This window comes from Brachypodium distachyon, chromosome 2 (genome assembly GCF_000005505.3).
Source record: "Brachypodium distachyon strain Bd21 chromosome 2, Brachypodium_distachyon_v3.0, whole genome shotgun sequence".
NCBI classification, from domain to species: domain Eukaryota; kingdom Viridiplantae; phylum Streptophyta; class Magnoliopsida; order Poales; family Poaceae; genus Brachypodium; species Brachypodium distachyon.
In genome coordinates, this window is record NC_016132.3 from 45166582 (window position 1) to 45442807 (window position 276226).

The 276226-nt window shown below is 45.8% G+C and overlaps 32 protein-coding genes, 5 long non-coding RNA genes and 1 other non-coding gene across 58 annotated transcripts; 24 read left to right on the top strand and 14 right to left on the bottom strand.

Moving 5' to 3' along the window:
• Positions 1-3788: 3788 nt before the first annotated feature.
• On the bottom strand, positions 3789-10622 carry LOC100836138 (mitogen-activated protein kinase 16). Of its 2 annotated transcripts, XM_014899603.2 has the most exons (11): positions 10168-10622; positions 9844-10071; positions 9535-9750; positions 9380-9439; positions 8998-9147; positions 7602-7757; positions 7382-7519; positions 7240-7313; positions 6578-6679; positions 5410-5611; positions 3789-4211 (listed from the first exon to the last, which is right to left on the bottom strand). In XM_014899603.2, exons 1-11 carry the CDS (start codon positions 10177-10179, stop codon positions 4158-4160), a joined length of 1392 nt encoding a protein of 463 aa, XP_014755089.1. In that variant the 5' UTR covers positions 10180-10622; the 3' UTR covers positions 3789-4157. The 2 variants fall into 2 exon arrangements, with proteins under 2 accessions (XP_014755089.1, XP_010232078.2); XM_010233776.3 differs by having other exon boundaries at positions 9535-10071.
• A 4852-nt stretch (positions 10623-15474) lies between these two features.
• On the top strand, positions 15475-16725 carry LOC104582826 (oleosin 14.9 kDa). Its single transcript, XM_010233777.3, has one exon. The coding sequence runs from the start codon at positions 15793-15795 to the stop codon at positions 16336-16338; it is 546 nt and encodes a 181-aa protein (XP_010232079.1). The 5' UTR covers positions 15475-15792; the 3' UTR covers positions 16339-16725.
• A 583-nt stretch (positions 16726-17308) lies between these two features.
• Positions 17309-17713, bottom strand: LOC104583308. The gene has a single exon (XM_010235171.1). It carries the CDS (start codon positions 17711-17713, stop codon positions 17309-17311), a length of 405 nt encoding a protein of 134 aa, XP_010233473.1.
• A 1618-nt stretch (positions 17714-19331) lies between these two features.
• Positions 19332-20243, top strand: LOC104582827. The gene is made up of 2 exons (XM_010233778.3): positions 19332-19507; positions 19869-20243. The coding sequence occupies exons 1-2, from the start codon at positions 19397-19399 to the stop codon at positions 20142-20144; spliced, it is 387 nt and encodes a 128-aa protein (XP_010232080.1). The 5' UTR covers positions 19332-19396; the 3' UTR covers positions 20145-20243.
• An 8110-nt stretch (positions 20244-28353) lies between these two features.
• LOC100836756 lies at positions 28354-31475 on the top strand. The gene is made up of 4 exons (XM_024458666.1): positions 28354-28808; positions 29685-30495; positions 30563-31131; positions 31213-31475. Exons 2-4 carry the CDS (start codon positions 29692-29694, stop codon positions 31220-31222), a joined length of 1383 nt encoding a protein of 460 aa, XP_024314434.1. The 5' UTR covers positions 28354-28808; positions 29685-29691; the 3' UTR covers positions 31223-31475.
• A 1890-nt stretch (positions 31476-33365) lies between these two features.
• On the bottom strand, positions 33366-34038 carry LOC100828995. Its single transcript, XM_003569400.3, has one exon. It carries the CDS (start codon positions 33916-33918, stop codon positions 33694-33696), a length of 225 nt encoding a protein of 74 aa, XP_003569448.1. The 5' UTR covers positions 33919-34038; the 3' UTR covers positions 33366-33693.
• A 1348-nt stretch (positions 34039-35386) lies between these two features.
• On the bottom strand, positions 35387-36060 carry LOC100828693. The gene has a single exon (XM_003569399.4). The coding sequence runs from the start codon at positions 35832-35834 to the stop codon at positions 35610-35612; it is 225 nt and encodes a 74-aa protein (XP_003569447.1). The 5' UTR covers positions 35835-36060; the 3' UTR covers positions 35387-35609.
• A 2643-nt stretch (positions 36061-38703) lies between these two features.
• LOC100837067 (neural Wiskott-Aldrich syndrome protein) lies at positions 38704-39791 on the top strand. The gene has a single exon (XM_010233781.3). It carries the CDS (start codon positions 39063-39065, stop codon positions 39432-39434), a length of 372 nt encoding a protein of 123 aa, XP_010232083.1. The 5' UTR covers positions 38704-39062; the 3' UTR covers positions 39435-39791.
• Positions 39792-43467: 3676 nt separating this feature from the next.
• LOC100827163 (elongation factor 2) lies at positions 43468-48218 on the top strand. Of its 3 annotated transcripts, none has more exons than XM_010233783.3 (3): positions 43468-43601; positions 44764-44877; positions 45544-48218. In XM_010233783.3, exons 2-3 carry the CDS (start codon positions 44787-44789, stop codon positions 47982-47984), a joined length of 2532 nt encoding a protein of 843 aa, XP_010232085.1. In that variant the 5' UTR covers positions 43468-43601; positions 44764-44786; the 3' UTR covers positions 47985-48218. The 3 variants fall into 3 exon arrangements, with proteins under 3 accessions (XP_010232085.1, XP_014755031.1, XP_003569442.1); XM_014899545.2 differs by having other exon boundaries at positions 43487-43601; positions 44768-44877; XM_003569394.4 differs by having other exon boundaries at positions 43532-43601; positions 44749-44877.
• An 849-nt stretch (positions 48219-49067) lies between these two features.
• On the top strand, positions 49068-50127 carry LOC100828392. The gene has a single exon (XM_003569398.4). The coding sequence runs from the start codon at positions 49126-49128 to the stop codon at positions 49876-49878; it is 753 nt and encodes a 250-aa protein (XP_003569446.2). The 5' UTR covers positions 49068-49125; the 3' UTR covers positions 49879-50127.
• A 571-nt stretch (positions 50128-50698) lies between these two features.
• On the bottom strand, positions 50699-51681 carry LOC112270578. The gene is made up of 2 exons (XR_002962841.1): positions 51499-51681; positions 50699-51386 (listed from the first exon to the last, which is right to left on the bottom strand). It is a non-coding gene; the product is annotated as an uncharacterized LOC112270578 (long non-coding RNA).
• A 3021-nt stretch (positions 51682-54702) lies between these two features.
• Positions 54703-56905, bottom strand: LOC100827780 (zinc finger CCCH domain-containing protein 9). Of its 2 annotated transcripts, none has more exons than XM_010233784.3 (3): positions 56751-56905; positions 55781-56515; positions 54703-55684 (listed from the first exon to the last, which is right to left on the bottom strand). In XM_010233784.3, exons 1-3 carry the CDS (start codon positions 56835-56837, stop codon positions 55337-55339), a joined length of 1170 nt encoding a protein of 389 aa, XP_010232086.2. In that variant the 5' UTR covers positions 56838-56905; the 3' UTR covers positions 54703-55336. The 2 variants fall into 2 exon arrangements, with proteins under 2 accessions (XP_010232086.2, XP_003569444.2); XM_003569396.4 differs by having other exon boundaries at positions 54703-55687.
• Positions 56906-63468: 6563 nt separating this feature from the next.
• LOC100827477 (probable sodium/metabolite cotransporter BASS2, chloroplastic) lies at positions 63469-69870 on the top strand. Its single transcript, XM_003569395.4, has 13 exons — positions 63469-63771; positions 63861-63975; positions 64856-64979; positions 65099-65140; positions 65234-65347; positions 65466-65528; positions 66385-66512; positions 67694-67775; positions 67865-67916; positions 68005-68102; positions 68677-68838; positions 69292-69381; positions 69485-69870. The coding sequence occupies exons 1-13, from the start codon at positions 63666-63668 to the stop codon at positions 69560-69562; spliced, it is 1254 nt and encodes a 417-aa protein (XP_003569443.1). The 5' UTR covers positions 63469-63665; the 3' UTR covers positions 69563-69870.
• An 8348-nt stretch (positions 69871-78218) lies between these two features.
• Positions 78219-81400, top strand: LOC100837373 (probable indole-3-pyruvate monooxygenase YUCCA4). 2 transcript variants are annotated; one of them, XM_024458461.1, is made up of 4 exons: positions 78219-79079; positions 79508-79756; positions 80048-80194; positions 81036-81400. In XM_024458461.1, the coding sequence occupies exons 1-4, from the start codon at positions 78450-78452 to the stop codon at positions 81249-81251; spliced, it is 1242 nt and encodes a 413-aa protein (XP_024314229.1). In that variant the 5' UTR covers positions 78219-78449; the 3' UTR covers positions 81252-81400. The 2 variants fall into 2 exon arrangements, with proteins under 2 accessions (XP_024314229.1, XP_003566937.1); XM_003566889.4 differs by having other exon boundaries at positions 80069-80194; positions 81036-81282.
• A 494-nt stretch (positions 81401-81894) lies between these two features.
• LOC100837674 (pentatricopeptide repeat-containing protein At3g22690) lies at positions 81895-86407 on the top strand. Of its 8 annotated transcripts, none has more exons than XR_002964139.1 (4): positions 81895-84142; positions 84978-85155; positions 85791-85905; positions 85996-86407. XR_002964139.1 is itself a non-coding variant. In XM_003566890.4 (2 exons), exon 1 carries the CDS (start codon positions 82109-82111, stop codon positions 84119-84121), a length of 2013 nt encoding a protein of 670 aa, XP_003566938.1. In that variant the 5' UTR covers positions 81895-82108; the 3' UTR covers positions 84122-84142; positions 85791-86407. The 8 variants fall into 8 exon arrangements, 1 of the variants encoding a protein (XP_003566938.1); XR_002964140.1 differs by having other exon boundaries at positions 85791-85881; XR_002964138.1 differs by having other exon boundaries at positions 84965-85155; positions 85791-86407.
• Positions 86408-86798: 391 nt separating this feature from the next.
• Positions 86799-86872, bottom strand: TRNAI-AAU. Its single transcript has one exon. It is a non-coding gene; the product is annotated as a tRNA-Ile (tRNA).
• Positions 86873-88884: 2012 nt separating this feature from the next.
• LOC100837983 (DELLA protein SLR1) lies at positions 88885-90779 on the bottom strand. The gene has a single exon (XM_003566891.4). It carries the CDS (start codon positions 90496-90498, stop codon positions 88984-88986), a length of 1515 nt encoding a protein of 504 aa, XP_003566939.1. The 5' UTR covers positions 90499-90779; the 3' UTR covers positions 88885-88983.
• Positions 90780-101421: 10642 nt separating this feature from the next.
• Positions 101422-103552, top strand: LOC100829497. The gene is made up of 2 exons (XM_003569401.4): positions 101422-102230; positions 102379-103552. Exons 1-2 carry the CDS (start codon positions 101671-101673, stop codon positions 103070-103072), a joined length of 1254 nt encoding a protein of 417 aa, XP_003569449.1. The 5' UTR covers positions 101422-101670; the 3' UTR covers positions 103073-103552.
• A 1115-nt stretch (positions 103553-104667) lies between these two features.
• Positions 104668-108549, bottom strand: LOC100830112 (plastidic ATP/ADP-transporter). Its single transcript, XM_003569403.4, has 5 exons — positions 107713-108549; positions 106491-106760; positions 106268-106411; positions 105822-106169; positions 104668-105225 (listed from the first exon to the last, which is right to left on the bottom strand). Exons 1-5 carry the CDS (start codon positions 108481-108483, stop codon positions 104860-104862), a joined length of 1899 nt encoding a protein of 632 aa, XP_003569451.1. The 5' UTR covers positions 108484-108549; the 3' UTR covers positions 104668-104859.
• Positions 108550-115973: 7424 nt separating this feature from the next.
• Positions 115974-122917, bottom strand: LOC112271109. Of its 2 annotated transcripts, XR_002963983.1 has the most exons (4): positions 121177-122915; positions 116629-120997; positions 116412-116530; positions 115974-116212 (listed from the first exon to the last, which is right to left on the bottom strand). It is a non-coding gene; the product is annotated as an uncharacterized LOC112271109 (long non-coding RNA). The 2 variants fall into 2 exon arrangements; XR_002963982.1 differs by having other exon boundaries at positions 116412-120997; positions 121177-122917.
• Positions 122918-125114: 2197 nt separating this feature from the next.
• LOC104582828 lies at positions 125115-126237 on the bottom strand. The gene is made up of 2 exons (XR_730856.3): positions 125603-126237; positions 125115-125498 (listed from the first exon to the last, which is right to left on the bottom strand). It is a non-coding gene; the product is annotated as an uncharacterized LOC104582828 (long non-coding RNA).
• A 9245-nt stretch (positions 126238-135482) lies between these two features.
• Positions 135483-139299, top strand: LOC100838892 (4-coumarate--CoA ligase-like 7). 2 transcript variants are annotated; one of them, XR_001405733.2, is made up of 7 exons: positions 135484-136569; positions 136712-136901; positions 138161-138306; positions 138383-138450; positions 138530-138632; positions 138724-138912; positions 138991-139299. XR_001405733.2 is itself a non-coding variant. In XM_014897997.2 (6 exons), exons 1-6 carry the CDS (start codon positions 135574-135576, stop codon positions 138847-138849), a joined length of 1629 nt encoding a protein of 542 aa, XP_014753483.1. In that variant the 5' UTR covers positions 135483-135573; the 3' UTR covers positions 138850-138913. The 2 variants fall into 2 exon arrangements, 1 of the variants encoding a protein (XP_014753483.1); XM_014897997.2 differs by lacking the exon at positions 138991-139299 and having other exon boundaries at positions 135483-136569; positions 138724-138913.
• Positions 139300-150624: 11325 nt separating this feature from the next.
• Positions 150625-154919, top strand: LOC100830426. The gene is made up of 7 exons (XM_003569404.4): positions 150625-151164; positions 151529-151836; positions 151944-152660; positions 153454-153582; positions 153712-153915; positions 154242-154442; positions 154552-154919. The coding sequence occupies exons 1-7, from the start codon at positions 150897-150899 to the stop codon at positions 154675-154677; spliced, it is 1953 nt and encodes a 650-aa protein (XP_003569452.1). The 5' UTR covers positions 150625-150896; the 3' UTR covers positions 154678-154919.
• A 1252-nt stretch (positions 154920-156171) lies between these two features.
• LOC100830735 (potassium channel AKT1) lies at positions 156172-163253 on the bottom strand. Of its 2 annotated transcripts, XM_003569405.3 has the most exons (11): positions 162711-163243; positions 160156-160521; positions 159904-159961; positions 159502-159819; positions 159161-159406; positions 158969-159067; positions 158772-158804; positions 158510-158695; positions 157884-158081; positions 157718-157793; positions 156172-157458 (listed from the first exon to the last, which is right to left on the bottom strand). In XM_003569405.3, the coding sequence occupies exons 1-11, from the start codon at positions 162932-162934 to the stop codon at positions 156566-156568; spliced, it is 2697 nt and encodes an 898-aa protein (XP_003569453.1). In that variant the 5' UTR covers positions 162935-163243; the 3' UTR covers positions 156172-156565. The 2 variants fall into 2 exon arrangements, with proteins under 2 accessions (XP_003569453.1, XP_010232087.1); XM_010233785.2 differs by lacking the exon at positions 157718-157793 and having other exon boundaries at positions 157141-157458; positions 162711-163253.
• Positions 163254-179960: 16707 nt separating this feature from the next.
• On the top strand, positions 179961-183082 carry LOC100831039 (transcription initiation factor TFIID subunit 7). The gene is made up of 5 exons (XM_003569406.4): positions 179961-180232; positions 181447-181580; positions 181652-181771; positions 181871-181931; positions 182476-183082. Exons 1-5 carry the CDS (start codon positions 180106-180108, stop codon positions 182613-182615), a joined length of 582 nt encoding a protein of 193 aa, XP_003569454.1. The 5' UTR covers positions 179961-180105; the 3' UTR covers positions 182616-183082.
• Positions 183083-185618: 2536 nt separating this feature from the next.
• Positions 185619-190607, bottom strand: LOC100839198 (transcription factor GTE4). 2 transcript variants are annotated; one of them, XM_003566894.4, is made up of 2 exons: positions 189618-190607; positions 185619-186022 (listed from the first exon to the last, which is right to left on the bottom strand). In XM_003566894.4, exons 1-2 carry the CDS (start codon positions 190237-190239, stop codon positions 186003-186005), a joined length of 642 nt encoding a protein of 213 aa, XP_003566942.2. In that variant the 5' UTR covers positions 190240-190607; the 3' UTR covers positions 185619-186002. The 2 variants fall into 2 exon arrangements, with proteins under 2 accessions (XP_003566942.2, XP_024315618.1); XM_024459850.1 differs by lacking the exon at positions 185619-186022 and adding an exon at positions 186330-186439.
• Positions 190608-191756: 1149 nt separating this feature from the next.
• Positions 191757-195382, top strand: LOC100831548 (malate dehydrogenase 1, mitochondrial). Its single transcript, XM_003569408.4, has 7 exons — positions 191757-192106; positions 192186-192359; positions 193084-193252; positions 193345-193406; positions 193885-194009; positions 194096-194213; positions 194914-195382. Exons 1-7 carry the CDS (start codon positions 191873-191875, stop codon positions 195052-195054), a joined length of 1023 nt encoding a protein of 340 aa, XP_003569456.1. The 5' UTR covers positions 191757-191872; the 3' UTR covers positions 195055-195382.
• Positions 195383-197278: 1896 nt separating this feature from the next.
• On the top strand, positions 197279-204863 carry LOC100831850 (GDSL esterase/lipase At1g28600). 2 transcript variants are annotated; one of them, XR_002963167.1, is made up of 7 exons: positions 197279-199564; positions 199661-199879; positions 201951-202099; positions 202196-202472; positions 203283-203545; positions 204348-204765; positions 204842-204863. XR_002963167.1 is itself a non-coding variant. In XM_003569409.4 (6 exons), exons 1-6 carry the CDS (start codon positions 199276-199278, stop codon positions 203723-203725), a joined length of 1275 nt encoding a protein of 424 aa, XP_003569457.3. In that variant the 5' UTR covers positions 197279-199275; the 3' UTR covers positions 203726-203978. The 2 variants fall into 2 exon arrangements, 1 of the variants encoding a protein (XP_003569457.3); XM_003569409.4 differs by lacking the exons at positions 204348-204765; positions 204842-204863 and adding an exon at positions 203648-203978.
• On the top strand, positions 204781-207842 carry LOC100832148 (GDSL esterase/lipase At1g28600). Its single transcript, XM_003569410.4, has 5 exons — positions 204781-205132; positions 205240-205458; positions 206220-206368; positions 206481-206757; positions 207235-207842. The coding sequence occupies exons 1-5, from the start codon at positions 204877-204879 to the stop codon at positions 207519-207521; spliced, it is 1188 nt and encodes a 395-aa protein (XP_003569458.1). The 5' UTR covers positions 204781-204876; the 3' UTR covers positions 207522-207842.
• An 8923-nt stretch (positions 207843-216765) lies between these two features.
• On the top strand, positions 216766-218249 carry LOC100839504 (GDSL esterase/lipase At1g28600). Its single transcript, XM_003566895.1, has 4 exons — positions 216766-217003; positions 217126-217341; positions 217466-217900; positions 218041-218249. Exons 1-4 carry the CDS (start codon positions 216766-216768, stop codon positions 218247-218249), a joined length of 1098 nt encoding a protein of 365 aa, XP_003566943.1.
• A 2673-nt stretch (positions 218250-220922) lies between these two features.
• On the top strand, positions 220923-222039 carry LOC112270554. The gene is made up of 2 exons (XR_002962797.1): positions 220923-221189; positions 221625-222039. It is a non-coding gene; the product is annotated as an uncharacterized LOC112270554 (long non-coding RNA).
• A 279-nt stretch (positions 222040-222318) lies between these two features.
• LOC106865995 lies at positions 222319-223164 on the bottom strand. The gene is made up of 2 exons (XR_001405966.2): positions 222876-223164; positions 222319-222780 (listed from the first exon to the last, which is right to left on the bottom strand). It is a non-coding gene; the product is annotated as an uncharacterized LOC106865995 (long non-coding RNA).
• Positions 223165-224655: 1491 nt separating this feature from the next.
• On the top strand, positions 224656-226394 carry LOC100839808 (GDSL esterase/lipase At1g28600). The gene is made up of 5 exons (XM_003566896.4): positions 224656-224914; positions 225098-225313; positions 225425-225576; positions 225718-225994; positions 226089-226394. The coding sequence occupies exons 1-5, from the start codon at positions 224656-224658 to the stop codon at positions 226295-226297; spliced, it is 1113 nt and encodes a 370-aa protein (XP_003566944.3). The 3' UTR covers positions 226298-226394.
• Positions 226395-228328: 1934 nt separating this feature from the next.
• On the top strand, positions 228329-230904 carry LOC106865933 (putative pentatricopeptide repeat-containing protein At5g52630). The gene has a single exon (XM_014897952.2). It carries the CDS (start codon positions 228370-228372, stop codon positions 230155-230157), a length of 1788 nt encoding a protein of 595 aa, XP_014753438.1. The 5' UTR covers positions 228329-228369; the 3' UTR covers positions 230158-230904.
• Positions 230209-234603, top strand: LOC100833267 (phospholipase A1-II 1). Of its 2 annotated transcripts, XM_024460088.1 has the most exons (4): positions 230209-231228; positions 232316-232346; positions 232431-233072; positions 233782-234603. In XM_024460088.1, exons 3-4 carry the CDS (start codon positions 232464-232466, stop codon positions 234361-234363), a joined length of 1191 nt encoding a protein of 396 aa, XP_024315856.1. In that variant the 5' UTR covers positions 230209-231228; positions 232316-232346; positions 232431-232463; the 3' UTR covers positions 234364-234603. The 2 variants fall into 2 exon arrangements, with proteins under 2 accessions (XP_024315856.1, XP_014753440.1); XM_014897954.2 differs by lacking the exon at positions 232316-232346.
• A 766-nt stretch (positions 234604-235369) lies between these two features.
• LOC100840109 (phospholipase A1-II 2) lies at positions 235370-245364 on the top strand (the record flags this gene model as incomplete). The annotated part of the gene is made up of 2 exons (XM_003566897.4): positions 235370-236035; positions 244483-245364. Coding segments are annotated over 2 exons (1299 nt in total), but the record flags the coding sequence as incomplete, so codon positions are not given.
• Positions 245365-248318: 2954 nt separating this feature from the next.
• On the top strand, positions 248319-254864 carry LOC100833576 (GDSL esterase/lipase At1g28600). 3 transcript variants are annotated; one of them, XM_010233787.3, is made up of 4 exons: positions 248319-248663; positions 250423-250632; positions 250732-251166; positions 254368-254864. In XM_010233787.3, the coding sequence occupies exons 1-4, from the start codon at positions 248405-248407 to the stop codon at positions 254574-254576; spliced, it is 1113 nt and encodes a 370-aa protein (XP_010232089.1). In that variant the 5' UTR covers positions 248319-248404; the 3' UTR covers positions 254577-254864. The 3 variants fall into 3 exon arrangements, with proteins under 3 accessions (XP_010232089.1, XP_003569463.1, XP_024316059.1); XM_003569415.4 differs by having other exon boundaries at positions 250735-251166; XM_024460291.1 differs by lacking the exon at positions 248319-248663 and adding an exon at positions 249923-250339.
• A 239-nt stretch (positions 254865-255103) lies between these two features.
• On the top strand, positions 255104-257722 carry LOC100840413 (probable long-chain-alcohol O-fatty-acyltransferase 5). The gene is made up of 5 exons (XM_003566898.2): positions 255104-256320; positions 256472-256617; positions 256866-256931; positions 257360-257453; positions 257534-257722. The coding sequence occupies exon 1, from the start codon at positions 255187-255189 to the stop codon at positions 256261-256263; it is 1077 nt and encodes a 358-aa protein (XP_003566946.1). The 5' UTR covers positions 255104-255186; the 3' UTR covers positions 256264-256320; positions 256472-256617; positions 256866-256931; positions 257360-257453; positions 257534-257722.
• Positions 257723-276226: the final 18504 nt, after the last annotated feature.

Below are 276226 nucleotides of genomic sequence, written 5' to 3' on the forward strand. Positions count from 1 at the left end.
GCCAGCCTGACCCGGGGTCTGTTCTGCTGCATGCTGTTGCTGGCGAACCTTTCCCTTCCATGCTGCTTGTTGCTTTCGCCTGCCCTGCCCTGCCCTGCCCTGCCTGCGTGAAGTGCTATTTCACTGCTTGGCTTGCACAATAGTAATGCAAGCCTGGTCAGTGAGTACTCTGCCGCGTGCAGCGAGTCCACACACGCCCTGCACCGGCACCACACATCCACATGCATGCATGCGCTCCTCGCTCGATTGAATGCCTCCCCTCCCCTGCGATACATCTTCTGATGTAACCCGTCATGTACGTCATGTACGTCGATCCACTGATGCTCAACAAGACTGGTCCTTGCTATTTTCCTCAGGACTCTTGACGAAGAAGCGTAGTTTTTCTGAAAAAAGGAAGCAAGGAATTGAACCTTCTCGAGTTTGAACGTCTACGTACTATGCTCCATAGGAACAGATATTGGCTCCCATGGGAGACTTATCATTCGCTTTTAGGATGCCTAAAGAAATTGTCAAATCCAGTACAGTGCAGTGAAATTGTGGAATTTTGGTCCGAACAACTTTGTTATCTTTACACTTAATAAAGATTTGAGTTGGTGGTCGTCAATTCATCTATCAAGACTAATCGTCATCTATTCAATGTGATGTAGATATGTATCAAGATCTTTTTTTGCTAGGACTCATCCGTCTGAGAAGAATTTCTCGATTGACGATGTAGACCGTCCGATTGGCTTAATTTGTGTAGTTGTGTTTGTCTTTTTGGTAGTATGTTTTTTATGTAGACGGAGGTCATGATCATCGACCGAGAAATATCATTTCTAAGTCTACTCTGCCGTAGTCAGACCCATTTACTAATTACTATCACGTTGAAGAAGCTCAAAAGCAAAACCGGAGCGGCCGTGTGCCAAACGGCGCAATGTACCATCAGTTTTCCTAACTTATTTTTACTGGGCTCTATAATGAGTTACGCTTATGTGTGAATCAATGAAACCCCGAGCAATGCTTCTTCTTCTTCTTCTTAAAAAAAGTGATGTCATTTTCTTTACCATATTCCTGTTCAGGCCCAAAATTTTCTGCCATTGTTTTCAGTCAAAAGGAAAAGAAAGAGAGAGAGGTCACACTCATCAGGCCAAGGTCACGGCCAACATCTTGCTGGGCATGCATGGCATGCAAAGGTTCATGCAGCTCGGTGGACCCTGCTGCTTCATGTGTTTTTCAACACAGTACTGAATTTGAGGTGATGCACGCCTTGAAACTTGATAGGCGCGACCCGATGACTAGTTCAGAAATCATTGCTACGAAAAAAACGTACGCGGAAGTAGTATACGTGTTCATCATTGTAACAGGTCAGGCTCAACATGAGTGCATGACGACGAAAAATTCCGGGGCGTGGGTCCCCGCAAATCGTTGCTGTACGTGCGCGCGGCCAGCCGGAAATCTACGCACTAATTACTCTTTTTTCTTTTGGGCCTATTCGATTTGGAGAAAAATAAAACATACTTCTTCGTCACATACATATCAAATGATTTTTTATTGCATGTATTGTTTATAGATACATTCATATTTGAACAGATTTGAGTCACTTATGCCCCGTTTGGAACATAGAAATGCAAAACGGAGGAATTTAAGAAAACATAGGAATAGGAAAGGAAGACAAATGTAAAACCGAGGATTCACCAAAGATAGGAAAGCACCACGAGATGTGTTTGGATGGCTGTAGGAAATTCTCATGAACAATTGATGATCCATCAGTAGTTTATTCGGTAACAACCAGATCCTTGAGCATTTTATATTATTCAACCTCAAGAACCAACACACAATACTGTTTTTTATTGGATGGATAGTACAACTGCCGAGCCTCAGAGAGCTCTCGCCTCGGTCTTCTGCCCAAAACATGAGGTCTGATTGGATTTTTTTTTCCTATGGAATCGGTGCAGTTAGGGAAGAATTCCTATGAAACACTGTAGAGCTTTCCTACAATCCAAACACCAGGAAAGGAAAAATTCCCGTGTGAACAGTATTCCTAGCTATAAAATTCCTGCAGAATTCCATCGATCCAAACAGGGCCGTAACATGGGACGGAGGAAGTAAGAAAAAACGAAATATGGGATTGTGGTAGGGTAGCATTTGTCATTTTAAGGAATTGTCCAACCTTATTCCTATGGAAAAAAAAGGTTGGACTTAATGTTCATTTTTCTCTAAAGACAAAGGAATTCAATGAGATTTCTAAGAAATCGCTTTGCTTGTTTCCTACGAAAAAGTATATCTACGGTGACCTTTTCTATGGAATCCTCCATCCTTTGGATTTTCCATGAAAATTTTATGAAATGAATGAGGCCTTACTGTATCAAACATTGTTCTCATAGATTTTCAATTTCACATAATTCAAAGTATACAATTTAATATTATGTTCTCTTTATTCTCATGTTTTGATAATCACACACATCAACACCTGGCTGGTGGCTCTTATGGTTTTACAAAACCTTCAAAGTTAATTCTTGTGCGGGTTTGGTCTATAGTTTTGCCATCGAATGCATGAGAAACTTCAAGCATGCAATGATGACTTCAAAGAATCTTGACAAACCTTTTGGGGTTTATAGGGATATTTTACTAGTTTTGTTCAGCTGTTTGATACACATTATATTCTCTTTTAATGAACCAATAAAACCAAATCGTGTTTCCTAAACCATTGCCACTGAAAGGCTCCAATCTTGCCCTAACCCGAAGTCCCGAACCAGCGGCGCCACGGTGGCACGGTGGGATGCCGGAGCCTAGGACACGGAAGACGGATTGAGTGGCTTGACCCTGTGGACATGCCGTGTGAGTGTTGTGTGACCAATATTTTCCAAAAATCTATTAGTGACGAGTACTCTCCTAGGAATCGTCACCGATGGTTATTCTCAACTATTTGGGAACCAGTGTACTGTAACAAGTCTATCAGTGGCGATTCCAAGAAGGGTACTCGCCACTGATAGCCCCTGGAGCAAATAGATAAAGACGCCACGTTACCCACTTGCTACCTATTCTGTCCGGAATATCAGGTTGGTGATTCAACTCCCCTGGACACAAATAAGTCTATTTTTTTATGTTTTTTTAATAATAGTAGCGGCGAGCGCAAGCATCCCCACTAAAGGCCATGGCCGCCACAAATAGTTGGAGGTAAAAAAATTCATGTCTGGCAAACCAACTTGAAGTGGCAATCGAGTTTTTCGCGGAAAATGATCGCTACTGATGTTGAGCATTAGTGGGATGCGCCTAATACTCGCCACTAACTACAGCAGGTTTCTGTGCTAGCGAATGACCATGTGAAACCCACCTGATGGGTTTACAGGGGACCAGACCTGGACGATCCTTTGCGCGTGCGTGCGTATATGTTCCGGAGGCGAGCCAAAAGCCCCTTTAGTTAAGCTCTTTTTGGAATCTCCTACGTACGCCTTCGAGCTACTGGCCCTGCTGGTCAAAAAGCGTACAGGGGCAAGAGTCGCAATGCAATCCATGCAAACCTTCATGCATGCATGTGTCGAGGATTCACCATGCATCTGCAGGTACACGTCTACGCGGCCGGTCGATGATTCCTGACGATACATCGAGTATGTTGTGTTCTTCTCAGCACTATGCTAATGATGGCGATGTCTTTGCGTACATGCGATACAAGTATGCGTGCGTGCGTGCGTGCGTGCGTGAGTACGGGCTTTTGCGGTTTATATATGCGTTGCACGTGAACAACGTTGCCTGCTTTCTGTGCAGTTTTCCCAATTTAGTGCGTGCTCGCATTGTTTTGAGAGCGAGAATCAGTCCAGTCAAGCAAAGCTTTACATAAGTAACAAGTGGTCATGTATATGCAGTACATTCTACACTATTTTCACTACCTGGCTACATGTATTTTGAGTATCCCTGTTAATCGCCAAGTCCTATGCTCTGCTAACTAATTCATGGAGGAAACTAGGGGCTGAAGTCGGTATTACATCTTAGCTCCTAGAAGAACGAGAGGGTGGGGATTTCAATTTACAAACATAACATCGCTCTCTGTAAACAATCATACTACGTATAGTTAATATTGACCACGTACTTCCGGACCGAGCTTCTGAAAGTTTTTACGCCCTATGTGGACATCCTGCTCCACAGATTGTCTTCCCGGTATCATTAAACAACTCGGGTCTTCACTTCGGCGTTGCATCAGACGCTTCATGCATATACTCAGACATAGATTCCTCCTCCAAAAATAAAGAGCACACGAGGTCATTAGAGTTGAGATATTAACTCACGGTTCAAGTGTGCAACTTCAATGTATCCACTGACTGAATCAATGGCACCTAGGATTTGAATGAGCGTATCAGACATTTTCTGAAACCTACGACGCAATTGGATCCTTTGCGGCTGTACATTGCTCTGAACTACAATTTATTCCAAGAAACAGACACGCAACCAAAACAACACATCCACACAAAAGTTCAGTCTCTTCATAATGAACCGAGCTTTAAAGCTTTAACAGTTACTCCCTCCGTTCCATAATTTTTGTCGAAATATTACATGTATCTAGACACTTTTTAGAAATAGGTACATCCATTTTTTAGCAAATTTGAGACAAGAATTATGGAACAGAGGGAGTACAACACAAGTTTTATCATAATCAATGTGTGATGCTTTGACAGATAGTGGGGTGATAGACTTGCTATTATGGATCTTTGGAAAGCAAACATTCCAATAAACAGAATTTTCTTTTACTTGGCATAGTTGGAAGGTACTCATTCAGGTCACGATAGAACTTATCAAAAAGGGATAGCCGTGGGAGTCAGGTTGTCGGCTGTGTGATTCAGCTGAAACTACTGACCATCTGATTTTTGCTTGCCCTGTTTCGCATTTTGTTTGCTGTCATATTATAGACTGCTTATGTTGGGCGATAGCTTCTAGGAATCTGGATGAATTCGTTGAAATTTTCTTGGATGAGAAGAAACTTACAATCCTGGACACTGCTGTCGGCTCTAGCATGGTCGCTATGGACGAAGTAGAATGATTTTGTTTTCAATAACAGGGTCTGCCCTTATCCCACACAGGTTTTGTACATGACCATCTCCTTGATCGCTACTCCCTCCGATCCATATTACTTGTCAAAATATTACATGTATCTAGACGCTTTTAGACATAGATACATCCATATTTAGACTAATTTGAGACAATTAATATGGATCAGAGGGAGTAGCTGGGAAGCTTTGCTTCTGGCAAAAAGACACGCAGCAAGCCTGGAGATGGTGGTAATTAGCTCCAAAGCTTGTTGAACTGTAACCTTTCACTCTAAGCTTACATCAACACAATGTCATATCGAGTTTTGTATCACACTTGCATACAAGCATTTTCAGTTTATTATTTTGCTGACAATTTGGTTTAAAATATATTTGATGTAACAGCACTTACATCTTTTTCTCGCTTCTCTTTGATGACGACACACTGGGAAGCGCTGATGCTTTCACTCTTCAAAAAGTTTCGAGCATTCAACAGTGGCTTGCTCAGACCATCTGTCACAGATGTGTGACCTGGTTCCTCACCTACATGCAATTTTATGCAGTAATCTGCATTTGGTCTTCCAAGCTCATCACCGATGCCAATAATTCTTTCCCTGAGATAAGACGCAAGATATATTATTAATTCAAGAGAAATAACAACCACACAAGCAATGAGTTATAAAAGAGGATAGATGTTAACGCTCTTCCTGCTGTTTATATTACTTAGTCTTCGTAAAATGGTTATAGAAACTCAAATGTGTTTCTTGTGATTTGTCTGATAGAGACACATACTCAATTCTGCTTCATGCAGCAGAATCTAAATAAATGAATTATCCTCTTTCATTCTGGTGAAAGGGAAAAGAACAACACCTCCAGCTTCGTAAACTACTCCCTCCGTTCCTAAATGTAAGAAGTCCTAGCTTTGTCTCAAGTCAAATCTTAAACTTTGACCAAGTTTATATAAAAATCTACCAACATCTATGACTCCAAATTAGTTTTATTAAATCCATCATGATATACATTTTCATAGGGTAAAATCCTAGGTACTACCGGGTGTAGTACTCCCACCTTGAATATACTACTATAGGTAGTATATATTCTGCTTTATCATTTTTAATAAATTCGACACCATTCCTAAGATACTTCAAAGCAAACTACATGAAAAATTTGCAAGTTGGTATGTAGTTTTTCCTATATTTTAGAAATACCTTCAGGTTTGTACATATGATAGAGTATGTTCAAAAACTGCATATTCTACCTAAAAGATAGAATATATACTATGTTCTACATACTATCTATATACTACATTCTACAAACTCCCAATTGCGCTACATACTCCCTAATTTGTGTGAAACGTACATGAGAGTAACTATACCTGGTAGTACAAAAAACTTGCCCTTTTCATAGTATACTTATTTGACATTCTACATGTCGATACATTTTTCTATAAACTTGGGTCAAACTTTAAGAAGTTTGACTTAGGACAAACCTATGACTCCTAAATAGCTATGACTATTTAGGAACGGAAGTAATACTAAACTATAATAATTCTTTTCAGTAGAAAAATTCATAAGTATTGCCTTGGTAAGGAAGCATGCTGCCGCAGCTGTGGGCTAGTCTTTTCACCCTTAGTAACTCCTTCCTCGAGATGAACAAATTGCCTCTTGAAACGATCCACCCCACTGTCAATAGCATATCAATTAGTATAGTAGCAATATCTCCTTGACCAAAAGAAATGTGGTTAAGTAAATGCCTTTGCTTAGTCCTTATGTACTTGCCATATTCAAATGAGGTTTACAGTAGCACAAATTCTTATTTAGGAAGATGAAAAGCTAATCAAACGGATCATGTTTAACAGAAAATAAACTTCAGTAACAAACTGCAACTAGGTTAAAGAGCTTCAACATGGCATTGTTTAGTGATAATATTCAATGATTATTAAAATCATATTTGAAGCCACACATTGCTTGCCAAATTTTACCAATCAGAACCAGTGTGTGTGCAGTTATGGTTTCCTTGCTCGATCTCCTCTACACGAAAGTTATACCGCACACAAATTCATAAACATGAAAACAGAGATTTTCAAATAAAAAAAAACTGAAATGTATGCCTTTGACTGACTAAATACTTGTCAAGAGCTTACTAATGGAACAAAACTTTACATATACCACATGTATCTGTTTCTTCTCGTAACAGGAAATGGTGGACCAAGGTGCATGCCAAGGTGGATTTCCAAACTCACCTTGGGTAAACAAAGTTTGCCTGATCCCCACCATGATGATACTCATGCAACATCTGAGGATGGTACTCTAAAATCTAAAGAGATACTTCATACATTAGTAAAATTATTAATATAATCTCTGCAGTAACATTGATAACAGTACCTCTCTGTAAATTAATTCACGGACATCATCTCTGGCCAGCTTTCTTCTCTCAAACTCGAACTCAAGTTTCGAAATGGGTTGTGTTGTGGGTTCACGGTCAGAATTTGCCAATCCAGTAAAGTATGGATCTGCCAAGGCCTTGAATTACATTGCTATCATATCAGTATCGAGAACAACAAAAGAAATTTTGAGCTATTGGTTTATGCTGATTATTTCCTACCTCTGCAGCAGTTGGCCGATCCTTGGGATCAAAAGCAAGTAGACGCTCAAGCAAATCAAGAGCCATGGGGTCAACACCAGGAAACTTCTGAGAAAAAGGCACTGGATGCTTTTTTCTCATGTTTCCCAAATATCGTCGAGCTTTTTCATTTCGAATCTACAGAAAGTACAAACATGCAACAGATATAGAATTTAAGCATAATTTCTAAGAGTGACCTATCACTTACAAAAGATCATCATAAGAAAATATTAAACACTATCTGTATTGTTATATGCTAGTAATACAAATATCGATGTTCACAAAAAAATGGGGTAGATGATCATGAAAATCATTGCACAATAATCAAAAGGCCGAAAGCATTATCCAACAGTTTCAGAATGTAAATGCAATAAACCTGAGGTTAAAGCTAGGCCTGCCAAACAGATTTGAGTTTTCTTTTCTTCTTTTGCGGCTTATCTGGTAAGCATAAGGCACTTTGGTAAAAACGAGGCCAAAAAATAGAAACTTAGCTGGCCCATTGTGAGGTAAGCAGCATACCTGTATACATGATGCAAACTTTCAGACTGATTAACAAGCAGCAAAATAGCACCAAATTACCCAAGGATCTCAGACATCCACGTGACGGGTCAGGTTTTTTCCGGCGTTTTCCCTTAAACACCTGCCGCTTTTATATTATTGCTATTCTTAATTGAATACGAAAAGTCATGCTAGTTTTTTCGAAAGAAAAGAAGACGTTTAGATCATTGATTGATAGATTTGACTTTTGAAACCTCTTATGCTGCCAGTTATTTTTTTTGTATAAATAATATGCAAAACATAATCCTGAGCTATGTTAGCCTAACCTTAGTTTGTTTTTGTAGCAAATCATTTGAAAACATCACAATGGACCAGATCCTGCCATCCTTTGTTTATCGCCTATTGAGTGCCCGTCCAGCCTACCCATGTTCGAGGCTTGCCTCCACAGTGAATCTCATGGTTGCTTATTTTACTACAAAAAAAAGTGTCCTCATCGGGACTCCTCCCCATGTAGGTCTAACTTTATTTAGAAATTAAGGATTACAAACAACAAAACTCAAGCGAAAATGTGAAAATTGGGAGTGAGGGACCGTCTGAGCCAAGACACCAGAGGCATGTTCAGCAGTGAGTTATTTAATCAAAACACCATTCACAAGTTTTCTATTACAAACATGAATTAAAATAATCATTACTTATAGGATGTCATGCAAGGAACTGGTCTTGCAAAGTTGCAAGTCTGTGTATAAACTGAGGTCACATTACAAAAGGAACTTCATCTTCATAAAGGAAATGATAAACACCATAAAGTTTGAAAGGAAATCGCATAGCAGACAAGTCTCCAACTGAATTGCTTAGTTTAGAAGAAGGTTAGTGAACTCACCCTTGAAAGGGATTCTGCCGAAGGAGTGCCAAGTAAATCAGTCATGAGATCTAATTGATGTACCACATTCTTGCCAGGAAAGAGCGGCCTCCCTGAAAGCATTTCGGCAAATATACATCCAATGCTCCAGATATCAATTGCAGGAGTGTACTACAAAGCAAAATACCAAGTTCAGTACAGAAGCCCAACTTATCCAACGTGGCATGGTAAACATGTGTGCCAACGATTCAGGACCGTGGCATTATATCAACCATGTGTACAAGAAAAGGTCTAATTTACAAACAGACTCGATTGCGTTAATCAGGATACTGATGCTGCAAGATGACTGACTAGTCTCTAATTTTGGTAGTGGTCAAGTTTATAAAGATGATGCTTCTTTTACCTTTGAAAAGAAGGAGCCACATAATTCTGGAGCACGATACCATCTTGTTGCCACATAATCCTGGAAAAAAGATGGACAACAAAGATAAAATTTGGCCGGGTATTTACATCATATGAATTAAGCTTTACTGTAGTTAGTGAGTGATGGTCTGTTACCGTCCAGAATATCGCAGATGGGGTGTCGTTGAAGGAAACTCGGGCAAGGCCGAAATCGCAAATCTTGAGCTTGCAATCAGCATTGGCGAGAATGTTCCTGGGCTTGAGGTCCCGGTGGAAGACATTGGCAGCGTGTATGTACTTCATCCCACGGAGCAGCTGGTAGAAGAAGAACTGGTGGTGCTCCGGAGTGAGGTCGTCGTTGGCCTTGATGACCTGGTGGAGGTCGGATTCCATGAGTTCGAAGATGATGTAGATGTCGCGGAACTCGCGGCGCGACGGAGGGAGAATGATGTGCTTGATCTCTACGATGTCCGGGTGGCGCAGAAGGCGAAGCAGCTTGATCTCGCGGAGAATGCGGGTGGCGTCAGAGACATGCTCAAAGACGTCGTTGATCTTTTTTATGGCGACGCGCTCGCCGGTGTGGGTGTCGACGGCGGCCGCCACGACGCCGTAGCTGCCCTTGCCGACCACTTCGCCGACCTCGTACCGGTTCGCCTCGCCGTACTCCGTGAAGAACTCCGCTTCATCTGAGCCCTGGATGCGTAGAAGCGGAGCCGGTCAAACCCGCAACGGGATACGCATCAACCGAAAGCACAAATTGGGCAACTAGGGTGGGTTCAATCGCCTCGCCTTCCTGGCCATCGCGCCCGCGGTGCGAGTCGCCCCGTTCTCCGGAGTGATGCACCACTACCCCGCGGGTCGTCGCCCTCCCCACCGGGATCCCGCTCCTCCGCCGCGTCTGCGCCCTCGTGCGCGCGGTGGGCCGTATCGCTGCTGGTAGTGGCTGGGGTGGGGGGTTGCGGACACGGTGAGGGAGGAGGGGGATGCGCGGTGGCAGCGGGAGCGGGGGCCATATGCAGTATGCGTACGGCGGGGAAAGATGCGCGCGTGGGCGGTGGACGCCCGATCATGGCGGGAGCGCGGGGCGCGGTCAGGGAGATGGGGGCATGGCGCCCGTGCGGAAACGGCATGCCACGAGACGGGGCGAGTGAAGATGTTGGACACGGAGGATGCGGGAATACGGCGCCGGCCGCCGGCAAGGAACGGACAGGAGAGAGAATTTTTTTTCTAAGAAAAAATAGGAAATTAATCCTATACGACCCCCTGCCCAGCGACCCAGTTCCCTATATTTATTTTTTCATCTATGGACCCACCTGTAAGCCACTTTTACCCCTTCTTCCTCGTGTCCTCGTGTAGCGACTAGTATTTTCTTGCTTTTCTTTTCTTAAAGAGAATACAAAGTACTTCCACATACGGAAAGAACTAACTAGTTCGGATTTATCTAAATTCATATTTATTTATATATTAAAGCTCGTCTAATAGACGGATTCACCTCTCAGAGCTTGAGTGCATTTTATGATGGGCTTCTATAAGTGGAATGAAGGGATTCATGTGAAATTAGACTCAATCCGGGCAAAATTCTTTTGGCAAGGAATTGGCGACAAAAGGAAGTACCATATGGTGAAATGGGGGGGGGGGGGGGGGGCGGTATGGTCTTTGTCGATAGGAGAATCAGTAATATTGTTTTGCTGGTGAAGTGGAATGCCAAATTGGAAAGTGGTGATAATAGTTTATGTTGCTCTCTTCTACGTTCGAAATACTGCATGAGGGGGGGGGTTCTTTCAGTCTGAGATGGCGGGCGCTTCTCAGTTTTGGAAGGGTCTTCATGCTGTTAAGAATTGGTTTGAGGTACCTGGTGGGGAATGGGTCCTCGGTGCGTTTTTGGAAAGATGTGTGGTTGGGACAGGTACCTCCGGGCGTCTCCTTCCAGCACCTTTTTCTCTGTTCTGAACTACAGGAAAGCTCGGTAGCGGAGGTGCTACGAGATGGGAGGATTAACCTTACTTGACGGCGCTCATTTAGTATTGTTGAGTGCTTGGAATGGGACGTCTGGACTCTTATTTTGGACTCTGTTACTCTTTCACGGGAAAAGGGACGTGGGGCGTTGGGCTCTCACGTCGAGTAAGGTTTTCACTACTAAATCTCTCTATAAGGCCTTGACACATAGTGGGGTGGTGGACCTCGGGCTTATGGATCTTTGGAAGGCTAAAATTCCTCTCGACCAGAAATTTTTTGTGTGGCTTTGTGTGAAAGGGAGAATTCAAGTCACGTATGAGCTCCTTAAAAATGGTTGGCTTGGTGAGCCGGGCTGCAAGCTGTGTGGCGCGGTGGAATCCGTAGATCATCTTCTCTTTGCTTTCCCGATTGCTTTTTTTGTCTGATGTTTCTTGCGGGACTGTTTTGGATGGCCAGCAGTTCCTGGCGGTATAATTGAGTTCTTTGATTTATGTTTGAAGGAGGGAGGGAAAAATCTAACCAATTCTGGTGGGCGCTGGTGGCAGCAATTGCTTGGTCACTTTGGCTGCCCCGTTGCAGGTGGTGTACCGGGCGTTGGCGTTACTTACACAGTGGAGGACTCTCCTCCCTGAGAAGAGGCGGGAGACGATGGATCATATAGTAGCTCAGGCAGATTGTGGACGGAAATCTTTACTCTTCTAAAAAGACCATTTGGTGGTGGCGGTACGTCGCTGCATCTTCCTAGCCTCCTACATGTGGGGCCGGCCTTCTCACCTTCCGCGCTGTTCCACCATCTCCAGCGCTGCTGCTGCTATCGATCCCCAATAGGCACATCGATGCGCCTCCTTCACCCCCTCTCACATGAGGACGAGCACGACGACTAGCCCTAGGACCCACGGCACGCCGCCGGCCGCCGCCTCGCTGTAGCACATCGCCCGCGCGGGGTTTGCCCCCAGATCAGTCCGCCTCTGACCTCATCAACACCTCACAGCCCTTCTCTTTCCCCTCGCAGTCCCTTGATTTCCTGTAGTATGCGGTTCTCCATGTTCGTCCTGATCCCCTTTTGGTGCTCGCAAAGATGACGCTCTTTTCCACCTCGCGACGACTGCTCATGAATTTCCTCCATCTTCCACTTTCCATCCCTTCCTTTGCTCCCGATGCTTTCAACACATCTGTGTATGAATGAGAGGATGCGACTGCTACTTGAGAGTGAAGTGATAAGAGGCTCCTGGAGAGATATATGTGTCAAATACCTTGCAAAATTGAGACATTCTACTCCATCTGTCCAACAAAGCATGTCTCAACTTTGACTAAATTTGAATGTATCTATACACCAAGTCATGTCTAGATACATCCAAATTTTGACAAACTTGAGACATCTTTTGTTGGACGAAGAAAGTATAAGATATGTAGTACTTTATTGCGATCATTTGTTCTTTTCAGTGGCCCTATATATGTACTGCAATTTAGGGATAGTTCTAATTTTGCTATCAAATGTAGATTAATCTTGTGAGACCTGGAGATATTTAAAAGCTAAAGGTAGTTGCAATACTTGGATTCAATATATATTTTCTGAAGAATTATGTTGGAACAACACTACTTTGGTTTGATACATCAACTGCAGAGGTGGATGTCAACTCTTTTCTAGCAATAGCCCGAGTTTAGCTTCCATCTATAAATGTAAGTTGTCACTCAGTCGTACACACTTTACCTCTTTCTATCATTTGCAAGTTGATTGCTGTAGAGTGTAGAACAGAGTAATTCAATCACTGTGTATTTTTCAGAAATATATGCCTCGAGTCAGTATGTGTATTGTGTAATGGGTTGCATACTTTTCCATTGGCTGCAATGAAGGTCCATGAGAATATGAGATCTCATATTGAGAGATCAGATGCCATGATGTGTCAGTGCATGATCCGTCCCCTAGATTTAAGTTTGAGTTATTTTGTGACCTTGTCACCCTAGATATTGTGCTAGGTAGCGGTGCCGTAAAGATAGCGAGAATTGTTTCCATAAGGCCCAAGTTCATCCTTGGCCACTGTGTTTGCAATTGCATGATGACCCTATCTACCATTTACCTTCTTCAGATTCACGTTTTGTTTCTTCAAATGATTACCACTTAGGTCTGAACATTGTTCTGCAAAAGAGAAACCTAAACATGGCGTGCATAACTTCTTGTGCTTTTAGGAAGCGTCCAGAGTTGCAGATAGCACTGATCAGTGTGTATACATCTTTCCTCAAGAGCATAATACATATTGGGAGGCATTGTGGCTCAACTTAAATGCTAACTGCTCCCTCTCCATTTGACTGTTGTGTACTCCCTATCCTATTTGCATAATCATCAATCAACTTTATATGGAAACCTAGGCAGACAAGCAGCTTCCTTGTAAATCCTGTCGATTTGCTGGTTATGTAGTCTTTGCATGCTAGAATAGATATATTTTCTTGCAATTTATATGAAATTAACTCTCCTTTTCGGAAATAAGGAATTTAGCTCGGGAACAATGCTGTGATCCATCTTTGTATGCTAGAATAGTACATAGTAGAATTTACAAAAATGTGGGTTCTGTTTGGATAACTAGGTGTGTAATATTGGGTTAACCATAAGGCAATATCTTTCTTTTTCTAGCTCTAGCTCATGTGGTTGAATTGAATCATAATGGTTCAGAATTACGGACATATCCACAAGGAGTTCAAGGAGAAGAACCCCAAGATGTACTAACACATGTATAGCTACCATGTATATCAGGTTAGTGTGTCATTTTGATTGATTGATTTTGTGAAATTGTGTTGACGTTAACTATTCATAGAGATGTAGGATTGTCAGTGCTTATGGTAGATTGCATATTTATGAATTATGACTATCCTCACTTGAGAAAATACTTTTTTTCATTTACCATCTCTTTTTGTAGAAAACATAGTACGGATGATGTGGTTTGGGCCATCATGGGGGTGGTCGAACTAATTTCTCCCAGTCCCTGGAAATTTGTTTAGATTGGGTTCTGATGTGTGGAGGAGCATATGCTGATATGCATGTAAATTGAACTGATCCAGTTTGTTGGTTACATAATCTCGAAGCTGAATGGTTGATTTTCTAGCATAAGTCTGAAATGAATTGTAGTAACTCTGACTACACATTGGCCTTCCCAATGAATCCGAATTTACCTATATATTTCCTATGCATTTTTTTCTCATTATCGATGTACATGCTGGACGGCTTCAGTAGCCATAGAAACACCTGTGTTTGTTTGAGGTGCATCGATCAATGTTGCATCGTGCTTTAAACTAATTACTGCGTCTCAATCTTTTGTAGGTAGCTGTGCTGGCTACCGTTAGGCTGATGGCGGCATGTTTTTATCTTCAAGCTAACGTATGATTTCTTGATTTCCCCATCCAATCGGTAGTTGTATTGGTGATTCCCCCCAAGAAACACCCTTTACTGCTTGTGAATCCCACTTTGAAAATCTGAAGGCTTGTCTATATACCATGTGTTTGTTTAGTTCCCTGTTTTTATTGCAGATGGAGTGTAATAGCTGAGAAGTCTGTAGAAAACAATAATTAAGTTGCGCTCATGAAGTGTTTTGAGGGTTGAGAAGAAGATGCACAATGTAATGGAAGACATCTTGAAGAGGATAGAACATGAAACCATGTCTCCTGGAGGGTTGAGAAGAAGATGCATAATGTGATGGAAGAAAAGACCAAGATGATAAAAATGAAATAAAATATTTTATTAACAATTCTGTTGATCAAACCTTAATTCCGTAACAACGCACGGGCAACTTACTACTCCCTCTGCCCCATAATATGAGGCACGTACGCATCCCTAGACTGTTAGTTTAGTTAACTAAATATAAATGAAATAATTAAATAATTATATCATTTGAAAAAAAAGTTAAGAAACATGGATATTTATTAATTAATCAAATTGAAAATTTAAGGACGCGTGCGTGGCTCATGTTATGGGAAGGAGGGAGTAGTAAACTTAACAGTGCTATCGTGACCTTGATACCTTGATCTTAGTTTGCAGGCGGATTCACCTCTTAAAGCTTGAGTGTGTTTGATGATCTAAAACGACGGTATACTGAAGGAACAAATAAACAACACATGTATATCATGCGGTAAATTGTCAGACTTTATATTTTGACCTTCCATGCGATGTATCGGAGCATATTGGCACATGCACGTAAACTGTAGTAGTATCAAAGAAGATGGTGTTTGGCATGGTCTTGTTTTGTGTAGCGGCGTACGAAAATAAGCATTTCAGAAGTGACTTGTGCTTTGGCTTGTTCCCAAGTTGCACTGTGCTCAACGGCGCCACGCGTAGCCGCGCATGCGTCCGCTGCACTGCCGTGCTGCCACAAGTCGTTCCTGACACTGACACGCACACTTCAAGTCCTCCCCTCCATCTCCCAACCAGCAACAGCACCAGCATCCAGATACTCCTGCATCCTTTGTGCCATGGCAGATTGGCCGGGAGGCTTGTTGCCACTGCCAACCACGCCCCGTCCTCCTGCCCAGCGGCCCCCGCGGAGCGGCCAAGCGTCGACGGAATACTCCTCCTCCTCGCTCCACCGGCGCGCCCAGTTCTCCTCCCACGCGCCCACCAACTCCAACCCCAACGCCCAGCTCCTCGCCATCCTCGCCCTCGCGGTCACCCTGGCCGCGCTCCTGGCCCTCGCGGGCGTCACGCTCACCGCCGCCTTCGCGGCGCTCGTCGTCCTCAGCCCGCTCTTGCTCCTCACCTGCCCTCTCTGGGCGCCGCTGGCGCTCGTGGCCATCGTCACGGGGGCCGCCTCGCTCGTCGCCTGTAGCCTCGCCGTGGCCGCGCTCGGCGCGGGCACGTGGGCGTATCGGTACTTCGCCGGGCGGCATCTGGTGGGCGCGCGCCGGGTGGACTACTACACGCGTGGCCGGTTCGCGTACGCGGGGGGAAGCCACGTGGCGACGGGCTACTATGGGCCAGGGTATAGCCGGAGGATCAAGGACGTCGCGCCCGGGGCGTAGGCCGTTGGAGGCGCATGCGTATCGGCTCTCTCGTCCCACTGATAACGGAGACACCGTGGTGAATCGTTGATCCTGTCAACCGGGTTTGCCGTGGCTGATGGTGGGTTTCGGATAACAAGGCCGGCAGCCGGCAGCCGGCAGACAAAGGTTATCGTGCTGGGGACAACGGCAGGCAGCATGGAGCGGTACAAAAACAGTGGGATTAGGTAGCCGTTGCATCTGTGTATACCGTGTAGTCCGCGTTTATCTGTCAATAACGGTGCCCCAACGTGCCCTCAGTCAGGATGTAGTTGTGAACCTGAAATTGAAATTTGTGATTGAAAGTTAAGTACGGAGTACGTGTTTTTATAAAATTTCAACGAAACATGAAACATTTGTTTTCGTGAATCTTTGATGAAACCATCTGGAAGCTTTAATGAAACATGTTCTTTTTTGTGTGTGGAAACATCACGAAACCAGCACACTTGTGCGAGCCGGATCACAGTACAACATCAAGGAATTTGCGCAGCGAGATGGGAACTTTGCTGTCTGCTTATATCACATCTTAGAATGGTCGCGACAACACTATTTCTACTGCCAGGTACGGTATCGTCTATTAATCTAGTATGGAGTGCATGCGTCCAATATAGCTTAGTGTGTTAACAGTTGAACGACTCGTAATCTGCGAAATCTTTTTCACGAGAAGGATTCATCTACCAAATCTTACACGACAAAGAGGATGGAGAACTACTGCTTACACTAGATTGGATTAAAATAATGTTCAGTTCTCGGTTCCGACGAACTCCAAAGAGAAAACAGAACGATACGATCTTGATGCGGCAGAAACGGCCGGGAACGACTAGTAGAAGGAAAAATCTGCGGCCGAAGCGAAATCGGAGGTACGGAAGGCTAAATTTAAAACAAAGAACAGAAATCTTTCATCGTTCCTTCTTGCATTGCACCTGTAGTGACTGGTGTACGTCCGCGCGCCTCATGCTCGATCCATGTATCCAAATTCCAGAGAACGGACGGGGCTCAGCAGCGGCGACCGCGGCGGCGTCCGGGAGTGCCACAACCGCTGCCCTTCGCTGTCGTAGTGTATGGCCCCGTTGAACTCCAGCGGCTGGCACCTTTGGCCGAGCAGTATCGTGCGCCGCCACACGCACGGCTCGTCGACATCAGCCTTGCGGCTGTCGTTGCCATGCTCGACGGACCCAGATGGCCCCTTGGGCTTCCTCGACGTCTTCGGCTTCACGAAAGGGCTGAAGGTGTCGCCGCTGCCGCCGCCGCCGCATGAGAAGAGCGAAGGCCGGCGAATGTTGGAAGAGGACGTGATCCTCTTGTTCCGGTGGCGGATCTTCAGCCGCTGGGCGAGGGAGGAGATGAGGAAGGCCATGGCATCGAACATGGTGTGCTTGCAGAGTACCGAATAGGATTTAGGAAGGCTATTAATATGGGAGCTAGCTAGCGCCAGGTAGAGATCAGTCGACTGTTTGACGCCTCACGGGAAGAAATTCAGGAACGGTACATTTTGAAATGGATGACCAAACAGTCAATTGCGGATAGGGGTTGAGGTTTAATCTCTAACTAGTCTCGAGAGTTGTTACATGTTGAAAGGGAACGGCATTTTCCATTTTGTTTGCTATCAGTTTTGTTGATTTATTTGTTTCCTGATTTTCAAATTTCATCTTCCCCAAGTTATTTCCATTATTCTTAAAGTTTCTGATTTTTTAAAATATTTTTTGGGTTTTCTAAAGTTTGACCAATTTATATAAAAAAAGTACTAGCATCTACAACTTTAAATTAGGTTTATTAACATCATGATATACTCATTTCGTTCCATATTAAGTGACATTCTATTACATGTATCTAGACGTATTTTATTATATAGATACGTCCATATTTAGACAAATTTGAGTTGCTATATATGAGACGGAGGGAGTATATTTTATTGTTTGTTTATTTATTTTCTGAAAAGGCCACCGATCTATTAATAATCATCAATAATAGTAAAAGAAATCCTAAAGGTAACAAAAATTAGGTCATTGGACCACCTAGCGACGAAAAACAAGCAATAGAATGAGCCAAAGGCGATCCATTGTCCTTGCTGCTCCATTACTGGAGCCGTGTACAGCTTGCCAAAGGGAAGCTTGCTGTAGTAAACGGTGAGAAAAGTCGTCATACCAGGTTCCAGAGGACCCGCGCACCAGAGCAGCAACCATCGTCAAAGATGAGCATCGTCGATCGGAAGAGTTGGATCTGAAACCACACCAACGAACATGAAAGCCAACCGAATTCCGAGGAATTCGTCCAAAACCTAGAACACAAACCAGATCGCAAGAGATTGATCGGACACACAGCTCCACGCGTCCTCCACCGATGCTAGAGGCACCACCGAAGTGAGAACAGAGCGAGTAGGACCTTATTCTGACTGCAAGATGTCGCTGCCACCTTGCCATCTTGAAAACACACCACCAGCGAGCGGCCAAGATCCACTGCACCTTCAAGGCCAGGAAGGTCATCGGAGGCAGGGCGGCCACACGGAAACCCTTGCCGACTTGAGGTTCTTGAAAATCGCCTCCGGTTCTGGTTTGTTGGACGTGCGAGTTTCTTATAATATATTTATTTGATACTATAATATTATTTTTGAAAGATGATATCGTAATATTATCAGTATTGTGTGCAAACTTAGTCAAATTTTAAGAAGTATATGGTTTAAGAAAAAGTAAAAACATAAATCATCTTAGAGAAAAATAATAGCCATGGTTTTGTGTCACTTTTCGAGAAATTCTCGTGTTAAACGAGTTCTATTTCACTGGCCCCACAGGACTTGGTGGTGGCAATCGCTCGTAATTTCCCCTTCTTTCCTCAATCTACAGTGACCTTCATGCCCGAACGAGCGACCCTTTTCCTCACTTAATGGGATTAATCAATTTTCATTTTCCAAGTGCTTTTGTCCGCTAGTGGATCTGTTCAGAAGAGTCGCGAAAGGAGCCACGGAAGAAGCACTTTTCCCTACGGCACTACCCACTAGTTGTACTGTACCAGCACCAGCTTCTCCGTTCTTGTCAGCAAAACAATGTCCATGATGTCTCTGCAGCTCCTCGCTCCGATCCTTGGCCTTCCATCTAGAAATGGTTGCACCGGCAGAAGACTACGGGTTACCGTGGTTAGCTGCAAACATAATCAGGTTTGCCTCCGGGATGTTAAACTCGAAGCCGTTGTTCCCTTTTCATGTTTTTTAGATCTGTTTCAGTCTCTTTCTATGCGTGTATGATGAATTTTCCGCTGCTTTACGGTAGTAGAGTAGTTTAGAAGCATCCGTACATTAGCAGCTTCAGATTGTGGTGCGCGCGCGTGTGGAATCAACTCTCCACTCTGTTTAGGCAATCACAGGGGCGCTGAGATTTCCTTCCGTGTATTGGTTGTCTGAACTTTTTAAATAGTACGGAGTACTTCCGGACGTGAGTTCAGTTAATTACGTACGGAGTATTAAACTATGAAGACATGAACTTTCCCTGTTTCTTATAGCAGTTTACCACTCCTTGCAGTCAACCGATGTCCAAGGAGCAAGTCTAACGAGCAGGATATCCCGTAGAGATGCCCTATCATACGTTTCATCTGCCTTCTTGGCAACGTTCCTGGTGACTGATCGTGCTGAAGCTAGAACCTCGAGGCAAGAGAACAAAAGGAAAGTAATGGAAAAGCTGGAGAAGATCCGGGAGAAGGCACTGGGCCCAAAGGAGAAGAACGAGGGCACCGGCGAGGAGAAAGGGCCCGTGGCGAACTTGCTGATCCCTCCTACTTTGGTCGATGCTTACATCTGAAAGGCATCGTAGTCCTCTTGTAATAACACTTGTCTGAATGTACTGGTAACAGTTGACAGCAAGAAGCCTGGAAATACAATCAATTATTTTGTGTGCTCATTTGTCCCTGACATCTATTCATTCAAGATAGATGTGTTCTTATATCTATATGATTTCCTGTTTTAAAATTTGTAATAAACATGCATATATACATAACCTCACCTAAAAAAAAGAGAGGGAAAAGGACATGGTATGTGCTCACGCATTACTAAAGTTAGCTTGAAGTTGTAGATTTGAGATGTATTTCTTAGAGTGATCTCCCATCCGTGTGGGCCCAACAGCCCACCGGGCCCAGATCTGGCATCCTGACCGGGGGCGCCCAACCCAATATGGTTGTCGGGCCCCTGTCGCGCTGCGCTATATAAAGAGGTGGGGGGCTGGGGCACGCACTACGAAGTTCGTTGCGTTTGCCACCGACCCCATCGACATCCCTACCGATCTAGGGTTGCGGAGAGGCGACGGGACGCTCCATCCACGCCGTCGCCCCACTGTCTCTCCCTCGCCGCCGTTCGCCATAGCCATGGCCGCATCGTCGGGATCTTCTAGCCAAGGCGAAGGTACTGCTCTCCCTCTCTCTCTCTCTCTCTCTCTCTTTTCGCCCCATAACTGAACCATGTTGAATCACAGTATAAAGTTCATCTTTCTCGGATTGTTCTACACCTAGTTACATCTAGGATCTTAACATTGGTATCAGAGCACATTGTTAATAGTACTAGATCCGTCGGAAGAAAAGAAAAAAGAGAAAGAAAAAGCAAAAAGAAAAAGAAAAAAAACCCTAGCCGGAGACTTACCCGAGGATGGCCGCCGGTCACCTCCATGGGTCGCTGGGAAAGGGCGGCCGCCACTGATCCCTTGACGGCGACGAGCGCACGTGCACGCGCACGCCGGCAAGAGGCCAGTGAGGCCGTCGTGGAAGCCGGGCCGCCGCCGCCGTCAAGGTCAAAGAAAGGGAAAGAGAAAAGAGGGTGGCGGGGAGAGAACACGGCCGGGGGCGCGGCTCGCCGCCGCTCGCCGGCGGGCGACTCTGGGCGCACCTCGCCGCCGCCGCCGCTAGGAACAGAAAGGAGGAGTCCAAGGGCTAGGGTGGGCTCTCTTAACTGGGCGAATCGTGCGGCCAGCCGTCCGATCGCCGTGATGGAGCCTGGCGGGTAGGCTGCACCGGGTGGGCTGTGGGTCGCTTGAGGCAGGCCGTGCCGCGGGCCGTGCGCACAGAAAGGGTCAGCTCGGCCTTGGGCCGCGTCTGCGTGGGCGGCCGTGGGCCGCGAGCACGAAAGTGGCCTTGGGCCGTGCGCGTGCGCGAAAGAACGTGTGTTTTGGGCCGCTGCTGGCTGCGCGCGAGAACGAGAGCGTGCAGGCCAGTGGCCCGTGTGCGCACGAAGACCGTGGGCTGCGCCGTTTTATTTATTTTTCTTTATAACAGAGGCATTATTTTTGCTGTATATATTCAGTTTTGCACAATTTTGGTCTAAATTTTTGTCCTATTCAAACTGAACCAATGAGATGTTTGTTTTAGAAAATAGAAAAATGCAAAATATTGCTTCTAAAAAGTATAAAGTTATAATTTTTTGTTCATAGTTTCCGCTACAAAACGTTTAAAAGTATTGTTTAAATCAAAAGAACGTGATTAAAAGTGTTTATTATGTTAATTGTGACCGTGTTATTTTTCCTTGACCAACGTCATTAATAGCATGATCATGATTAATGGTTAAAGTGTGCATTTAATTCTATTTTCTGCTCAACGGTGATATAGATTAAATTGCACAAACAGTTGTATGAATTAATTTTGACCAACGTTGGATTAATGCATGTAATTGTTTTTATTTTCTCACGTCATTGTGGTTTCAGGAGGTTACTACTTGATGGGATGCCTGAAGGACGTACCAACCCTCAAAGGTGACAACTATACTGAGTGGAAAAAGAAAGTGGACCTGGCCTTTGTATGTGCCGAGGTGGATTGGGTGGTTGACACTCCACAGCCACCAAAGCCTACAGAGCCAGTCAGGGATGCAAAAGATGATGATGATGCTTTGGAGAAAAATAAAAGGAAGTATGCTCCATTAGAGATGTCATACACCCTCGAGAATAAAAACTGGCTCACCGCCAATAAAAAGTGCATGGCTTCCATTTCTTCCGTAGGGGAGTATCTTGAAAAAATAAAGAGCCACTTTACTGGTTCTTCAAAGACATATGCTACCCAGCTGCTGAAGCAGCTGGCCACAAAAAGTACACAGGAGGAGGACATGACATAAGAGAGCATATTCTTAGGATGATCAACATGGCTTCTAAGTTGAAGCCCATGGATGCTGATCTAGAGATTAAGCCTGCAATGCTTGTTCATCTCGTTATGGATTCATTGCCAAAAGAGTTTGACACTTGTGTTGTCAACTACAATATCCAACCAAAGAAGTGGGATATTGAAAAAACTATAGCCATGTGTGTGCAAGAGGAGTATAGAATTAAATCCTCATATGGTGGTTCCCTGAACTATGTGAGGAACAATAAGAAAAAGAACTTCGCTCAAGGCAATCAAAGTTCTCCTTCAAAGCCACATGGTAAAGCTCCCATGCAACATCAGCAACGGCAAAAGACTATTCCAGTGGACAAAGACACATACCTCCACTACAAGAAGACCGGGCATTACAAGAAAAATTGTCCGAAATGGCTAAAGTCAATCCTGGCAAAGAATGGTATAAACTCCATTTCCTTTGTAAATGAATCCCTGTGTACACAGTTTTCGAAATCTACTTGGTGGATTGACTCTGGTGCAACTGCTCATGTTGCAAATTCTTTACAGGGATTCCGTTCGACGCGTACTACGCAAAGAAACGAAAGATGCATTGAAGTTGCAAATGGAGTCCAAGCGGATGTAAAGGCTGTCGGCGACATCTCCTTGGAGCTTTCCGATGGATTTACGATCCAGCTTAGAGATGTGTTTTATGTTGCTTCATTACACAGAAACTTGATTAGTGTATCACATTTGGACAAAGTTGATTATGAATGTCATTTTGGACATGGCAAGTGTGCCATATGGTTTAATAATGATTGTGTGAGTGTTGCCTTCCTTCACAATGAGCTTTATTTATTATCCATACGTGAAAAAGTACATTCTGTGTGTAAAGTGAATGAACATGTTGCCGCGTTGGAGAAAGTACAAAAGAAAAGAAAAAGGACTAATGAATCATCAAAATTATGGCACTGTCGTTTAGGCCATATTTCGAGGGGGAGAATAGAAAGACTTGTTAAAACAGAAATTCTTCCTCCATTAGAGTTCTCAGAAATAGAGCAGTGCGTAAATTTCATTAAAGGAAAGTATGTAAAACAAATAAAAAAGGGTGCAACACGCAGCACCAGCACACTCGAAATTATTCACACTGACATCTGTGAACCATTTCCTGTGAAAAGTGTGGATGGTTATGATTCGTTCATAACATTCATAGACGATTACTCCCGTTATGGTTACATTTATCCAATAAAAGAAAGGTCAGAAGCATTGGATAAATTTAAAATATTCAAGGCTGAAGTTGAAAATCAGCATGATAAAAAGATAAAGATAATAAGATCCGGCCGTGTGGGGAGTACTACGGTCGGCACACCCCATATGGCCATGTCCCTGGACCTTTTGCAAGGTTCCTACAGGAGACTGAAATAGTTGCCCGGTATTCAATGCCGGGCGAGCCTTAGCAAAATGGAGTAGCTGAAACGCGTAACCGTACCCTTATGGATATGGTGCGTAGTATGATGAGTTATTCCACATTACCATTGGGATTGTGGATGGAGGCATTAAAACCGCCATTCACATTCTCAATAGAGTGCCAAGCAAGTCGGTGCCCAAAACACCGTACGAGCTGTGGACAGGAAGAGTGCCCTCTCTACAACACCTGCGGGTGTGGGGGAGCCCAGATGAGGCCAAAGTGTTTAACCCAAATATTGCAAAGTTGGATACCAAAACAGTAATTTGCCATTTCATTGGCTACCCTGAAAGATCAAGAGGTTTTCGTTTCTACTGTCCAGACAGATACACAAAGTTTGTGGAAACGAGACACGCCATCTTCTTAGAGGACGAAATGATGAGGGAGGGCACGGTAGCTCGGAAAGTTGATCTTGAGGAGAAGAGTGTGCATGCACCTAATCCGATAACTCAGGAGCCATTCTTTTCACTACCTGTTGTTGCCGCACCGACAATCCCTGAGATTGTGGTGCCGACACCTGTTGTGAATCCACACATGGCAACAATGAGTGAAGGTCCGGAACCTTTCTTTCAGGAGCCGACTCAACCCATTGTTGCACATGAAAGGGAGCTGCAGCAGCCCGAACATGCGCCACATGTAGAGACACAGAACGTGCCAGAAAATGAGGCCCCTAGAAGGTCTCAAAGAGTCAAAAAGTCAGCAATTCCAAAAGATTATAAAGTTTATAATACAGAAAGAGTTCATATGGAGAATGATCCCACTTCATATGAAGAATCCATGAGTGGTTCTCACTCATCGAAGTGGCTGGAGTACATGGAAGATGAGATGAGATCGATGAGTTCTAACGAAGTTTGGGACTTAGAGGAAATTCCTAAAGTAGCCAAAACAGTAGGCGGTAAATGGGTCTACAAAACCAAATATGACTCTAGAGGGAATATAGAAAAATACAAAGTACTACTCGTGGCAAAAGGATTTACACAAAGAGAAGGAATAGATTACAATGAGACATTTTCACCAGTCTCATGCGAAGATTCCTTCAGGATAATAATGGCACTAGTGGCGCATTTTGATTTAGAGCTACATCAGATGGATGTAAAGACGACATTTCTAAATGGGGATTTAGAAGGGTTTTATCATGGAAGGCAAGGAAAACATGGATGCCGCCTAAAGAAATCCATTTATGGATTAAAGCAAGTCTCTAGACAGTGGTATCTAAAGTTTAATGAGACCATTAAGAAAATTGGGTTTAAAGAGAATGTTGAGGACAACTGTGTTTATGCAAAGTTTAAAAGTGGGAAATATATTTTCCTAATTCTGTATGTGGATGATATCCTGCTTGCTAGCAGCGATGTCAGTCTACTACTAGAAACTAAGAAGTTTTTGTCCTCAAACTTTGATATGAAAGATCTTGGTGAAGCTTCATATGTCTTGGGCATAGAAATTCATCGAGATAGGAAAAATGGGGTGCTAGAACTATCGCAAAAGGCATATTTAGAAAAGATTTTAAAGAAATACAATATGCATGCGAGCAATGCCACACCTGCTCCTATAGTCAAAGGCGACAGTTTTGGAAAATTTCAATGTCCCAAAAGTCAATATGAGATCGATCAAATGAAAGCGGTTCCGTATGCTTCGGCCGTTGGAAGCCTACAGTATGCACAAGTGTGCACTCGCCCTGACTTAGCTTTTATCACCGGGGTACTCGGTAGATATCAAGAAAATCCAACCATAGAGCACTGGAAAATGGTAAAGAAAGCATTGCGTTATGCGCAAGGCACAAAAGGCTTCATGCTAACATATAGAAGATCTGATTCCCTAGAGATAAGAGGGTATTCAGATGCAGATTTTGTGAGAGATAAAGATGAAAGAAAATCCACGTCAGGATATGTATTCACTCTCGCAGGCGGGGCTATTTCGTGGAGAAGCTCCAAACAGTCAATAGTTGCATCATCCACGATGTATGCAGAATTTATAGCATGTTATGAGGCCACGGGGCAGGCGATATGGTTAAAAAAATTTATACCCGACTTGAAAGTAGTGGATTGTATTGACAAACCACTAAAGATGTTCTGCGATAATCAGCTCGTAGTGTTTTATACTCACAACAACAAGTCGAGTAATACCACCAAACTAATAGAGAGAAAGTATTATGTTGTGAAAGATAAAATCCAGGATCACACTATAAGTCTCGAGCATATAAAGACAAAGGATATGCTTGCGGATCCGCTTACGAAAGGCGTACCACCCAGTGTGTTCAAGGAACACTTAGCCGGCTTGGGTTTAAGGAAAAGCCTATGATTCCTGGATAAAAAATGGCCCGAAAAGAACAGAATTTGTTTCAACATTGAAAGGTATGTCGTAGTTGTCTGATTCTATCGGCAATTGAGCTGAGACGATGAAACATGCTCTACGTACTAATCGGTGGTGAAACGACTAAAGCAAAATGTATATAGTTAAAAGAAAGTTGAGATCAAGGGGGAGAATGTTAGAGTGATCTCCCATCCGTGTGGGCCCAACGGGCCCAAATCTGGCGTCCTGAAATGGGGCGCCCAACCCAATATGGTTGGCGGGACCCCGTCGCGCTGCGCTATATAAAGAGGTGGGAGGCCGGGGCATGCACTACGAGGTTCGTTGCGTTTGCCACCCACCCCACCGACATCCCCTACTGATCTAGGGTTGCGCAGACGACGGGAAGCTCCGTCCACGCCGTCGCCCCACCGTCTCTCCCTCGCCACCGTTCGCTATAGCCATGGCCGCATTGTCGGGATCTTCTAGCCAAGGCGAAGGTACTGCTCTCCCTCTCTCTCTCTCTCTCTTTGCCCCATACCCGAACCATGTTGAAACACAGTATAAAGTTCATCTTCCTCGGATTGTTCTACACCTAGTTACATCTAGGATCTTAACAGTACTCGTTTGAATAGTTAAGATTTCGTCGCTCGCCAACAAAACAGTTCCAAAGCTCAAACGAATTTCTAATCTTTGAATTTCTCAACTATTCGTCCACAAGTGCCACCGCCGACTAACCAGGGGTTTCCAGTGGTGCTTGTGCAAAATGGAGGGCCAACTAGTTAAGCTCATCTTTTTAGACTGTACTACTCACTTCGTTCCATAATTAATTCTTGTCTCAACGGAGGTAGTACTAGTTAAGCACAGCAGGTACATAGAAACACATATAACTGGACGGCCAGAGAGAAAATACGCACTTGGGTCCGAGCGAAATTCCAAAGCCTAGGCCAAAAAGTGGATCATTTTTTTGTCTAAACCGTATTTCCAAGTTCTCAAATGCCACCGGCGCCACCCCTCTCCTCGGTCGCCCGACCCCCCCCCCCCCTCTCTCTCCTACCTACGGCCAGGCATTACATACATCAACGATAAATAAAAAAATCATGCAGATATGAGGAAGCCTTGCAAGTTTTAGAAAAGAGACCACGCCTTTTTATTGAACACACGAAATTCACAGAGAGAAACTTCCCAAACCACATGACACAAATCTGACTAGCCAGTTAGAAAACGGCGACGCGACGCCAAAGACCTTTCAGGAGGACGCCGGCCGGTCGATCAGATGTGGGTCGATATATTGACCCGCAGGTAGATGATACTGGCCGGGTAGCCCATAATCTGGCGGCCCTTGCGGCGGCGAAACATGGACAACCAGTGGCGAAGTTAGAAAAAAATCATTGGGTTCACTCAACAATAAAAATTGGTTCCAATTAGTTATAAACAGTAAATAAATGATGATTATAAAGGGATTAGCCTAATTTCATTGGGTTCATTTGAACCCAATGGCTACATGCCAGCTCCGCCACTGGGGACAACCGAAAAAATTAAATACCTGTCCTTTTGAGTGTGTAATACAAGGGTTTGGCACACCCAAAAACTCAATCCAAAATTACAGTTTTGTCTGCACAAATTTATGCATTTTTCGAGGATTTTTACTAATTTAAATCTAGAAAATTCATTAGAATAAGCTGAATTTTCGAATTTAAGATTCATTAATGCTAATTCACACGCATAAATAAAAAGGTTCAAATAATAAAGTTAGCCATACAATATGTCCAATTTGGCACAACCGAGTATAAGTTGTATCAGAGATTCACTAAAATGAACCAAAGTTGAAGAATCCATATCATATTTTGACATCAAATTTTTTGTACATGACTATTATGGTATAGTACATTCCATGCCAAGCTTCAACCTTTTCTAAAGAGTTTTCGATTTTCTTATAATTAGTACAGATAATGGACAAAATTCATAAATTCGTGCATCATAACTTAAAATATTAATTTATCTAGGTTAAAAGACGTCCAAAGACATGATATAAAAAGTCATTTAATATGGGACGGAGAGATTATGAATTTGATTGCTACTGATATCTTTCCAGACCAGCAAACCGTAGACAAGTTTTCACTGGCGGGCCATCTTTAGCCGCCCGCTACTGATACCATACCTCATACACAAACCGCGGCCAACACTTGGTGAAAATTTCATCTCGCTCGCGCGTCTCATTCAGACCAGCTGTGGGCGGCTACTAACCCTAGCGCGGCGAAGCCCTGCCGGATTCGAGCCCCGAGCCCGCCTCTGCCGCCTCCGCCCCCGAGCGCGTCCGCCGCCGCCTCAGCTCTCCCTCGCCCGCCCCCGCTCCCTCGCCCCCGCACCAAAACCCGCACGCCGCCGCCGCCTCTTCTCCCGCGAGCAACCGCCACGCCGCCGGAGCCGCCGCCACCCAACATCCCCGCGCCGGCGCGGAGCTCGTCCGCTGCGGCCCAAAGCCGAAGGACGCCGGAGGAGCCTCGCCGAGAATTCGTCGCTGCCCGGAGCTCGACCTGCCCTACCTCGCCGCCGACGCCACCTCGACCTGCTGAACCCCGTCCACCTCTTCGTATACTTCCCCGAGCATCCCTTCACGGATTCCGGTCGTGTCCAGTGAGATTTTGTGGTATAACTCAACCTTTTCTTTTGAACCGAATGTTCTTCGGTTAGCTCTCTTTAGATTTCGATTTCTTGCAAACCATTATTCCGGTTGAGCTCTAGATTAGTCCTTTGCGTAGATTACACCTAGATGTAGCTCTTTGCTGTAGAAATTATCCGTAGATCAATTGTCTTAATTCGTGAATCTTACTTGCAAAACTGTATCTTTTACGGTTTTGTTATAGAGTAGCCACGTTGTTCTGTCCATAGATTTTGCCTGACAACTCCAAATTAGGTGAAACCAGTGGCATTTAAAAGCTTAGGATGTCTAATTTGTTTCATCCCATTAGCTCTCTGTCGACGGAACACTTTAGCACCAGTAGATATTCAGTAGAACCTAGCATCTTTTAGGCTTAATTAACCCCCCCCCCCTTCCTGGTTCATATGCTTGTGTCGTTACATTTGGTTCATTTTTATTATGCCCATATTACTTCATTTTGGTTATGTATATGAATTTTATTGATCTTGCTGCTGTATAGGTGTTAGGTTAGTAGATTTTTTTTTACATAAATTAGTCTTGATCTTGCTGCTGCTGGCTGCTGTCATGGTACATATTTTATACATATGCTGCATCTGTCATATGGTTATGAATATTAGCTTGGGGAATTTACATATATGTTGCTGCTGTCATGGTATTTTATATATGCTGCTTATGTGAATTGTGGGCCCGACCATCGTGCCGGGTCATTGCACAAGGGGCCGGCCATCGTGCCGAGGAGGTATATATGCGGGTGGGATTTCTATCTAGGTTTTGAACTCCTGGTAGACCAACTTTGCTAGTTTCGTAGCATAGGTCATGCCCAAATTTTCTGCCGCTATATATTTGATTGTTTTGATGGCATAGGTGCGAAATGGGCAAGGAACCTTCCTCTAAAGAGTCTTCGTCTGGAGAGCAAATTGCCAGCTTTGGTGCAGAAGAGGAAGTCAACGAGCAACTAGTCAAAGAGGGTACTTCGCAACCAACTGTTTCTACGGCTTCCAAGCCAAAGAAGAAGACGCCGAGGGGGAGTCACAACTTGAAGGAGTTCTGCTACGTCGTCACTAGGCATTCTGATAGAGGCCGCCCTGTGTCGCCGGAAAAGGCACAAAAGACCTTCCCAAACACCTGTGGAGCCATTGCTCGTAAACATTGCAAAATCACCGACGAGTGGAATGACATTAATGATGTCACTAGAGATCTTTGCTTCCAGGACGTGCACAAGAGGTTCCAAGTCAGTGATGAGTGGCGGGAGAGATTTCGAGCGGCAGCCAACATAGCACTGCGGAGAGGTCTCAGTAATTGGAAAACTACTGCTAGAAAGTGGCTGGACAAACCCTACGAATTGGTCAAGAAGAAATGGCCGTCGATAACTGATGAGGCCCAATGGGAACAATTCAAGAAGGAATCGGCTGACCCTGCCTTCATTGCGAAGAGTGAATTTATGAAGGCATTGCGTGATAAGAAAAAGTTCAACCACAGGCTTGGGAGTGCGGGGAAAGAGGGGAAGAGCAAGATCTGGCGGAAGCAGGACCGTCAGCTGGAGGCGGAAGGGAGGGTGCCTCCTGTGCATAACATGCTGCAGGACCAACGCGCTAGAGAATATGCACGTCAACACATGAAACCGGACGAGTGGGCGGGCAAGGAGCCAATGCAAGAGAATGTCAGAAACTTTGCGGTAAGGGTTCACGTGCTTTTGTTTTCGGTGTTATGACACTCACATTGGTTCTGTCTTATTATCACAGGAAAAAGCACACAAATGGGAGGAGAATAAGGCAAAGTCAGACTGCTCCGTTGACTCCGTTCAAAGCAAGAGGTGGGAGTCAGCTGTGACAGCCGGCTTGGAAAAGGCTGAGCACACGGGCCGTGTATTTGGGGAAGGCGAAGGGGCGGCCTGGGACGATTATTTCCTGCCGGCTCCGAAGCAAAGCAGGGGCCAGAAAAGGAAGGCCACGGATGATGAAATAATAGAACAAGCTAAGGCGGAGGCGCGAGTGGAGGCACGAGCGGAGGCAACTTTGGTGGGAAGAGATGTTGCAGTGATGGCTGTACATCATTTGCTATCGGCCGTCGCCAAAGAGCACCCTGCCATTCAAGGCTTACTTGCGGAAGGAATGGACGGTCTGAGGAACCTCCTTCCTCCTCTTCCCCCGCCTATGGCTCCGCCGAAGAGCAGCGCCTTCTCCGGCACACGTTTGGAGGAAGAGGACTACCACACCCCAGGTTATAGCCCAGCTCGAAGCGTGGACATCCCAGCTAGCCAACCGGATCCAAGCAAGGGCATCCGGGATAACGATCCGGGTCCGAGCGACCGGTAAGCATACTTTTCATACTCCTTTCATTCCTTACCTTAATCAAATGCTCTTACGCACATGGCTTCTGTTGTTATGCGCAGGCCCCGGTGAAGTGCCGTCTTCATGTATAGCATCAGTGTCGGTCGCGACATGCCCGCTACTGATACGCCCGCTGATGCACCCCACATCAGTGGCAATCAGGTTGCGGCGGGCGGTCCTCCCGCCACTGATGGCCTTTTACATGCCCGTTACTAATGTCATGTTCTGTAGTAGTGCTACCCACTAGTTGTACAACTGTACCAGCACCAGCTTCTCCGTTCCCCTGGCAAAACCAATCGCCATGATGTCTCTGCAGCTCCCCGCTCAGATCCTTGGCCTTCCTGCTAGCAATGGTTGCACCAGCAGAAGACTAACATAATCAGGTTTGCCCAGATCTGTTTCAGTCTTTTCTATGCCTGGATGTATTGGCCGCTGCTTCGGTAATTTAGAACTATCAGTAGGTCAGCAGCTGCAGATTGTGGATGTATTGGATGTATCAGTAGGTCAGCAGCTACAGATTGTGTGTGTGTGTAATCAGCCCTCCCCTCTGTTTAGAAAATCACAGGGACCGCTGAGATTTCCTTCGTGTATTGGTCGGCCTTTTGTAGCGTTCTAGGTTGCACATTCCCTCTTCGTTTGAACTTTTTATATCATGTATGGCGTTGTTACTTTCACCGTTTCACGCGTGAGTTCAGGTAATTTGATAAGGAGACATGAACTGTTCCCTGTTACTTAGCAGTTTACCACTCCTTCATGCAGTCAGCTGATGTCCAAGGAGCAAGTCTAACGAGCAGGATATACCGCAGAGATGCCCTATCATACGTTTCATCTGCCTTCCTGTCAACGTTCGTGGTGACTGATCGTGCTGACGCTAGAACCTCGAGTGCAGAGAACAAAAGGAAGGTAATGGAAAAGCTGGAGAAGATCCGGGAGAAGGCAGTAGGTCCGAAGGTGATGAACGGGGGCACCGGCAAGGAGAAGGGGCCTGTGGCAAACTTGCTGATCCCTCCTGCTTTGGTAGATGCTTACATCTGAAAGCATCGTAGTCCTCTTGTGATAACACTTATCTGAATGTACTAGTAACAGCTGGCAGCAAGAAGCCTGGAAATTCAATCCATGACTTTATGTGCTCATTTTGTCCCTGACTTCTGGGAGGAACATTGGATTGGTGATCAGCCACTTTGTTCTAAGTTCCCGAGACTGTATGGACTAGTTAAATCGAAATTTGTTTCTGTTGCTGATGTGTTTAATTCAGATTGGGATTGTGTTACTTTTAGAAGATCTTTTAGGGAAGAGACATTTGAAATGTGGACACAGTTGAGAATGCTTTGTTTGCCTGTACAGCTAACTGATGAACATGACAGTTGTGTTTGGAAATTAACCAAATCAGGTCAGTTCTCAGTTAAGTCTCTTTACGATTATGGAAGCTTAAGGATAGACAGATTGGGATCCCATATACACAATTATGGAAGGTTAAGATCCCGCTGAAGATAAAGGTGTTTTTTTAGAAAGATAAAGGTGTTTCTATGGTTAATATGCAAAGATATCATACTTCCTCTGTTTTTTAAAGAATGGCATATTTGATCATAAATTACTATGTTAAGGTGTGGTTTATATGACATGAAATTAGTATCGTTAGATTCGTTATCAAAAATACTTCAAATTACTTGTGTTATGAAAAGCCTTGTGTTATGAAAAGGCTTTGACCATAAATTAAGGTTTGTATGTGTGGACTGCAAAAGGGTACTGATCGATACAAGCTAAGAGATGGTGCATCTAGGCTGTCATTGGTCACATCTCAAGTGTCCAAAGCTCATGTTGTCTGGAGGGCGACGACAAGGCGAAATGCAGACTGATGGTCAAAGAACTTTTGTGTCATCAACATGATCTGTATTTCAATGTCGTCGACCCCTTTTTATGTTCCCCTGTTGCTGGCAATGTTTGTAGACACCAGCTTATGTTGTGTCATTCCTTGCTTTTACTTTCATGCCGAACCTCTAGAATCTTAAAACACTGTGATTTCATTAGTGAAATCGGGAGCAGAGCTCCTCTGTTCGAAAAAAGAAAAATTCCCTGACACCTATTCGTTCTAGATAGATATAGTCTGGTATCGATATGATTTCCCGTTTTTGTTGTAAACATGCATACACATAACCTCGCCTAGAAACCCTTAACTGGAGGGCCAGAGAGAAAATACAGACTTGCTCAGAAAACATGGGCCAGAATTTCCACCGCAAGCAACGCGTTCCATTCGCTCACATGGAAATTCCGAAGCCTGGGCCAAAAGGAGGGCCATTCTTTCATCCAAACAGAATTCCCAAGTTCTCAAATGCCACAGCACTTGCTGACGACGAAACCAGATGCATTGCATACATCGACGATAAACAAAAATCGTACAGATACGACGAATACAAGTTTTACAACATAGACCACAATGTTTTGTTGAACACACACAATTCACAGAGAGAAATGTTGCAAACCACAGGACACAAATCTGACTAGCCAGTTAGAACTTAGAACGGCGACGCGACGCCGGAGACAATTCAGATGGGGATTGCTCTATTGACCCGCGGGTAGACGACACTGGCCGGGTGGCCCATGATCCGGCGGCCCTTGCGGCGGCGGAACAGGTACACGGCCGCCCCGAGCGGCCACTCCACGACCCCGGCCACCACGAACGCCACGAACCCCAGCGTCGGCCCGACCACCTTGCACCGGCACGGGTTGCTCCTCGTCCCGCACTGCACGCAGATCGGCACGAACGCCATTGCTGCTGCTAAGCCAAAAAACCTCTGCTCGTCGTCGGGCGCTCTACACAAGCCTCTGTTTCGATTTCGGATGGATGGATGGATGATCAAGAAATTGCAGTTCACGCCGTGAGATGGGAGATGGTCGAGATCTCAAGCATATAGCTGCACTTTAAATAACGGCTTTGCGCGGGGCACACGTGGCATAGTTGACAGCACGTGGTGGAGCGGGAGCAACTGTTGGAAAAGGCAGATGGTGACTCTGCTCAGCAGCTCACTTCCACGTTGCATAGAAGAAGCCCAGCACAATCCGGATCCAACACGTGTATTCCTTTAGCAGGTCAGAGTAATCGAGTCCTTCCAAGAAACGGAAAAACAAAATATACACAATGCAGTTTCACGGATTTGTGCTCTCTGGTTTTCGCTCGGTAGTGTTATTCTGACGGCACGAACCTTCTCTCTATGTCTGCCCTGCTTTTCTTTTTTCTGAAGTATATATAGTAACGGAAAGGGGCAGGCTTGTATGAAAAAGAAATACATAATGTAATTAATTGAGATAAAAAAAGAAACATGGTTCCATTAGGTTATTTAGGTAATGTGGCGTGTTAGTTTCTATGTCCGTCTGATTTAACTAGCACCGTGTTTCCTCGAGACACTAGCTCCGTGTCCCGCTAGCGCGGGAAACATCTTCATACATCTTGATATTTTGATTCACATATAAATGTATTGATATATTATTTTATAACACTAATTGAATGATACGTGTGTCATTTGCATTTGCATGTTCTATCAGTCCAGTCCAAAAATAAAAAATAAAACTTGCACCGCCGGTAATGAGCACGATTGCTTGTTAGAAACGAAAACTAATAAACCTCACTACATATATTACTCAAATAAAATTTAGCAGTAGACATATCAGTAAAAAAATGTACATTTACGAAAATAGATTTAACTAATCACACAACACCTAGAAGTACGAAAATATATCTTGTTTTGATAACTCATACAAACCTTGTTGTAAGGTAGAACACGCTGAAGAAAAACAAGTATATTTCGTCCCTCAATTCCTTAAAAAGTATAGAAATGTTCTTTATTTTTATTTTATATTTTTGGTCCTAAATGGTCAAAATCGTCCCTCAGCTTCTCGAAAAGTGTACTTCATTATATTTTTGGTTTTCAAATTATCAAAACCAGACACAGATGGTCCCACACCCAGTAAATGGTTTTGTCCCACGACTTGCCACGTCGACATCAGATTTCTTATAGTCCAAGGTCCATTTGTTTTCAACTCAAAAGACTTGAATAGACCCATTCCAATGGAGCATGATGACCTGCCGCTGATGTGTATGGGGACGTCGTACGAATGCAACATGATAAATCGGGACCCAGATGAGAGACCATTGTTATTCGATTTCGACAGTTTGGGAATTAAAAATAAAAGTGAATAACGAAAAATAGTTGAGTGACGATTTGCATATTTCTTAACGAATAAAGAGCGAAAAATATAATTTTTAAGCAACCAACGCACTAAAGTTCCGACAGAGCAAGAACATCTGAGAGTAACGGAACCAGTTATATATTGTTGACATACAAACACAGCGAAGCTTCGTAAGCTTTCAACACAAACCACACAAGGCTTTTTTTATTGAATCGTCAAATATGAACACGACACACCCAGACCATGATTCAGCAGGACGCCGCCCCGATGAGGATTAGATGGGGATCGCCCTGGTGACGCGCGGGTAGACGACCCTGGCCGGGTGGCCCATGATGCGGCGTCCCTTGCGGTGGCGGAACAGGTACACGGCCGCGCCGAGCGGCCACTCCACGACGCCGGTCACGAGGAACGCCACGAACCCCAGCGTCGGCCCGACCACCTTGCACCGGCACGGGTTGCTCCTCGTCCCGCACTGCACGCACGCCGGCACGAACGGCATGGCTGCTCTGCCTGCTCTGCTTGTCTTACTCTGTTTCGTCGAATTTTTGGTGGATGGATGCGCAGGGGATTCACAGCTCAGATAGTCAGATGTTGATCTCCAACTGTTTGGATGATCGAGGCATCGTGCTATGAGGCATATATATACTCCTTCAGAAGATTTGAGCAGGGGGATGCGTGGCGCGACGTGCTAGTAACTGGTTTTGCTAGGTCTTGCAAATGAAGATGAAGATTCCTCGCGAAAAAGATGAAGATGAAGATTGATGACGCGTTCCCAGTGGCTGGCTGCCACCTAGCGTGGGGTAGCGCTGCACAAATCCTGAGCTCACACGTATGCCTGTTAGTTCCTTGGAGTTCTCTGGAACCTCCTCACGTAATGGATTCCTCTCTTTGTGGAGAGTAAAATACTTGTGTTCATATCAGCTGCCACGTCACATCGGGTGCTACGCATGCTGTTTTTTATTTATTTTCTTATCTCCATTTTTCCATCCAGAGACAACTAGACGTTATAGATGGGGCCATGTCAGTAACTTCTATTTCTACTACCAGCTGAGCAGCCTCAGCTGATGAAAGCTGATCTAAACTGCAGCATTAGTCAAAGTCTGGCGCTCGACATGTACGGTCCAAACCGCATCACGACAATGATACCTAGTCAAAAATACATTTCAACTCTTAAACATAGTTTATAAATCCATTTATGAATTCAAAATAAAAACAAAATACTGAAAAGGGCACCTCGTCAAACTTCATTTCTATCCTTAGGGTACGTTCTTTTTAGCTTCTAGAACCGACTTCTTTTAGAAGCCGTTCTCGTCAAACTTCACTCTTCTTAGTGTGCGTCACGGAGATGAAGGATTGAAATTAGATCTTGAGTTAACCTAATGCACCACTTTCACATGGCGTGCATGTGAGCCCTTGTGGGCTCAAAATGTGGGCCTTGACGCATTACTTCTAGCCCAACCTGATTCCTAAATTATTTCTGCACAATGAAAAGAACAAAAAAATATAGATGCGAGAGCCTCCAAAAAAAATATAGGCGCGAGAAGAAAAACAACAAAACAAACGCCCATAACAATGAACACCAAAAACACCACACACTACGCTAGGAAGTAGGAAACCTTCGTAACAACCTCAACACCCTCCTGGTTTTAATTTTTATCCCTCCATCCCATATTAAGTGATTTTCTATTACATTTATCTAGACGCTTTTTTGTATAGATACATTCATATTTGGACAAATTTGTGTCACTTAATATGGACGAAGCGAGTATTATTAAATCTCTAGGATTGTCCAAAAAAGCAAACTATCTTTGTTGATTCAATGAAAAGAGTACGATAAATTGAAAAACTGAAATGAACTAACAACAAGAGACTCACATTACCAGCACAAGACGCATAAAAGGCGTGAGGCAGCCAATATATAGGCAAGCAAGGAAAGCATTGGAATGAGCTGAAGACATCAATCCCAACGATGTCAGCTTGGAGACGAGGATAATAATAATATCTCATGGGTAAATTTTCTGTCACTTTTAAATATTTTGAACTTTTTTTTAGAACACAAAACAAATGCAGACAATATTTGTTCGAATTTAATACTCATGCTAAAGAATATGCCGAATTTTGACTGCTCCAGTTGGGTACGTATTTTTGGTATCCCAGAGCAACACATGAATTCCAGTATTAGTGAACAACTAGGTAACATTGAAACTGAGATGCACTAAACAAGCGATCGAAGGTTCTCCGATCTTTTCTTTTCTTTTCAGTTTTTGAATCGCTAATAGTGCGGTTTTTTTGCCGTTGACTGAAGGTTCCCTTGTTTATTTTCGAACGAGAATCAGTGAGCTGTCTTCTGCATGTGAGTATGTGACATGTCTGATCCTATCATTAATTTTTGCCAAGTTACAAAAGGTGGGTTAAAAACACTATGTATACGGTCAAAAAAATCACTATTTAGGACGAGCCAAGATGATACGAAATGTACTTAGGAGAATCGCTAAATATATGGTTCTACTCTTACCTTCGGCCTAGTAGTCGTGCAGGATCCCCGTACGTCCTGCTAGTGCCACTGTCGACTGAGGAGCCGCCGATGGAAGAGAAAGGCCTAGCACGGTAGCACCCACCAAGACGCCTGAGAAGCCGATGAAAGGAGGAAGGATGTACCCATGTGCACGTATAACACTTTTTTAGTAATCAAAATTAATAGTAGTTCCTCCATCCCAAAATAAATGACGTGGATTTGTATAGATTATTATACAAAATCTATGTCACTTATTTTAGAACGGAGGAGTAAAAAGTTTTCATGATGTAAAAGTCAAACCATGACTAGAGAAGCAAGCCTACTATATTGCACAAGAAAAACGAGCCGAAGACATGGCATCTTCTCGCTTTGTTAAACTTTGTACGCACACACAAGTACAAACCTTTCACCAGATCGGAAGCTTCTTCTCACTTTGTTAGAACTTTATACACATGAGAAGCGAAACTTTTAAGCCAAGCTCCCCGCAGCACTACTCCAATGATGAATCTGACTCCACGTTCTCCACTCGATCCCACGACGCCATTGATTGTTGTTGCTTGACGCATCCGTCGTGCGCTCGCAGACCCCCACCCCCAGTCCAGTCCAACTTGGGCTCGCAGACGCACATGCGCATGCAACGACCGACCGCGTCGGTGGCTCCAGCGAACCCAGCGGCGCATCTGCCTCCCGTGCCCTGCCCTGCCGCCACCCATCTTGCGCGGCTCATGTGGCCGACCTGCCCCGGCGCGGACCCACGAATTTAGGGGCCGCCACATGCCCGTCGCTTTCGGCCCACACTGGAACGGAGGTTAACGATCAGGTACAGTCCTGAGCTTCTGCCTTCTGATCTGATCTACCAGCCTCGGTCAGCCACTTTCTCCCAACTCCCGAGCCAGCTTCTTTTCCCCTGCTTGCGGCACAGCAGTACAATCACGCATATCCCTTCTTCTACAGCTATGCATAATACTCTACTTGCTTCCCAATTCTAACGAATCCCAACTAATATTCCTCCCAATAAAGCAACAAGATAGATATACAAGTTTGTGGATTGCGATGGCATCATAAGAAGGTTGCCCGAGAGGAGGGGGGCCAGCACACGGCCACACCGTACGGACATTCTTACCGAGCTTGCTAGCTAGACAACTTTCTTTCTCTCCTAGCTAGGCAGGCTCGTAGCGCAGTGTGTGCTACACTATAATCCGGCGGCCGGCCATGGGAAGGGCAATGTCGCCGGTCCTCGTGCTGGCGGTCCTGGCCGTCATGGCGGCCACGGCAGCGGCGGCCGACGGAGACGTCAAGTGCGCTGACTGTCCGATAGTGTACCCGTCGCCGCCTCCACCGGCGCTGCCCCCGCCGCCGCCGTACTACTACTACAGCCCTCCGCCTCCGGCGTCCTACCCCGGCGTGTCCAACTGCCCGCCGCCGCCAGGCGGGTACATCGAGATCGGGGGCTCGCCGCCGGGCCAAGGGCGTATGTACCCGCAGGACCCCGGATTCATGCCGTCGAGCGCCTTGTCAACGCACGGGAGCCGCGCCCTCCCCTTCACGGTATGTGCGTTGGCGATCCTACGGCTCCTTCTGTGATCTGCAGCAACCGCATAGTGATCCTCTCCGATATATTACATCACCGAGGCCACGCCGGCGTTCCATGGATTTCATGTGTATGCATTGCATTCACCGTGTCTTGTAATAATCCTTATTACTGGTCGTATGTTCTGTAGTTGTTGAAATGCATCATTCTTTTTTTCTCTTCAGTTTTTGCTTCTGGTTACAGGACTTTCAGTTGTAAGAAATTAATAGCAAAGCAGAGCGCGGAACTGGCAGATAAAGGGATTGCGTTGGTCGTCAGTGATCTTTTACTTTTCATAGATCGAATTTGTATGTTCTTTGGGCAGATTGGCTCGCTGCGAAATGGCGGAATTCCAAATCTCCAATTTTACACATCGTTTGGGTACCTTGCGACTCTTTACCACTACGCTACCGGTTACAGTTCTGCTTTAAAAATTTCTGCACCTCAGTTTTTAGGAGAGTGTTGAAGCATAACGTCAGCACTAATTAGAGCTTGCTGTCTCTCGAATTGGAGGCTTTTCATGCCAGTTTGTTCAAAGGTGCAGTTATTTAATTAACTTCAGGTGAGTTATGGCTTAGAATTGGATGGGTCTATGGGAAGCCCAGTTCTTCTTCCATGGATTCTGAGCATCCAAAATGGTCATAATTAGTTACATTAAACTGTGATCGAGTTAAGCCATCTAGGCTGTGAAGCAATGATCGACATTCAGTTGCCAAACACATCAATGATGCGACCCTTCTCCAAGAACCCCAACTAGCGACAATCGACAAACGGTGCTTTTGCTTTCCTTTGCGAGGCAAACTTCGTTAACAAGTCCAACTATCATCTGTGTGTTGAGTTTTACGGATATCCAACAGTCCAGTCCCACATCCAATTTGTTGCTGGTACAGCTGCTATCTTGGTCTAGAATATACTCTCTCAGTTTCAAAATGTCAAAATGTAGGATGTATAACTTTTATTGACTGTCAAACTTTTTAAACTTGGACCAATTATATAACAAAATATATCAACAACTATACTGTAGAATCAATATACTAAAAATATATATTTCATAACGTATCTAATGATACACATTTGTCACCATAGATACCGATATTTTTTGATACAATGTTGATCAAAAATTGGAAATTCTCACGATCAATAAAAGTTATACACACTATATTTTTAAGGGAGGGAATATTTCTTTTATCAAATAAGAAATTAGCTCGACGCAATTAGAATGGAGATGGGCAGAATCACTCATGATTTGGTTGTTAGTGTTGGAGTACATTGCGACTAGAGTTCGAAAGAAAATCAAGGACTGACATATTCAGAAAGATAAAAGAGTATATGCATGTATACAACACATACATATGTTTGCATGTCATGGAAGAAAATAAAAGCCGGATCAACTGCAATATGCCATTTGTGCGGGCAAGCACGTACAATAAGAAGGGAGCAACATGTAATTTTGGCGATAAATCTTAAGAACGAAATATGCATTTTCATACTATTAGGACTAACTTCGCACTCATGATATACTTTTAGGACCTCTGATGCATTTTACTCATATATTTGTATTGGCCGAATAAAAATATTACTCCCTCGTTTCTAAATATAAGTCTTATTTTTGTCCTAAATCAAACTTTTTCAAGTTTGACCAAGTTTATAGAAAAACTTACTAAGATCTAAAATCTTAAATGATTATAGTATAAAATTAGATATAAGTGGTATATTTAATGAAATTAATTTGGAGTTATAGTTGTTAGTAAAGAAATTAAAAAATTATAAACCTGGTCAAACCGGACGAAATTTGACTTAGGACGAACTTATGACTTCTTATACTTAATTAGGAATGGATGGAGCATCAATTTATCCATCACAAAAAAAATCCATAGGACTAATTTACAATTTTATACAAGCCCATCCATATTTATTTTTTTGGAACGGAGCCCATCCATATAAATTAATACTACCCTATGTTCTGTTTGTTTATAAGATGTTCCGACTCTCTGCCACAACTTCTCACAATTCAGAACCGATGTAATCCCTCCTTTTTGGTTTATGGGGGGCCACGCATCCCTAGGCTGAAGATTTAACTAATGTAAGATGAGTTTTATATCACAAAAAGTATACCATTTGAAACTTTGGATGTTCTATTTTCTAATGGTATATTTTTTAGATATAAAACTAATGTTATATCAGTTAAATCTTCAACGTAGGTATGCGTTGGGGCTCAGGGTGTACATTCGGTTTTCGGTTCGGTTAATACGGATTTTCGGTTAATATGGTTTGTATACTTCGGTTAATACTGTTACGTATAAGAATACGGTTCGGTTTCGGTTATAACCATTTAATTTCGGTTCGGTTTTGGTTATAACCAAATTAACAAAAGTTGACGCGAATTTTTGGACAACACATAAATTTTGTAGGCATGTTTGAACACAAAAGCACTCTGATCAAGGTACGTGTTCTGATTCTACTACTGTACTCCCGAGAGTGCTCAAAATCGAACTCTGGACCTCAGAACACTCGGTTGGTACAAACCACTGGGCTACTGCGTGCCTTTTGTTCATACTGCACCTACTACACCGTATATTGTTTTGGTTTAACCGAAAACCGTTCGGTTTACCAAGAAAACCGAAATCCAAACGGTTCCGCATTTTGGAAACCGAAACCGAAATCAGGAAAACCGAAATTTCGGTCGGTTTCGGTTATTTTTTTTCCGGTTTTGGGTTTGGTTTTGCATAGGGTGAATTGGGGCCCCTAAACAGGAATGGAAGTGGTAGTTAGAGGTGCAACATGGTGACCCTCAGGGTATCCTTTGACCCTCCTTAGTTCAAACAAATGACCTAGTTTTTCAAAAAATTGTGTCATTTTAAAACTTTAGTTCACGGGAAAGAATTGTTATCTACCGACCGATCGGAAGGGCCGCGTCGACCACCTTTCTCATCTGACACGTGGCAGGAAGAAAGCAACCGCCCCACGCTCTCTTTTTCCCGTCGGCTTTTTTTTTTGCAGGTAACGCTTCTTACTTTCCTCTTCTACCTTATCCCTTCTCTCTCTCTCTCTCTCTCTCTTACTTTCCTCTTCTCCCCTATTCCATGGGATGTTTCTCCATCACTGCTATCGGGCATAGGAGCTGCGAGGCCAGGCAACCGGCGGCAGGTGCGGTAGGCAGAGGCTTGCGACCTGCGGCCCGTGCTGCTGCGAACGGTGGGCTAGGGTGCCGCGAACGGTCGGCGGTGGCGGTGCTACAGCAGGTGTGCGACCAGTGGCCTGAGGTGCTGCAACCGGCAATCCCGCTACTGCGAGCGTCAGTTGGTGCTGCTGCGAACGGAAGGCGGCGGCACATCGGTGGTCGGTGCTCAGGGAACAGGAGGTGGCGGCGGTCCTACCGACGCAGTGTTGCGAACGGCAGCTCGTGCTGCTACGACCGGTCATCAGAGGTGCTGCGGCCGGCAGCCTGCGCGGCTGCGACCTCCGGCGAGCGGTGCGGCGAACGGGAGGCGGCGCCGCACCCAATGCTGGTGCTCTGGCGAACAGGAGGCGGTACTGACCACGGTCGGTGCGACGGCGAACAGGTGATGCGGCGACCGGCACGACCAAAATGATGGTGCTGTCACCGGCGAATCCGGCGGTTCTGGAGACGGCGGATATTTCTGTCCCGACGTCCGACTGACGCCTAACACAACTCTTAAAGTCAAATGGTACACTGAGGTTTGCACTTCTACTGGTAGCATCCAGCATACTGCAGGCCGCACAACCTTTGAGTGCGGGCTGCGGCACATCCGGGAGCAAGGGCCAAGCTTCCATTCTAGAATCGAGAGAGAGAGAGGAGTAACGGCCACGTAAAACGTCCGGGCCTGGTCTCATTGGTGATGGGGCCCAGAGGTCGGGCCGGAACAAGTCCACCGCCTCACAGAACATTCCCCATTCTCCTCTCAAGAAAGAACATTTCCCAATCTGCCCCTGCTTTGGATCTGATCGGACGGCGCAGAGCTTGTTGCGTCTCTTGCCCCGCAACTGCACGGACAGCCGCGATTGACCCGCCCTTGCCGCGGCATCACGACACGCCGCTCATAAATCCCCCACAAGCCCCACAGGGAATCGCCTCGTCTAGGTTTCTCCTGGGGTTCCTCTCGCGTCGGCGGCGGCGCCTCCTCATCCCATTCCTCCTGATCGGGAGGCAAAACCGCAAGGTGAGACACCATCTCTGTGTTCGATCCCCGTAGTTCACCCGTGTGCTGCGCCTTATCTCTTCGCTCATTCGTATTTCTAGTCAAAACGGAGGCATTTTGACACATCTCGTTGCGTGAGGTGTTGGATTTGGTTAGATCGCCCGTTTTTTTGTTAGATCGAAAGGTTGTATTGCTTCCATGATTCTAATGAGAGTACTCGTTCAAGTAGAGAGTTCTGTGCACTGATTCGAGGTGATTTTGGTATAACTCTTTTTTGGTTCACGTTTCCTAGATAATTTTCTCCCTGGTGCATTTTACCGTCTGTGTAGACGCACATCTCGTTCAGATTATATATGTATTAGGTGATAATTCTGATTTGATTTTTTTTGTATGGAAGCTGAATCATCTTTGGTCAGTAGGGCGTAAAATAGTTTTTGGATTTGAATTGGACTTTCTAATATAGTTCTATATGTGATTGCTCAGTATATTGTTTCTGCATGCACATATGGGTGGTCTGCTCTCTAGGAGCATGTGTTTCCTTTTGAAGATTTATGTTCTGTTAGTAATCAAGTTTTAACTTTAGTATATACATGTGTGAGTGCTCAATGCTAGTCTTTGGGAGGGTCTTTGGGACTATACGACTGTGTTTATTCTGTGCTTTGATTGTATGGATATCTTTTGTTTAGTTCTGTCGTCTGATTTGTATGCAACAGTCATGTATTTTTTTTCACAGGGCTTAATTGTTTTTTGTCTTACCTCCTAATCTGATTTATTATCTCTTGTATATAACAATAGATAGTGTTACTGGCTACAGTTGTGCTTGTTCTGTAAAATAAATATTATGGAATTTGCATTGTTGTTCACAATGCAATATGAATAGAAGTATCACCTAGCTCGTATTATATTCTCAGTCCTTGTTTTCAACCTGTGCTTCGACTTTTTTTTATCAACTCTGCATTATTTTTCTAAGCTTTTTTAATCTTGGTGTGCTTGCTTACATCTGTTTAATTATGGACAGTGGTAAAACATTTATAGTATGAGATAGTTGAATAATTTCAGGAGCTCTTTAGTAGTTGATCTGTCTTTGTATGTCTCTATTTATTTATTCACTTTAGTTACTCCCACAAGGGTTTTAATGAATTATATCTTGTTTGCTCCTTTTAAACTGGAATTATATTCATAGACAGATACTCAAAAGCAGTCGAGATGGTGAAGTTCACAGCAGATGACTTCCGTGGGATTATGGACAAGAAGAATAACATCCGTAACATGTCTGTTATTGCTCATGTGGACCATGGTATGTGCCAGGAAATTTATCTCTTGTATTGCGTAAATTTTCATACATATTCTCTGGTTGAATTCTTTGTAGCTTGTTCATGTTTGTGTATTATTTTCTAAGAACAGCTGTTTAGATTCGTTTAATATTTTATTGCACAACATGGCTTGTTTACAATTCTGTTGTCAGATTTTATTTCATCTCAAAAAATCAGTCCATCTGACCTTTTGAATAGAGAGTCCCTGCCTTCAACATTGTTGGCATGGTAACCTAAAATGCTACTGTATTAGTAAATTTTCTGTTCCTTTCATTTAGAGGATCTGATCCTCATATGAAGTCTACTTACATGTTTTTTGAAGTAGATGGGTGTCATTATTTTAATATGTATGCTTTTGTAATTTGCATCACTGTAGCATGTGAATTTATGTAACCTAATCCAAGTAGAATATCTATGCTCTCCAAGCCTGTTTTGCGAAGTCCGTTTGTTTTTGTTTTGATCTTGTTAATCCCTGAAAGTTCCCAAGACTTTTGGCCTGACCTTTTTTCTATGTCGACATTCTGATTGTGGCCTCTAATTTGTAGAATTCTGATGCTGTGTTTCTTCTTGAATATTAAGAGTGTGCGCTGTAATTACATTAATTTTTCTCTGCTCTTTCCTGACTGGGTGGTCTTATTTACTCATCGCAGGCAAGTCTACGCTTACAGATTCCCTTGTGGCTGCTGCTGGCATTATTGCACAGGAGGTTGCTGGTGACGTTCGCATGACTGATACTCGTGCAGATGAAGCAGAGCGTGGTATTACAATCAAATCGACTGGCATCTCTCTTTACTATGAGATGACTGCTGAATCACTCCGGGCATACAAGGGTGAGAGAGATGGGAATGAATACCTGATCAACCTTATTGATTCACCTGGGCATGTTGATTTCTCATCTGAAGTCACAGCTGCTCTTCGTATAACTGATGGTGCTTTGGTGGTGGTTGACTGTATTGAGGGTGTTTGTGTGCAAACTGAAACTGTGCTGCGCCAAGCACTTGGTGAGAGGATTAGGCCTGTCCTTACTGTGAACAAGATGGACCGGTGCTTCCTTGAGCTTCAAGTTGAAGGTGAGGAAGCCTACCAGACCTTCTCCCGTGTCATCGAGAATGCCAATGTCATTATGGCAACATATGAAGATGCGCTCCTTGGTGATGTCCAAGTCTACCCTGAGAAGGGAACTGTTGCTTTCTCTGCTGGTTTACATGGCTGGGCATTTACTCTCACGAACTTTGCTAAGATGTATGCCTCTAAGTTTGGAGTTGATGAATCTAAGATGATGGAGAGGCTCTGGGGTGAGAACTTCTTTGACCCAACCACAAAAAAATGGACCAGCAAGAACACTGGCTCTCCTACTTGTAAGAGAGGCTTTGTTCAATTCTGCTATGATCCGATCAAGCAAATCATCAACACCTGCATGAATGACCAGAAGGATAAATTGTGGCCAATGTTGCAGAAGCTTGGTGTGACCATGAAGACTGATGAAAAGGAGTTAATGGGCAAGGCTCTCATGAAGCGCGTTATGCAAACTTGGCTGCCAGCTAGTACTGCTCTGCTTGAGATGATGATATTCCACCTCCCCTCCCCTTCCAAAGCACAGAAATATCGTGTGGAGAACTTGTATGAGGGCCCCCTTGATGATATCTACGCAACTGCGATTAGAAACTGTGACCCAGATGGTCCTCTTATGCTATATGTTTCCAAGATGATTCCAGCATCTGACAGGGGCAGATTCTTTGCGTTTGGTCGGGTCTTCTCTGGGAAGGTTGCAACTGGCATGAAGGTCCGGATCATGGGCCCCAACTATGTCCCTGGCCAGAAGAAGGATCTGTATGTGAAGAGTGTCCAGCGTACTGTTATATGGATGGGAAAGAAGCAAGAATCTGTTGAGGATGTTCCTTGTGGTAATACTGTTGCTATGGTTGGTTTGGATCAGTTCATCACAAAGAATGCTACCCTGACAAATGAGAAGGAGGTTGATGCATGCCCCATTAGAGCAATGAAATTCTCTGTATCCCCTGTTGTACGTGTCGCGGTTCAGTGCAAGGTTGCCTCAGATCTTCCCAAACTTGTTGAAGGTTTGAAGCGTCTCGCAAAGTCTGATCCTATGGTTCTCTGTACCATGGAAGAGTCTGGTGAGCATATTATTGCTGGAGCTGGAGAACTGCACCTTGAAATTTGCTTGAAGGATCTGCAGGAGGACTTCATGGGTGGTGCTGAAATTATTGTTTCTCCTCCTGTTGTCTCTTTCCGTGAGACCGTTCTTGAGAAGTCCTGCCGTACTGTTATGAGCAAGTCTCCCAACAAGCACAACCGTCTATATATGGAAGCTCGCCCCCTGGAGGAGGGACTGGCTGAGGCCATCGATGATGGCCGCATTGGCCCTCGTGATGATCCTAAGGTGCGCTCCAAGATCCTGTCCGAGGAGTTTGGTTGGGACAAGGACCTTGCCAAGAAGATTTGGTGTTTTGGACCTGAGACCACTGGCCCAAATATGGTTGTTGACATGTGCAAGGGAGTTCAATATCTCAATGAAATCAAGGATTCCGTTGTGGCTGGATTCCAGTGGGCATCGAAAGAAGGTGCATTGGCAGAGGAAAACATGCGAGGCATTTGCTTTGAGGTCTGTGATGTCGTTCTCCACACTGATGCTATTCATAGGGGTGGTGGTCAGGTCATCCCAACAGCCAGGAGAGTCATATATGCTTCTCAGCTCACAGCCAAGCCAAGGCTGCTAGAGCCTGTATATCTTGTGGAGATCCAGGCCCCTGAGAATGCACTTGGTGGTATCTATGGTGTTCTTAACCAGAAGAGAGGGCACGTGTTTGAGGAGATGCAGAGGCCTGGTACCCCACTGTACAATATCAAGGCTTACCTCCCTGTTATCGAGTCCTTCGGTTTCTCCAGCACACTTAGGGCTGCAACCTCTGGCCAGGCCTTCCCGCAGTGTGTGTTTGATCACTGGGACACTATGTCTTCTGATCCTTTGGATGCAGGATCCCAAGCGGCGCAGCTGGTCGTGGATATCCGCAAGAGGAAGGGACTGAAGGAACAGATGACTCCTCTCTCCGACTTCGAGGACAAGCTCTAAATTTTTGCTCTCATATGATCTGCTATCACCCCATTTTTGGTCTACTTAGTTTGTTAGGAGAAATTACCTTTTGTTCGGATTCAGCTCTTTAGGTTGTCAGATGAACCAGTTTTGTGCGTCCTGTATGGTAGCGTGCTACCGAATATTTTCCTATCCGTCTTCTTATGTTTGGTTCATTGGTACATTTTCCTGAGTGCTGCTTTCCGTCTCGTCTAATTTCCGGTTGAACTTTGAGAACTGGCCCCGTAGTTTCATGTTAAGTTAGTCAATTGTTCATCTAACCATGATGGGGTGTGTTGAACACTTGATCATCACGCCAAGTCACCAATTTAAGTTTTTTATATATTATATACTCTCATGTCGTTAGAATTGTTCTGTTTGTCATTTATCTCGTTAGTGGCGGTTTTGGTATTACCACCTGACTTGGGAGTACCAGAGAATATGACTCTTCCTCTCTCTTTTTTTTCTTTTTTCTGAAGGTGACTTTTCCTCCTTTTTTGACAGCGAGAATATGACTCTTCCTAGTTATCGATGGAATCACATATGGGAGTATCTCTCTGGTACCTATACCCGCGGGGCCAGGATCCGGCACACATCACCGACATAAATAGATCCCCACAAAGCTCTTACGGTAAGGATGGCCCCATGGATATTTTCGCAACAAACATACTTAAGACTGCTGCTGAATAAAGCACACAAACAATAGCATAACAATTGATAATGACCGATTAAGTACGTGTTTGTACACGCCGCAGTACGTCTTTGTACACGCCGCCTACATGTTACGTGACCGAATCGATCTGACTGAATCCCCAACTGCCCAAGGCTGCCTTGCCTAGTCAAGCAAACGCGATCGTCACTAACAGCATTATCCTAAACTCATCATGTTAATTGATTTGAACAAGTAAATTTGCTCAACAGTTTTGGACCTCGTCTCCGAGTTTCTGACCCCTCAGCAGATTAAATTCGCCAATCACAAACAATACAAATCAAGGACTCGTTCGCTCCCGCCGTAATGTCAAGTTTCAATAATGATGGGTTGGTCAGACACACCTCTCTTCTCTGTAACTTGACACGAGAGAACACCTCAGCTAACACCTGCTCTACACGACTACATCTCCGGACTCACCCAGCACCTTCCATGAAATGTTTATTGCAAGTGGCGATCTTAAATTTGTGTACTGTTGCATACACACGTGACCTCAGCAGCAGCTCTCCCGAGCCCGTCCATAAAAGGAGGAAGGGAGCTCAAGCGGGAACCAGGATTCATCAGCGACGAAAAGCTTTATCTCTTTCGTGTTTACCAAAACCCACACCAACCCAGCCAACCCAACCCGAGGCGACCAGGCGTACGAGTACGAGCACGATGGAAGCCGAGGCCTTCCCGATACGGTTCACGAAGGGCATACGGTCCTACTGGCACCGGAGCAAGTACCACCGCGTGGGCGGCGGCGGCGCGGCGGGCCGCGGCGGCACGCGCCACAACCTGGTGCGGCTCGGGGACGGCGGCAGCGGCAGGCCGTGGGGCGTGCGGCTCGGCGGCATGCTCCGGCCTGTGCGCGTCAAGGCCCCGGCCGCGGCCGTGGCGGCAGCGAAGGCCCCGGCGCGCGTGCTCGGGCGGATCCGGGACGCGTACGTGGACGCCATGCTCGGCGCGGCGAAGAAGCAGCAGCAGTCGGCAGCAGGGTGCGGCGGGACGCGCGCGCTGCCGAGCGGGCCGGCGCCCGAGGCGCTGTGGCAGAAGCGGGTGCCCGTGCGCCGGTCGCGCAGCCAGGCGCAGGTGCGGCAGAGGCCAGATGAGCTGGGGCAGAGGCTCGTCCTGGAGATGTACAAGTCCGTGCGCGCGTCCAGGGACCTCGCGGACATGCTCCAGGCGTCCGCAACGGTGCGGTAGCGTGCATCGGCAAGCTGACCGAGAATCGAGATAGAGACGACCACTCTACCAGGAAGGAAGATCAGTTGATCTCTGTTCATAATCATGGGGCTGGCTCTGTTGTAAATTTCTTTTTCTTCTCTTTTTGCGACGACTCTGTTGTAAATTTCTTTTTCTTCTCTTTTTGCGACGACTCTGTTGTAAATATCTACTGCGTAGTAGTATAACTGAAGCAATCATATGACCTTGTCCAGGACTGTTTGAGATTACTGATTACATGCGCCGCTTAGAAGTTTCGATGTCGTGATTGTGCTGATAGCTTGGTCAGCTGATCACAATCACAGGGTTCAGTAGAAAGATGTGCAACGGAAGATCAAAACTGTTACTCCCTCTGATCACTTAAATTTGTCTAAATATTGATGTATCTATCGTTAAAAACCGTCAAGATGCATGTAATATTTCGACAACAATTTAAGATCGGAATGATACTTCCTTACTTCTCGGACCCTTGATATTTCAGACACCATCTGCAATTTTCTCGTAGGGAGTACTCCTGTCGTATCGTCTCCGCACTCCTGCAGTCCTGCGTCTCCTTCGCTCGCATGCAAGATGCAACAAGCGCTACCCTCCTCTCCCGACACGGCCGCCGCGAACCCAGCTAGCTCGCCGACACCACCCCCTGACTGACGAGTGACGATTTCCAATCTCTACAGCGACCACCGGGTCATGTCTCCGGTCCGACCTGGCGACCTCCTAACACTTATTTTCGAGTTATGTTTCATGTCGGAGTTAGGTTTCTAAGATACTTCCTCCGTTTCATAAATATTGACACGGATTTAAATTAGACTCAGTTCGAAGCCATGCCAATCTTTATAGCATCTCCACCAGTATATTCATATTTTGCTAGAATACCGAAAAACTGTCCATATGAATATTTTAAAAACAAGTCTCCAGCAGCATACCCATGAATTTCGGGTACCCAAATTTTCTTGGGTATCTGCCCATAACACCCAACCAGTGGCGGGAAGGCCAACTGCCTCGTTCCGGCCATTTCCGAGCAGACCCCGACCGGCGCCGGCTCCGATTCCGGCAGCCGGACCGCGCCGCCGCCGACCACCGCTGTCCTCCCACCGCAGCCGACCCTCCGCCACCTCCCTAGGTGCCCCCGCCGGCGTTCCCCTGCCCCGTTCGGCTCGCCCCGGCCGCATCGGGTGCCGCCGCTGGCGACCACCGGGGCCTCCCCCACCTGCTGCCCCACGCCTCCCCAACCCGACCCGAGCGCCTCCCAGACCCAAGCGCCGCCGTGGCCAGGCGGGGAGAGGAAGAAGAGCAGGGGCCGCGCGTCCGCCGCCTGCCGCCCCGATTCCGCCCGCGACCGGCGGCTCGGGCGGTGCCGATGCCGGCAGGCGCCTCGCGGCCCTCGTCCGAGCCTGCGGTGGCCTCCGCCGGCCCTCGTCCGGGCCTGCCGCTGCCCCTCCGCCGCCCAAGATGGCTGCCGCCGCCACCTTCGCCCTCGGCCACGCACCGCGCTGCTCAGGAAAGGAGGAGGAGACGGGAAAGATGGGGAGAAAAGAAGATAAGAGGGAGAAATAAAGTATCAAATGAGCATATTCTCTTCTGGGTATTTGGATTTTTGAATACCTATATTTTCTTTCTCTCATATCCATAATGAATTTGGGTATGGTTTGGGTACCCATATTATCTCTGTCCATTATGGATTTCTGTATCCAAGATACAGAGAGATAGTACGGAGGCCGTCGAACCGTGCTGTAGCAATCATGCATCTCGATTCTCAAACATTTTCAACTCCTACCAACTACCACAAGGGGAAAAAATGGTAAACATACGTGTCAAAGTTATCTTTTTACAGGAATAAAATTCTTTTTTAAGGAAAGTGAAAGGCTTGAAAATGGCTTTCGTCGTGCCACTCTATTTATTTAATTATTTGCTCTTGCTCCATGAACTTTTTGAGCAAATATCATCTTCTGATACTATAGTACAACTTGTTTTATGAGCATTTGGAACTGGGCCACTACGGATGGGCCTGGCATGCTTCTGGGAAGCCTGCTATAGCCTATAAGTGTGTTTCATTTACAACAGCAATTATATCGATGTACAGGATTCTTAACATTGATGGATCTTTTATTGCTGACTAGCTAAATACCCATGGATGAAAAAATTAGACTACTCGCTAAATTAGATTAAAATCACTATTACATGTTAGCAGCACTGTCCATCTTATTTCAATTTTGGTGATAAAAATTATCCACATGTCAATCTTTTGCAAGAGGTTTAGGTTTTTCTTTTTCTTTTTCCATTCGACCAAAATATGATCGGTTCCGCAATTATTGATAACGGAACAAATAGGTTTAACTGTTTGCATTAAAAAGAGAGGTTTTTTGACAATAGAAAAAGATGATGAGGGTTATTTCTTCACAACAAAAGCTGGTGACGGACCACCGCCGCCAATTCGCTTTTTTATAAGAGTAAAGATCTTGAGGAGGGTGCTGATCTTGAGGACGGTGCGACTGGTGCAGTCATACGTGATGCTAGTGGCCATTTCGTAGCAGCTGCAAACAATGTGTTTTCGGTTGTCTATGATGCAACAGTGGCGGAGGCTATGACGCTCCAAAGATGTATTCATCTGGCAGGCAGTATCGGATGCTCGAGTTTGGTCATACAATCGGATTGCATTGATGTGGTAAAGGAAATGACAAGCGATCAGCTGCCTTCTTCACCTCCTGCTGCAGTTTATTGATTGCCTGAAAGCTCTGAAGGAGTATGAAAAATTTATCATCAAACATTGTCCTAAAGAGGCAAATCAAGTTGCTCATGAGCTAGCGAGAATGGCGAGAATTGACCCACCGAGTTTGTGGTTGAACAATCCTCCTAGTTTTATTCTGCCCTTCCTTATTGACGATGTAACTTTGGTTTAAATGCTAATAAAGCTAACCACGATGGCCTTCCCTACAAAAAAAAAAGAGAACTGTGTCACTAAGATTGTTATACATAAAGATTTCGTTATGACGGATTTTAATAACTTCTTTGATTCTAGCTGATACATATATGTTATACATGCATGTTATGAAATAAATGCACATTAGGTGGAAATGATATAAGTATTTATGAGATGAAGTTGTGTCTAAAATTTCTAACATAGTTGTATTTGGAAACTCTTGTATTGTTAACTTCTATTTATATTACATTCAACGATACATTTGATTTTGTTTTCACATAATATTCGGGAAAAATTCATGACTGGTGATGGTCATATTGTACTCGCTTTATACTCGATTCATATTTGTGACCGATATTATCTGCATTCATACAAGACACTATCTTTTTGTTAGGTGATATGTGACACTATCTTTGTTTGACTCAGAGAGAAAAAATGGTTTAGGATATCCATCCGATTTCATTCCTAGCCTAGCGCCCCTAACCACTTTAGGTCCGGTATTCAAGTCGTAACCTGTGACAAAATATATTTTTTTCGCGAAGTGGTACAACGTGTTCATTTTCTGTAGTTTATCTGAGGAAAAAGTTATCATCCGGTTCAAGGTGAAGTCAGCTTTCATCGACATCACCCCAGGAAGTTCAGCAGGTCAATCTGAGTCGCATTGCAGAGCAAACTTTTGTGCTCAGACATGGAGTGACCAACCTTTGGCAGTCAATAATTTAACGGATTTGCTAGGTATAAATTTTTCTCAGTCGACACGGAAACGTACCGATAATAAATAGACTAATAACTGACAATTTGAAGATATGGTTTGGTGGTGTGGTGGCTTGTGGTTGTTATGCCCCAGCGTAGGTCCCGGGTTCAACTCTCTTGCCCTCGTATTCTTTTTTTTTTCTAATTATAACTTGTGTTCTTTTTGTTTTTAGTTTTTAGTTTTCTTGACTTTTTTTCAAGTTTATATATGTGCACTCACATAAAAGAAGTACATTAATTTTATTTTCTCGCGTTTCGATTTTCTTTTGGACGAGTTGCATATTCCGAAATTTCAGTGCAATTTAAAAAATTTCACCTGCACATTTTAAAGTTTCACCGGCAATTTTAGAATCGAGCATAATTTTCACTTGCAGTTTTTAGAATCACGCATAAAATTTCACCTGCAACTTTTAGAATCGCGCTTAAATTTTCACCTGCAATTTTTAAATCGTACATAAAGTTTTACTTGCAATTTTGAAATTTTGATTGTTATTATTTTTGTTGCCTTTTACTTTCTCCGTGGCGTTGGCTGCGCTGTGCAAGTGTGATTTCGTCAGGATCGGTAATTTTTCAAATTTCATGTTTTAGTACTATTCTAAAATTTGTAGCAATATACATGAGAACCATATAAATGGGGACTGGATTCATGTTAATATAAGAACGAATGCTTTTTATTGTGATCTCAAATTCCGAAACACACGTGCTCGCATATACCGATCGGGACGTCACACCCACGCACATGCATGTGATTGTGTTGTGTGGCAACCCTGCCGTCAGAAGTTAGAATAAATAAAGCACAACGTTCTGAACAGTCGACTGAGAAATTAAGATTCTGACTGATGCATACGCACTCCCGTAATTTAATATGCATCCGTCAAACTAGTAACACTAAGTTATAGATTAATTCTTTAAGACGTGCCTTTGACGTATATGCTTTTTAGTAGTGAGCTTAAGTAGCTTATACTTGAAGCAGCAAAATGACAGTGGTAGGTAAGATATCCATGTTCTGTACCTTCAACTCTGTACCTACGGAACTACCAGAACCGCTCGTGACAGGTTAGGCAGGTTCTTTACCCCAAAACATATCAGCTTTGGGATTCAGAAGGACACAAACCAAAGAGTCATACATAGAGACAAAGCAGACTAAACACTTGTTCATTCATCAATAATTAAGGTTTACAGAGAACAGAGTTTTGGGTGACAAAAGGAGAAACATGCCAACGTATATACTGCAAAAATCACCGACATTACAAAGGAAAATTGCAAGAGCAGCAAGGTAGTCTGAACTCCGAAGAAAGCATAGAGCTGCTATACAAGATCTACTGCTCATCAACAAACAAAATGGCCGCCGTCCCGAAGTTCAGCTGAACTTCGAAGCACTTCCCAGATCCCCAATCTACACAGTCACTGACCTTATTGTATCATGTCGATCTTCACATGTTCCCTCGAAACGGGAAACAAAATTTCACCTAGACCAGCCAAAAGACCGTAAACGTACATACATATGAACAATTTGAAGTGCTGAAAAAGCCCCTGCCTGGGAGCCCGGTGCTGACGAGACGGCTATTTTTCCTCTGTATAATATTCACATGTCGCGTGCACTAACTCTACTGTTCTGTTATCTTTATGTTTTTATATTACTTATATGTGCTTATATAGGGGGTATTGTATTATTTACGCCGTTCGTACTTTTGTACAACTTCTCGTGTTTGACTCGAGACAGAGTACGACACAACGGTTGTCTCGGCAGGCGGTGTAAAAGGCTCTTTCTCAAGGACGGCGGAGGAGGCGCTCGGCGGGCGTGAGCGAGTGGCGGAAGTGGCAGCGGTGGCCGTAGGGGCAGACCTGGCCGTTGAGCACCATGCGGCAGACCTCGGTCTTGTAGCGCGGGTGGCGGATGACGGGGCGGAGCTCGGCGACGCCGTGCGCGAACTGGCACTGGTCGCCGTAGGGGCACGCCCCCGTCTCCTCCCACTTGTTGCACAGCTCCGTCTTGAACATGCCCTGGTTGTACACGTCCAGCTCCGCCGCCGCCTCCTGCTCCTCCTTGTCCTGCAGCTGCTGCTTCTGCTCCTCGCCCCCTTTCTTGCCGCCGCCGTCCGCGCCCACGTACGCGCGCTGCTGTGGCAATGTCGAAACGCCAATCAAATAAGAGGAGCTGTACGTGGTGGAATTGAATCGGCGAGGCGGGAACGGCAGGGATGGATGACTCACCGGGCTCGGGTTGGTCGGGGTCGACGTTCGGGGCTTGCGGTTGTAGGCGGCTGGTGCCGCCGGGGCAGGCTGCTGCTGGTTCATCTTGAGGTAGCCGTTGGAACGGACGGAGATGCTCTTGGGGAGCATGCTGGCGAGCTTCGTGGTCTCGGGGCTGCGCTCGGCCACAGCAACCTTGTGATCGCCGCGGAACCGGCGGAGATCGTCAGCGATGGCGATTGCGGCAGTCTGCTTCCCGCCGAGCAGCGCGAGGCGGTGCACGAGGTCGGTGTTGGCGGCGCGGAGCTCGGCGTTCTCGCGGCGGAGCGCGGCGGCCTCGTCGACGGCCTCGGCGAGGTGGGAGAGGCAGAGCTCGTAGCGGCCGGCCACCTCCTGGCACTGCAGCGCGAGCCGCGCGAGCTGGAGCCGGTGGCCCGTGGCGTCGGCGGCCGAGTAGTCGCCGTCGTCGTCGACGAGGGAGGCGGAGGAGGACGGCGAGAGCGAGACGGAGGTGGCGAGCGGCGACGGGGATGAGAAGCCCAGGCTGGGGCTGAAGGGGGACGTGCAGCGGTACAGGGCCAGTGCGTCGTCGCCGCCGCTGGCCGGGAGGTAGGAGGAGAGCCGCTGGTCCCCGAAGGCGTACGCCTTCAGCTCGAACGCCGACCGGAGGCGGTCGGCGTTGGCTGCCGGAGAGACCAGAGCTTCCTGCATGGCTGATTGATTGGATGATTTCCTCCCGCAGACGACTGTGTGTTTCTGCGAAGAAACATATCGGAATGTCAGGAATGCGAGAAGAAAAGCTGTGTGAATTCATTTCGCGCTTGTACCAGCTCATCAACTCCAACAGCTGAACTTAAACGGCGAAAGCAAAACAAAGGAAAGAAACAGGAAATCGCTGAGCTTGTAACAATCGGTAACAATAAATATTTGCAGATTACTATCTCGCACGATCTAATCTGGGAGAGAAAACGAACTAAGAAAATAAGATTACCTGTTGCCGCTCGATTAGGTGCAGAGAGAGAGTTTCCGATAGATGAGGGGACGACGATGAAGGACGTGGGTACACCGGTGCAGGCATTGCGTGGTGTCGTTTATATAGCGGGGAGCATGCCAGGAGCGAGGGAGACCGTGGAGCCCGCGCGTCGGCGAGAGCGAGATGGCAGGTGTAGTGTAGGACGCCTCTGTACCGGACCACGGCCGGGTCGGCCCTGCTCCCAGTACAGTCGGTGGTTGTCACACCTTTGGTTCGGATCTAAGCCCCTTTTGCTTATTCTAAGATTGGGATTACAACCATCACAATCACGCGCCTATGTATTGTTATTGAGTTTAGAGAAAGGAAAGTATGGGTAACATTATTTTCGTACTACTCACTCGGTTCCACAAAACAATTCCAATAGATTTTTCTCGTTTTTCTCTTGGCTTTCGCATCCGGTCAGTAACAATTCACATATATTTAATACTAATCTAATATGGATGGTCACGCACGAGAGCTGACTTGATCAAAAGTGCACAAATCTATGTGATTTGTTTTGTGCAATGCAAGGAGTAGAAGGAAATGCAATGGATAATTTTAACATGAAAGACGGCACAAAATCATCTATCGTACTCGTCTAATTTGAGAAACTAGTGGAATTCATGATGTATAGTAGTGGAGCCAGGACTTAATCTAGCTCGGAGCCATTGTGGCCAGGACATTTGCAAATGTGAAACTTTTCGTGAAAAATCAGACTCTTAGCGAAGAGTCAGCTAAGCACATCTACAAAGGTGGACTAATGGTGATTATCCGTGTCATTTATCCAAAAGTGGATCTCATTACTTTCATATTAAAGATGTGCTAGCAATTTATGTTGAGGCGACTTAACAATATTGTATGTCGTCGTAAACAAATAATCTATTATATGTATTGTACTCCCTTCATTTCACAAAGGTTAGCGTATTTTGTTTCGTTAAGACAAGGCTTTGACCAATGATAGCTCTGTTAATATGTGTTTTTACGTACATGAAATTTATATCCATAGATTCGTCTTTAAAAGTTATTTCTAATAATCATGATTTTGTATCATATATTTTACATATTAATAGTATAATTCTTGATCAAAGTCTTGTCTTGCCGAAACAAAATACGCCAATCTTTATGAAATGGAGAGAGTATTATTTTACCATGACTCTAGATAACATGCATGGAGAGTGAGTGATAAACTAAACATAAAATAAAACCGCTTAAATGGCCAAAGATAAAATCTCTTCGCGCCCGACCGGGGTTTATCTCGTCCCGAAGTGCCGGGTGCAAAAGTTAATTCCTTCCACTATACTTCATCGATTCCTTTTTTATTTTTTTAGCTTACTTCATCGATTCCTTGATGCGGACAAGTCAACCCATTTTCATGTCAGGTGAGGTCAAGTCGGCAGGGCACTCCTGGTTCAGAAATTTACTACTACAATCTTATGAACTCCCAAGTTTCTGTGTAACGTGAGTACTCGTAGAAGAATGCAGGGGCATTCTGATGCTGCCCTTTCTGCCGGCAGTATATCGTAGGATCCTACGAAACCATGCACATGACATGCATGTAACCATCGGACCCAGATTAACGGTCGGTATTTTGTCGTTATCGCGTCGCATCGTAGTAGTATATCCCAAGTATAAAAGGCACCGGCAGCAAATAATTTCAGCATAAAATTTGATATTATTTTTATTTGAGGCTACAATACTTTACGAATTACACTTTTTCTTATTGAAGCGTTACGTCAGAATAGAGAGGTAAATAATCCCTACTTTCACAAATAAGTGTATTTTTATGTTTGTTCTAAGTCAAACTTTTCTAAATTTGACCAATTTTATTGACATATGTAACAACATTTATGACATTAAATCGGTATCATTAGATCCATTTTGAATGTACCGATTTGATGTCATATGTGTTCCTACTCTTTTCAAAAAAGTTGGTCAAACATTAAAAAGTTTGACTTAAGACAAATCTAGAAGACACTTATTTGTGGACGAAGGGAGTAGTTGACAACAGCTGCTCGATTTTCGTAACTGTATAAACATACTGCGTAGATTTTCAAAACCGGGAAGAAATTTATCTAGACATATCAGTAACTGTCGTAACGGTACCTACCCAAATCATAACCGATAGGTGTTCATTATTGTCATGTGTAATACCACGAGCTCTTTTACGGTACCCTGAATTTAATATGAACCGTTCATTTGTCTTCATTCAGTGACCGGTATTATCTGGTACTCCATGGTTAGGCTCACGGAGTACCGATCAAAAACTACCAGAGTACCATGAATTGCAGGGCAAAATCGTAATTGCGTGACGGTGCTGGTGCTCAATGTGCGTTAAAAAAATGGGATCTTGCTTTGCCAGACGCAGACGTTGCCACGCCGGCGGGCGATTAGAGCGCCGTGCCAAGAGCCGGACTAAGAGACGGAGCGAAGTGGACGAAGTCGCCGCCTGCCGCGCCGGACAGCGGACGAGGACGAACAGATGGAGCAGCTCAGCGCCGCCCCGCGATGATCACGCATGCACGCATATGGCTTTTGATGAATGGATTTATCTCTCTCCTAAAGACTTGTTGATTAATCACTTGAGGCTCGAAGTGATTCATGCATCTTATCAAGATAAATTGATCGGGTCCCTCCAACTCTAAAATTAATGATTCCTGCGTGTTCTTTTCTAAATAGCTGCTGACTAATCTAATTAATCACTTGATGATTCGTTCATTCATCAACTATGCTCCGCCGCCGCTCGACTGGAGTTCCTCCGAACAGGATCGGGAGGGACCGCCGCCGTCACTTGACTGGGCTGGCCCAGATCGACAGTCTTTTTTCCCCTGGATCTTGTATCCTTTTGAAAATGTCTAATTTGCCGTTTAATATGGACAGTGAGATTTGCTTGGTACTCCATATAAGTTTTTGAAGTACCGGGGTACCGTAAAAATCTTCAATACCACGTAGAAACAACCAGTCGGCCCATGTTAAGTCCAGACCACCGGTTATGAATTTGTGGGAGAGAAGACAGGGCAGCGTGGCTACGGATTTGGACTGCAAAAAGGGGGGAAATGCAGGGAGAAAGAAAAGAAGAGACGGTAAACTGGTTCTCCTGCACGAGGGTTATGTATCTCACGTATGCAAAATAGAGGAGCCTGGCGTATTTTGGATCATATCCACTCGCCAAAGCCAAGTTTAGAGTCAACAAGCATTTTTTAAATTGTTGCACTAATCTTCTCGGTCTTGTACCACGGGTTTCTTCTACTGAAAACAATATTATCAGTATCACGACGTAGACAACCCTTACTCCCATAGCATTATAACCGTGTCCCTGTCGCGACAACAATCTACGAGCGTCGTTATAACAAAGCCATGCATGTTACGGAGTACCTTTGTACTCCAGCACCAGAACAGCTGCTCGGCTACTACCGTCACCAGTGCACTTTTTCAAGAAAAAAAAAAGTCGATCATCGGTGCGAGAACACTGACAACTCAACTCAATTATATAATGCTTGCAGTCCTATCATTTTCCCTATTGTTAAGAAAGCCTCATTTGTATGAGGTATCAAATTTGTCGTTGCTTAATAGCTAATTAATCACGGTGGCCCGGCCCTACACGTAGGGTACATACATATACATTGATCCGTGGTGATCGAGTCAGTGAGGTGAGGTGCGCGGGGCGGGGCTCTTGTACTGGTACGAAAGCATCGTGGCTGTGCAAAATCCGACTAGATTGCTTTGCTTTCACGGGTCCGTCACTCTCCCCGCTAACGAACCAACCCGGCCGGGCAGCCGTGCGTGTGTGCATGCTCTGTCTGCCTCCCGATGACGTACGCCGCCATAGGAAAATCAGAGCAACAAACAGACACACACGTCCAGGGGTCACACCACACCGCACCACACCACACCACACAGATGCAATCATATGTTGCTTCCTGCTTACAGCTTTAACAAACTCGGAACTCGCAAGGAAACAAGCGTATCTCTTGTGTGCCGCGGCACGTCCGAATCATTCGCCGGAGATGGAGACCGGCCGGAGAGATAAAAGAAAGAGAAGGAAAACGGGAAAAGTTGTGCGCGCGCTAGCTGCATGGCGTGTGTGTGGTTTTTTTTAGTATTTTAGAAGCTGGGAGAGAGAGATGGAGAGAGCTTTGTTCCCCCATGGCGTGACGGCTAAACGAACCGGATGGACTTTTTAGGTGAGGGCTTTTGGTTTGGCGATGACGATCAGGTCGGCTAGGTGGCTCTGAGTCTGGATCTGTAGTGCTCGCCTGTTGCGATCAGGGTTTGTTAAGCACTGTTTGGTGATGGCAGTGGAGACCGTGCGGATGAAGGCATGCACTACGAGACCCTGATGTGCCGCTCGCACCAGAAATAGATTGATGTTAATATTTTATCTTTGTGTTGCATTCGGTGTGGATCGTGCCTACCCAGCTGCTAGAGCAATAGGGATAGTGGTGCATGCAGATGCATGCTCTAGAGAGCAATAAAGGATGTGGTCGGATGCCATGGGTTCATTTTCTTATGAACATCAGGTGACCTATCACATATGAAACTCCCGCAAGAAAAAAAAATCTTTTGCGTAACTTTTGCATACTGAAGTAGAGTGGGTGACTGTCTAATGTTCGCAACAAATTCTTATTTGCCGTAAGTTTCTAACTGTGATCCATAGCTTGAAGTTTCAAAAGCATCCAAACTTTGGGATGCAAATTAGGAGTAAAAGAGAACATAGTGTGAAACCTAGAAGATTTTGACTATATGTTGGATTTGTCTTCGACCAGATTTTTAATAGTTGTAGTACTAATTTTGACCTATCATGTGGAATGACATTGCAATTTCTCAAGAGAAAAGTATGTGACCAATGGAAAAAAAAGGTGATCCCACATGCGTCGCCTCTCGCCCCTCCTCACTGGATCCTCTCCCTTGCCGCTGTTGGGGATCAACTGCCGAGAAAATCCCATGTGCTGACGGCGGCGGCAGGGTCCTTCTCTCCCGTCATGGCAGTGGATCTCCGTCTACCAACGATTCGGGGTTTCCCAGCGGCTATGCTGGTGCACACCAACGACGGTGAGCGGCCTCCGGCACTCGCTTGACGGTGACGCCGAGGTTCACTATACCATGTACATGCTTTAAGGGCATTTTGGTAAAGGTTTTTTAAAAAAATTTGCCTTAATTACTCATCATGGAAGGCAATTTCATATAAAGCCTTGGAAGAACAAAGGTAAGGAGGCAATTTTAATAAAAAGCCTCAAAAACTTTTACTCCCTCCGTCCGAAAATAAGTGACGGTCACTTATTTTGGTACAGAGGGAGTAATATCCAAAGCATAATGAAGAAAAAGCCTAAAAAAAACAAAGCATCAAAGACATTTTAAAACAAAGCCACACAACAATCATTTCGAGGCTATTTGTAAAATTGCCACAACAAGTTTAGAGGCTATTTCAATAAAAATGCCTTCAAATGTCTGTACAATATGCAAAAATTCCCTCGGTTGTTTTTTAAACTTAACCTTCGACCCATTTGACACACACCGCGTCTTTCCTCCCAATCTCCCCAATAAAAACTAAGCGCAACGTGGAGCCCAAGCGCCGCCGCCACCATCGTGCCAACGAGCCGCCTTTTTGCCACCCCCGTAAGACCTGGATCTGGGGCTGCGCCTTCCCCGGTGATGGCGGTATGTGGGACGCCCTCCCCCTCTAGATTTGGTTAGATCGACTCGTTAGGTGCTACGTGTGGCGTTTCTTGCCGCGGCGAGTCATGCCTGTTGCCGACAGGTGCTACACACAACGTCTTATGTGTAGGCGCCAAGTTATGCTTGTTTGCCAGCAAGTGCTATGCACGGAATCTCCCAAGGAGGCATCAAGTCATGCATGTTGATGTTATACGAAAGTGGTGCGACAATGGCCATAAGCGAGGGAGTATGAGATGTTTCAGCTTCTTGTATCTTCTCTTGCGTTATCCAGCCAGCGAGGAGTCCTTAGTCAAGTGTTGATGGTAGAAATGGTTTTAGTGATGAGTATATGCACTTCGGCACACGAGTCTCCGTCGTGCCCTTATTGAAGGTGGTGTCTTAAATCTCGGCTTCAGGGATGAAAAATTCTCAAAGCGACGTACGGTTGAACTTGTCATCAACAATGCAGGTGCGGGGATCTCTTTTTGTAGTCTTATCCTGGAAGTGATTCCTTTTTTGTTTGTTTGGACATTTTACTATATATAGGGTCAGTGTTAGTTTGGTGGAGTTATTGTCCCGAGGCAAACGTTTTTGATTTTTTTTTATCGACTCTGCTGAGCTTCCATGCTTGGTTCCGTATAATTTTTACAAATACATAGACCTGTATATCAATCGATGCGAATGTCGAGGTTATCCTTCTCGCATTTCTAAAGAAACACAACTACAAACCGTAGCATAACACGTACGGATCAAAGCCATTCTCATGGATCGAGCCCTCTCGTAGATACGAGCCACTGAATTTTGGGCCCGCCGCTGACAAAACACGCCTGTTTCCTGGAACGAACCAGGCCGAATTGAACTGAATTTTGAGCCCGCCGCTGACAAAACACGCCCGTTTCCTGGAATGAACCGGGCCGAATTGAACGCAGTTGCCTCGAGGCCCGCGACGGCCACGGCTGGGGGGAAATTCCTTTGGCAAGGCAGGGCACGGATGTCAGTGGCACGTCGGCAACGCAGGGGAGCGGGAAGGGAAGGGACTAGCGACATGACCTGATCCGCAGGCGCGCCGCCCCGATGTGTGGCTCTCCCGGCGCCCCTCGATTTCCTCGTCCCCACCGCTGTCCTCGTCGACGACAGCGCCAGCGGCGCCACTTCTCCTCCCCACACTCGCACAAGCCTTAAACCCTCACTCCTCTTCTTCCGCGACTTCCGGAACTCGACACCACCCTATCTCTTTCAAACATGGCACCTTCCGCTACCTGCCCTCCTCACTCCATGGCGTCCGTCTCCCGGGCCCTCCGCCCGCGCCCGCGTCTCGCCACCGCCTGCACGGCTGCTCCTCGTCTCGGTACGCGACCCTTGGAGCCTGCTTGAATGGGGTTTTCCTCTCCATACCCAGTCCATTTGTTTGACCTGGTTATGTTCGCTTGGATGCAGGGTGCGGGTCGAGGGTTGCATGCTCTGTGCCAGCATATGGGGGTGCAACGGAGAAGACCGAACACGGACTCGCCATTGCGTCCACACTAGCCGCCACTGTTGGTCCGGTTGTGAGGTAAGGATAATTGGGACTGGAAAATTGCTGGGTCTGAGGGCATGGATTGCCTGATTTGCCCGATTGAAGGTTTTTTTTGGTCCAAGTAATTTTTTCAGTCAAGACCAGTCACTTAATAAGTTGAGGTACGGGAGTACTATATACCTACCTTCAGCTTATTGTGAAGGTAGAATTATAAACACTTTATAACCAGTGTAGACACTGTTGGATGCAGTCTCTATGTGCAAATTTGAGGTAGGGAATCGTATGGGTTCTCAAGATCACTCTGTCTTTTCCCGCAATTAAACCTTCTTGCTTCGGAGATTCTTGTTTCTGAGGTTTTTTTAGGGAAATTGTTTCTAAGGTTTATGACACTGAAAGAAAAACTCACCGGGTGACTTCAGTGAAATGTGTAGTGTAATAGGTGCAATGCAATACTCAGAAACTGCCAACGTTTTCTCTTAACATTATTGTTCTGTTAGTTATGTACTCATATTAGTAATCCTAGTGGTCATTGGTCAACATGAGGAGCATCTATCATTTTAGCAAGTTCACATGTATTGTATTTTTGCACAATTTCATGGCAGGTATTTTAACATGAGGCACATCTATGAATTTTTTGAGATTCTCATGTGCCCATACAAGCAGAAAAACAATCCACATTCCTTGTTTTATCTTGTGACATCTTGTGCTCTCATTTGAGTAGACACTACTCTTTATAATTTTCTTTTTAGTTTTGCTGATCAATTTTGATGGCTATAATATCTTTCCAGTTTGTCTTATCCGTTGGACTCATTTTTCCCTTACGGTTTTGATACATTTTGTCTTATACTCCTTGACCAGATAATTGAAAGATTGAATGACTTTCCTAAAACAACAAGATATTTTATTATTTCTTTAGGAGCCGTCAAATTTTGTGCAAGGCTGAAGCTAACATATCTAGTAATCTGCCGGAGAGTGTGGCTAATGGAGTGAGCCAGTATGAGAAAATAGTGGAGCTACTCACCACACTTTTCCCTGTCTGGGTAAGTTGCTATGAGAGCATCTGAAGGTTTTCAGTTTCTTGTCTTCTACTGTGTTGTTTCTTTCATCGCTGTGAAACAAATCTTTGTAAATCTAGTAACACAGAGATCACCTTTGGCAGGTCATATTAGGTACCGTTATTGGCATCTACAAGCCGTCCATGGTAAAATTTCTCTCACCTGGCAATTATCATTACTATCTGTACTTGCAGCTAACGCCTTACGCAATTGTATGTATGGTTTCCTTTGACCCACAGGTCACATGGTTGGAGACTGATCTTTTTACTGTGGGGCTCGGATTCCTAATGTTGTCAATGGGACTAACATTGACATTTGAAGATTTCAGGAGATGTATGAAGAATCCATGGACAGTATGTTTCTGCCACTGAACAGCATGTTCTAGAAATACTGATATCTTTCTGTTCTTAGCACCTCCTGAATTGATATAGATCTCTTTGTAGGTTCACTAATTTAATAGCTACTTTGCAGGTGGGTGTGGGATTTATTGCGCAGTACTTCATCAAACCTTTGCTAGGATATGCCATTGCATTGGTAATGCACAATGCTGCTAGTTTTCATTATACATAATGTACCGATTGTTGATTATTAATTTTTATGATGAATATTGTTATTCTGTTCTGTTGTTAATTTGCTACTTTGACCATAATTGCATTATTGCAAAACCAAGTAATTTAGTTCAAATAATGTAATCTAAGGTAATTATATATCAGCACTGGCCAATTTGAAATTCGACCACTGAGCACATATTGATCTTCTGAAGTAAATATTCGATCTTTTGTGGCATGCCAAAATCCACAATTTTTGAGACAACAAAATGCAGCAGCCTCCGAGCTCTCTCAGCCCCTCTCACTCCCGCACCTTTTATGTCCGTCGGATCGAGCTACTAGGCAATTTCTGGCCCTGGATTGCGCCTGGGTCTCGTGCTAGATGGGCGGAACAAACCACCTATCAATTGAACAATAAACTATTAGGCCTTCGTTTAGTGTTATTTTGAACATTTTTTCCTGTGCTGAACAGGCTTATTGAGAACGTTTTATGTTCAGTTTAGGAAAGGTTAAATTAAAAAGATGATTGCTGGCTCAAATTAATTAAGTGTGTGTGATAGGCTATGCTTAAAAGGATTTAAAAGTTGAAGAATGATCCCCGGTTTCATTTTTCTGATGGTTTACTCTTATTATCTGTCTTGTTAGCCCTTCAATTAATGTATATTTGAGTTGAGAGACATATGATTGATGTTGGTAAATTGTTTCTTTTGGTTAATGGCCGAAAAACCATTTAAACCTAGAATTGCTTGTACTGGATAAAAAATTCACCAAAATTTGCACACGAGCCTTTCTCATTTTAGTGTTTATATTTATCTGCACCTAATTGGTGTCCTGTTTTACAGACCTTGAAGTTATCCGCTCCTCTTGCTACTGGTCTTATTTTGGTTTCATGTTGCCCCGGTGGTCAAGCATCAAACGTTGCAACTTACATATCTAAAGGAAATGTTGCACTTTCAGTTCTTATGACCACGTAAGCTTGGGTTATTCCTTCAAAAATACATTTCCTTGTGCTTGTTTTAATCTACTCATTGTCCAGAATCCATATATGGATATACCTGCATCTCTTTTAAGTTACTTTATCCGTTACGAAAGTGAAGTGTTTCAGATTGACTTATGTTACTTAACTGAATTCGGCTAGCATGCTAGTTTTTTCAGCATTATTTGTCACAGAACATTTTCCATACAAAAGACTGAAATCGACTTTGGTTTTGGACATTCCTACCTATTTCTTATTGCAATTTTAGCTTTCTAATTTATCTGATGCAAGCAACAAGCACTTTTTGTATGGTCGGTGCCACAAAAATTGCTCCTGCGATGATTGCACACCCAAAATAAGCTTTCTGCTTTTCGAACTGTAAATAGGACTTGCTATCGAGGATTCCAGGACGTAAGTTTAAGTGCAGAACACTTGGAATGAATATAATGTGCCGTGTCCAGCTTGACATTCTTCTAGTCATGAAATATTTGTAGAGTTATTACCTTTTCTAGTGGGTTATCATAGCAGCAGTGCATGTTGCACGAGTACTCTCTACTGAAACTGAGTAGCAAACATTAGTAATATGTTTGGTGCCATTCTACTTGATTTAGGCTCAGCTTGCGGTTGCTGAACTGTGCTCCACTGAAATTATAAACAACCCCAATCCTTATACCAATTAACATCCTGGGAGATTTCACAAAACCATTATCGGTTTGCGTTCGACTTTTCTGGAGTATATTGGCAGATGAATTAGTCGCTGTTGTTCTTGTTTCTTTAGTCCCCTCAGTAGTCCCTATACCGGTCATGTTTCTTGGATTATTTACAAGCGGTATTCAAGCTCTTATTTTTGCAACATTAGCTGCAGCCTATATATGTGAATCTATGGAGGGTCATCATTTAATTGACTAGTTTTTGGAAATAGTATATATTTTTTTCAGCTTAGCTCGATTCATGCATGGTTCCAGATAATCCGCTTGGTTGCAAAATAGAAATGCATATATTCAAACATGTGGAAAAGTACACGATAAAATAGGCAAAAGCGAGTGGAGCAAAAAGGATTATGAAAATCTACGACAACACCAAACACAATCTTTAGATGCCCTGTGACGTCTTTCAGTTACTGCTCCCAATACTAGTTTAACGACTATCCTAGTGACTTCTTTTTTATGTTTCAGTTGTTCGACTATTGGTGCTATAGTGATGACACCACTCCTTACTAAACTCCTTGCTGGTCAACTAGTTCCTGTTGATGCTGCAGTATGCACACTCTGATCCATATTTTGAATCAATTGCTTACCCATTTTATTGATCACGTTTGTTTTAGTTAAAGATTATTTTGTGTGCAGGGCTTGGCCATCAGTACTTTTCAGGTTGTTCTAGTACCGACTATTGTTGGAGGTACTTAAAATCAAGATCCGTCCTTCAATATTGTGGCATTTTATAAATGTTTTCTTTGACTTGTAATTCTATTTCTTTTATTTTGCAGTTTTGGCACATGAGTATTTTCCGAAGTTTACTGAGCGCATTATCTCCATAACACCGCTAATAGGGGTCCTCCTCACCACTTTGCTTTGTGCTAGCCCTGTAAGTCTGTAAACAACTGATCTGAGTAATGCTTCAAGCCTTCCGTTCTCCATTATTAATAGGCACATGCTATTTTGATGTCCCTTATTTTTTTGAGTAAAATGTTATGTTTTGCTTTGTGATATTTTTGATACTATAATTTATAAATGGAATGCTAATGAGAGGGGCGAATGGATGAACAGTAAATTGAAAAAAAGACATTAAATTGTCAAAAACTCGTAAAGAAATTAGCATGTGCGTGTTTGGCATGTGTGTATACTTTCATGAAAAAAGTATGTGTGTCTTGTGCAAAAAAAAAAACTTGGTGTCTTACAGAAGCAAATTTGTTAGCACTAAATTTGCTCACTATACAAAAGACACAAAACTGATCTTTTTTTAAATGAAAATTTACAAGCATGCAGATCAGATGACTTGGGCATTGACAAGCTAAATTCTTGAAAAAAAAATTCTTTTCTTTTTGACATTGGTTTAGTAGTTTGTTTTTCACTTGGGAGCACGTACTCCCAGGTACAACTTTGCGTTACTGGAATGCCGTTCTTTCACTGTTTTTAATTGCTATTTTGTTTTTTACAAGATTGGGCAAGTCGCAGATGTGTTGAAAACTCAAGGTGCTCAACTTATCCTCCCTGTTGCTCTGCTGCATGCTGTTGCATTTGCTCTTGGGTATTGGCTCTCGAAATTGTCTTCTTTCGGAGAATCAACTTCTAGGACCATCTCAATTGAATGTGGGATGCAGGTACAAAGATATTGAATTATCAGATTTAGTCTGTTTTTATCTAGCCATAACAGCTTTATGGTCTTTAGTAACTTTATGGCTCATATATATGCACTTGTTTCGGTGCACAAAGTTCACTCTTTCATGCACTTGTTGTTTCGGTGCAGTTTCTCGTGTAGTTGCTGAAATATTGTTGTCTAGCCATGCAAATATGCTACAGCTGTCTAAATGTGGTGGATATGCTAAGATCAATCTGTCTATGTTTACATTATTGATACCCTGCTAAATAGAACTTGATAGTTATAATAGTGGATTCTGTTTGCAGAGCATCGAAACATGCATTAGGTGTACGTTTTTAACCATTTTAGTACTACATATAGTTTTACAGCCATTTTGAACATACTTTTCCGTCATACAGCACTGTAAATTACAATTCCCTTTGTGCTTAATAGTGCCATTCTTCATGTTTTCCAGAGTTCTGCACTCGGATTTTTACTTGCCCAAAAGCACTTCACGAACCCACTTGTCGCTGTTCCTTCTGCTGTCAGCGTCGTGTGCATGGCGGTGGGTTTTCTTGTTCTCTTCTCCTCGCTATCCTGCAGTAACTATTCTTATATTGTGTGGCGGTGCATATCAATATCTAAGTGTTCCTTTCTTTACGTGACAGCTTGGAGGGAGTGCTCTTGCAGTTTTCTGGAGAAACAGAGGGCTGCCAGCAGATGACAAAGACGATTTCAAGGAATGAAGCAAGCCGCTCCTGTTTCAGTTGTTACCTTGTTTTAGTTCGAGGACAGTTACATCAGGAAAAGACAGGAACCTTATTCTAGATAAATTGATTGTCGGTAGGACTCGTGTTAATCTTTAGGCGTGGCTTTATACTCAAGTGTATTGTATTTTAAATCTTCGAAATAAGCTGCTTATTAGTAAAGCAGTGATTTATTTCATGGGCCTTTGTGAAGGAACCCATCCACATCATGTGGGCAATCAGTACATTTGATTCTAGGGTGGTTTTTGGTGAATATTAGTTTTTTTGAGCTATTTGATTTTCAAGAAGTTTTCCAGGTATAAAAATATTCTGTGGGTTAAAAAAAATATTGAAACTTTCAGTTGTCCTAATGCTTCCGTACATGCGTCAATCTTGGGTTTTAACGGGCCAGATGCCCAGATAGAAACAGAAGTCCTAACAGGGAAGTAGCTGGCAGACCTCCCTGTTTCTTTTGGGGGCGATATATCTCCTTGTTTCTTGTTTCTCAGCAGTCCCACGTAAAAAAAAAGGAAACCATAGTCCAGTTCTCTTGACATGTTGCACCGTTCGGTTCAAATCCATTTGACTCCGGCGAACTCTCAGCGGTCTGAAGATCATGTAAAACCAGAGGGCAAGAAATACTAGCCCAGCCCTGACACTGCAGCATCCGCATATTTGATTCTTAAACTTATACTCCCTCCGTCTCATATTAAGTGACTTTCTATTACATGTATTTAAACGTTTTTAGTCATAGATACATTTAAATTTAAACACATTTGAATCATTGGATATGGGACGGAGCAAAAGTACGTATCTTTTCGTCTGCCGTCCGCACCTGCTTACTGCGCGAGCACACGCATGCATTGAATAGAAGTGCTACGGCTGCAGGCAGCAGTCGATCGTCATATGCATCAGCGCTGAGCGCCTACATCTACACACGAGTTCATTGGCGACTGTACATACAGCGTACGCGAGGTCATCACTGGCTACTCGGTAAAAATATACTCATCGCAGCACGTACGTACGTACGGTGCTGACTGACAGGATCACGTACGAAATGGAAGCACGTACGCTAGTTATAGCGACGTCAGCCTCAGGCGAGCCCATCTCCCAGTCGGACGTTTACGAACCTCCTTCCGGGGAACGGGCGAGCGTTCGATGGGTCGCATGCACGCAACCTAATGATGCGCGGCCGGGCATGGGGCGAGTAGCAGTATGGCCGTGGCATCTCATCTCCCCCGGCCTTCCGCTCTGATTTTGATGGATGGATGGATGGATGGATCGAGCTGCTCTGCTCTGCATGCTAGCTCATCATGGTGGCATCATAAGTTTGACATGCCCTCGCGCGCCCGATGGACCCGTACCCACGGCCCGTGCTGCATGCGAGCTGCGGCGACGTCCAGTCGACACGTACTCCGTCCGCACGCTACGGTGACATGATTGATCCACCTCTTTAGCAGAATGGCGACGAGGTCCATCGCCATGCCTATCTATCGTCTGCTATATATCTCGGACTCTCGGTACATTTCTCTCCGGATCTACGCATGCATTCCCGAGTATGTATCGTAGAGACTGCATGTAGATATTGACAGTATTCGAATGCAGCTTGGAATTTAACCATTGACGATCTTAAGTAGTAGCAGTACTGCTGTCGTAATGTCGTTTGAACCTTTGCTACCTACCTGCCACAGGGCACCGGCTGCCTGCCTGCCTGGTGCCTGCATGTCCGTCAGCTTCACAAGGGCCGGCCCTGAATATATATAGATGTAACTAGCACATGGTTGCCATTGGGCATCGCTGCCAGGCCAGCTGATCGATGCAGGGAGACGACGGGACCCGATCCGAATTCCTTGCAGAGGCTTAACGGTCCCCAGCTGCCAGTACACTACCAATGGATCATTAACCACACGCCATCAATACGGTCACATTGTCACTCTCAAGTGTGTGTGAGAGAGAGAAAACATAAAAATACTTGCCACTGTGGGCATCAGAATTAAAAGAGATTTGAGCGAGAGCCTGCAGCCCTGCGCCTTGTTCCTTCCGTTTTGCCAGGTTGTGCGCAGGGGGAGCAGTGCATGCAGCGCAGCTCGGTGGACGATTGCAATTGAATGGAGTGCGCCACGCTTCCGGCCAGGGTGTGGTGGTGGCCGGAGACGCCTCTCCCCTCCCATCAAATTTCCTCGGCGGGAATACAGTAGCTCGATCGTCCCTTGATCAGTCTCGGGTGGCCGGAGGAAATTAATAAGAGACTGAAGACGAGGCGAGAATATACCGTGGCGTGGACGATCCGCCTGCGGGTGCAAAGCATCTATCGGCTCGCGCAGGGGCAGGAGGGCGCGTGCGTGCGACCGCCTGTCACGTGACCTCACCACGCACCGCACGTACTTACCCTGCATGCTGCTGCGCTAGGGTCGACGTCACCTGCCCGGCCCGGCCGTCCGGCTGGCCGGTGGATGACGGCTATCCTGTGGCTGTGACACGCCACGCCTTTCTCCTCTGCGGCCAGCTAGCTCTAGATATATCATCGCCGACTGCACGTCCGTCCCGTCGAGACGAATGCTGAATGATTGAGACGATCATGATATTTTTTTTTCCTTCTTCCTTTTTTTTTTGCCTTTCACTATTCCTACTTTTAGTTTTATGATGCAAATTATCCAATCTTACCCAACGTGACAAGACTTGCTACTTTTACCATGTGAAGTTTGTTTTAGGATAACTAGGGGGCATAACCCTGCTTGCACCGTTTTAATTAAACAAGAGAATCAGGATACAAGGAATACAACGGTAACATTTGCCCTAGGAAACACGAGAGAGAAAACCTAGGCTCTCGAAACAGGCCAAAGGCAAAAGCTATGCACAACAAGGAGCACCGATGATGTAGTCGAACAATGTCGATCTACTGAACCCCCATGAGACTATGTCGTCGATGTAGTCTAAGGGTAGCATGCAGTCGAGGCCGCACCACAACACCTATGTGGACGGCATAGTCGAAGGGCCATGTGCCACACACCGAATTGCCGCCGTGATGAAATCGAAGGGTGACTCACAGCCGAAATCACGCCTCCACCTTTCTTGTACCATCATCGAGAACCGACCATAGTATATTGGTTTGACATTGTATATGATAATATTCTTTGCATGCGTGAAAGTTTGAGAAACAACAAAGACAACTTACATTTTGGAATGGAAGGAGTATAAGAAATCGTATTTTGTCCTAAGTCAAACTTCTTTAAGTTTGACCAAGTTTATGAAAATAAATACCGACATCTAAAAATCCAAATTAGTTTTGTTAAATATGTCATTATATGTATTTTCGTAGTATACTCATTTGTTGTTCTAGATCTTATTACTAGACTTTTCTATAATCTTGATTAAATTTAAAAAAGTTTGACTTAAGACAATCATTAGAACTTCTTATATTTAGAAACAAGGGGTATTTCTTTTTATTGTTTTTCACAGACATAACAGGTTGACCCGTGCATTAGGCTGATGTAGTGCATGCCATCACCAAACCGCTTTTACCTTTCAGCCCGCTCGAACGTAATGGAAAAAACAACAACCACCCACCGACTCTATTTGTAAAATCAACTTATTCCTAACAAAAAAAATCAGACGATTTTGATAGCAAAACAAAAAAAAAAGGGTTGAATGACTATGTGCGTGCATGCCAAGCTGGAGTAATTTTCTCCATGAATAACTCCATGCAGATGCAGGTTTGCACGTCACAGATAGACTGGCTCACCCGATCGAAGGGCATATATAGTACCACGGCCACGATCGAGATACGAATCGTGCTCGCATGCAGCCCTGATCACACCCCCACATGAAGATCTATCACAGAATCTAATCAAATTCAATTCGTATGTGCGTGTTGCTTATGCTTTACTGTGGCATGGCACATACTCCACGTACGCTAGGGTCCAAAGGTTCATAGAGTGATCCATCTCTAGAACCACTGCGTGGCCCAGCCTAAAAGCCTAGACAATCTATCGAGCCTCTCGAAAGGTACGTAACGCTCGCGCATGCTGCTGCTGATCGACTCGTTTTATGGCGAGATCAGCCCATTGGATAACGCTGAGGTGGTGCCGTTGGACTTGATTTCCTTCCCATTTGCGGTAAATTTGCCGTGCGAAGACTCCCATTTTCCTCTCGTGATCACCTTCATCTCCATGGGATGACCATGACACCTCCCTAGTCTGGACCGTATTTAATTTACTGCTGCGCTAGCTTTGCTAGCCCCAGCCTAGGCCGTTTACTCGACGGGCACTGCGTGGCTTCGCCTAGAGCTTCCCTCAGCTCCCTTTATTATTGCGGCTGCCTCGATGGAGAAAGTTTAGGTTCTTCGTTCAGAATTGTGTACTCGCAGTCGAATTCCACTCACAGTTGATTTTAATGTTCGAACGGTTCCTTTGTTGACTTTCTTAGGAGTACTTTGAACTAGCTTGCTGATCAAATCCATCAATTAATTGTATTCTCTCGAACCATTAGCCTCTGATCGGTTTCTGAAAGTGCAAAAATCACTCTTACAGTTTCAAATCTGGAAAAATTGCAAGTGTGCAGTTGCACAGATTAATTGCAAAAACCACTAGTCACATAACAAAAAAAATGTAGCTATACACTTTCACCTCAACCCAAGTGTGTGCTTTTGTTTTCAGATTTCGTCAAAATTTCTAGTCTAGAAAAAGGGTTAAATGAGAAGAAAAAAAAAGGGTTTTGCTATATCTAAGTTGCCTGATTTTTAGTTAGATATAAGTTAATTCCTCAGCCGTTGGATATGATTTGTGCTTTAAGATTTGAAACGTATGATGAAAAAAAAGGGTAAATGCGATATAGATACTAATCTAACGGCTCTGATTGTTCAACTTAGATTTAAGCCTTTTGTTTAAAAATTAGGCAACTTATATATAGCCACGCCCAAAAAGAAAAGAAGAAGAAAAATCATTCCAGCCAATAGTTTAGAGTAGGAAAACGACTGTTTCCCATTTACAGCTCCTTAATTTCCTCCTGGAGTGCGCGCCTTTCCTCCGAAGAACTGGCAAGTGTGCAATCTCCACTGCACGCACAATGATATGAAGTACTCGATTCGTCAATTTGCACCAGGAGCGCGCATATTCCACTCGATTCGTCAAGCATACAACTCGGAAAAAAAATTAAGATGGAATATTAAGCCCTGGACCAGCCTACGTATGTATACGTAGGGTTCCTTCAGAAAAAAAAAGAGGCAGGTGCTGGTGCTGTTGCGCATGAGGCCTGATCGGAGCCGGTGGTCCGCTCCACTTGCGCGATTAGGACGCCGGGGGTGCCCACGGCTCAGTGGGCAGAATCATCAATGATTGAAGGTACGAATCAAGACGGTGCTGCCCGGGGACATGGAGCTTGTTTCGGAGACATGACGCACGGGACTTTACCGTTTACCGGTTACCGCGGGCTTTGCTTAAGAGCTTTTAGACCTGTCATGGCAATCGAGCTGTGCTCAGCAATTCCGCATGCAGGATCACGGCTAGCTTGTCTCCTGTTTCTGCCATGCATGCATAATTCCACATGCTTACTCCGTCCAACAAAAGATGTCTCAACTTTAACTAAATTTGAATGCATCTATACACTAAGTTATGTCTAAATACATCCGAATTTTGACAAACTTTATACATCTTATGTTGGATGGAAAGAGTGACATATTTCTTTTTGTCTCGCTATATATTTTCAGAAACATATATATGTTTTGTGGGCCGGGGCTAGATAATTTAACTGGATTTTGGTGTGTAAGATTCGAACAAACCGATGCACGTTCCGTAAATAAGGACACATTAGTCTTATCCTAAGTTAACCATGTTAGCTGATAAAAAAAGTTAATATCTACAAATCGAATAAACACATTGTATATGACCTAAGCCTTGCTCAGGTGGTTAGGTCTCTTATGATGAAACCGGCATAGTTAGATTCGAGTTATAGAATTGACAACTTTCACATTTACCTGAATTTAATCGGCGCTAGCAACAGTGGAGAAGCTAGGTGGGTCATGCTCCACCCTAAAATTTTAGTCTCATGTATATATGGTTTAATATAGATAAAGTAAGCTGAAAAACAATCTCTTATACATGAAAAGGCAAGAAAATTCCAGTTGACCCCCCTAAACTTTTGTTCTAACTCCACCACTGGCTAGCGAGGTGCATGCATTTGTGCTGTGTTTTTCCTAGAAAAATAATATGAAAACATAAACGTAGTACTAGTAGTAGTTTGCAAATACTCTACTGCTCCTAGCCTCCTAGCAACATGCATTTGAATGGTGTATTCATTGATTCAATCAATTCTTGATTTTATGGTCTGCACCTGCAAGCTGCAAGAGGCACGCTATTACTCGGCCATGGCAGGCTGGCAGCGAATCCTCGTCCTAGTCAGAGTAGCAAGATTGTCACCAGTGGCTGGCTTCACCAATAAATATTTTCCAGCGAGCCTGACTTGTGACGACTGTAGCTTGTAGGCGACCCTCGGGTAGTACAAGACCATCATTTTGAACTCGATCACTCCGAGTTGACTTGTACGCGTCCATATCAACGTATTCGCCGTTTATTTGCTCCATTAATTGATTGCTCTCCCTCGTCATTAATCCACACCATTGATCATTGATGGGTAGCCTAGAATCAGAACCACACAGCGACTGATGTATGTGTAGGCTCCGTGTTGAAACCACTGGAACACCATGAGCTGCCGCTTTCCGTTCGCCCAACTGGCTCTGCCTGTCCAAGTTACTCTCATCCCACTAGCTGGTATAGCTAGCGCTACTCTGCACGTCTCCTGTGCACATCGCATTGACCCCTCTCGCTTTCCAAAACACTGCGTCCACAAAAGTACTTCCTCAGTCCCATATTAAGTGATTCAAATTTGTCTACACATGAATATATGTATGTCTAAAAAACGTCTAAATACATGTAATAAAAAATCACTTAATATAGAACAGAGTGAGTATTTTTTTCCCCACGAATTTGCAATCAGACTATATCACTCCTTGATCATGCATATTGCAAAAACTGATCAAGGTTGATTGTATGATATCAGATTTCATCACCAAGGCTATGTTTTCCTTTTTTTCAAAAAGTGTACACTATGTATATAACTATATGCAAATATGTTGTAATCATATATCACCATATTATATGAGATCAGTTCATCACCAAGACTATGTTTTCATTTTTTTTTGCACGGTATCAAAACTATTAGTGTACACTATGTATACAAATATGAATAACATATAATCATCTTCGCTACGATTTAAGAGATGTGGTGACTACTGTATGCCTACATGGACATGGGTGTGCACAAGTTTTACTATGAATTTCACAAGAAATATTACGAGAAAATTAATGGCCTCTCACATTGTTAATAAACACGTTCATCATTTTATAGAAAAAAAACTGTAGCTAAGACATGATCTTGAACACTGCATTTTCCACCATCATAATATGGAAGTTACCATGTTCAACCGCTGTCTTGTTTGTGGGTCGTGATTGTGTGTCGATGTCCTTGGAAGTGGTGTCTTGGTGAGATGCCAGTGTGATTCGTAGGAAAGTTGGTGAGATGCTAACTTCATTAACACCAAGCAGTAGGATGAGTGGGTGTGATGCTGCTCATGCGATGATGTGACTTGAAGTTGCGACCTAGTTTACATTATGTGGTGAGATTGTTAGAATTAATCTAAATTATGTTCGAGTTTGAGTTGGAACCGTGGCGTTTTCCATGTTTAGCTAGTTGGGTTTTGAGTTCTAGTATGAGGTTAGTTTTTGTGAATCTCCTTAAGTCCTAGTCAGTGTAGGTTTTCATGTCCACGAGCTTGATCTTGTAGGTTCGTGTAAGAAGATGGAGTATGTAAGAACTGTGTTTGAGAAATGCAATAAAAATAAAAAGGGTGTATGTTTCTTAGTCGGCGATCATAACCATCCAATTAAGATTTTCTCATCATTTTTACGTATATGAATCTTGCATGAATCTCCGTGGTTAGATCTGATGATTGTTAGCGTCAACTTAGAAATAGTTATTTTTCAGTCGCCTTATAAATAGCAAAACCGAAATAACAAAAGGCACTGCAGGTACCTTTGGCCATGACTGTGATTTCACATGAGTGTATGTGATGTGATCGATATTTGGGCTAAAGCCAACAGCCTAATGGAGTACATATAGCAGCTAGGTTATATAGAACTAGCATCTTCTATTAACTCTCCAGTATGTTTTTGAACCGCTCTAGCTACCACGAGCGGCGGACGTTCATATATAGTCACTGGTTAAGCAACACACAGAGTAGAGCCGGACTAGAAAGTAGGGTGCTCACAAGCTCCCATCAAAGGTCACTCTTGCCCATGATCTCTGGATTGTTTCGTTGGGTTTCGATCAGATCGGAGTGGTCTTGCGTGACTAAAAGGGAAGAATAGTGTTATTCCAACCAAAACTATTCCAGATTTGCAACCAAAGACAAGGACCCTGTAACTCCCACCCTTTAGCTATACAACTGGGTACAAAGAGTAGAGTGGACCACGCCACGCCCCCTACCGAGGTCCAGGATATCGCAGGACAGGCGTCGTTCCGTTTTTTCCTTTTTGTACGAAAAGTTGTTGAATCCGGGCATCATAAAACAGAGGGAAATACTGGAGTTTGTAGGCGTAGTCGGCAGCAAGAACTTGATCCGCACCGCCAGACTCCACCCGGCCGCTGAAGGCCAAGCGTACGGGGCCTCCCCAAAACCCCTATAAAACCCAGTGTACAGTAAAACCCACCACAGACGACTTCACAGTAAAAAAAACACACGCGCAGCCAAGACCACATAAGCTCAACAGAGTCCAGAGTCCAGACGTCGTACTCCAGATCACCCGATCGAATCGAAGAAGCAGCTATAGGCTACATGGACAAGGAGCAAGCAGAAGGCCGCCGCGCGACGTGGGTGCCCGGCGCCGTCATCGTCGGCGCAGGCCCGTCGGGGCTCGCCGCGGCCGCGTGCCTCAAGGCGCGTGGCGTGCCGGCCACGGTGCTCGAGAGGTCCGACTCGCTGGCCTTCACGTGGCGCCACCGCATGTACGACCGCCTCGCGCTCCACCTTCCCAAGCGCTTCTGCGAGCTCCCCCTGCTCCCCTTCTCCGACAAGTACCCGACTTACCCGTCGAAGAAGCAGTTCCTCTTCTACATGGAGGAGTACGCCGCCAAGGCCGGCATCACACCGCGCTTCGGCGCCAGCGTCGAGGAGGCCGCCTTCGACGCCTCCGTGGGCGCCTGGATCGTGCGCTTGGCGGGAGGCGAGGTGCTGATGGCCAAGTGGCTCGTCGTCGCCACGGGGGAGAACGCCGAGCCGCACATCCCGGAGTTCCCTGGCATGAGCCAGTTCGGAGGCCGCGTCATGCATACGTGTGACTACAAGTCCGGGGAGGAGTTTGCCGGGAAGAAGGTTTTGGTGGTGGGGTGCGGGAATTCTGGCATGGAGGTGAGCTTGGATTTGTGCCGGTATGGCGCTAAGCCCTCCATGGTGGTGCGCAACACGGTAAATACAATGAGCTATCTATCCTCTTTGCTATGCATAGCTAATTAGTTTCTCTCCTCCTTGCTCTGTTCTGTTCCTTTGCTTTTGCCCACATATATGTTTCCGCGCGAGATTGTTCTTTCGTGCCCTTCTTGCTTCTCGGGCATTTCCCCATCGGTGCCTATTTCACACCTTGCTTGTTGCTATCTGTTTCGACATGTTCCAATCTGCATGGTTATATTGGGCATGTTTAAGAACAAATAGAACTTATACTAACATGTGTACGACGTTGGATGTCTTGTCCTATAGTATAGTATGTTATCGGTCCTCCGTTTTGTTTTTCTTCCATTAATTTTTACTACGAGTATTAATAGCTCGCTTCATTTGCGTCACCGTGCGAGCGATCACACAAAATCTAAGTACATGGGGTCGGTATTTGTTTTGTGCAGGTGCATGTGCTACCTAGGGAGATGCTGCGCCTCTCCACGTTCGGCATCGCCATGGCTCTGCTGAAATGGTTCCCAGTCCAGCTCGTCGACCGGCTGCTCCTGGCGGCGGCTCACCTCGTCCTCGGCGACACGGGCCAGCTCGGGCTTAGACGGCCCAAGACGGGGCCCATTGAGCTGAAGAACCTCACGGGCAAGACCCCTGTGCTGGACGTTGGGACGCTAGACCACATCAAATCAGGCAAAATTAAGGTTAGTGGCAGCCGGCTAGGCTTCTTCCACAAAAGGGTTGTAGAGATTAAGACTAGTCAAAGTGTCGAAAACGTGAGCCCTGCGTTCTGCTATACTATCTAGTAGTGGGCCTCTCCTGAATCTGGCATATCAGCCAGAGGCCTTTAAGGCCCGAACACGCTTTTCCTTCCTGGAAAATGGCCAGTTTCTCCCTTTCCGCCGCTACGCTACACTTTATAGACGACTGCACATGCAATGCTTTTATTTCCCTCTGTCGAATTTCTTACCATGTTCTGTATGAAAACTGAAAAGATCGTCTCGATCGATCACCAGGTGGTGGGAGCAGTGAAGGAGGTAACGAGGCGAGGGGCCAGGCTCGCGGACGGCAAGGAGGAGCAGCAGTTCGACGCAATAATACTCGCCACGGGCTACAGGAGCAACGTGCCGTCCTGGCTCAAGGTAAAAACACATAAAAAGGACTCCCTTGTTCGTTTTTGGTCCGTATAACGCATTGCCCCCGTCACCTTAATTGCCTGCGCTCTTTGCCCTTCTAGTGTATGCGGGACGGGCAGAGGCAGCTCGTGCCCTTGCCTGCGCTGAGCCATGCCTTCCTTTTTTCTCTCGCGCCAAGTGATCGAGTCAGTGACTCACCGTGGTCCGTGGGCACGGGCATGGGCGCGCCGAGTAGGCCGCCGCTGCCCCCACAAGCGCGCGTGCCGCGTATAAGCGTGCGGGACTCGAGAATTTGGATATACGTATACACTTGGGTCAGGCGCCGGCCGATACTTGTGGATTATGGAATCCAGAGTCTATTTCCGACGGGAGCATGGGACGGCAAAAGGCTATCCTACTATATACCAAAAGTATTCGAGAATTTCCACGACTTGTTATGCAAACGTGTCTCTGCATCGGTCAACTTATATGAAGAATAGTTAGTCCCGCCGGAGTCAAGCCACAAAAATTAGTCAACTTGATTGAGTCTAATTAATTAAGGCACAGAAGATGATAACTACTGTATGTACTCGTCCCTCATTAAAAGCTCATTTAAAGCAAGACCTGCATAAATTGACATCATGTTGAAATATGTATTGACTGACCCCCTACCCTAGGTCGTACAGTTAAGCAGCTTGGCCGGCTCTTAACTGATCTCGTTTTATGTTCTCCTTTTGCCTGAAATCTGCAGTGAACGTTAATGAAAATGGAGGGTCAATCTTCATCTTTACAAGTTAGAACAAGTGTATACATATGCCCTGCTATTGTGGCTGTACCCTATATATGCCTAATTGTTCCTGCGTTACAGGACGGAGGTGATGTCTTCACAAGAGAAGGTACCCCCAAGGCCCGCTTCCCAAACTGCTGGAAAGGACGGAACGGCCTCTACACCGTGGGATTCTCGCAGCGGGGGCTCCTCGGCGCCTCGTCGGACGCACTCAGCGTCGCCATAGATATACATTGCCAGTGGAGAGAAAGAGAAAGGCCCACTAAAAATGTGTTTCAAGTTAATAACTCTGTTTGATTCTCTAATGGAAATGTACAGGGTTTAATTAGGAATTTTGCGTGCATACAGCACCATATGCTCCATGCTCGATGTCGGAAAGGAAACTTTCCAAATGTTCGGACGATGTTTAATACTAGCACGGTAGTATGTGTAACATTTCTTTTCTATATGTAGCGCGCGCGTCGAAACTTACCTTGCCGCCTCAGGCCAGTGGTCATTTCGTTTTGATAGGTTTTTGTCTTCATTCAAAAAGAACCTACTACTCCGTGGGATCCTCGCAGGAGTATTTATTTACATTGCGGTAGGAAGGATAGTATAGATTCAACAAACGCATGTTTTATACTTTCGCTACTTTGGTTACACCGTTACAGTCTTGGAATTTTTGGTTCGTTCCTGTGCAGAAATTTTAGAGTTTTCAGAATTTTTTTTGAGAATCGAGAGTTTTGGGAGTTAAGAATACACGCACCTTCCCCTTTACATCATGGAATTTCGGTGTATCTATGACGGCCTGCCATCAACCTGAGCAACGTAGCCCAAGAGAACAGTTCCGTCCTGGCCCATTAAGCTTTCTGATTCAGGCTGTAGGACCCTTCCACAGTTCCACTCACATGGGCTGGCCAATTAAGGTCTTGAACGAGTTTTTGTTTTCGTCTCTGTTTTTCCTTGGCACTCCGCAGGCTGCACTCGGCGTCTCGGCCGCCGCCTCTGATCCTCTCTCGGTCTCTCCTTCCCGCCATCCCATCGTAGCACACAAACCGTCCCTCCAGGGTCCAAGCTCGACTTCACCTCCGAAATCCCAGCGCGCTAGCTGCCTGCGTACACAAACTGCTCTTCTGTCTTCTCCCCAACCCACCCATCAGTCCATCACCCATGCCATGCGTTATCTCTACTTCCGCCCCAACACAACAAGTCGGGCGCGCGCCTGCCGCGACAGCCTTCTCGCCCACCTCGACGCCTGCGCCTCGCGGGCCAACTTAGCGGAGCTTCATGGGCGGCTCGTCCGCGCGCACCTCGGCTCCGATCCATGCGTGGCCGGCCGGCTCGTCACCCTCCTTGCATCCCCTGTGTCGAGGCATGACATGCCTTACGCGCGCAAAGTGTTCGACAGAATGGCCCAACCAACCGCCATCGTCTGGAACTGCATGATTCGAGGGTATAACAGTTGTCACGCCCCTATGGATGCGCTGGAGTTGTTCAGGGCAATGCGTCGGAGCGGAGTGTCCCCTGATAATTACACGATGGCCGCTGTTGCACAATCGAGTGCTGCATTTGCTAGCTGGAAGGGGAGGGCAACTGGGGACGCAGTCCACGCCTTGGTTCAAAGGATTGGGTTTGCATCCGATCTGTTCGTCATGTCAGGCCTTATTAATTTCTATGGTGCTTCCAAAAGTGTTGAAGATGCAAGGAAGGTTTTTGAGGAAATGCACGAGCGGGATGTGGTGTCTTGGACGTTGATGATCTCAGCTTTTGCACAGTGTGGTCAGTGGGATAATGTGTTGAGGTCACTTGACGAGATGCAATCAGAAGGCACTAAGCCTAACAAGATCACGATTATAAGTCTCCTTTCTGCGTGTGGCCAAGTGCGGGCTGTGGACAAAGGCCTGTGGGTGTATGCACGGGTTGATGAATATGGCATTGAGGCTGATGTTGATATCAGGAATGCACTCATAGGCATGTATGTGAAATGTGGATGCATGTCTGATGCATGGAAAACATTTAAAGGCATGCCTATAAGAAATACTAAATCTTGGAACACTTTGATTGATGGGTTTGTGCAAAATGGGAAGCATAAAGAAGCACTAACAATGTTTGAAGAGATGTTATCAGATGGTGTAATACCTGATGTGATTACTCTCGTTAGTGTCTTATCGACATATGCTCAACTTGGTGATCTTCAACAAGGGAGATATTTGCACAATTATATCAAAGATCATGAGATCCACTGCGACATTATCCTTCAAAATTCTTTAATCAACATGTATGCCAAATGTGGTGATATGGCTGCAGCTGAAATCATTTTTGAAAATATGGCACGGAGGGATATCGTGTCCTGGACAGCTATGGTTTGTGGTTATGTGAAAGGACTTCAATTTAGAACAGCATTTAACTTATTTGACGATATGAAGGTTCGAGATGTTATGGCAAGTGAAATGGCACTGGTTAGTCTACTTTCTGCTTGTTCACAGCTTGGAGCACTTGATAAAGGAAGAGAGATACACTCTTATATAAAAGAAAAGAGCGTCAGAACAGATATGTGGCTTGAAAGTGCCCTGGTCGATATGTATGCAAAATGTGGATGCATCGATGCAGCAGCTGAAATATTCAGTAGAATGCGGCACAAGCAAACCCTCGCATGGAACGCTATGATTGGAGGTCTTGCAAGCCAGGGACAGGGAAAAGAAGCAGTTGCGCTCTTTGAACAATTGCTGAAGTTAAGAGATCCAAAACCTGATGCCATTACTCTGAAGGTAGTTCTTTGTGCCTGCACACATGTAGGAATGGTTGATGAGGGGCTCCATTACTTCAATTTGATGTTGACCCTTGGCATTGTCCCTGATAATGAGCATTATGGTTGCATAGTGGATCTCCTGGGTAGAGCCGGGCTGCTAGACGAAGCTTATAATTTTATCCAGAAGATGCCGATACAGCCCAATCCTGTAATTTGGGGATCACTTCTTGCAGCGTGTAGAGTTCATCACAGGATGGAACTAGGAAAAATAATTGGACAGCACATCATCGATTTAGCTCCTAATGATGTGGGAGCACATGTGCTAATCTCAAACTTACACGCCGAAGAAGGTCAGTGGGATGATGTAGAGCAAGTAAGAGGGATGATGGGAAGCAGGCGTGTAGAGAAGTCACCTGGTCACAGCTCCATACAAGTTTAGACATGCTTCATACTTCATCATGTAAGTTACAAGTGAATATCTGATTTGACTAGTAATACACAGTTGGCAGGAGCATTGCCACTATATCAGTGCAATTTTTGTCTTACTCCAGAGACATCAGACACGATATACTCCGCTGCTCAGTATAAATGTAACCTAATAATAGGCGTAGATCAGCATACATGGCAAAAAAAGAACATCTGTCACAATCTTATGTTCGATGTATCTGCAAAGTCCGATAGACTTGGTGGAACTAATCATGCCAATAGTTGCCACTACACCTCATATTATCCGTGTTCACTTTTATTTTCTCCTATTGTCCAAAATTGTGAAACAAATCATGCACGTAAATCATGCTATATCATGCACACATGCAAAATTTTGTACAAAAATTTGCACGAAATCCGGTTTGATAAACTTCTGCATATCTGGTAGCTTGATCTAGAAAAAAGTTATGTGCATAATGGAAGTTATGACTTGCAAATTGTATGTAAAAAATTTCAAGTACAAGATCAAGAGAAATATGCTACCTGGAGAGTATGTGCATAATAGAAGTTGTGACTTGCAAATCATATTGTAAATTTTCATCTAGTACAGGACCTAGAGAAATAGTAATTCTGACATATTTCAAGACATGGGAAATATAACCACTTACAATGTTGTATACCGTTGACTCGTTGAGGGCTTGCCAATTGCTCAATTACTCCATAAGAATCAGGGCTATTCTACGTTCATTGGCTGTGATATTCTATTATAATTGTGTATTTATAAGAATTTATAAGGCTATTTGATCTCTGTTTTTCTGCATGCAGTCGTCCATAGATTACTGATGAATTATGTTAGTATGTTTCTTTAGATGAAAAGGGCATCTCCTGTGTTCCATTTATTGAAAAACGACAAACCAAACAATCATCGTTCAGCAGTTCAACACATGAAAGGCCCTAACAGCCAAGCAAAAAGGGAAAAACTAAACCAGCTGCACCAAGCCACTCAGAGGAACATCCATGACTCACGCCAGAGGAAACAGAAAAACAGTGAGAAAACATCTCTGGCCCTACACTCGACTAAAACTCAGATATCTAACCAACAACAGATGCATCCACCTCTCTCAAAAAAAAATAACAGATGCATCCGACAACTGACAGCATTTGTAGGGCTTGACAGTTCCACAGCGCTAGCAGCAGCATAGATCTAATCATGCTATATTCTTAGACAGTACTTTTGGTTTGTTAAAATTTCATTTAGTATTGATGAGTCTTCCTATATTCTTAGTACTTTTTGGTTTGTTAATAGTTATCATTGCAGTTAGTCCAAATGTTCTAACTCGAAAGGAGGTTCGCCGTATAGAAGTAAAGTTCGCATACTTGTCGTTTGTGTCCTTTGAAGTTCTTCAAATTATATCAGAAATGTTAAGTCAGCACCTATTTTGGAGTCGAAATTCTCATCATTTCTCTTGTAGGTAATACAGTTTTTTACCTTTCAGAAGCTAGGATGTATCAAAACCTCTGGACATCCCAGAAAATAGTTAATACTTGCATTATTTCAGTGAATTAACTCTTCGGGTACATAGCCTTCATTTAGATAACGAAATGGTATGAGAAAACACATCATTCCGACAGACTTCCTGGCATGGCTGGCTGTAATGCCCTTCTTGTATGTGACTGCTCAGGTGCCTTAGTGGTTCCAAGGGATCCAAGCATCCAGCCCCAGAAGATGGCCTCAAAGAAAGCAGCTGAAGTTACTGGACTGTGCGGCTACAGGTTGCAGCTGAAGGCACCATGAGAGTATACTTTATCTCTTCCGTAGGAATCCAAATGTTGCAGTCATGTTATTCCGTTTTCTGTGGCTCACCCCATCCTTGTACTGTTGCACAGGCCTGCAGTTCAATTTTCTCTGTGCAGTGGAAAAAGGCTCAAGAAATCAACCAGCAGATTGAAACAAGGTATCATCGCTAGCCTAACTGACCAAGAATCACTCATATATGCCGCACAAGGACATCGCAAGTGAAGCAAGCCATCACCGGGCTGAAGCTGTGAAGCAACAACGTCGTTGCTGAAGCATGGCGTCGTCGAAGATGACCTGCCTGTTTTTGTCGTTTCGTTCGTGGCTTTTGACTTATTTTAAGCTGTTGTCGCCAGCATTTTGCTTTGTTTACCGCATAAGATTGTGTCCCCAGCACTACTTGCTCCCCCTCGTGGTTTGTAATTCTGAATACTGGTCTTGTTGAAAGCTGTTTTGAATGATTTTTGTCTTTGATGAAATAGTATGACATGGAACAGTAATTAAGTTTGTGGGTGCGGCACTGCTTGATCAGTAGAGTGGTCATATCAGAGAGGCAAGGCCAGTGTCTGTGCGACTGTGCCGTCTATTTCGGCAAAAGATGACAACTTTTGTAGTTGAGCAAAAGGCTGTGCATGCTGACTGTTAATGAACCCTCCTGTCTCAGCTTAACTTGGCGCTGTGGCGTACAGTACACATGCCCAAGTTATCACGACAGGTTGACCCATGTTTCTTTTTCATGTACTGATAAGCTAGCAGCAAAAACGTTACCAAGGCTTTCTAGCAAATTGCCTTTTGCGGTATGGTATTGGTAAGGGACTATGGGAGACAGATAAAATTTCTGCTGTAATGGCTTAGCAGATATTCATTAAGCCAAATTGATTAAAAAGAAAAAAAATGGCCCATGCAGGTCTCGAACCTGCGACCTTCGCGTTATTAGCACGACGCTCTAACCAGCTGAGCTAATAGGCCTTGTTGATTACGTCTAAGCACAACAATTATCATTTTTTTCTACTGTGTACAGAACCAATGTTCAAAATAAAATAGGAGATCATGGTATATAAAGGAATGCGAATTTAGGACGCAAACGGCTGGGATTCTCGAAACCTTGAGGCTGCGGTCACCGGCATGTGCATCTATTCAGCACGGGACCCCCAATAAATGCATGTGACAAAAAAAAAGTGTTCCTCGAAAAAAAATGTACATTTCCACTGTTTGCTTCCGATTTTTCTTCTTGGATCGCACATCAAAGTTCCAACCAACGCTATCATAACATCCTGTGTCAAACGGGGATTCATCAGTCCGCTCCAAGTCGATATTCATCAGAGACCAAATGTAATGATGTGAAATTTGGGTTTGGTGGATTCACGACGACGGGGGAAACGCTTCCTACAGGACGTGGCACGTACGTACGTTTGCGGTGTGGCAAGGCATACGGCTGCTACTACACACCACCGCACCGCACATATAGACGCCACGGCTGGAGTGGTTCGTACGTGTCTCGGTCCGCGCGGCGCACGTGAGAGCGAAAACGGACGCCACCTTTCGTCAAAAAAAAAAAAAAGGACGCACGCCACCTCGGCCGCGCCGTGCAACGCCAGGCGGCAGCCACACGTCCTTCATGCGCCGGGGCAGCGCAGCTAGCTAGAGGCGGCACGTGAACACGGTGGTCCGCGTCCGCTGCTAGCTTCTGCGTTGCGCAGCCGTGCCAGCACACTTTCCTTCCGCCCCGCGCGCGCCGCTCGCCACAGTCCTTGCGCTGCAGCCGTAGTATAGCCATACCAGCTACTCGTACTACTCACTACTCAGCCTACTCTACGAATCTACGATGCACGGTGCGCGATGCCGGCCCGAGCCCTGAGCGATCTTTTCTTGCATCATGCAGCGTGTGCTGGCCTCGGTAGTCACGAACGGACGATGGCCTTGTGTAGGGAAACGAGTTCCTCGTGGTGCATGACTACGTAATGTACGTTGTCGGTATGTCAACGGTATACACAGACTTGTTCGTGACGGAGTCGAAACATGTGACTAGCAACTAATGTGATCCCACGTACCATTTCGACCGTCGGATGAAAGCTTACGCGAACGGTACAGAATAAGACGTCACAGACTGTTACAGAAACTCATATCCTTCCGTGCCGTGCACCCACACCACCTAGAAGAATCTGCCGTCGTTGGCTGCGCCCACACCGATTTTCAGTAATCGACTGACCGGCTGTCAAGTGGTACAGTTTGTACAGCCAACCAAACGTGGGACGCCGATACGATTCCTTTTTCCCCGTGCACGGTATACATCCCCACACCACATTTTTCAGTTAGGTGCACGGACGTCCAAGTTACAAGGACTACAGTACACCTGAAAGCTTTTGCCGGACTGTACGGTGCTGCTGATAAAAAAAACTGACTGTATTGTTGTGTTATGGTTTGTCACGCTGATCACATTTCCAAAGGCGAAATTGTACAGCCACCACCAGATGTGGCGATGTGCTAAACCACGACAGCCGTTGTTTCTTGCTCTCAGATTCAGGCTTTCAGAAACTTGTGTGCGTGCCTTTCGTGGTCCCCCTTGATTTTTAGACCTGATTCGGCATGGCCAGGCTGGTAAACTTAATGGTTAACGTTTCATAAAATGAACATGATTTATAAGAATGGCAAGACAGGACAGACAGTGAAGTTGTCAGATACTAGTACTTTCTTAGTTCTGAGGTCGGGTAGATTCGTTGAGTCGATCTTGATCACGGTGTGGATTTGAATGGCACCAGGAAATGGTACTTGTTTAAGCTCTAAGAGAAGGGGATCCGAGATACGAGATACTCTGACCTAATCAGTAATCACAATATTTTGTATCACCACTGTGTATGTGATCGTGCGTGTATTTCTTTATTAGATCATCTCTTCCCGGCACTAAAAGTCTAAAAGAAAAGGATGCCAAGTGTTGCGGTTAAAGAAAACTCAGTTCAGCAGGGTCAAAGAGAAGATTAAGATTAAAAAAAAGAGAAGATTAAGATGCTAATTAAGCTCGAAAGTTTCATGTCATTGTGATTTTCGGAATGCAATTTTTACGATGGAACCACCCCCGCGATTTACAAAAACATGTTGGCAGCACCAACGACCCCGCAGCTGCTGTTGTTACTGTCGCTGCCACTACTACCGCCGCCAATGTTGCTGTTATTACTGTCGATGTTCTCTTCGCCGCCGCCTCCGTCGCCGGCCGCTCGCCACGCGGACGCCGAGAACAGCGTGCGCCCGTGCCACCCGAGCGTGAGGCACCCCTCGGCCTCCTCCACGGAGTGGCCCTCGCCGGAGAACAGGCCCACCAGCATCCTCGCCTGCCGGAGCGCGCCCGGCCCGAGCGGCACGGCTCTCAGCCCGGCCCGGCCTAGCCTGTCCCGCCACCGCGAGAGGGGCTCGTGCCTCTCCGTCCGGGCGGCGCCCTCGTGGCACACGATGTCGCAGATCTCCCTCTGGAGGTAAGCCTCGGCCATGGCGGCGTTGCTGCTCGCGCCGGCGCTCGTGGCGTCGAGCGAGTCGAAGACCGCGGAGTAGTAGAAGAGCGCCTCGGTGAACCTGTCGAGGAACCCCGGCTTGTTGTGGTCGGCCTCTTGCTCAACGACCGTGAAGATCTTGGGCCGCAAGGACGCGACGCAGTCGAGAACGGCGTCGATGGGCGCCTGGGCCTGAAGATCGGCTGGGCTGGCGAGGAGGCGGTGGAGCTGGAGCACGGAGTTGACCGCGACGGCTTCCCCGGGCGCGATCTGGAGCATCCACGGGTGGACCTCGTCGAGGGTGTTGGCGGCGACGCCGCGGAAGGAGAAGCGGACGCGGACGGAGCGCGCGAGTTCGGCGAGGCGGAGGCCGACATCGCGGAGCTCGTCGCGGCCGCCGGGTGGGGAAGGCGGGCCAATGCCGGTGATCCGGAGGAACGGCGGCCCGCCGGGGCGGAGAGCGAGGGCCTGGATCAAGGCGGGCCACTGGAGGCCCTGCATGAGGCTGAAATCGACGACGTGCACGCTGTCGCAGCCGTGGAAGGCCTCGAGGATGGCCTGGTTGGCCGTGAAGTGCGCGAACTTGAGGTAGGGGCACGCCTCGTAGAAGTGGTGGTAGAGGAAGGCGTGCTCCGGGTCGGCGGCTGCCGGAGGAGTCGGAGTGGCGCCGGCAGGAGGGGACAGGAAGAGCCGCCTGGATAGGGCGTCGGTGAAGTGCACGGCGACGCGGCCGATGCCGGAGGAGGTCGAGACGGCCGCGAGAGAGGCGTTCGCGTCGGCAAGGAGGGCGGCCGCGGCCTCGTGGTCGCCCGCCTCCACGGCACCCGCGCAGCTCATGAGGAGGTGGACGAGCCGGATGCCGGCCACCTCCTCCTCCGCGCGCCGCATGGCCAGCTCGGCGGCGGCAGAATCCCGCGACTGGAAGGGTGCAGCGAGCTCGGGCAGACAGGGGACGCTGTGCATGTCCGATGCCGCGTAGTAGGCCGTGCCGTCGTCTGGCACTGCCGCGGCCGGGGGAGGCGGGAGAAAGGACGGCAATAAACTGCCGTCGACGCCGGAGGATAACGGCGCGGGGTCCATGGACCACTGGAAGGGGAACGAGCCCATGGCCATACGTCGGCCGGAGGGAGGAAAGCGGTGGGCGGATGGAAGTGGACGCTGCCTGTGACCGAGTGACGACCTTGGCGCTCGGCGGGCGGTGTGTCACGCGTGTAGATGTAGAGCGTGGGGGCTCAGGGAGTGACGTTGGAAAGGTCGGGGTAGCGCACGCACACGTGGAGAGCCGTGTAGGAGCACGGGGCGGAAAGGGACACGTAGACAGGGCACGGGAACGAAGGGAGCGGGGAACGCGTCCGGGCGCCCCACCCAAGGAACCACCGTGGGGCTCCCCCTGTCCCTCCTTGCCTTCTGTCAATTCCTGTTTCCCGATTTTGTCTCGAAACACCTCGGAGTTTGGAACCCTGTAAGTAAACTTTACTGAAAAGATGCGGGGCAGTAAGAACATTTGGCGCCTATTTTGGTCGTCAGGATTTTGAGAAGGCCTTAACAAATCTGGAAATTTCGAAATTTAATTTGGATTTTAGAAAACCAACTTGTTTGCCTAGCATGGAATTGGCTACACAAATTCAATCTCAAATTCTGAAATCATGTCTGTATCTAATCCTAATTCCTCTCTAAAATGCATTAGTTTTCTAGGTTTGCGTCTTAATTCTACAAATCAATTTCATGCGTTTTGATCGATAAACATAACATGCCTTTGTTGCAGTCCACGAAGCCTCTTGAAGTTTATTTGGATCCTACAAGAACATAACCTTAACCAGACCCTCAATATACCAAACCCTTTGAGTTGATTAAGAAAAATGGTTGGAGAATCAATTTCGTAGAACGAAAGGTTGATTTTTTATATTCCCTCCGATCGATAAAAAGTGTCGCCCATGTTGTACAAAATTTGTACTAACTTAGTACAAAATGGACGACACCTTTTATGAATCGAAGGGAGTAGCAATTATATGGCTGACACCCTTTGGCATAGAAACCCATATATGATGTAACCTATAGAACTTAGCATGCAAATTGCACCAAAGGTTCACGTACATGCGTGAATAAGACCTCATTTAGTTTTGGTTCATGATCTTGTATGCCTACTATCTCGGCGCTCCAAAAAGCATGCATGACTTATTTAAGATTTTTGTGGATTTGTTTCTTAGTACCAAGTACTGGTGCCATGGGGTTTTATATATAGATTTAGCGCGCACACAAACTGTTTGGTGCACCATGCACAAAGGAACCGGCCCACAAGGCCACAACAGTTCGCCCACTGGCCACCGCTATGTGCTGTTATTATTTTTTCTTTTTCTTTTAAAAAAAGTTAAGTTCCATGTGCTGTAAACCAGCAGTCCAGCACTACTATCCCTTACTCGGAAATAAGTTATTAGTTGCGTTGAATGCACCCAGATTTGCACTCTGCATGGCTTCATCGAGCTAGGCTAAGGGTAGAAGAAAAATGCAAATTAGGAAATGCCTGACCCTTGGCGAACACTTGCATAACTGTGTTTTTGCATAAATTAGCCCCGATTGTACAGTACTGGCAAAAGAGAGAGGACAAGGACAGTGCAGAGCCAGCCTTGCTGCTTAATAAATTAGCGACCTGGTTTTGATCCTTGACCGAACATTTATATGCGCGCTTGCGTGCGCACACACACCACAGGGTGCGCTTGACAGGCATTGCTGCAGCGATTGCTGATCCGTTCCAAACATTGGCAATCTCAGGTTCAGGCAAGCGCAAGATTCATTCGCCGTCCTACTCATGGATTCTTCACGTAAATTCCCTTCGTGGGCCCACTTACCAGAATCCGTCTGCGCTGGTTACAGAGCATGGGTCGTTAGGCTGCGCGCGGTAGAAGCCGTACGTGGTCCTACGGCTACAAGGCCGGTAAAGCAGAAATCGGCCGGCCTGCGAGCCTGCGACCCATATGCATCATTGATCGGGTGGTCCTGATGCGTCGTAGCACTAGTGTGCCTTGCAAGGCTGTAACTACAAAAAATTTGCATGTCAAGAGACGCATCCCCCCGTACTTGCCCTGGACCGTAGATATCTTTGCCTCCTGCCAGGCTATGTGCACTTGAGCAGCACCGAAAGCGCCACCACACCTAATTAAGCTCCTGTGGAATGGTCTTCTCGTACTCATTTCGTGCTCCGAGGCTCCGGGCACATGATATGGACCAGGCAGCGGATCCGACGGCCAATTCCATTTCCTCAGCAAAATGTGCTATCTTCAGCTGGTTCTCTCCTGCTCACGTATTCATTTTTTTTATATGAGCCATCTACGATCGCCGATCTTAGTCGTCATTTGTACTGTTCCAATTCACGAACCCTAGCAAGCAGGAGAGCTCAGGTACGACATGAGACTTGATTTCTTTAAACCGGTTGAATTGGCAGATAAGTTGCTCGTTTTTTCAATCATTGCTCTGTCACCCCGCACGTAACAACGAATTGCATTTCTTTTCCTTTCTGGTGTAAATTGTGTTAGATGCAACGATGCTTTCAACTATACGTATATCCGTAGATTCTATCTATCTTGGTACTTGGATTCCAATTCTGCCAGGAACACTCAGCATGAGTTTGGTCTTTCTGGATACACCGATCATCAACTTTCGCAGAAGTAAAATTAAGGCCATGAAAAGAGGAGCATCAGTCCTTGATCACAACATCAAACGCATATGTCGTAATCTATCAGCTGATTGCATCCATCTGTACTTGTCAAGAGGTCGGAGGTTTCTCTCCTTTCCGAGCTTTTTTCTTCAAAGAGCCAAAGAGGCATCCATCTAATTCACACGAAATGGTTACAGAACAATGGGAATAACACGTGCAATTAGACGGTCCATCATCGATCAGGCTTAAGAAACTAATCAAAGAATTAACGAAAGAACATCACGCAGCTCAGTCACCATCATTCATGAAATTAAGAGAAGGGCTACAAGCTACTCGCTAGTGTGAATTGATGTAACGGGGGCGTGGGACAGCTTATTCGTACTACGTAATCTCTCTTTCTTTCTCTGCCTGTCTGATGAGATGTGTGTACTTGGCGTGGTAGTTCCTGACACTGTTTATTCGTTCAGCTTTCAGGTAGAGATGTCGATGCAGATTCTCTGGGCTAGGGAGACTATAGTATTATTGGCGATCGATGGCTTGTTTGACGACGTCCCCGAAGACCCGTGCAAAATAATCGGTCCTGCCCGAGGAGCACACATATAATAAGCTCAAGGGCAAATCCGTATATTTATGTGGCACGATGCGTTTTGTATCGTAGCTAGCTATACCTTGCAACGCGGTGTGTCGTCGGGAACCTGTCGGCTGCTTCAGTAATCATATCGAGTTTTAGTTTCACTTCCTCGCTATATAACTTGACTCTGCTGGGGAGGATTGGATCGACCTGATTTAACCACATGGGTGTGCTGGTGCTAACTAACCATCGATCTCAAGGAAGAAGAAAAACTGCAGCGACATCGTCGATCAAGTTCAGTAAAATTTGTTCTGCTGGTGGCATCTATTGATGGATCGATCGATACATCGTGTGCAGTCACATTCTGGTAGCAAAGCAGCATTGCATGGAGTGATGGACGTACGTGCTTCTGGTAGTGAACCTGTAGCTGTCACATGCCAGGCGGTACTGCCCACTATGCTGGCATGATGCTCCAGACTGGGAGAACAGTCTGGTACGCTTCAGTCATTGCCGGGGCAAATGCATGCAGGCAGATACAGTGCAAACGCTGCCCAGATGATTTCCCCGGCTTTACCGACACTATAATAAACATTTGAGATTTGACGAGGAGTTACAACATCTCCGTTCCACTGTCCACGAAACAAGCTATTCCGAGATATGGATATTAAAAATATGAATAGGGCAAAAATACCAGGGATTCAAAACCTGGGTAGATAGCTTTAGATGATCTCTTTTTTTTTCTTTTCATTGTGTACATATTCATATCTAATATCTAATTAAAGTAACAGAAATTTATGGTGTAGATTATTTCAAAGTTATCGTATGGCTGAAAATAAATCTAGATTTATCTTAATAGAATATGGAAATCCACGTGCGGCCGGAAAACAAATTTTACCAATTGGAATCCGGTTCCAATTGCTTCAACAGAAGCTACGTCAGCTTGAAAAAACAAAAGCTACGTCGGCCGGCAGAAGTGCAGAAGTAGTTTTTTTTTTTTTTTACGTGTAGGTGTAGCACAAGAAGTTTTATTTGTCATCCATTGGAATTCGGTTTCAATACGTGCACTTCTTTTGGCTCCTACAGACAAAGTCCCTCTTATTTATGATAGCTTTCGTGCGTCGAGCTACAATGTAGGTACGGTGTATATACTATCTCTAGACAAAGCTAAATGCGTATGTGTGTTCTATTTGCCTCGCTATGCAAAATATCATGTTTAGATCATCAAAAAATTTTATCACGTGCTTGACAGCACGTTAAAATTCTCTCGCCGCTGCCGCCGTCGTAATGCGCACCATAGCCCGCTACGAACCTGCCGCCGTGGCTGACATGACCTCAGCCACCCGTCTTCCCCAAATGCCGCCGTGGCCACGATCGAGCCGTACTCCCTTGCTCTATCGGAGCCGCCACCTGCCCTTGACGTTGTCTAGGTAAGTGTTTTTTAATGAGCTCTTATGTGGTATCGGGCTGTCAATTTTCGTTGATCATAGGGTCCAGAATGATCTATACTACCCATCAAACGCGAACAGTATACCATGTTCCAAGGATAAAACCGAATAAAAAATCCATGCCCGTACCATGGTTCGTGGCTTCTTGGCTTGGCCCAGCTGGCCCAATAGAGAAGAGAAGAGCATGGTTGGGAGATCGGGACATAACCAAATGAAATATAGGTTTTCCAGCCACCGTCGTCGAGCTTCCGGGCTTCTTACTCGCCGACCTTGTGATCTTCCTGAGCCCGCTCACGGCGACCTAATTAAAAATAGCATAAATTCTATGGTGTAGATTGTTTCAAAGTTATCGTACGGCTGATACTAAATCAACCCATCGCTTGAACACAATTTTACATAAAACCCCTTACTCAACCCCCGATTGGCAACGATTTACTGCCAAAGAAAAACGAATCGCCAGTAAAAAAGAAACAACTTATTTGTCTAAATTATTTAGTCCATTGATTGTGCGGAGTCCCTTGGTCGTCGTATAGATGATTTCAATTAGAACTGCTCAAATTAAAACAAACGTACCGATCTAAAACGATGCCGATACGGACGCTATGACACTAACCGGCTAGAACCGAAAGGATCAGTATATGGATTTGCATTCGGCGACATCACTATGACATCATGGTGATGCCAGCAAGTCAAGAAATTGGCAATTGCATATGTAGGATCTCAACGAATTGCAAATTAAGAACAGGATCCCAATTTAGTTGTCTGTTTCATCGGAACTCCATAGACATAAAATTCAAATCTCCATTTGACCGATATCATCCGTTAAAAGGACAAAATGGCACAACATTCGTCTACATAGGCAAAATTATACTCCTATCTGATATTGATTTCAGATTTTAATGAATAGGATTATTTTTGTTTTGAAAATAGGAAACTCGCTGGATACAAGGAAAAAAAATATTATCAATAGCCAAGCATAACGCCGTATACGGATCGACCGTATCAGGTGCCAACACGCGGCTTTCAGGTTGTAGCCGTGAAACCAAGTGCAAAGCAAACAAAACCATATTTCGAATCTATGAATCAATTAAAAATGTCATAAACCAACAACTAAGAAAAACGAAGAGGAGAATTGGAATTATGGAAATTTAACATATGTTTGAGACCTTAAGAATAGAGCGAAAAAGACAAGTTGGAACCAACTACTCTAACTGTCGGTGTCGTTCTGTCATGCGACAATTATACCTCATATGAGATGTTTAGTAAAATGACTTGATATTGAATGGGGAAAAATCTTCAAAATAAAATAGAAAAAGAAATAACATGGCGTAAATGCTATGTGTATCGGATGAAAAACATGACTAGCTAACACATTCGGCTTCCATATGTCCACATATGCACCGTCGCCGAATCCATGTGCATGCGGCAACATCTGCCGGTCGGCAGTAGCATGCTGGCAACGAAAAATCAAGCTCAAAGCCAATTTACCATAGGCACACCCAAACCCATGATTGCGAATCAGACACCTGGAGTAAAAAATCTATCACTATCGGCTGCCGAAAGCAATAAAAAATTTACCTGGGACAATATGACGAAATAAGGAGGATTTTCGTGTCAAATGAAAAAAATCCTGACAAAGTCATAAAGACCATTGGATGATGGGCCTAATAGATACAAATTGGGTAGATAAAAATCAGTGCATACTGCATCATCCATTAAAAAAAATAAACATCTATAATCAATATCTAAAATGAAACTTTTGAAATATCTAAAATAAAATTTGACATGCAAATTGAAACACAACTAAAAACACATATTTTCCAATATAAGCTCAACACATTTATATTGCACATGATGTTAATAAAAAAAAACTCTCTCCGTAAAACATGTCATGAGTATCTAATCTACGGTATATTGTGTTATGAATTTAAGCTCATATAAGCATTCGGAACATTCGATCTTATCATTCTGAAGATATATATCAACAAAAACATCTAAAGAACTATATATTTTGGTATGTGAAAAAATACAAAGAAACAAATTTTTCAATAAAAATCAACGAACGGTTACAAATACAATAGGTCTAAATTGAATACAAATGAATCTCTTAGAGAACGAAAACATAAAACATTACATTAACAAATTTAGCCGCGCTTGCGCGGGTCACTCCGCTGGTTTTTAATATAATGGCAATAGGCCTGATGCCTAAAGCTTTCCTTAAAAAAAAAATTGATATTACGGTACATCACACCTTTTACCTCGATGTTCATCGAATCCAGACACGCATGCCCGAGCGCATCTTACTAACGCTGATTTTTACTCCGTAGTATAATGTGTGCAGGATAAGAGAGTAAGACACATCAGAATTCAGAAGCGCAGCCGCAGTATCAGAGGTGTCCAGATTTCAATCGTACGTTTCACAGGCGAGGGAGCATGTGCAGGAAACCCGTGGTTGCTACTCCCTATTTTTCTTCTTCTTCTAGAAAGTGACGCGTGGTCAGTCAAGAATCACAGGCCGCGAGCTCACAGATCCCGCCTTCAGACCCCCCTTCAGATTTTATTTTTTGAGGGGAGATCCCCCTGTCAGTTTTTTTTATTTTTTTTATTTTTAGGAAAGATCCCCCTTCTGCCCTTCAGATGGGTACTGGGCTACTGGCATGTTACATACTCCGTCGGATAGCTGAGCCCAGCCAGACGGTGTTTTAAACGAAGGAAAATGCACTTTCGGCTGCCCGGTCCAGTTTTGCTCAACAGGCCTAGTGGGCCCAACACAGCCCATGAAACTTCACTTGGGTCCTCGTAAGTTTCAACTGAGAAAAATCACAAAAATGGAAACGCAGGGATAAACTATTTATAATTCCGTTTCGAAAAAATAAAAGTGAAGTACAACCTCTGTCCGAAAATAAGTTTCGTAATTTTTTTTCTTTCAAAGTGAGCGAATCTGCACACTGAAACGTGTCTAAATACGTAAATCTATACAATTGACGTACGTCATTTTGGAACATTACATAATATGACCGTTTACATACTCCCTCCGTTTAATATGGGACTGAGGGAGTCCATCTTTTTGAGAGATTTGTCATCCTTAATGTGCTCCACCCACTCAGATAAGTTGACTTAGCAAGCCATGCTCTGGTCTTATCATTAGAAAACTACAACGGCCCCTTAGACCACATCCAAGTCCTACAAATTTGAAAAAAGAAGAAGAAAAAAATCCACTTTGTGGTGCATGTGTCCTACTTTTCTTTCTTTCTTTTTTTACAATTTTTTTATCACATTTAAGTGTTTTTTCTTTCACTTTGTACGTTATTTTTCAGTCTGTATGAAATTTGACAAATGAGATCTGTTGGTCGGTCTGAGACTTTGAGCTATGCAGCTACCACACCGCACATCACGTCGGATAGTATAGATGTGGGGTGTTTGTAGCTACGTGGACGTCTTGTTTGTAGCTATGGAAAAAACTTCTCCCTCCCGGTCCATAATATATAAGTGGCGCTAATTTGGTAAAAAATTGTACCGATCTTATACTAAATCATCGATACTTATTATTTATCGGAGGAAGACGCATGTGTGTGGTGGGGTTTAATTTTTTTAACCGAGGTACTTTGTGAATTCACTCTGAAAAAACAGTCCTACTAGCAAAACAACAATGGTGCCAATTCATCCTACGTGGATAGCCAAAAAGACGGGCCGACCAAGACAAAAAGTAGTCGATCCCTACCTCAGCTTTGGCGGACGGAATTAGGTCCCCTTTTGGCACCATGTTAACCGGCGGCGAGGATTAATCCGTGCTTTAAACTATAGTACGTCGTAGCCAATGAGACGACAAGATTCCACGTAGCACAACCATGCCGCGCGCTTTCGCCCTCACGGTTTGCTCAGCCACTAACGTAACTTTCCAATTCTTGCCATCGTTGAGTGTCGGATGACGCATGTGACCAGAGCTTGCTTTGTGTTAAAATGACTACTCCAGCTTTTTATAAATCGACTTTGCAAATTGGGCAGTCAGTAGTAACAACATGCATGCATTGTTCCTCGCTATTGCGTGGTATACGATCGGCACCATAAATAGTTCGACTTTGTTCACACAAGAATATAAATTATGATCAACAAAATGCATGTTTGTCTTCTGTTTGAAACCAGTGCGAGTGTGCGAGTGTGCGACTGCGCGAGGTCATTTGTTTGACATCACGATGCTACTCCAAATTTATTTGGCGTTTTCACCTCACCACACTAGTGGTCGCAGCGCAACTGCTTCCCATTAAATAATCGCAAACCGTAAAACTACTATTGGTTGCGCTGCGCATGCTTGCTTTGTCATCAGAGAATTTTCCGTTTCAAAACATCCGTGTCGCCATCTTCAGCTCAGACTGCATATATGATAACAAACTGCGTGACAGGAACTCCCCTTTGTTCCATGCAGTTTATTGCCTTTTGCTGATGTTAATCCTTTCGGTAAACAAACCATTTCGCCCTGGAGAGTGAAGATCAAGTAGCAGCGCCTTCGCGAGGCCGTTTAGCGCCTGCACTGCACGGGTTAATCTGGCTCTTCACTCTGAAGGCCTGGTGAGTTTCTGACTCCTCGAGTGGTTTGGGAACAACAGTTCCTCTTCCGATTTCACAAAAGCATATCTTCGGTCTCCGGACCCATAGAAGATAGAACCATGGAAGAACCACCTTTCGCCATCTTCACCTAACCTTTGACCATAATCTTTGGTTGGCTTATGTTGATTTAACCGCCCCCATATTATTCTAGCCATCGATCAAAACCGTACAATCAGGGCGGCGAGAACCATGAAGCTATGTTTCATTTATTTATTTGGCCTAACCATATATGCCATATGCATCCCTCTCTGAACTTGCTGGTTTATATGTTTGTTTCAGGAGGCAGTTAAGTGTTGCCATCATGATCAAAAGGGATGTTTGCATGATTAGGATCAGAAATGATCAGAAATGGTGTATTGAGACTTCTGAATGACTTGCATCACCGAGAAGCCGAGGTCGATGAAACTAAAATTAATGCTTCATGAATTATTGGACTGCACGGTTCTGAATAATTGAGTACTGAAACAATCGCATCGGAGAATTTTTTTAATTAAGATGAGTTTTCAAACAATCTGTCTCTGGATAAGAGTCTCCAAAAAAATAAACTAAATGCATATACTACGGACAAACAACTGATAGCCGCTAGCATCCTTTCTTGCACAACAGGGAGTCTTCAATCTCCACTCCACAATGTGCATAATCCATGATTGAAAATACAAAAATAAAATAAAAAGGAATATAGCTTAGAAATCTTAGGCTTCTCTTTCGGCGTATACTATTGGAAGGCTCGTCTCGTTCTGACGTAGTATGAGATTACGGATGGCTACTCGCAAAAAAAAAAAGAGAGATTACGGATGGCTATGTGCAAATTAACTAATGAAGGGTCACAGGACGCTGGCTAAACAATGCAAGTGTGTCATATATTTTCTGTGATGTAATAAAGAACCAAAGACAGAGGAAAGTTTAAGGTGTCTCTTCTACAGCTGCAAGTGGACACTCTGCTTTAGATAGATCATCCTGGGTACTGTTTTCCCCGTTTCGTTTGTAGCATTGGATATCACTGCAAAGGCAAATGGATAGAAGGTCAGTCTGACTTGGCCACATCAGATACTAGTATAATATTTTCTTTCCCAGAAAAATGACGTGTGCAGTATTGTGAAAATAAGTAACGACGGGACTTCCTAGAACAGCTACATGCCTATATGGAGTATGTTGGTGCCAAGTGTACAACCACGAATACCAAATTGACAATAATGTTGATGACGTCTCTGTAGTACTTGATTGGTGTCATATGGAGTGTCTATAGGCTGGAACCTAATAAATTCTGTTCATTTTTCCTCTCTTATCCTGAGAGCATCCAGTAGCATCATAATCGTTACTTGGAAAACAAGACTATGCCTTGGAAGAAAAGTCGCGCACTGACAGATTCTGCGTCGAACTACTCCGTATATCATTTTGTTGAAATTACTGTCTTGGGAAAATATTGCAGTTAGCTAATTATAGACGGTAGGCAATTAAAAATACCCTAGTTAGTAGCAGTGACAAAAAATGTCTCACCCTATCGTAAACTTGTACTCTCTCCGTCCGGAAATAAATGACTTGAATTTGTACGTGAGTACTAGTATTATTTCACATTTTGCAAAAAGAAAAACTTTATGCTAAACATCCTCTGGACGACATCTCTCTTAACTTGTGTTGGTCCATATGAACAAAAAGAAAGTTGTACCATATGCAGTGGGCATCATTTTAAGAATTAAAATTAACTCATGAGGCATAAATCACACGCAAACCATTTTAGTGGCATCATGGACCGCCCACTGAGCATAAAACACATAATTTTCCTCCTTCATCTACAACAAAGTGAATCCTACAAAACATATCTTTTCATCTCAGCCAAAACAAAAGAAAACAAAAGGAAAAAAGAAACTCAAACCCCGATGAACTGCGGATCTAGCGTAGCAGGTCAACAACAAAAACCCGTCTCCCAAGCTGTATAAAAGCAACCCGCAAACTTGCCCCCTCAAAATTAACAACCCCATCCCCAAGAAATTAAACCTCACCAAACCCCTCCCATGTCCGACCACCACATCGCCGGCGACCACCACTCGTCTCCGGCGACCACCGCCCTCGGCACCCTGCTGCTCCTGCCGTCAGAGCTCCTCCACGAGATCCTCATCCGTCTCGCGCTCCCGGAGCTGCTCCGCGTCCGCTCCGTCGCCCGGCCCCTGTCCCACCTCATCTCCTCCCCGGACTTCCGCCGCTTCTACCACCTCGCCTCCGTCTCGTCCGGCCCCGCCCCGGCGGCCGCGTGGCTCCTCGTCTTCAAGAAGCTCCCGCCCCGCGGCGCCGCGCTGCGGGGCTTCCACGGGCCCTCCGGCCGCTGGTTCCGCATCCCCGTGTCCGACATCATCTCCCCCGCCGTGCCCCCAGGGGAGGACCTCTACTTCCTCGCCGCCTCCGGGAGCTCCTTCCTCTTCGCCGCCAACGGCCGCCGCGAGCTCGTCGTGGTTGACCTGTCGGCCCAATCCGCCCGACGCCTCCCGCCGTCCCCGCTCGGCCCACGCGGCACCTCCTCCTGGCGTCGCTTCGGCATCAAGCTCGTGGCCGATCCCCCCGGACCGAACCGGTTTAGGTACACGTCCTTTTCTCCCTCGGAGGATTCTGGAAGTCTTCCAAGTAGCACCACTAACCCTGAATTTACCACGGTGCTTTTCGTATTTCACACAGTTAATTCCTGTAGTCTGACGGTAGAATGTTGATCTTTTTCCCTTCTTACCAAGGTTTCTGTTCGCGGAGCTGGTGAACAACACGCCCTTCCTCTTCGAGTACACGTCTGACACCGACACGTGGCAATCATCGGAGGCGGTGCTGGCAGATGGGCCCACCGCGCCGGCGGGTCCCGACGCCACGTACCTGTGCGCCGCCCACGCCGGGCCGGACTGCGTGATGGTGTACTCCGGCCCAGGCTTGGGTCACCGTGGGGCGGTCTTCTTCCGGCCGCGGTTCCCGCAGAACCCGAACGGCGCGGCGGGCAACGGCGCCGAGCGGCTCCACGTGTACGGCGACGGGAGCGCCGTGGTGGTCCGGTCGACGGTGGTGGACGAGCCGAGCAGGACGCGGGTGAAGGCGGTGGCCGGCGTGGACCTGTACGGGTTCGGCCCGGAGGCGGCGGCGGGGGGCGACTGGCAGCTGATCTCCACCGTGCCGGGCGAGCTGGTCGAAGGGTTCAGGAAGCCGTACGCCGTGATGACGGGGCTGCTGGCGGAGCGGGAGGGCGTGATCCGGCTGGTGCTCATCTCCAACTGCAGGGGCGCGTGGGACGTGGTGTGGCTGTCCTACGACCGCGGGCGCGGCGAGTGGCGCTGGGTGCCCGTGCCGGACTGGGGCGGCACCAAGGGGCTCAACATGGCCGGCATCGCCGTCTCCTCCACCTTCTCCCGCCTCTGGCCACCGGCGCCGACCATCTGCCACTGATCCAACCGGCGCTTTACAGGGGAAATCCGGAGTGGGCGATTGATTGTCGTTCGTGGCAACGGAGGCCCCTGCACAATCGTCCAAACGGCGCCTCTGTTTCTGTGGGCCGTCGCATAGTGTGTGACATGATCCTCCGCGATAGCTTCGCCGATGCGGACAGGTGATGGCGTCAGTGTGTTTGATAAGGAGTCCTGTGTGTGTACGTTTCTCTCACGGTAGTAACTAAGTGGTATAATACGTAGTGCTACTGCCCATTGTTCAAACTCGTGGCTAAGTAAAACTTGTGCACCTCTTCGTGTCCTCGTTGCTCGACGAATGCACGTCTGGTATTTCTGTAGGAGCATACGTGAAGTTTTGTGTGGGGCGAATTATACTGGGAGAAACAGCTACGGCATGTACGGAAGAAGAAGAATGCTTGCATTACCCCCTCAACGTCATTCTCGTGTCAGAAGGGGGAGTTTCTGGACTGTTCGACGGTTACTATGTTCACGCAGCCACTTAATTACTTGTTGTCAAATCTTGTTTGTCTGATGCAATATTGATGAGGAGGACTAGGCAGAGAAAATTGGTCACAGCTTTCTGTACCTGTACTCGCCAAAGGACTGAAGCGTAAGGACAACAGTTGAAACATACAAGCGCTGAAGGGGATGTGTTTGTGGCTCTTGCATCAGAATTTTAGGTGGTCCGTCCACGTCCTCTTTAGCTTTTGCATAAAGCAGAACGACCCACGCATTTTAAGCTTTACGCGCAGGGATTTTTCCGCTAATGGATAGATCAAACACTCGTGGGAACAGCAAAAGACCAACATGATAACAACGCAAATGTATGATACACCCGCCGAGACGTATTTTAGAAAGAAAAAAAACGCAAATACTGTAGTAATAGAAGGAGGAAGCAGCCATCCATTGCCCGAAAATAATTGGACTGAAAATCTTGCTCCATCGCTAAAACAAATATACTACTCCCTCAATTCCGAATTAATTTGTATAGATTTTTATACAAATCCACGTCAGTTATTTTGGAACGAAAAGAGAAAGACAAATAGCGGCTTCATGGTTTGAGAGGTAGCTTGTCGAGGCGACAAGTCAGCCAATCAAATTCATCTGGCAAATTTCGCAAGCACCTACATGCAAATTGGTACTCCTGTATCTATATGGGATTTGCTATTGTGTGATTGTATCATAGCAGTATAGCACCACTTGGGCCCTATGAGCTGACCTAGGACTTGGAACCAAATGATGGCCTCACATGTTTCTTCTACCTTGCCCCCTCGGCTCTCGGCCAGCCGTTGCTTTGCTTCAGAATGCTCCTCATGTCAAAGTCGAATCGGTGAGAAAGTGTCAAAGTGATATCGGATTGTAAGTACCATGCGATTCGTCCAGTGGCAAACACAAATTCGGACGCCGGATCACTTGTTGTGTGGTGGCAATAAGCCAACAAAATAATAGTCCTGAACCATAGTTTTTTTTAACAAATACTGAACCATTGTTGGCATCATTGCATACCCGGTGGATGTGCGTTGCTTTACGGTCAATTTTATTCAGTTGAGACATGGTAAATTTCAAAGCATGTGTATGTAGAAATATCGTGAGAAGGCTCCAGAAATCTATGGATTGAATTGCAACAATGGTTGAATTTCCACAACGTTCTCAAAATTTGCTTACGTTACAAACTAAACCGCAGCTTCATACTGCTCACTGTTACAAACTCGAAGAAACCATGGATCGTTCCTTCTCCATTATTTCTGCTCAATGTAACCATTCTCTTCCCTATGGCTTTTTCAAAGCCTATTGAATTGGAGATGAATTCGACGGTGAGCTCTCAGTTCCGGTGGTCTCACTCGCAACAGTTCCATTTGTGTGTTCCACCAATATATCGGTAGCTGCCTCAGGTTCCTTAAGCAGTGGAGGTTCTACTGTCTCCTTCGCAGACTTCTCCTTTCTGAGATCCTCCTTGGCCAAGCTTGAGAATTGCTTGTCCAATGAACTTGCTGCCCGTAGCCATGCGAGAACGATGATCAACAGTATACCGCCAAGGTAAGGAGTCGAATTTGCCAAAGAGCCGAATATCAGGATCAAGAACTGTTGGATCAGCGCACCACCCGACTTGCCTAATGGGTTGCAGACGACATCAATGGCTGCCTTTCCCTTCAACTGAAAACAGGTGGAACAAAAGTTTAGACACTGAAACATGACCCTAGCGCAAGGCAGGAAACATAAGAGAGACAATAATCACTAGGTATAGAATAACATGTATACTGAATTTCATGTAAGGCTGATCATGGCAAGAAATTGCACTTGTTGAAGCAATTACAAGTTCAAGTGAATAAAGCCACGTTTGGCAGCAGTTAAGAGATATATAGTGCTGTTATACAACTACAGGACCATGAGAAGTTACGTATATTAACCTGCTGAGTAAAGGTAACATCTGACCATATTCATCCTCAGAAAACTTGAACAGATTGTCAAGTTGCAATACTAATTTCAGCATGCTAGTAATCTACAATTATGCATAAATTATTTCCAATGTATTATATATAGATTTTAGTGCATGAAGAATTTGTCACAGAATATTTCCTGATAGGACACGGTTTCCAATAGTAATGCCAATATACGTCCACAAAGCAACCGATTAACTCACACAAGTACCACTCGGCAGAAAACAGCATCAGCAAATAAGTACAATTTTTGGAAAAGCATTCAACAATGAATCACATTGATTAAAATGTAATCTGGGAGGATAGACAAACCTTCATATCTCCATCCAAAGGAATGTAGGCCATTTCCTTGCAAGGATCAAATAAACTGTATTTTGCACTCTTGCTAAATATGTTCTGCAGTGCACCCACATAAACAGCTGCAAGAAGAGGGGTCATACCCATCGTGGCAAGCATGGGAGTCAATGGTTGCCCAAACAAAATCAGAGAGAAGAAACCGACACCAGTCAACAACAAAACTGTGGGTGTGATCATGGCAGCCACGCCCCAGCCAAACTTTTGGAATATAATCCGGCCTAACAGCATCATCGTGAAAGTTGCAATTCCAGTTGCGGTAGAGAAATCGCCCATGAAAGATGAGTATTCATTTGGACTAGGGAACTGCCAAGATGAATAAGAAAAGCATTAGTGGAATGAGAACGCTAAAGGAATAGGCCAGTCTGAAAAGAGAAAAAAAAACAGAAGCTGAACAGAATTACCTGTGCCTTGAGCTTTGATTTCCATGTCACCTCAACAAGATTGATACTGATGCCATATGCAACCACTAAGGTAGCAAGGTCCCTCACATATTTTGAAGAGACCAGAACTTTCATACTCTCTTTCATGCTAAGCTTAGGTTTGTTCTGTTGAAACAACCATTACCAGATTATGTAAAGTAGTAAAAAAAAGAGGGGAGGGAGCACATTCAACTATTCTACTAACCTTTTTCTTCCTGTGATCAGATTTTGGAAGAGAAGGATCATTCAAAACAAGCTTGTTCACTCCCCAATAGATGGAAGTTATGACAAGCCCGAGAAGTACCACTATGCCCATCATTCCTTTCAAAGATACCTCCCAACCATCAATTCCTGGACCCATTGTCTTCCGCAAATTTGAGAAATACTTCACAGTGCGCCCAGAAAAGATTAGGGCAATATTAGCCCCAAGACCGAATAGAGGGTAGAATTCTTTTGCTTCATCAACTGTGGTGATCTGAAAAAGATTGAGCCACTCAGTTGGAGCATGAAAGGTTACCAGATGATGAAAAAGCTCACAAATATGAAATAAACATTGAAACTCAAATTTCCAAATGAAGGGCACTAAAATGGCATGATCAAATAAAACCCTTTTAAGGTATGAGTCTTTAGTTGTCTGCTCTCCAATGGACAGCAAAACATCGAGGCCAACCTTTCGGCGCACAACTGCATATATTCGCGTATATATATAATACAAATTTGTTGCGTTGAAGAAGAATGTCGATCCGCAAAATTTGCCTTCTCCTTCTCTTGTACTTCTCTATACTGTTCACTTCTTTTTATCAATTGTCAGTAATTCTTCCCTGATTTTTTCTCTCAAGATAAATTGCAGTCACTAAAATATGTGTGTATGTATGAAATATCAACATATGGGCTCCTCACTAGGAAGAAATGTATCCACAGTGCAAAACATATTAGTTTTCTCAAGATTACATCGGCTGTCAGTATTTATATCAAAAGGAGTTACATGTGTGCACATTATCCAGCTTCCAGCCAAGTATTACACAGAATAGATATTCACAACTACTAGTTCATGACTGAAAACAACTCAAACATAATTCACGTTAGAAAGCTAGCAAGCATGCAGCTGATCACATTCATAGCAGAAAGCAACGAGCACCTACATCCCATCCAACAGTTTTCGCTATACAATGCAATGCAAAATACTACTACAAGGCAGAGCCTACAAATACTACTAGAAAGAGCACATCAGGTCATCACCAATTATCTAACCATTTTCTGAAGGAGAGAAGAGTTTTCCATTTCTATGTTTTGTTTTCTGATAACCAACAAACCGGTCAAAATATTGACTACGGACGATCAAAACTAAAATTTGACTGGAAATTAACGACATGATTGACATTTTGCATATTCCAAGGTTGAGCGAAATATCCAAAGCCATGACTCACCTGGTTAGCAAAGCCCCAGAAGAGGACTGAGACGACGACGCTGCCCCACAGCTCGGCCATTACATAAAACAAGCAGAAACTCCAAATCCTCAGAATAGCGACCGGGCCAAGGAAACTCGGGCCAAGCGCCGCAAGAAGCTTGTCGGCGAGACCGGTGGGATGAATGACATCCCTGAGCGGGTAGAGCACGAAGCCGAAGAGACCGAAGAAGGCAATGAAGGGGAATATGACGGTGTAGAAGAGCGCCTCCCGGGAGAGCACGTCGGAGAGCTTGGAGTAAACGAGCATGAAGCCGATGGCCATGGGCAGGTTGACCCACGTCTTGAGGAAGGGGATAATCTCGGCGCTGCTCCCCTTGGCGGTCACCACGAGCACGTCCTTGGTGTCCCGAAGGATGGTGTAGTTGAAGAGGATGCAGAAGAACATCAGGCCCAGCGGAATGATCTTCTTCAGCGTCGGCAGGCCCACGCCGAGGAACTTCTTGGCCTCCGGCTGTGCCGGCGGCTGCGGCACCGCCGCCGGCGCCGCCGCGGCGCTGCAGGAGACGCCACCGCGAGAACTAGTCCTCCGCTTCAAGAGCCCATATCCCAGGATGGCGTCCTGGGAGGAGGGGACTCTGGACGCGAGGAGTGGGGATTGGAGAGCGGGGAGCCTGGAGCTGCAGGCGGGGGAGAGGGACGCCCGAGGGGCCCGCAACCGGGGGAGGGGGAGGCGGAGCCCCGTGCGGGGAGAGAGGCCGGGCTTGGCGCTGAGGAGAGCGAGCGACTCCATGGGTGGCGGCGCTCGGCTCGGCTCCGCCGCTGGTCGGCCGCTCCAAGACGCGGATTGGGGGGGGGGGGGGGGGGGCAAAAGAAGGCGGGGAGGGGAGGGAAGTGGGTGTCGAGTTTGGGTGGGAGTATTAAAAGATTGCGCATCCATATGAGCGATGGATCGGCCGTGGGTTCCTGTGCCAGAGACGATCGTGGCCGTCGGTTCGGGCTTTGGAGTCGGGGTTGGTAGGTGGGAGGGGGGCAGGAGACGGCGTCCAGCCGCCGTCTCACGCACACGCAGTCAGCAGGAGGGACCTCTAGTCACCAGCGTGTGTTTGCTTCAGACTTTCAGGGCAAAACACGAGTACTTTCACGTTTTTTTGGTGTGGAATATTGAGGGACATTGAAAGGTCTCTAGTAAAACCTTAGAAGGCCGGCCTTCTCTTCTCTGTGGTTGGTGGCGGCGAGGGTTTTAGGGGAGCACCTGATCTTCGATGATACTAAGAAAAATCGAAAAGTATGTTTGCCACGGGTGAAGGCAGGATGAATTGCCGCCGGGGTCAACATCTTATATTTGCCATACCTGAATATGGGACTGAAACTGTATGGTCAGTTGTCACAAATACGACACTGTACCTCCGCTCTCGAGGAAAGACACAACCGCGGTTACAGATTCTCAGGATTTGTTTAGCACTGGTATATTTTCTAGTCACTAATGAGTGAGAGATATGGTTTTGGCGTAGGTAACTCCTCTGTCGATGCTTGTTATTTATACAACACACGTAGGGTTTGCAAGGTGGTTAGTATCTCAACTATACATGCTAACAGCCTATTGCTGGATAAGATACACTAACAACTATTGTCAGGATAAACTACAGTTCTTGTTAGCAACAACCTCGGTTGTTTTACATTCCCCCTCAATCTCGACCAGAGGTTCCGAGCTTGAGATTGCGTTCCATCTTGTCGAGCATGAGCTTGGTGGCTGGCTTAGTGAAAGCGTCTGCGAGCTGATCTCCTGATGAAACAAAACGAACTTCCAGTGCGCCGCACGCCACCTTCTCTCGGAGAAGTGAAAATCCATCTCAATGTGTTTGGTTCGGGCATGAAAGACTGGATTAGCAGTCAAGTAAGTTGCTCCAAGATTGTCGCACCAAATGATCGGGGGTCATGGTTGAGGAATCAGCAACTCCTTGAGCAATGTTTGAACCCAAGTCACTTCGGCAGCTCCATTTGCGAGTGCCTTGTATTCTGCCTCTGTACTGGATCGCGAGACAGTAGGCTATTTCCGAGCACTCCAGGAGATTAAGTTGGGACCAAAGAACACAGCATGACCACCGGTGGAGTGTCGATCATCCCCGCAGCCCGCCCAATCTGCGTCGGTGAACACACTGAGAAGAGTAGAACCGAAGCGGCGAACATTGATCCCAGTTGCTGCAGTGCCCTTGACGTAGCGCAATATTCTCTTGACGGCATCCCAATGTGAGTCGGTCGGGGCAGCCAAGTATTGACAGACCTTGTTCACCGCAAATGAGATGTCAGGCCATGTCATGGTCAGATACTGAAGTCCTCCAACCATACTCCAATAGCGGAAAACATCATCGCCCTCGAGTGCAGTGCCAACATCCCATGCACGCGGATCTTGTACTGACATAGGAGTGGAGACGGGACGGCGGTTTTCCATGTGCGCACGGTGAAGCAAGTCCATGGCATACTTCTGTTGACATAGATGCATTCCCCCTGAAGTGGACGTCGCTTCAATCCCGAGGAAATACCAAAGACGGCCAAGATCCTTGATCGGGAACGCAACCTGAAGTTGCTGAAGGAGACGATCCGCGGCACGAGGGCACGAGCTGGCAATGACAATATCATCGACATAGACCAGCATGTAGATCGTCAGAGCTCCACGAGACAGGATGAACAATGAGGTATCGACCAGAGAAGGGCTGAAGCCAAGTTGTTGAAGTTTGTCACTGAGCCGGGCATGCCAGGCACGCGGCGACTGCTTCAGGCCGTAGAGGGACTTGTGAAGGCGACAAACGTGATCAGGTGTGCGGGGATCTTCGAAGCCAGGTGGTTGCTGCATGTACCTCCTCGGTGAGCACACCGTGGAGGAAGGCGTTGCTGACATCAATTTGCCGGAGATGCCAGCGCCTGGAGATGGCCACGGACAGGACGAGGCGCACCGTGGCGGGATTGACCACCGGGCTGAAGGTGTCGAGGTAGTCGATGCCGAGGCGTTGCGTAAACCCGCGAGCAACGAGCCGGGCTTTGTACTTGTCGACGGAGCCGTCAGGTTTCTCCTTGACTTAGAAGATCCACTTGCAGCTAACAACGTGCCGGCCGGGAGGACGAGGCACAAGACTCCACGTGCCATTGTCCTGGAGGGCAGAGAACTCTGCCTCCATCACGGCACGCCATGCAGGTTCGGTGAGAGCAAGGCGATGGGAAGACGGCACGGCGAGGAACGCACGATGATTGGGATTGTAACGTATGGTCCCATCCTTCAGCACCAGCGTCTTGGTGATGTTGTTGCGGAGGCGAGTCACCACCGTAGACCGGGCCGGAGCCGGGCCGGCACCGCTAGCGGGGACGGAGGGCCGTGGTCTGCCGCGGCAGGATTTTCTGCCGCGGCAGGATGTTCCACGGCAGCAGCATGTTCTGCCGCGGCAGGAGACCCGCCAGGCGACGCGGCAGAAGGTGATGGCGCGGTAGGAGTCGCAGGGGGCGATGCATCGCCGGCGGGAGCAGCTGCCGCGGCAGGATGCTCTGCGGCGGCAGGATTTTCTGTCGTGGCACCCGTGTCAGCGGCATCTGGCGAGCGAGGGGCGTCCAAGCCAGATGCAGGTGTTGCCAGGGAGCTCCTGCAGCAGGATTAGCGTTGACATGATAAAATCGCCGGCTCGGAGGAAGGAAAAACATAACGCTCCGAAGGAGACGAACTAGGATTGGAGGATGCAAACGGGAAAACGCGCTTATCGAAGACAACATGCCGGGAAATATAGATGCGACCGGTAGACTGATCTAGACATTTCTATCCTTTATGCATGCCACTATAGCCCAAGAAAACGCACTGCTTAGACCGAAACTCTAATTTGTGGTTGTTGTAAGGACCAAGATATGGCCAACAAGCACAGCCAAACGTACGAAGAAAAGAGTAGTCATGTGTGGTGTGAAGCAAACGTGAGGTGTGACTATCGTTGCTGAGAACCTTGGTTGGCATGCGGTTGATCAGGTAGCAGGCGGTGAGGAAGGCTTCATCCCAAAACCGCAAGGGCATGGAAGAGTGAGCGAGAAGAGCAAGTCCCGTTTCGACGATGTGTCGATGTTTACGCTCAGCGACGTCGTTCTGCGTGGACGTGTGTGGATAGGAGACGCGGTGAGCGATGCCAAGCTTGTCGAAGTGTTGATGGAGGCGATGGTACTCGCCACCCCAATCTGACTGGAAAGCACGAATTTTGGAGTTAAGTGTACGTTCTGCATGCGCTTGGAAATTATGGAAAGCAGCCCCAACATCAGATTTTCGTTTAAGCAAATAGAGCCAAGTGAAACGATTGAAATCATCAACAAAAGTAACATAATATTTGAAACCTCCAACCGAAGTACGAGCAGGCCCCCACACGTCGGAGTGCACAAGCTCAAGGGGGGATGTCGACACCCTGGTAGAATCTGGAAACAGAAGTTTATGACTCTTAGCCTGCTGGCAGGCATCACACACAAACGAAATCTAAAGAACATGAAATTTTATTGGAGCGAAGAATGGAGTCGGCAACTCCGGATGACGGGTGACCAAGCCGTTGATGCCACTGGCGAGAGGTGATGCTGGAGAGACCCTAGCGACGAGATGACGATGAGTAACGGGAAAACGGAATTGGGTAGAGCCCGCCCTTGCTTCTACGGAGAAGTAGAACCATCCTCGTGACCTTGTCCTTTACACAGAAAAAAGTATCATGGAATTCAGCAAAAACAGAATTGTCGGAGACAAGTTTGTGAATGGAGAGAAGGTTCTTGTGTATATGAGGAACATGTACAAAAGACATTACGAAGACGTAAAGAAGGTGAGCCGGGCAAAGCACAATGACCAATATGCGAAATTTTCAAACCTGCGCCATTTGCAACCTGGACTTGATCCTTGCCGTTGTAGTGCTCATGCATGGTCAGCCTGTCGAGATCACCATTGAGGTGGTTTTGTCGCGCCAATGTCAGCGTACCAATTGGTGTCGACGTGGTAGCCGGTCGGTGAAGACGAGTTGCCGGCACGGGTGCTCTCCAGGGAGTAGGCGTGGTTGAAGCGGTTGTGGCAACGCAACGCATCATGCCCGTACTTCTGGCAGATCTGGCACGTGGACTTGGGACGCCCATTGCCATGGTTCTGCTGCTGATCGCCGCGGTCCCCGCGATCACCACGGTTGGAGGAGCGCGAGCTGTTGTAGTTGTTATTGCCGCCACCTTGCCGAGACACGCTGTTGCCGGAGGACTGGAAGTCCATTGTCGAACTGTTTTGCTCAAGACGAGTTTCATGGCTCAACAAGTAGGAGTAAAAATCATTGAGAGAAACAGGTTTGACGCGCGTGGTTATGGAGGTGACGAGGGACTCGTACTCGGACCCAAGGCCGGCGAGCATATACCCTATGATCTCTTCATCGTCGAGCACCTTACCGATGGATGCCATGGCGTCGGCGTGTGCCTTCATCTTGTGGAAGAAGTCGGCTGCTGGCATGCCCTTCTTCTTGAAATTCGACAACTGGTATCGAATCTGAGCGACGCGTGCCCTGTTCTGTGAGGAGAACATGGCGAGGAGGGCCTTCCAGACCTCGGCGGACGTCTTGAGCGAGACGACCTGGGCGAGTATTCCCTCTGTCATCGAGGAGAGGAGGATGCTAAGGACAGTCTTGTCCTGCTGGAACCAGCGGAGATACACTGGGTTGACGATGCGCCGTGCGTCGTCATCGGTTCCCTCGGTGATCATGTCGGCAGGGGCTACGATGGAGCCATCGAGATAGCCAAGGAGGCCCTGGCCGGTCGGAGTAAGTTGCCCATTCAGGGCTGGTTCAACCTCTGCACGCCACAGGAGGAAGTTGTCGCGGTTCAGCCTCACGCTGATGAGGCGGCCGAGCGATGCCACAGACATGGTGGCGCCGGCAGGAGACGAAATCGGTCCGACGAGCTCGGATCTGAGAGATGCGGAAGACGTCATGGTAGATCATGGCTCTGATACCAAGTTAGAGGTATGGTTTTGGCATAGGGAACTTCCCTGCCGATGCTTGGTATTTATACAACACACATAGGGTTTACAAGGTGGTTAGTATCTCAACTATACATGCTAATAGCCTATTGCCGGATAAGCTACAGTAACAACTATTGTCAGGATAAGTTACAGTTCTTGTTAGCAACAACCTCGGTTGTTTTACATAATGTATTGATATCTGAGGGAATTGACTGTCCACCCAATACTCAGCAAACCCCATTCCATCCATAACACTAGTATTTTTTTTACCACTAGCATGACAAGTGTTTTAAATTGATAAAAAATGAGGTTTTTGTGGAGAAAACTAGGAATAATCACTTCTAATCTTTCTCTACCAAACAGCCATTTGATGTTTTTAGCGTTTTTCAATTTGAAGTGAATAATATCTTAAAAAACACTACAGAAATTTGTACAATAGAATAAGGTGTTAGGCTCGTCTCTCTTTCCCTCGAGCGTGCTGGGTAGGATGTTTGAGTTGTCCCCCCTTTCTCTGTTTATTTATGTTTTTTTAAAAAGAGTTGAAACCCTCGCCCTCTGCATAAAAATGATGCACACAATCATATTTCATTAATTCATTACAAGCCTGACAAAATGAATGCATTGATCGAAACAACCTAAAGCCACCCATCTATGCCTATAAGCCTAACGAAAGAGGTGGCCATTATCGGGGCCGCATGCCCTGACCGCATACCATCGCCTAACATCAAAATCCAAAGGGTACGAAAGCAAAATGGTCAAGCAAATCCTCAACGTGTGCCGTATGCTCACGCTCTAGAATCAGCTACACCGTCGTCTTCCACCAACCCATCTTCAGGACAGTGATCGAAGCATCGACCTTACCAAGTTTGCGTCGACGACGCAAGCATGTGCCCGACCATCACACGCACAACAGCCAACCATCGGCCAAGACCACACACCCGCAGATCTAACGTTCCCCCAACGACGCCCCCAAGGGGGAGCGACGCCGCTAGCGCCGCCGTCGTCTACTCCCTCGCTACCGCTAGCTAGCCGGCCGCCGACACGATGCGCTGCTCCATGCCGTCGCGGAAGTGCTGCCAATGGCACCCTGGCCGCAGCAAAACGAACCCTGGCCGCCTCGCCGACCGAACCAAGCGACAGGGGCCCCACCGTCGCCGACGCCGCACGGGCTTTGCCCGGCGGCGGCAAGGGAGGCGTGGGGAAGGGTGGCGGCTGATGTGGGAGTGACCCACCGGTCCTCATCTTTGGCATACCCGTTGCGGCCCAGCTTGAAGCCCACTCATGAGCCTACTACGACTCCAGGAGTGCAGATGACTAATCCTGTGACTCAAGATAAGAAAGCTTAAACATATTATATCTTCATGATGTAACCGACTTGGACTCCACCCGAGGCCTGACCTCCTGCATATATAAAGGACCGGGAGGAGGAGCCAAGAAGAACATTTCTCTCTCTCTCTCTCTCTAGACACATCCAATCTCTCATAGAGGCTCAATTTCATACACCTCACGCCAGATACAATCTGAGCACCATAACCTCCATGGCAACCTTGTAATCTCTCCATCAATACCAGATCAGACAAGCAGGACGTACGGTATTACCTTCTGAGAGGCCGAAACTGGATAAAATTGTGTCCCCTTTGTCATTGTTAGCCGACGGAATCGCCAACACACACGTAGCTTTCCTAGATAAAAGTCCATCGATGTGGTGATTGTCGAAGTCACAACTTCGTCAGCGACGGGTTAGGGTTAGGCCGTGGGGGAGGGTTCCGTGCGGGTCTTGTGTGTCTCAGCTTATTTATGTATGAGTACTTTTTATTTTGCCGGTTAAGTTATTTCATTCAACGTATCCCTTATTTTTTGCGCAGATTCAGAGTGTCCCTTCATATTATGCGATTTACTATGAACTTTTTCTTTTCTTGTTGTAATAGGGTGAGCTAGCTCCCTCGTTCCAGCATGCATGTCTGCTATTACCTCCGTTCCGGTATATGGGGCCCCAACGCATCCCTAGGTTAAAGATCTAACTAATGTAACATGATTTATATCATATTATACCATTAGACAATAGAACATTGAAGTTTCTAATGGTATACCTTTTGTAATATAAAACTCATGTTACATTAGTTAAATCCTTAACCCAGTGATGCGTGGGGGGGGGGGGCATAAACCGGAACGGAGGGAGTACGTACTAGGTTGGCTAGATCTAACTAATTTTTTTTTTCAAAAAGGGGATCTTCGCGGCCTCTGCATCGATGCACACAACCAATTTATTACAAAGTTAAATCATCTCAGTACACCAATAATAATAGATCACACAAAGTGGACACAAAAATAAACCAAACACAACAAAGATCTTGAGAAAAATGTCTATGCATCCTGCAGTCTAGCAACAGGCTGCCAGCCAGCCTGGTTTGGAGATATCCCGAGCGACCATCTCCACCCTGGTGCACCCAGAAGTCGAATACTCCTGCTTGTCCATATAGAGGAGGAAGGACCGTAGGCGGATCAGTGAAGTGCCCCTGAAGATAACCTGCAAAATGTGAACAATTATGGATCTGTTAAAAATAATATCATTCCCGCTCTTCCAAATAGCCCAACAAACTGCAGACACTCCCACCCATATGTGAGCTTTGGTCTTTTTGTCTAACCCATTTAACCAGTTTCCAAACATATTAGAAATATTGGGTGGGGGGGGGGGGATTAAAAGCAAAGTAAATAATTCTCCATACCAGTTGCCATAAGGACAAGAGATAAAAAGATGTTGAATAGACTCCTTCTCGTCACAAAAACAACATTGCATACATCCTGTCCAGTTCCTTTTGACAAGATTATCCTTCATTAAAAGAACCTTGCAATAAAAAACCCACATAAAAATCTTAACTTTGAGGGGGAATTTTAGTTTCCAAAGATAATTACGCGAGAAAACAGTCGGGCTATCCATAATACCTCTATACATGGATTTAACCGAGAAGTCCTCAGAAGTAGTTAGCTTCCACGAGAATTTATTTGACTGGGTGGAGAGATTAATCATCAATAATCGCTGGACCAAGTGCAACCACGATGTTCACTTATTGCCCGTTAGTAGCCGCCTAAACTCAATATTTAGGGGTACCGTCGATAAACCATCGGTGACAAGAACATCTTTCCATTGCACGATGTTAAATAATGATGGGTATTGAGACGCAAGAGGGTTATCCCCGTCCAAGTATCTTCACAGAACCGAGTGCCATGACCATCCCGTAGAATGAAAGCACCTTTGTTAAAAAAAACTGATCTTTAACTCGCATTAGGCCCTTTCAAAAAGGGGAATCAGCTGGCCGTAACTTAACTTGGGAGAGGGTGTTAGAATGGAGGTACTTATTACGAAGGAGCTGCTGCCACAGACCATCACCATTAAGCAGTTTAAACAACCATTTGCTAAGTAAACACTTATTCTTGATGTCAAACAGCTCAATGCCTAGTCCACCCTGATCTTTAGGGCGTCAGATAATATTCCATTTGGCAAGCCGATATTTCCTCTTCTGGTTATCAGATTGCCAAAGGAAACATGATCCGTGGAGATCTAATCTTTGCCAAACCCCAATGGGTATCTCAAACAAAGGATAACATAAACATAGGCGTGCTCATAAGTACAGAATTTATCAGGACAAGTCGATCTCCGTATGAGAGTAACTTGCCCTTCCAACACCCAAGCTTCTTCTCAAAGCTACCTTCTACTGCTTTCCACTCCTTATTGAGTAACTTCCAATAATGAATTGGAATCCCCAAATAACAAAACGGGAGAGTTCCACATTCGCAGCCAAAAATCTGTCTATAGTCTGACTCTGCCGCTTGACCTTACTGAAACAGAAATTTTCACTCTTGTGAAAATTTATTTGAAGTCCCGAAAGTTGTTCAAATATACACAAGATCAGCTTCATATTAACTGCCTTTTCTAAATCGTGTTCCATAAAAATAATAGTATCATCAACATATTGGAGGATGGACACTCCCCCCTCAATCAGATGAGGGATGAGGCCTCCCACCTGACCATCATCTTTTGCCCTATCGATAAGAATAACAAGCATGTCCGTCATGATATTAAAAAGAATGGGGAGATTGGATTGCCTTGGCGCAACCCTTTCCGAGTCTGGAAGTATGTAGTGGCCAATGTCATCATTAACCCTTATTCCCACACTGCACCCCCTAGCTTGCACAAGATGGGCGATCCAATTACACCACTTAGGGTCAAAACCTTTCATTCACGACGCTTGCTGAAGGAAGGGCTACTTGACCTTATCATAGGCTTTTTTCAAAGTGGATCTTGAAAAGAACACACCATCCATTTTCTTTCGATGAAGTTCACGGATAGTCTCATGAAGAACAACTGACGGCCCTCAAGAATATGATGCCCATGCATAAAGGTTGTTTGCGTACACGAGTCACACCTTGGGCAATCCCAGTAATGCGATTGATACCCACTTTCGTGAAAATCTTAAAACTGACATTAAGCAAACAAATTGGTCTGTACTCCTGAATCTGAACCGCATTCTCTTTCTTGGGGATGAGAGTAATAACCCCAAAGTTCAATTTAAACAGAGGTAACTCCCCATGTTGAAGCTGGACAAACAGGGCCATCAAGTCAACCTTTAAAACATCCCAAAAAAACGGATAAAACTCAGCAGGAAAGCCATCAGGTACGTCCAGGAACCTTATTATGCTCCATTTGAAAAATCGCATCATGTACCTCCTTCTCTGTGAAATCGGCTACAAGGATGTTATTTTCAGCCAGAGCGAGAAAGAATTCGGGACCGGTGTCCCAAAAAGTTTCTAATAATACTCCTTTCTTTCTATTTGCCATTAGCAATAAGATGAAAAAAATTAGTATCGTTTCCACCCGCCTGGACATACTTGACTTTTGCCCGTTGCCCCACTTGGATTCCTCATCCCGACGCAGCTTGGACACAAAATCATTAATTAGCCGTGTGTAGCGCATCACTCTTGGCCACAGAGAGCAGAGATGATTCAGTTTTGATGTCAAGGGTGTCAATAAAATGGAGTAGACGATCACGCTCTTTCTTATAAGGCCCACTTTGATTCTTCGCCCAACCACGAACGAAGCAACGAAGATGTCTAATCTTATTCTGCCAACGCTCGATGGGTGAAGAACCGCCACGACACACAGCCCATTCGGCTGCAATAATCTCATAGAATCCCTCCTGACGCAACCAAGATAATCCCATTCGGCTGCAAGATCATTAGCTGATGAAGGCTATAGACCGTTTTTCATAGCATTATCCCATCCCATGCATGCGGTGCAGTTGTTGCATGGGAAGGAGTACTCCAAATTGGCATACGCGTGTATAAAACATTCAAGCGGAAAAAGGGCCAAGCCCTCACCATCTCTAGCATGAATGATACCAAGGTTACTACAATTTCGATTGAAGGCCGGCATCGGCATGGACATTCAGGCTATCACGAGGGAGGTTTCCACCTAAGGCAAGGACTTCTTAATACTACCTTGGTGATTCATGAGAATTTCCCTTCATGACTTTTTACGGCCATTTTTGCAATATCATTTCAAAAGCGGAGATGTCACCTCAAGGCTAATTTCACCAGACATGTTTGCTGGCTTAAATTATATATCTCATTTTTTTTCGAAAAGAAGGATAAACCCCCGAGCTCATCGGCTGATGCACACAACCAATTATTAACTTGATTAAATTATACTCCCTCCGTCCAACAAAAGATGTCTCAAGTTTGTCAAAATTTGGATGTATCTAGACATGACTTAATGTATAGATGCATTCAAAATTAGTCAAAGTTGAGACATCCTTTGTTGGACGGAGGAATATATCTCATGAAGGAATCATTCTGAATATAGGACAAGTGGATATGAACTGAAGCTGAGCGATGTCAAAACATACAGTAAAACATGAACAGAGCGCGTGTTATATCCTCCAGGGTCTACTGGTAATTGATCACTTAAAGTAACTTATATGAAATCCCCAAAAGGTAAGAAATTAAACAAAAACTATTTTATTTCTTAAACACAATTAAAGATTTCTAGGAAGCGTGCTATAGCTACCTAGATAGCTTACATAATAACAAAAAAAATTGTACAGTTGCAGTAAGTATTGATTATATATGTTTGCCCAACAACAAATGGAACAGCTATAGTAACTTAGATTATTCATAAAACAAAATTCGATTTAATTAATCATCAGTTTTCATTACATTTAAAAAGTATGAATCCGGGACTTCAGATAGCCACCACGATCGAGTGTATATTATATAATAAAATGATGAAGCAATATCAAAAAAGTAACAAGCAAAATAAGGAAATAATGATAAGTATCCACACAACAAAAATGTTGCATGAAATTAAAATAATGATGATGATATTGTACTTTAACATGGTTTACTAATATGTAAACTTGTAGTCTGACAGGAAATAAAGAAGACGTATATTTAGTTCACTCTATAAAATGTCAATTCAATTCAACTATGTTAAAACTATTAATAAAACTGAATAATTGCATACATATTTGTAAACGTAACTAAAATTGCACCTCCAAAGAAAGGCGGAAGACACTAAATTTGATAAATCATAATTGTAATTCCATTCATTCAGGCTGAAATACATGTGAAAATTTGTACAGAGTCACATTGTATTGTTCCCTAATTAAGCCATTTACATCTCTTAGTTGCGCCATTCGCACCCAGGGGCAGTGCCACACTATGGGTGTGCCCGTTGTGCCGGGCACTCAATTTTTTAAATAAATATAGAATTATTTAGGTTATTAGAGTGAATGTTGAAATATGAAAGGAGAATTATTGAATATATATTCAGTAATTACTGAAATAATGTGATAGGTAAGTGAAGGACTACCTAATTTATCCCTGTAACTAGTGTGCATTCCTGGTGGAAAATCTTGGCTCCACCCCTTGATATACCCATTAATTTTAAAATTTCCTATTGTACTGGAAAAAAAATTGCTCCAAAATTGAATACCAAAAACGATCATTCTCCCGGCTCTGCACCATGCATGGACACAACCAAATTTTATTTAAACGACGTCCTAGATATTTGATGTTGAAATCGGATTGCAAAATGGTCCAGATGCTACTCGGTGGTAGCATTCTACTTTAACAACCAATACAGCGACCTAAACAACACTCGAATGGATAATGGATTGAAATCTGAAATACTTACTATGATTTCTTTGTGGTGCTCGTTATTTTCCAAAAAAATTAGGAGCTATCCATAAAAGCACCAAGTGTTAGATCGATATGCAGAAGTACCGAGAGTTCAGTGGCATGCCCATCAGCACATCTGCAAACCAAACAACATAACTGAGAATTAAAAATAGGTTAACTATAAAGTATTGCCATCCTACGTACGTACAATCTTAGGAATATATATACACCAAGCTGACCATTTTGGAGTATCTGTTACTAATAAAAACTGCTTAGATATTGTGCAATAGCCGGCATATTGTTTTAAGAACATACCAGTACTTTCTTAAATGGCACTGGCGCACGGATGTCTTGACTCTTCCCCTGTCGAAATAAAATGGCGACAAATTGCCGAAGGAGCATGCAATTAATGGTCAAGCTAGGAGCATGGACAGAGATCATTTTTTATTGCAACAAATGAAATTCACAAGGCTACTTATGTATTAATGTGAGTATGTAACTAGGCTTAGCTAAGCATTAAGCGGCTCGGACTCTAGTTCTTTCCGGTTACAAAAGGCACACATATGTAGCCAACACGTACAAAGTATGCATGTATATATGCGGTTGCTCCTCTATAATAGCAAGTCATAACGGATTTACTAATGCGTGAAACTGTTACTGTTTATAAGTCAACTAGGTTACACATTACGAAATTAATTAACCAAGATTTGCACGACAAAATGTCTGCACTTTTAAGTGTGTATAAATATGTAAACATGTAGTGCTCATTGACATGCTGAAAGTATGAATGCGGGCAGTGTGTCATATGCCCACATGTGCGATTAGTAGCATGAAAATCATATAAATATGAGTAAACAACTAAGTTCAAAAGTATACCAATCATGAGTAGAATCTCACTGATATATATAGCAAGCTGGATAACAAACAATGAAATTCGGCAAAGTGATCGTATCTTCCAGAAAGAAAGAACAACAGTGCTTAGATATGTAGCCTAGCTACTCTTTGAGAAAAGATTTGTGAATGAAAGGAATTTTGCTTTAAGAAAAGATAATGCTTGCTGATCTACATGGAATTTGAGCCCGTTGACTCTTGCCAGATGCAAATTAAACAAAACGAACACCAAATTTAACTGGAAACATGCATGGGAGCATGCAATATGATCGGCAGAGAATCACATATATACATATATAAACACAGTAATAATTAAGGTGAAGAACTGAACAAGATAATATCAGTTTTATTGCAATAAGCCGATGGAAAGCACAAGGCTACATCAGTATTTATACTAGTACGTGTGTAACTAGCTAGCTAGGCATAGCTAAGCATACTCAGCCAGCAAATTATTAGGGTCAATATTTAAGCGGCACGGAGCCATGGACTCTAGCTAGCTTCCCGGCCGGTTACAAAAAGCACACACCTCTCACTGGCTCATATACTAGGGGAATACATGGATATACGTACGTACCTACGTAGTACTTGAGATAGAATTGGCATACAACAGCGAGCAATTCGGAGTATATGTACTAGAGATCTTCGCTGGCAGATCACAGATCCATTTCACTCCGAGCACTTACGTCCGCAAGGGCACTCCTTAGGCGGCGGGCGCGCAGTCATAGTCGTCATCGTCGTCGTCGCCGTCCGTCTCGGCCTTCCTATGCCGCGAGCCGCCGCAACACGCGTCACACGGCGCCGCGGCGTAAACGGCATAGGAGGCAATGCCGCCGTTTTGGGCGAGGTGGCCCATGACCTTCGACGACGCGGGTGCCATAAGAAGCTTGAGGGTATGCAAGCGAATCACAAGCCGGCTTGAGCACTCAGGACTGCACAGGCACACAGCGAGTAGTCGAAGAGCAGCTTGCTGGTACTGATGTACTGATGTACTGATGTGGCTGATGGCCGGGGCAGTTGGTGGTGGTGCTAATGCTTAAGCTGTGTGTTGGTGTGTGATACTTGCAGAGTATAGCCGCGTGCGGTGTGGGTTTTATAGGACGGCAGGCAGAGAGCGAATTGTGCCGGCACGCATCGGGGAATGCTCGAGAGCGTGGATCGGCCATGCCGGTGCGTGCATGGCTCCGGGCGGCACGAGCTCGAGGCGGTCTAGTCAGCTGCCGGGCCTTGGCTCACCGGCACCCATGCCGCTGACAAGTGAGCGCCGGGACCCCGCGCGGGCTACATGCCAGTGGCTGCCGTGGCAGCTTCACCGGGTGCCCTGGACCATGGGACGTGGAGGCTGGATTCGAGAGAATGGTATGGGTGCCACCGGCAGCCAGAGCGAGCGGAGGAAAAAGGGCTCCGTCGACGCAGATCTGGACTCTGCTGGCTGTGGAGTACTAGTCAGTATACTCAGTAGTGCAGCGAGTCTTTATGGAAGGGCATCTCGCGGGCGATATTTAGCGCTTTATGGCAATTCGGTGCGGATATATATTCTGTCGCCTCCTGCGTCTGCTTCCAGCCATGTTAATCTCGGCCGCGCAATCGCCAGTTCGCCGCACGAGTGGTGTAGTATAAACTAAGACGATTATATAGATCATGTTTGATCCGTGGCTACCCAATTAATGTAGCACGGAGTATGCCGCACGTATATATGCAGGGTTAGGGTCTCTGATTTGGAGATATGCTTCTATCAAACACTGTTTCTTTTGCACCCTTTGACACAGGCACGTGAAAAAGTTGCCCAATTTTTCTTTATTTGCTCGGATTGGAATACTTCAGTTGTACTCCATTCCATCATTTGAGTTATTTTTGTAGATATAATCTATTCTATATTAAAATTACATGACGGAACAATCAGAAAAAAAGATAGTTCTCTAAAAAATCCTTAAAAGAAAAAGCAAAACATCTTACCGTTAGTTTGCTGGCCCTGTTTAGCTGACTATGCAGCGACCGTGCGGCGCCTGGTTCCTTCCTAACGATTAGCTCGCGCGTGCAGCCTAGCTGGGCTGCCTGCCCTGTTCCCGCGGTGGTCATGCTCCACTCCTGTTGTCCAAGTAGCCTTTTTTTTTTGACAGCGTTGTCCAAGTAGCCTTGTTGTCCCGTTTCAGCCCACGGTGGTCCGTCCCCACCAGCTCACGTGGCCCAGCTTTGTGAAAAACCAGACGCATTTTCTATCACGCAGCCAGTTTTTTAACGGGAAGTCAACAAACAAAAATGCACAAGTATTTCAACAACGATTCAACGACATACTGTGGTGATTTGCCGTAATGTTGGACATAATTACACAACGATTTTTCATTAGACCGGTTATTTGTGCCTACTTGTGATTTTCTACGGTGTTGGACATAACTAAACAATGACTTTTTAAAAAACACACAGTTATTTGTGCATAATTGGATCAGGTGATATAGTAGCAATACTTTCATGCCGTTAACATTAGAGGCAGAACATCATTTCCCGTACACATGCGAGAAAATAAACTACACATGATCATGGTTATCAGTCCTAATACAAGTCTCATGTTTATCAGGTTCTTTGTGTCTAACTATTTCAGACTACTTCGAACTTATCAGGTTATTTGGCGTATATTTCCTAAGACTTATAAAAAACACAAGTCTCATGTTAAGTACAACTCTCATGTTACTAGGTTATGTGTGTCTATTAATCAGATTATTTGTTCACAGTTACCAGGTTATTATCAATGTATACTTATTAGGACCTATAAAAGTACAAGTTTCATGATTACCAGGTTATTTGTGTCTGCTTACCAGATTATTTATTCGTGCTTACCAGGTTATCCGTCAAAGACTTATAAAAAGTACAAGTCTAATGGTTATCAGGTTATTTGTGTCTATTTACCAGATTATTTGTTCGTGCTTACCAGGTTACCCGCCTTAGACCTAAAAATAATAATACAAGTATCATGGTTACCAGGTTATTTGTGTCTATTTACCAGATTATCTGTCCACGTTTACTGGATTATCCGCCTAAGACCTCAAAAAAGTACAAGTCTCATGATTATTAGATTATTTGTGTCTATTTACCAGATTATATGTTCAAGTTTACCGGATTATCCGCCTAAGACATATAAAAAGTACAAGTCTCATGATTATTAGGTTATCTGTGTCTATTTACCAAATTATTTGTTTGTACTTACCATATTATCCGCCTAAGACATATAAAAGTCCAAATCTCATGATTACCAGGTTATTTGTGTCTATTTATCAAATTATTTGTTCGTACTTATCTAGTTATGCGCTTAAGACCTACCAAAAGTATAAATCTCATGATTACCAAGTTGTAGGTCAACGAATCAAGTCTGAACTCACTAATCTTTTTTCATCTATGTTTATCCCAGTCGACATGAGCAAGAATTAGAGAATATTTGAGATTGGCCATATTGGTTTCAAAATACATGTATGATGAGATCCATATATATCGAACTACTTCATGACATAACTAACTATTGTACTATACCAAAATATACTACTCCACTTGATCATACAGTCTCCAAAAATACTAGTGCTGTCTTCCTGTATCAGCCTTGTTTTTTTGTCTTCCTGTATCAGCCTCTGTTCTTTGTCTTCTGAAGTACGGAGTACAAATCAGCGTTGCCCCTTTTACCCATTTTCAGCCCAATCCCAAGTTTTAGCACCACTGATCTCTCTTATCCCCCAGTTAAATCAACTACTATTTGGACAAATCTACGGTTCAAACAACAAGGAAAAACCCAATTAAGAATTTGGATTGAGTGAGGAGAATGAGCTCACGTGATTGTACAGGAAAATCCAAACTAGATACCCCTTACTAAGATTCACAGAGGAAGACAGCAGTCAGTAGTTCTTGGGGATGGTTCGACCGGTTCTTGCCGAGTCGTCGTCGGGTCGTTGTTGCAGTGTTGCTGGTTGCCATCCGTGTGCTGTTGACCGCTGCTGTGCTATTGGTCTCCGGCCGTCGGGTCGAAGGTAGCCAGGTCGAGGGAGAGAGGAGACGACGGGGGATCCCAGGGCCTGTCACCGGAGTTCCGTATGCGCCCCCCACGCAGGCAGTTGCTCGCGCCCAGGTCGCCAGGTCAGGGGAACGGGGAGAGGGGATCGGGCACGAGGGGATCAAGGGAGACTCCGAGACCTCGACGGCATTCGCATACGCCGCCTTCACCTTCTCCTCTACATGCTGGCGTCCCACACGCTGAAGGGAGGACATGCCGGGAGAGATCAGAGATGGCCGCGGCCAGCGGCGGTTGCTGGCGGCAGCAGCACTAGCAGAGAAGGGGAGAGGGACATGGCGGGAAAAATGAATGTCGTCGTCCGGCGGTCGCTGGCAGCGGCGGCGCTAGCGGGAGAGAGGGAGAAGGACACGGCGGGCGAGAAGCAGCGTCGGCCACAGAGATGAACTGGGGTGGGGAACGAAGAAGAGACAGTAGTGGATAAGGTGGTATCGAGAGAGAGCTGGCCTTTGGACGGATGAAAACGTGAGAGAGAGATCAGACGGACGTGGAATCGCGCCGTACGGTAACACAACCGTGGGAACGTGTGCTCGTTAGATTCTCCGTTTAATCAATATATCACGGCGGTTCAATCTTCGTAACAGCCTCAGGTGGACCTGTACGGTAAGTGCAACATTAAATCTGACACGTACCTGACACAACAAGTTATTTTCTTTGTCCGGTAACATTCCTATTTTATATTTGGCATCATATCCTATGAATCCGTCCCATTTGTGTATCCGTGCATCTCGAACGTTTTAGCCTTGCGATTCATATCCAACGTCACAAATCGAGAAATGGTTAATTTACAAAATAACGCCCGCTTGCTGCCTAAAACTTAATCGTCTAGGCTGCACGTTTTACAATTAAATCATGTTGCCGTAAATCCGCTGGTGGCCAGCAACCCCAATAACCTCCTGCGAATCGTAATACGGCCTCGGCGATGATTCTAGGATTTGTGCAGCCATGCGGGGGCGGCGGGCCGCGAGCAACAATCGTGCTGCTTTTTTCTTCCTCCGACGATGTCCAGGAGCCAGGGAACCGGAGACCAAGGTCATGGCCCCAACCAGTTTCTGCATCAGGGATCTCCCGATAGCACCTTGCAGAAATCTACGTGTTAAGAAATTGTTAGCGGTGGGCTTGTTCAGCCTTGTTGGATCAATTCTTTGCGATGGCGGCAGCAGCATGATTAGGTGATAAACTTCCAATTTGATTCACCAAAAGCTAAATCGATAGATCGAACTAGAACAACAAAAATCAGATCATGGACGTGGTCGCAATGTCACCATGTCACGAGAAGGTCGTCGCAGGCCAAATCATGGACGTCATGTCACCAGAAGATACTCGCAGCCAGGTTCAAGCAAGAACAACAAAAATCAGATTATGGACGTGGTCGCCGTCGCTAGCACGGTCAGGGAGGCCGCTGGACTCACATGCCTCCGCATCTAGGATGCGGACACACCTGTGTTGGTCTCCATGTCACCAGAAGGTCGGCACAGGCCTCTGCCTCCAAAATTTGGTCACCACCAGCGCAGGGCCGCAGGTCCCCATCGAAGCTCTCGTCGCCGGGAGCCCGGGATGTGGTCCACCATGGCCGGGGTTTGGCACTTTGGCTGCTGCCGTCTCGGGGATCGTCACACGGCCGTAGTTTTTTTCTTTTTCTAAGACGATCCGGGAATCAAGCGACTCTTGGGTAGATGGGACATGGAGAGGTACGTTTAGCTAAGGGGTTGCTGGCAAATTAGCAGGCCTAACTTGAACATGATGCGGGCGTCTCACCGCGAATTTACCACGCTCCAAATCCAAGACGTCAAATGTGAATTGGGTGGCTAAAGGATGTCGGATGCAGGGATACACGAAAGGAGTGGATTCATAGGATACGGTACCTTTTATATTTTCCTTTGCTATCTATCCCGTGAAGATTCTTGCTTTTCTATCTCTCCCGTCTTCGTGAGTACAAGGGCCGAAACTTCCATAACATGGACGACGTCCGCAATCTCCAGAGTGCATGTCCATCCAGTGAGTCCTGTGGTCCGGCCTGCCGTCTCCGATGCTGCCTCCCCTTTGTTTTCAGCCATCGTGGCCATTGTTGGTTCGAGCACTAGAAAGCACGGCGTATCCAGATGTAACCCTTAATGTCCCCTCCACGACCTCCTTAGGACTCTGCCTCTTTTCCAATTCCAACCCAGCCTGCTAATACGACACTCCGCCCCCTTGAATATTCGATAGAGCCCTAAATTTCTGAATGTTGATCGCAACAAGAATCACGGTGGGCTGATTCAGGAATTCAACAGCCACGTACTCTACCACGTATGATGAGTAATTTTTTTTGTTGCCAAAAAGTGAGTTATTTTTTGTTACCTTCACATATATTTACTCGGTGGAAAAATACTTCACATGCTGATTGCTGAAGCTAATAGCTGGAGTATATGCTATGCGTCACCTTCCCAGTATTTGTGCAAACCACCTTCAGCACCATCATGCAAGTATGTCCAGATTTGATTTGGATTCAACACATCAGGTAGAATAGGAAATATGACCTGCATTTAATTACGATTTTTCTTAGCAAAAACAAGATGTGCTTTTGCATGGGCACCAGCCCATCCATCCTCGATATTTTTACTGTAATACCCCAAAACTTATAAAGGTTAGTTCTGTCATGAGCCAAAAGTGTTGACCAAAATTTGACTATTCAAACCGTAAACCATGCAGAAAATTTGATACGATGATTGGATTTGTCTCGTCGAGACAAACGAAAACGACTATACGCTTGTCAAAATTGGGAGTTCAGAATAATATGATTTTTTTTGTGCTCTTTTGCTTTGAGCCCTTGAGAGAATTTCGGATTAAAGAATAATAATACTTCCTCCGTCAAACAAAAGATGTCTCAAATTTGTCAAAATTTGAATGTATCTAGACATGACTTAGTGTATAGATGCATTCAAATTTAGTCAAAGTTAAGATATTTTTGTTGGACGGAGGGAGTATATAGAAAAAGATCCCGATCTCCGAATAAGACCGGATGAAGGAAATCCCCTAGAGGAATTGAAATAAAAGTTCCCTTTGGCCCTCCCTTTTGTTTTCCCCAACTCCTCTGCCAGCCATCGCTAGGGTTCCAGCCGCCGCCGCCGCTTGGGCTCCGCCGCGACTCACGCTTGTTTTCCGCTGTCTCTCGGTGTTGCTGTAGGTACGTGGTCGATCGATCAAGTCCCCACTGTTTGGTTGAGTAGTTCGCTCCTTTTGTTGCTTCTGTTTGTTAGCGTTCAGAGGAAGGAAAGAAACTGCATCGTTGAATCTGCCAGTGTTGTGCTAGTCGGCTGATTTTCCGAGGACGCAACGGTTGATTCCCGTGATTCGATTGGAAGAATAGAATTGGTCTTATTTATGAGGAAAACCGGGCCCAAAAACCGATACAAATGCACAGCTTATTCAAGGAAAGTCGTACGAAAAACAGTGACAAAGTGCATACACAGGAACCGAATAAACAAGCTGCTACCGCAAAGACGAAGACCTTGTCCGCTCCAACGACGCCGAACAGGGAACGGCTCCTTGCGGAGCGGCTCGCGCATCGGCAAGCCCGTGTAGCACGAAGTCGCCCTCCTTGGCCAGGACTCAAACCAAGCCCACCGCAGCGAGCAAACTCCGCCGCCAAACGAGTGCTCCAAAGGCAACGCCTCCGAGGAGGATACGGCATCCTAGGACGTCGCCGTTATCCGACCTGGGCACCGAGTCAGAGCTTTCGCTCGGAGGCACCTCGCTTGCAAAGGATGGTATGTGGCGGAGCTGCACAACAACGCCTTCAAGAAGGAAAACGACGTCCATGTACGCCGTCGTCGCCGGCACCGACAACGCCGATATAGAGTTTTCACCCGCAGCCGCCACACCCACCGCGGACAGGAGCGGACAGAGGTCCTAACCAGGGGCCACCGTACCATTGCGAGCGCCGGCGAAGCTCGCCGAATGCCATGCACCAAAACCACCACGGGCACCGGCCAGGGTGCCGCAACCGCCCCACGCACCGGATCTGACCACGCCAACCCCAAGAGCCGGCATGGCCGTGGCCCGCCAGGCCCAGAATAGGCCCGCAACACCGAGGACGCTGCCAAGCGCCAACTCCTCGGATCCGACACCTCCATCCCCGGATCGGCCACACGAGCCACGGATCTGGCGCCGCCAACCCGGAGCCACGACGCCCCGGCGGCCTCCATGCGCGCCTCCGCGCCCGGGTCGCCTCCGCCGCACCCGCAACCGAACCCCGGCGGCCTCCACTCGTGCCGCCACACCCTGGCTCGCACCAAGCCCGGCTCCGCTCGCCGCTGGAGAGGAACGGCAGTAGCAGGGGCTGATTGGAATTGGCTTTCAGGTGATTGATTAGGTGCTGAACGGCAGTAGCAGGGGCTGTGTTTTCTTGAAGATTGATTAGTTGGGTGCAGACGGATACAAGAATGAGCACTGACCGATTGGTTTTACCACAACATCACAAGATAATTTTATTCTGTGGATAAGGAGACAAGAAATAAAATTTAGTTTAGCTAGTCTTCGCAAAGGGATTAAAAGAAAGATCAAGTACTTGCCCTTTAAGCTGTACTTTTTGGATTTGAGATAGGTTTCCAAGGGGCTGTTCGGATAGTGATCAAATGTTACGCTACCAAATTTTTGGTCATTGATCAAGATTTGGCTTTTGTTTGAATAAGAACCAACTATTTGGCAAGTCAAAACTTCACTACCAATTCTAGTTCATTATTTTGGTCAAAATTAGCCAACTCATGAGGAAGGAAAATCTCAACCAATTTTTTGGCAACCAATTTTTTAGCAAGAAGAGTATGGGTTCAAACTAAACAGCCCCTAAGACTTCGTCTTACCCACAGGTTCGGGAGCTCTAGGCGTTGGGCATAAATCTTTAGTTTGACTTCAGCCTATTTTGGGTTTTAAGGCATGTGCATATGGAGTTTTACTTTGGCTTTGTGGTTGACTGCTCTTGTTCCATGCTTATTTTTTTCTTGTGTTTTGTTGTCCATCTCAGAATATATGCATAAGGCATAGATTGACTAATCGGCCGGCAAGGGCAGGTGATAAATGTCAAATATGTCTAGTCCCGTGAGGAAAGGACACATCATGTGTCTAATCCGGAAAGCAGTATGTTCAGCTATGCAAGTGTGTTATTTCAGTTTTCTGTCAGAATTCAACTTAAGCAAATTTTTGATGTTCTGTTTCCACCATGTACTGGGCTGAGTATTTTACTCATACTTGTTTCTTCTGGTTGAATTTTATTGGTTTTCCGGTACACAGAACAGTAGCATCCATGGGAAGGAGTAGCATCATATCACCTGAACCTCACTTATCGTTCTGCCACATTGATTAGTTAAAACTAGACCTGGGCAAACCCCGGGCTGGGTTTTGGATCGGGCTTCATAAAGCCCGACGGGAAAACCTCAAGCCCGGTCCGAAGTCTGAAAAAAAATGACCATTTTAACATTAAAATAATTGTTTTCAGAATAAATAAATAATTTTTATACCTATTTTCCCTTAAAAAAACCCGTTTTTGAGTCATTTCGGACTTTTTTCGGGCTTTCGGGCCGGGCTTGGGACTGGAAAGTGAAGCCCGGCCCCGGCCCGGGATGTCGGGCTTCGGGCCGGCCAGGCCAGGCCACCCATGCACAGGTATAGTTAAAAGTCATAATCCATAGGGAAATATATCACACCAGACCTGTTTAGTTTGAGTCTTGTTGGACGCTTAGAGAATATTTCATTTCTATCTTGGAGTGTGTTAGTGAGTTTATGAAGTGCGTGCATGTCGTATCTTGTCTTATTGATTATAATTGAGAGAGATATTAAAATGCATGTCGTGGATGTCCTTATAAACAAAGGGGACTTTGCCGAAATTTCTAATTTTTCATAGGATTTAGTGTTGCTGGGTTTAGAGTAGTAATATTTTGGGTATGGTCGATACTTGGGATGTTACATTTATGATAAAAGTGGACCGGTGTTATGGTCTTACATATATGCACGTGCACATCGATATGTTCCTTTAAAATCTTCCAAAAAGGTCAATAGTCTTTTTGGGTCCAAAATACCTCTATTTGGGTAGGTCTGCAATTCAATTGAATATTTGGTAAACAAGTTTGGTTTCAATTAAAATTACAAGCAAGGGGAATTATAACGAGATACACAACACGATTTCTCTATTCTATTCTAAAGTGAATGGGGCATGCATGAATAAAGTCAGAATTGGGACTAACAAGCACAAAGTGAAATTATATTTCGCGGTAAAAAAGTTGAACTTATATTTCTCATAAAAAATAAAAAGTTGAAACATAACAAAAGTTATGCCATCATCAATTATGCAACCACAATGAGAAAATACTTCAGCGACATAAATACAAGATATCAGTGTCTACCATAATACAAAAATGAATTAGAAAAAATTGACTTGGTCGGTCTAATCTACAAGTATCTTATAATCTCTTTAACTGCAACACCACCACTACATCGAACATAAACTAACCCTCCCAACAAGCATCCAGTAAGGTACAAAATCCTTGAAAATGTATTCATACAAATTTTGGCCTCATAGTTGTCCCAAACTAACCCCAAGCCAACACAAACTTGCTCCTAAAAGCAGAGGCCTTAATGCCCACAACTTAACTCAGACAATGGGATGCTTCAGTAATGCTACATTCACGCGGCCACTATGGATGTGGCACCTGGGTTCCTTCCAGGTTTGGCCATACCATACCTATACCCAGCCACCCGGCCCGCTACCGCGAAAATTTTACCAAACCTGCCTCCGATACGGGTCGTGTGCAAACCCCACTCCTGTTGGTGACGTATGCGACCGATCCGCCACGCGGTGCCATGCCTATTAGACCCGACGGGTATGAAAATATACCAATAAAAGAAGGGCAGGGATATATTTTTTCCTACCAAACCCATACCTTAATTGGGTCAAAATCCGTCGGGTTTGCGGGTCTCGGGTACCTATTGCCGTCTCTAGCCACCACAGCTGCTCCATCAAAGCTAAAATTTGCTACAAAGCATACCCCAGCAAGCCTCCTGCAGAGGAGTTGCAAAACAATCCATAAAGGCTTTGTGTGAGATAGAAACAGAAGAGGAGAAAGGGGCTAGGAGGAGGGAATTTTGGATTTGTGGTGACATTTAGAGAGGGTAAATTCATACCCCTCTGCAGAGGTAAAATCTATTCGACTATCCGACTTTAGGGTGTTAGATAGGACATAGCAGTTACTCACAGTTGTTTTATGACAAAGGGTGCTCACTACTAAGTCATAAGAAAGTATTGAGCTTAGTGGTATTAGATCCTTATCTTCTATATCTAAGTAGGAAAAACCCACTACTCTCTCCGTCCAACAAAGGATGTCTCAAATTTGTCAAAATTTGGATGTATCTAGACATGATTTAGTGTATAGATGCATTTAAATTTAGTCAAAGTTGAGACATCCTTTGGTGGACAGAGGGAGTACTTGATTTCTTTCAACATGCAATCATGCCACATCATCAACCATTAATTTGTTCACACCTATTTAGTGGAAAACTCATAATTTTTTCACATGTATGAATGCTACTTTTTATCAAGCTTTTTTCACCAAGTGAAGAATCTATAATCTATCATGCAATTTCATTATACATTTTTACTGGATACTCTTTTGTTGCTACTTTTCACTCATGTATGTTCTCAACAACATGGGCTCACGTATGTTAACTAAAAATTTCCGCAACAACGTGCGGGGCATCATCTAGTCTATTACTATCTATTAAATTGGAGTTGGTGGTGATGGTACGGTCGCCGTCACCGTAGGTTAACTTCGTTAAAATTACAACCAATATGCCACTGCTCGTTATTTTCTTTTCCTCCAGTTTTTTTCGTTAAAATTACAACCAATATGCCACTGTCCGTTATTTTCTTTTCCTCCAGTTTTTTTCACGATTTCTCCTATTCCGTCGTACAACCGACGCCACCACACCCGCATGCTGACCTCAACGGCGTCATGAGTTGCCTACACGGAAAATGAAAATAAATAGTTTGTGATTTTGTTGACCCGTAGCAACGCGCGGGCACACCTGTTAGTACATGTAGTATGCGAGCCGATCCACCAAATAAACAAACTAATATATATAAAAATAAGCCCACACAACCCTAGATGTGTTTCTTTCTTCACTCGAAGACACATGCTCCAAAAAGAACGTTACAAAATGGTACATAAGAGGCCGCCACACTAAGTGATAACATACATGTCATGTATTATTCTGAAAAGAAAAATCGCAAACAATGGATCACATTATGTCAATCATATTTATTTATTTTCTGAAAAATGTCAAAAATATCAAATCAGTCAATGAGTCCTGAAATTTTCTTAGTGTGAATATGTAAGTGTCTTAACAAGAGAAGGTAAAATTAGGATATTAAACGGGAATAAAGAATACACGGATATAAAAACATAGTACCACGTGTAAAAAAACAAATAAACTTTCCACGACACTCTGAGCCTTGAAAAGTTCTTTTTGAGGCACCGAAACTTGAAATTTTAAAATAAAAAGATACAGAAGAGATGAGCATTTTAGCCCACGGGTCACAGCATGCATACAGGTCTGCGAACCTAAACACAACGAGAAAAAGAAAAACTTACCTAGCCTAGCCAGACCCACTACTACTAGCGTCTCACGGTCGATGATACGCTACAACCTGGCAACCAGCCACTCGCCGCGGCGCAAATCTTTACGTCTACATCGATGGCTGGCATGATCGAGAGAAAATTTGGTGTCCAGTTAATTAAACCTGTCAAATACCGTCACAACATGCCCACGATGCCGTAACGGAACATGACATCACGGGGACACACCCGCCGACCTGACTACCGACACACACTCTATTGAGACGGAAACCATCGTCGAAGTTGCCCACACATGTTATCGTCATCACACATCACTCCTCCTGAACTGACGACTCCGACTCCAGCATGAACAACCACCGGCTAATCTCCAAAAATAATAACTGCACAAAGTCTGCATCGGCCTGTGCCAAAGCATCGAGAAGGCAACTCCGATTTTGAAGATGAGCCTCGGAAAGGGAGCAACAGGCCTGGCGCTGGAGATCACCGAACAGACAAAACCACCCCGCCGCCACCATCAGCCGCCGGGCTTCATCCGGCAGCGGCGAGGGACAATAGGTAGAGGGAGGGGTATGGTGGCGGCGGCGCTAGGTCTCGCCGAGCCGCCCCTCCTGGAGCGACACGTGCGCGAGATAGAGTATCTTGTTGCTGTCAAGGGAACAACTGTTTTTATCGAGAGAAATTGTTATTTGTAAAACAACCGTACTCCCTCCGTTTCATAATTCTTGTGAAATATTACATGTATCTAGATGCCTTTTAGAAATAAATAAATTCATTTTTGGCAAATTTGAAATAAGAATTATGAAACAGAGGGAGTAGTAGCAAAACCGATTAAAATGCTCCTCCGTCCCATATTAAATGACTCGCATTTCCAAATATGGATGTATCTGTAACAAAATCGTCTAGATTCATTCATGTAATATTGCGTTACTTAATATGGGACGGAGGAAGTATCAAGCTATCACTTTATTTTGAAAAGAAAGTGAAAAGACGATAAAAGAAAACGCAACCTAGACGGTGACGGAGCAACAACAACCACCAAAACGGAAACATATGGGGACGCGGCATCTTCCCCATTATCGCTACCGACGAGCGACGAGCCCTGACAGTTAAACCCCATCGAATCCATCTTGACTCGTCGAACCCCCAACGCTTCCCGCCACTGTAGCCATGGCGCCTCCGGCCGCCGTGGACCCGCGCAGCGGCTACTGCGCCGACACGGGGACATTCCACAGCCTCCGCGCGCCCGTCCCGCTGCCGCCGCCGGACCTGCCGCTCTCCTTCCCGGCCTTCGCCTTCTCCCTCCTCCCCTCGCCGCTCCCCACCCGTCCGGCCCTCATCGACTCCGCCACCGGCGAGGCCGTCCCATTCCCCGCGTTCCTCGCTCGAGTCCGCGCGCTTGCCGCGCATCTCCGCGCCTCCCTCTCCCTCGCCCGCGGCGACGTGGCCTTCGTCCTCGCGCCGCCCGGCGTCCACGTCCCCGTGCTCTGCCACGCGCTCATGGCCGTCGGCGCCGTAGTGTCCCCCGCCAATCCGGCCCTCACGGCGGGGGAGGTCGCCGGCCTCGTCGCGCTCTCCAAGCCGTCCGTGGCCTTCGCCGTCTCGAGCACCGTCGGCAAGCTCCCGCCCGAGCTCAGCACCAGCGCCGTCCTCCTCGACTCCCCGAGATTCCTCTCCTTCTTGCAACGCCCTGCAGGAGCCCACGCCACCGCTGTGATTCACCAGTCGGATCCGGCGGCGATCCTGTACTCGTCCGGCACCACGGGGCGCGCCAAGGCGGTCGTGCTCACGCACCGCAACCTCATGCTCGCGCGCACCGTGCCCGCGCCGCCGCCGGACGACGTGCCGATGCTGGCCGTGCCGATGTTCCACATCTACGGCTTCGTGTTCTGTCTCATAGCGGCGATGTCGGCACAGACGCTCGTGCTGCACACGGCGAGGAGGTTCAACGCCAGGGACGTGCTGGCCGCGGTGGGGAGGTTCCGGGTCACGCGCCTCGCCCTCGCGCCGGCGGCGCTGATGGCCGTTGTGAGGACGGCTGAGGAGGACCGGAGTGTGGTTGCCGCCGCGTCAACGCTGCAGACCGTGCTCTGCGGCGGCGCGGCCGTCCCCGCAGAGCTCATACGTCGCTTCCCGGAGAAATTCCCCCGCGCCGTTGTGGCACAGGTTGGAATTATCTTGATCTTAGAATTAGAAATCCTGTCGTAATTGATCGATGCTTCTGTCATTCTTTGGAAAAAAAATCAAGGTGTTCTTGGTTGCAGTAGCGATTACTTAATGGGTTAGATTTCCACTCGCGATACTGCAGGGATATGGGCTGACGGAGGCTACTGCTGGTTTTGTCCGTGCCATTGGGGCAGAAGAAGTTCGAAGAATTGGATCAGTGGGGCGTCTCAACTGGGGCACTGAAGCCAAGATTGTTGATCCGGAAACAGGGGATGCTCTGCCTCCGGGTCTGCCGGGTGAGCTTTGGGTCCGAGGACATTTTGTAATGAAAGGTGCGGCCATACAAATTTCTTATCCAAATGACTCCCATTGCTACTCATCCGGTTTTTGCTAGTAATCCATTTCCATCATATGTGCAGTCAACTACTCCCTCTCTTCCATAATTCTTGTCGAAATCTTACATGTATCTAGACACTTTTTAGAAATAGATACATCCATTTTTGGGCAAATTTGAGACAAGAATTATGGAACGGAGGGAGTACTTTGCTGCAACTTTGTTTTGGTAACTGTTGTTCAAAAGAATTCATTGTGTACTCTGATATGTATGTGTGCATGGAATTCAGCTAGCGTAGTTATTGCTTGAGTGAATCCCATTTTTTACCCTCTACTTTGCCGTTTATGACAACAATTACCCCATTTAACAGAAATTCCTTCCATTTACCCCATTTAGTGAAAGTTGTGACAGATTTTACCCCATTTAGTCAAAACTCGCACTGAGAAAATCGGCAAGGCTCGCAACGAGTTCCGAGGTGGCCAACACGGCCCTGCGGCGCTGACCATCTGCTTGGCGAGCAATATGACAGTGTCGTTCGAAGGGTTGCCAGTTGCCACTAACACTCCGATCGTCCGAGCACCTTGGCTTGACGGACGCAATGACCATGAAGCATGTGGCAGCAGCACGCCCATAGCCGCCTTGGCCAGGAGATGAGGAGCACATGGACCTGAGAAATCGGCGCTCGCTTAGTAGCTGACCGGTGCCATGCCTGTGCTGGCAATCCTGCAGCTCATCACGAGCCACATCGATTTTCTCAGTGCGGGAGTTTTACTAAGTTGGTCAAAATCTGGCACAAGTTTCATTAAACGGGGTAAAGTCCGGCATAAGTTTCACAAAATGGGGTAAGCGGAAGAAATTTATGTTAAATGCGGTAATTGTTGTCACAAATGTCAAAGTAGGGGGTAAAAAAATGGAATTTCTATTTCTTCCTTTTGATGAAAACATGACATGCCCGATTAGACTTGGCCTTGAACACTGTCTTCATGACTGTCGTTTGAGCTACATAAAGTTGCTGTCCAAGCTTTCTGTTTAATTACAGGAAAAAAGATGGATAAGCAGAAGGCAGCGTGCAATAACTTTTTACATGATAATGCCATGCTAATTGAGTAGTCTTGATGGGTGTTGCCATCTTCTTTTGCCACTTTTTTTGGCAATGATCTGTTTGCCCTGTTCCCTATACTACATGTCATCTTAGCTATTTCGTTGCTATCAGCTTTTTGTGCATATTCTACCATACTATTTAAAAAATTAGCACAGGTTACCATGGTGATAAGGAAGCCACCTCTGCGATTTTGGATTCTGAAGGATGGTTGAAAACCGGAGATGTTTGTAGGATTGACAGAGATGGTTTCCTCTTTGTCGTTGATCGGCTGAAAGAGTTAATCAAGTGCAAGGGCTACCAGGTACCCACTAACTACTGTTAAAATATTGCTAATAAGCCCCTTCAATATCTTCGATCATGGCCTTTGTTCAATGCAGGTTGCTCCCGCAGAACTAGAGGGCCTGCTTCAAGCACACAGTGATATTGATGAGGCTGCAGTTGTCGGGTAAGTGTAGACCAGAACAATGTAAGAAATCTGCTGCTCATCTTCTCTTCATGAACAGCTCGAACTATTCGTCATACAGATACAGTGATGATCAGGCCGGTGAGCTACCAGTGGCATTCGTCTTAAGGCGCTTTGGCAGTGATTTAAGCGAGGCACAGATCAAAGCCTTCGTAGCTGAACAGGTAAAATTGTGTGCTTTTGAGTCTGTGGTTTACCGTCAATGCAGGCTGTGTGATGGCGGCCCAGGCTAATGGCTGTCATGTATCATCACAGGTTGTGCACTATAAGCGGATACACCATGTTTTCTTTGTGGATTCCATACCCAGAAATGCTGCAGGAAAGATCCTGCGGAAGGACTTGGTAAAGTCGATGTTGCATCCAATTAGCTCCAAGCTGTAAAATGTGTCTGTCCGTATCATTAAGCCATTCCTGCTTGAGGATTATCTCCCTACGTACCAAAGAGTAAGTAGAGTACATGATGTTTTTTGGCCTGCGTACTGTCTCCGACTCTCCGTAATTTATCCCTACTGTTTTGGACAGGAGACAATGAATTTATAGAACTTGGGTGCAACCGAGCACGCGAATTCTTCAACCGTTTTGTGTGACGCACCTGTAATAGGCTAGAGGGTCGTTGATCTTTTCTAGCCTTACTTTTATTTTATTTGTAAAAATATAGCAACTGTTTAGCAAGTCCGCAAACGCAGTATGAGATCAGGCTGTGTTTTCCTCTGTTAACATGTGTAGTTTTCTTATCCCTGATTGGTCATTGCAAAAAAAAAACTCCCTCGGTTCCGTATGAACTGTTACGACATCTTATAAAACGGAAACGAAGGAGTACTATTTAGTGCAGCCTGGTTCACTCTTTTCCATGCAGAGGCCGGAGCTTTCAACCTCTTTTTAAAAAAAAGTGCAGTCTTGTTCACTATCTTTCTCTTTATGTTTGTGTGTGCGGGTGGGGGAACATATCTTGCAATAATCATGGTGGACTGATCGAAGTCATAACATGCTACTCTCTCTGTTTCATAACTCTTGTCTCAAATTTGCCTAAAAATGGATGTATCTATTCCTAAAAAGTGTCCAGATACATGTAATATTTTGATAAGAATTATGAAACGGAGGGAGAGTAGCTTTCAACGACTAAATTGCACTCAGTACATCAAGTGTTGCTGCTGTCCCAATATTGACCTCTTCAGCGGTCAGCACCTTCTCTTCCAGTACGAGCAGTGCCGTCGTTGGAAGCATCTGCAGATATTTCTAGCATTTGAATTTTCATGGAGAAGCAGCCAAAAGAAAAGAGAAAAAACTTGACCGCCAACATGTTTTGCACATCCTCGGAAAATGTTGAGTATGCTGATATAGTGTAGTAGGTGCTTCAATTGTTATTGATGTGTTCCAAGTGCAACTCGCTACATGTGTTTTTTTCATTTGCCCATGGTAATTACGAGCAATCCTTCCCTCTTAAGTTCAGTTCCATCTTAATTAAGCCTGTATCATACTGATGTTGAATTGTTCTGCTACAGGACATAGACAAGACAAAAATAACTTGAACTGAGGGAATCTTGTTAGAACAGAATTAGCTAATGTAAGCATAGATATCATTCCTCATGGAACCTGAAAAAGGTGGCACGCCTTTTGAATTAACAGAGTAGTTAAACAGAACATTAAGTTAAAACCAGTGACTATAGCTGAAACTTGACTGGATTGTACAGTACTACTCCTTTTGTGTCCGATGGTACTCTAAACTCTGAAATGGAAACAAGATTCAGAAAGTCTCAACTCTCATCATGCATGCCATGCTTGGGGGCCTGAAGGACCCCAAGCTGCTGCACCTGGACGAGTGATCAGAGCACATCGTGCAGGAGGCTCTGGACAGGATTGATTGTCTGGAGGGAAGAAACGGCTGTTGTGGCTCACGGGCTGGGTCAAGAACGGCGTCGTTGCTGCAGCTGCTGCGCCTCACTGGTAGGACCTATGGCTCAATGCGTGCCTTGTTGCCTCGCAGTCTAGCAGGAATTTTTTTCTCAATCGGCCCCCTAGCGGACATTTTTGACAGACATGGCAAAAATAGTTTGGCGGAAAACACATAAAGCGACACGTGGCTTTTTCTCCAATGATATTGGCAGAAAGGTCTTTTCGTCTTTGGGATCGACGGAAGGGGGGCAGAAGCGCTTCCCAGCACACAAAGTCAAATACACAAAACACTGCTATAGTACGTGCTATAGTGCCAATACGATTGGCGGAAAGGCCACGTGTCGCTTTGTGTATTTTTCGCCGGGCTATAAGTTTTTAAGGAGGTCATTTTTGACAAAAGTCTGAGCGGGGGGCCACTGCCGAAAAAAAAAATGGTCTAGCAGTTCGTGATGTGAATCGTGAAAAGAACACGTGATGACGATGCTGAACGTTGAAATCCTCAGGCTGGTCTCGCAGGTAGTAGACGCAGAGTGCGTGATAGACACGTTTTCGTGTGGGTCAGTGGCCCATGAGGAATAATATGTATTTTCTCCGTTGTGCTGGGCTTGGCCCAACGATATTCGCTACTCGCTACTCTCGAAGGCCAATACGATTGACCAATTTTTTTTTTGGTCTGCCCCTTTCATCCATTCATACAGAAATCGAACTCATTCTGCAAACCGTGCAAAATTCGACGAAACAAAAACCGTGCAAATTTCGAAAACTTGAGGGAGCAAACAAACTAAATGCTCAACCTGTTCCTGCTCAGCGTCGGGCTGCTGCCTGGAAATTCTGAGCAGGCAATAGGGCCCCAGCCGTGATGAGTGATGCCTCTGCCTGCTCGAATTATCAAGACAAGAATGCGCAGCTCTTGCCGGACAAACTTACCGAAACACTCGTGGTCGCTCTCTTTCACGGACAAGAAGATATCAGAATATGCATAGGTTGTTGGAAACTTTAATTTTTTCCTGGATTCATATTCTCCTTTTACTTCCATCATTGGCAATGAGTTGTTGCACCCGAGCGGAGAAGATTCCTACGGCTCCATCTGTTTTGTTCGTATGCAACTACTATGTGCCAAGAGTGGATCCAAGATACCAGTACTACATAGCAGAAACGCCCGGGTTTTGCGTGTTATGGGGCTTCGCTGATTATCTAACGTTTCAAAAGAAGTGGTTGATCCTCTATTTTGATACTATTAAAAACGGACGGTGCTACTGGTATCCATCTTCCTGGTTGCTGCCGCAAAAATAGTGTCATTTTGGCTGCGCCTGCCAAATGATCAAATTAGCAGCCGGCTTAAATTGTTATTTTTATCTCAGTCAGGTTTAAATGTTAGGACGTGAATATGTGCACAGCCTGCCGTAGCAGTTCTTTTGTTTCATTGAGCGCAGAAAAGGGCAGAGGTTAAAAAGGCATAAAAGATGATTTGTTGATCTATCAATGTCGATAGAAAGCATATTCTAGAAAAGAAAAAGAAAAAACGACGATAGAAAGCTAAGAAACTTGACGATGGGAATGTTTTTTGACATTTTGCACCACACACAAGAAGCTCTATTCTCGAGAACCGTCCATCAATCTGGTCAAACTGATCCCCTTAATTTAGCATCTAACTAGTCGGTTCAAAGCATGCAACCCCTGATTTACAGGCAAAATAATGCGTACCATGGCTCGGGAACTAAACAAACAAACCCGGCTCTTTCCTGGGAAATCTCCCACGGCCACGGTGCATGTGGACGGATGCGGCCAAAATTCTGGCATAAAGCTTGTGGTGTGTGCTTCTTGCGCTGTGGTAACCGAAAAGCATTTGATTTTGAGGCCATGTGGAGGGTAGACACCCTCTAACCTACCACGAGAATCGGTTATGTTCATGCTCTTGGAGCCTTGGCACTGCACATTTACGACCGAAGGATATGTGTAGCACATAAGAATTGTCAATTAATGTCGATGCAGCTAATATGCGATATCCACGGAATGGTATGATGATCGATCGCACATGATTCATGCCTTCATGGGCAGGCCAAAGTGCTTAATCCGTCTGTAATGGCGACATCCAGAGATTGATTGGTACACCCCGCCGCACACGCATGTAACCTTTGTTGAAGAAGCTAACTGCGACAGTGGAGATAAAAAGAAGAAAAGAAAAGGCAGTAGGTGTAATATTTGCACAGAACCACATTAGTGCAGAACATCATTTCATTACCTATGCGGCTCATTCATAGCAGCCTCCAGTTTCTCGTCGATTACACAAGAACGGTAGGTTGTTTTGGTGCCATGAATCTGAACACGGTGGATTATGATGGATGAGCGATTCATTCTTATAACCGATCAGCATGCACCCCTCGTTTTAGCCTAGGTGGTCTTTCAGATGGGAAATCAACTGTGATAAATTGACAAGGCGTGCTCTTAATTTGGCCGTCGCTGTTGATGCATGTCACTCCGAAAGGGACGCTGCTGTTCGCAAAGCGCAAACTTGATTGATCTCCGAATCGTTAGTAACGCTGACTCAAAGGCTCAAAGCAAGAGGAAGCTATCTTGTCTACAGTCTGTACGACACTGATGTTTTTAAGATCACCTTGATTTGAGAACGAGTGTATAGGAGTACTGTGTAGAACACTGATCTGGTCACCTTGGTTTGACGCACGGTCCATCGATTCTACTACTGGTATATGGAAATTGGAAAGCATGCGTGTTCCGTCAAAATCAGTAAAGACCGTTAATAGGTGCCATTATCCATGGGCTCGATCAAGGCTCCAAAAAGCTCTTCCCAGTCACGCACCCACCGAGGAATCATTTTTGCGACAAATTCCATCGCCAGAGACCATGATCCAACAGATCTCCCGGTGAAAACTTTTAAAGACAGAGCCAGCCAGTAGGATCAACCAACCGAAAAGACCACTTTCTTTAAACAATTCGGCGCTAGAAATTTCACTGTCCCTGGAAAGAAAGATGAAACATCATACAGGTAGATGATGGATGCATGGGCTCGGCCCGCACCAACCAGTCTAGTGGGCGTGACAGGGCGATGATCCGGACACAATCTTTCCTTAGCTGTTCACTCTATCCAATATGACAACAAAATTAGCGTAGATTAGGATAGAGCACATCTTTAGGGCAGATGCATGCTATCTGCCCGGCAGAGTGCTTATTGGCAGGCACCTAATCTGAGCTTATAGGTGACAAATTACCTGGCTTGGCCTGCAAAAAAAAAAGAACCCCTTAATCCAATTGAATGCGAGCATATCGTGCAACTTGACCAAGCTTTGTGGAAAAGGAGCTGGAGATGCAAGTTTAATTTGTGTGTTCGTTCAGCTCGTAGCAGCCGCAGTTTGTTGTCTCCGACTGGGCTTAAATAGTCAAATCATTCCACTTCCTGTAAATCGTCTGCTGCATCAACCTTTGCGTTCGTAAGAACAGAAAGAGCTTTGCTTAACACTATCGACCGAGCAATAAATGGGCACGTAGTGCAGAACACTCTCTGACACAATTCACCTATTCTCCTGTAGATCGGTCATCGGTAGATCCACCGGTAAAAGCGCAGCCGACCAGATTAGGCCAGACAATCAAGCAATTAAGCGCGCGTGGCGTTTCAATTCGTGCTGGTTAACTGTAGAAGTACTACGTACAGGGCATAGGCGATCTGTCTGCACTGCTGCACATCCCGGATGCGCTGTCACGGATTGATCGGACGGTCTGGGACGGGCAGGACAGCCAAAACTGGCCCCCAAATCGGAATTATTTGATCGTAGTACGTACGTGGCGACCATTATTGTGCTGCTGGCCCGGTTTCGGCACATGTGCGTGCGTGGTATATAGCACGAGCAGATGTACAACGTTTATGTGTCCGATCGACGTGTAGATTGGTAGAACGTGGTGCCATGCCATTGACCCTGTGGGCTTTATGATAACTTAGAGTCTTATTAGACCGTACCTGGCATGCATAAACCTCGGTAATCATGGCGATCTTCTCTCGTCATTGGATTCTCCCCCCTTGTTTTGAATTTGAATTGTCTTGGAGCTAGCCGGACATGAGGGGGAATAATCTGGATCTCATGCGTGCAATGGCCGGCCGTGCATGCATGTGCACCGGCATTCAACGGTCCTGTTGCCGCGTTGTGTTAACAATGTTCCGCCGCGCGCTGTGTCTGAGATACTACGAGCTTGTTGCATGCACATGTTCATGCAACCAAGTTGGATGGATACAAACAAACTGCGAGAAGAAAGAGGGAGCAGTAAATAGTGGCAGGTGAATTTATTTTTGTTTCTCGGTTTAACCTTTGAGGCCTCGTTTGGTTGTAGGGTATTACAGGGCGTTAGGGGGTAATTTCTCCTAGAGTATTTGGTGAAAAAATTCCCAACACGGGAGCTGTGCATTGGTGGAGAAACTCAACTACCAGAATGAAATGAAGATATCTATGTCTATCTTGTGCGTGGAAAAGAAGCACCTAAGTCAATTAGAGAGACATCTCCAGCTCTCCCCCTATTCCAGATCGTCGACCAAGAAGCGTTTTCAGAGAACAACCTCCGGGAACTCAATCAATTTACAAGTAGACATTCTAGGCGAGAGAAAGGGCTCGATGGAGACAAAGCATTGGCGAAAAATTCCAGCCTCAGCCCTGATGGGGATCCCTATGAGACTGAGCCTGGTACTGTCATTATGTCAGGGCAGAGCACCTCCTCTTCCGCGGCAGCTTTTTCTCCACCCTCCCTTCCACGCGCTGTGGCCACCCCGTGAGCTCGTGAGTCGTGACCTTTCTCTCTCGGCAACCCGCTCGCTACAGCAGCGTTGTTTCACAAAGTATCAATGACAACTGGGCCCGTCTCGCGTGGTCCCCACGCGTCAGGCCAAGTTAACCTGACCTGCAAGGTTTTTTACTTGAGTCTCTTTCACCCGTGTCCTTTTAACTTGACATGACCTTTAAAGTTCGCCCATGTGCAACGGCTTGCGGTACTACGAAGAAGGATTGAAGAACGTCGTTAATTTCTCAGCGGGCGATTTGACTTGTCCGGAGGGAATCTGCAATCGATCGGGTCCACGCATCAGGGACAGACGGCTCTGTGCCCTTGAAAGTTGAAACTTGATGCGCTGCCACCCTCGGCTCTTTTGGCCGTTACCGTTACCCTTAGCTCGTCCCGAGGAGCACCTTTCGGCCGCTTTCCACTGCGAGGGTGGGCACCTTCCTTTCATTGACGGGTAGGTCCGGAGGTATGCGGCCCACATGGAAGTGGCGTTGGCAGCGTAGAACAAGTGGTGGCGCATGGAAAGAAGAGCCGCACTTTGGGTTCTGATCCGACCGTGATTCGACCCGCCCGCCCGCCCGCCCGCCGGCTCATAGCTTGATTCACCGTCTTGTATGTTCGAACACCCGGATATACCCTTCACCTGCTCTTCTTTTCTTTTTTTCTGAGTGGAAAGGGATTATATTAAGAAACTAGACCATTACAATCTCGGAGAACTAACAGTGCGAGACTGATTCGCAAGAGTATGACTAACACGATTTTGTGATCTATCCACTTTCACGAAAGACACATGCCTACCACAAGCAACCAGCAGCCTAATCTCGGCGACAATACTGGCAAAGCAAGATCTATCAGCGACACTACTAGAACCAGCTGTGACAACAGCAAGGCAGTCAGACTCGACAACGACAGGAAGTTGAGACCACTCTAGCGCCATCGCCGGACCTTCCATACACGCACACAGCTCAGCCTCCATCGGTTCAGAGCAATAATAAAGGACACGGCAGGAGGTAAAAATAGGCGTACCTGCTCTTATATTTCTTCTCTTCAAAACTCCCAGAAGTGAAAATTGAAGTTTTTGAAAATCATGGTTTTCAAATTGCAGGAAGGAAATCCACGGCACATGAGTATTCTACTTTCTGACAGTGTTTAGAAAATCATGGTCAAGTATTTATAGATAAAACCCGCAATTTCTACTTTCTTGCAGTAATTTGTAATTATTTGCATGGAAAAGCCCCGAAAGTAATAAAGGATAAATATAACATTGTACAACAATATTTGTGCACACATGAAGTGCTATGAGGACAAGGAATATATATCCCAACCATATATAACACTCGTTTGTCGGTTGAAAATTAAGAAAATGGATGTGAATTTCGTAATTAATGCTAAAAGACCACACTCTCAGCGATGGAGCACTTATTTGATCCAAAACTTACACGTGTCTAAGATTGTGGCTCCACTGTAAGTAACTCTTGTGTTTCAAGAGTAGTCCAAATTAATTTGCATCCAAAAAATTCTAAACATACAAAATAGTCACTTACTCCTATATGTCTAGTTATTTTCATCCTTTCGAGACTAGGTGCACCTATGAATTCCTTGCTACCTCTCGGAAAAAAAACTTGCTATTGTTTATGCTAGAGAAAAATCTATCAACTTTATGAGCATGTGCAGATTGATCATCGTACATAATAACAGCTAAAAACAAGTGTCATACGTATGAGCATCTGCGGTCAAAAATACAAATTGTTATGTTCGAGCGATGGCATGGCACACTAAAGTCATTTAGTCCGCATCGGCACGCCATATCATCATCCAAACGGTGTTTTACGTATTTTTTACCGCGGATGCTCACACGTGCCAAGTTATAACACATGTTTTTAGCAGCTTTCATGTATGATGACCAATCTGCACATGCCTGCCAAGTTGATAGACTAATGGCGCTTTTTTTTGAGGAAACACAGTACAGACGCAGACACTCACAAGTACGCACGCACACTCACCCCTATGAACACACACGCACACCCTATCTCTATGAGCACCTCCGAGAGACTGGTCCGGCACATCATCTTGAGATTGACGAAGTCACCACAGACGTCTCGTAGTTGTGAGATAGTAATGAAGTGCCATGCTAAGGTATAAGTAGCCTAGCAAGTAGCACTAGACCGGATACCCTTGTGTCGTGCCGAACTTGTTTAAACAGCTTGATGTTGTGTCTTCCAGATTGTTACGCTGTACATATATAGATAATGTGGTTAATCATGGAAAAAAAATCCGGCACTTTTGAGATGGTAATGAAGTTCGTAAAAAGTTCCAACCGACGTTTATTTCAGAAAAGTTTTAGAAGAAACACCTATATTGGTTCCCCTGTGAAGTGCTCTTTTTTTCCCAAGAACCCAAAAGTGTTTCTTCTGATCATCATTATTGTTGGATAGCAATCATCTCTTAGAATATTGACCTTGGGCAGGATATGAAGATTCCCAAATTCCCATCAAAACATTTTTTTTCTCTCCATCAAATACATGCCCAACCGATCCCAGTTAGAATTAAGCTCGGACGTAAACTATGACAGCGAAGAATCATTGCTAATCATGAAGGCAATGCCTAGCTGTGGTGGCACAGTGGTTAGCTCATGCATCCAATCCAAACATTACATTATGTTCTGATCTGATGGAAGCCAGGCCAGTCTCCGCAAATCCCAGGACTAAACTAGCCTGCTCAAAGCAGCAAGACTACAAAGCATCGGGGGAGCTCGGCTGTCACCAACGGAAAGCGAGAAATAAAAAGAAGAAGCAATAAACCGAAAGGCCCAAATACGCCACGGGAGCGAGAGACGGCCGGGCCCAGGCGTGAATCACTCCGCGCTGGCCGTGGGGGCGCATGTGCTTGCGACGGGGCCGATGCTACGCTGGAGGCGGGACCCGTGCCGTATCTCCGGGCAAATGCAGCGTCCTGTGCGTGGAGGTCTGGCATGGCCGCGATGGCGTACACGTCGCGGTCGCGACTCGCGAGCCGACCGTTTGGGCCGGTGGGTGCCGCCGTGCTGCGGCTGTGCCGGGGTAGCATTGGCATTCCGGATGGCTCATAGGACCACACGCCCTTTTTGCCGGCACCGCGACTGCAGGTGGGACAGGAGAGGGAGAATCCACGAGTTTCCTTTTGTGAAAAAAAACACACTCAATCCACCATTTTATTAATACGGACTCGTTGTTTGTCCTGCGGCCGAGCGTTAATTTCAAGTCGACGTTTCTTTTTAAAAGGTCATAACCGTGTGCATTGATGTATAACCATCTTATTCTTCGCAGAAAAACATCATACTATCAAATTTGAAACTTATAAAAATCAAAGCCATAGAAAAAAATAATTCAACAATAGCAACAACATTAATAACATACTCCATCCGATACATAATAAGTGTCTCAAATTTTGTACTAACTTAGTACAAAGTTATACTAAATCTGAGACACTTGTTATGGATCGGATAGAGTACAACAAAAGCTTCATGAGTCACTCCATCCTCCACTTGACACACCATGAAGCATAGACAGAATTTTCATTGGCATCCTCATTTTCTCTTTTTTCACCAAACGTAGCCATGATCTTTAGTCAAGTACATGTTTTTTTTTGAGTAGTCAAGGACATGTCATCCGTCTATTTGACATGTGTTTGGACTGCTTGACATATGGTCAACTAATACTTCGCCCGAATGGATAATAGCCTCGTAACCTTGTAACTCGCAAAGACTTGTTCAGTTTGAACTCAAGGATATATATCCCCTTGACGCTTGTCCTGGTGTAAGAAAAAGTCGCGCTCCTCGAGAGGACTGAACCTATTTAAAAAACATAGATCTTTCAACTTTATCAAAGTGTATGCGACTTTTTACCATCAACCATCCATACACGTAGACAAGAACTGAACAAATTCCGAATGGTTTCATCCTAATCGCAAAATAAATACCTTTGGCTTTGCTTTCCTTCACCTACATTCCGTAAAATTATCCTTAGTAAGGACCATCCTTCGACAAAGGTACTACACAATTATCTTGATTTTTAAAGGTTTCTTGAGTTTTCATAATCTCTGTTGGCGTAAAAGATCAGCAATGACACATACATTGATTTAACCCATAAATCACCCACACGATTGCATTGCAAAATCCAACATAAATTTCACCTATCGATTTAGATCTATGTTTGCTACATGAAGGCCACATTCGTTTTACAAGAATTTCATAGGAAATCTATAGGATCTAGGATCCCCAAGGAAAGTGCACTGTAGATGCATTCGTTTTTTACGAAACAACTAAATTGATTCCTTAGGAATCTCATTAAATTCCTTTGTTTTTGGAAGAAAATGAACATTATGTCCAACCTCTTTTTTTCCATAGGGATGAAGTTGTACAATTTCTTAGGATGGCATGTGCCATCCCACGACAATCCTAAGTTTTGTCTTTTTCCTATGTTTTGCTTTCTTTTGAACCGAAGGAGCCCGAAAAACATGGGCAAGCCCAGCTCAATGATTTTTTGCAAAAAAAATTGAATACATGTACTATGTACTCTATATGTATGCATGTAGAAAGTATTTTGGGCTAAAACTCAAAGTATTCAAGTATTGAGGCCTAAAATGCACTAGCCATCTATCTCCTCCTTCCCTCAAATTGGCCCAATGGTCCAAGTAGGATTTCAGATCGTTGAAAATCGAACTATCTACTGGATACTCATAATCCCGTACAACCTCGATCGATGGTTGCACCACGTGCCTCCTTTTAAATCCCAAAACAAGTGAACTGAGCCTAGTTCAAGCGGCCTGGTTCCTTGTGGTGGAACCAGTCCACTCATGTTTAAATTCTAAACTTGACATGGGTGTCACATTTACGTCACAGCGAGGCGATTGCCGTGACTTCGTCAATCTCTCAAGATCTGCCGGTTAGTCTTTCGGAGGTGCTCATAGGGGTAGGGTGTGCGTGTGTGCGTTCATAGGGGTGAGTGTATGAACATGTGTGAGCGTCTGCGTTTGTACCATGTTCTATTTTTTTCTTTCCCAAAACAAACATGTCTTAAATCCAACAACCTAGTGACTTCTCCTCTGTCTCCTCGGCATCTCTATTTTTGGGCGTTGGCCGGCTAGTCGGGCTGGCTCCGCTCTTTGGCATTTCCGTCGTGGAATGGACGGAGGACAACATCTTAGGGATCACTTGATTAGCGAGAAAAAAATTCACCGATGAATTGTTGGAACAATTTTCACCCGTGAATTTTCAGAACAATTGTCAAAATCCTGAGCCCACACCTGCCGAAGAAACATACTCCTGCTACAGCTGTATTTTAGGAGAGAGGCCTAAAAAAAAGCCGAAGAAACAACACAGGTGAAACCTGCTCTATTTACACAGCAAATAGCATACAGACAAACGAAAGCAACTGGCTCCTCCTCTCCTGCCGTTCAGATCACAGCATTAACAAATGGGTCACCAAGCCCAACCATCACAACTCACAACCACTGTGCCATAAATACCCCTCCGCTCCCCTCTCTGCCGTTTCTCCTCTCTTCTTCCTTCTTCCCCTTCACCGGCCGCCTCCCGGCTTCCTCGCACCCCCTCTCTCTTCTCTCTCTCCTCTCCACCCGAACCCTAAAGTCCTAAACCCACGCAGCAGGCGCGGTCCTCCGCCTGTCGCATGCGCGCTGCTTCGTAGAATAGGAACGCCGGCGATCGCCGGAGCTGGGGAGCCGCGGTGGCCCTGTGCGCCGGAGACGGCCGCAGGAAGATGGGTGCGGGCGGGAAGGGGTGGCTGGAGACGGCTAGGCGCGGGGTGAGGACAGCGTGGTTCATGGTCGTGATGGTGGCGTCGCTGCTCGTCGCGTCGGCGCCCGTGGTGGTGGCCGCCGGCGACGTCGCCGTGGCGCTCTGGCTCGAGGTGCGCCTCGGGTGCCTCAGCTGCCGCGGCCTTCGGGACCACTTCGAGCGGTACGGCTTCCGGAGCTCGCTCGTCGACATACCGCTCGTCTCCGTGGTTCGGTCCCTCGTCATCACCTGTAAGCTGACATTGCCTCCTCGATGTTGTTTTAGTGCGGGCAAGTGCCAAGGATATCGGGGAATCTGTCTGTGTGGGTCGCGTTTCCTTACTTCCCTTTCCCCTGAGTTTTATTTGCCCTGGATAGTGAAAGTTTCTTATCTTTAGAGCTTTATTTTCGGACTTGGGCGCTTTGCTTAAGATTTTCCTTTTTTTTGTTGCATTTATATATGACGATTTGGTAATCCGAAAGCTATGTTTGTGATTGTCATATTTTGTTTGGACGAATTCCAGAGCAGTTAGGAGTATAAGTCTACACCGACACCAGTGTTAGAGAATAATTATCGAAATTCCACTGATCTGATATTCACAATGTGCTTGTGCAGGTGTATACCTTGTGTGTGATACTTCAGGTCTCTCTCATGGTCCCTACCTTGGAACGACTACTTTCTGTTCCTCGGCTTCGCTGCTCATCTTGCTGTTGAAGGCCTGCGTTTACAGTCCGGCACAGGACATTGGGCCTGAGCTCTCGCCGTCATTGGCGGATCACAAGCTAAATATGAAGAAGCTATGGGGAATGCCTGTGCTTTTTCTGTCTTCCTTGGTCTTTGCTCTGGGTCATGTTGTTGTTGCTTACAGAACAAGCTGCAGGGCTCGACGGAAGCTGCTTATCCATCGCATTGACCCTGAATCGGTATGGGTGGTTCTCTTGAATCTCAGCGTGTATGGTGGATTGTTCAAATCAAGCTTATATAATACTTAATTCTCTTGGTGTTTATGGTATGTTCTGCTCGTTTTCAGATTCTGGCATACAAGAATGCGTTTCCTGGATGCTACAAGGTCCCTCGATCGCCCACTCCACACAGCGGAAAACTTTATTCAAGGAGCGAAAGCGAAACAAAGAGAAAAACTGTTGTCCACGATGATCGGAATATCCCAATCAGTTTTCTCGCTGATAGTGAAAGCATGTTCATTGCTTGCCAGGGGATCACTGTACATTACAAAATGTCTGATCCATCAAGTTGTGTATCTCCACCTCCTGAGTCATTTCCAGAAATCAAACATGACGTATTTTCGTCAAGCATTTCTCCTAGAAGACAGAGGCATGAGAGCCCACCATCAGCTTCCTCTAGTACCCGGCGTCTTTTGAATAGGAGCTTTAGTCACCAGTATCACCAAACATCTCTATATGCACCACTGTTGGCAGAACCAGTGACCTCTCCAACTTTGTCAGATGATATTCCCCTTCTGAGTCTTGATGATGGGAGCTTAGCGTCGTGTTTGAAACCTGTGGGTTTTGATCTTGAGGCTGGAGAGCGAGGGAAATTTGCTGTTGTTTTGGTGCATGGGTTTGGAGGGGGAGTATTCTCGTGGAGACATGTTTCTAATTTGCTTGCTCGACAAGTGGGTTGCATGGTCCTGGCTTTTGATCGCCCTGGATGGGGTTTAACATCTCGACCTCGCAGAAAGGACTGGGAAGATAAGAATCTGCCAAATCCATACGAGCTGGAGTCACAGGTGATTCTTTTTACCATCTTCTCGTGGATTATGTCACAAGAACTATTCTTCTTTTTGGAGAGCTCCTAATCAAGTCTAGTGAGCACCACTAGTATTAGCTCCAAAGTTCTATTTGCTAGCAACTATATTTATTTATTTATTTTCAATGAGTGAAAGATTTTTTAAATACCTTTCATCCACTGGAAGTTATGGCTAGCTATTTCGAATGTTTGTCTTCCTATATCATATTCTTTCTGCTAACTAATTCCATGTTTTAAGTGCTATTCTCTAAATGTTTTCTTTAGCCATCCTGCAGAAAAATATATTACTCCCTCCGATCCATATTAGTTGTCAAAACATTACATGTATCTAGACGCTTTTTAGGCATAGATACATCCATACTTGGACAAATTTGAGACAATTAATATGGATCGGAGGGAGTATTTAGTTCTCTTATACTCCCTCCGTCCCATATTAAGTGACTCAAATTTGCCCAAATATGAATGTATCTGTACCCAAAAAGCGTCTAGATACATGTAATATTTCGTCACTTAATATGGGACGGAGGAAGTATTAGAATTAATAAATTCAGTTGCAGCGACCAAACATTTTCCCTATATCATATTCTTTCTGCTAAGTAATTTCATATTGCGAGTGCTATTCTCTAAATGTCTTCTTTAGTTTCCATCCTGCAGAAGAAATAGTTCTATAATGTTAGAATTAATAAATTCAGTTGCAGCGACCAAACATTTTCCTGCCATATGTTGAACAGTTAATCTTGTTTTAAAGTACCAATTTGTATGCCTTTCTGCAGGTTGATCTTCTCATTTCATTTTGCTCTGACATGGGCTTGCGCTCTGTGGTTTTAGTTGGTCATGATGATGGTGGCTTGCTTGCCCTGAGAACTGCAGAAAAGTTGCGTGTGGCTGGAGATTCAAGAAAGGTAGTGGCATTGTGACCTTTTATTTTGTACTTTTGTGTTGTAAACTTTGCTGACTATCATATTTATAGGATGAAATTATCCTACTTGTAATAATCATATCAAGTTAAATGATCCCTTATTTGCTCCCAGGTTGAAGTGAAGGGAGTTGTCCTTATAGGTGTAAGCTTATCAAGAGAAGTCATTCCTGCATTTGCTCGTATACTGCTGCATACCCCTCTGAGGAAAAAGCATATGGTCCGCCCACTTCTACGTACTGAAATCACTCAGGTCATCAATCGACGGGCATGGTTTGATGCCACTAAGTTGACAACAGATATTCTGAACCTCTACAAGGTAGCTTCCAGTGGCTTACATTTTCCTTTTAATCTTCCATCAAAACTTTGGTGTTCATGCTAGTTTTGGCAACGAGTTTGGTCATTTAGTTATTTAAGTATTCTTACAAAGCTCCAGTCTAGTGCAAATAATGATTTATCACCCCACCATGTTGTCTTGATGCAACAAAAAAGTGAACTCTTCTTTCTTGCTACTCCCTCCGATCCATAATAAGTGTCTTGGATTTAGTACGAAGTTATTTCATAGGCATATAGCCTTCCCGTTTCTGTCGTAGAACATCCGATTACATAACTATGAATTTATTTCAAATGAACTTCTACGTTCAGGCGCCACTATTTGTCGAGGGCTGGGATGAAGCACTTCATGAAGTCGGCCGTCTTTCATTTTCTACCGTCCTACCACCAAAAAGAGCAGGAGAATTACTGAAATCAGTGGAAGACCTCCCTGTTCTGGTGGTAGCAGGTTCTGAGGATGTCCTTGTTTCTCTGAAGTCAGCGCAAATTATGGCTTCAAAACTTGTAAATTCTGTAAGTTGTCTACCGCTTCTATTTCTTCCACAGGTTTTTACATAAATGCAGGTCTATTACCTGATTGATCATATTAATAATCTCTGTTTTTCTTCTTGTCCTTGTGCAGAGGCTAGTAACTATATCCGAATGCGGACATTTGCCACATGAGGAGTGTGCCAAGGCGTTGCTCTCAGCTCTTTCTCCATTCATCTCAAGATTGGTATCATCAGATGATTCATTGCAAAGACTGTAGCAATCTGCCCATCTTTCTTTTTGAGTTTTGCGTTCTTCTGCTGCTCTCTACACTAAGTAGATTACCTGTAGTTGGTGTGAGTGTGTGAGCCAATGGTAGTTGCAAAGTAGTGGAGCCTGACCCAAAATCTCAAGGGTCCTAGAGCTCCCCTAATTATTTTTGTCACATGTAATGGTGTTCCCAAATTATTTCAATTAAGCAAGTTGAATCTGTACAGCACATGCTTGCTGTGTTCTAGTTGACGTCTATAGTCTACTCGAGGCTCCAGCTGCCACATTATCATCCACTAGAACTAATTTCAGCGAAGCAGATTTTAGAAGAAATCCAACAGCTATTTTTAGTTCAAATTTGAACTAAAACTAGGTGGGAGTAGCTTATGCAGTTTTCTTGAGGTCACAGGTGACACGTAGAGATGTGATGTTTTAACCTGTACAATTTCAGGTTCAAACTCAGTCGCATTTAGTCATCAGTAAACGCGTAAATTCAGGGCCCATAGTGATCTTTAGTGTTTGCCACTATTGATTTCTCTGTTTCTGCTTTACACACCTCCCAAATGAGATTAAATTAGATCTTTACATGTAACATGTCATATCTTTTTGGAAGAAATTTTGAAACTTCTACGCTCCTGTAGAGTTAGGTTTTTCTCTCTCGAAAAGTTACTGTAGAGTTGGTGATTTCTACCGGACACTTTGTGGGTCAGGGCCGTGCTCTCAGTCCACTGGACACTAGTATAGGGTATGTTTGGTTTTGGTGTAGGTTTTGGTAGCCCATGCCAACATTGGCAAGAATCCAAACAAACATCAAAATATTGGTTATGGCTAAAATTTGGTAGGATAAACTTTTATCATCATCCAAACACACCCTATAATGCTTGCAACGGGCGCCCGTCATGCATATAGAATGTAGTTATGCGCTGCAAGATTCATTCTCTTTGGATGTCTTTATTTGAAGAACAGCTTCAGGGTGGTTTGACTGGCTCGGTTGCTTGTGTGGTTCTGTCCTGTGCCAACTGCCGGTCTGCCACTGGATACCACCTTCCCATGCCAACATTTTTGGGCTAGCCTGAGTTCAAGTGCTGGAAGGCGACTAGGCGTGTAAAAAAGTTGTCCCAGGAGGCCAGGAATCAGCCTGACAGAAAATACCCCGAGCTTACCACGCATCAACTTAGTACGGCTCAATTCTTATACAGCTAGCTGCTTGGGGTACGATTGCGTATTCCGAATTTGTTGCCGAAAATATGAATATCCGTGTAATCTACTTTGCGTCAAGATCAAATAGAAAATGTGATGTAACAATGAGGAAATAGTTGTGTCCGTCGATTGATGGGGCCACACCCCCTTTTCGAAAAGGAAAAAAAAACGAGCGGACACTGAATTTATAAGGTGCTGGCATCATTCCTTAAGTATCATGCATATTCAGGCTGTTAGCACCGTTAGTTCCATTTGGAATGTACTCCCTCCGATCCTAAATTATTGTCGAAATATTACATGTAGCTAGACGCTTTTTAATAATAGATACATTCATATTCGAGCAAATTTGAGTCAACAATTTAGGATCAGAGAGAGTACCCCGTAGATTTCATAAGTAGAATTGAACAATCGTGAGGGCTATAATAACAACAACAAAGTTAGATAGCCCTATCCTTTCTCCGGACAGCCTTTACAACAAAAGAAAAAGAACCTACAAAATTTCTAACTACAATTTTCTAAACAATATATAGCATATCAATTTGATGCTATACATTTACCTGCCGTACATGACCAAAATTCACCATCTAGTTGAGTAGCCATTGGTGGTTTCCAGTTTTTCTTTCATCATTTGCTTTCGTCACATGGGCAACCTTCCCCCCTTTACCCAAATTATAGTGAACCAGAAAACACAACTTCTCTCACGTATTTTTACATCTTATTTGTGCAACATCTGGCACCCAGTCATCGCTGGCAAGAACAATATGATCACCATCTCTGATGAGCTCAACCTCGTCAATCTCAGCACCCTCGGTTGTCAGGACCTTAGCAGGGGTGAAGTCAAACTTCTTCGCACCTAGCTCAAGAAGACCCTTCATCGACTGCGGTAGGATCACAAGCTTCCCAGCAGCGTTCCCCTTCTCGGGACAGCTGATCGTCACCCTGATGAGTGAGTTCTGACGGGCTTGGTGATAATTGGGACTACCTGTTGCTGCAAGACCTCTTGAGAGTATATGGTCAGTGTCTCGGTGTGGATGAGTCGAAGAGATGACACCGAAAAGGGAGTTCTGAAAGCTAACTTTCCTCTTGAGGAGCTTCTGTGTAAGAACTTTGCGAGGTAGCTCTGAATCTTCACGGATCACATTTGGCATTGAGGGATCACTGCTGAACCTGCCTATCAGCATAGGAGTCACCCTGCCATTTGAGGTGTACTTTCTTGGCGCTTTCCGTTGTTTAAATAGGAGCTGTATCTCTTCATGGCCTTGTTGGTCAGCTAGAGCTCTTGGTGTCCAACCGTTGCTGTCCTGCTTGTCGATGTCAGCTCCGTGTTCCAGCAACAACTCAACCATCTGAACATTTCCATCACAGACAGCACGGTGCAGCGGAGTGTTTCCATCTTTGGCCGGTCTGTTTACATCTCCGTCATGACGGAGTATTTCCTCGAGCAGCTCTGTGTTGTTTTCTTCAACTGCGATGCAAGCATATAATCCTGTATCGCCCAATGATAGATCTGCACCACCCTCGAGTAACAGCTGCACAACTGCATCATGCTTTGCATACACAGCCTCCCATAGCGGAACCTTTCCTTCCGGATCTAGATATTGGAAGAATGAAATGCGTTTCAGATGGAGCTATGATCAAACCTACAAAAGCTTAATAACTAGTATCCACAATTAAGCAAGCACTCTTGTCAATAACATTTTCCTAAGTGGTACGTAGATGGCAATAAAAATTCTGCAGACGGTAGATTTGCTTCATTATGATGATGATTTTATGGACGATAAATTTGCTTCACCATGATGATGATCTATATGCACAAGAAGTAATTATCGTAGTTCTAGTTGTAGGCATACCCCTGGCATTTGGATCAGCTCCATAATCTAATAGAAGCCTGATGCACTGCTCATTTCCTTTGGAAGCAGCTATATGCTGTTAATCATGAAAATGAACAGTGACTTTCTTCCTTAACAAAAATCTATAGAATAAAGAACACAGTTGTGCATTCGTAAGCATACTTACCAGTGCTGTACGCCCATCGTTATCTGTCTCGTTTGGATCTAAACCACGCTTAAGTAGTTGCTGCAACAAAAGGTCATCTCCTCTTGTTACTGCAAAGCAGAGTGTAATTGGCAAATCCAGACGACCCCGAGCTAGCATGTTCTCAATCTCCTTCAGAACACCAACCATTACACTGTTGTCTTTCTGATCTTTTAGTAACTGCACCAATAATAAAATCTTAATAGACATGAAACAATCTGTTGTGGTATTACAGTTGTTCCTAATCAAGCAGCATTTTGTGAAAAATGTTCAGTGTAGTTGGTAGCATCAATGGAAACTAATCAAAGAGTAGATCAAATGAATGAATCAATGAATTTAAGGATCTAGTGGTTAATGTGAGGATTGAAGTTTCCATTTCAGAAACTGTCAAGCAACTATGCTGGTTTCAGTCATTTCAGATATAGCAACCAACCATCTATCCTAAAAGACCGATCTGATAGGAAGAGGAGATATGATATATTTCTAACACTAAAAAGTTCCAATTGTAGCTCAAGACCTCAACAAGAAAAAAAAACTGATGGACTCTATATTATATGCAATTTCCATAACCGAGATGATAATTGTGAAGAGTAATATGGATAATAAACCTGAATAAGGTTGTTCATTATGATAGTTCCATCTCCAACATTGGATTGAACAATGCTGAGAAAGGTGGTACGATTCATGCGTAGAAGCTGACATAAGGATCTCGTTCGGACTGTGAATAGTTGAGGCCTATAGCAAAGAACGCCAATTTCTCCAACAACATCTCCTGACTTAGCCACTCCCACCACCTGGAGATGCATAAATTAAGGACCATTGATGCACAAATTCACAACAGGTTAAGCGTAAAAAATTACAAAGACTTACCTGTTCCACACCATTTTGCAACTCAACAAACTCCTGAAAAAAGTGGCACATTTATCAACTATCACAGTGACATGTACACATGCTTTTGCTGTTAAAATTACTATCAGAATGACTTGGTTTTTCCATCTGTACTCTTCTCATGCATAACTATAAGAACTAGGAAATAATATGGAATTAAGATAAAACAGTATTCTTACCACACTACCAGAAACTAAAATGTAGAAGTCAGTGGGTGCTTCATTCTGCAAAATCACATCCTCCCTTGGTGGAAAATATTCAGCCTTCATCTCCGAAACCTTCCATGAATCATTCAGAACGACAAGATAAGCATATATTCAGGCAGTAACTAACTAAAAGATAAGCCACTAAAAGATAAGACACATTCTCACCAGTTGAAAAATCAGATCATTAGAGACTCCATCAAATAAGTAAACTTTTTGAACCAGAGTAAGAAACAGATATTGAGCAATGCTAGATCTGATAGCCTTAGGCAGTGCATCAAGAGTCTCTTGTTGTTGAAGACCTTCTGAGTCTGTCCTGAACTTTAAGCTAAGATGTGATATCATCTGATCTTGCAGCCGTGTTGGTAACTGATTCCTTAGGGCAAAACTGGTTGCTGCTTGAATTGTATCTCTCTTTAGTCCAAAAGAAAACAGAAACAAGCTATTAGAATCAGGTATTAAACGACTGTCTGTATATATCAACCAAAGGTCAGTCAAACAAAACTCACATATTTCCGAGTACGGCTGGTGCCGTGGACAACCAAATTGGTCATGTTTCCGATCAAATAAGCAGTCAATCCAAGGTTAAAGAACATGTAGAAAATGTTGAAAATCATCTCCCTTATGTTTTCCGCATGATAATCCCCATATCCCACAGTGGTAAGTGTGGTGATTGACCAATATATTGATGTTACATAGCGAATCCACAAACCCTGGTAATGAAAATCTGGCATGGTATTGCCAATCCACGTGTCCCTTGGGTGGGGATACCTATCAGCAATAAGATAGTAGAAGCATGCTGCACAGTGCACAGCAAAAAGTGTGACCTACAAGATAAGTAAGTAAATAGGACATCACTCATCAGGAATATTAAATTCACAGGAGAATATTCTAATGTTCAGATCACTTACACAAATGAGCTTTGCACATCGAACCCAGAAGTAATTGAAGTGTCTATCCTTCTCCAATCTAGTAAGCGAAGAAACAGAGGTTAAGTTTGTGACAGTAGTTATTCTGACTAACAAGACATAAACTTGGCAGAATGGCACTGTCCTAATTAACAGGTCTTAACAGTATTCTATCAAATTTAGACTGAAGATTAGGACCTCAGAGATGATACAGAACATATAATGTTGTATATCCATGCATTATCATGAACATACCTAGCAAATAGAGAGCTGACTCTCCGCAGACGCCATAGACGAAGCATGTTAAAGAATCCATATGTCCTGAGCTTTGAAGGTAGCATCTTACGAGCAATTTCTGATGGGATGGTGGAGGCAACGTCAAGAACAAACCAACTGGTAGTGTAACGCCAAGCAATCCTCTTTGGATCATCTTCAAGCAAATAGGTCAGTCTGTTCAAGTAAGCTACAAAGAAGGTCAGGATGATGTCAACTGCGAAGAATGCATTCACGACATTGTCGGTCGCAGCTAGGCCCCCTGTAGGAATCCGAATGAAGCCAAATTCGAATGGGGAGACCCACGCAGAGTAGACTACAAGAACTATAAGGAAAGTCTCCCACAATCTGCACGTATTAACAACTAGATGTCAGAATTGATTCATCCTCTGATTTAGCTATTGTAAGAAGAATAGAAAAAATGCCCCTGCTTAAAAGAACAAATCAATTCATTTGTCATGTAAAGTTCGTATTTATGTAGCATTATTGCAAGTCTTTTCTGTTCTTATCTGCTCGCTACAGAAGTCTAGAAAGGATTTACTGGGTAGCTCAACAGTTGGCACACATGGTTGAGTCACGAAGCATCTGGATCTGAAACCCACCTTCCTCTTAATGAAAAAGTCAGGGGCGCTAGTAGAAACTCAAAGGTGCACCCTGGCTCATGTGCTCCTAGCTTAAAAGAAAAACTGTTTTTTCGAACGCAGACTTCTTTTAACAAAATTGCACATAAAAGTTTTCCTCTATGTGCTTGTATTTTTTTTTATATAAAAAAGAGTAGTCTTACACCCTGTGTGCAAAAATAAATTCAGTGAGTAAAAAAATAAACTGAAAAATTGTTTTTGGCCGCAGGCCCAAAAATGTTACTTTCTCCGTGAGAGTTAAGAATCATGATGGCTTGAATATTTTGCATGATTTGATTCAGAATTATGTGTCACTTTAAGTAATTTGTTTCTAAATTACACATTTTGATGGGTGTGTGGGAAATACTATTCATTGTTCTCCAGGGAGCCGGTGCTAAGTACCGGTTTTATTCATTTCCTAGAAGTGTAGAAGTACCACAATGACTTAAGTTAACACTACTGTGTAAAAATTCTCATTAAAAAGCTACCTTAGAAGAAAATAATAGTATTGATGATTCATGAGAAGCCAGATATCATACAGAACTTCTTGTGATTGAATTGGGATTCTACATACACGCAGAATATCACATTCATATGATAGAATGTTCTGAGAATCTTAAACCTGCATCTCAATGATTTGTGCCAAGTGCATAAGTGATGGAAAAAAAAAATAAGTGTGACACATCATGCCACCGATTGAATCTTTTATGAGAGTAAACATCAGCAAACAAGTAAAAGAAAGAACAACTAACCCTCACTAAACTACTACACTTAACACTTGTAATTTAAAATACCAAAGGGAGGTAAATGATGCAAAATGAAAGTTAATCTGAAAAAAAAACAGTAAAAATACCCGCAGTAATTAAATATGTGGAACAATATTCCATATATTCCAAAATATAAGACGCATAAGTTCTATTGGCAATCAAAAGTTTCTAAAGTTTGATCACTAGATAGCAAAAAAAGTTCAAGATTTACGGTGCCAAATTAAGATCACTAGATCCATATGAAATATGTTTTTATATGTACTGATTTGGTATTGTTGATGATAACATGTTTTTCTATAAGTTTGGTAATACTGTAGAAAGTTTGACAGCGAACCAAATTGATACGTATTATTCTTGGACCGACGCGAGTACTAACGAGTAATCCGTTACCCCCTCAAATAATTCGTATAAATAGATAAATGGAAAACTTTCCATGTGAATTCCGTGAACGAGACCATTGGAGAAAGAAGCAATGCAAAAGAAGAAGAAGAAGAAAAAAAGCAAAACAAGAGTACAAGAAATGCAAAAATGTCAGCATCAAAATCACGATTTCCTTGTCTCTCATCAGTAAAAGGAAAGACTAAAGCAGTCGTAGGAGACCGTAGCAGCTCAAAATAAACAAAAAAAGTAGAGGGGACGAGTGCTATATAAACAAACGCACAAACAAATCAATTATTCAGCTTAAGTCAACACCCTGGAAATCATAAAGAAAAACAAGCTAAGATTCTCCGTTCGTCAAAATTAGAACAGTGAACGGGCTCTGAAGTTCTGAACAAAGAAAAATAGCTAAACACTAAGAGCAAATAATTGAACTGAATTCAAACCCGCCTTTCTACTCTGTAACAGGATGATATGAGCTTAAAAGTTAATAACAAATCCAGTAAAAAAAAGGAACAGAACGAAGCAAAAATCGCAAAAGCCTCCCCCTCACGGTCTCGCCGCTCACGGCAGCTCTGCGCGGACCATGACCATCAACCAATCTCTTAAATTAACGCAGCCATAGCAAACCATGAAGGAACCGGAAATAACCAATGCGCAAAAGAACAAGCCGCGGCCGCGGAGAGGTAGAGAAAACGGGCAGGGCCGCAGGGGAGTAAAGGACAAAAAGGTTCTGACACGAAGCAGGGAGCTAAGCGGCGGGCGGGCGGACCTGTATCGGCGATCGTAGGGGGAGATAATGAAGCGGCGGAGCTTGACGCGGCGGTTGCTCCGCGCGCCGAGCGACGGCAGGATGCCGCTGGAGAGACTGTAGTGGCTGCCGTCCCGCGACATCTCCTTCTCGAGCGCGTCGCCCACGTCGCCGCCGCCGCCGCCGCTGCCGCCCTCGCCCCACGGCCCGCACGCCCGCATCCTCGCGGGGCCGTACCTCGCCATTGCGCCCCACCCACCGGCGGCGGCACGCGGCAGTAAAGAGGCTCGCGGGCCTAGCACGGGGTTCCCTCTGGTCAGTTTAATCAACGCAGGGTCGTTGCTTGGGATTGTCAAGAAGACGTCGGAAACGGTGTGTGTGTGTGTGTGTGTGGCGCGCCGCTGCGGGTAGCGACGGGTCTGGGAAGGGAGGGAGACTCTGGGGGAGTTCGGATTCGGTCGGGACCAACGCGCGGCTCAAGGGAGCTTTTATGGAGAGCCTCGGGCGGCCTGTGCTGTGCGCGCGGGTCGGTGGACAGTTTTCAGATGCTCTGCTCTTCCTTCTTCCCAAGCGAGGAGGGTGCGCGGCCTTTTTTGCGGGATTCCGTTCCGCGGTAAACCGGCGTGTTTTAGCCGCTGCCGGGGGGCAAAAAGAGCCACACCGCACACGTGCGTGTGGCTCCGGTCTCCACCACGCAGTTTTTACTCCGATGATCTCTTCATTTCAGTCGTCCGTGATGGACACTGATTTTTTTCCGGGTAAAAGCAAATCGCAGCTGCCTCGTGGAGTTTATTGCTTATCAAGACTGAAATTCTCATTTTTGTCCTCGTAGTGGTCAGAAAAGGCTAAAATTGTTGTTTTAAAACTTGTATTTTAACTCACTTTAAACTTGAACTTTATTAGAGAAGACAAATTGAGCCTTGGTTTGGTGGAGTGGATGTACAATTTTGGTGGAGTATCTAGATTCAAATCTTTTAGGGATGCGAATTTAAGTGCCGCAATGGGACAGCTCCAGCATCCTACCCAAGTCGTGTTCTTTTCAAACATCTGAATAGGCCAATTTATCTCCTGTAGTAGACTTGTGTTGTCTTTCCCTTCCGTCACACCTTCAAATATTTCTTAGCGACGACGATGCTTCCCACTATGTTTTTATATACCGATCATCGGTAATTCGGCATGCGTTTTGGCACGTTCCTACGGTTGCACCTTACTCTATATCCTTGTTTGTTTTCCACGTCATTTAAATTTGATGTCACATTATCTTTATCAGATCAGTCGGACTACAAAGGATAATTTTTCAAGAAAAAAAAGGTATATGAGTTAGAAAGTAGGGGATTTGCATTGATGTCGATCATTCTGTCCACTTTGCCACTCACAAATGCCGACCATAAATTCAGTTCCGCCATGTGCTAGTTCAAAGTTCAAACTAAAAATTAATAAACCCTAAGAAGATTGAAAATAAAAAAGATAACTGGAACATTATTAACATGATTTTATATTATTTATTTTTCAAAAAAAGAGGGCATCTTCATCAATAGATGCACAATCTTAGTATTATTGAAGTTTCAAACAATATTCAAATCACATACTAAATCAGCGACACATATTATGGATCGGAGGAAGTACAAATCATCAAAACAACAGGCCTACTGTTGGCGTGCCACAAACTTGCTGAAGATAACATGATTTTTTAACATGACCTTTTTAGCAAATCAGACTTGATATCCAAAAGAAGTGCCATGTTTTCTGTTAAGACCTGCTACAGTAGTATTGAACTATTGATCCTCAAACAGCTCAGGACATAGACCCCAGGCCCAAATCCTCTCGCAAACACCCAGCATCATTGGCAGGATCAAAACCGTACGTTTCTCACCCCCTCGTCCCCTCCAGAAGTGCTCACCCACCGTCCACCGACCCAGCTGTCCTGGCTTGGATGGCCTGCAAACGCCTGATGCTGATGTGCTCGATCGCCACCGTAACCCGCCTCATCATCATCCTCTGACTACTCCGGTGTCTTCTCCCATAGTCGAATGCTGTAAGCGAGATACGTGTGCTGCCAGGAGTTTGTTTTACGGCAAAACAAACAAAGAATAAGGTGGATAAACAATGAGAGCTTTCTACGTAGAGAGAAATTATATGAACAGGCCACGATCGAGTTTATCTTTTCGGCATTTCTGGAAGAAATGGGCAACCAAGTTACCCACACGGCTATACAATGGACTGCGGCCATGGATGATTCACTTTGAGGACAAAATTTGAATGCACAAAGTGTAACGGTTTATATTTGTGCCTGCGTACCATGTTTATTTATTTGCCTCGGTATGGAAAGACATGTGCCGCATATCTAAATCAAGACTAGATGGCATTTTTTAAGCTTGTAGTGTTTTGAGTAATAAGCATCTATTTCTGAATGCTTTGTTGTACAACACTTTGGAATAATATATTACTCCCTCCGTTTCATAATTTTTGTCGCAATATTACGTGTATACAGGCGTTTTTTAGAAATAGATACATCCATTTTTGGGCAAATTTGAGACAATAAAAATAAAAATTTGGTATAGAGAGGTACTCCTTCCGTCGGAATTAGAGTGTGTTTAAGCTTTTCTTTCTAACGTTTCCGATAGCAGGACGATGAATTTGACAGCAGTAACATGTTGAAGGGTCCACATGCCAGTGGGCACATGTTACCTTGACGCACGAAAGAGGATCCCAGTTCGTAAGGCTGATCATAGTGGGGAATAACTTAGAGTATTAACATGCTTATGTTATTAGTCTGAGTTACTACCTCCATAGTGCATAATAACTTACATGTGGTGTCATATGTTGTGTCATTTATTAAGTTGTAAACTCATCTTGTATTAATTTGTGTGATGTTATGGTAACATATCTAGTTACCACCTCAGTGTCTTTCTTCATTTATTACCATGACACATCACAAAATTGGTTAGTTGACATTTATGTTACTATCCAAATTACTCCCACTATGAGAAACGAGCAATGAGTGAACATGCCATGCATACGGCAGGCACAACAACTCACGCGGCAAACAAAATGATTCCACCACTAATTAGGGGCAGTTAGTCATTCTAGGCTCTTCCTTGGTCCTAGAGTTTTACTCTCTTTTTTTTCCCGAAAAGGACACAAATCTATTACTCTCTCCGATTCATATTAATTGTCGAAATATTACATGTATCTAGACGTTTTTTAGGCATAGATACATCCATATTTGAACAATTTTGACACAAGTAATATGGATCGGAGGGAGTACGAAGGTTTCCTAAAAAAGAAAATCTATTATGAAGGTTGACCAAAAGTACAAAGCACCTCAAACATAACAAACATTACATCAAACTCTCTGTCTCTTACTCCCTATGTGGCTATGTCCCATCATGTATGTTACATTTTAATGGAGAAAGAAGAAAGAAAAAAAAGGTTATACGTTCTCAAGTTAGGAACGAAGTATGTCTTAATTTAGCACGTCTCTAAAATTACCAAGTGATTGAAATTTAACTAAAAGTGTGGCGAAGAGATAATATTTGGTAAAGAAAAAAGGTTCTAATCTGATCCTTTAGCACACGTTTCCTTCAAAATAAAATAAAATTACATCAATATTTTTTCTACATGTTTTTTCTAAGAAAACACTGATACCATTCCCTCAAAAAAAGAGAGAAAAAACTGATATCATCCCATTAAACATGACACAGAAGTTCGATGCTAACGTAGCCTGGCTGCGTGGAGACCGATTTTTAGTTCCTTTTTCTGTACTGCCCTTTTTTTGGCGATATCTGGACTAGCAATTTGACCTGTGTGCACTGGAAGAGTTGGTTGTTTCTCCTGAACAGCCACTTGCTTTTCGATCACCCCGACAATTTTTCAGATGACGAAGTACTTGAATAAACACAGATGGGACCTGTCAGCAATGCCAAGATGACACATACGCGTGGATTAACAATCACAGATCACGTATCATATATCCGTGTAGCTAGCATGCGAGTGAAGATTCCACATCCATCGTGGTAGGCTCAATTAATAAAGCTACCTCTTGCGCACGAGTAAAGTTTAGCGACCATATGGTGACAGGAAAATCACGCCCAGATCATAGATTCCCGTTTTTTTCCCCTACTGATAAGGAGATCATAGTTTGGAGATGCGTGTGCATAAGACTTCTTGAAGACATCAAGTACATACACGCACATACGCATAGTGGTATATCTTAAAAGTTCACTTGTAGTCGTGCTGTCTTCAGAAAGGCAAAGAGAGTTTCGGTGACATGCGAAAAATGATTAAGGGGACATCCATGATGGGATGATCTGCATAACCTGCATAGTGCTAGTGTTTGGTGCTTGCTACCCGTAAAACAGTGGCCCATGAAAAATGGATGGAGTATGTATATATCATTGTCGAACACTCCCTCTAGCATCCCGGCCCCTCTTATAATGGATGGTCTGATCTGTGAGGTTTATGTTCGGTGTAAGCCTTGCATAGTGCCTCTATGAAACTCGCTATCGCAGGGATAGACTTAAGGAGGGCTAGCAGTGGCTTTGCCCCCCTAATAATTCTCTTTCGTGCACGGGGAAATTTAGTGGTATTTGTGAGTAACAATATTAAGATCTATGCTTAATTGCCTCCTCCAATCATCAATATCATCGTTTGCCCCCTTTTCCTCGGCAATTTTTTGGCGTGAGCCGGTGCGAGCGTGCATGTCAATAGAGGTAGGAGCCCCATTCTTGCTCGTTGGTGGGACAAGTCAAAGTTGTCGGTTCAGAAGAAGTGTTTGTGTGATGACGATGTCGTTTGCGTGCAATCTCAACGGCAACGTGCATGAAGTGATGTGGGTGGTCAAGTCGGTCAATGTTGTCCTTTGTATGGTCATGTTTGAGATGCACTATAGAAGTTGTTATTCCATCCGATTCATAATAAATGTTGCTAATTTAGTACTAGTATAACATTGTAGCGACACTTTTTTTTAGGAAACACAGTACGGACGCAGATGCTCACAAGCACGCACGCACACTCACCCCTATGAACACACTCACGCACATCCTACCCCTATGAGCACCTCCGAGATGCTGGTCCGGCACATCATATTGAGATTGACGAAATCACCATAAACGCATCGTAGTTGACGAGTACGCCACTCCCACTGAAATCACAACGCCGGTTAGGTCCTGAAATAAATCCAAGGAAATGCGAGCACTCATGTCAAGTCGGAAACTTGAACCTGTGTGGGCTGGTTCCACCGCATTCGCATAGCGACACTTATTATGGATAGGAGAGAGTACGACTTTTACCCGTTTGCCGTAATTAACCACTTGATTATATTCTTCTAATAAATGGATCGAGTTCTACATGCTCCGGTTCAAAAGAAAATCCTACATCGAGTGTTGGGAAGCCCGTACTATCTGCATGGCACACAATTTGCAAGAAACTCGTGCTTTGTTTGCATGACAGAAGATGAAAGGCGGTATCATAGAGGTGATGATGTAAGGGTAGTGCAAAACTACAAAGCTTTTGATGTGTTTTTTTTTGCGGGGAAAAGCTTTTGATGTCATAGGAGGAGAACATTTGCTTTTCCTTGTCTTCTTCCTCCTTGTGCTGCAAAGGGAGGCTCCTGTTCTTGTCTCTGTTGTTTTTATTGCTTGCAAACTTTCTTGTTCTCGTTCTTTTTGTTCTTAAACTGGTGGATTGGGGGATGAGCAATTTCTTGTTGCTCGCAACCATAAAATAAAATAACAGTTCCTTGATGTTTCATGTGTCTGGATGGAGTACCGGGGCACGGAGCACAGAGGAGATCCTCTCAAACCCAAGGATTTTTTTTGCGGCGCCTTGTTCCTGTAATCGTGTTGTTCCTGACTCCCGTTGTATCATGCTGAAATTACTGGACAACATAATCGGTAACCCAAAGAGAAGGGTGTGGGTTTATAATCGGTAATCCAGAGGGAATGATGTGTATGTGTGGGTACTGGGGGAAGTGCATAGTGCCAATTCAAACCATGCCCGCGCGCGCGCGCACAAGCGTGACATGCGAGTGCACTGTACTCATGTATACATGCAGTTCATGCCGGTTTAGGCTAGATATAGTGCAAATAATTTAGATAGTAACATAGATGCCAACTAAGTATTTTGGTGATATGACATGGCAATAAATGAAGAAAGAGAGGAAGGTGGTAACTAGATATGTTACCATAACATCACACAAATCAAGACAAGATGAGTCTACAAGACAATCAATGACACAATGCATGACACCACACATAAGTTATTAACCACTATGAAGGTAGTAACTTAAACTAGTAATATATGCATGTTACTACTCTAAGTTACTCCCCACTATGAAGCGGGCTGAAAACCCAGCAATAAACAGCTCTAGAGTCTGTGTCTTTTTGTTTGCTAGTGCAGGTGGCTGGTCGAGACGGTTTGGAAAACCCTGATTGTGGCTTTGAGGGCTCTAGCTTCAGTCCTAGCATTGACCATGATTTTTATTGATATCCGGGTCCGACCGGTTTCATCCGTTCTAAAATTTAGTGACACTTAATTTTGTTAACCGTCAAAGTTAAAAGTCTGCTCAAATTTATAGCAGTGGAAATCAAGATCACTAAATACGTTGTCATACATTTTCGTAATAGTATAGTATTGGAAAATTAAGCAATTTTTTTTTAAAGGTCCAACAACTGCTGGCTTTCCATATATTAGCAGGTAGAAAGATTTACAAGAGACTGCACTAGGCAGAAAGGAGAAAAAAGAGAAGAAATAAGAGAAAGAAAAGGGGGGTTGGAAACTAAGAGAAATCAAGGGGGCTCCCACAGAAGCTTTCTGAGAGCTTTCGCTCTAGCAAACGTCCATGCTTGGGCTTTGTCTTTGATGAAGCAGGAGAGCTGGCCGATTGGAAGAGCCTTGTCTTGGAAAATCCGGGAGTTTCGCTCACGCCAAACGGAGTGACAAACTAGGATGAACAGGGAGCAGATTCCCTTCCTGTGCTCGGAGGGACAAACCTCCATAAGGTGCTCGCGGAAAGAATTGATGGAGGCCGCCTCGCGGATGGCCACGGCGATGCTGCCGCAGTTGTTCCAGAGAGCCACGGAGCACCAGAGCTGGCTAGAGAAGGGGCACTCAACAAAGAGATACAGGGAGGTCTCGAGGTTGCGACTGCACAAGGGGTAGAAGTAGCAATTGGGCCATCCTCGGCGTTGCAGCCTGTCGGCGCACCAAAGACGATCTTGAAGCATGAGCCAGGCAAAGAACTTGGAGTTCGGCGGGGCCCAAACACGCCAGACGGCCTGCGGCATGGGAGAGGACAGTCGGCCTAAGAAGTGAAGCATTTAGGCAGATCGGGTCGAGTAGGAGCCATCGGAGGTCATCGTCCAGATGATGGAGTCGGGGATCCCCGGGCGCAGGGAGATCGTAGCCGTCACGCGCCAGGCGTGGATGAACTCATGAAGGAGCGGCTGGGAGAGGTTATGGCACACGTCGCGGGTCCAGCGATGCTCGGTAATGGCGTCGGCAACCGTGCGATTCTTGCGACAGGAGTGGGCAAACAACAGAGGGAAGACGGCACGAGGCGCACGGCCGTCGAGCTAGCTAGAGCTCCAGAAGCTCGCCGTTCTGCCGTCGCCGATGGTGACGCGGGTGGCCGCCGCAAAGAGGTCGCGGTCGATGTCGTCGCAAGGGGTGGGCGCGCCGACTCAGGGTCTATCGGGCGCGCACCATTCAAACCAGAGCCAACGAACCCTCAGCGCACGCCCGAAGGCGTCTAGGTTTGCCAGGCCGAGCCCACCATGCTCTGGCGGAGAACAGACCTTGGTCCAACTAATCTTGCGCTTGCCGCCGGCCTCATCATTGTCGCCGATGCCCCAGAGAAAGCGACGTCTGATTTTGTTGAAGGAGGAGAGGAAGGACTTGGGAAGCTTGAGTGCAGTCATGGCGAAAGTGGGGAGGGCGCTGAGCACGGAGTTGGAGAGCGTCCGGCGCCCGCCGGCGTTGATAAAATTAAGCAATTTCGAGAATAAAAATTTAAGAGTAATTCCAGAATATAGATCATAACGACGTAACAAGTAGCACATGCATCTCGAAAATACTTGAAGTATTTACAGCACGATAAACAACAACATGAATTCGCAGATCATAATTAAACTGTAGATCAGATCACAAATTACGTATTGTTTGTTAAAGAAGAGGAAACCGTGACGATGACCAAATTGACTTGACGACGTTCCTGGCAACGAAGACGGCGACACGTAGCACTATCCGACTTGGACGGTAGACGACCCGTGGTGAACGAAGCGAGCAGTCGCGCAGAGCGTTTTCCAAAAACCTTATTCGTCCTCTCCCAGACAAGATCACAAAGACGAAAGGGTTCCGGAGACCTGCTCTCCTGTTCGCTGGTGCATGCCGGCGCTCGGGATGGAGTAGACTACGACGACGGCGCAAAAGCAATAGACAGGCGAAACCCTAGCTCGGTTTGATGTGATGTGTATCGAGGGATGAGAGCGGGCCAATATATAGTCATGCAGATACATGTTGGTTTAGAAAACCTGAACCGACTCCACTAAATCTGATACGCGTCCGTAACAGATTTCAAAAATACCTGCGTGGCAAAAATCTCCAAACCGCATGAGTAGATAAAGCCCGGCCCCGCACCGACCTTCATTGCCAGGAACTCGAACTCGATCCACGAAACGCGTGCGCGTCGTGACGAGGAGATAAGCTTGGTTAAATTTATAATTTTGATGGTCAACAAAAATTATGACTTATATTTTCGAACACAGTGAGAAGTAGTACTTTCTCTATTTCGAAAAATCAGATTTAATTTTGATAAAAATTACGACTACGTGCTAAAAAAAATTATGGTCCGATTCTTATTTCAATTATTTTTTCTAATAATGTAAAACTATACCAGTTTTGACGTGCGACGAGAATCCCCTTATGGGAAAAAAGAAAAAAGGAACCGGGGTGCCAGCCGCATGCACCACGTTTGCCTTCCCGTCCATACACCCTAGTGGACTGGAATTCCTCGCGACTGCTATCTCTGAAACTCAAAACACCCTAGGGGAATGCCTCGCGACTACTATCTCTGAAACTCAACCGATAACATAAGTATACGTGGTTGCGACAGAGGGCTCGTGAAAAACAGGGGAACATGGGCGCATCCACCTCCGCTCTCTGGCTCTCTGCGAACGATCAGGAGGATCCGGGAGGCATCTGCGGGCACCTTGTGGGCTCCATCCACCACCACCACCGCTAGCCTATGCCATCCAACGACAGAAACTGAAGGCTCGGGGTGGTAGGTGCGTGACCGCCGCGCGGGGAGCAACCCACAGCGAGCAACGGCAATAATTCAGCGGCGTACCGTATGCACACAGCCACACACACACACATGCGCGTCGACCCTTCGTCCCAATGCCATCGGAGGAGGCACTGCGCAGACTTCGCGCATCCACAGGCAATAATGCACGCTCGGGACTCGCGAGTAGATCTTTGGGCAGTCACAGGTAGGGTCGCCGGATCTGTCTGCGCGCTAGACAGCCTACGAGCCTCCAGTCGGTCTCAAACAAAAGATTTTGTGACTTTTCAGGGAGCGGCCAGGCCACACACACACACCGCGCCAGGAGCAGGTGGACGGACACACGTGGGTGTGTGGACCGATCGGACTGGCGCGGCCCGTGCGCTGAGCTGCTTGACTTCGGCGGTCTGCGTGTTCTAGAATAGTCGGACGCCCGTGGGCACCCGGATGAACTTTAAAAATCGAAACAAAATATAATCTCTGAAAAATGTGTATGTATATGTGTTTGAAAACTGTGAATATTAAAAATATGTCTGCATATTTCATATCGAAAGGAGAAAATCCGTGTCCGAAGTCATATTGAATATTTCTCCGTCCAACAAAAGATGTTTCAAGTTTGTCAAAATTTGAATGTATCTATATATGACTTAGTGTATAGATGCATTCAAATTTGGTCAAAGTTGAAACATCCTTTGTTGGACGAAGGAAGTATTAAAAATGGGTTACAAAGCCACCGCCAGTGTGTACCAAAGTAAGTAAACTCGATGGTTTACCGGGGTTTTGAGAACGATGGTCATTGGTTTACCGATCGAGTTGACCAAGTAACGTTTCCTTCCGAATCAATATATGCCTCTCAGCCAATGCATGCTTCATTAATTCGAGTAGTACTTGTATATCTCTCTCACTGTCTCACACTGTCATTGTAGACTTGTAGTGGCTAGCCCGTTCTTCATTTTCTTCTCCCCTCTCTCGATCTGTCTTGACTTTTGGCTTTCCCATATTGTGTGTCCACTCGTCAGCCACACCCATGTCCCTTGCATGTGTCCATTTCCTTCTTCTCTTGCATGAATAGGCGACACTGCCACTTGTTAGCCAGACATGTCGCAATTTCCCTCTCCCTAGCTTCTCAATCTTGTTGGTCCACACCGTGGTGCATGCGTTTTTCTTTGTACTACTACACATGACAATGCCATTTGAGTCTTAATTAGGTGCTACTCTCATACGATATATTTATGCTAAGTTTTGCAATCATGTATATAATCATTTGAAGTGCACTATTTTTGGAGAGTCCAAGTCTCTTGCGTGGACCACCATGAAAACCAACATCCATGGACCATTCGTCCTGGAAGGTAGCCATCTTTCTTCTTGTCACCAGGAATAAGGATCTCCAGCAAACCTGCCTATTCACTATGTATGCACTCAGGATGACTGGTGCCTGCCCGGCCTCGCCGTCCTTCCTGCTTATCTTCTCCAATCATAAGATACGAGCAACTAAAGATGTATACCTCAGGATTACATGCATCGCACGCTAGCCCACACTTTATATGATGAGCATATATAAGCAAGCACTGTTGTGCATGGCAGTGTGAAAGGCGCCATACGTAGCTTGCAACTTCCACAAGTTATACCCTTTTTTTGGGGCAATTTCCACCAGTTAATAAGCATCGGTTTTGGATAATCAAGAACCAATCCAATCAAGAGGAAAAAGACCAAATAAAGAATGAACCTAGCCAGCCGTACGCACGCGGGCGAATTTTGAAGGCGTGTCGAATTAGGCGTGCTCGAGGAAAACGAAATAAAGCTGTAGCCACAGCGGCAGCGGCAGCGCGTCAATGTGTGTATACGTTTTGGTGCCGTGAAGATTCATATTCATGAATGGGTCAATTGGAACACGCATCGATCGGCCGATCCATGACGATCTCGACCGACCGAGTTGGGGCTATTGGATGCTGACCCAGTCATCCCGGCGCCATGCGAACTTTGCTATTTGCATGCGTGCATGCAAGGGAGGCGGCAACCTTCTTGGCTTCTTTTATCGCACATTTCATTCAAGTATATATATGGAATATATTATGAGTCCCATCGAATCTTGTAACATTTGCTGTAAAGAGAAGTCGAATCTTGTAACTTGACTAGCCCATCTGTGCGAAATTGTTAACAATGGCATGTCAAATAATACTAGTATGCGAGATATAGTTGACCAAAGGGTTTTGGCCTTGAATCAATCAGTAAACAGGCAAATCCTATCCAAAAATGGATAAGTTGAAGCGGCCGGCAGAGAAAACAACACCTACTGACCTACGTGTCTAGGCGTGGACAAATGAATCATCCTCTTGTTTAAGGGAAATAATTGCACTATAGTTAAGTTCCATTGACTTCAGTCCAACAAAAAGTTGACAAATTGGCCGACCAAACATGCATGGCATGCGTCTCAGGCTAGCTAAGGCAAACATGACGCGACTTTGTTTGCTTATTTTTCCTAAGCTGTGTGTGACGTACTTTCTCTACAGGGAAGGTCAACTTGTGAACATGGTGGCCAAGCTCAGCCTGAGTAGCGTAATTACGTATACACACTCCTGTCTTGGCACTCCAGCTCCTGAATAGCCAGCGTCCTTACTAAAAGTGTCCGTTCGCGAGAAGCACGTTGACCTCCACAGTCTACTCTGTGCTGCTGACTAGATAGGGCAGAGTACTGGTCAACCTCTACATACTTTATGTACGAAGACTCTCATCAAGGCCTTGAAGACTAGTACCACGTGCCACGGAGTAGTATTTTCTTTCAAGACATCGCAAGCAGGAGTCTTTGCCTTGCTGTGGCACGTTGCAATCGATCGATAGAGCAGGTTCTTCTGATCCGATCTGATTTCTCCGGGCAGGCAAGAGATCGACTAGCTCGTCCCCACCCGTAGCCTCCAGCGAGAGATGGAAGCCTCGGGAGGACAGATCCGTGAAGTCATCTGTGTAGGCAACTGCTTCTGTCTTTGTGTGGCGCCATCATGGTGTATGGGACAACGCCCCGCATCGATCTCGAGCGAACACCCAACAGTTGGTCGTCACAAGGCTTTGTCTCTGCCCTGCTGCTCCTAGCCAGTTGTTGGTGATCTGATTTGTTTGGCCCTGCAACTCGGCAAAGACTTTTGGGATTGCTGGGCCATCCGTGGCTCAATCATTTGTGCCCCCTTGCTCAGATCGATAGATTGATGCCCATTGCCATGCCACATCATATCTGCATGAGTTGCCTGTCCTAGTGTGGTGCGATTCGCCGGGCCGGATGGGTAGTGCGACCGACTGGAGAGACCATTATTTGGCCACACCAACCTAGCTACTCCTATATCATACATAGGAACTAGAGATTTCTAGGAACTATGTGTAATATGTATACACCCGTATTACGTTTGCAGCGACCATAAAAAGTAACTAGGGACACATGACCGCACGTACGTTTTCATTGTGTTTTGATCTGCAGTCCAGGTGGTGCTCACACGTGCATGTTTTTAGGACACTAAAAACTGAGCACTCTGGGAGGCCTCTCGCGCCATCTGGATTGCCAACCGTTGAACACGTAAGGAGCATCACCAGCCGTTAGATGTTTCCTTCCCCGCCTGGCCCGCTTTGTCCTAAGGGGCCGCTTCTCCGGGAGAAAAATCGGGGTTCCCTAGTTGATTGGGCCGATGGAGTCAGCCGGCCTGTTTCAGCACCTATCCAGTTATTCAAAGAAGGCCCACGGGACGGAAACGGCTTGGGGCATGCGACCATCTCGGGCTCACTCCAAACGATTGCGAGGTGACGGAGGCGGCCATGGAGCATGGCGCCCAGGCTCCTGTACGAGTACGATGGCGGCGGCGACGGCGCGTGGCGCCCAGGCCTCCTGTACGTCGGCGGTGAGAACGGCGCATGGCGCTCAGGGCTTCTGTACGATGATTCTCCTGCTCTGAAGCTACGGCGATGGCGCACTGGCGGATCGAACTCTAGGTGCGCTCGGCCAGCCGACAAAGAGAGAACTCGTACGTATGTCCCTGGAGCTCTTCAACTCCACCGTATATAATCTCCAGATCTTAATCTGCGACACTAAGTAATTAGAACCAGATTATGGTTGGATTTTTGTGTGGTTCTAATTACTTCTCCCTTCCGGTATCTTATCTAAATCATGTGTTCCTCTCGATTGGTTAATCTGCAACCAGTCTCTAATGATGTCCTCAGTTACAGGAATCGCTGAAGCAGGGTGATTAGCTGCTATGGCTAACCGGGAATGGAGGTGATTAGTCCAATTAACATACTCGCTGTCTCAAAATAAGTGATGTGTATTTGTATAAGATTGGTACAACTTTTTGACGGTTGCAAAAAACCGTGTTTAGTGGTCATGATTACCGAGATGTACGTTGTGTTGTTTTCTCGTCTAGTTGGAATACTGAGGAAGGGTCTCTGAACTCTCGGAGGGCGACTCACCGAGCATCTTGGATGTTGGATATTTGGGCCGCTTTAGTTCGATTCACGCAAAAATAAAATAAAGGCCCATTAGGTGGAATGGTGTGACGGCAAAGTTTTTCGCCTTTTTTTTTTCATCGGGAAGTTTTTTGCCTTGTTGGTAGATAGGGAGTTCTACTAACTAATAGCCCAGAAAGAAAACCCTAGCCGTCGCCGTCGTCTTCAAGGAAGCTTCAATCTTCAGCGGTTCCCCTCGTCTCTCACGGCCGATTTGGCTTTAAGAGACGAGGGGAACCACGGATCAACGTCTGGCATCAAGTTTTGCTACCTTTTTTGTTAGGTTCTTGTGTGCTTCTCGGTGGCGTCTTGGCGATGGAGACACCGTCGTCTAAAAGATTGGTGTCCTGACTCCTTCATCGTTCTGGTGTAGGCGTTGCAACCTATGCCATGGAGTCAGTGGTTCTCATGACACGTCTTTTCGTATTTTTGGTCCTTTTTCCCGTTGATTCATCGACGGAGAAGCAATTTTACAGCTTGTCTTGCAAGGGTATGACCCAGGCCATGGTGCGTTCAATGATTTTAGGTTCTCACCGTTTGAGGTGGGCGGTTCATGCGGCTTTTTAAAATCTCTGAGGTTAGTTCAGCTTGTGCAAGCATGGTATTCTGCAATTTTGTCAACGAATACATGAAAAAGCATCAAGATGCGAAGGATGAATCAAGAGATGTTTACTTCGAAGGACTACAAGGAAACTTTTGGTTTTATTGAGTATCTTTGTTATCTATGTTCTTTCGTGTATCGATCTTTTGTACTTTGTCTTTTGAATCAATAAAGCCAGATCGTTGCTCTATAAAAAAAATACTAACTTATAATGTTCTTTTGCGTGAATAATAATCAACTTAAAATGGTTCGTGCAATAAATTTCTTTACAGCTAGGGAAACTTATAATGGCAGTCTCATTTTTGGCAAAGTTTGATGCAAGTTAAAAATATCTTTATTAATTGTTGCAGGAAAATCATCGGTAATGGAGAAAGAGCGGACACGGATTTTATGGTCTCGTCGTGATCTTTTTTTTTAGAATATTTGGTCTCATGATCCAGGACGGACGGTGTGCTTGTTTGATTTGATGGCAAGAATTTGGTTTGTGGCCAAGCCAAAATATTAGCAACCAATATTATTTTGGCACTTGTTTGGTTTGTAGCCAAGAATTTGGTTGCCAACATGCACCCACGCATCTCTCTCACATAATCTTGTCAAATAGTTGGCAAAGTGAGGGTTGAGAAATTCTTTGCCGAAAAATTGGCAAGCCAAATCTTGTCCTGATTTGGTAGGGTTTTACGGGGCACAAACCAAACACACCCGGTATCTGCGTTTGTTGGTTCAGTCCATTGTGATTGCAGGTGGTGGGCCTGTTGTATGTTTTTTGGCCCAGGTGTTGGTATAGAACAATGGCTATACTGGGCCATTTCCGGACTGTTAGCTAGGAACGTTCAAATTTTTTCCAGCTGGGTTGTGTTCGCATGGGCCAGCACATGTAGGACGCTTTTGGGAAGAGCATTGGATAGGGGAGATGCCCCTATGCCAGAAATTTCCTAGGTTGTATGGTCTAGCTTATAAACGTTTCCATTCAGTAGCAGAGGTGGTTAGGATAGATTGGCAATGCATTCGTTTTAGGAGAATACTTAGGGATAAAACTAGGTACATGTGGATAGAGCTAGTACAGATGTGTGAAGACATTCTGTTAAAAGAAGGAAAAGATAGATATTTTTGGAAACTCACAAAATCAGGAAATTTCTCTATGGGTTCCCTGTATAAGATGCTTAAGGCCAGGCAGGAAGTGCAGAGTTACTGCACTTACCTTAGATATGCGGTTACATCCAATATTATTATTTTTAGAAAAAGAGGTCGAAACCCCGGCCTCTGCATCAAAATGATGCACACAGGATTTTTTTATTAAATTATTTAACAAATCTTACAAGATGAATACATCGACCAACCAATTCAAAGCAACCAAGCTATACCTACAGGCCTGATGAAGGGGGTGACAAAATCAGGGCCGCATGCTCTGACCGCACACCACCACCCAACACAAATCCGGAGACCACGAAGACACAACCGGTCAAACAAATCCTCGACGTGTGCCGGTGCGCACATTCCAGAATTAGCAGCTGGCGTTTTCCACAAACCCATCTTTAGAACAGTGATCGAAGTACTAAACTTGGCAGACTTGGCATCGACGAGGCGAGCCAGACCCTCCGACAAGCACGGGCCCAAAAGCCGTCATCTGACAGAGATCCCAACGTCCGCAAATGTAGGGTTCCCAGGACGACGCCACCGGCGTCCGCCCAATCCGAAGACTTTGGGTTTGCACCTGGGAACGTAGAGCGGAGGTGGTGCAGAAGTACCTCGACAATGCCTCAAAGGAGGGGAGAGACGTCAAGGACGTCACCACCGTCGTGGTCCGACTAGTCGACCAAAGGTTTCCCCCAATACCAACTTGCACCACCGACACTTGCCTTCTCCTGAACCGACGAAGGACGCCGACTGCCCGATGGCGAGGAGGAAGACATAGACCGGTGCACATGAGGACGCCTGCCAATGCGAAGGACGCCGCCGCCGGCCGCCTGGACGACGCGTCGCCGCCAGGCCTGCGAACAAGGCAGATCAAGCCGCCCCAGCCCGAGCCAGTCATAGGCAGACGCGGACCCACGCGCCGGGACGCAGCGCCACGGCCAGGGGATCGCCGCCGCCAGGGAACCAGGTCGCCTCGCCGACCAGCACCAAGCACAGCCACGCGCAGGACCAGGCCCCGCCGCCGCCGATGCCGCACGGGCTTTGCCCGGCCGCGCGCTCCGGCGGCGGCGAGGGAGGGGGTGGCCGCGATCTAGGGAGAGGTTACGGGAGGGAGAGAGTTACGGGGGAGAGGTTAGGTTTGGAATATGTCGTTCCCGATCCCGTAGAACAAACATCGTTTAGAAAACTATTCAATGATTATCACACAAACATGTGATAATATGCTACCATGTCGTACTGGCACCCCACTGAAAAACTGAAACCACCAATTTTGCTTGTCAAAGCAAGCATGGTTCAATTTCTGATTCCAAACTGTTCATCCCGTATCTTCAATCTCGTGTACCCAAATAGTCTAAATAATACCACTTCTGGCAGTCTTCAGAGAATTCCTTACTTTGTTCTTAGTTCCCGATTAAATTCTGACCTCATCATGCGTTAAATTATCGAAACAGAATATGCCCAATACAGATCTGCATCTGCTGGACAGAAACTTGTTTTGACTAGAACTTTCACACCGCTGATCGGAATTGGACAATAAGGTACTGTTGGATAGGTACGAACATATCCTATAACTTTTCTGTTGGACCGAACTACAAATGATGCACCCGTAGGTACCAGCTTTGAAAAGATTAAGTGACTCGACTGTCGAAAATAACTGCGTGCATCCAATTTGATCTACGAATCACATAAGTCAGGTAGTATGGGGCACATGGAAATCCTTTGTCAGTCAATCGGACCCACCAGTCAGCCTGCATATCCACCGAGAGTCGGCGGACGAGGAACTCTCCAGGTCCTGGACAAAATAGACAAGGGGGGGAAAGGAGGAAAATAGATCGAAGAGCCAAAGCGATCCTTTGAACCCTCGCCCTCGCCCGTGTTGGGAGCTTGAAGAGACTCTGATTCCCGGTGAAGTGATTGCGATGGATGAGCAGTTCATCCTCCGCGTGCCCCCATCCGTGGCGGAGCGGATCGAGCGTCTCATGAACGAAGCCGCCGCCGGCTCATCCTCCAACCCCGACGACTCCTCCCTCGATCTCTCCTTCTCAGGTGCTCCCGCCTCTCCTTCCCGCCTTGGCTCCTCGAATTGTGCTCTATTTCCGCTGGAAATGATGTAGATCAGTTGCCATAGAAAGAACATGGGATTGGGGATCTTTCTTGGGGAATTCCATGCTGGTGTTTCAGGCTATTTGTTCAAAAATTCGCTGGGGGGTTACAGCATGCCCGTACGCTGTTTGACAAAATGCGCAAGCCAGCCATAGTGATGATTACTGAGAGGCGTTCGGAGATGGCTGGTCGGCGGTGGTTCGAGCATGCAAATACCAAAGCGTGCGTGGAATGGGATTGTAGGTACCTCGCCCTAGAGATGTCTGGCACCACTGACTGGTGTCATGCTGCGATTGTTCACACTTCACAGTTGTTTGGATCCAACGGTCTGGTGCATGGTGGCCGGCGGATACACAACTTCGTTGTGCGACCTGAAAGATTGATAAAGTGCAACCATGATTAAGGATTTAAGGCTCTTGTTCTTGTTTTAGATTTCCAGTAATAGGTTAGAATTTGTGATTAGCGGATTGCCCAGTTGCAACTATGTTAACAAAATACATATTAGCTTGCCTACTCATGCAGTGTAGTTGATAACCGAATCAGCACTCTAGTATGAAACTTCACACCCATCTAGTTTCTTTATAGCTTCATAGTTGCTGAATTCTGGGTTGTTTACTTGCAGATGCTATGAGATCAAGGGCATTAGGATTGCTGTTAGATGGACAAGATATGTGCGTACAGCTAGAGAGACTAGACGGCGCTATTTTGATTTGAGAATCTCACTTGTTTGTTGTCTGTGTTCATATTTCCTTTTCCACAAGTTGCCGAGGTTGCAGTTTTTAGCTCAGACATGCTTAACTTGCCAAGCAGTATAGCGTCTTATCTGTACAAAACCATGAAACCAGTTAGTATTGGTAATATAAGGAAACTCGGCTTCAGTAATACGATTTTGAAGAGCTTAGGCCTTTTTCACGATGGCACGCAACGTTCTTTACTAGACAACTTTTGCAATTATACCCTTCAGGTGTACAGCAAATTTATTCATGCTACACTTCCGGTGCAGCATTGTCTATGTGCTTATTCAGTTTGTTCACTCACTAATAGTGTAACACAATCATCTCTCTTGATTTTTAATAATACAACTTAATTACTATCAGGAATTGAACTCTGTTTAATCTTTATTGCCTTCTGGATTGATGGTATTTTTCCTCCTACAGAGGATGGAAGAAGTGGTACATTTATGATTGGCAACCAGAGCTTTCCTGCATCTCTGTTGGATCTCCCAACAGTTGTTGAGTCATACAAGACATATGATGATTCGTTTTTAGTTAAAACTGCTGATATTGGTCAGGTAAAAGTGTAAGGTTTGTGTATAATATATATTTAGTTTGTAGTTCTTCTAATCAATTTAAACTGGAACAGATGGTAATGGTAAGAGAAGAAGATGATCCTGCCCCCGAAGGAGTTGAATATAAGCATGGACTGACTCCTCCAATGAGAGATGCACGCAGGCGACGTTATCGCAGAGAACCTGACTTGAGCGTATATGAATTGACTGCCCTTCAGCTCGATTTGTTTTCATGTTGGTGGAAATACACTGTTAATCACGATGCTAATTCTTGCAGGCACTCTTTTTTGCAGGCAGAGCTTGTTCACCGAGTTGAGAAGGATCTTATGAGTATTATGCAAGGAGTGTCTGTCAGTATCCTTTTGGTCCATGTGATTTACGAAATGTTTTGCCTTACTGCAATGGAATGAAAATGAATAATAATTTTCTTTAGATTTCTTTGCGTTTAGTTGGTAGGTTTTGCACTTCATTGGCTCATCAACATTCTAATGACAAATCTTCTTACCCTTTCCATTAGAGATGGACATGGCCATGTGTAGTTCCCTTCCCTTGTTCGTCAGGGCAATGTTCTGAATCTCTTAAGCGTGTAGATTGTAGTGATTTTATACAATGCTTTCTAAAGCTAACCTTGAACACTTGTCATGCCTTCTTTTTACAGCCTCTGGCATGCCTTTTAGTTGAAATGTTGACAAGGAAATCATAGGTTTGTTAAACTGTGATAGTTGTATTAATCTTCTATTGTCAGAACTGACTGCTCTCATTGGCTGAACCTCATAAAATGGGAATATAACCATTCTTATCTCTGTCGGTTTATGCATAAACTTAGTTAATTTGTCCGTAGACCAGAATGTTATAGTTGGAGGTGGCCTTTGTATAAATTTCTTTAACTTGCTCGTAGACCAGAATGCTAGTGTAGTTGGAGGTGGTGGCAAGAAAGCTGCACCAGCTCACGCGCCCAAGCCTGATGTTCAAGAGCCTGCTGCGAATGGCGAAGAAGCAGAGCCTGAGAGGAGCGACTCTGACGAGTCAGATAACTGAATGAAGTGGACCAGAAGAGAGAGTGTAGCTACTGTCTGAGCAAGTTCAATGAATTTAGCAATTCAAATCAGGGAAATGTTTACCAGCGTATATGTACCAACCTAAAGCGCATGTCGTCGTCTTAGAGCTTCTTGATTACTACCTCAATATAATAGCAAGACCTGCACCTGCGAAAATGGCTTTTGGCTCCGAGACCTGGCATTATGATGGAAGGGTACTTCACTCCTTGTCTGTCTCGCTGGAGAATCACCTGAATGGCCTCCATCCATGGTTGCAAAGGGCACGGGACGCCAGGAGCAAACCATTCAGGAGTGCAGAGACCTCCGTGGTCCTAGTGTCAGTAACAATCGATGCAACTATTTATAATATTCAAAACGATGAATCTCTTTATTTTATATCTGTATTGCACCAGAGGTTTTTATTCACCGTGCTGTGTGGACTATGAAATTTGGATGGTACTCTCTTCATTCCGTAAAACAGTTCATATATTTTCTTCTATTTGTTTCTTTATATACTCTCCTCTTTCAAAACACAACTCATATAGATTTGTATACTTGGACCAAGACAGCTCTCGTTTCTAGTGTCTGACCACTCATATTGGATTAATAGTAATGGATGTGAGTAGTTATTGGCAGGGTGCGGGTTTCAAGAGAGAAATAAGGTGTATTCTAAAATAAATGAGAAAAAATTATATGATTTGTGTTTTGGAACGGAGGGAAGCTCATTTTTCATTGATTTCCGCTCTTGACCAATAACTGTTTACAGTCATTTATTTCTAAATCAACTTGGTTAATTAGACACTGGAAACGAGAGCTTATCTTAACTAGTAATCAAGTGGTAATACTCCGAATCACTCTTTAGAAAATAAGGGCGATTAAAATTACCAACCATCCTTGCTCTATGATTGATAAAATAAATTCATTCACACTTTCAATTTATTTAAGTTTAACCATCGGCTAGAAATATGACTCAAGGAATAAGAAATTCACTCATGGAGAGTTGTACGGTCCATTTTTCATCAAACCAAAAATTATTCATGAATTTCTTCCTTTTTCCTTCTCTCATATTTCACTTTTAGCACTTGTTTCTTCTATAGTAAGGGTGACAAAACAGAGGGTAGTAACAGATATTACGAGCTGGCGCAATTTTTGTCACTTGCATTTGGAAATTATCAACGGTTGGGCCATCAAATCTACAATAGTAATTCATTCCATCTGTAGAAAAATAAGGTAATGCATAATAAATAACCATCACGAACTAATTAGTTGTCTCAAATATATTCTGATCCCTACAAAAGCTATAGAGATTAAAGACAACTGAAGAGAGAAATAAATTGGTTTTTAAGTTTAAGCAACAACAATCCACATGTCTACTTTCTGAATATCAAAATTGCAGCATATTCAGTGTTTTCAACATGTTTTTGTTGTAGTAATGTTGCTACTCTTGGTAGCGAGAATGCATGCATGATCTGCCGAAAGACTACTTCCAGTTTCTTACTTGATTGTTCACATTAGGCATTTCTTTCTTCCAGTTTATTTAACCAGATGACTCTACATATAGTAAATTTACCATCGTTAAACCAATTTCAGGGGGGAAAACAACATATCTAGTAGTAGTACTTGACACAAATGTTAGACAAGACAATTCCAATAACACAAAAACCATGTCTTAAATAAATAGCACACCAACCACTGAACTGAGCAATCAGCAGCCTAGCGTTAGAAGATACGTTAGCCATCACCTACTTGCTCACGTAAACGTTGGTGTACCGAGGCGTGAATGCACTGTGGAAAGCGGCGACTGCCGGCGGTGGGTGCTATCTAGAGGGCAGAGACAAAGTGGAAGGAAGGCGCATGCATGGCCGCATATTCACGGAGGAGGGGATATGCATCGGCCGTGCGGCCATCGGAGCCGGCGTTGAGTACCTCGCGTACAGTCGAGTGTCAGTAGCCGGCTAAAATTTTCGGGGTGGTCCAACGGGTAAAATATTCATACAAATTTAATTATTTTGATGTTTTGATTTTTTTTTAACTATGTTACATAAAAGATTGGAAAATCTCAGAGCGGTCCAAACTACGCCACTGCTCGTGTATCCCCTCCGCGTTGCCCTCGTGGACCATGTACATCAGCTGGAAATTCACGACCCCGGTCGTGTCCCCCGACCCTTCCGCAGCCCAAACGCCGCCGCCATCGCCATCTCCGTCGCTGCGGTCGGACGGCATGGACGACTGCTTCCCCAACGTAAACCACGGGGTCACGGTCAAAGGGGCTGGCGTGGAAGCGATGGAAGGGGGCTGGCGAGGCTGGCTTCGTCATTCATGCGTTCTGGGCGCGATTGATTCAAAGAGATGGAAGGGGGCCGTGATTAGCATGCGTGATTAGCGGGATGGAGGCGGAGAACGAAGGAACTTGGACCGTTAGATCAAACGTATGGACGCTGTAGATTCTATTTTTCTGCCAAGTTTGTGCCTTTATAAGTAGGCGGAAGTACACTCATTCGGTGCAAACTTTATAAAAAACACGTTTAGAAGTTTTAAAAAAATTCTAAAAAAATACCATATGTTGATACTGTGATGTTCTACAAACCTGCAAAATTTCAAATTCAAAATCAAAAACATTTGAGAGAAATTAAAAAGAGAAATTTACAATGAATAGTGTCAAACACTGAAAAACCACTATTCATGCAGAATTTGTCTTTTTCGCTGCTACCAAACGAAATTGAGTTTGGACTTGAACTTTTACACATATATAAAACATCACTTTTCTAACTATGTGATTTTTTTGAGAATTTTTTAAATTTTTTTCAATAGAGTTTTCATAGTTTGCACCGTAGATGTGGTTTTCACCAGATACAACAGAGATAGAGATTAAAGTGCACAATATGAATTGTTTTGTGGAACGATGAAAGTACTCTAAATTCTATTTATGGTACTGCCAAAACCGATGAAAGTACTATATATTCTATTTATCGTACCGCCAAAACCACATACTCGTCCCGGAGCGTTGACCCTAAATATTCAAATACTTAATGATGTCAAGGCTTGTTCGTTATCCACCTCTCTTGAGAGACAGTGAAGAAGAATCAACATTGCCAAATCCGAGCAACCTAATCAAGTGCAATTGACGGCAGGAAATTTCAACATGGCAACGAACAGAGTAACCTCCATCAACACAAACACCAAATGTTACAACCACACTCACAGTCAGGTGATATAGTTTAACCATAGCTATGCCATCTTTGATGTTGATTCATTCGCAAAGAAAGGATGTCATGTCGAAACCAGCAATATTCTGAAACAGATACACAACTGATAGCGGGCAGAGCAGGGAACTCCATCAAACACGAGGCAGTTGAGGTAAAATCATGCAGAACATCTTCTGATTCCATCATTTTGCGCTGACGGCCGCTGCAGAAAAAAAAAATAACATCATGATCCAAGATTTATAGATACACATAACTAGAAGCAAATGTATGCTGATGTTAAAAGGCACGTGCATTTATAATCCTTAAAAACATCCTAGCAACAGTTGTAGGTGTGGCGTGCAGATTTACATTTACTCCATATGCATAATAGGACAATGGGTCTCACAAAAAAAATGGAAAGACAATGGACTTGTATGTGAGATCTCGGGCTTCCCGTTCCATCAATGAAGAAATCAGTTCTCAAGAAGAACCAAAACTAAGAAATCTACAGTATGTTTAGATTTTACAGTCACATGTACAAAAATGATTGGTTCCTGATGCTTCAAAGCGACCTAGCAACAGTTCTAAATGTGAGATCTGGCATCAACTCCATGTGAATAATTTGACTATAAACTTGTATCTGAGGTTGATAACACTCCATCAGTACCTATCAAGAGTCTTAAAGCCTTAAAATGCCAAATTAGCTCAACATAAGACAATAACAAGATAGGCATCCACAAATTCTCAGTTCAAAGTCTAACGGACAATTACAGAACGGATATTTTGAAGTGAACTGTCTAAATATTAAATGCTCCATTCGTTCAAGATATTAGTGCAACCATTCTAACAGATTAACAGGTGGCTAAAAATGTAACCCGAAAAATGGCTAGCAGCATGTGATGCAAACCCAATCAATCCAGGGAAATGTGCAACAATAAAGCTGTTTATTCTTAAAGTGGATAACAACACAAATCTAATCCAAGACTATTATCAGGGGAACATGCCACTACGACATAATGAAATGATTGTTCACAAAATCTAGATTAGTATAACGAAACATGAGTGCGTTTAGAGCACCCACATTCCCATTACTATGTTCCATGATTCACTGTTTAGAAATTCACATCCATGCTATTTCAATGCCTTCTCATGTTTAACAAGCACAATAACCATGCGGATACTGACTAAAAATATACTACATCAAACAACAAAACCTCCATCCCACAGCCATGAATGGAAAAAAAACACAGGAGCTAGAGTGATATTGGTATACGCCATATTACAGTGGATGATATTAGACATCCACGAATTCTGAGTTCAAAGTCTAACAGACAATTACAGAATGGATATTTTGAAGTGAACTGTCGACACATTAAATGCTCCATTTGTTCATGATATTTGTGAAACCATTCTAAGAGATTCACAGGTGGCTAAAAATGAAGGCCAAAAAATGGTTAGCAGCATGTGATGCAAACCCAATCAATCCAGGTAAATGATGCAACAGTAAAGCTTTTTATTTTTGAAGTGGCTAACAACACAAATGTAATCCAAGACTATTATCAAGGGAATGTGCCACTACGACGCTGCAAGCAGTAATAATGGCGGTATTGGATCCCGTAATTATGGTTGAAATCATCATACCTTATTAAAAAAATAAAGGATCTCACAGTCTCACTATTTGACTCTATACCCAAACAGACATGTAAAAATTGTAAGTAGGTACACTCAGACTCATCCATGGACGTACATAATGAAATCATTGCTCACAAAATCTAGGGAAACATGAGTGCGTTTAGAGCACCCACATCACTATTACTATGTTCAGTTATTCACTGTTTAGCAACGCACATCCATGCTATTTCAATGTCTTTTCATGTTTAACTAGCACAATACCCATGTGTTGCTACAGACTAAAAAAATATACTACTCCCTCCGTGCAACAAAGGATGTCTCAACTTTTACCAAATTTGAATGCATCTATACACTAAGTCATGTCTAGATACATTCGAATTTTGACAAATTTGAGACATCTTTTGTTGGACGGAGGGAGTACTTAAAAAAAACCCTTTATTCATAGCCATGACTGAAAAAAAAAACACGGGTGTTAGAGCGATACTGGTATATGCCATGTATTACAGTGGATGAAATTCTGCTGTGCACTACATGCATCGTCCAATCAGCTTCACAAAGGAACCACAAGGCATAAATTCAGGCAATCAATCAAAATATCCTGAATTTTCTAATTCCTTGATCAGAGTTTTCAATTTGTATCCAAGAGCTAGAGGCCAGGATGGAGTGGAGCCAATCTGGCTCATCCAAAGGAATTCCACTGGGCGAAATCCCAGAAAGGCATTATGCCTGTATCACCACATCTCCCTGTACCAATTACTGAACAACCAAAATATTCACCTTTCTGGCCCCGAAATCAAAACTTCTTCACACTGGTTAAACTATACTTTGTGAAACCCTACACCCTAGATTTTTTTAGATCTTTCATGGTACCTGTACTCCATAGGGAGGCTTGGGAGTACTAATAAATAAAACCATCCATTTGAAAGGGTAGATTGGAGTTTTCACAATTAACAAGAATAATAATCGCAGACTTTATGTTGATCATCGCCAGTAAAAGAGAAGGAGCCGCACACCACTGCCCCTTCGTCCCGGTTGAATGGACACCGCTCCGCCTCCTCCCTGTAGAATGCAGGGTACCGCCTCCTCTTTCTCTCCTCCCCATCGTGCGTCGCTGCCGACTGCGATTCTCCGCATCTGCTCATCGTGAAAGACAGTACATGTGTTGACCTATTTGCATGCTGTCTATATATAGAACTCCCTACCTAAATGCATTAGTTGGATCATTAAATAGGTTCTATATCTCGTGCATTCTTGAGCAGCTGATCAGATAAGTACTACATATTCCTCCTCACATGTTTGGCTCGTCGCTCGCTGGTAACCGGCAGAACAGGCTGTTATGATTGGGTGCCATGCTCGACGCTGCTCCTGCGCAGCCCTGCACGTGCACCCCAATCATGGGTACTCCTAGCTTTTTGAGGTGGTATGCCATTCCACATGTATTGGAGTACCTGTTAAGTTTAGCCGTTCGATTAATACAAATGGATGGCTGTCAGGCCGAACCGTTATCTTCTTATTGGCACCACACATCCTTGACCGTGTGGCTCTCAGCGTAAGTAGATTCGTCGCCGACTTCACTTACCACTTCAACGGGAGAATCGCTATTGGACCTTCATCGCCCATCCGACGGCCATCAGCAACTTACCCGCTTCAGGCACTATTTATTTTCTGACACAGCTGTCGTCCAGCAACTTTAACACGACTGCTGCTTTTACTCAGTTCTTTTACTTTCTAAGTTGTAATAAAGCCAAGTACTCGAGCTGGAGAAGCCCGTCTTCCTTGTGTTGGACTAAACCCTAGCCACCACTTTTTCTTGTGGATCCGGCTTACTATTTCCAGCTATATAAAAACCTACAAAACCCTACCAAAAATAGCTTGCTGTTTTGAATCCTTCTCTGATAGCCCAACTCTACAGTTCGGGTATATCAACGGATCATATTCATTTGAGGGTACCGTAAAACTGTAAAAGAGTTCAATTCCTTGCGCAACCATAAATACCCATGGAATTCCATCATCCACACAGCCTACATGAAGAAAATTGGACCAGGTCGCCAAACAGCACTGCAATTTTGACAAGATAGCTACCAAGCTTTGCAGAAGTATTTTGCATTGTAAACACATTGGGGGAATATACAAATGATAAATCGTAGAATCAGGAGGTAACTAATCCAAGTGGACACAAGAATTACCTGTTTCAGTGGCGTAAGCAACCAGCTGCTCAAGCTTGTCAAGAGTTGCTTCGTCCGCCTTGTCAAAATCTACCTCAGTCCACCTGTTCACCTCCTGAAGGCATCCCCCTATCTCCTTCATAATAGCGACCGCTTTCCCCTGCCAGCTTGCCGGCAGCCGCGTCATCTCCTCCTTGAGCTTCTTATTACGCTCCAGTTGCGGTGGTGTGAGCTCCACAAGGATGGATGCCCACCCCGACTCAAATATGCGAGAGAGCTCGGCCGCGCTCTTATACACAGCATCATCCTCGTCATTGAAAGTCATGGCATTGCGAAAGGTCAGCCGTACATCCTCGGCGAATGCGCGTGGATCTGCGTAGCGAAGGCGATTGAGGCGGCTGCTGACGGTGCCGAGATCCATGGGATCGGGAATCATGGTATAATAGTCGCTGATGCCGAGCTCATACACATCAACGGGCTTGTCGAACACCCACGCGTCATCGTGCTGCAGCAGCTGGTCCAGCAGCTCGCGGCAGCGGTCGAAGGCACGGGCATGACCGGGGTCGGCATCGGCAAGATTCTTAGGTTTCTTGGCGAAACCGGGTCGCGGCAAGGGTGAATCGCGAAGCTTCCGACGAGGCATAGGGTTCACAAGGTGGAGAGCACGGGCGGCGGGAGGGCGCAGGCGCACGGCTGTGGTGGAGACGAGAAATCGGGGGGAGGGAGTTGCGATGCGCGCTGCGGCAGTAGAAGGAGGAGGGTCGCAGCGGCGGTGAGGGGAGTAGCTGTTTTTTTAGGTTGCGACGGGTGTGGCGACTGCGGCGGCGGAGTGCGGGCGGAAGGCAGCGAAGCGGCGAGATAGCGGAGGAGCGGCGGCGGAGTGCGGCGTGGGCGGCGGAGGAGTGCGAGCGGGGGCTGCGGAGGAGTGCGGCGTGCTCGTCGGGAGGTGACGTAGGCCCTGTCTAAGAGGTGACGAAGTATGACGTAGGAATATGAATACGAGATTTAGCATCCGATTTTGAGGGAAGTATGGGCTGAAAACTCTCTGCGGGTTGGAAGGATATTAACCGTATAATCTCGCACGGATGCACGAGATGAGAGGTGGGATGGCACCTTGCCACATAAACATATTTTACAGAAAACCTCCCATTTATACCTTACTTCCTCTCTTTCCTCCTGCTCATCTCAAAATGAAAGAAGTGATTCAGCCCTAAGAATCGACAAGCGAGACAACGTGGTCACTGCCGCCGTCCCTCCGTGACGGTTTCGTCCTCTGCCCTATGCAACCCCATCACAGTCGTTTCGGCCAATTCCAGTCCGCCCTTCCACAATGGCGAGCCCCATCAAGCCATTGTCGTTGATGTTGATCTGTCATGGAATCAAACTTCAGCTTTGTATTTGGAGTTATTGACAGTCATCCAACTCCGGCTCCAACTATCAATGTAAATCTGTCAATCGTGAACAACATTAGTAGCTCAAAAAACCATATTATGAACCATGTTCTTTCTTATCAGTTAATTAATAACCATTTAACAACATTAGTAAATCATATTCATGAGTGTTTTTTTTGTACGGAGGGGTTGGAAAGGAATGTTCAGTACCCAACATCCATTCTCATCATAACAGACCATCACCCATATGGGATGTCCGCAACATCTCGCAATGACGGATCAGCATCAACGGCAGCAAGGGCTCGCCGTCATGTAAAGGTGGACCGGCCTCAGTTGCAACGGCTGTAGGCGTAGGGCACATACACAACGTCTGTGAGGGGTGGGGGCGGAGGGCGCAGCCGTCGCGAGGTGATGCCGAGGTCTGGATTTCTTCTTTCATCTTGAGACGAGTATGAGATAGGAGAAGAAGAAGAATATATGCTGGTAGGTTTATGTAAAATCTGTTAAGTGGGTGTGTGGCATCCCACACTTATCATCTGGTGTATCCGTTCGAGATCGTATGGCTGAGATAAAAAGTTTTCAGAATTTCAACGGGAGAGAGTTTTCACCCAATACTTCCCCGATTTTGGGGGCAAATTTGACAGCACATTTCCAAATTAAAAAAAGAAAAAAAAGAGCCCAGAAACTTTCGCTTGGAAATGGCTTTGCTGAAAGTGAAACACAGATCAGTTTTGCTAACGACTTCTTAAGATCCCATCTAGATCGACCTCTGTGCTGACTCTATCTCTATCTACAAACAACAGCAACACTTCCCCTCCCCCCGTCCGTATTTTCTCCCTTCGCCTCCATCGATCCAGATCTCACGCACCGCCGAAACCAGCGACGATGAGGCCGTCGGTGATGAGATCCGCCGCCCAGCTCCTCCGCCGCCGCAGCTACTCCTCCGCGTCCGGGCAGCCGGAGCGGAAGGTGGCCATCCTCGGCGCGGCCGGCGGCATCGGGCAGCCTCTGGCCCTCCTCATGAAGCTGAACCCCCTCGTCTCCTCCCTCTCCCTCTACGATATCGCGGCTACCCCTGGCGTCGCCGCAGACATCTCCCACATCAACTCCCCTGCCCTGGTACCCCACGCGCGCCATCGCCCTCCCGGCACTAATCAGTCCGGTCGGATCTAATAGCGCATGTTCTGAATTTTGGCAGGTGAAGGGGTTCATGGGGGACGAACAGCTCGCTGAGGCGTTGGAGGGGGCGGACTTGGTGATCATCCCGGCTGGCGTCCCGAGGAAGCCTGGCATGACCAGGGACGACCTCTTCAACATCAACGCCGGCATCGTTAAGAACCTCTGCACCGCCATCGCCAAGTACTGTCCCAATGTATGTTAACTCTCATGGAATATAGACCTGTCGCTGATTTACTCGCGCTGTTGATTGTTCTGGCTTCCGTGGGTGCGCAGTCACTACAGATCAATCTAGGGCGTATGGAAGGCTTGGGCACTCCGTACTGATAATTTTATTTACTGTACAATATAATTTGTAAAGTGAACATGGTTTGGTTATCAACACTCAGACCAGTACATGTCTTCCAAATGGGCAGCAACATGTCTGCCTTTTTGGCGCTAGCACTTCCGATCTCCTGTTAGATAATTTGGTCCCTTGTTATGTTACTTTTTGTTGATGCAAAACTTAATTGCTTTCTGATTCTTTTGTGTATTAGCTTGACAAATGAAAACTAGCTCAGTGTTACCCTGGTTTGCCTCGCTGTTTTCTCTTAGAACTTATCTTTTTTCTATGTTGACTCTTAGGCATATATTATGATATGGACTGTCTTTATATACATATCCGTTTGTCCTATGTTTTTTCTGCCCATTTGTTAAACCTCTTATTTACATTTTTCAACCGAAAAGAAATGATAATAAATATATTATGTTGTCATTGAAAAAATCAGTCTGTTAGCTCACAATGTATCAAATTTCAGTGTATGTTGTGTCAGGAAATCTTTATGTGTTACATGATACATTTGATAGCCTAACTACCTCTTTTGCTGCTTAAGTTCATTTGTGCACATATTGCTGCTTATTTGATTTGATTTGTATCTTAGGCTCTTATCAACATGATCAGCAACCCAGTGAATTCAACTGTTCCAATTGCTGCCGAAGTTTTCAAGAAGGCTGGAACCTATGATGAGAAGAGATTATTTGGTGTTACCACTCTCGATGTTGTTCGTGCCAAGACTTTCTATGCTGGGAAGGCCAATGTACCAGTTACTGGTAATGATACAGAACTTAACTGTTGACGACTAAGGGTATTGTTGCAGTATTCTTGTCACTTAGTCCTTTAACTGTAATGAATTTTTTGGCAGGTGTGAATGTCCCTGTTGTTGGTGGTCATGCGGGTATAACCATCCTTCCACTGTTCTCACAGGTATTGAGCTTTGATGAACTTGGTGTGTAAATAAATGATTCAACACCGTCTTCAATAGTAATCCACATTTATATTCATAAAATGAGAAACGTGTTGTATTTTGTTTAAAAGACAGGTTTGTGTTGTTCATTAGATTCTTTGGCTGTATTATGTTATGGCATATGTAATCAAACCCCAAGTAACAAATTAATGCCCATTTGCTCAGATGATGAAATGTGAAGTGCAGAGGTCAATTATGCATCAAAACCAATATCAAACCTATTCTATCATTCTTGCTCATGACTGACTATATTTTGGTGGACAGAAGTGTGTAGGCGTGTAGCCAATTTAGCCTAATGCAAACAACACAATTATAAATAGCAAGGTGAAGAACTTTGTTATCTTTCTGTCTGTTCATGATTGTGAAGTAGTTGAATAGTGTACATTTGGGTTGTCCCCTAACTCAGGGAACTTAACTGAAGGAACCTTTTTTTAACAGGCAACTCCTGCATCTAATGCATTGTCTGCTGAAGAAATCAAGGCCCTCACCAAGAGGACACAGGATGGTGGGACAGAAGTTGTTGAGGCAAAGGCCGGAAAGGGATCAGCAACCTTGTCCATGGCGTAAGTCAAAATATAAGAAAAAACCATGCACACTTATTGCCATGTGTTTACTTGTTTTGCTAATAAACATGGTAATACCATTGTAGGTATGCTGGTGCAGTTTTTGGAGATGCATGCTTGAAGGGTCTGAATGGAGTTCCTGACATTGTCGAATGCTCCTATGTGCAATCAACTATCACAGAACTGCCATTCTTTGCCTCCAAGGTACATGTGCATTTTTGGCTACTCTCTTTGTTTGTTGCAGTTGTGATTTACATGCGAAGTAAATCTAGATGGTTCCAATGCGATCTAGTAGCAAAAAAACAATAGCCTATATATTCCGCGCGGTGTTTTGTTGTGATGCATATGGTTTTACATTGCAACCTGTTTATAAATGTATAATGTTGCTTCCTTTTCTGACAACTGGGTGGTTAAATCCTTTTGATTATTTTGTGTTTGCAATATATTTAATGGTACTTGTCAAACTTTATGGAATTGCTATCTTTACAGGTTTGCATTTTCATTGATCTCAATATTGTGGTCAGCTGGTTGTGCAGCTGTTATAATTGCTGGAAAGAGCATGATGTACTTAGTTTGACAGTATGATATGCCACTAGAATTGCTTTCCAGTGTTGCTTCAAAAAAGAAACCAGCTTTGACATACTTTATTTGGTATGGTAGGCCTCGCCATTTTCCCTGTTGCCCAATAATCAACAGCTATAGTTATTTCTGCCATTTTGTAGTTCGATGGAGACAAAAACTCTTTGAAACAAAGCGCACTTTGTGTTAAATCTGGTAGAGTATGCTTTATGCTTAATGTTATATGGTTGACTGATTCTAGGCTTGGTCCTTTTGATGTTGGTTTACTTTATAAATATAGCATGTGAGTCATAGATGGGAATTTAATGATCCACTGAACTAACAGGTGAGGCTTGGGAAGAATGGAGTCGAGGAAGTGCTTGGGTTGGGCCAGCTGTCGGACTTTGAGAAGGAAGGGTTGGAAAGTCTCAAGGGTGAGCTCAAGTCATCAATTGAGAAGGGCATCAAGTTTGCAAACGCTAATTAGTTAGGCCATTTTGCACATTATAGCAACCCAAATCTAGTTGAGGGGTCTGTCGATTTGGTTCAGTGCTTTTCTGCCCATCATGTGGGCGTGAGTGATTTCAGCTTGCGTGAGGGATTTGAGCTTCACAATAAAAATGCGGCGGCGTAATGCCAAACAGAACACTTGTACTTGAGGAGACCAAGTTTGTGTCAAGTTTTGAATCCGTTCATTAAACTAACAGTTGATCACTTGCGCCTTTCAGTTAGCATTGCCTCTGAAGTGCTTGCAAGTGCAACTAGAGTATCTAACTCTAATGACTTCCTGTGGTGGTTTTTATTTGCAAATGTCATTCTCTGCGTGTCAATGTCTTCTGTGCTATTGCTGTCTGTGCTTTATTCTGAAAGTGTGGACATACCTCTATGGCCTATGCTTTAGTACTGATTATGCCACAAGCAAACTTACTTTGCAGATTCTTGAGACGGCAAGCAATCAAGGTATTTGATTCGCCACTTTGTGAAAGCAAAATTTCCTTTACATTAATTGCATTCTGTGTTAACGAGTTCTTGCATATCTCAAATTTGGTTATCTACTACTCCCTCCCCACAATCCATAATAAATGTCGTTGATTTAGTACAACTTGGTACTAAATCAAAAACACTTATATTGGAGGGAGTACTGTATTCTATTCTTGTAGGTGATTCTTTATAAATAATTATCCTCTTCCGTTGATTCTGAAATCTGATTCTCTATATTGTACTGTCGATTTTAGGTGACATGGACTTTACTTTTGTGGACAGCCTAAAAAATAGACAATAGGATAGGGAGCCTGCCAGAGAAGTTTTTGAACCATATTTCTGAAATACGACCAACTATAAAAATAGCATCAAAGGTACATAGATTTTGGTTCAAAATTTGTAGGTTCTTTTTTCTTTCGGGAAAAATATATATTGTAGGTTCACAAATGATCCATTGCGATTACAGAAACTGTAAACTGTAAATCGTCAACATGCCAGGAAAGAAGATCAAATTCCTCCTATTCTATCATGCAGGGCCCACAGTAAGGCGTCCACTAGGTCTGAGCATTCGGTATAAACCAATTTTATGATCGTTAGACACGCCGCGCTTACCACGCATGGCACAAAACAAAGGCATCAGGCCTGCCATGAGCGATACAAGCAATAGCATGTAGGTGAATTGAAAATATATGCATGCGTGCATTTACTTTGCCAAATTGAATCTTTAAAATGTTCTAACTTTCAAATCCTTTGCTCGATTTACGATCCGTCTTCACGATTAGCTTTGTCTCGACAAGATCTACAAAACTAGACCACATATTGCTATGTTTCGGGAAAAAAATCGCGTTAAAAGTTGACTACCAAAAATATACGAAGTTGACATCATGTTATCAACAAATTACCACGAGATAAGTTCATACAAAATGTGGGGATAACTTGTGAATTCAACTTACCAACCAATAATATTGGGTATATGAAGTTGTCACCCTAATAATGCTAAGTTAACACGTGGTAACGTCATACAAAATATTTTGGCAATTTATGACTGAAGTTGCCACCGTGACAAACGAAGTTATCATTCAATAATAAATGAAGTCACTAGACGGTGATAAATGAAGTTACCATTTGTGTTAACAATGAGTTATCACATGGTAGCTTATTTCAAAATAGGATGGTGACTTCAAACAAAATAGGGTGGTGACTTATGAATAAAGTTAGCATCCAATAATTTAAGAAACTGCCACCTTGTTGGTAACAAGTTACCAGACTTATCACATGACAAGTTATTTCAAAATATGATGGTAACTTTTGCATTATTGCCTGGTAACTTAAGAGTTCAAAAAAGTTTGTTGAAGCATAGCAAGATGGGATATAGATTCGAAGCACTCGTCGATACGAAGACAACGGTGAAAACAGATTGTGAAACGGACATATGAAATGTGCTACAAAAAATTCTAAATCTTGAAAAATGAACCAGTACAAATGCTCTCAAATACTTACTATTGCATGATGCACACATGCACAAACACCCACTGTAGTGTGCAAACTAACACAAACATTGTCACGGCAACACATGCATGCGTGTGGAGAAGTGCGCAGGAGCTCACAGCGTTATGATTTGGGTTTTATGATTACTCATGAAATTCATTTTTTATAAGTTCAGTTACCAAAAGGTGTTAACCGGAATTAGCATTTAAATAGGCAAAACCAAAAAAATTGGTTAACAACAATTTTCTGTCACGCGAAAGCACATCAGCCACAGCGTCCGCGTCGCTCCTGGGGCGGCTCGGGCGAAACCCTAGCCGCCGCCCCCGACCTCCCCAACGCTCCTCTCCCCTCGCCGTCGCCGGAGGAAGCCGGCGGGCAAAGCCCGTCCGGCGGACGGCGGCGGCGGGGCTCTCTCGTGGTTGGCTGGTTGCGGCAGGAGATCGAGGCGCGTGGGCGAGGATGCGGAGCGGAGGTGCCTAGGCGTGCGGCGGTGCGAGGAGCGGGCTGTCGGGTGGCGCCTGGGCGTGCGGCGGCGGTTGGCGGCACAGATCCAGGCCCGCGCGGCCGCGGCGTGCTGTTTCCGGGCAGCACAGCGGCGGCGGCCTTCGGCGGTGTTGGGCGCGACGCGGGTCGGTAGGTGCGGCGTCGCGGTGGCGTAGCTCTGCGAGCCCGGCAGTGGTGCTCCTCGACGTATCCACAACATCGTGGAGGTGTGGTGGGGGCGGCTGGGAGACCCTGCCATGCGGCGCTCGGTGGTCGGGCGGCTGGATCGGGGCAATCTTGCCCTGATCTGCAGGTTCGTGGGTTGGTGCGGAAGGTTGCTGCGGGTGGAGGTGCTGGTCGGGCCAGCCGGTTTCGGGTGGTTGGTGACGAGGCAGCGCAAGGTGAAAGCCATGTCTCCGGTCTTTGACCAGAGCCGGCGACGGTGACATCCGCGGACGCCATAACCTTCTCTGAGGCGTTGTTGTGGCACTGCTCTTGGCACCCATCCCCGAGGTGAGTTCCGAGGGAAACCCCAGGTTCCAAGTTTACTTGGACCGGATGGTGGCGACGCTCGACTAGAGGGACCAGTGGAAGGAGGCGTGAGTTTGCGTCGCGATTTGTGTGGCAACGACAATGGTGGCAAGTGAAGCAGGGTCTCGGTGTGGCCTTCGACGTCGACCGATGTGGTCTTTTGGGTTCGTCCTTGCAGTGATCTTCTAGAAGTGATGGTGTCGGAGCTCTAGTAAAGTCGGAGCCCCCGGCCTAGGGGGCTGTTGCCGATGTACGATGACATTGGGTGGCGAAGGTGCCTCGCGGAAGGTTGTTCAATGTTCGACGATCTCCAGCGCAAGGCTTGCCTTTCTCCCTGTTGGAGCTTGTCCTCAGAATCGGAGTCGCCTTGTCCTCGACGTGTGGACCGGCTCTTTGGCATAGGCCGATGTGGGCTTCGTACAATTGTTCAGGCGAGGGCTTGTCGGTGGTTATCTACGGTGAAGTCGGAGTCGCCAGCTCAGGGAGTGATGTGTGATGACGATGACATTTTGTGGGTGACCTTGATGGATGTTTTTCCTTGGCAGCGTGTGTCGAGTGTTACTTGGTAGTCAGGTCGGCTAGTGTTGTTCTGTGTGCGGTCATGTTTCATGACGGCATTCTTTTGAACATGTTGAACCGGTTTTTGCCAGGTTATCCGTAAATTAACGGGCAATTCTCTTCTTCTTGATTAATGGATTGAGACCCTAAGACTCCGGTTTCGAAAAAACAAAAACAATTTTATGTTAACCGTGGTTGATGCCGTGGATGAGCCAGACAACAGCGATGTCGAGGCATTCGACGGCCGGCAGGTTGCATGCGGTCGAGGGCAGCCAACAGCCAGTTGGACGTCCTTTGTTGCTCGGGTTCTCGAGTCGTTGTCTGGGGGACGAGACGAGCGGCGAGGTTGAGGGCGGGCGGCCGTGTGGCCCAGGGTGGCCGGCGGGGACGTGCTCCGTTGCACGCTTTCTCGCTTTACAGTATCAGCTTGATATCAGGTTTGAAATAAAAGAACCACCTTGATACCCCGCGGTAGTTTTAGATTTCTGATGCTTTTCCCATCAAATTATATGGCAAACTCGCTCGCTCTAATCTTGAAAAGAGTAGAAGTCGGGGCTCAGCGTCATGCGGTCCCCAACTCCGTAGGGTATCAGCACAGAAGACTTCTCCATTCTCAAAAAGAGCACAGAAGAGTAGAAAACTTCTTCTCTGCCGCCTCGAACAGAACATGAACATGGCTTCCTCAGCCTCCGGGAGGGGAGGCTTCCTCTTACCGCCGGCGGCGGTGGTGGTTTTGGTACTGGGGGCCGCTGTATTCCAGGCGCGAGGGGCACCCGCGGTGGCATGCGTTCCGCGGGTCTTCAGCTTCGGGGACTCGCTGGCGGACACGGGCAACTTCCCCTTCCTCTACGGCAACGACTCCCGCGAGCCCGCGCTCAGGCGTCCGTACGGGGAGACCTTCTTCCGCCGCGCCACCGGCCGCTTCTCCGACGGCCGCCTCATCGTAGACTTCATCGGTAAGGCTCGCGCAACCACACGCAATCGATCAACTGCTCGCAGCAGCGCCGCGCAGGACTGATTTGAAATCTGAAATTCACGTGGGCGTGCCGCAGCCGACACGATGGGGTTGCCGTTCGTGCGCCCGTACTTGAGCGGGGGTAGCGTGGAGGACTTCGCGTACGGGGCCAACTTCGCGGTCGGCGGCGCCATGGCGCTGAGCTCGGACTTCTTCCGGGGCAGAGGGGTGCCCATGGGTGACCGCATGCACCTCGGCATCGAGATGAAGTGGTTCCGCAACCTGCTCGATCTGCTCTGCCCCGTCGACCGGGCTGGTATGTCAATTTACTTCCTTCCCCCCTCCTTCCTTCCCTACTTCGACCTGACCACGAGGTTGACCTGACCTTTCATAGTACTCCGTACTTAAGGAAAGAAATTCTAGTGGTGGTACTAGTGGTTACATTCGTGGAGTATGAACAACAAAAAAAGAGAGTTTGATTTCTAAAGGTGCAAGGTGAATGCGTCGATGGGACGTACTCCCTCCGTTCCATAATTCCTGTCGAAATATTACATGTATCTAGACACTTTTTAGGAATAGATACATTTATTTTTGCCCAAATTTGAGACAAGAATTATGGAACGGAGGTAGTATGTAGAACAAAGAAGCAGTACCGAGGCAAAAAGAAGAATAGACAATTGAGAAGCAAACAAGCAATATATATACTACTCTTTGGAACACAGTAACTATAAAACAAATGATTAAATCTCATTCCTTGTTGAATCCGATAGGAAAAAAAGCCACAGTTTTTGCTCAAATTAGATGTTTGGATGCCTCAAATGTAAAATGCGGGAAATTTAAGAAAGATGTTGCTTGATCAGAGAAAAAGAGATAAAATGCACTGTCAAAAGGAATATTTGACATGAGACTAAACAGCATGAGAGATTGTTCCAAAATATGATGGAACTTTTCTTATCTTATAAAGTTCCTTGAATTCCATAGCCAATTCAATAAACAACCAAACAACAGAATTAGAACTTAGGCCCAATTCAGTTTCCTTGGTGAATTGGTATTCCAGGCCAATTCAATTCATTGCCCCTCCCCCCTCGCCTCGCCCACCCCCAATACCAACATCCAAATAAAGCCTGAGAAATCCTACCATTCAAACACTTCCCATAGTACCCTTTCGAAAAGAAAAAGAAAACCTACCTAGGAATCTTTCCTTAAGATTGGATTTCTCCATTTTTCTTCCAGAATTTCTCTGTTCCAAAAGGTCACATGTTATAAAAATAAGTTAGCGGTATTCATACACTTGTTCTCAACATTTTGATAAGTTTTCGATTGATGGAAGTAGAAAAATTCGCTTGAAATTTGAGAGGAAAGTTTGCTAGAGCAGTTACTTTGATTTACAGACAGCCAAGGCTACTTCTATTTCCTAAGTGGTGGATGGTGATATATTGCCATTTTCAGGCACATCTAGAGTGTTAGATCTTAGAAAGACAGTACTTTAGTTGGAACAGACAAGGGATAGTTTAGGAATCCATAACTAAACAAAACTTTTCCCCGCAAAAAAAAAAACTAAACTAAACTTATTCTTACAAACAGAAGAAATGCCCTAATCGTTAGCGATAGAGGCAAACTAATTAATCATCAATAATGATCATATCTGTCATGTATATGTGAGTCAAAGACTGATGGCATTAGTTTTAATTTATCCAAGTATTGCCTCAGGATCAATTTTAATGTCTATATCAATTATCATCAACCTCAACTGCAGGCAGCCCTGGCAATAGTAATATTTGCAGACGTCGCTGATATTTGTGCTGCTTCAGTTTTTGCACCTGAAATTACTGCCATATTATTGTTTTCCAAAATTCTATTGGTGAAAATTGAAAAGAAAATATTATATTAGGTCCCCATGAAAAGATTTTTACATGAGATTGTTAAACCCCTGGAACAGGTATGATACGACAACTCCAGAAATGAAATACTCTGTTAGGGAAATGATTATTTCTACATCCGTGTTGTGATGGGACCAGGAATTAATAGTAGTAAACCTATCGTGATTTTGCTTGGGGAAATATTTAACACCAATAATGTTGTAGCGGACCATAAATGAATAGCTGTAAATTTGATGTGAGCCTGCGAATGTTCAACATCTGTAGTTAGGGATGTAAACGGGCAGCCGTTTAAGGCCCGTTTACCCCTAATACAGGCCAAAGCAGCGAAGTAGGGAAAATATTTTGTGCTGGAAAACGATGCCGGACGGGCCTGACGGCACTGGTACGGGCGCTATTTACATCCTTAACTGTAGTGTCTAAAGTTTGGACTTCCTTAATGCTTTTATTTAACTGAGATATCATCATTACGTATTTATATGCGGACTAAGAACGATGTTTATCAAGCAGATTGCAGGGGCTTGATGAACAAATCACTCTTCTTGGTTGGAGAAATTGGGGGCAATGATTACAACATACCTCTTCTCTCTAGGGTGCCTTTTGAGAAGATACGCACCTTCACCCCGAGCGTCGTTGCCAAAATTTCTTCTACAATCACTGTGAGTTGTTTGCTGCTGCTTCTATATTGTTACTATCTTGAGTCCCAGCTCGAGATGTAATACAAGAGCACATAGTAATGCAAGTTGAGTTTACAGGAATTGATTGGTCTGGGAGCCAAAACGTTGGTAGTTCCTGGCAACCTCCCAATTGGATGCATCCCAAACTACCTCATGATATTCAAGAGTGACAAGAAGGAAGATTATGAGCCAGAGACTGGTTGCCTGAGGTGGATGAACGAATTCTCACAGTACCACAACAAACTTCTTGTGGATGAGCTGGAAAAGTTGCGCAAGCTTCATCTTGGTGTGTCATTAATCTATGCCGATTACTACGGAGCTGCTATGGAGATCTACCGTTCCCCCGAACAATTTGGTGAGTTCAAGGTTGCCTTTGGATACAAGAAAAATACATTAGCAAAGATGTGCCAGCAAATCAGCATATTGCATCCTAAAAGTATGCATGTGTTCATAACATCATATAACGAAAACTAGAAGGATTCAAGGATTTCTCTCGCTTTTAACTAGCAAACCAGCTTATTCTTATTCTGACCACATTGTGCAAAGAGACTACATCTTATACGCTTACGTCCCACATAAATGGTTTTCTACATTCATAAAGGGACACTGGAGAACTAATTTGTGACATTAAGATTGATGGCAGGTTATTTTCATTTTTTTCCCTAACATATTCCACATAGTAAAAATGATGACTAGAAAAACAGGAGGTCGATAGCAATAGACAACGTCCCCAGAAAAGACAAATGCAGAATTGTGATAATGCAAATAGCCAATTACATCATAGGAGCATGCTTAATTGGATTTCTTGTGAAATACTAGTAACATAAAATTAACAATTCACTATTGGATTGACATAAAAGAAGCTTTCAGAAGTGCCATCATTTTAAGATCAGAGTACAACTGTAGCACCATTTACTCTTAAGCATTTTCTTCTATTCTTTTATCCGATGTCCTGATAGCTACCCAGCCTAAATGCATATTTTGTACACAGGAACTGTTAAATATGACAACATTTCGATTGTGTTTCACATTTGGCTAGCCAGTTGGTTTCACAAGATAAATTAACTAAATGCTTTAGAGCTCCAAGAAAAGAACACACAGAATCATCAAGAATAGCATTTTCCTAGCTGATATCCTGCTTAACATTAATACATCTGTTACTCAGGGATTGAGCATCCTTTGGCAGCATGCTGCGGTGGAGGAGGACCCTATGGTGTGTCCATAACTTCAAGGTGTGGATATGGAGAATACAAGGTGTGTCATGATCCACAAAAGTATGGATCATGGGATGGATTCCATCCCTCAGAAGCTGCATATAAGGGCATTGCAATTGGCCTGCTGAGAGGAACATACACACAGCCTTCAATTGCTACCGTCATCAGTGGGTGTCCACAGCTTACTGAGCTCGGCTCTTCTGTTGAACACAAGGTCCTCTATGACTTGTAACTCTGTAATTACATTTTGTCACTATTAATTAGAATACATTTGTTAGATAGATTTACGGATCGTGACATTTTTGCCTAATTACAGAACTGCAGTACTGTTCTACAGATCACGATTGTTGCCCAAGTGATTGGCTGGCTTTTGTTTTTCCATCAATTTTTATAGCCACAGGTTTTGTATATTGTTTTCTGTTGGTTTCCCCTCATTTCCAACATTTCTATTTCCTAGAATTGTTTGCATCTAGTATCTAACTTCTTAGGGTCCTTTCTTCTGTACGACTAATAGCAAATAAACCCCATAGTTTGCTTTGTCTTGTCTGCCTGGCTAGTGCGGCTGAAATGTTGGTGCTTCTTATTTATTTTCCGTTCGTTGTAAATGTAAACATCCGTTCTACCAATTAATGTGGTTAGCAAGTCCATGTTCTCTTGATCCCTCACACAATTTAGCGATTATTCCTGAGCTCACATCAGATTCTTCAAGTCCCAGATGGTAAATGAAACTCCAAAGGAGGGTTTGCGAAGTGCAAATGTTTTTTAAGGACCATATGTATATGTTGAAATCCTCTATGTCCTGGTGCACATTTTTGTGAAGAAAAAAAAACGTTCAGTTGTGTTAGTGTTCAGTTTCTGTGTGAAGAAAAAAATGTTAGTGTGACCAAAAAGGGACAAAGGATGAAGAACCTACATAAAAACTACAGTAGTATCTGTGTACTGCATTTCTGTGTGATGAGAGAGAGTTCTCCCTAACTGGAAAACAGGGGATCCCTGATGATACAATTGTTTCTTAGTGTTCAGTTGAGCAGTTGGGTTAACATCAGGAGATTTCTTTGAAATAAATTCGACCTGTGGGTACTAGCACCGAGGGCATCAACTATCAAGCAATGGATCCATGATGATATGATTCTTCTGAGAGTCGCTTTCTTGTGGTACACAATCTTGTATAAAGAAGGATGGTGTGTCCGACTTTGATACAATTTAAAAAGTGGACATGACTGAACGAGAGATTATCCATCCTTTGCCCATAAGGAGTAGCTGGAAATTTCAGTGCATGGGTTCTCTCTTCGTCGTTGTCCGTGGACCTGGTGGTGCTCATCCGTCGGTAATGCTCTTCAGTCCTTTTCGGGTGTCTCAGTTCGGGTGGAGTTTGAATTCAGCGAGGGCCCCTACCTACCACCATCCTACCCGTAAGCCATCGCTACAAGTAAGGTTGGTGACACCTGGTTGCGAAGTCTTCTCCCCTTCCCGGCGGCATGTGGATTTATTCTCCGTCCACCTCGAGCAGAGACCCCAAGAGTCCACGGGAGTAAAAAGGAAGGCATGTCTTCCCCTGCCAAAATGTCGATGATGGCGGTGGCGTTACTGGTACTGGCGGCGGCGCATCCAGCGCGGGCGGATTCGGCGTGCTACCCGCGGGTGTTCAGCTTTGGGGATTCACTGGCGGACACGGGCAACTACCGCTTCGTCTACGCCGACGACTCCAGGGAGCCCGCGCTCCGGCCGCCCTACGGCGAGACCTTCTTCCACAACGCCACCGGCCGCTTCTCCAACGGCCGCCTCGTCGTCGATTTCATCGGTACGGCACGCGGCACAACCCACACGGTCAACCCCGATCGACCTATTAACTACAGTACGGAGTAGCATCATAGAAATAGTGCTAATTTGAAATCTGCGTGGGCGCAGCGGAGGCGCTGGGCCTGCCGTTCGTGCGGCCGTACTGGAGCGGGAGTAGCGCCGAGGACTTCGCCTTCGGGGCCAACTTCGCAGTGGGCGGCGCCTCGGCGCTGAGCGCAGAATTCTTCCGGAAGAGGGGGGTGCCCGCGGCTGACAATGTGCACCTCGACATGGAGATGGGTTGGTTCCGCGATCTACTCGACCTGCTCTGCCCCAGGGATTTAGCCGGTATGCTAATTCAAGTCTCCCTCTTCCTCAAAAAAAAAGTAAAAAAAATCAAGTCTCCCTCCTCCTTCCCGCTTTGATCTGTACCCTTTTGAAGATGTCTTGTATATCTACTTACTCAACCACTAATTTCGTGTAGGCAGCCAAACATTTCTTCATTTTTTTTGTATGCTAGACGTGCACATCAGTTCATGTTCTCCACTCCTTGCATCGTGCATGACCGAGTGACACCGTCGCATGACTATATCTAACAGCCGATCCCTGTACTCAGCGTCAGCGCCCACATCAAGGCTGTCCGTTTCAGTCAGCATCGAACACCCCAGCTGAAGCTGTAGTATCCAGATTTCCGGTTAGCAGACGTTTCAGAGATTTGATCAAGCGTTCGGCTGCTTTATTCTTTTCCACAATAAACCACCGAAGTTTATTTTCCTTTCAAAGGAGGCAGCTTTGTTGGAAAATTTTATTCGCAAAAAAAGGAAGTTGGAAAATTTGAAATAGTTGTTCCAACATGAAGCAGTTTCCATGACATCAGCGAAAGCCCAGGAACTGATGGTGATACAACAAGACTTTAAATGAATTAATCTGCTCTCAGAGAGATTATAATTCTAAATTTTGCCCTCTAGTGGGATAAAATGAATGGTCATAAACTTGATTTGAGCCTTTTACTGTAAAACTACAGCGGAATACATTTTCTTCTGTCATTTTAAGCACTATTCTTGTAAACACCGTTTATATACTGATTCAGAACCATGTTTGCCACACAGATTGCATAGACATGATGAACAGATCTCTCTTCTTGGTTGGAGAAATTGGGGGCAATGATTACAACCTACCTCTTCTCAGTAGGGTGCCCTATAAGACGATTCGTGCCTTCACCCCAAGTGTTGTTGGCAAAATTGCTTCTACTATCGCCGTAAGTCATTTGCTACTGTTTCTGTTGTCATGGGCATTGTTGTCATTCAGTCCCAAGTCGAGAAATAGTGCAGGAGTACATAGTTAGTAATGCAAACGACTTGAGTTTGCAGGAATTGATTGAGCTGGGTGCTCAAACGTTGGTAGTTCCCGGTAACCTTCCAATTGGATGCATCCCAATGTACCTCATGATGTACAAGAGTAATAAGCCTGAAGATTATGAGCCAGAGACAGGTTGCATTCGTTGGATGAACAAGTTCTCACGGTACCACAACAAACTTCTTGTGGGTGAGTTAGAGAAATTGAGAAAGCTTCATCCTGGCGTGGCGATCATCTACGCTGATTACTATGGAGCTGCTATGGAGATCTACAGTTCCCCTGAACAATTTGGTGAGTTCAAAAGCTTTCTAGTTTCTACTATTAAATTACTTTGTGGGGTACATGAATAATACTTTTTACCAACTACTCCCTCCGATCCTAAATTCTTGTCTCAAATTTGTCCAAATATGGATCTATCTATTCATAAAAAGTGTCTAGACACATGTAATATTTCGACAACAATTTAGGATCGGAGGTAGTATAAGATACGCCAGTCGGTGAGTTCAAAAACTAGGAAGAATTTCTCTCCCTCCTTGCTTTTCGCAAGCAAGCAGCAAATTCTAATCAGGAAAAACTCTCGGCACAAATATATATATTGGAGCTCATAGAGATCTCCGGAAGCGGGAGATTTCATAAATTTTGGAAATCTGGCAAATTCTTCTCTTGGAAGAAAAGGAAATAAAATAGAACTTCCCAACCATCTCCGAAAACGACAGTTTTTTTTTTCTGGCTGATTCCCTGTTCCACATTGCTATAACTGTTGTTCAGAGATCGAGAATCCCTTGGTGGCTTGCTGCGGTGGAGGAGAAGAACCTTATGGTGTGTCCAGGGCTGCAGGATGTGGACATGGAGAATACAAGGTCTGTTCTGACCCACAAAAGTATGGTTCATGGGATGGCTTTCATCCCACAGAAGCTGTATATAAAGCCATTGCCGACGGCCTGCTAAGAGGTCCATACACTCAGCCTGCAATTTTCACCACCACCGGTTCATGTCGACAACTTGCAGAGCATGTCTCTTCTGTTGAATACAACAAGGTTCTCTACGACTTGTAGTTCTGTAACTACGGTTAAAGATATGACGATTCCTAATTACACGCATGTTGGGCATGGCTTCTGTATTTTCAAACGCTACGCTATTCTAACCATGCCAAACGGTACGCTACACACAGATATTTTAAACGGAATAGCAGGTAAGCACACTTCCCTCACATTACATGCGACACAAATATATGTATTTGTAGACCATATGATTTTCCCAAGAACAAGTGTGTGCTGTGTATTTTTGTTTTTGGTGGATGTATATAGATGTTCAGTTGTGTGACAAACTGACATTACAGAAGGAATATTATAAATGCCCGTTGCTTCGGCACAGCCTATTGAAAAAATAGCTCGCACCTTAAAGAGTGGGTAATTATGTACTTTTCTTTGTTGACTTGGAGTAGTAATTTGGTTTAGAATGGATAATCTAATGGTAATTATGCAAAATCCCAGTGTATTTAAAACCAAACACTTTCTGGAAATCGAATCAGTTAGAATATCACACCGTGATTACCTTGCTGCATCCATGGCGACATAAGTTTTGAGCGTACTGCTTCTGCTTGCTCTTCCTTCTCTTGATTTAATAGCTGCGCTTTTCTATCTGCATATACTTAGTTTTAATGGTGATCTCTCCACATCCATTGGTGTCAAAGACATTGCTTGTTTCCTAGAGACATCTGATTGATCGCGGTTCAGACTGTGAGTTTACTCTTCTCTGATATCTTGGTGAAGCCAAAAACTGATTCCACTTACCGCATGATGATTATAGGAAGCGGTGGCAAAAGTGATTAATTAATAGAGGTAATAACACCCGCAGTAAAAAACTTGTAATGCATGAGCAACTTAGTACAACGACTTAAAATGGGGTCAACTGCTACGGTGGCGTAGGCGCTGCCGGTGAACAGTGGGCAAAGAGAAGAAAGCCATACCATACTGCGGTGAACCCTGGTCATACCGCCGGAGTTGCAGTTTGCGCGACATCGTCGTCACTGCCGCCGCCTAGTCCAGATTGATCGCCGCTGACGTGCTCGAGGTGGGGAGGGGAGATGAAACGCTCTGGGGTAATCAACGACTGGGAAAGTAAAAGAAACCAGACGTTTTTTTGTTGCAAATTTACCACCCCCCAGCGAAATCCAGGTACCTAAAGCGACCTAATCCACATACCGGAGGGCTTTAACGCAAAAAAACAAACCTGGCAGAGTCCGGCGTGGCAGCCACGTGGCTCAATTGAGACTAAAACGGCCGCTTTGCACTTGCATTGCAAGGAGCACTTGGTTCCATTTTTCAAATTGTTGTACTAAACTACTCATTTGATACAAGTTTTTGTACCACAGTGTTATTATTCCCTCCGTCCCATGATGCACGCACGCATCCCTAAATTATCAATTTGATTAATTAAATATGTATGTTTCTTAACAAAAAGTACATAATGATATAATTTTTTAATTATTTTATTTATATTTAGTTAGCTAAATTGACGATCTTGAAATGCGTGCATGACTCGTATTATGGAACGGAGGAAGTACCTTTAATTAATACCGAGGATCAATCAAATCTAGTAATCAATCTAGGGTGCCTAGGAAACAAGAAGAATTAGTACTCCCTCAGTCCCATATTAAGTGAATCAAATTTGTCCAAATATAAATGTATCTATGCCTGAAAATGAACAGATACATGTAATAGGAAGTCATTTAATATTTAATATGAAACGGAGGGAGTATCAGAAATCAATCAGATTTAGGGTGCACCAAGATGCTCTCCAGCCGAGGCTTCCCTTCCTTTTGGAAAAAAAAAACTCTTTATGCAGAAGTACATCTATGATCCCTAGTTGATTTTGGACTTATCAATGACAGTGTGTTAAAGGGACTAACGAGTTACTTGGCGTTTATTTTTTAAGTTAGTCCCGAATGAAGGATAAGGGAGACGGATATCAACTGACCCCTAGGAAGATTGGAAAGTTATGATAAAATTAAGTACTCTCTCCGTCCAACAAAACATGTTTCAAGTTTGTAAAAATTTGAATGTATCACATGATGGTATTGGGGGTGGGCGAGGCGAGGGGGGAGGGACAATGAATTTTATATAGATGCATTCAATTTAGTCAAAGTTGAGATATTTTTTGTTGGGCGGATGGAGTACTCTTTTTATATCTCAGTGCTTTCAGTCACATGAATATCGTAGTATAAAGAGCGAAGTTAGGCAATACCTTGGACTTGGAGAAGTTTTCATTCAAGTGTGTTTCAAGAAAATTCTTTTCAAAAGGGCAATCTCCTCTACACCGCCTATACACTCATGGGTCATGGACACAGGACACAAGACATGATAGTGTCACCTCGAAAGGGCAAGGAGGAGTCAAAGCTAGAGAAAGGAGAAGAAGTCGAGGGGTATGCAGAAAAGATATTGCAATCTCTTGTACAGTTGTATGCTCCCATTTTACCAAGGTGCTATTATGTCTTTGTTCTTTGAAAATCCAACGTTCAAAATATGAAATTTTGTAGAAAAGATACACATGCTCGACATGATACCTCAGCCCAGGAGCTGATATGTCAATTTTGTCAGCAAAAAGTTGTAATCCACACATTCTCGCAGGGCCACAAACAAAGACTATAGTAATATGAAACGGGTCAAACAAGTCTTGCTCGTGCCGTGCCAGTCAGTGGTATTAATTTTCAAAAGTTTGTGATTGTAGGAACTGGGGAAACCGCTGGCTAGACAAAATTCAATGAAATGCTAGATTGGTCGAATGTGTTTGGAATGAAACAAAAATTTCAAATAGTATGCACCTACGATGCGTGTGTAGTCTCTCAATTAAGATATCGCATATATAATCCTCCAGCTACCCCACCAGCAGAGTGAAAAGTTTAATCTATGCACTTTGGTACCCTGATCTGCTTCCATGTGGAATTGTGGACACAAGAGACATACAAATATGTAGTTTAGTTACAAAAAATTACAAAAAAAACAAGAGAGTGAAATGTAGGGGATAGATTTGAGGAATCCGCTCGAGAAGACAGATTTGGGGAGAGCGAGTCTTTTATAAGATAAAATTATGCAGAACCAAATAATGGGAAGTTGTTGGCGATGACCTAATCTCTAATAACCCCGTTGTAAGTGCCGACACACGTGAGGATTAGTTGTGCGTGCACACACTTACTTGGAAGCACATATTAGAATAGCTGTTTTTTTTAAGAAACACAGTACACATCCAGCCGCTCACAAGTATGCACGCACACTCACCCTTAGAACCACCTCCAAGAGACTGGTCCGGCACATTATCTTGAGATTGAAGAAGTCATCACAAACGCCTCGTAGTTGACGGATACGTCACTCCTACTGAAAGCACAACGTCAGTTAGGTCCTGGAATAAATCCAAAACAACGCGAGCACTCATGTCAAGTCGGAAACTTGAACAACGCGAGCACTCATGTCAAGTCGGAAACTTGAACCTGGGTGGGCTAGTTCCACCACAAGAAACCAACCACCTGACCTACGCTCAGTTCGCATTGTTTGTTTCTTTTTTATTGTATCCTTTTACACAACTGCCAGTATTTCCAGTCCAGGTTTGTTGAAGTATAAGTGGATTGCCTATCTTCTTTCATCAGATTGGTCTTTTGGTTGCGTTAACTAGCGTTGATAAAGTTTACCACATTAATTGTCGCCCTCTAAATGGTCAAATATGTTATCAGCGATTGTACAAAAGAAGGAAATTATTAATGGTCCAACAAAAATGGTGTATCTAAAAATCATTCCTCGTTTATTTACACAATCGATCCTGCGTTGCACCGTGTAAATAATGCACGTTTTTGCTTGCTTCACGTTTTTACTTGCTGAATATCTTGCACACGCGGATGATCACTGATTACATCAAAATCGTATCTCTTCTTTCAGATATCAACACTGCACGTATGTATATCATGATATCCGGCCCATTTAATGAGTATTTTCAGAGAAACACATATCTAGCGGCTCTTGTAACAGAAAACCACAAACCCAGATAATTTTAACCGATATCCACAACTCCAACACCAATGAGTAATAAACTAGCACAGTGCCTGTGCGTTGCCACGGTCTCTTAAACATGTGCACACGAAAATTCATGTTTATACAAAGCATAACAATATAATTGGACATTCAATCAAAATGATCTTGGGGCTGATGCTAGCAGCCGCGGCCACGGACATGGCACCCAGTCCAAGCCGTCCGCCGGCTGTGGCTGGCGTCAGAAGAAGGTCACGGAGCACGTGGTGGCGCAGTGCACGAGGAACCGCGCGGCGGTGGATAGCGCCGGTCAGCCCTAGACCCCTTTGCTTGTTTCTTGCACGGGAATCTAATCCGGTGCCGACGCGTATCCAGAGCGGTCACCGCAGGAAGGTGCTGCGCGGGCAGTTGAGTCGGCGGTGGCGGCCCGAGAAGGCAGCGCTGTGGGAATAGAAAAAGAAAGATTCGATTGAGTGTAAGGAGACACGGAAAATCAGGACAGGCACGAAAATTGATGCATGACGGACGACGACGAAGAAAACCTTCCTGCTTTTAGGCAAAGGAAGATCCGATGGAGTGTAAGGAGACACGAAAATTAGGATAGGCACGAAAATTGATGCATTGCGGACAATGACGAAGAAAACCTTTCTGCTTGTTTCATTAGGGATAGACAGATAGATGACCCCGAAACTGGTTTGGCCATGTTAAAGATTCAGGCCCACGCGCGAGTAATGTTTTTGTTGGCTCAAGTCTCTCGCCCATCTTGAGCCAGTCCAGCCCAAATGTAGTTGCCCTTCTCTCTCTCACCGGCTGTTTTTCTCTCTTACCAGCATCACCTGCACCATGGCCGCGCTTCACAGCTGCCCCGATGCCCCGCGCACAAGCAGCCTCCTCCTCCCTCGTGCCCGCGCCGCTCCGCAGCGTCAACGCCGTGTGCCTCGACACCAACACGCTCCTCTCCGTCTCCGTCCCCTTCCCACGCACCCACCGTCTGGGCCGGCCGCGTCACCGCGCGCACAAGCTGCGCCGGTGCCGGCGCGAACTGCGGCGCGGGCGTCGCGCCGCCTGCCACCGTGGCGCAGATCCAGGTCCACGACGGCGGGAGCGCGGACGTGGCCGGGTACAGCGTCAGCCTCGTCGTGGGCTTCAACGTGCCCATGGTGATCAGGCACGGGGCGGCGGTTCCGGATTTTCCCTGCCGCTCAGTTTGCGCCGTCGACCACAACTGAACTACCCGCCGAAGCAGCGTGCAACGTGCTGCGCCATCCTCCCCACGGAGCTCCGTCCCGACACCCTCTGGAGTGGCGGCGCCGGCGGGCCTCGACGAGCGCGGCAGCGACCACGGAGAAGGTGGCGGCGGACGAAGAAGGCTTGGATTTGGAAGGGGAAATGGTCCGATCGATCCGCGCGCAGACAAAGCCAGAGAGAGGGAGAGAGAAGGAGAGAGGTTTGTGAGCTCGTGTTAGCGTACTACCTACACATCGGCTCGGCAAATGGACATGGACTGGGCCAGCCAGCTTTCTACCTACCAAGCTGCTACAAATACCGAGATATGGGCTACAGGAAGACTTGGCTAGGAACTGGACGGCTTCGGCCTCTCTGCTTCTGTCTTCTTCCTCCTCACGTTTCTTCTCTTCTTCATATTTAATCTCTAGAACTCTATGAATCCATGGCTTGTAATCATAATCGATGAATAATAGATTCATGTGAGTAAAAGGTTGTTAACATTCTGGTACCGGAGCCCTAGATCCCCAACCACGACCAAATTGGAGCCAAACATTCTTCTCCACGTCCAAGTCTGGATCCACCTCTCCAGCCATGTCGTTTAATTGGATCCGCCTGGGCTGCTTGGCCGGATCGTTACTTCGCGTTGGTGAAGGAACACAGGAGGCAGCGCCTTCAAGGGTGGGGGGATCAGGCCGCACGGCGTCACGCCGAGTTCACTGCGCGCATTCCAAGCATCGCGGCGCAGGTGGCCTCGGATGTGTTTGCGGCTATTGCAACAGCAATTCAGGCGTCACAATCCTCCGCTGCTTCTACTGCTTCGCTCATCGACAACGCCATATCCTCCCAGACGATCAATAACCTCGACGTTGGGGCGCCTGCCTATGGTACCACGAGGACAGAGCCCTCGTCAGGCCACACGAGTGTGACGCCGACCTCCGCTCTGGCTGCGCCCGTGGGGCAGCATGAGGACCTCAACCTCAACCTCAACCTCGCGTCGCCCGCTACCTGTTCGTCATTATGTCCAGCCAGGGACATGAGTTCTCCGGCTGCTTCGGTGGAGGCATATGGGGTGCTTGGCGAAGCGGCTTCGGCTGCTTGCAGTGTGTTGGCGAGTTCAAATCGCACCGGTGACTTCCATGTGGGGGCTGCCTCCATCACCACGACGGTGGAGCCTGGTTGGGTGATAGTGTCCCCAGCTTGCACGTGCGTGGCACATGACGATTACCTCGCCCACCCGCTACGCGCCACCTGTTTGTGCTTATGTGCAGCTGGCAACACGAGCTCTGGAGCGACCTCTTGGACGACATGTGAGGGCGATCAGCAGCTCGCCGGGCTTACTGGAGACAGCAACATCCACCTCGTTGCGCAACATCTGTGTTCAGTGCCCATACGGACACTGGCCATTGTTGGTGTGGTGGTCTGTGTGCCGCCGATGGCTACTCCAGACGAAGGCATCTCAATGATTGCCAAGGTGCCTGCAAGGTGTGCTACAGGGTAGCCCCGTTGTCTCTTTCATCAACTTGGGGACCAACAACGGCGCAGCGATTGATCACAGCTTCATTACCAGCTTGTCTGCAATGTCACTTGCTTCGGCCGCACTCGGTGTCCATGGTCAGAAAATCGTGAACATGTACGAGGTAGCTCTGCCCCTTAAGTTGCTGGAGTTGACAATGTTGGAGACCAAGGAACATATCTTCTCATACCACACATCTATGGATCACCTTCAGGGCAAGTTTAGTAGCAGATGTTCAGTTCTCGGTTGTGCAACAACTAGCTCAATTTCCTCTCTGCAATGGGACCCAGGGAAGCCGAAAAGGGCATCCAGGTCCAATGATCCTATCATAGGCAGAGATATTGCTTTGGATGCATATGTTAAGAGCCTGGATGAGGATTCAACTCTCAGTTACAACCATAACCAGAAACGAAGGTATGCAAGCAACCAAAAATATTTTTCTTGGCTGATTCAATTGTCTTGTTCAAGTGGGACTGTGATAGCCAAGAATTCTTGTCCGGGCATCTATGTAGAACTGCTCCAGTATCAGTTCGACAGTGTCGGGATATTTGTTAGGCAATATGAGGATAGTCTTGTTGTTGGTGCTCCGATTTATATTACAATTTGTGTTGAACGAGTGGCCTTTGAGGACTTTCTATTGGGGTCTTCTACTGTCCGGAGCAATTTTCAGTGGCAGTATCCTGAACCTTACATACCATATCCTTCGACACATCAAAAACAATTCCGTGGCTTGCATTCTGTTTTTCTGATTGCTACAGGCCATTCATTGAGCCAGCATATGGTACACGTTGTGCCCAGAAGGAAATGAGTGCATTATTCTTTTTGATATTGCTAGTGCTGGTACAACATTGCAAAACATATATGCCAATCAAGGAGAGTTTATTTCCAGTTCCAAGTTCATGAAGCTGTTGGCTTCCTCTTTGCAATTGTGTGAGCCCTGGTCTTCTTGGAAGCAGTGGCAGTGCTACATGAGCTACTACAAGACTAATTACTGCAGGTCCATGTATATACTCTTGACAGCAGGTTCAGCTATGGCCATCATCAGTCCTACAATATTGGAGTATTTGGTGCAATCATGCTATACTGGACAGGCTTGCCTTAGTGATTCTGCTTCTCTGTGCTGGAAAATTGCATGGTACAACACCTCTGAGCAAGGTGCTATGGATTGCTTGGATTCCAGAGGCAGTGTAATTCTTTCCAGTGGATATCATGTTGAGAAAGATGGTGACAAGGCTGGTTCGACCATTCCATGGGATCCTGGTGGTTCCGTCTGGTGGCGGCTTGGGGGCAAGCCGTCTTTTAAGGAATGGGGAATGTTAGCATACTACCTACGCATCGGCTCGGCAAATGGACATGGACTGGGCTGGCCCGCTTTCTACTTACCAAGCTGCTACAAATACCGAGACATGGGCTGCAGGAAGATGGCTAGGAACTGGACGGCTTCGGCCTCCCTGCTTTTGTCTTCTTCCTCCTCACGTTCCTTCTCTTCTTCATATCTAAGCTCTAGAACTCTATGAATCCATGGCTTGTAATCCTAATTGATGAATAATAGATTCATGTGAGTAAAAGGTTGTTAACAGCTCAGCCATGGGGGAGCAGTTCGTCGGCGGCGGATTCGCCGGCCTGGTCGACGCCCCATTGCCTGATTGCCTCGCCGGCTCAGCTCCTATCTCGGCTCAAGCCGTTTCTGTTGCACCTCATCCAGAAATTAGGCTCCTGTGTATGGCATGTGGGCTACGGCGATTAACTCGGGAAGACCGGTCACTTTCGGGTTTTTCGTTACTCATTAGCATAGAAATTGTGGTACGGAATTACTGTATGTACGATGATGGTGAGTACGACTTTGGTAACACAGTAAATCTGAGGGTCACTTTTTGTTTGCCAAGCAAATAAGCAGCTTGATCTAGACTATATATCGTACATGAATCGTACCAAAACCATCGTATGCGTAGCAGTGTTCTTGTGAGTATCAATTAAAAGCCTTCGGATTTGTGGTATTTGTTACCAGAGCGCTAGATATTTGTCTTTGTGCAATTTACTCCGATTTCTTTACACTTATAAAGATCTGAGTTGGTGGTCATGAGTTCACTGCAACGAGACTACCCTTAATGACTACGGAATCATCTAATTGCCACTCATTCTATGCGTAGCACGATCTTTTGACCATGCTTGATTGGTTTTCATGACTTTCAGGATATTTGTTTTTTTTCAAAAATAATATTTTGACATAATTCTTATTTATTAGAAATTTAAAAAAATATGAGCAACACATATTTAAACAACTCATGCGTAATACTAATTATTAATTTCGTAGCAGAGCACGGACATTTAGCATGGTTGTATACCAGGCTGTAATACTTAATGATATCAATTATAATTAATTATCGTGTTTCTATAAAGGGGGAGCAAAAGGAAGTCATCTGGGATATGCAAAACGAGAAATCGATAGATCTCAGACTACTCTTGTTCTTCATCAAGCCGCATCTATCTTTCTCCTGCTAGCTAGCTACTAGATACTTACGTACATAGGAGTATAGTAAGATGGGGAGATCCATCCTCCTCCTCGTCTCCGCTGTCCTCCTTCTCAATGCTCACCTAGGGTCGTGTGGCTGCTTCAAGCGCATCTTCAGCTTCGGCGACTCCATCATCGACACCGGCAACTTCGCCCATGCAGCCGGCAATAATCCAGGCCCGATCATCGAGTGGCCTTATGGCATGACCTTCTTCCACCACCCCACTGGCCGCGTCTCTGATGGCCGTGTCATCGTGGATTTCTACGGTGCGTACGTATATGCACATTTCGCTCGTAATTAACGATTATTAATTCTTGAGTTAATTCGGATCTATAAGTATATCTGAGAATCCAAATTTGGTTCGTATACTATATATGTTTCATCGCAGTGCAAGCGTTGGGCCTGCCATTTTTGCCGCCGAGCATGGTCGGGGAGGAGGCAGAGCAGTTCCCAACTGGCGCCAACTTCGCCGTGTTTGGTGCTCTGGGGCTGACCCCGGACTACTACATGCGCCGGTACAACTTCTCGATGCCGATGCCTTGGTGCCTCGACAGGCAGCTCGATTCCTTTAAGAAGGTGCTCGCGCGGATAGCTCCGGGACCCGGTACACGTACGTATATACACGTGTGCATACCTCGTCGATCCACCCGCAAAAAAAAATACCTCGTCGATCCGTACGTATATACACGTGCACGTGTTTATTGATCTTAATCTTACCTGCTGATCAGGTGCAACCAAGAATCTGCTGAGAGAGTCCCTGTTAGTGATGGGCGAGATCGGTGGCAACGACTACAACTTCTGGTTCTTCAACACTAAGACCAGCAGGGACAGGGAGACGCCCGAGCAGTACATGCCCGACGTGGTTGCCCGCATCGGCGCCGGCGTCCAGGAGGTGATCGGTCTCGGCGCCAAGACGATCCTTGTCCCGGGGAACTTCCCCATCGGCTGCGTGCCCCGCTACCTCAGTAGTTTCCGGAGCAACAACCCCGCGGACTACGACGAGTTCCACTGCCTCAGGTGGTTCAACGACTTCTCCCAGAAGCATAACCGGATGCTGGTGCAGGAGATCAACCGGCTCAAGTCGCAGAACCCCGGCGTCAAGATCATCTACGCCGACTACTTCGCCGCTGCCATGGAATTCGTCAAGAATCCCCATAAATATGGTAATTCATTACTTCCACAAGTTTCTATATATAACTCTCCATACGTCTTTGAGCCATCCATCCATAGAAATCATCATGGATCACCCGGACTAGCAGACGTGCTGATGATCATTTGCTTCCTCTCCGCATGAATTGGACAGGTATCGATGACCCTCTGACGGCATGTTGTGGTGGCAACGGCCCGTATCATACTGGTAAGGATTGCGACAAGAATGCCAAGATCTGGGGCAACCCGGCAAATTTCGCAAGCTGGGACCAGCTCCACATGACGGAGAAGGCCTACAATGTCATCGCCGATGGGGTGTTGAACGGCCCGTACGCCGACATCCCGTTGCTCCACGCATGCTAGAAGAATCTCTCCACCCTTTTCTGTTCATTTTTGGGACAGAACGTTTGCTACTTTGCTAGATATAAGATATGTGTTAGACTTCTAGAGATTCTTGTATCGATCACCACAGAATTATTGAGAAATATAATCCTTGAATAAGATATATGCTCCTATATATATGTTACGTTACATCCAGTTCGTGAAATGTTTGGACCACCTACATGGCAATGAGTCTGCAGATTATTGCATTTGCCAAAAAAAGCACACATAAATCGCCAAACATGTTGGACCAATCGTCCGAACTCTGGACTCGTGTACAGATAATATATACTCACTCCGTTTCATACTAAATGACTCAAATTTGCCTAAATTAATATGAATGTATCTATGCCTAAAAAACAATACATGTAATAGAAAGTCACTTAATATGAGACGGGGGGAGTATATACTCGGCGCCAAATAATTAACTTTGTAGATCCCAAAGAAAACATGTGTGCAGTACTGTGAATGGCAAAGTCTCCACTGGTAGGACCGTCCTACCACAGGATGACACCTGGCATGCATATGAACCTGGCCACATATACGAAAATGATATCTGAATAAAATATTGATATTGTGATGAATTTTGATTGATAAAGTAATGAAATATGAATGTATAATATTCATATTTTTATCATAGTGAAATTTGATTGATATTTGAAGTTAGATTGATATAGTAACGAAATAATGATATGTTAATAACTTTTAATGGTAGATCAATGAAATAATATTTTAAAATAATAATATTCATTTGGTATGAAATTAATTTGATTAATATTGGATCTTTGGGCTCCGGTAGAAAAGCCCCTTTATTTGCATTTTGAACGCCAAGAATTGCAACATTGTTGATTATTGGATGGCCGATGAAGCTAGTACTCCTAATCCAACATGAATTTTTTTGACACTCCATTCTCACCAAGGTACGATACTTGACACTCCCGTCAAAATCATTTTGCATGACGAGCACATGTCATCATTCCTTATCAATCTTGCTCGAAGCTCCCAGAGTACGGTCTTTCATACATGGCCGCATGGTGTCGGTTTTTCAGTTTCATTTGTTTCGGTTAATACAGTTTACGGTTCGGTTACGGCTATAACCTAATTTCGTTTGGTTTCGGTAATAACCAATTAACCAAAATTGACGCGAATAATGTTTGATCAACCCATTATCTTAGAGCTGTTCTGCAGTACCTTGAAATTATTATGAACCATTCATTTTTTCAATCTAAGGACTCAGATAAACTGTTACTCCTTACTACTCCAACTTGGACAAGTGGAGTATCAACTCAAAATTAGAGGGAGTACTAGGGAGGAGGGGCACTTACGTCGTCAATCCAATATCGAGAGATAAAAGACAGAGAGCAGCGGCGACCGCGACGAGGGCGGCGCCAGCGCGGGAGGAGGGCGCTGGAGGAGGGCGGCCGCGGCGACGCTAGAGGAGGGCTGAGGAGGAGGACGGACACGGGGAGGGCGACGTCAGTGCTGGAGGAGCCGAGGAGGCCGGACGTCTGCAGCAGGGGCGGCGCCCGCGGCGGCGCGAGGAGGCTCGAGCGACAAGATTGATTAGGAAAACGGGGAAAGAATAATTGATATTTAGTTTTTTAGGGTGAAATGTCTATAATGCCCTTCCCTAATACTCCATTTAGTCTAATGAAATATTAGTTACCGTAGAATTCGTCTTATCTTATGGTGCACATATCTCAATTTCAAAACTGGCCTACAACTACTAGGTACAGTACTGTCTACGTATTAGAAATGCCCCCAAAAGAGAAGCTCTTAGCCATGCTACTGTGGACTGTGGACTGTGGCAGGTACAGCCGTGCACTCTCGCCAACGAACTCACAACAGTTCGATTGAACTGTTTTTACATCGAAAGAAAATTGTCATGGGCCTTGGAACTGTTACCTGCTCAAAGCAACTCACCCGGGCTGTTGTAATGATGGGCTTGGATCATCTTTGCCCTCCCGCTCGCGCTAGTATGTAGTACTGTGCGTATGGCAAATGTGTCAAGTGGAATCCTACCAATAACTCACTTATATGCTAAACTTTAATTTTATTTTAAATCTGGAGCCAAAAGTTTAAACTAGCAAATCCCTGTCTAGAAGTGAACTTAAGCGGAATCCCACTTACATCCCTAGTACGAAGTAGAAGCCATGCATTTGTCCCACCTCGCTGGGAGCTAACAAGGGGCCCCAAGCTGATGCCTTCGAAACGGACCACCACGTTTGAAATTGGTAGAAGCTGCCACGCCGAGCCAAATAAATGTTTTTTCGGTTCTATTCGGTTAACCTGGTTTTGTTGATTTTTAACCGAAATAACCAAAAGCCATTCGGTTCGGCAGTTTGCTAGCCGTAACCATTACCCAAAAAAAACAGAATTTGGTTTCGGGTCGGTTTTATCAGCTTTTTAAGAAGACCGTAGAAGAGACATCATGATTGACAACATATATACAATTTTTGTAAGGTAAGGCATCATTAATGAGTTTATTTTGACCGAGAACACGTGCACCAGCTATATATGAATGATTATACTATCAATACGTCACGGCCCATGAGAAAAATGGAGCGACAACGACAACAATGCTGATGTCATCACGAAGAAAATCGGGTATATATATGCGCATCTCACCGGTGGCAGTGTGTTTTTTCTCAAGCATGAACATGCTTCTAGCATGATGTGTTAGCCCTTCACCCTCCTTCAAAACGTCGGCACCATCGGCCACACAATTACTTATCCATCAAGGGCTGGATATTATCTTCTGCTCCGCGCAAGACCGCTTCTTCGGCAAGGACATGCAGGGTTAGGTTTTCCCGCTTTATGTGACAACACTCATAGGTACCCCCCCCACACGGTCTTAGAGGAAGGAAGGCGGAGAGATCACAGTGATGGTGGTGGCCGCGTCGCTTGGAGGTCAAGATGATGGTGAGTAGGTTTTCGGTTTATCTTTCCCAACAAAATATTTGCTAAGCACTTGTACCAAAATGGTTTAGTGCTTTTAGTCTTAATTGGTTTTCCTTTCAAACTTATGTGAATTTGGGTTTTCGCTTCTAGTCTTTCTGTCCTGATTAAGCTTCCACTTCTGTCTTGATTTTGCATTCATGTTTGACCTCCAGTTCCTCATCTTGATTTGTTTTAATTTCTTTTTCCAATCTGCTTGTCCTAATAAGTTAGTTTGAGTTTATATAGACTCTAGGTGTTTTTGTTTAAAAAATAAAATTTTGCATCCAAAATCATGTTGAGATACTATTGTATCTCGATCTGCAGTCATGTTTGCTCTCGTTTGACTCAAGTTCTATTGTATTTACCTCAAATTTATTCCCCAATTTAAATACATCTGTAATCTGCGTATTATTGTAGAATTACTATTTCCTCATGCGTGAGGGATGAAGGCAGAGATAAAGCACGAAGTATATGCTCGAGCATTTTCGCTAAGTGTACGGTGCGATATTCTTGCATTCGAAGCAGGTCTTGATCGGTGGGCGGGTGCTTTGATCGGCGGATATGGAGAGTATTATTGTTCTTGAACAAATATTTAATACATTTGTATCTTTTGAAGTTAATTCGCATGCATATCTTCTGAAGTTTATATTGGATATTGTATATACTAGCAACATTTAAGATTTCATATCTCCTTGGATTTGATAGTGTCATGCATGAATAATTTATTGTTCATCATATTTCGAGAGGATTTAAACATAACCTTTAGGCTTTGTTTGGATGTAGACATTGAGAAGCTTGGCATTGAATTGGCTCCAATGCCAATTTCATGGGATATTGATATTGAGATCGGATGCCAATATTTCTGTTTGGATGTTTTGATATTCGGAACCCAGACTTGATATTGAGGTTGAATACCAAATCCTATTTGGATGGCCAAGTGATGCATTGAAATTATTCTGTTCACAGGTGCAAAGAAAATGAATCTGGAATGGAGTTACACACAAATCTGAAACTAGGTCTAGATTGCTTATTTATTCATTACATCCAGGACAGCATGTCGCCGATTATTATTCCAAATAATAAATACAACAGCCGAAGAACAGGCGCTAGATATGAGGTAATACATATAGCTTTGCATTCAGATAGAATAAAATTACAGATGGAGTCATGGAGGGTTTGGAGATCTCTATGATCCCACCCACATTATGTTCCTCTGCCGACGAGCATCAACACAGAAGAACCACAACAGAAGACCAAACAGTCTCTAGGAAGAAATTAACCCTTTGAAACAGAATACAATGATGAACCGTGTGCTCCTCTGTTGCAACTCCTAAAGTAAGCTAAATTCCTATACAGCGTCATCAGCATGAAAAATCTTTTCCCCTTTTCTAAAATATCAGAATCACCATCAGCTCACTGCCTTCACTGTTCTCCCCATACTGGCATCACCCAGCCCAGAATCAGGCAGCACGATGCTTTGATGTAATCCAACAATTTTTACCTCTAGTTCTGAAGGGAAATCGCAGATCGGGGTGGAAATCGCCAATCGTCTTGCTGTTCTTGCCCACGCGTGCTGCACAGAGGTGAGTTCCAAATCAGATCGAATAGGGAGAGGGAAGGCATCGGGGCAGCAACAGCAAGAGGAGGTGGAGGAGGGGAGGAGGCTACCTGCTGGAGACTGCCGCCGCCTGAGCCAGTCGCCGGGTCGCCTCCGCCTAGGCCCACGGTCTGCAGGTGACCGGCGGAGATCGAGGAAGAGGGGTGAGAGGGGAGGGAGGCGGGGCGTGAAGGGGCCGCTGGAGAAGGAGGAGACGGGCAGGAGCAGTACCTCCGCCGCCGCCGGGAGCTCGCGTGGGTCGCGTGAGCGTTGGCTCGAGACTGAGGAGAAACTGGTCTGCGTGGGTCGCGTGAGAATTAGAAGGGAGAAGGGAAAAAGAAATTGCGTCCGTGAGGACTCGAGCGCGGGTGTCTGTCGATGTAGCAAGCAAATCCCGAATGCCGCACGATGTCGAGGGGTTTACCTCGACTTTGGCTGCTACCCGGTTTTTGCCTGCTGGGCTCGATGTGCAATATTGGCAGATTAATGTCTAAGCCAGCCAAACACATTACAATGTCAATGTCTAATATCTAGCCCTAATGTCTACATCAAAACAAGATGTCAGAGATCACCGCAATAAATGTCTGTCGCATGCATTGATTATATAATTTTATACGATGACACTATTAATCACTATCATTTATACATGTTTGTACTATTGTATCTCGATCTGCAGTGATGTTTTCTCTCCTTTGACTCAAGTTCTATTGTATTTACCTCAAATTTATTCCCCAATTTAAATACATTTGTAATCTGCGTATTATTGTAGAATTACTATTTCCTCATGCGTGAGGGATGAAGGCAAAGATAAAGAACGAAGTATATGCTCGGGCATTTTCGCTAAGTGTACGGTGCGATATTCTTGCATTCGAAGCAGGTCTTGATCGGTGGGCGGGTGCTTTGTTCGGTGGATATGGAGAGTATTATTGTTCTTGAACAAATATTTAATACATTTGTATCTTTTGAAGTTAATTCACATGGCATGCATATCTTATGAAGTTTATATTGGATATTGTATATACTAGCAACATTTAAGATTTCACATCTCCTTGGATTTGATAGTGTCATGCATGAATAATTCATTGTTCATCAAATTTCCAGAGGATTTAAACATAACATTTTGAGATCACCACAATAAATGTCTGTCGCATGCAATGATTATATAATCGTATACGATGACACTATTAATCACTATCATTTATACATGTTTGTACTATGGTATCTCGATCTGCAGTCATGTTTGCTCTCGTTTGACTCAAGTTCTATTGTATTTACCTCAAATTTATTCCCCAATTTAAATACATCTGTAATCTGCGTATTATTGTAGAATTACTATTTCCTCATGCGTGAGGGATGAAGGCAGAGATAAAGAACGAAGTATATGCTCGAGCATTTTCGCTAAGTGTACGGTGCGATATTCTTGCATGCAAACCAGGTCTTGATCGGTGGGCGGGTGCTTTGATCGGCGGACATGGAGAGTATTATTGTTCTTGAACAAATATTTAATACATTTGTATCTTTTGGAGTTAATTCACATGGCATGCATATCTTCTGAGGTTTATATTGGATATTGTATATACTAGCAACATTTAAGATTTCATATCTCCTTGGATTTGATAGTGTCATGCATGAATAATTCATTGTTCATCGATTTAAACATAACCTTTTGAGATCACCACAATAAATGTCCGTCGCATGCATTGAATATGTATAATTTTATACGATGACACTATTAATCACTATCGTTTATACATGTTTGTATGATTTCGTAGTGGAGAGGCTATAAAAAGAGGTCCAATGAATGGATATGCCAAGCTGCATAATTGAGTAGCAAAAAGGAGTAGTAACAAGATGGGTGGTTCCGGTTGTTCCATTTCCATTTCCATGTGCATCCTCCTTGTAGGCGTCGTCCTACTGCTCAGCGCTCAGGTAGGGTCGTGTAGTTGCTACAGGCGCATCTTCGCGCTCGGCGACTCCATAACTGACACCGGCAACTTTGCGTTCTCAAGCGTTCCAGAAAACCCAATCAAGCACCTCCCGTTTGGGATGACCTACTTCCACCAGCCCACGGGCCGCATCTCTGACGGCCGCGTCATCATCGATTTCATCGGTGAGTGCTGTGGCTAATAACACACTCCCTCCGTCTAAATACTTGTCGTTTTTTTAGTACAAAAGTTTGTACTAAAACAGCGACAAGTATTTAGGAACGGAGGAAGTACAATAGTACTGCAAGAATACAATAGAGTTAGTGCATAACAAATACAGTATACGGTAACATGGATATGTGTGGCAGCGCAAGCGCTGGGACTGCCACTCGTACCACCAAGCTTGCCCGAGCAGCACTCGGCGCAGTTCCCTGCCGGTGCCAACTTCGCCGCATTCGGTGCCACGGCGCTGCCAAAGGATTACTTAAAAGGAAAGTGGGGCATCGATGCGGTCACATATGCCTCCCTGGGCGTCCAGATGGACTGTTTCAAAGAAGTAGTGCACCGAATAGCTCCAGGAGGCGGTAAATATCAACCATGCCATCATTTTTTTAGCTACCCGTTGATATTTTCTACGTCAGGCTAAATAATTAATTTGCTCTTCTCGTTCGTATGCTGATCGATCGATCTGCCAGATGTTAGGAGAGTCCTGAGCGAGTCTCTCATCGTGTTGGGCGAGATCGGTGGCAACGAGTACAACTTCTTGTTCTTGAAGCATGATCGTCCTCGTGAAACAGCCTACCAACTCATGCCAGAAGTTGTCGGCATCATAAGCAGTACTGCGCAGGTAGCTAGGTAGCCCGTACAAAACATGCATATATTTCGATCCCCAACCCATATACTGTTTGTAGCATATATATATAAGTTCAAGTTATAAAGAACGAAAAAATAACAGCATAACAAATCAACCATGGCAATGTACATATAGGAGCTCATCGATATGGGCGCGAAGACAATCTTGATCCCGGGGAACTTCCCCATCGGGTGCGTGCCTAAGTACCTGGACATTCTCGGGAAGTTCGCCAACCCTCCGGACTACGACCAGTTCGGCTGCCTCAGTTGGTTCAACGACTTCTCCCAGAGGCACAACCAGGCGCTCTCCAATGAGATCAATCGCCTCAGCGCGCAGCACCCGGGCGTCAAGCTCATCTACGCCGACTACTACGGTGCCGCCATGGAGGTCTTCAAGAATCCAGGCAGATACGGTTAGTATACGGAAATGCTCCATCAATCGATCAAATTTCTCCTAAATTAACGGTGTCATATATAAACTATGTTGCTCGTTCTGCGTGTGTGCAGGTATTCGTGATCCTCTGGTCGCGTGCTGCGGAGGCAAGGACCGGCACCACACCGGGCAGGATTGCAGCCAGAGCGCCGTTATGTGGGGCGACCCGGCGAATTTCGCGAGCTGGGACGGTATGCACATGACTGAGAAGGCCTACAACGGCATCGCCGATGGGGTGCTGCACGGACCGTTCGCCAACCCGCCCCTGCTAAACTCTTGCTAGAATGAATCCTTCTGTCCTTGTTACCCTGAAACAAATTAACTGTTCTCGTCGTCTATACTTCCTGTACTTGAACTTTGAAAGAAATTAATAAATTGATTTCCAGGGTATAGCATATATACATCTGTCGCCTAAAAGTACTGCCTTTTACTGCGCAATCCATGCCTTAATATTTCAGTGATTTGTGTCAAGTCGACATGTGACGCAAAAAATAAATGACACAATACAGGCGATGGGCCATACCTCCAATTGAGTCTTTTACGGGAGTATAATGACTTCACTGATTGCTCAACATTTACGGGCTTATATGACCTGTCGTTGTATAAGCAAAACTAAAATAAAAATACAAGCACGTTTGGCTTTTTTTTTAGAAACATCTTGCTTTATATTCAATAAACAAAGTACAAGTGATCGAACAAAAACCAACAACAAAAAACCCTAATGAAACTAAAAGTTACATCAAGATTCTTTGAAATAAACAACTCTTGATCCGTCATGCGTATCTTGAAAACTCTCCATGTCTTCGGTGATGAAATTGCAGAAGACCAAATCTGCATAACCTGGACTAACCTTGTAGGTTTTGAATAGCCGCATGAGTCGTCCACCGCAACCGATGAGAACCTAATATCGTTGAACGCACTCTGGCCGGGGACACGCCCTTTGCAAGGGAGGTTGTCGATCTGCTGATTCGTCGCCAAACCCACTGGAAGGAAGACTAAAATAACAAAAAAACAAACTGTGAGATTTGCTAGCTCCATAGGGTAGATCGAGTTGACTACGCCAGAAGAGGATGGAGCCGGAAGACTATTATTTCATACGTACGCTGTCGCCTCCTCCACCAAGACGCTGTCGCGAGGACACAAAACCTCACAAAGAAGGTAGACAAACTGCAGGCAGACGTTGATCTATGGTTCCCCTCGTCGCCCGATGCAAAATCGGCGGTCGGAGACGAGGGCCACCGGAAGAAAAACGCTGATCCGAAGGTTCCTGACGGTTAGAGTTCACCTAAGCACGTTTGGTGTTAAACCTAAAGAGCCATGGAGGCCCGCCAGCGGCAGCAATGCTGGCCCGTGGCCGAGCTGCATTCATAATGGTAAAACCATGCACGTAGCTGGCCCAAATATGAATTTTTTTTGAGGAAATTGGCCAGGGGACACCGTTATTTTGTTGCCCAAACACACCGTCTGATTGTGAATTTGTTGGGTACCATTACAATTTTGTGACCATTTGCTAAAACACATCGTCGGTCCAAAAACGGAAAGTTGACTTTTCAGTTGCCGTGAAATTATCATATTACCCTTCTCTTCTTTCTCCAGAACCAGAACTGTCTCTTCCGCCGCTGCTGCCGTTGCTCCCGGCCGCTGCCCGCCCTGCTCTGTCGCCCGCAAGACCGCCTCCCTCTGCCGCTGTCGCCGTTCCTTCGCCTCGCAGCAGCCGACTGGGCACCAGTGGAGACCGGCATGGCAAGGTGCGGTCATGGACCCTCTCCTTCCCGCAGCAGCTGACCGTGAAGGATTCACCACGCTGGACCATCGCCTACATACAGCCATGGATGCCGGCCTGTCCTGGTTGCCTGATAGGCAATTTTTGCCCAAATTTCATTCCTAATTAGATGCGAACTCCTCGTAGTAGAGTCTCTAATGCATGTCGCTATTAATTTGCATAGGATGGACAGTAGTTCAGCTACTAGAATTGATGTCCGGGTTTGTGCATATGCTGAATTTGGTGATAATGGGGCACAAGTTTGGCATCCGACTAGGGATGAACTGAAAATTGTAGACAGAGATTGTGTTAATTTCAAAGATTTCTGTGAAAAACTAGACGAAGAAATGAAACATGACTCGATCAGAAGTTGTTAATCACTTTCTGGAATAAAGCTATCCATTAATTTTCGTTTTTGGATCAGCGATATGTTTCAACAAATGGTCACAAAATTGTAATGGTAACCAGCAAATCCACGATTGAGCGGTGTGTTTGGACAAAGGTCACAAAATAACGGTGTCGCCTGCCAATTTCCCTTTTTTTTTCAAACCGCGTGAGTAAGTCAAGTCGAACTCGAGAATCTCTAGGCCGCCATGCCCCCGCCGTTGCCGCCACTCGCTGCCTGCGCGCGGTCGCTGGCCGAGCTCCTAGTCGTGCTCTCAGCCGCGCGCGCGCTTCCCAAGGGGCAGCAGCTCCATGGTTTCCTCCTCAAGGGTGGCCACCTCCCAGCGATCGCCTCCTCCCACGCGCTTCTCTCCCACCACCTCCTCACCTTCTATGCCCGCTGTGCGCTCCCGGAGCTTTGCCTCCGCGCCTTCCTCGACCTCCCCGCTCCACCACCCGCTGCCGCATGGTCCTCCCTCATATCGTCCTTCGCCCAGAACGGTCTCCCCGCCGCCGCCTTTGACGCCTTCCGCCGCATGCTCGCGGCCGGGGTCCCCGCCACCGACCGCTCCATCCCCTCTGCCGCCAAGGCCGTCGCGGCTGCCGCAGACTCGTTGCGCCCTCCGCTCGCCCCGCATGCTCTCCATGGCCTTGCCTCCAAGACACCGTTCGCTGAAGACGTGTTTGTCGGGTCGGCGGTTCTTGATATGTATGCCAAGTGCGGGAACCTTCTGGACGCCCGGCGGCTGTTCGATGAAATGCCAGAGCGGAATGTTGTCTCCTGGTCCGCGCTCATTGGCGGCTATGCGGACGCTGGGATGCATCCTGCAGCGCTGTGGATATTCCGCTCGGCACTTGAGGAGGCTGTGGAGGTGAATGACTTCACAGTTTCGTGCATTGTTCGTGTGTGTGCTACGGCCACACTCTTTGATCTTGGGGCTCAGGTGCATGCACGGTCTATAAAGACAGCACTTGATGCATCACCATTTGTGGGTAGCTCACTTGTTTCCCTGTACTCAAAGTGTGGCCTTGTGGATCGTGCTTACCGGATTTTTAGTGCAGCACCTGAAAGAAACCTTGGGATTTGGAATGCAGTGCTCAATGCATCTGCACAGCATGGGCATACTGCCACAGCATTTGAGCGCTTCATGGAGATGCAAAATGACGGGTTCCGTCCCAACTACATTACCTTCCTATGTTTACTCACTGCATGTAGTCATGCTGGTCTTGTTGATGAGGGGAAGCGCTATTTTTCTCTCATGAAAGAATATACCATTGAGCCACAGGCTGAACATTATGCTGCAATGGTTGACCTACTTGGTCGTGTAGGTCGAATAACAGAAGCCTTGGAGCTTATTGAGTCAATGCCCATGGAACCACCTGAGTCTGTCTGGGGTGCACTCCTAATGGCATGCCGCATGTTCAAGGATGCTGACACAGCAGCAATTGCTGCAAAGAGGTTGTTTCAGACAGGGTCCCGCAGCTCTGGTGCGCACATGCTCTTGTCAAGCACGTATGCAGCTGCAGGAAGGCATGTTGATGCAGCACTTGCAAGGAAGGCAATGCGTGATGCAGGTGTACGGAAAGAGACTGGACTTAGCTGGCTAGAGGCTGCAGGGGAGGTGCATACTTTTGTGTCAAATTGCAGGAGACATCCAAGAAGCGACGAGATATATAATGTGCTGGAGAAAGTTGGTGAGAAGATGGAGGGTGCTGGTTATGTGGCAGACACTAGTGCAGTGGTTAAGGATGTGGCGAGGGAAGAGAAGTGTGAAACGCTAGGTTATCACAGCGAAAGGCTAGCGATAGGATTAGGCCTTCTAATTGTTCCGGAGGGTGTGCCAATCCGAGTTATGAAGAACTTACGGGTGTGTGATGATTGCCACAATGCAATTAAGTATCTCAGTAAGTGTACAGGAAGAGTCGTGATTCTCAGGGATAACCGTCGGTTTCACCGGTTTGAAGATGGGTTGTGCTCTTGTGGGGATTTCTGGTGATATATATATTCTTATCTATATCACTCTCTTTCTTATTGTTCTTGGAAGATTTGCTTCATTTGGATTCATCGACAGGGTCTTTCACTTGGAGTAAATTTGTTCGATAAATGGATTTATGTGAATTCAGTGGCTGATATGAGGCATAAAGTTGATTTTGGCATGTCCTTTTCGCATAATGGGGAGCTCCTGGATTCAATTTTAGGTTTACTTGGAATTTTTGCAAAAGCCTGACCATTTCTTATGAAACGATTATTGGATGTGCAAATCGGCCACATAATGCTGTATTTTCAGGGTCAGCATGGCACTGGGGCTTCTCCTTTGCGATATAGTTTGATGCAATGTGGGGGAGGATCCATTGAAGCTTAGCATGCTCTGCAGAATAGTTTGTCAGGATAATGAGTGGAGCACACGAACTCATGATATCATCTTATGAGTTATGACAGCATACAATGGTGCATACTTCTTTCATGTGAGCAGAGGCATAGCCTGAAATGAGTGTTGGAAACTTGGAACATTTAGTTAAGTCATGATAATTCCATTCTGTCCAGGTGAAGGTCAAAATGGGCTGCCAAACACACTAGGTATAATAGTAGCTCTCTCCACTGTTGTAAAATCAACAACTTCAAGCTTTGAAGAATCCATGTGCGTATGTCTTCTTTCTCAGGCTTGTCTTGTAATCTACACTTAGCATGTACAATCTCATTCCAATGCATTGCAAGCCTCTCCGGTTTGGATTGGACATCGTCACCTGTAATCTGAAACTGCTGGGTTTAGACATGCTCTTGTAATACAGGTCCTTTGACAGGATATGCTTATGGTCAGCCTCAGTTCAATTATTTGTCTGCTTTCTTCTGCATAGAATGACTAACTTATGGCAGACAAGTTTTGCTTGGACCAGTTTGAGCGAACCAACATAACAGACTGTCTGTTTCCTTGTAGTTGGATCTCCAACTTTTTGGAATGTCCCAAATTCTACTTGAGCATCCAAATCTGGATCAATACCAGCAAAAACATCTCTGAACAAGGTTCTAGCTCCATGCAAAATGTGTCCAAAAAGTAAGATGCAGCATGGTGAGTTTCTTACCTAGTTATTATATACTCATATCTGTTACAACATCGACCATACTATAATGTTCTATTGATCTTATAGTATTTTGAAGTAATACTGAATGTACTCCTTATCCTCTCAAAAAAAAAGAATGTACTCCTTATGAGGTACTAAATCACGTTCTTTGTAAACTCTGATCAGATCGAGAAGCAAAACCTAGTTTAATCAAGTTGATAAATTCTTAATTCCTCCTTTGCATATTTGCTAAATAATACAATGTCATCTTAAAGTAGCATTGTTAAATATTTCTCGTCCTGCCGGAGATCGTTAGGCCAGAACTTGGTAGTACACTAGGTACATTTAATAGATTATAGTTTGGAACAGGCAGATCTGAGCTGTATTGTGGCTTTAGCTTGTTATGGCTTTTTCATGTTGTACATTTAGCTTCTAAGATAAGAAAGCTTCTATAGTGCAAAAATCTGAACCAGCTAGATCTGTCTTAAACTAAAGTGGAGGGAATCCTCATTGGAATGGAGTGACTGCTAAGCTTTGCTCACCCTATTTCCCCCTACCTAATTCAGTAAATATTGTGGTTTACCATCTGTCATACATCAACTTTCCAGGATGCTCTCAGTAACAGTGAAATGATTCTTTCATCGTACATTCTGTGATCATGCCTTTCTGAACAGAATTTCTTAATTTTCTGTATGGCTATGTGTCATTACCATTCTTTTGTTAGGCAGCGACTGAGTGAGGTATGGCACTTCTTATATTTATTAATCATGGGTAGTGCAGATTTTGATATCTAAATGCTTTGGTTAGTCAACATGATTTGATGGATGCATCTCGTTTCGAAAATAGCTTGCAAACTATGATTTCATATACAATCACTTGCATCATAGGTCAGAGAAAAATCTTGCACTGATGATGCTGTCGATTGTTGGCCACAAATGGTGAACCTTTCTCTTGAGAAGCACACAATGATATGGTGTGTTGCACGTTATTTGTCTTCCTTGTTCTGGCTAGTGCCAGCTGGCATGAAGAGAATGATGGAGTTCTCTTTTGGACCTTATTTGATCCGTGCAAGCTTCTCTATGCTTTGAAATCCAGGATGGATGGTTGCTAAGTCCCGAAAGATTTGGTAGGGTGAGAGAATGACAGGGGAGCTCCTCTTCTACAAGCATATTAGACTTCAAGTTTGATGTAGAAGCCTATATATATGCAGGTCGAATAAGAAGTTGTGGACACAGGAGCACTCATGTCAAAAATTAGTTCTCTGAGAGGATTTGGAAATATTGCCAAAAGATGGAGAGAACTCAATGGTGCGAATTACTGGAAGGGTCTACTTGATCCACTTGATGTCGACCTCCGTAAGAATATCATCAACTACGGTGAGCTCTCACAGGCAGCTTACACGGGGCTCAACAGAGAGAGAAGATCAAGGTATGCAGGGTCTTGCCTCTTCAGACGCGAGGACTTCCTCAGCAGGGTGGATGTATCAAACCCTAATCTTTATGAGATTACAAAGTTCATATATGCAATGTGTACAGTCAGTTTGCCTGATGGGTTCATGATAAAGTCGTTGTCAAAGGCTGCATGGAGCAAGCAGTCAAATTGGATGGGGTTTGTTGCTGTGGCCACCGATGAGGGTAAGGAAGTGCTCGGGAGGCGGGATGTGGTGGTGGCATGGCGTGGGACAATACGGATACTAGAATGGATGGATGACCTTGATATTTCTTTGGTACCTGCTTCAGAAATAGTACGTCCAGGCAGTGCCGATGATCCCTGTGTTCATGGAGGCTGGCTGTCCGTCTACACAAGTACTGACCCGGGGTCTCGGTACAATAAACAAAGTGCACGGTATCAGGTAATTCTTGTTATTTTCGGTTCAAGCATTAGCATATCAACATAACGAATATGGTTTTCTTATCTTCTGAAGCAAACCACTTAATTAGGATATAGTCGATAACAATCTCTGTGCAGGCTAATCCCCATGATCTAAATTAGTATATATATATACTTTACAATGCATGTGCTTGAAGTTTAAGTAATCTTTCATTTGAAGTGAAGCAACATAAGGAAACTGAAGAATATGTATCGCTTGTTTGTATAAACTTGTTTATGTGCATTGCTGTTGCACATTTTAGTTTAGGGAGTAGTTGAGTGCTAGTGCGGCCCTAAAATTTCCTTGGCAAGCAACGTCAACGATTAGTCTTCAATTTTAGGAAAAACAAGTTTTCCTTCCTGTTCTTCACAATTTAGTTCTTGGTGTCTCTGTGCTCCATCTTACTACAATAAGGAAGCATCATGATGTTTTCAGGTGGAGGATAATCCCACTTGTGGTCCATCCAAAGTTAAGCCTACATAAAGGAAATCATGGCACAACAAACGTGCATTTTAAGACATTCCTGATTGGTGGGGCTATGGTGTTTGTTTAACGAAGTAGATTTTTTAAAATTGTGTCAAACTTTGCATGCATCCTTGTCTCCTTATCGTCCATATTTGGTGTGACTTCTTCATTTTACTCATCACGTGGAGATAATCCTTTACCGATCAAACTAACAAGCTTGTGACAGGTTTTGGATGAAATCAAAAGGCTACAAGATGTGTACAAGCAAGAGGAGACCAGCATCACCATAACAGGCCACAGCCTTGGAGCCGCTCTTGCGACCATCAGCGCCACCGACATTGTCTCCAACGGCTACAACCAGAGCTGCCCAGTATCAGCCTTCGTGTTTGGTAGCCCCAGAGTGGGCAACTCCGACTTTCAGAAAGCGTTTGACAGTGCAGATGATTTGAGATTGCTCCGTGTCGAGAACTCCCCCGATGTGGTCCCAAAGTGGCCAAAGCTAGGATACAGTGAGGCTGGGACAGAGCTCATGATCGACACTGGGGAGTCACCCTACATCAAGACACCCGGAAACCCCTTAACATGGCATGATATGGAGTGCTACATGCATGGGATAGCTGGGACGCAGGGGAGCAATGGAGGGTTCGAGTTGGAGGTCGATCGAGACATCGCGTTGGTGAATAAACATGAAGATGCACTGAAGAATGAGTATTCAATTCCATCGTCTTGGTGGGTGATGCAGAACAAAGGTATGGTGAAAGGCAAGGATGGTCGGTGGCATCTGGCCGACCATGAGGATGATGACTGATTTGGCTTGCCACTTGATCCTGATACAATTGTCACTACGACGACCGGGCAACAACTTGCATCTTACTACGATCATTGCCTAAAAATTTATGCGGAAATGTTCCCTAGAAAAAAAAAGGGCAATTGTTCCTCGTGTGTTCTTAACTGTTTGTGAGTGAAGAAGTATGTTTGAAATGATTTTTTTTTTCAGTGAACTGTTCTTTTGTTTCCGGGATCAGTGAAATTTTTTTAAAGTCTCGAATGCCTTTTTGTCTCTTTTCAAAACTAGTTTGTGCAAGAGTTATCTCATCGATAGGCAAACTGTTTTGTAAGAATACAAAACGCACGCAAATGGCTAATTGCCGTAAGAAAAAATAAGCACGCAAATGGCTAAGTAAAATTTCACTAGCAACTGGCCCTATACATTGTTGTCAATCTTGGATATTGTTTTCTAAGACGCAAAACACACATATTTGCATGTTACTATATCAGTTTTTTTTTTCGTTATCAAAGGTGCTAAATTCGAACTCGCTGGAAAAATCTGGCATCTTCTACTTATAAGAATACAAAAAAAAAACTGATGCAGAGATTTGGGATATTTCCTCCTTTTCCAAAAAAGAACTTGCTCCTACAAGAATACCTGCCATACTAGAAATTTCTTCAAGGAAAAAACAATCCTGTTGACAAGAAAACTTTTCTACATGTTTCAGTAAACCATCATTATAATGCCTTGTACTATGGGAGGAAGATAGAAAAACCTGGAACGTCGTATCCTTTTTATTTGAAGAAAAAACAATGGTGATGGTCTGCTTTATTGTGCATCTCCGGAGTAACCGCAAATTAAGAACCACCAAATCCAGTTTCATCAGAAAGAAAGAAAAAAAGGCCACCAAATCCAGCAGAATGCTGAGATTTGCTACCTAATGACCCAATAAATTCCACTCTCAGGTCCAGTTGTCTCCCCCTTCTCCACTTGTAATGTTTCGATGGTCAACCTAACTTTGTCAGGACGAAAACAAACAGGTTAACTTGCACGAGCAAGGCCAGAGCGGGGCTTTCAGATCGACCCCAAAGCCAAAGGCGCCCTGCAGGCGATGTTCTCCTACGACGGCATGGCCAGCCGGTGGAGGGAGCTGCACGGCAGCGACAGCTGGGCCGGCCTGCTGGACCCGCTGGACGCCGACCTCCGGCGCAGCCTCATCACCTACGGCGAGATGGCCATGGCCACGCACGAGGCGTTCATCGGCGAGCGCCGGTCCCCGAACGCCGGCATGTGCCGGTACAGGCGCGCGGACCTGTTCCGGCGCGTGGAGGTGTCCCACCCCGGGTGGTACGCCGTGACGCGGTACGTCTACGCCACGGCCTGCGCCGACGTGCTGCACGGCGAGACGCTGCTCCGGCCGCTGTGCCGGGACGGCCGCGCCAGGGAGTGCAACTGGATGGGGTACGTGGCCGCGGCCACGGACGAAGGCGCGGCGAGGCTGGGCCGCCGGGACATCGTCGTGGCCTGGCGCGGCACGCAGCGGGCGCTCGAGTGGGTGGCCGATCTCAAGCTCGCGTTCGCCTCCGCGGCGGGCATCCTTGGGCCGGAGGGCGCCGATGGGTCCGACCCGTCGGTGCACCGCGGGTACCTGTCGCTGTACACCTCCGCCGACCCGGGATCGGAGCTCAGCAAGCAAAGCGCCAGGATGCAGGTACGTACGTACGAACGTGTGTGTGCTCTGCTTCCTTCTTGAGATGAGATTACGTTCCCCCCCACACAATCGTAATTCACAGCTTTGAACATGCATATTTACCTTGCAATGGAAACGGCAATCCACATAGTTTCAGTCTTCTCAGACTATGTTTGCAACACGAGAAAGTTTGCAATTGGTCCCTCAAAATACTATGGAGTTTGGATTTCGTTCTAACTACAGGAAGAGACAAGTTTGCCTTACCTGCCAAAACTGTACATATGCTCTCCTTAGGCTAGACTATCCCAAAGTGGTTTCGGACGATGCGGTCATGGTAAAATTCGATCTATGCTCTATTATTTGTACCTAATAATAAAGACAATAGTGTTTTCGTCGTTGATCTTCGTCCCGGTACGTAAGATTTCCTAGTTTTTCGGCCGTTGTCAAGCTTCCAACTTCCATGGCGCAGCCCAGCAGGCCCAACCTCCTTTTCCAACTTCCATATCGCAGCCTTTCCAAATCCAAATAAAAGAAATCACGAAGAAAATGAGCAGGTCCTGATCCGAGGAGATCACGAAGAAAACGAGAAGGTCCTAATCCAACTCAGATACGCCTGCATCGTCCGTTTCCGATTGAGTTCACGAAGAAACGAGCAGGTCCTGGATTACGTATTTGCGTATTTGCCTAATCTGATGACAGATTCGTATTAGCATATTTCCAAGTATATGACCAGGTCCTGAAAATACTCATAACACCGTAAACTCGTATTAGTGATACACTTGGATCAAAAAACGATCGAAAAGATTAGATCCGGACACATGGTTGTTGTTGCACTTTCTTAGGGTTTTTTCTCAAAATTGCCGGAGACCAGGAGGGATGCTCTGTCCCTCCCTCCCTTTTCTACTCCTCTATTAACAACAACCACGAGGCGATCACCGCTCTGGCGATTCAACCTCGGGAAACCTTTGATGGCCCGCGGTCTTCAATCTCTCTCCCTCCCTGCCGGCAGTTCATGTCTGCTCCTCCCTTTCCTGCGTTCCTCCTCCTTTCCATCTCGAGAAAATTGTCGCGGAAGCCAGCCATTGTACTGTCCTCACGCGACTGAGAGACTGAAGCAGCAGCAGCTTCGTTGCCATAGAGACATCCACCCGCAATCATCAAGCACTGGCGTCAGCAGGCTGGCTCTCCCCACCACCCTGCCCTGGACATTGTCGAAGCGCCGCCCCTCCCCTCTCTTTCCTCCTGCTTGCCGTGCCCGGCAACGCAGACGCTCCTCAAGCTCAAGGCCGGCATTTAGGACGGCAGCACTAGCCCACTGCATGCAGAGCTGGTACCCGAGCAAGAGCCTCTGTGATGGCAAAGACAGGTGGCGTAGGGGGCTTTGCCACCCCCCCCCCCCCCCCCCATGCCGCTCCCCCCTCTCCCCTAACAAATTTCTTGTTTACTTACTAACTATTAGCCAAATCATTAAAAAACAGCTTGAGTGTCTAATTTCACCCCTCCGCCCCCAAGCCTAACTCGCCCCCGTCGTGTCGAATTTATGGCTCCTTCCCCGGAGGCGTCCGATTGGGCCATCATGTTGTGCCACAAGGGTGACATCCTTGCCGTGTAGCTCGAGAACATGGGCTTCTCTGACAAGCTCGACCTTCGCCCGCTCGTCACGCTCCACGGCCTCTGCACCTTGAGCTTCATGGACAACCACTTTGTGGTGACCATGCCCAATATCCGGGAGCAGTTTCTCTGGTGAGAAATTGGCTGACGCCTTCGATGGGGCGGAATGAGGCGAGGAAGGGCAGGCTGACGTTCGTGCACGAGGACCGAGCCGTAGAACCTTCTGACGACGACGGAGGTGCTGGGCAGGAGCTACGATCTGGACGTGTGCTACTGCGTGACGCTGGTGGCAAGGAGGCCTTTGTCATGGTGAAGCGGTTCAAGGAGATTTATTTTATGGTAAGCGGTTCAAGGAGATGAACCATGTGGGTCGAGAGGACCCATCGATGGCCAAGTCTCGTAGAGGGCCTCAAAAAACCGTGGGCCCAAAATTAGTCTTGGCAACAGTTGATTATATAGATTAAGAAAAACAAAACAGGCATGTTTATTATATAGATTAAGAAAAACAAAATAGGCATGCAGGGTGTATCAGACTCCCAAATCGGCCTAGCAAGCCAGCCATCTCCTATTGGGCCGCAACTCCAGGCACATGGATTCCCCGGTACCGGCTGATTTGTTATTTTTTATCGAACAATCAATCTGTTGTGTTGAGAAATAATAATGCATACTTGAGAATATTCTATAGTATTTTGGATAATTGGAGAGTGTTGAGAATTAGCTATGCATACTTGAGAAGTCTTTAGAGTATTTTAGATATTTGCAAGGAGTCTTCTATTGAATATGAGAAGATTGAAATATTCTAGAAGGCTTGAGAGGTTGCATGGAGAGGGCTAACATTTACCGTGAAATACACTAGAACAATTGTTCATAATAAAGCAGGAATTCTTTTGAACAAACAACTGTTCATAATAAATTAGGACTTCTTTTGAACAAACAACTGTTCATATTAAATTAGGAATTATTTTGAACAAAGATATTTGTCCAGACTTGGTCAAAAAAAATATGGGCAGAGTATTATAGAATAAAGATATTTATATGTGTAGTGTTTGGATGGTTTCCATTTGGAAATAATTAAACGGTTTTGTACAAGTATAAATATGTATGCTCCCCGCCCCATGAGGTGTACCACAACAACCATCACACCAAGGAGTGAGTTGAGTTAACATGATGGAGTACTAGAGGCTGAATAATGCGAGTCTAAAGTCAATAAAATGGCCTAATATCAAATTGGTAGACAAAAATACAGATTCTATATCTAATGCTCAAATAGCTTATTTGGATTAATCAAGATCACATGCAAAAATAAAGGAACAATAGGCAGAATAAAAAAATTTACAACACTCTATCTAACAAAGCAAAGTTAAAAGCATATCTTTCTATCTTGTGCAGCTGGTAATTGGCAGAGCTAGCTAGACATGCCGAACAATTTTAGACCTAGTTAAGTATCTTTAATTTTAGACCTAGTTAAGTATCTTTAATGTAAGCAGGTTTATCATGCTTTCAAGAAAACAAGATAACATAAGAGGTGTCAGTCATAATCATAAGGAAAATAAATAGGCGAGAATCCTGAGACACATCTCAATTTTTGCGCATTGCTCCTAATTGGAGTATACAAAGCAGCAACTATTCACACTTTAAGATAAAAAACAAACGGACAACCAGCAGCCAAAACAGTAAACCGAGCCCAGGAGATGCAAAAGACAGCCTCGACGTCCACACACAGATGATAATAATGTGCAGAGTAGGAACAAAAGCAGAACTTATCTTCTTCTTTTTTTGCTGCTGGTAGCGGTGGGATCTGGTGGGAGGAGGCCAGAGAAGAGGACAACGGCAGTGGTTGGCACGCACGGCTGTGAGGCAGCAGCGAGTGGCACGGCTGTAGATGGTGGTGGGAAAGAGGACATGGCGGCGGTGGATGACTCGGGAGAGAGAGGCGGTGAGGGACAGAGATGGAGGGATGGATGGGAGAGAAGAGAGCGAGAACCCTTGATAAGACCCGCAGTACAAGTTGTACAACGAGCGGTGGCGAGCGCAGTACAGCCCGGTAGTACAACCCCCGAATGTACTACAGTAAATCGGCACAGTGCCTATGCCGACGAAACCGACGGTAGCAGCAAAACCAAGAAACCCGTACGCGAAGTCATTGACATGTGGGCCCACGAAACACAGCTGGACTAGATCATTACAGGGGCTAAGAGGATGTTGAAGTCACACAAAAAATGCAAGTAGAATCAACAAAGAACAGTATCACCAAACAGTTAAACGTGACATGGCTATGCTGGCCAAGCGCACATTTCTTCTCACTTAAAGAGGTTCGATATTATGGTTGTGTAGTAGTGAGTAGTCCCTAAAATGAGTGTTGTACCAATATTGTGATAATGAATAAAGAGTTGAGTTCCTTTTAAGCTAAGAGTGGTGTTCCAAATAGTGTAAGTATGCAAAGGTCCTAGAGTGGGTGGGTGTTAGACTCCTGCCGAAATCTTTACGTGTTGTTTGTGATTCGATTTCGTTTTTCCTCTTGAGTAATATTTGATAAATTGAATGATCTTGGCTATCATCTCAATGATTCCACCATTTGATCCCTGATGACAAATATATATTCCGTATAAGTATTGTCATTATAACCTTAACACTAGATCAAAAGATACGTGTGACGAAAAAGAAAAAAAGACGGGGGTTATGAATTCTTTTACATTCCACTTCTCTAGGGTGTCTTATAGAACCTGTGGAGTAACAGCTTATCTGGCTCATGTACTTCCTGAAGCACCAATAACATAACCTTCGATGACATAACCTTCATTCATTAGGTCTCCACCTTATGTGTCACCTTCCTATGCCTCATTCGAGATAATGTAATTACCACCACCTCATATACCCATTGATGTCGGTGGGCCACTATGTCATGGATAAATACAATGCAATTAATGAATGAATGGAAGAAGAAGAAGAAGAAGAAGAAGAAGAAGAAGAAGAAGAAGAAGAAGAAGAAGAAGAGTACTGTTAGGGTACCCGCCGAAATCTCGATCCTGGTCTTCTTTCACTATGGAAGCTTCAATTTTTTTGCTGCCAGGAAAGAAAATTGCCACATCCTAAGTTTTCATTTCAGCAACAGGAGCACTCACATGGTGACATGTTAAGACTTGTCTGCATCTTCAGTAACATAGACCAGAAACCACTCCGTTGAAACAAAATATATGATGAAGAAACCAGATGCACATGAACTACCGACTCCATGATCCGTCTATATGATGAAGAACACAAAATATTTGATGTTAAAAACGCAAAAAAAATAGTGATGTAATGAAATATATAAGGGAGCACCTATGGCTCAGTCGACTGAGAAAAACTTATTTCTCAGTCGACAAGTACTAGTACGCAGAGTTTTGTCTTTCCTCCATCGGTGGTTATTTGTTTGGGTTTTGATTATGTGACATTGAATGTTCCCAGCTTCTGCTTAGTAGTCTCAATTTAGTCCCCGTCGGACCTGCTAGTCAAGGTCTGATGTCTCACCTGAATTGGCCCGTCAGATTATATGCTTGAAAAACACGTATCCGTGTCATAGTGTGTTACTCCGAACTAACTAGAAAATTGTGACCTAAAAATATATATTTTGTAGCACTTGCACAAGTCAACTCAGCCGGAATACCTTTAAATTCTGATTAAAAATAGAAAAAGATTAGTCCCAACACCATGATACTACTAGGGAAAAATAGAAGCATGTTATTTTTATGGGAGTGTTTAGGGATCAGTCAACTGATAAAATAGGAAAACGGAAAGCTCTTATTTCTCAGTCGATTCATTCTTAACCAATCCCGTTTCTTTATTCTCACCGCATTCGGTCTGATCCTAGCCGGGCTTTTCTTTTAGCTAGGTGCGCTTTGTTTTTTGGGTCTATTGAACAAATAGGCCAGCATGAAAATGATAAGATGTCCATTGAGCGTACCATCTAGTTCAAAGCCTGGATCCCGCAATATCACATTTAGCTGGTACATATTCGTCGTTGTGGTTATTGGGTCTTGATTACTGAAATTAGTGTCTAGGCTAGGGTAGGTGTCGGAGAAATAAAAAATCTCTTAAATCTCAAACCCACACAAATAATTCAACTGCACATTAAGAGTCTTAACATGCAACTCATCCTAAAAATAATTAAGTTGCACATTAAGAGTCTTGATGTGTAACTCATCCTAAAAAAAATCAATTGCACATCAAGAGTTTTAATGTGCAACTCATCCTAAAAATAACTAAAATTGCACATTAAGAGTCTTAATTTGCAACTCACCCTAAAAAACTCACTGGCACATCATAGATCTTAACGTGCAAATCACCCTAAAAAAACTAAAATCGCTCATCAAGAGAGATGATGTGCGACTCGCCGAAAAAACTCAATTGCACATCAAAGTCTTAATGTGCAACTCAGCATAAAAAACTAAATTGCACATTAAAGAGATGATGTGTGATTCACCCGAAAAAAAACTCAATTGTACATCAAAGGTCTTAATGTGCAACTCACCCTTAAATAAACTCAATTGCACATCAACAAATATGATGTGAAACTCGGCGAAGAAACTCAATTCCACATCAAAGGTCTAAATGTGCAACTCACCCTAAAAAGTCAAATTCATAGCAAGAGAGTTGATGTGAAACTTGCCCGAAAAACCCAATTGTGCGTCAAAGATATTAATCCGCAACCCACCCTCCAAAAAATCTCTATTGCACATCAATACGAGATATGGTATAATATTAAAAATTAAGAATAATCAATTACTAGAAAATTATTCAATGAATAAGTCACAAAAATTATGGGCACAAATGTACAGATTATCATCAACAAATACATGTACAACTGACACTGATGTATAGCATGTAAAAAAAATATCCCGTGAAACAAAAGAATAATAGAAAAACCAGGGAACAATGAACATATGAGGCCAGCACAGCTGAAGGCTTGATTGTAAGCATAAATAAAGCCAAAGAAGAAGCAAGGTATAAATAAGAAAAAAGAAAAAAAAAAAGACAGACGTGGGCTCGAATTCACTACCTCCAGCTCGCAACTGCACCAACCTGCATTTTACGTGTATTTACGGTTGTTACCTCATATAGTTAGAAGCTCATTGTCTCTACCAAAACACTTGCACGAATCTCGGTGCATGATTGGACGGTTCACTACATCGACTGGGAAATAAGTATTTCTCAGGCGACTGAGCAATAGCAAATCCGAATATATAAGGATGTGCTGAGTCGTGTCATGACTATCTCGACAGATTTTTGACTTCTCTACTTACATCGGGATCAGATATTCAGATGCATCTAAAAAAGAAAAAGAAATACTCCACACTCAAGCCGAGTATAGAAATAGACCCACAATGTAAAATCGTCTACAAGACTTCTGTGATATTTTTTTTTAGAAAATACAGCAACAACTCGGTCTTGGGTGCGCTTCCACGTGTCCAGATTTAACCTTTCCGAATCGTTTTTGGACCTAACTATATCACTAATACGAGTTTATGGTGTTATGCGTGTGTTTTCTGAGTTTATGGACCAAAGTGTTCATTCGCCCCGATTTGAAACCGATCTAACGAATTATACTTTAAAGAGCAATAAATTTCAAATGTGCACTCAGTATTATGGCATTGGCAATCCGGTCGGTTACAATTCAAAGGCTTAATGGGCCTGCTAAAAAGCCCACTGAGCAAACAAGATTCAAAGGTTTGTTCCCAATCTTGCAAGAATTGGACTAGCCAACATATTTGTTTAAGATTTTGTTTGTCCATAAATTAATCAACTTTAGCAAAAGTTAAACTAGAGTTTGCTTAGCCAAAATAAACTAGATTGGATAAAGTAGTACTGACATGCCAAAAAATTGTCAACTGTCTAAAGAAAGACCAATTTTTTGGTGGTGGCCAAAAAACTAACATAATACAGTTTGGCAACAATCAAACACAGCCTACCGAGGCTGCTTTGAGTTGACCGGGGACAGTGGTTTCAGGAGGAAATATCGACCGAGATGCAACATTATTTCAGTTGCTTGAGCTTAACACCACCTCAAGGAGATCATAAAATATGTCGAGTGTGGAACGTACAATTCAATAACTACAGTCTGAGCTAACAAACTTGTTTTTCAATGGGCAAAGTTACTAGAATTTCAAGGTGAGGTGATAGGTAGCAACATCAACCTATTGCTATCTGAAAATTAGTCGTGTACAGGAGATACTGATGTGCTTAATGTAGCGAGCACTGCAATGAACCCGAAAATTCTCGGCGGCAACAGATTGATGTTGAGGTGGTGTTAAGCTCAAAAAGCAGGTGTCGCGCTCGGTGTTATGGATGCTAATGTGATATACTGGTAGGCAGTACAACAAGTAGAACAGGCGGGGAGACAGACGTGAGATAGTCTGATAGAGATACTGAAGGAGTGGAGTAGTGGACAGGTCTGGTAGCTGTCGACTGAAGATGAGATTGTGTTTTGACTGTTGCGGAAGGGAGCTGGTAGTAGTCAGGGCCGCAGGGGTAAATACAGCAGCACTATTGCTTAAATCGAAAAGCGATTGAGAGAGGCAGCAGAGGTAGAATCAAAATGCGTTGACACGTGAATTCGTTGTGATGATCGCGAAAGAATATATTTTTTTCCTTGGAGAGGTCTAATGAATTTACTCCGTTCCATAATCATTGTCTCAAATTTGCTCAAAAATAGATGTATCTATTAAAAAAACGTCTAGATACATGTAAGATTTCGATAAGAATTATGGAACTGAGGGAATATGTTTCTTAGAGAGATCCCATGAGTTTATCCTATATATGTATTGCATAGTGTAGTTTTTTTTTGTTGTAAATTACTTAGCAAGTTCTTGGCCGAACAGGTACTGACAGAGATCGCGAGGCTAATGGACAAATACAAGGACGAGGAGACCAGCATCACAGTCATCGGCCACAGCCTGGGCGCCACCCTGGCCACCCTCAACGCCGTCGACATCGCCGCCAACTCCTACAACAGGTTCGCCCTCAACGGCCGCCGGGCCACCCCGGTCACCGCCGTGGTCTTCGGCAGCCCGCGCACGGGTGACCGCGACTTCCGTGACGCCTTCCACCGCGTCCCGGGCCTCCGCATGCTCCGCGTCCGCAACCGCCCCGACCGCATCCCGCTCTACCCGCCCGTGGGCTACGCCGACGTCGGCGTGGAGCTGCTCATCGACACGCGCCGGTCGCCGTTCCTCAAGCCCCACGGCAGCGAGTCGCAGTCGCACGACCTCGAGTGCCACCTGCACGGCATCGCCGGGTGGCATGGGGAGCACGGCGCGTTCGAGCTCGTGGTGGACCGGGACGTCGCGCTGGTGAACAAGTTCGACGACTGCCTGGCCGACGAGTACCCCGTGCCCGTGGGCTGGAAGGTGAACCACAACAAGAACATGGTGAAGGGGCGCGACGGGAGGTGGGTCCTGGAGGACCATGAACCCGACGACGACTGCGATGACCACGACGGGGATGGTAACTAGTGGGATAGGAAAAAGAGCATGACTTGGACGTCAGATGGCTCTCTGGTGTCTTCTGCCGTTCCATGCCATTGCGTCTCTGTTTCTACCTTCGCGATGATCGTGACAACTTCGTGTGTCTTCTCTTGATTTTTGATCCTGCGGATTTGGTGTTTTGTATTACAGTGCTTTCATCCCTCAGCTTCAAAACTGGTCAAGGTTCTTTTTCCCCTGACCCGAAATCGGAATTTTAACTAAACCGTTGGGCGCAAACATGATAGGTTGATGGGGTACGTAGCATTGCTAGCATTGGTCATAGGCTTTGCCACCGCTAGCGAATTTTCTCGAGAACCATAAATTATCAAAAATCTGGCAAAGCAAGACATGGCAGCCAAACAGAGTACGTATGTCTCGTGGCTATTTTTTTTCCTAAATAATACGAATTATTTTATTCATTTTTGAAAATAATGCGTGGTTTTTTCAAATTGCAAACCTGTACCACCCTCGGCTTGGGTGGGTCAGGCCGATTACCTCCAGTCGGCCTGGCCGAAGCCGGTTAGAGCCAGTCGGCCTGGCCCAGGCCGGGAGGCCAGCCTGCAGGCCGACAGACGCTAATCAGCTTCGGCCAGGATAGGTCGAGTCGGCCTGGCCGAAATCGACTGGGTGCAGCAGCAGGATAACATGTGCGGGCCTTGGTCGGGTAAATGTAAATATTCATCTGTTCGCGATAAGGCAAAATTAGGCTGACGTGACGAGCTAGCTGCACTCCTCAGTGAGCACCTTGGTTCGCGATAAGGCAAAATCTGGCCCCGTCTCTTCTCACCCGAATACCCCTGCACGCACCTGGCCGCCCGATCGACCGAATGTTGGCCCGCTGCTACACCCAGTCGGTTTCGGCCAAACCGACTAGATCTATCATCCTGGCCGAAGCCGATTAGCGCATGTTGGCCTGGGCCAGGCTGACTGGCTCTAATCTGCTTCGGCCAGGCCGACTGGAGGTACCCAATCCGAGGGAGGCCTAGATTTGCAAAAAATTTTAAACCACGTATTATTTTAAAAAATAAATAAATAATTCGTATTATTTAAAAAAATAGAAGTCTCGTGACAGTACTTTCATCAAACGACCACTAACTTTACAGTAAAAGGTTAAACAAACGAAAAACACACAATTCATAGGCACTACCTTCAAGAAGGGATCATTGCATGTGTGCCAATGATGACGAATCCGTAGGTTTGTATCAGGATTTTCATACCCAAACCTGAGCTTCGACGCATCATCTTCAAGAAGGGCACGACACAGACGTGCATCAACATATATTGTCTGATTATGATCATGTGTTTCCACCGGAGTGCCCATACTCATCGTCGAAGACCCATGTGCCATCAACATCTGACAGGTTAACGTCACCTTGCTAGCCGGATACCACCGGAGAAGATACTAGAAGTTTAGACATCTCATATCGTCTTGTTTCTAGTCACTGTCGCACTACCTTCGGTCCAATAGCAACATGCATGACTTGACATCTCCATAGGCGGCTCCATATGAGACGTTATGCGTAACACCTGCTGGCAACATCATAACTTGACACCTCCGCAAGTAACACCACACGTAGCACTTGACGAGCCGGATCGAACCCAATCACCGTCTAGGAAAGGGGGCGTCTCATACCGCCACCAGCCTAGGAAAGGCCATAACCATCTCCAGATCCAGCCACCGAATCGTCCACACGACCACTCGTTTGGTTATTTGAATACAATAGTTGATTATAGGTTAGTTTTGGCTCAAATTGGAGGACATGACGACAATAATGCATCAATTGTAATGCATTGGTACCTTACTAGTGTCTGTATAAAATTGAGTATATGCTGAGGAGCACGCCAATTTAAAATTGATTAGTGGTGCAAACATTTTGTTCCATAATAAGTCTAGGGTTTCCCCTAAGATTCATCGGTATTATAACTCTGTAATACAAGGCACTGAATTAAACCAATGATCTTGTGCGGGAAATTCTGCTTTTTAAATCTAGACTTCCAATATTGGCATAAAAAGGACTAGGGACTAGGGAGTGTATATTTATAACTCAGAATGATTTTCAATTCACCAACAGTCGGATTTTTGTATACCTTACCATTTTCATACAAAAGTCTAGAGCCTATCTGCGCCGTGGATAGAAACAGATGACCCTATCATTGTGTTATAGTAGAAACGATCGGGTGTCTTTGGGACAGCTCTAGCTCCACCGGTTTGGTGGAGTTGGTCATTTGTAGATTCAATGTTTTGTGAAGTTGGAGCTGTGGATAATTTGGAGATGTTTTGTAATTTTATTTTATATTGCACTTCTAATTAATAGTAGCTTCATCTCCACACAAAAAAAAGAAATTATGAATGACCAACTCCACATCAAATCTGTAGAGCCGAAACTGTCCCAAACACACTCGGAGAAGAATTCGAACTCCGGCCAAATTCCATGAACTCGCTTTGCTCAAGCGCAGAGAATCGCCCTTTCAGCTTAAAATGACTCCGCACATGCCGTCCCACTCACGGAGACGGACAAAATGACAAGTGAACGCCTGCCAATTTCGTTGAGACCCACACATTCCTGGACGGCTGGACCTTGGGCTACCAGGGCCACCATGCATTTCGTGAACCTATGCATGGAACGAAACAAGATAGAAAGACGGAGAAAAGAGCTAGAGTCCACAGACAATCAATCCCAAAGGACAACCGATCTGCATCACGCCATCTGGCTGCTCATGCTGTACGTCCTGTGTTCACGCATGAGAAGGGGACGAACGGGGTGAGATGTAATCTGTTTACTCACGACCATCGCGGGCATGCATACTCGCCAAGATGGGGAGGTAAAAAAGACGTGATTGGTATTGCACGAATTTGTTCAGAAGAGAGCGTGGGAATTTGTTCACATAATCAGTCTTAATTACTTCGTAGTTCAGCGTTTCACAGGTATACATGTATGCCTGTATTTATGTTCGCATCTATGTCACGGTGTTGTCTATTTCCCTGTTGATTGTACGTGTGCTTGGCTTCTTCCAAAACTTGGACGGCAACCTGGCATCCATCCACCCATCCTGGCCTTCCCCTGCGCGCGAGCCTTCATAAATGGCATGCGGAGCTCTGTCAAACGCCCAACAAGATACACCGGCTGCCTACTTGGCCTTTTGCTAGCTCCTGCTCTTCCATCCGCCCCCCCCCCCCCCCCCCCCCCCCCCCCGCTGCTTCCGCAGACACGCTCACAGCTCTCTCACTGGACTAGAGTCACCTGCAAATACATAGCGGTGTGCGTGTCGAGCTCCCATGTGGTTCCTGGGAGGCCATTTCTCCCTGGCGCTTGCTGTGTCGTGTGCTCTGCTGGGCCTTGGGGACGCCGCCAGCTCGGCTCTCGGTTGCTACTCGCGCGTCTTCAGCTTCGGCGACTCGCTCACCGACACCGGCAACTATGTCCGCCTGACCGCAAAGAACCCCAGCCCCTACGGCGCGCCGCCGTACGGGAGGACTTTCTTTGGCCACCCCACCGGCCGGGCGAGCGACGGCCGCCTTGTCATCGACTTCATCGGTGAGTAAACTGCTTCTGTCTGCATTTGCTTTCAGCATTTTGCTTACTCAATTGCAAATATGCATCTTTGCTTTAAGATTACCCAGGGAGTAGCAAGCCCTGTTTGGGTTGAAACATGCCCTTGATTTTTATCCTTGACTCCAAAAGTAGATAGATTTAATCCTTATTTATCACAACAGCCATATTTCAAACTTCTAAGTGGTGCGATGATTGATGATGTAACGGTGGTTTCTACGTACACACGTGGGGCATGGTCAACTAGAAAAAACAAAACAAAAAACCAGCAAAAACAGCCGTGAGGAATTAGAAAGGAATCTGGCAATTTGAAGAAAATATACAAATCAGATTTTTTTTAGAACAAATGTATTAATCCTAGAAATTTACCAAGAATCTAGAGATTTACAATGAAAACATAATATGCAATATTTGGAACTATTGTGGAAAAACATAGGAATTTTGAAAGCGCACAAACAATTTATACATTCATAAAAATCAACATATTTCCATGAATATATTTCATAATTGTTTAAAGAATTTTTCAAATATTCCTGTTTTACAAAATAGTTTGGTATTTCCCTTGATATGTTCGGATGTCCCCTCTTTTGAAATTCCTGGTATGTTTTATATTTTCTAGAATATTTATACTTTGGTATTGCTTATATATTTTCTGAAAAATCTGGTCTTCTGTTTTCTGTTTTTATCTATTTTATTGTTTTGGTGCTATATGTGCGAAACCACTTACATATCATCGATTATCATCGATCATACTACTTGGGCTACTATGGTAAAGGGATCAAATATATCTGAGGGGAAAGTTATGGGTCTTGTATTGGAGTTTGGGTAAAACCAAACTCGACCATTAGGTATTTGAAGGCAGCACGCATGCATGATATGATGATAGAACGTATTGTGTACATATTTGTACACCAATAATTAAGTTTTTCGTAGTGGATATCCAAGTAAATATATAACACCGGTACACTACAAGGTCATGAGTGATGAGTCACTACACTACAAATACGAACTCGCTTTTAGTTTTGTCTACAAATTAACTCTGGCTTTATGAAATTTTCACCCAAAGACATACAGTAGTAGATAAATGGTCTCCATCAATTGGCAGTGGAATACTAAAAAGCCGGTGTTCGTATTCGATTCTTCAGCTAATAGCACGAGAAACCGAACATCTCCCGGACCACTACAACATGATATGTGCGTACCAATGTGGTATTGTGGCAGCGTCTTTGCTCTCCGAGAAAAGCGTGCGACCCTTGTTGATGCACAAGGGCCAATTAAGGCTGGTGTTTCCGCGCTTATACAGCTGCGAAACCCTGTTCATGCACAAGTTTGCTGTTTCCGTGCTTATACGAGTATATATAGTTTCATCGTTTACAACTATTGGGATTACAGGCAACCATGGTCCGCTAACTTTAACTTGTGCGTAATAAATCTAGAAGTATCCCCTTCACCGAAACAGACACAGTAGGTACGGTACGTATAGCATTAGCAAGTAGTATGAGTTAGGTCCATGACTCCATACATGTACGTGCAAGATCGAAGATAAATGCTGCCATTGATGATTAAATTGGCCCATCGCATGGATGGATGCTGCAACTTGCAAGCTGCTTCTAGTCATGGGAGGAGAGGAGGACACGTCGCGTGCCTAGACGTTCCCGAACGTTTACCTCTGCCTTAAACTTTCCGATGGTTCGTGCCATGCAATGCAAGCACAATTAATTCGAGTCTTGCTTGGCGTATGCAGCGCAAGAGTTTGGTCTGCTCAACATCACGGCCATCCAGGTGGGCACGGCTCCGGCGGACTTCCAGCACGGCGCCAACTTCGCCATCATCTCTGCCACCGCGAACAACGGGTCCTTCTTCGCCGGCAAAGGGATGACCATCAACCCCTTCTCGCTCGACACGCAGATGCTCTGGTTCAGGGCCCATGTCCAGCAGCTCACGCAGCAGAACCGTAAGTGTCGTAGTACTAGTGATCACTGCATGCCTTCAACCAATGAACGTCGACCGGATCAATAATCAACAACCGTACGGGCGTGTGACATTTTCATAGCAGTCGGCATCAACGTGCTAAGCGGCGCCCTGGTGGCGCTGGGCGAGATCGGCGGGAACGACTACAACTTCGCGTTCGGGAGCCCCGGCATGACGCGGGAGCGGGTGCGCGCCTTCGTGCCCGCGGTGGTGGACAAGCTGGCCGCGGCCGTGGAGGAGCTGATCGCGATGGGCGCCAGGGCGTTCATGGTGCCCGGGAACCTTCCCTTCGGGTGCACGCCGCTGTACCTGCGCCGGTTCGGCCGGAGCGCCAGCGCCGGGGACTACGACCCGCGGACGGGGTGCCTGGCCTGGTTCAACGCCTTCGCCGAGTACCACAACCGGGTGCTCAACGCGCGGCTCGACGAGCTCCGGCTGCGCCACCCGGACGTCGCCATCGTCTACGCCGACTGGTACGGCGCCATGATGAGCATCTTCCAGTCCCCCGGGAAGCTAGGTATGTATGTTCACGTGTGCATCTTCTTCTTCTTTTGGCTCTTTTTTTGTTGTGATGATGGCGACATTGCACTGCACCCAATCACCACCGACTATGATGGTAGTTTGTTTGGTGCACCTCTGTTTCTTTGGCAACACTGTGCCACCGTGGGCCGAGTACAGGCTACAGGGTTACAGAGTGTATATAGTTAAGCAGTTGTGGCCAGATACGCACAAGCAACCAAGCACGTTGTGCCGCAGACTGTTTTCCAATAATATACTTGGGCCATCATCGAGGGACAATGGTCACGTGCACCGGTGCACTTAGCTTTGGTAAATCTCCAGCTAAGCAAGAGTGCACTTCTTTTTTCCCGAAAAGCCAAGACTATGCAAGAATAAGCGATTTCAGTGATTTACCCAACCCCAAACTAGTGTCCAAACATATTGGAAATATAGGAAGGAGTTGGTAAATTAAATGTCACAAAAAACAAAAACAGCTATCACACTAACCGGTTCCAAGAAAATCTTGTATGGTTTCATTCCGATCACAGAAGACATATGCAACCGTTACAATTTCTCTTATCAAGGTTGTCCTTTCTGAGAACAACACCAAGACAAAGGTACCAAGCAAAAATCTTAATTTTAAAAGGAACCTTGAGATTCCTGGTAATTTTGCGAAGAAACTGGCAATTAGAGTTAATCAGAGTCTATAAAAAGACGCAGACAACTAATCAGGTTGGTCCACATGATGTATCAGAACAAGCAGAAGCTTAGCACACAACTCCTTCCAAGCTGTCAACCATGCTCCATTGATAACGCTTCGACCTATAATTTTGGATATGGTCTTGTAAGGCCTATTCGCTTGCAACAAGAGCTTCTTTTATCTGAGAAATTATAATGACAGGAATTAATAGAATTATCCATCATATAATGAAACCAAAAGGACATGAAACATATGCTAAAATATATAAATCATTAAAAAAATGACGAATGAGATTTAAAATATTTTCATCTGACACCTGTATTTGATTTTCGTCCATATAAGACCGAGACAAACTTGCACACGAAAAATCGTGATTAAAGAGGGCAAGTGGAAACATACAAGGAAAACAATAAGCATACGTGTGGATAAAGGCAAAGACGGAGATGGGCCATGACCGGCCTAGGGCCTAGAAAAATTCCTTGCCCACATTTTAGAAGGTATAGGATCTAAGCCCACCATAACTTCGAGCACAAATGTTTGGGTGAATTTTTGGCCCAAATTGTATTTTGTCTCAAGACGGTGACAATGGTGCCATAGATCTTGAACGCGGACGAGAGACGCTGGGGCCGACACCTTCCTGAACCTTGGATAAACACCCAACAATTCTCATGTCCGTCTCACTCTATTCAAAATCTGCACATATTTTTTATTAAAAAAAGGCAGTCCGATTGCCATTATTCAATTAGGAAAAGAGCCGATTACCATGGATGAATTCTACACAACAGCCGGCAAGGCCAGAGAAGCCACCGATGATGATCCCAGGCTATGTGACCTATGTCTGGGTCATGGGGCAACTATGTTTTCCCAAAACTGCACACGTTAACAATGCAATTTTAAGTAATAATATGTAAATTTGAGTGACTGGGTTTTTTAAGATCCAGAGGCCGTCGCCCGGTTCCATTTGAAAATGAAACCAATGTCTGATACAATGTAAGCTCAGGAAAGAAAATCGTCCTGGGTTTAGAAACATACCATTCTATGGATGTCTACGTTCGACGTCTTTTCACCTTTCCCCTCCCATTGCTTGGGATCTCAGCACGGTTTCACATGCTATTTTACTATCCATTGGAGGTTCTTTTTTACCTTTCACTCACGGTAGTACTTCGTTATTGGTCTCGTAGGTGTATTTAGCCTTGCTAGGTGGTCCTTTCTTGATTCACACAGGATTCCACGAGCCCCATGCTACTCGGGTCAGAGCGTAAGCTAGTGATGCTTTCGGGTACTAGACTTTAGCCATCTAGGGTGCGGCACTCAACCGCTTCGCCTAGTAGCACAACGGTTGCATTGCTCGCCCACAACCCCGTTTTCATGGTTTAGGCTGCTCCCATTTCGCTCGCCGCTACTATGGGAATCGCTTTCGCTTTCTTTTCCTTTGACTACTAAGATTTTTCAGTTCGTCAGGTTGTCTCTTGCCTGCTCATGGATTCAGCTGGCAGTTTAAAAGGTTCTCCATATCTATGCTTATTTTCAACTCCCCGAATTAAGCATTTCGTTGCTTGCTACGCCCTTCCTCGTCTCTGGGTGCCTAGGTATCCACCGCAAGCTTTTCCTCTTTTGGACCTAGCCATTAACATCAAGCCTATGCCATCCTAAGGTGCTACTAATTGGAAGGATCTTATCAACATCCATGAATGCAAAATTATAGATCAAACTGCCGAATTGGCAAAATTCGGTGCTTTCATAGTATCCTCTTACAACTTTCATCATATTGTGCTCTCCAAAGAGCAAATCTTTTCAAAATCTCAAAACAAAAGGTGCTGAGTTGGAATCCCATTCTAAGGATTCTTGTGGTTCCAGGGAATCTAGCTACAGGAGAACCAGGAACTGGGAGCTCTCCCCTTTTTCCACCCGACTCTTCGATCTTAAACTTAAGAAAATGTTGGTTTTAAGAACGAGTGATTGCCCTTCCCTGACCCTTACCGCCCAACCGGAGAGCGGACGGCTAATGTGTTCCACTTATTGAATAGAATCTATGGTCGGTCCGTGACCCTTGGACGCCGAAGGCGTCCTTGGGGTGATCTCGTAGATCCTACGTGGTGGAGACAATCGGGTCGGCACATGGATTTTTCTTCCTTTTGCTACATTTCACTCAAAGGGTTGAAGGGAGATAGTGCATCAGGTTATTCGCAAGGGCCAACTTGATCCTCTTCCACAGGGATGCCAGATGAGGCAAGTCTAGGAGAGCCGCTGGCTTCAACTATCGTCCATGTATGATCCATACTAGATCTAACCAACTGCTCATCCTACTTGTTGTATCTTTTTGATAGCCAATATTTTTTTCATAATACAGTCTTTCAGTGGCATGTTTCAGTTATTTAGTGACTGGGGTTTAGAAACAGTCCTGAGAATTAGCAAAAGTGACCTTAATAAACATTTGAAATTTGATTGTTAAAAGAACATTTGAATTTGAAGGAGGAAACGCAACAGTAACCACTAGTAATGCATCTGCTGTCGCTGCAGGATTCACGAACGCTCTGCTGTCGTGCTGCGGCAACCAGACCGTGCCTTGTGGCCAACCTGGGTGTACCGTGTGTGACGACCCATCGACGTACGGCTCGTGGGACGGGACGCACCCGACGGAGGCAGTGTACAAGGTGATCGCCGACGGCGTGCTGCACGGGCCGCACGCGTCGCCTCTTCCTCTGGCCAAGACCTGCCCTCCGAGCTGAGGAAACCTCTGCTTGGATTTTGCTGATTCTTAGAAGAAAATAATTCATTCTTTCAGTGAGGCTGTATAAGATCGTCTGATTTGTGTAATACCTCTGCTTCGAGTAGTGGTATTGTGCATCGATTGTAACAGCTTCGGTTCTGAACATAGGCGAGGTTGACAGTTTCGTGTAGACAAGAAAAGCAGAGTCTGTTCTGCTCCTCTGCCGGAAGTGTAGAGTACAGATTGCATGTCTGCTGAAGTACCTACCATTGACAGAAGTGCTTCATTCGTTGGCGATTTTTCACCACCTCGTTGCGTTCTTCCTTGTAGTCACACACAGTATTTTCATGAGCAATTGGGCGCTCCGTAATCCACGTACAAGTAGGTTTATTCCGTTCCCTGTCAAAACAAGGTGGTTATGCAGGGTGCTCCTGCTTGGAGCTGCTCTCCCACAAACCACATGACCCGCGCCGCACGCCGCACGTACATCTCCCTAGGCGTATATAGCGACTTCACCGCACCGGGTGAACTGATCACATACCATTTTACACGGGCTACATCGTTGGTAATTGGTTGGCTCGTTGCCCGCAATTACCAATTGTGATCAGTTCACCCGGTGCACAGGCGCCATGCAAGCCCTCGAGCAGCCCACGATGGCGTCGGAGCTTAGGGCGCTGGCGTGGACGACGCTCCTGGTCCCGGTATGCACGGTCTACGCGCGCTCCGCTTGCCGCCGCCTCCGGCCAGGACGCGCCCGCCTCGCGGCGCTATTCCCGACGTTCCCCGTGTTCGTCTACCTGCCGTGCCTGTTCAACTCCCTCCACCTTCGCCTCCTCTCCACCTTCTTCCACACGTGGCTCGCCACCAACAAGCTCATCCTCCTCGCGCTCGACCTCGGCCCGCTCCACCCCTCCCTGCCCCTCCTCCCCTTCCTCCTCTGTGCCGGCCTCCCCATCAAGCTCCGCGCGGCCCAGCAGCCCACCAAGACCAACGATTCTGCGTCCGCGCCAGGTGGGCCGCCCATGGCCGATTTGCTCGTCCCCTGCGCCCGCAGCTTCCTCTTCCTCACCTGCCTCGCCGCGCTCCACCCGCACACCGGCCCGCTCCCGCTCTACGTCCTCCACTACCTCTACTGCGCGCAGATCTTCCTCACGCTCGACCTCGTCTTCTCCTCGGCCGGGCTCGTCGCGGCGACGCTGCTGGGGGGCGCGGGCATGGAGCGGCAGTTCAGGGCGCCGCTCGTCGTGGCGTCGGTGAACGACTTCTGGGGCCGGCAGTGGAACCTCATGGCGGTGGACCTCCTCCGCGCCTCGGCGTACGGGCCGGTGCGCGCGCGCTGGGGCCGGGACGCCGGCGTGCTCGCCGCGTTCCTCATGTCGGGCGTGCTCCACGAGTGCCTCTACTGGTACATGACGCTGCAGCGGCCCACGGGCGAGATGCTGCTCTTCTTCGCGCTCCACGCTGTCTCTCACATCGCCGAGCGGTGGGTGAGGATGGCCGGGCTTTGGCGGCTGCCCAAGGCAGTGGCGTACCTTCTCGGCACCGCCTTTATGGTTGTCACCATATCGGAGCTCTTCTTCGGGCCGTTCGTCAGAGCTGGCATAGACGTGCGCATGATGCAGGAGGCCGCGGCGGCAGTGGAGTCGCTTAGGGCCGTCGCTAAACAACTCATCGTTCGTCCCTTCGTGGGGTCTGTTTCCGGTTAGAGATCGACAGACCGCGATTACATTCGGCTGTCAGGGTAGGTTCTACAGATACAGACGGTAAATATAACATCCGCGATGGTGCCGATCGGACGACCAATGATTGTTAATTAACAAGGAGTTACATAATTTATCTTACTTAATCACCACATAAGTGAATCGTGATGCGTTCGCTGTTCATACCCGTTGTTCCATCCTATATCATCTGCAGAGTGTCCCCGTAAATGAATCGTGATGTGTTCAGATATCAGAACTGTACTTCCAGTTGAGAGGTTTTTAGAAGTTTTCGACAAGATATGTGAAGTTTTCAGCCGGATAGTTCAAGCGAAACGTTTGGGCTGCTTCTTTGAACTAACAGTAAGTACTCAACTACACTCTCCTTTTTAACACTAGTGAATTTGTTGGGCACGTAGTTGTCAGAAAATTGTATCTAGCCGTTCCGGGTTAGAGTCCTTTGCTCCTTGCTCAACAAGTTGACGCGGAGTCCTGCTAAGAGAGCCAAAAGATCGAACTCCTCATCACAATAAGTTTTGCGTAAAGAACTTTAATCGCATAATCACATTTTTCATCATATTGCTAAGACTTTTTTTAATCATTTTATTCAGCTAGCACAGTTGTTTCATACCTGGCCTGAGTGCATCGACGAGTACCATATCTCAGATTGTGACACAGTAAGACTTTATTCCTTCTTTCTTATATAAGTGTGGGGTTATTTTTGTCATAATGCGATTAGTGTATTTGTAAACTTATTGTTGCAGATTTATTTGCCTTATGAAATTTATGGGCTACATATGTTGTTCATCTTCAACCTTAGGAAAAAAACTGTCTATATTTTGGATCCGCTTCCAATACCATTTTGGGGGAGCATTTATTTAAAACTATAGAAATGGGTAATAATTTAAACCTTGCCCTCAAAGTTTGCAAACCCTGGATGGAACGGTGATAATATGTAAATGGGAACGTAAAGTTTCTAATGTTGTTCCAACGAACTCTCACGAGTACGAAGTTTCTCACTTCCACACAATCTTATCTCATTTGTTTCAACTCACATACTCATGTTACAATGAAAGGCTGGACATTTGGTTTTCTATGTATGCAGTGGTTTGTCTGGAGTGGTTTGTCAGGACATTTGGTTTCCAATTTCATGCACTCATGTTACAATGGAAGACTACATTATCCAATTAATACCGACGGTTGGTATTTTTAACATGCTCATTTGTACCAGTTCATCACATGAATGTTTTGATGACAATGTTTTATGACGCATGTGTAGGGTGGTTTCAAGCTCAAACAACGATTTTTGGTGCATATTTTAAAGCATGAATTCAATGAAGCTGTAGACAATATCCCTCCCGACCATGGAACGAGACGCTCTTGACCGCATAAAAAAATGGTTGTTCACCGATTTAATATAATAGTGGATAATCGTGTGGACTGCTTGTATTTTAATTATGCCTTCTGATTTCCGTCATTTGTTATTTTTTGGTACCTAATCATAATATAGTTATGTGCTCGTGATTTTATAGATTGCACGCGCATGTTTGACATTGCTATATAATCACAACAATTTAAATGGTTCAACGAGAAACAGTAATAAAAATTAAATACAAAAGGCACGTATCGTGGGCTCACTAGTTCTCGGGATCAAATATTTAACCAGATTAATGTCGCATGAGAACAGAAACCATTTATGTTTGTTGTAAGAGGGAAATTCGATCTCCCTCTATGACAAAGAAACTCTACTCCGGCAAGAAAGACAACTCTTCCTCCGAAATATCTATTAAAACAATATTGGTATAAATAATGTACATATTATTGTTAGAGCAAATGTTAACAACTAATGCACCTTTTTCGATTATTTAAAATATCACGCAAGGGAATGTCCAGACTTGTATTTTCTGGCTTGATAACTGGACTGGGCATGGGCCCTTCATTGTGGGCCCTAGAGCTCTTCATGATTTCTTTTGTAAGAAAAGATTGGTGCATTTAGTTGGCAAATACTACCTTTGTCCGGGTTTATGTTGGCTTTTGTGCCAAACTTTGACCAACAATTATACAAATAACATTTAAGATATATATATGTATATATATATATATTTATGTATGTATGTATATATGTATGTAAATAAAAGTTACACCATTAGAAATAGTTTTCCGATATGAATCTAACGATATCTCTTTTGTGTCAATCTAAACTCATATAACTAATGTAATTTTTTGTCAAAGTTTGGCATAAAATTTCGTGCGGGCCTTACATACCAGGACGGAGGGAGTAGCAACTACAAGCGTGTTGTAATATAATAAATTCCTTACATGGGCCGGACCATAATCCTACGTGGCGACGACCAAGTCAACGAACCCCAAAGACCGGTCAAATCGCCAACAAAGCATAGCCATGCCAACTAAGCGTCGGTCAAAGGAGTCAAAGAGTCAAGCCCCTCATGCCATGGTCAAAGGAGCTAGAGTAGGGCCAAGAAAGCTCTAGGGATGAATTTATCACTTTACCCTCGCTTTCCTTCTCCCTCAAGGGTAGCCATGGTCTTTTGTCATGGACCCCTAGGCTATAAATACCCCCCATGGGGCATGTATCATTCACTCTCCATTAGAATAAGATCAAAAGGGAGAGGGCTAGAGCGACCTAAGTAGCCCGCTCTCGAGTGCTTGGGTCGAGCCTAGTCTCAACTCGACCTCGGGGACGCGACTTGAGAAGCCTAGTTTCGAGGTTCCGGGCCGTCTAGTACGACCTCGACTCGAAGTAGAGGGATCGGGTTAGAGTCTCGAGGGTATCCTAACCTTGCTACTTGGGAAGACAAGTTCGGCCCAAATCCGAGGCGGCCCCTGTAGATCTCTTGCCATAGGTGACTTGGGAAGACGAGTTCGGCCCAAGCACTTGGCTAACGACCCCCTCGAAGTCTCTCCTAACATAGGACTAAGTCGTACCCGCAGGGTCGACCGAACCTATTAAAAAAATATCGACGTGTCAACTTGTCTCAAGTGTATGGCGACATTCGCTATAAGGCCGGCGTACACCCACTACACATTATTCTCGCATTTGTGCCATCAAGCATTGGCACCCCGTACTCCTGTTGTTTTCTAGAACAACAACAGTGGCGCCGACCGTGGGGAACTCTCGCCGCAATTGAAGATTTGATGGCACCGACGAAGCCTACTTCATCGGGTGTACAACTTGCCGCGAAATCTACACGGTTACAAACAAAGAAAGCAAACGCCTCGGGGGCTCCCGAGGAAGGAGAAATTCTCACCAATCTGGACGCCGCCACAAGCATGGGCGCCACAACGGAGGTCGTGGCCGCACCCCCGCTCCCGGCCATCCCCGAAGGAGCCGAAGCACTCGGAATCATCGTAGGCGGTCCTTCGGTCCTCACCGACGTGGTGGCAAGGATCAGCGAGCTACCCGCGGTTACCGCCCCCACAAGGGACGCGGAACTCGGTATGACTCGTTCAATGGGCTTCGCGCCGCCTCCCCTGCAATCGGTAGTAACCTTGCCCTCAAAGCCTACAAGGGGAAACAATGTGGCATCAGGAGGATCCGCGCCGGAAAACCAAGGAGTCCCGGCTTACGACCCCTCCAACCCGGGACTACCTCCATTGACGCTCGCTGCGATCGCCCATGGAGCTCCTTGGTACCACCCATATTGGGGACTTCCGCCGCACGATGCTCTCCAAGTCGCACACGCTCCAAACCAGCCTTGCTTTGCGAGTGCCCCGCAAGTGCCCCTTGCTCCCCCCGCCGGGGCCGAACAAGGTGGCAACCAAGCTCCGCCTCAAGGTGTGCCCCGCGGAGAACAAGATCCCAGCGTGCACGGAAACGAGCAAGTGGCGGAGTCCGGAGCCCTTGCCGAGGGTGAAAGAAATCCTCGCCGACGCTCCGACCCTCCAAGAAGACGCCGAGATCCCTCTCCGAGTGATCTTTCTAGCGATGAGAGCGACCCCGACGAAGGAGGATCTCGTCACTAGAAAAACCATAAGGGCCGACCATCTTGTAACCCGCTCACGCGGGAATCCAAGACGCGGCTTTCCCGCCAAGGTTCTAGCCACCGATGATATGGCCATACGACGGAGAGTCCAACCCTCTTCAATTCCTAGACGTCTACTCCACCGCCATACGAGCAGCGGGTGGAGGCCCCACCGAGATGTGCAACCTTTTCCCACTCGCGCTCACCGGGATGGCGCAAACTTGGTTTTATAACCTTCAGAAAAATCCCGTGCATTCGTGGGAGCGCCTCCAGGAGGTCTTCATCGCCAACTTCCAGGGAAATTTCAAAGGACCCATGCAAGCTCACGAGCTTTACGCCGTGAAACAAAGGCCGGGAGAGTCTCTCCGAAGCTTCTTCTATCGCTTTGCGAAGGTCCGAAGCCAAATCTCCAACCCGCCATCGACGACCGTGATCGACGCTTGCATGCAAGGCCTTCTCCAAGAAGAAGTGAATCGCGCTCTAAGTCGCAATCCTCCAAAGACGACCGAAGAGCTCTACCGAATCTTGCAAGAATACGCTCGGGACGAAAATGAAGATATCGCCAAGAAGGACACGCCACGCGGCATGCCCGAAGGGACTCCCTCGTCGGATCAGCCCCAGGCGTCCGCACCATCTTCCAAGAGGAAGAGGAGGCGGGGGAAGAAGGCGCCCGGCGACCAGGCTCGAAAGATCTTCGCCGTCGAGGGGCAAAACTCGTCCCAAAAGACTTGGCAGCCCAAGAAGCCTCCTCGCCCCGCCGAGGGAGGCGCCGGAAGATGCCTCATCCACAATTCGGTGAGCCACAGCACCGAAGAGTGTAATACCCTCATCGCAGCTCGTGAAGAGTTCCAAGCACGAATGCAGGCCCGACGCAAGGACAAGAAGGCGCCCGAGGCCCCGCTCCCTGCCAACGTCATCCTTGCCGACCCTGCGCCCAAGGAAGAGAACCTCCCATTTCAAGAACCCGCTCACCATGTCGGGGTGATACTCGGGGGCTCCGCCACAAGATGGGGGTCAAAGAGACAACGCAAGGAATATACGCGCGAGGTTAATGTCATCAGAACCTTCACTCCAACACCACCGCCCAAATGGGCGAGTGTACCCATTTCCTTCACCGAAGAAGACGCTAAGGGGATACGCTTTCCACACGACGACGCCCTCTTCGTGACGGCCATCGTCTCAAATTGCGAGCTCAAGAAAATACTGGTGGATGGCGGGAGCTCCGCCGACATCTTGTACCTGAGCAGGCTAAAGAAGCTGATGGAGCCGCAAGGAGGATACAAGAACGGTTCCTTGCAACCGTCGCTTTACCCCCTAACAGGCTTCGTCCCAGGCAAGTCCATCCAGCCGCTCAGCCAAATTGAGCTCCTCATGACCTTCGGAGATGCCACTAATCATCGGACCGAGCTCGTCCTCTTCGACGTGGTGGACATGGAGGCCTCCTTCAACGCCATCCTTGGCAGGACGACCCTGAACCACCTATGCCCTGCCGTCCACCACAACTTCCTATGCATGAAGATCCCGGGCCCAAAAGGCGTGATCACGGTCCGTGGTGAGCAATCCTCCGATAGGAAGATGCTATATCGCCACGAGACTAAGTGCGCCGAGAAGGGAGAAGCGTCCAAAAGCGTCCACATGCTCTCGGGCATAAGGGAGTCCAAGACCGATCGCCCGGAACGCTACATCCCTAAGCCCCTCCCCGAGGGAGAGCTTAAGGAGATATGCGTCTTCGACAACGACGCCACGCGCACCGTAAAGATCAGAGCCGACCTCTCGATCGAACTCGAGAAGAAGCTCATCGACCTACTCTGGGAGAACTTCGACCTTTTTGCTTGGTCTCCCTTCGACATGGGAGGAGTCTCACGCAACGTCATGGAGCATCGACTCGCCGTAAGGCCCGACAAGGCGTCCGTGAAGCAAAAACTCCGAAAACTCTCCACGGAGCGAAGTGAGGTCATCAAGCAAGAAATTGCGAAGCTCTCCGAGGCCGGGCTCATCCGAGAAGTTTGGCACCCCGAGTGGTTGGCCAATCCGGTTTTGGTGAAGAAAGCCAACGGCAAGTGGCGGATGTGTGTCGACTTCACCGACCTGAACAAGGCATGCCCCAAGGACGACTACCCTCTCCCACGGATTGACCAGCTAGTCGACTCCATAGCGGGATGCAAGAGGTTGAGCTTCTTGGACGCCTATTCAGGGTATCACCAAGTCCACATGGCCAAGGAAGATGAGGAGAAGACAAGCTTCATTACTCCCATTGGCACCTTTTTGCTATCGCAAAATGCCTTTTGGTTTGAGGAACGCTGGTGCGACCTTCCAACGCCTCGTCAGCGTTATCCTCAAAGGGCAATTGGGGAGGAACGCCGAAGTCTATGTTGATGACGCCGTCATCAAAAGTCAGGCGGCTAGTACCCATCCCGAAGACCTGCAAGAAACCTTCAACAACTCCGCAAATACGGCGTGAAGCTCAATCCCGAGAAGTGCGCGTTCGGAGTTCGAGGAGGAAAACTCTTGGGTTTCCTCGTCTCCCAACGGGGGATCGAGGCCATCCGGAAAAAATTCAGGACATCCTAGAGATGGAGCCTCCTCGCTCCATCAAAGATGTGCAACGCCTAGCAGGGAGGATGGCGGCAGTAGGACGATTCGTCACCCAATCAGCCGAGAAGGGTCTTCCTTTTTTCAAAGTCCTGAAAGGCCTCAACAACTTTGAGTGGACCGACGAAGCTCAAAAGGCTTTCGAGAAACTCAAGACCTATTTGTCGACTCCTGCACTCCTCACGAGCCCGAAGCAGGAAGAACCTTTGCTCCTGTACCTCGCCGCGACTCCAGTCGCCGTGAGTGCAGCCCTCGTGAAGGAAGAAGATGGGTCGCAACGCTCGTTGTATTACGTAAGCGAAGCTTTGGGAGGAGCAAAGGGTCGATACACTCAGATCGAAAAGATCGCGTACGCCCTCCTCATGGCCTCTCGAAAGCTACGTCATTACTTCATGGGCCACACCATCATGGTGCCGACGACGTTTCCCCTCAAAGAAGTCTTCGGCAACAAGGAAGCCACCGGGAGGATCGCCAAATGGGCAACGGAACTGGCTCCCTTCTCGCTAGAGCTTACCGCGAGAACGGCTATAAAATTCCAGGTCCTCGCCGACTTCGTGGCTGAGTGGCATGCGCTGCAAGCCCCGCCCGAAGAGACGTCACCCAAGGCCGGGGCCCCCGAACCGCATTGGATAATGAGGTTTGACGGCTCCAAGCGCCTCAACGGTGCCGGGGCTGGAGTCGTACTCATCAGCCCCGAAGGGAAGATCTTGGAGTACGCCGCCCACCTCAACTTCAACTCAACCAACAACATGGCAGAGTACGAAGCACTCCTTCTCGGACTCCGGTTGGCTAAGACCATGGGTGTTCGATGCCTTCTCATCCAAGGTGACTCCTAGTTGGTGATAAACCAAATGGACAAGTCATATCAATGCCTTGATGAAAGGATGAAGAAGTATATTGAAGAAGTTCGCAAGATGTAACGGTGCTTCCTGGGCATGGAGGCGCGACGCATCCCATGAGGAGAAAATCACCTCGCCGACAGATTGGCCCGAACGGCCGGTTCCAAGGAGCCTCTCCCACCCGGCGCATTCTTCGAGGTGATCCGTGTCCCATCCATAGGAGAAGAAGCCGATGACTCCGACGAAACTTCAAAGACTAGCATGGTCATCGACAATCCACACTCTTGGATGACGCCAATCATTCGTGCCTTGAAAGGAGAGGTGGATGAGGAGGCGGAAGGCCCAAGCGCCAAAACTTTGCTTGCAAAAGCAAAGATGTACGTCCTCCTCGACGGCATCCTTTACAAGAAGGGTGCGGCCGCGCTACTCAAGTGCATAACCTCCGACAGGGGGGCTGAGCTCATCCAGGAGATCCACTCCGGAGTATGCGGCCATCATCTTGCGCCAAGAGCCACCGCGGCGAAGGCTTTACGACAGGAATTCTATTGGCCCACCATGGTGCAAGACGCAATCGCAATACTGCGAAGATGCGAAGCTTGCCAAAAAATGGCTAAGTCAATCCACGCGCCGGTGACGACCCTGAAGAATATCCCAATAACTTGGCCATTTGCACGCTGGGGAATGGATCTTCTCGGGCCTTTCCCCGCATGCATCGGGGGCTGCAAATACCTCGTGGTGACGATTGATTACTTCTCCAAATGGATAGAAGCTGCGCCACTCGGCAAGATCACGTCACAGGCCATCCAGAATTTTTTCTGGGAAAACATCATATGTCGATATGGTGTCCCACGAGAGCTAACCGTGGACAACGGCAAACAGTTCAACTGTGCGGAATTCATTAAATTCTGCGAATGCCTCGAGATCAAGCTGCACTTCGCATCCGTGGCCTACCCCAAGAGCAACGGCACATGCGAGAGAGCCAATGGACTAATCCTCCAAGGACTCCGCCGAAGGGTAGAACACACGGCCAGCAAGGCAAGAGGAGCATGGGGGGACGAACTCGTCAGCGTGGTTTGGGGCGTACGCACCTCCGTAAGCCGTTCCACGGGCCGAACACCATTTTCTTTGGTGTATGGCGCCGAAGCAGTTCTTCCCGCCGAGGTAGAGTTCCGCTCACCTCGGGTCGAAAGACTCCAAGAAGCTACTCCACTCACCTTCATGCATCACAAGACGGCCGTCGATCTTGTGGAAGAAGCTCGTGACAAAACTCTCATGAGGCACGTCATCTACGAGCAGAGCGCCGCACGCTTCTACAACACGAGGGTGCGGGAACGAGCTTTCTACCAAGGAGACCTCATGCTGAAAAAGAACGCCGACCCAAAACTCCAGCGCAAACTCGACCCTAAATGGGAAGGACCATACCGCATCGCCACGGTGTTGGGCAATGGTGCATACCACATCGAGAACATGGAAGGAAAAACCTCGTCCATGCCTGCAACGGCGACAAACTCCGGCTTTTCTACGCTTAAGGAGGAACCTCAAGGACGACCCTCGCCACTCCCAAAAGAAGACTATCAGCGCCCAACCGGCCACTTCCCTACGAAACGTCGGGGGATCGTAAGCGCCAACGAGGCCACGTCTACATAAGACTTGTAAGTGCCAATCGGGCCATACCTTAACACAAGCAAGTGAGGGATCAATAAAAATAGGTCCTTGGTAAAGAGTGACACGAGACACTCATACGACCCGCCGTCGTAAAGGGAACCACGTCGAGCAGCAATGTCACGAAAGGACGATACCCAAAACCGAGTCGCTGCCCTAGTGCCGCTCACCAAGGGACGCCGAAAGGCCTACGTTGGCTCAGGCATCACCTAAAAATGTCTTCAGACATAAGTCGCCACCAGCGACCCGTTCCTTGTTGGATCCTAGCGTGCCTTGAGGCCATCCGTCAAGTAGAACCAAGTCCCCCGAGGGCCGGAAGCTCCTTAAAACGCATTTAAGGAGAACCGTAAATAAGCGAGTTATGCATGAGCTTACTTACCTCGAAGACCCATGCTACCCGCGTGCGAGACGTCGCGCATGGGCCTTCATGATAGTAACCAAGTTAAGGCTCCATAATAATCGCGGGAAAGCATAGCTTCCTGAAGTCCGAAGAGGGGAAATTCCGCATGAATTTCCCCGAACGGCAGGTCGAAATGTCCGGACCACTACCGGCGTATCGATAGCGACCCCCAAAAGGGTACTAGGATCCGTGGCTGGTAACCATGGCCTAAGGCACCGAAGCCAAGTCGTATCCCAACGGCGACAGCAATTGATTACGCAAAGGTGTGATCATAGCGAACGATCGCGTGCTGTATAAACTGAGAAAATATAGTACTTCGCCAAGAAGGAAATATAGTACTCCAAAGAACACATGTTGAGCCAGTTTAACATTTCCGATAATGTTGACTACATGGTGAAAACATAAGAAAATACATGCCGAGCTAAGTTGACATTTTCGACAATGTTGACTACATAGCGAAGCATGAAACACATCAAAAAAGCTGCCTTACAACCTCTATGTCTAAGCCTAGAACGTGCAAGTCATGAGGCTATGTCATAAGTGGATATGCAACAATCGCATAACTAAGCAGCTGGGGTACCTTGTCGCCTCGAAAGGCAACAAGACTCAAGCCCCACCGTCGCTCTCCTGAAGAGTGGGCTCAAGGCAACGCACGAAGTGTCGAGCCAGAGCGCGAAGAGAAGCTCCCTGGTCCGCCAGAAACTTCTTCGCCCCATGAGTCATCTCACCCTCAAGTCCACTCGTCCCGGCACCGCCGTCCAGGACAGCCACGACTGCCGACGAAACAAGTTGAGCACCCGTACTCAGGAGGCACCTCTTCACTGCGGGCTCAAGGAGCTCCACCTGTGAAGTAAGCACCCTACTCGCCTCATTCGTCGTACGATACGGGGGAAGATCCGGCTGAAGGGAGCCCTTCAAACAGAGTATCATCTCTCGAATCTCCGAAGCCTGGGCGAGCAGGAGCGAGACCACCTCCGGACGGCTATCCGAGGGGGCGCGAGCACGAGGGGCGAACACCGGTCCGAACCCGGCATCCTCCGACTCCGCCTTGAGGGAGGTAACCTCCGCTCGAGCTTGCTCCACGTTGAGGTTGGTCACCACCAAGTCCTCCTCGGCATGACGGGTCTTCGCGATCGCATCCTTCTGGCCCTCCTCGGCAAGGTGAGCCCTCACCTCCATGGCCGCAAGCTCCGCAGACACCCGAGAAAGCTCAATCTCGACGGCCTCCCGCCGCGCCCTCTCCAAAGCCAACTCACTCAGGGCAAGGGTAGCCTTCGAGGTCTCGGCATCCGAGGCCGCCGAAAGCACCCCAACCTGAGCCTTGAGAGCGGGAAGAGTGCCCACGGCCTCGACCAAGCCTCTCACCTGGCAAGGGAAGAGAAATCATGAGCGATGATCGGCAAAATGGGCCTAGCAAGAAGGGAGACGAGGAAAGCAGACTCACAAGCTCCAACGCCTCGAGCGGGTCTCTCACTCCTCCCTCGGTCCTCGGAAGCACCTCTCCCTCCTCCGGAATCGGGGGCTCGGCCTCGGGAGCATCAGACGCCACAGGCCCCATACCTGAAACAAGACAACAGAACCCCGTGAGAACATTCTCGAAAGGGAATTAAAACGCTCAACACGCACGCACTCACCGGTGGCAGGAAGCTCCTCCTTGACAGGCCCATGAGCCAAAGAGAACACCGGAACACCCGCGCCGCTGGCTTCCGAGGAGGTATCCACCACAAGCTGAAGCCCGGTCCTCTGGGAGAAAACCGCACGCTCGTGAGGCGACGGAGGGAGGAAATTCTCAATGTCGATCTTCCCAGCTAGGTGCATGTCCATGGACTCTCTCAAGGGAGACCTCGACTCAGCCACATCGGCTAGGTCAGGAGAAGGAGCCTTCCTCTTGAGTGAACTCGGAGGACGAGGGATCTTGGGCATTGGGGCCACCGGCACACCCAACCCAAGCACGACCTGAGGCTTCACCTTCCCACAAGTATCTCTGAGGTGAGAACCAACGGCGATCATCGACGGAGTCACAAGACGGGAGTACCGCTCGCCGACCTTGATGAGCTTCCTGAACTTGGGATCCGGGCGCATCGGTACCAAGCCGCCACGATGTTGTGGCATCCTCCCTCGCTGATGGTATCCACGTAGGCCCGATGCTCCACCGAGTTGTACGGCCTGACCATCTGGGAAGCCCACTAGGCCGCCTTCTCTCGAGAGAAAGCCGATGAAAAACAAGCACAAGCACTAGCCAGGGTTAGTGTCAAGCAAACAAGAATACTTGAAGCAACGACTCAAGTATCACGAAACTCACGCTTAGCCGCGCGACGTGGGTGACGAAAGGCCAAGGGGATCCCCAGCTCCACTTGTGGTTACGCCCTCCTCATGAAGCGGCCCGCCATCACCATCTCCTCGAGAAGGTCGCGGAAGCTACGCTCCGAACGAGCCGACTTGATCCCGGCAAGCTCCCACTCCTCGACCAAGAATGTGCCCATGGGATGGACGACATCTCGAAGCCCCCCAGGCCCAGAGTGTCGAGGGAGCCTACCGGAGTGACGCAAGCTCGTCTCTGAAACGTCGAGGAAGAACCACTGCGAGTCCCACCCGTCGAACAGACGCACCGCGCTCTTCGCCGGCATCAAGGGGAACTCATCATGGAAGTCAGGACGGAGCCTCACGGCGACCGACCCAAAGGCACTCGAAGTGCTCTCGTCGAGGGTGCGATGCTCCTCCACATGGACGGTGAACAGCAACAAGAACAACCTCATGGTCGGAGGCTCCCGCAAGGCGGTCTCACAAAGCCACCTGAACACGTTCAAACGCAGGATCGCTGTGGGAAGCAAATGCGCCAACTCAATACCATAGGTATCCAAGAACTCCAGCAGGAACGGGTGTACGAGCAAGCACAGTCCGGCGTGGAACCAGCTGGTAAACACGACGATGTGCCCTCGACGCCTCTGCGGCTCCAGTCAAATCTCACCCTCGTCAGGAAGTGAGGCAAGACCCTTGCGAAAGTAGCCTGCCTCCACGAGGTCCGACAAATCCTTCTCGGTCGTCACTGACGCCGGAAGGATGTCGGGACCGCGTCCCGGCATGGCCGGAAACGGCTCAGGCCGAGGTCCTCTCTCCGGGCGTGTGACCTTCTTCGACCTCCGCGGCTTGCCCCCCGACGTCCGCGCCTCGGCTCCGCTCCCGTGGGAAGCCTCCCTCTCAATGCTCCCACCGCCGCCGTCGCGACGCTCCACGTCGGATCCCGCCATCTGGCCTACAAGAAGATGCAAAAAGATTAGTACAAGTTGCAAAAATTCCTAAGGGAGCAACTAGGGAAAATCTACGCCGCCCGGACATGCGCAACCGCTGGTGAAATTCGAGAAGGAAGGAGCCCAGCTCCCCCTGGCTTCTTCACCCAGGCCTGCCTTCGTGGCCTGTGGCCTGCACGCCTCCGGCCCACCTTAGCCGACAGAGGGATGGGCTCGAGGCCCGGCACTCGTCCACGGCCCGGTCCCGAGGCGCTTCGGACGGCCCAGCAAGCAAAACGAAAGGGAAAGGAGTGGTGCAGCAGGCACACAGGGTGCTCGGTCAAATGCCCGGAGCTGTCTCGGCGCCCACGCCGATCCCGGTGACCAGCCGCCTCTCGTCGCGCACGCACCGGCTACGCCCCCAAGCCGCACCCGGCTCACGGTGGCTCTACGCCGTGCGCCCGCCTACCGTGTCCACAACATGCCTAGCACGCCGCACGCGCAACGACGCCCACAACGCCCTACTCCCACGCCTCGCGCGCCCCACGATGACTGGGACGCGCCCAGCATGCCCTGGGCTCGCGCCCTGCGCACGCCGACACTACCCGCGCGGGACTCGGCTCACGATGCTTCTGGGCCAAGCACGCGCCCGGACCGGGCCCGCGTCGCCCTCGACTCGTCGGTACACGTGCCCAGCAAGGACGCCCAACTCGCTCCCTCCTCGCGGCGCCCACGCCTCGGCCGGCGCCTTCGCCGCCCCCGGAGCACCGAGGTCACGACCGTCAAGTGTTCGACGAAACGCCACAGGCACTACCATCAACGAGGAGACGCGCTACCGCGTGACCGCGAGGCCAAAAGCCACCATAGGCATCCGCCCATGCCATTTCTCACCTTGACAAGGACAAAGGAGCACCCGGGCGCTTCCCCTCCTCGGCTCAAACTGGAGGCAACGACAACACCGCTCGAAACCGCGAACCCGTCGGAACCTCGTCCCCCACGAAGGCTTGATGATCCTCAGCACACGCGACGGAATAGGCAACTTCTTGGAGGAGCTACGCGCTCTCGAGGAGCCCCTAAACGCCACCGGTCTTGCCCTATCCTTCGGATGCCGCCGAACTCGTCTTCGGCACCGGAAGGGAAGGAAACAAGAGTGGGCATGGCTCCCAGGGCGTCCCACGGTCCCATTTTATAGGCCGGGAGCCCTCCTCGGCGTCCAGGTCCAACCACCCATGGAACGACACGTCGCCAGTCGGAGGACGGGCCTCGTCCAATCCCAAGACAAAACGCGCAGGGGGGGGGGGGGAAAGGAAGGCTGCTCGGCCGAGAACGGTCCGCGCCGTCCTAGCCCGGCCCCGCGGCCACCGCCGTCAGCCGTGATGACCAAACTCCCCCACAAAAGGGGACGGGAGGACGGCCTCCTTTCTCGCCCTGTACGAAGGAAGAAGACGCGCAACAGCTGTCGGATGTAGGGTTCGGAGCAACCTCCTCCGTCCGATCTCCTCACTTAAGCCAGCGAACCGTTATGCGGGCTGAGCTGCGAAGTGGGCCTTGGCCCAGTAACGAGCGTGGATAAAAAAAACAGGAGGAAGCCTCCTAGGCCCGGTCGTGCGCAGCCCGCACGCCCGGGAGGCCCATTAAGCCGAGCGCGGCCCAGGAACGCTCCTGTGCACGATTGGGCGGCCCGGGGGAGGATTTTTTACAGGAAAGCCCCCAAGGACGCGAAAAATCTCAAGCTGCCCCCTGGTGGCTCAGAAATTTCGCGCCGGAACCCTCGGAAGGCCAGAAATTCACGAAAAATCCCCTGCGACTCCATTATCTTGCAAAAGGAGTCTCCCGACGCCCAAATTTTGCGAGAAAAGCCTTCGTGGCCTTGACTTGTCAGAAGGAAGGTCCCGAAGGAAGAATCCCAGGAGCCCTTGGGACATGCCAAGCCCACCTAGATCTATCTTCCTCCTCGAGAAAGATCACCTAGCCGGTGGCTCCCCCAACACAACGTCTCGAAGGACATCCCCTAAACCATGAGTATCTCACAAGGCAGCCCACCTAGGCCCGGTTTCTTCGCAAAACCTACCAAGCTAGTGGCTCGCCCAAAGGAGAGCTACGCCCTAAAGTATCGGATGAAGAATCTCGGTACGCCGTCGACGTTGAAGTTGACCCGAAGGCATTCCCAATGCCTCCGGCTCAAGGGGGCTACTATTGTAATATAATAAATTCCTTAGATGGGCCGGGCCATAATCCTACGTGGCGACGACCAAGTCAAGAAACCCCAAAGACCGATCAAATCGCCAACAAAGCATAGCCATGCCAACTAAGCGCCGATCAAAGGAGTCAAAGGGTCAAGCCCCCCATGCCATTGTCAAAGGAGCTAGAGTAGGGGCCAAGAAAGCTCTAGGGATGAATTTACCACCTTACCCTCACTTTCCCTCTCCCTCAAGGGTAGCCATGGTCTTTCGTCATGGACCCTTAGGCTATAAATACCCCCCATGGGGGCATGTGTCATTCACTCTCCATTGGAATAAGATCAAAGGGGAGAGGGCTAGAGCGACCTAAGTAGCCTGCTCTCGAGTGCTTGGGTTGAGCCTAGTCTCGACTCGACCTCGGGGACGCGACTTGGGAAGCCTAGTTTCGAGGTTCCGGGCCATCTAGTACGACCTCGACTCGAAGTAGAGGGATCGGGTTAGAGTCTCAAGGGTATCCCAACCTCGCTACTTGGGAAGACAAGTTCGGCCCAAGTCCGAGGCGGACCCTGGAGATCTCTCGCCATAGGTGACTTGGGAAGACGAGTTCGGCCCAAGCACTTGGCTAACGACCCCCTCGAAGTCTCTCCTAACATAGGACTAAGTCGTACCGGCAGAGTCGACCGAACCTATTAAAAAAATATCGACGTGCCAACTTGTCTCAAGTGTACGGTGACCTTCGCTATAAGGCCGGCGTACACCCCCTACACATTATTCTCGCATTTGTGCCATCAAGCATTGGCACCCCGTACTTCTGTTGTTTTCTAGAACAACAACAAAGCCTATTGAAGTAATGAGCACTAGACTCAACTCATGGAATTTGTGGATCTACATATGGCCCCTACTCCCCATTTTTAACCATGATCATGGATTCAGTTTCTCAGCTTTCGACCGTGGAATTTGTGGATCTATATATGGCCCCTACTCTCCATTTTCAACCTTGATCATGGACTCAGTTTCTTAGCTTTCGACCGCGGAATTTGTGGATCTATATATGGCCCCTACTCCCCATTTTCAACCTTGATCATGGATTCAGTTTCTCAGCTTTCAAATGCTAGTGGGGTGTACATGAACATCTCTGCCTACAAGAAATAATATTCGGTTTGCCCGATGTCACGTGAAGTTCTCGATTGCGAAAAATTGGAGAGATCTCAAATTTGGAAGGTGGGTGCCGAGCCAAACTGTAGGATTTTTTTTCCTGGTTGCTCATGCCAAAGTGTATCTTCATGGCTGACACGTTGGTTGCAGTGGCCAATCTAGAGCAGAAAATCAATGGGTTCAACTCCATTACATATGGTGTAATATTTTCCTAACACTACTACAGAAAACCCCATCCGTGATCCCCCTCCAGTGGCAGTTAAAACGGACCCAAAAAACACACCGTCACTGGAGGCCTCTCGAGGCATCCACGAGCGTCACTAGTGGTGGTGAATATTGTCCCGAAACAAGTCACCGCCACTGGTGGTCCATCACCAGTGGCCGTGTTTGTCACCGCCACTGGAAATGGCCATGCAAACCCAAACAACGACCAGTGGCGGCCATAAAAAAGAACCGCCACTGGTAGACCACCCGATACATGATGGTACTATTTAGTCTCAATGACCTTCTCTGAACCCCTTAAGCACCGCCCGATCATTAGTTTAGTACTCAACCGGAACGGGGAACGCACTGAGCACTGAGTAATAACCATCGGTAAGTGGGGTAGCAGAATCCTTTTTTATGCTGGTCGGAACTCATGTAAACTAGCGAGGTGGGACTAGAGCGGGGAAACAGGTGGGCGATCACTAGTGGCGGGTCCGAAGTTACCCGCCACGGCTGATGCCTCCAGTGGCGGTTTATTTTTCCGCCTGCCGCTGGAGGTCACCAGTGGCGGTTTATCCGTACACCCGCCACTGGTGACCTTCCTATATATAACTACTGTGCGAGCCCAAAGCTGTTCGAGCTCGCGCATCTGTCTTCGACCAGCTGCGGCTCTGCTCCTCACCGGCGACGAAGCCCTGCCAAAATTGATGGTGGCGGCTCCAAGTTAGCTCTCCTCCCCCTTCTCCTTCTTCTTTCTCTCCCTTCTTCCTCCGCTTCTACTTCTTCAATTTGTCCAAAAAGCCATTAATGGCGCGGTGGCTGGTGGTGGCAAATCCGTCCCCGATCTCTCTCCGGCAGCTCTCCCGGGCTGCCCCCGCTGGCTCTGGAGCTCCCCCTCACCCTAGTGAGGGCCCTTACTCCCGGATCCCTCTCTCTCTCTCTCGCTTTAATTTTGCTCCGATTAGCTCCCTCTCTCTAGCTCTCTCTCTGGAGTCCATGGCCGCTGCTGCTTATGGGGGAGCTTAGCCCCTGGGGGTTAGCCCTAGGGTTAAGCTTAACCTCGGGACAGGTGTACGTGCATGTTCAAGCATATTAAATGTGTGTTGACACTGGCCTTCGTGCCGTGTATTTCTTATGTAATGTGATACTGGCCGTCGTGCCGATGTGGATAGGGGTAATTTGTTCTTGATGCAGGCATCGAATTTCGTAGTGCAAAATGCTATTTTTTAGCATAGGTCATGCCAAAAATTTCCATTAATTGTCGATCAAGCTGATTCTTTTTTTTTAATTGTGTTGTAGCTCGATGGGCGGTGCTTGGATGTATGAGGACAGGTTATGTGTTGAGTGGATAGAGCGGTTGAAGACTTTTGTCGATGCCGGCATGGAAGATATGCATAGGAAAGGGGGTGATAAGATGTGTTGTCCCTGTGTGAGATGTCGGAACAACAAGCTGTATGAGCCAGAGGATGTCGAGATGCACTTGCTCATGCGGGAATTTGTGTCTGGTTATTCAAGGTGGACTTCTTATGGAGAGGATGGCATTGAAGTCGATGACGGCATTGAGATGGGAAAACATGGAGTCTGACGACCAGCCTAGTGAAGAAGCATACCGTGGCGAGGATCCACAGGACGTTCCAACCGGTAGGATGGTTGAAATGCTAGACGATCAGCATCTGCAACATCAGTTGGATGACTCCGAGGATGAGAGGGTGTCCCGTAAGTTTGAAAAGTTGAGGAAGGATGCCGAGACACCGTTATATGAAAATGCTGGTGTGGATAACATTGTGCTAGAAGTAACGCTCGAGCTTTTGCGTATAAAGGCAAAATAAAACATCGTGGACTCGGGATTCACGGAGATTCTGAGTTACCTACGTACGGTACTTCCTCCGAGCAAAAAGTTGCCTAAGAGCACGTACGAGGCGAAGAAAGTTACCTGCCCCCTCGGGTTAGAAGTCATCAAATATCATGCTTGTCCGTTGGATTGCATCATATATAAGGGCGACTACAAAGACATGCACAACTGTCCAGTATGCAAAACATCCTGATACAGGAAGAAAGACCCCAATCCTGACGGCGGCGAGGAGGAAGAAGTGAACCGTGGTCCGGCGGCAAAGACGGTCTAGTATCTCTCGTGTGGCACCAGGCTGGAGCGTTGGTTCCAGAACGAGAAGGAGGCCAGGTGGTTCATCTACCACGACGCGACTAAGGCGGATATCGATCCTGAGGGCGTGTACCGCAACGATGATGGAGTTCTCAGACACCCCGCAGATGCGGCTCAATGGAGGACTCTGGACGACGAATTCCCCAAGTTCGGCGCAGAGCCCAGGAACATCAGGTTCGGGATGAGTACGGAGGGGATCAATCCATTCGGAAACTTGAGCAGCAAACACAGCACATGGCCGGTGATCCTGTTCATATACAACCTCCCCCTGTGGCTTGTCATGAAGAGGAAGTACATCCACCTATCAATGCTCATACAAGGCCCTAAGCAGCCTGGAGCTGATCTGAACGTGTATCCGGAGCTGCTGAAGGATGAGCTAAAGGAGCTTTGGGAGAAGGGTCGAAAGGTTTGGGACGCTCATAAAAAGGAGGAGTTCACCCTTCGAGCAGCTCTCCTGACATTTGTGCATGACTACCCGGCGAACGGAAACTCATCGTGCCAGTCAACACATGGGTGCAAAGCATGTACAGAGTGCGGGGACGAGACAGAAGGGTTGTTCCTGCCAGAATCAAAAAAGATTGTGTACATGGGACACCGTAAGTGGCTGGAGATGAAGGACCCATGGAGGGATGATAAGAAAAAACTTCAACGGGAGGGCAGAGAGGCGGCACAAACCGAGGGAACTGACTGGACACGAACTATACAAAATTGTCAGGGACCTCGAAGTCGTGGCCGGGAAAGCACAGCCGGCTACTGGTCCAGATGGCGGCCTTATGTACAAGAGAAGGTCCGTGTTCTGGGACCTGCCTTACTGGAGGTTCTTACAGAGCCGTCACACCATAGACGTCATGCATGTTGAGAAGAACGTGTGCGACAGCCTGTTGGGCTTGATGATGCACCACGCGGACAAGTCAAAAGGTTGACCAAAGGCACGGAAGGACCTGCAGTGGATGGGGATAAGGGAGAAGCTGTGGCCGAAGAGGAAGAGGCGCCGCAGGAACACAAGAATGGTGAACGCACGATACATACGCGATGCAAACCTGCGCGTTACAGTCTGAGCAAAGCCGACCTGCATACAATGTGCGAGTGTCTCCATGGCATCAAAGTTCCATCGAACTACTCATCCAACATCAAGAAACTCGTTGACATGAAGAGCCACAAGCTGGTTGGCATGAAGTCTCATGACTGCCACGTGATTCTCACACAGTTACTTCCGGTTACAATAAGAGACTGCATGGAGCCATGGGTGAGAGAGACGGTCATGAAGCTATGTGACTTCTTCGACACGATCGGCCAGAAGTCGATCATGGTGGACCGTTGCCTGTAACTGCGGGACGCAATGATACAGATATTGTGCGAATGTGAGATGTTCTTTTTCCCAACGTTCTTCAACATTATGGTCCATCTGATGGTCCACGTCGCTGATGAGATCTTGTTGTTAGGGCCATCATTCCTGCACAACATGTTTGGGCCCGAACGATACAACGGGGTGCTGAAGTGATAAGTTTGTAACAGAGGACGTCCCGAAGGAAGCATCATGGAAGGCAATCATGCAAAAGAGTGCGCTAA

What these genes read in the sequence shown, in the direction of transcription:
- LOC100830112 (XM_003569403.4), bottom strand. Translation starts at nt 108,483, where the DNA reads ATGGAGTCGCTCGCTCTCCTCAGCGCCAAGCCCGGCCTCTCTCCCCGC. An exon ending in CTGATCACAGGAAGAAAAAG is followed by an intron (nt 106,412 to 106,490) that starts GTTAGTAGAATA and finishes TTGTTTCAACAG; the next exon opens with AACAAACCTAAGCTTAGCAT. An exon ending in AATCAAAGCTCAAGGCACAG is followed by an intron (nt 106,170 to 106,267) that starts GTAATTCTGTTC and finishes TCATCTTGGCAG; the next exon opens with TTCCCTAGTCCAAATGAATA.
- LOC100830426 (XM_003569404.4), top strand. Translation starts at nt 150,897, where the DNA reads ATGGGTGCGGGCGGGAAGGGGTGGCTGGAGACGGCTAGGCGCGGGGTG. An exon ending in ATCGCATTGACCCTGAATCG is followed by an intron (nt 151,837 to 151,943) that starts GTATGGGTGGTT and finishes GCTCGTTTTCAG; the next exon opens with ATTCTGGCATACAAGAATGC. An exon ending in TGGCTGGAGATTCAAGAAAG is followed by an intron (nt 153,583 to 153,711) that starts GTAGTGGCATTG and finishes ATTTGCTCCCAG; the next exon opens with GTTGAAGTGAAGGGAGTTGT.
- LOC100828392 (XM_003569398.4), top strand. Translation starts at nt 49,126, where the DNA reads ATGAAATGTTTATTGCAAGTGGCGATCTTAAATTTGTGTACTGTTGCA.
- LOC104582827 (XM_010233778.3), top strand. Translation starts at nt 19,397, where the DNA reads ATGTCCATGATGTCTCTGCAGCTCCTCGCTCCGATCCTTGGCCTTCCA. An exon ending in TTAGCTGCAAACATAATCAG is followed by an intron (nt 19,508 to 19,868) that starts GTTTGCCTCCGG and finishes CACTCCTTGCAG; the next exon opens with TCAACCGATGTCCAAGGAGC.
- LOC100837373 (XM_024458461.1), top strand. Translation starts at nt 78,450, where the DNA reads ATGGACAAGGAGCAAGCAGAAGGCCGCCGCGCGACGTGGGTGCCCGGC. An exon ending in TCAAATCAGGCAAAATTAAG is followed by an intron (nt 79,757 to 80,047) that starts GTTAGTGGCAGC and finishes AAAACTGAAAAG; the next exon opens with ATCGTCTCGATCGATCACCA. An exon ending in ACGTGCCGTCCTGGCTCAAG is followed by an intron (nt 80,195 to 81,035) that starts GTAAAAACACAT and finishes CCTGCGTTACAG; the next exon opens with GACGGAGGTGATGTCTTCAC.
- LOC100839504 (XM_003566895.1), top strand. Translation starts at nt 216,766, where the DNA reads ATGGGGAGATCCATCCTCCTCCTCGTCTCCGCTGTCCTCCTTCTCAAT. An exon ending in GCGGATAGCTCCGGGACCCG is followed by an intron (nt 217,342 to 217,465) that starts GTACACGTACGT and finishes CCTGCTGATCAG; the next exon opens with GTGCAACCAAGAATCTGCTG. An exon ending in CAAGAATCCCCATAAATATG is followed by an intron (nt 217,901 to 218,040) that starts GTAATTCATTAC and finishes TGAATTGGACAG; the next exon opens with GTATCGATGACCCTCTGACG.
- LOC100828693 (XM_003569399.4), bottom strand. Translation starts at nt 35,834, where the DNA reads ATGCCGTTCGTGCCGGCGTGCGTGCAGTGCGGGACGAGGAGCAACCCG.
- LOC100837674 (XM_003566890.4), top strand. Translation starts at nt 82,109, where the DNA reads ATGCGTTATCTCTACTTCCGCCCCAACACAACAAGTCGGGCGCGCGCC.
- LOC100832148 (XM_003569410.4), top strand. Translation starts at nt 204,877, where the DNA reads ATGTCTTCCCCTGCCAAAATGTCGATGATGGCGGTGGCGTTACTGGTA. An exon ending in CTGCCCCAGGGATTTAGCCG is followed by an intron (nt 205,459 to 206,219) that starts GTATGCTAATTC and finishes TTTGCCACACAG; the next exon opens with ATTGCATAGACATGATGAAC. An exon ending in AAATTGCTTCTACTATCGCC is followed by an intron (nt 206,369 to 206,480) that starts GTAAGTCATTTG and finishes TTGAGTTTGCAG; the next exon opens with GAATTGATTGAGCTGGGTGC.
- LOC100836138 (XM_010233776.3), bottom strand. An exon ending in GTGGCTCCTTCTTTTCAAAG is followed by an intron (nt 9,148 to 9,379) that starts GTAAAAGAAGCA and finishes TTTGCTTTGTAG; the next exon opens with TACACTCCTGCAATTGATAT. An exon ending in GCAAACTTTGTTTACCCAAG is followed by an intron (nt 6,680 to 7,239) that starts GTGAGTTTGGAA and finishes TGCTATTGACAG; the next exon opens with TGGGGTGGATCGTTTCAAGA.
- LOC104583308 (XM_010235171.1), bottom strand. Translation starts at nt 17,713, where the DNA reads ATGGCCTTCCTCATCTCCTCCCTCGCCCAGCGGCTGAAGATCCGCCAC.
- LOC100829497 (XM_003569401.4), top strand. Translation starts at nt 101,671, where the DNA reads ATGTCCGACCACCACATCGCCGGCGACCACCACTCGTCTCCGGCGACC. An exon ending in CCCGGACCGAACCGGTTTAG is followed by an intron (nt 102,231 to 102,378) that starts GTACACGTCCTT and finishes CTTCTTACCAAG; the next exon opens with GTTTCTGTTCGCGGAGCTGG.
- LOC100837067 (XM_010233781.3), top strand. Translation starts at nt 39,063, where the DNA reads ATGGGAAGGGCAATGTCGCCGGTCCTCGTGCTGGCGGTCCTGGCCGTC.
- LOC104582826 (XM_010233777.3), top strand. Translation starts at nt 15,793, where the DNA reads ATGGCAGATTGGCCGGGAGGCTTGTTGCCACTGCCAACCACGCCCCGT.
- LOC100837983 (XM_003566891.4), bottom strand. Translation starts at nt 90,498, where the DNA reads ATGGCCATGGGCTCGTTCCCCTTCCAGTGGTCCATGGACCCCGCGCCG.
- LOC100836756 (XM_024458666.1), top strand. Translation starts at nt 29,692, where the DNA reads ATGGGCAAGGAACCTTCCTCTAAAGAGTCTTCGTCTGGAGAGCAAATT. An exon ending in AGAATGTCAGAAACTTTGCG is followed by an intron (nt 30,496 to 30,562) that starts GTAAGGGTTCAC and finishes TTATTATCACAG; the next exon opens with GAAAAAGCACACAAATGGGA.
- LOC100827780 (XM_003569396.4), bottom strand. Translation starts at nt 56,837, where the DNA reads ATGCCTGCACCGGTGTACCCACGTCCTTCATCGTCGTCCCCTCATCTA. An exon ending in ACCTAATCGAGCGGCAACAG is followed by an intron (nt 56,516 to 56,750) that starts GTAATCTTATTT and finishes GTTTCTTCGCAG; the next exon opens with AAACACACAGTCGTCTGCGG. An exon ending in CCCCGACCAACCCGAGCCCG is followed by an intron (nt 55,688 to 55,780) that starts GTGAGTCATCCA and finishes ACATTGCCACAG; the next exon opens with CAGCGCGCGTACGTGGGCGC.
- LOC100827163 (XM_010233783.3), top strand. Translation starts at nt 44,787, where the DNA reads ATGGTGAAGTTCACAGCAGATGACTTCCGTGGGATTATGGACAAGAAG. An exon ending in TATTGCTCATGTGGACCATG is followed by an intron (nt 44,878 to 45,543) that starts GTATGTGCCAGG and finishes TACTCATCGCAG; the next exon opens with GCAAGTCTACGCTTACAGAT.
- LOC100828995 (XM_003569400.3), bottom strand. Translation starts at nt 33,918, where the DNA reads ATGGCGTTCGTGCCGATCTGCGTGCAGTGCGGGACGAGGAGCAACCCG.
- LOC100830735 (XM_003569405.3), bottom strand. Translation starts at nt 162,934, where the DNA reads ATGGCGAGGTACGGCCCCGCGAGGATGCGGGCGTGCGGGCCGTGGGGC. An exon ending in TTTTAGTTTCTGGTAGTGTG is followed by an intron (nt 158,805 to 158,968) that starts GTAAGAATACTG and finishes CACTTTTTTCAG; the next exon opens with GAGTTTGTTGAGTTGCAAAA. An exon ending in AGCTGATCCAAATGCCAGGG is followed by an intron (nt 157,459 to 157,717) that starts GTATGCCTACAA and finishes TCCAATATCTAG; the next exon opens with ATCCGGAAGGAAAGGTTCCG.
- LOC100831548 (XM_003569408.4), top strand. Translation starts at nt 191,873, where the DNA reads ATGAGGCCGTCGGTGATGAGATCCGCCGCCCAGCTCCTCCGCCGCCGC. An exon ending in TCGCCAAGTACTGTCCCAAT is followed by an intron (nt 192,360 to 193,083) that starts GTATGTTAACTC and finishes TTTGTATCTTAG; the next exon opens with GCTCTTATCAACATGATCAG. An exon ending in TCAGCAACCTTGTCCATGGC is followed by an intron (nt 194,010 to 194,095) that starts GTAAGTCAAAAT and finishes ATACCATTGTAG; the next exon opens with GTATGCTGGTGCAGTTTTTG.
- LOC100833267 (XM_024460088.1), top strand. Translation starts at nt 232,464, where the DNA reads ATGTCAAAAATTAGTTCTCTGAGAGGATTTGGAAATATTGCCAAAAGA. An exon ending in AACAAAGTGCACGGTATCAG is followed by an intron (nt 233,073 to 233,781) that starts GTAATTCTTGTT and finishes AGCTTGTGACAG; the next exon opens with GTTTTGGATGAAATCAAAAG.
- LOC100839198 (XM_003566894.4), bottom strand. Translation starts at nt 190,239, where the DNA reads ATGCCTCGTCGGAAGCTTCGCGATTCACCCTTGCCGCGACCCGGTTTC. An exon ending in TGCTTACGCCACTGAAACAG is followed by an intron (nt 186,023 to 189,617) that starts GTAATTCTTGTG and finishes TTTTTTCTGCAG; the next exon opens with CGGCCGTCAGCGCAAAATGA.
- LOC100831039 (XM_003569406.4), top strand. Translation starts at nt 180,106, where the DNA reads ATGGATGAGCAGTTCATCCTCCGCGTGCCCCCATCCGTGGCGGAGCGG. An exon ending in AAACTGCTGATATTGGTCAG is followed by an intron (nt 181,581 to 181,651) that starts GTAAAAGTGTAA and finishes AAACTGGAACAG; the next exon opens with ATGGTAATGGTAAGAGAAGA. An exon ending in GCAGAGAACCTGACTTGAGC is followed by an intron (nt 181,772 to 181,870) that starts GTATATGAATTG and finishes TCTTTTTTGCAG; the next exon opens with GCAGAGCTTGTTCACCGAGT.
- LOC106865933 (XM_014897952.2), top strand. Translation starts at nt 228,370, where the DNA reads ATGCCCCCGCCGTTGCCGCCACTCGCTGCCTGCGCGCGGTCGCTGGCC.
- LOC100838892 (XM_014897997.2), top strand. Translation starts at nt 135,574, where the DNA reads ATGGCGCCTCCGGCCGCCGTGGACCCGCGCAGCGGCTACTGCGCCGAC. An exon ending in AGGACATTTTGTAATGAAAG is followed by an intron (nt 136,902 to 138,160) that starts GTGCGGCCATAC and finishes AAATTAGCACAG; the next exon opens with GTTACCATGGTGATAAGGAA. An exon ending in AAGCCTTCGTAGCTGAACAG is followed by an intron (nt 138,633 to 138,723) that starts GTAAAATTGTGT and finishes GTATCATCACAG; the next exon opens with GTTGTGCACTATAAGCGGAT.
- LOC100839808 (XM_003566896.4), top strand. Translation starts at nt 224,656, where the DNA reads ATGGGTGGTTCCGGTTGTTCCATTTCCATTTCCATGTGCATCCTCCTT. An exon ending in CGTCATCATCGATTTCATCG is followed by an intron (nt 224,915 to 225,097) that starts GTGAGTGCTGTG and finishes TATGTGTGGCAG; the next exon opens with CGCAAGCGCTGGGACTGCCA. An exon ending in CAAGAATCCAGGCAGATACG is followed by an intron (nt 225,995 to 226,088) that starts GTTAGTATACGG and finishes GCGTGTGTGCAG; the next exon opens with GTATTCGTGATCCTCTGGTC.
- LOC100831850 (XM_003569409.4), top strand. Translation starts at nt 199,276, where the DNA reads ATGAACATGGCTTCCTCAGCCTCCGGGAGGGGAGGCTTCCTCTTACCG. An exon ending in CCTCATCGTAGACTTCATCG is followed by an intron (nt 199,565 to 199,660) that starts GTAAGGCTCGCG and finishes GGCGTGCCGCAG; the next exon opens with CCGACACGATGGGGTTGCCG. An exon ending in CCGTTCCCCCGAACAATTTG is followed by an intron (nt 202,473 to 203,282) that starts GTGAGTTCAAGG and finishes TCTGTTACTCAG; the next exon opens with GGATTGAGCATCCTTTGGCA.
- LOC100833576 (XM_010233787.3), top strand. Translation starts at nt 248,405, where the DNA reads ATGTGGTTCCTGGGAGGCCATTTCTCCCTGGCGCTTGCTGTGTCGTGT. An exon ending in GCAGCTCACGCAGCAGAACC is followed by an intron (nt 250,633 to 250,731) that starts GTAAGTGTCGTA and finishes ACATTTTCATAG; the next exon opens with CAGTCGGCATCAACGTGCTA. An exon ending in CCAGTCCCCCGGGAAGCTAG is followed by an intron (nt 251,167 to 254,367) that starts GTATGTATGTTC and finishes CTGTCGCTGCAG; the next exon opens with GATTCACGAACGCTCTGCTG.
- LOC100827477 (XM_003569395.4), top strand. Translation starts at nt 63,666, where the DNA reads ATGGCACCTTCCGCTACCTGCCCTCCTCACTCCATGGCGTCCGTCTCC. An exon ending in CTTTCAGTTCTTATGACCAC is followed by an intron (nt 66,513 to 67,693) that starts GTAAGCTTGGGT and finishes TTTATGTTTCAG; the next exon opens with TTGTTCGACTATTGGTGCTA. An exon ending in CAATTGAATGTGGGATGCAG is followed by an intron (nt 68,839 to 69,291) that starts GTACAAAGATAT and finishes CATGTTTTCCAG; the next exon opens with AGTTCTGCACTCGGATTTTT.
- LOC100840413 (XM_003566898.2), top strand. Translation starts at nt 255,187, where the DNA reads ATGCAAGCCCTCGAGCAGCCCACGATGGCGTCGGAGCTTAGGGCGCTG.